The following is a 288,358-nucleotide window of genomic DNA, read 5'->3' on the forward strand; positions in this document are numbered from 1 at the left end:
TTGTTCCCATGGAAACTGCTGGTCTTTCCGGTAAGGTACAGAGTTTGCTGGCACGAATGGCATTAGTTGTAACTTGTGATGTAATCAAGCCCCCAGTTTCCAGAGTTGCCATTAATGGTCATGACAGTGGTGGTCTGCTGACAGTCAGCTTGCTTCCTGTCTGTCTACAAGACATTAAAAAGGGAAAAAGATACAGAAAATCATCCATTTAGCATTCAAGGGGGAGTTGAAATAAATTATATAATGCAATCCAGTTTATTTATATAGTGCTAATTATTTTCAGGTCCTTCACAGAGACAGATTGGTTAAAGGTTCTATCTAAAGAAATCTAGCTGGTTGCATCCAGCCTTTGACTTTGTCGGATCCAGTTGTAATAGTACGGGACAGAAGGACCCAGTGATCAGGCAAGACAGACAGTGGCATAACTCAAAGCTTTAAAAATCACAAGCGCGGCTGCGGATCTGCAGCAGCTACTCACCACCCATCACTGGATACTCTGGTGGGAAAAAAAATAAGGTAAGTGACCATGATAATCTGACGAAGGATGATTATCCATGTGAGTCACTTACCTGGTTTGACAGTTAGGTCCATATACAGAAAACATGGTAGCCCAAAGTGTACCAGATGCTGCAGTCCCTTAGCCTGGGTGCCATTCCGAACTTAGTCCCGCCCACAAAGTTTGAGGTCGGGAAGTTTGGTCTGGCTCTGCTCCATAGTAGCGCGAGTATGATCGCCCACTCTCTGGCGATCCAATCAAATTGTCAGGGCGGGCTTTATACGATGATGGACAGATGATCAACAGTAAAGTAATCAACCACGTGACCAAAGCGCGCTTGGGTGACAACAACAATGGCTGCCGCTGGAGAGTTGAGGTGAGTAGATTCTGCTATTAGGTCTGTTCTAGAAGATATCGACAGCAAATTAATTTTAAAAGAGGAACAGAGAAACGCGATCAAGGCTCATCTTCTTATTCTAGGCGTGCAACTGCACGCTTTGATTTTTGTTGACAACAACTATGCGTGGCTTAACATACGTCACGCACTCCGTTGCTCTTATTGGTTGTAGGTCTATCCAATTGAGTGCAGAGGCATTTTCTTTCCTGGTTCGTTCGAAACACGCCCCATAATCACAGCTCTATGGAGCAGTATCAGACTCATTCTGACTAGAATTGAGTAGGATTACGTCAGGCTAGCAGTCCCTAGGGGCAAGCATGAGTCCGAGCCAGGTCAGGGATCCCGATCAGAACAGGAACAGGCTGGTCCAGGGTTCCAGGAGTCAAACAGAGAGTTCAGGCAGAATGTTCAGATGGAAACAGGCAAGCTTAGTGATTGAGAGGCATTACAGAGCAGGATATCAGAAACACTACAGAACGTTAAAACTCGCTCTCTCTGCTGATCCATTACAGGAACAGGGTGAGCTCAGTGGATAAGAGAAAGGTCATGATCAGGAAAACAGGAACACTACGAAAGACTAAAAAAAAACTATCTCACCACTGGCCCCTGAGAACGAGAACATGAACTATGGCAAGGATCTCAAACTCAATGATCTGGCCCCGATAGCTGGGACAGAGCTGTATATAAAGAAGCAGAAGCAGGTGGATTAGATGAATGGTAATTGGAAACTGGGAAGAGTTGGGCAGGTGAAAAAATAATTTGTTGTACATATTTAAGGCTTAAAGTTAAATGTTGTGTTTATCTGTCTATCTACAAATAGTTGCTAGTCATGGTTTACAATTTGAAATGATCCCTGGGTATTGCTTGTTGATTCATTTTCAGAGATGTATTCATAATTAGTGACGAAAGCTGATTTTAATCTGCTAATTCCCAATATTTGTGACTGGTGATGTCATGCTAAAAGGTAGCTACTCTCCACCACCTTTGTAAGACTCTGGAACATAAGCAGTTTTACAGAGTTGGGTAGAATTGTGTCCTATGAAAGCGTTGTTATCAGACCATTGTCCGCTCTCATCCCTCCTCTCAGCTAGTCGGCTGTGTGAGTCTGACTAAAGTTGCTCTCAGACCTTCCATCTGTAGTATTAATGCTATCTTCCCTCTCCTCTACTGTGATCTGTCTGGCTGACACTGCCTGTCTGAAGTGCCTCTGTGTGTTAAATCTCAGCCTTCTGCCACAGAGCTAAACCCCCTGAGTGGTTTTGTTATGCTTCTGCTGGAGAATATCAACCTTCAGCCTGTCTGATAGAGCGAAATCTCAGTGTGACTCTGCACTGGTGTGTGTGTGTGCATCTGCAGTTGAATCAGGTACTGAATTTCCTGCTGCTCCTCACTTCCCGAAATAGAGGGGATATTTATGAAAGCATCTCAAGCTTATGGAGCAATCATGTTCTAAACTTACAAAACACCTTGACTGACCATTTATCCATCCATCCACCCATCCTGGTCCTTTGGGAACCTTATGTTCGGTTAAAACAACCGGCCTCCTATTGAATTTAATCAATCTGATTGTCTTTGGATTATCTTGCCATTTCAATCTGTCCTTTTCGTCTCCTCCAGATTCCCCCTCTCCCTTTTATGTCATCACTCAGCTTGTTCTCGACCACTGCCTCTCCTCTCAGTCATATGAAAGCCTCACTTCCTTCATTTAGTTTCAGTATTTTGCTTCTCTCTCACTGTTTGCCCCTCTGAGCAATCTCTTTTTCATCATTTCCCCTTTGACTTCTCCGCCTCGCCGCTCTCTTTGCTCTGCATCACTGTCCCCTCTTTTTCTTCGCACTCCATCGTTCCTCCTCCTCCTCACTTCTGCACCATGAAGTAGATGCCTGGATGATTCATCTCTGCCCCCGGACTGTTGTGATCCTCATTTTATTGCACAGTTAAACAGGACTCCCCATTCTGCCACGCTGTTTGTCCTATTGACAGTTATCAAGCTGAGTGCAGAGCAGAAAAAGAACAGGAAACAATAACAAGTAATTATTGCTTTAGAGATACGTTTTGATAGGACTGAATACAGTGGATTTAATTGCGGTATTGATTGAATCTTAGAAGCTGTTTGTGCAGCCATTATGATCATAGGCACCAGTTTCATTTAGTCTGGCTCCTGTTTATGGCTCTGGACGTCTACTGTCCCGGTTTCTGGTCATTACTTATCATTACGAGACAGTTGTGCTTGTTTTAATCATGCTGTCTGGTTCAGCTAACCTATCATACTTCATTGCTCATTATTGCTTTTATCGGTGTAGAGTTATGCTGTTCTTCACAAATGATTATAATTAATCAGACCTGAAAAGAAACCAGCACAATACTTTTCCAATAGATGGAAAAATATGGAGTTAATGTTGTTCCAATATAAATAGAAGCCAAGAAAATGCATGAAAAATTCAATCCAGAATGAAAAACGTTCGGCCTCCAACCGAGCTGTAACTGTCTATTCAAAAAATGACCGGCTTTGAGTAAGTTAACTCCTAATTTATTTTCAAAAAGCTGGCATATCTGGAATGTACGGAAGGCGAAAGGGGCCGTGTCCCTCCAATACTTTTTAAACGATGATAGCCTCGAGATAATGAGATAATTGTTTCATTATCTAAAGCAGGGCTGCAACTAACAATTACTTTGCTAACAGATTAATCTGTCTTCTATTTTTTAGATTAATGGATTAATAATCAGATAGTAAAAGGTTCCTTATTTTTATTTATTTTATTCGCCTCTGTGTCAGGGACAGTACACGTTAATGAACATTTTTGTAAATGTTGTGTGGGCAAAATGTATAATGCCAACAAGAATTATAAAAAATTGATAAAACAAACATAGAAATTAAAAAAATGATCCTACATACTTACTAGGGTAGGTCATGCAGTGAGATATTAGCATAAATATGTGCTGATATTTAATAAATACTGTAACACCCGATCCTGACATTTTGTCGGGTCACGCGCCAGGAGATCGGTAAGGTTTAATAAGCAAACTGTTGAAAAAATCGTCCTTAAAGAAGACTTTTACGAAACAAAACCAGTTGAAATCAAAACTTTTCCACTTGAGGAGTTCTGGATAGAACACATTGACTGATAAAAACATTTTTTTTTATCTTAAAAGCAACATTTTTATATATTATTTTAAAATGTTGATGTAATCACTGCTCTAAGTGGGTCGCTCTGTCATCTACAGGCATGTTTTAGAGTCTCTATACTCTACTTAACAATTATTCCATTACTAAATTAGTTGACGATAATTTCAATAAATGATTAATCACGATTAATCTGAAACATTTTTCAGCCCTAATCTAAAGATAAGGATATCTGTTTTCTCATGATAACGGAATAATTCGTATCGAGTAGATAAACTTCACTTTATTAAGATCATGAGGTGATAGATGTGTCAGTTAAACTGATAAGAACTAGATCCTTCATCCTTCGATACCACAACAGCCGAAGAAGATTTATAAGTTTAGGTTGTGTAATTCTGTGAATAATCCTATGAATAGCCTCATTTTTAGGTAACGAGACAAACTTGTTGGTTATTGACAGTTATTATGAGGACAACACAATAGCTGTTTTCTCGACATAACAAGATAAGTATATTGCTATCTCAAAAAAACATTTATAGTTTAATCATGATAATGACAGTATGTCATTATCTCACAAAAACAAAAACAACATTTAAGTACAACCGCTCTCGGCTTCCATAGGAATGGAGCAAGAATTCGGTAAAAATTTATGTGGCCATTAAAGTTTTAAATATACAAAAACATACAGCATGTTTCAGCATTTCTTTATTGAGAGAAAGGTGAATTATGCTGAAAAAAAGTTTAAATGACATGTAAGGACAATAAGTCTTGTTCATCCATCAAAATGCAAATGCAGATTTTGGCCTTTAAAATCCCCTATGCTGGATTTAAAAAAAAACTAATTTTTTTAAATTGAATTTAAGTTAATGTTTAAAGGTAAAGTGGATGATGTTCTTTTTCCTGGTGGATCATTAAAATAAGTGGTCCTCTTAAGGGTCAACCATTCTGGTGATGTGTTTACGTCTTACGTGCTCGTCCTCATTTCCAGTTACCGTCGGTGAGTCTGAGATAGTGGAAAAATGGCAAATCTTCTTTTGGAAAGTAAGCTTGTATGATCAATGGAAACAGCAACTTTTAAACAGAGCGTGCACGAGGAGAATGGGCTTGTGCACGCTCTCGCATGTGGGAGCGTGTACAGGGTTGTGCATGTGCATTTTTTTTAAGTGGAGAGGGCGAGTCTTTTTTAAAATTTGCAAAAATCCTCAACTACACCTTTAAGAATTCTTACATTGAAATAATTTTATGATGAGCCACACCCCATACCATTTGTGTGGGGTATCCGAAGTTTTGAAAAACAACCGACAGTTATAAACGCTTTCATGTACACCAGGCCTTATATGGAAGGTAGCAGCCAAGTGCTGATTATCAGATGCCCCAGACTGAATGACTTCCTTCAACATGAGAGTTTTATTATTATGGGTGAGTGTTTGTACAACTAACAGGAAAGACATCAGTAATTCCTGTTCATCAATCCAGGAACTGTCACAAGTTGTCTTAGCTCTTTAAATCAGTGTGTAGAATCAAACAGGTAAAGATAAATATTAATAAACATTTATTGGAGAGGTAGGAAAGTAGGGCATTTTCAGCAGGATCACCATCAGAAATCCTGATTCATTTGGCTAAAAGAATTGGAAAAGTCTGATGCTTACAGCTACGAAGCAGAAGGAGAGCACTGGGGGTAATGCAGGGATCTTTGAGATTAGTCTTGGAACGGAGCGGTCCAGAATAATCCTTGGGTCCTTGGCTTAAGGTGAACCCTGAGTGTGTACTTCCTAGATGTTGAGGAGGCTGAAAGGAGTATGGGGCAGGCAGAGGTTTGCTAGCAGAGTAAGTGCTGCAGTGATTGAATGGAACTAAGATTAATGCAGAGGGTAACAGGTTATTTGGTGGGGTCTGAAGATGCAGTGTTTGAGAGCATTTCATCAACCTAAGAGCTCATGAGGAACACCAGTGAGACCGAGTTTCTCAGCTTCTAAACAAAAGAAACATGCTCAGGGGACTCTGTTGCCAATTATCTTTGAACATCAGATGAATGGGGATCAATCTGCAGCTTCACTGATGAGCAGATGAAGAGCAGGTGCACAGAGTGGTACCAGTTGGTCATGCATGTAGCAGAGATCTGTAAAAGACTTGCATCAATGTAGAAAACAAAAACTAATACTTATGCTGACAGGATCTTGCACGTGGAAAACATTTAAACAACTTTCCATCTTCCAAGGGGAAGATCTTTCAGCAAATTCAAACAGAGATGCTGTTCAGATAAAAAGAAGTACTTTAATGGCTACATCTCTGACTCTTGGCATGTTAGATATTAATGTTTGTTAAAGGACATCAATAAATCAATAAACTGGTATAGGTTATTTATGAAAGGATGCAAATAGAAAACTCCCCTCTAATAGAGCAAGGCAAGGAAAATGTTTGGACTCAGTCTCACTGCTAAGCACGGTGAGGAGGGGTAATGATCTGGGCTGGTTTAAAAGCCACGGGCCCTGGGCACCTTAGAGTAACCCCAAAGAATCCTTCACTCAGATATAACACCATCTGTCTGATAGCGGAAACTGGGGCAAAACTAGCTAATTAAAAGGTTAGATTTTGGATTGGATTTTAGATTGGGTATAAATTCATGTAAAATTATACAAATGGCTTAAATTCTTCATTTTACTGGATTCTCGGATACACAAATATTCCTTCATTCATTTATTCAAATGGAATTAGGTGTGACTCTAAAATGCAGCCTATTCTCATTTCAGTATTAGTGCCTTTGAAGTGAACCGTTTCTGGAGAAGCTGAACAAACAACTGAAGCATTTGCACAAATGCATTCGGTCCAGGTGTTTCACTCCAAGTTGGTTTCAAGCCAATCACTGCTAGCCGATGGTTATTTGGCCAAGAGTCCATCAGAATCTCAGGCAGTTCAGTGAATATGAAATATATGCATTGAATGGAGATTGATTGATATTGTGCAGCCCCGGTGGGTTTATTTAGAAGCATATGCGCTCATAGTGTAATGGCCAAATTCGCCTTCTGTCAATGTGTTTGGAAACGGTGAGTGTTTGTTTTTAGATGTTTTCATGTCTTACCTTCCTTAGATCAGCATAAAGGGGAACAGATTACCGTATTACCTTGCTTTAAGTGAAGCTTCTTAGCTGGCTTTATCCCTCCTACCCATGTGTGTTAAACGTGAAGTCGATTTTAATGATCGATTAGCCAAAGTATTAAAGAATGAATAGATTTTTTCTTTTTGTCAGATGTAACTCGTATTAATGTAATGCTTCAGAAGGATTAACTCTCACTAACCCTATAAGTTTGTATGAGAAATGCATACTCTGTAATATCAGCCTGCACATGTCCTGGTGTGGATTGTATAAAATAAAAAAAATGTTTCTAATTTCCACATCTATATGGAAGGAATAATGACATCCATGAATATAAGTAGTCTAGAAGTGCACATTGGTCTTAAATAAAAAATAATGCTAATTAGAATCCTAATGACAACTTATTAATCCTGCTGTAAATTAAACGCATGTACAGTATTATAATAAGAACCTCAAGTGCTACTTCAGTTAAAGCTTGAAATAGGGATAAGTTAGAGACCCCTGGATTTAAGCATGACTTAAAAGCATCAGTCAGATTAAACCTTTTTTAGATGTATGTGCTTGAGGTCTGTTTTGTAGGAGTATCTTTGGTCTAATACGTTAAAGTACGTGTCATTAACCTTTTAAAGCCAACTGTGATATATATGATAAATGAGTTTTGGAAATATCTGCATCATCAGTGTGATATGTTTGTATTTGAAAACCCTGAATTACAAAAAAAAAAATCACCCACAACATAAGATGTTATCAAGAAATGCCTAATGTATCAAAATTGATGCAAATAAACAATCTAATTTAACTTATAAAAAGAATATACATATATATATAAAGAAAAAATAGAATTTTCTGTTAATTATTTCACGGTCCAGGCTTTAAAGGGTCAGAGGAAAACTTCTCCACTACCAGGATCTTTCTATGGATGCATTAGCCGCGTTTCCATCCAAATGCGATGCAGATTTTGGGCACACTTTTAAAAGGTCAAACAAAAACATAAAATCCATGAGTTTCCATCCATTGGTGCAAATTAACGAGGCCAATGCAAAACACGATGTCATCATACGTTGATCAGTGATGTGGTAAAAATGTTCGCTAAATCAGGACTTCTTTTGGTTATTATTTTTGCTTTTTCAAAATATAAAACAAAAAACACTACAAGCAAGCCTTACATCTTTTTTGCACCATTGTGTAGGTTTATACCACATTTTCTTTTCCCCTCGAGCTCTTCTCTTCTGATACTTTAAAATGCGCAAGAAAAGGTTGATGAAAACATGTCTAAGGTTTTTAATATGAGTTGTATCGGATCTGTTTAACTCTGCACATATCTTGCTTCCTGTCTGGCTCATCAGGTCATTAGAAATCAATCCTTTTTGCTCCATCATTTATCATAAATAGACTGCATCCCTGCCCTGATTATTCATCTATTATTTGGAAAAGCAAAAATAAAACTGCCCAGGTGTGAAGCACAGATCTCTTAAAGCCCCTTGAAGGCGTACAGCTGCATTCTCAGCTTTCCATCCTGTTTTTTTTTTAATCTGTGATAAAACAGATAAAGCAGTGTCATCAGAGCGTAGCTAAAATTGATTCCTGTATGAATTTGCACTTAAATGAATAATATTTAATTACTTTATCATCCGGACAAAATGAGCATGAGGACTGGAAAAGGCTCAAAGAGCAGATGCTGACAATTTCTTCCCTAAAACCTGTTCTTATCCGTCTTCTCTCCCTATGGGCTCAGAAATCTGCTACAGCTGGTCGTAGAGCTTTGGCTGCCTTTAGTGGCAATGCTATTGATATTTGTCCTGTCTGTCTGTGGACTGTACAGTGTATTTTTTAGCACTATGCATTGCAGCACAAAAATGTCCTGTGAATTTGCACGTTTTGCAGGTGGTCCAGTATTCCACCAACAGATGCTCTAATGTACCCACCCTACATTTTTAATGCTGTTTTAAACAACAAGCTGTGTTTATGAATCAGTAGATCTGTGATCAGCAGCTGGAAAAGGGGAGTTAAACACATGGACTTAAGAAAGATTTATAAAGACCATCTAATGATATAAAAAGGTCAACAGAGTCTTAGGAGTGAATAATAAATGTTAAAAGTATCAGAATATATATCAGCTGTAAGTGTACCTCTGTGTGGCATTTTGGCCCACTTTAACTCAGAGATATTGCTGATGATATTATAAAAACAAATAATGGGAGGATGATTTGAAACATTGAATTAATGTTATTCTTAACAGATAAAAAAACTGACTATTGTAAAATATGGTAGTTATTGACAATGTTTGTTTCTGTGGTGGAAATGCAGAAAATGAATATTTATGTTTGTTTGTTATTTTTAGTCTAGCATGCAACTAAAGACCAATTTGTGCTTCTGACACATAGCCTCCGCAACCATCAAATCTGTCTCTGTGTGCGACCACGCCCCCCACGCAGAGGTTCCGCAACCGTCGTAGCGCACCTCAAAAAAATCCTGACTACCTGTCGGACAGTCGTAAACCTGCTCAGATAAAAAAGCAGCTGTGATCGGTCCTTGGTTTGCCTTTCTGGCTGGCTGTGTGGTCGTCCTTCTTGATTCGGTGCCGGGGCGCGCCATTTTTAGAAACTGAGGAACAACTACAATGGACATCTACGACGAAAGGTTAATTGAGGAGGTTCACTCCATTGACAGAACCTGTTCCTCTTCAATATCTAGCAACTCTAGATCTAGCTCAGTGACCGTGATATCTTGTAGACACGCCATTGTTGTTTTGGAAGATAAACAGTCCCGCCGGCACCGCCGAAGTTCTCGCGAGTTCTCCAATAGGCCCCCTCTTGCACTTTGGCAGGAAACTGCTGTGCGTCCCTAGAAATTCCAGACCAACGGTGCAGAAGCATACCAGCAAAACTGGTTCACGACCAGACCCAAGCAACATTTGATGTGTGCTGTTGCTGAAGTCTAATCTGCGCTTAACATGAGGTTAAACATTACTGTGTGTGTAGGATTTAACAAGTAAACTGGTAGAACCACATGTCACTAAGATTTTTAAGGTACGTATACGAGTTAGCCATATTCATGTCATGGTTTGAGAGAATCTCAATTCTTCCAATTGTAGCTCCAAGGCTGTTTTAATTCCCATTTCACCTATTTGTTCAGTTTTAAACAGACCAGTTTGTTTCCCTCCTTTTCCCAGATATTGTTTGCAGGAATGACTAAAGGGTGAACTCTCTCTCTTCCGCACCAAACAACTGGAACAAGATCCAGTTTTTGACGTGGTCTCAGTCTGTTTCTAACATTGCCTGACAGTGTCACAAAATTAAATATGAAAGTCTTATAACTCAAACTGAAAGAGTTGAAACTATTAAAACTCCCAACAATTTAAGCTAAAATAACAGCATAAATATGCAATAGAGAGGTGTCGCATGCAGGACTTTTATAGTGCTTTACGTCCATCTCTGGTTCTGTGCTGTCCCGTCCATCTGTAGCCTTTTCTGACCAATAGGAGCAACAATCGTCACACACACCTTTGCTGTGAGTTATAGTCAACTTGTAAAAAGTACAATTTAAATACAAACAGGATCAAAAGCGGACCAGAATACGTGGACCAAATTACTTTTTTGGTGTGAATACACCCTGAGGTACCTTGTGGTTTTATACTTTAATCTAAAGAAAAGCCAACTTCTGAGCAAAGTTATGAATTACAGACATGCGCTTTTATTATCTACTTTTTTAAAAATAAGTGAAAAACTTCAGGTTTTGTTGGTCAAAGGTGTTTTATATTTTCTTTGGAAGTGAGATTTGTTGTAAAAACATTTAAGACCCACCACTGTGTCTGTAAATTGCAGAAGTTTTGAAAACGTTTTTTTTTTTCCTTCTTTAAAGTTGCTCTGTTGGAAAAATCAGTTAAAGGCTGTTGTTTGACAACTTCATTTTATTTATTTCTGAATTTAATAATCAAAGATTAATGATGTTGTCAGGGGCTGGCACTGATTTCATTGTCATGATATGAAGTTATGTGTTTTTCTTAATCAAAGAAACATTTCGCAGTTTTAAATATTTTCTCAGTCATTTGTTGTTTCTCTGTTTGTTTGGTTAGGATTAATATATGATTGAGTTTTTTAAGTTTGCTTCTGCTGGAGGCAAGAGTTGCAAAACTTTTTTTAAACAAGCAGTAAAATAAAAAATATAGTTGCAACCAGTTAAATTAAGGCAGCTGCATTTATAGTAAAGGCTTGTCAATATTCTTCATTATATTTCCACAGTAATTACACACTGATTCAAACTGATTTTATAATTTGGTTTCCACACTTGATGCACATTAAAGCACTTATGTGACAGAGTATGAGGAGTCACCTTGGATTTAATTTGACCAATGAGGCGTGGCTGCTGCAATCATGATTCAGTAAGATGCTGCCATGCCTGCAAAGAGCCAGCTGTTGGGAATCCAATCTGAACGTCCAACAACAGATTTTACACATGAGTCATTATCAAGCTTTGATCCTCGCTCCTCACTGAATGTTAATCAATATCACAGCAAAGCGCTGCTTTTTGCCTGCGACTTTGATTCACCGTTTTTCATCACTGAAACATGGCACACCTGAGTGAAAACGCGTTAACACAACAATCAGCTTAGTTCTGCGGCTTACTCTGCATTCATGAATGGAGATTTATACAGCAGCTGCAGTCGGTACAAAGTAATGAGCCGCGCTCCGCATTTATGCATTTCTAAACGATAAACTTCAACGATTATTATTCTAAAAATGACAGCTACACTTATTCTTTTAAATATGAATTAATTATTCTTTTGTGTATAAAAGGTATTTAAAGTAAAAATTGTTTGAATAAAAACTTGCTGCAAACAAAATATTATTCCATCCTTCAAATTTGAAGTACTCATTAAAAGTGACTTTTTTAGCTGCAGCAGTAAAAATATTGTCCTAACTGTCACCTTACACCTGATAGCTATATATAACAATAGAGTTGCAAAATTCAAACATTAAAACATCTTCACCGCTGTTGGTTTAATCATATTTTATTAACGGATGCAGATGTTGCTTTTCAAGATTAGTTAAGAAGATGTTGTCAAATTGATCTATTTTATGGACTTAAAATGTAACAAAGCAAAAATAAATCTGTTCTGTAACCAGTTGCTTTTTATTTTAATTATTTTGCCCTGTGGCCCCCCCTAAACTGTACTGCCCTGGGCAGAAAGTCATAATCCTTCTATTTATAACCAAAATTTTGACTTACTATTTCAATATTTTCTAAGAACAATCCATTTAAATCTAATTCTGCAATGCAGTGACCCTGGAGTTTAAAAACATTGTGCAGATATTTTGAAATAATGTAAATTGTTTCAAATAATGCAAATTTATGTTTAAGAAAATCCAGATTTTAACCCTCCATGGTAATAAATGCTTACAGACATTTCTATAATCAATACGTTTTGGTCAGCATTTTATGATGCTGCAGTGTTTCACTTTGCTAACTCTTTCAAATATTTGATTTCATCCCAGATAGATTACAACCCGTATAATATATTTATAGAAACTGCTATTCTGCTTATGATTGTATTTCCAGTAAAACATTTTGGTTTAGTTTTTTCTTTATGGCCATTAACAAGAGTTTTTTTTTTTTTAAGTGCTGTTTTATTATACATGGATAGCTGCAGTAAAGAGCATAGAGTTATTTTTAAGAAAGATATATCTGTTTGACCTAAGCCAAATCTCCAGAGCATATAATCCACAGTTACTGACCAAACACAGGCCTGTGCACACATCACTGGCACATTCTCACATAAGCACCAGTATAATTAATTTATGATCCAGTTCTGTGATTTATTTTCGTCCCTGTCCGACCTTATGTGCTGCCTGAATGTGAAACGTCCTCGAGGATCTGTGGTTCTCTGCTCAGCTGAAAGGCAAGGACTGCTCAGCTCCGTTCCTTCTGGACCATGTATCACAACTTCTCTTCAAAACAGCTCCTTCACCTTCCTTTTCTACCTACCTCTTTTTTTCCTCTCTCATTTCCTCTATTTTTTCCCCTGCTCGTCCCTTTGGATTATCTGAAAATAGCAGCCAAGGGAGAAGTGGGTCATCTGCCGTAGAATAGTGCATATACTACATTCATTTCTGGGTAACTTTACAGTTTGTCAAACTACTGTACCTCAGACAGTTTTCTACAGGCAAGCAGTTTTCTTTGCAAGCATTTGTAGGGATGTGTGAAACCTAATGCTTTAAATAAAACTGCTAACACAAACCAATTTTTTTAAGTGAAAAAAAAATCAAAGTATATTACATTTCGCAGGCCACGTGCATAAGATAACATCTTCAAAGATTACAAGAAATTTAGCTAATCATTAACTTTGGGCTCGACTATTTGTGCTTTTCATCTTTCTATTGATCAGCATTGAGCAGTTTTTTTTAGCAATGCCTTCACACAGTGATGCCATGCAGGCAGTGTAGAAGTGAATGGGTCTGATCAGGTAAATGACCCAAACTCGGGTAGATAATGACCATTGAAACAGTTCTTATTACAGTAATAAAAACAATACCCACTGTGCTGCAGAAAACACAGATCTAAACTGGACGGTACTCACAGCACTGGACTGGACTAAAGAGGACCGAGCACAAAACAACAAGAATCTGGCAGACAAGCAAGTATATAAATAGACCGGGAGAGGTAATCAGACTTAAGAAACAGGCATTGCTGAAATTAGGATAAAGAAAACAGATTGAAATAAACAAATGAACCTAATAAAAACCTTTTTTTATTCCTTTTTTCTGTGCTTGATCTGTTCTTTTTCTCAAGCATGGTCAGATATCTGTATTTAGTGGCTTTTCCACACATTTAAGTCTTGCATGCTTAGTACTGCATGCTGTGTTGCTAACCATGTAGTTTTCCTTATTTATGATCTTTGTTTATTTGGTGCAGTCTGGACTTATTCCTTATTTTCGATTAAGAGTTTATTGTATTTTATTGCCATGTTACTCTATTTAGTTTTTAGTAATGTCTGAACCTGTTTGCTTCCACCGCCCCCCTGAATGCCTCGCTGGCTAAGGATATGTCTGTTATTCTGAACAGAAGACAGTTAATCACAGTTTTTTTGTTGTAAAAAATTGTCCTGCAAAGAGTTGCTAGATAATAAAACCCCTATGATTGATAGTTTATGCTTAATAATCAGACTAACAGTAGATTCAAGCTGTTTCTTTGTTGGGGCTCTTCTTTTTCACAGAACTTGTTTGTTTTCTTAGCTGTAAGCAAACTCAGCTCATGTGGCCCAGTGGATGATCTAATTAGCTGTTATGTGTTTAACTAATATCATTAGGCCAAATGGGTCCCATCTAAACAGCGCAAGAGGAGCCTGCTGAGACGGGAATCCGAAAAAAAATCAGGGCAGGGAGAGTGAGTAAAAATGTGGGATAAAAGTAGGCAAACATGCACAAATGAGTTTAATTTTTTTTTTTTAAATCATTTATTGTGAAAGTGAGTAAATAATGAAGCACTATGCAGATGGCTTAATGTGATTTAAATGGGTTTGGGCCAAAATGAGATGTTAACAGCATAATGAGCCTGAGTCAAATTACCACAATGTTCCTGTTTTAAAACCAAACATGCACTAATTGCTTTTATTCAACAAGATAGAAATATGTTCACCCAGTGGTAACAAAATGAAATTATATTGTTGGGGCTCTTTTGAGTGTTTTGATCTACTTTAGTCTGTTAGTTTTCTCTTATTTTTATTGTAAATTTTAAGTGTTAGTTTTTGGTTACTTGTTTCTTGTCAGGTTTATATTTCTACTCTGAGAATGTTGTGTTTTCATTTGGCTCTAAGCCTTTAATTAGTTTGGCCATTTGGGTCTTTGTTATGTGTGCCATTAGTTTAGTTTATTTAGTGTTTGCCAGTTGCTTTCCAAATTTTTTTTTCTCTTGCTTATTTCTCTGCATTTTTACTTTGCTCTGTACTTTCTCTAGTCAGTATTTCCGGATTGTGTATTTATGCTTTTAGTTTACTTCTTACAGTTTTTTTTAAATCCCTGTCAGCCATTTTCTCCCCTCATTCTGAGCCTTCTGTTAATTGGTGAATCTTCTGCACCTTTTTCTTTTGTGTTCTACTGTTTGCGACAGCGTCCTCCCCTCCTTAAGGTCTCAGTCATTTACCGGTTTTCATCTTGTCTTCAGTTTCTGTTTTTGTTTCTATTTCTTCTGCTTAAACGACTTCATTAATATATTTAAACTCACCACATGGCTCTTTAGCATCATTCTGCATTTTGTTCCAGAACAATCGATGATGATATTTTTATATTTACTTATTTTTATTATTAACCTTTTGTAATAGATGTTGATGTGGTCAAAATATTCTGATCGGTTGTATTGTTTTCCCTAAGCAAGCACACAGTAGGTTTCTTTCATTAGTAGACATCAGAAAATGATCAGTCTGGTGCATATTAGTCTCAGAAAGTGAGAAATAGGTCTTCCTTAGGGTCTGAGCTATGCTTGTCTTTCTTAATGATTTAAATTAATTAAGAGCCACGTTGTCAATCTTTAAATTAATGTAAATTTTTTTTCTGAATGACTCTCTTTGTGTTTTATCTTAAAGGGGAACACTGTTTTTTTTACATTGGGCCCTTGATTTTACATTATTACATCACATTCTACTCACCCATATGAGTTTTGTGTCATTTGGAGCTGTTTTTAAGATATTCGGTTTGGTTATATCCAGTAACGTCCTCCTATGGGCAACGAGTTGAAGACACAAACTAAACTGTTGATAACTTATTCTTTATGGTACGCCAGCATTCATAACATGTAGGCGAATCACTGTCCCTCAGACATCTGCGGTTATATTTTTCATATTTGTTCTTTATGAACCATAAAGAACAAATTACGAACAGTTTAGTTTGTGCCTTCAAATCGTTACCCACAGGAAGACGTTACTTGGATATAAGGAGACAGGAATACCAGTGTCTCCACAGCTTAGACTGGAATCAGATTGCACTACGTTTGGTAGTAATATCATTGCCAGATGCATTTAACCTACAGATAAAACTATACATTGACTTTTGTAAAACAGCATGTAAGGTATGGACTCTTGCTGTGACAAACATCTCACTTGCACTAGTCCATCTTGGCCTTTTGAAAAGTACCCGCAAAGCATCATTAAAGGCCAGTGGTTTGATTTTTACTTTTTTTTGGAATGACTATGACCTGGATGACTGAGTTACTGAGAATCTTCCCCAGCACAAACAATAAAACTTGTTTTTAGTAATTACAATAATGATCACAAAGTTAAAAGTTGCAGAGATCCAGTGTGCAGAAATCTTTTGTTTTCTTCTGGATGTTTTGAAAATAATATAGTGAGGAGTATGAAAAAAAAAACAGATAACAAAAAAAAAACTTCTAAAGCAATATCATATATGAGTGTTTAATATAAATAAAACCCTGGCAGTTTCCAGTCATTTTACAACTTTAACACTTTTAGCTTTTGAATAAAGTGTTGTATCTGACATGTGAGTGAAGGGCGTGTTGACAGTCGTCCTTGTGAAAATCATTACTGAGGGACGAGGACTCAAAGTTAGCCACGTTAGTATCAGTGAAGTGTCTGAAAATCATCAGGCGCCGCAGAAACTACTAAAAACAAATGTCTTCTGTTTACTAGAGATAAGGCTAAATTAAACAGCGATATTTTTATCCTTTTTAACCTTCAAAGTCCATCAACCATTAAAGATTTGGAAATCTTCCAACTATTTAAAAGTGATAGAAACAATACCTTTATATAGTATTGTATAACTCCTGGTGACAGTTTAATCAGAAGAATTGTAGATAAAAATGTGGATCAGCACAAAGCAAAGGTTGAAACATATCCCAGCAGACTGAGGAAAGGCAGCAATGGCTCCTTTCCAAGTTACCGGTATGTATTTCTTATCTCAAATTATCTATGTGACATTTTAAACATGTGAAGAGTTAATTTGCAAAAACTGATAAGTCCCATGTTAGGCCGAGTGGCTGATCTAAAGGCTGATTTATACTCAGAAACCAGGTCGTCTGTGTGTGTCACATTGGGAACGGTTTTCGGCCCTAGCATTTTCCCATCTACAACGGCCCACTTATGGACTCCCCCCTCCGAAGAAAAAAAAATAGAAGCACAGTCAAACGCGTGCGTCTCAAATGTGAAAAACAATACGAATACACATTGTGGATTAACCGATCCATCTTCAAGCATCACAAAACAACCATCATCAAGACTTTTAGAATGCAGTTTTACCGGCTTTGGTTATTAACACGGAAGCCCAAATCTCACCCAATTTGAACCAAAGTCTATTGATCTGTTAGGCCATAAATCTAAAGAAAAACATTTTTTACCCATAGACGACCATCCTAAACTGCCAGATTGGGAAACATCCCAACCTGTCGTTAGCCTTTAGATGCAAAACCCCATCATGCACCGCAACATATTTTTGCAAAATATTCTAACATAAATTTGAGAGGAACATCTAATTTTTTTTAAAGAAAGCATTTTATTTTAATTAGTTTTATTATAATTTAGTTTGTTGCAGGGATTTTACAGTTTAGAAAATAGAAAATCACACCATATGCCAACCGTCACAAGGATGTGCAGGACAAGGAAGGGCTATATATACTGCATGTATCATTTCAGTAGTTAACGTTGTATTATTTCTTGAGCTCCTTGAGGTATTTACTGTCACAGACAGGACCTTTGGTCGGAGAGTAAGTGTTGGGGCCGGTATGAGGGCCGGCCCCTTACACGCTGAAATTAGGACCGGCCCATCGGGCAAATGCCCGGTTTCAAAGATTAGCAGTCCGAGCCTGCCCCTAACCCCTTCTGCAGACACTCTGCTGCTCCTCTCCAAAATTGTAGGTGACCGCAGACAGGAGTCATCTGATTGGTCAAATCTATGTCTTGTGCTCTGAGAAAGTTTCAAGTACCTGGTTTGATCCCCACAGCCTCCACTCTGGGTTCCTGGGTAAGACCCTTAACCCCACACTGCTCCCTGGGTGTTACACAATGGTTCACTCTACATCTACATCAAGTGTATACAAAATTACAATAAAGGTTGTCTAAGTATACATTTTCAAAAAACAACATACTTTTTATTAGTAGCCCCAGCTCATTTTTTTCAAAAATTGCTTTTTTCTCTTTATGCAAAGGAACTCCGTATGTCGTTCTTGAACAATGTAAGGTCCTTCACTGCAACCTGTTGTTATTGGTACTGAGATATTTCAATGATTATACAGTAGATATGAGCTGTTATAAGCATTAGCTGGTCGGTGTTACAGCACTAACAGTAAGAACATCACTGGGATTTCTGTCAGAGAGCTGCATCCCCAGCTAATTTCTCAAACTTTGGCATCTCAGTAGCCCTGAGCAGCAGAGTTAAATGCTTTGCTGACGGGTAATTCATCATTGGGGCTCCTGGACTTTACGTTATCCTACCAGAAGATAAATGTGCATCATTTTGAAATCTTAAACACCCCTGGAGGAGGTCATAAAGACATCTAGAGAATGCCTTTTAAAGCTGGAATTTGGATATTGTTATTAAAGCCGAAGGCTGTTTTTGAACATCACTGTTTGTCTTCCTAGGATTCAAGTGTCCAGTCTGCTCCAAGTCTGTGGCGTCCAATGAGATGGAGGTTCACTTCATCATGTGTCTCAGCAAACCTCGCCTCTCCTACAATGGTACGAAAACATCTGAATCAGCTTTTGTTTGTTTGCATTTTCCTACTTGGTGTTTTTGACGAAATTGCTGTTTGCTTTTTGTCTGAGAAAATACTGAGAAAGAAGTGTTTTCAATCACTTTTTTCAGATTTTCGCTGCAATACAGATGGGTGTTTAGAACAAGATCTACAAAGAGATCATGCTTTTCCTTCCAAAACATAATAAATATGAATGAGATGCAATCAATAAAAGATTAATTATGAATTTATAGAATAACTTATCATAGTTCGGAATATTTAATTAAGAAACGCATAAACCAGCAAACCACCCGAGGAAACTCGTTTGTGGTGGAAACACATGTCATTTTTCACAGCTTTTTGGTGCCATTTGACCTCCACTATGTCTGTTTATTTCTATAGCCATTATTCCACTGGAGCAGTTTTAGAGCTGCAACAGTTTACAGTAAATACAACTTAATCACCCAAAACACTGAACTAGTTGTGCATTATATGGAAAATCTTTTTTTTTTATTTACTGAGGCATCAATTCCTTTCTAACTAAATTTCTTAAAATTTCTTCTTGAAAGTGACAAACGCAAACTGATCTGTTTTATTGGTGTTTTATATAACAAAACAACTCCAATTAGTGCATAACTGAGAATCTTTTTTAGTGGTATTAATATAATAAAACTAGGGCTGTCAGTTTTAAAGCGTTATTAACGCGTTAACTGCTTTCGACTATAACGCCGACATTTTTTTTAACGCACGTTAATCGCGCATCAAAACAAACGCACCGTTCGCTTGTGTTCTTTATTTTTCCGCAGCGCTCGTTGCAGCGCTTGTTGAGATGCCTGCAAAGCCCTGTTATTGTAAATTCGTCTGATTTATTTATTATTTTTGTGAGTAAATTCATTTCATTTTAATTAAGTCTGTATTTCATAACGGAATGTGCACTTTATTTTAACATCTTTATTTTTGTCCTATGTTTGAGAAAAAACTTAAGCTTACGGAGTACTTTGAAGTACTGTTTACTGTTCTGTAGTTTTGTAAAGTTTTGATGGAAGCATAACGCCTAATTTAAAATTTAGAATTTAAACCAGGATATTTTTATTCTAGTTTCTTGAAAGTGCTTGAAAAATTATGCTAATAAAAAAAAATTTTTGTATAAGCATGTGTTTTTTACATTATTGCAATAAATAAATAAATAAAAAGATAAAATATGCGATTAATCTCGAGTTAACTGTTGATAATATGCGATTAATCGCAATTAAAATTTTTAATAGTTTGACAGCACTAAATAAAACCCTTGCTTTTGCATTTAACGCCCTTTGCTTGATAATAAATAGTTGCATCTGGATCTTCCTTACCTGCTAGACTCCAGCTGGGAGTGATTTACTCTCATTAAAAAAATCCAGCTGTTCTCTGAACGGCTCGTATTTTTGTTACATAACGGTGGTGAACAAACTGTATTCTGCAGACGAGAACAGGACAGTAAGTTCAAGGATAAAGTGGAGAATGTTTTCGTTAGTTTAGGTTTTGAAACAATATCCCAATCTTTGAATGTTTCACAAAGCTTTGTTCAGTCTATCACTAGAAGATGGAACGATTATGGCACAATTTCAGACAAAGTCATCCGTTTTAGCCTAAAATCAGGACCAAGACAGTATTAGAGAAAAATAACCATGGTCCGTTTGGAGCAGCTGCAGAGATCCACAGCTTAGGTGAGATAATCTATCAGCAGGAGAACGTTTAGCTGTGCTAGCTGGGTGTTATCGACGGGTTCAAATATTGGAATTGCTGTTTGGAAGTCTAGACCTAAATCGAGCAGGGAATTTATAATAGATCCCATAAATGATGGCCTTCCTGCTGTAAATGCTACAGTAATATTTTACTTGCTGGATGTGCAAAGCTGAGAGAGACTTATCCCAGGAGACTTGAAGCTATAGAGTTAAACTTTGTTCCTGTAAGTCTTTGGTCTAGCTGATGTCAGCAGGATTAAACACATACAGTATATCAGGCTTTTAAATTAGTCTTATTTTTATTTGAATGTATATCCTGTTCCTTCCACTTCACATTTATGTACTCCTTACACACTCAATCCTAATGCTACAATTTGTTGTTGTACACTGACAGAAGTTTTAAAGAAGGTCTAAGGAAATTAGGGAAGAATTGCATATGATAAAATAAGATTAGTTTTTTTTTTTTTTATTGTGCTGCAAAACAAGAGATAGGAATAGTTACCTTCAGTAATGTAAAGATCATCGGTGGAAATCCTCCGAGAAGTAAAATATTGTCTCGTAGTGAAGAAAACAAATTCTGCTCTTATTTCTCTACTTCTGTAACCTGACTCCGCCAGATGGATTTGCTCCACATATCCATCTGGAAACCTTCCGTTGAAGTAATTTTGGGAAGGGGTGAAAACACTGGTTAGCTGATTGGCCTATGTTGGTGATAGACGGGCCAAATAAACCAATCAGATCAACGAAGCATATGACGTACTAACAGAGCGACGACGAAGAGGAGCCGATTGATAGATCAAACTCTTGCTGAAACCAGTGGGGAGAAGAGCAAAAACATATTTTCCTCTGAGAAAAGCCTCCAGAGCAGTGTTTTGCTCTTCTTTCAGTGAAGAAATACTCTGTAATTCCGATAAAACTTGCTCGATAGCCACGCTAACGCTAGTTCCATCGGCTGAAGCCGCCATGTTCTTTAGACTGAACTGTCGCGCTTCTCGTTGCGTCACACCTCAACCCGCCTCAAAGCCAACGCTGATTGGACGTTCGTTTGGTGAACGGCTCCAAATTTTCTTCAACGGAGAGTCTCCAGACTGATCTGCGAGTGAAACCTTGAAAGCTCGCGAGATCAGGATGGTCTCACCAGGCTACTACTTCTGCACATCACTGGTGATAATCCAAATTTCAGGTATGATCCACTTATGTGCTGATATACTGGAAAAAAATAATAAATAATAATGAAACATGACAGCATCCTTAAGGCTCAATTTCTAAGATGATTAATTAATTTCATTTCTGGTAACTCCTTCAATGTAACCTCTTAAAGGTATGTTGGAGGATGTTCTTTTTCCGGGTGGATCATCTAAATAGGTGGTCCTCTTAATTGTCAATCATTCTGGTGATATATTTACGTAAGGCCGTCCTACGTGCTCGTTCCCATTTTTAATTACCGGTGGTGAGTGTGACAGTGGAAGAAATTGCAAATCTCCTTTTTGAAATTAAGCTTGTATGAGCTTTGCAAAAAGCAACTTTTAAACAGAGCGAGCACGAGGAGAAATGGGCTCGTGTATGTACGCACTTAATAGGCGTTGCCTCTCGGGAGCAGGTACAGGGTTGTGCATGTGCTTTTTTTTTATAGTGGAGAGGGCGGGTTTTTTCAGAAATTGGCGAAAATGCTCCAGTATACCTTTAATTCGATTTATTTAGTAGACCCTAGCCTAATTGAACTCAACTTAAACTCAATCAACTCAAAACATTTCAATTTTTTTTAATGTCCCAATTCACAACATAAGTAATCTTAAGGCATTTTACAAGAATAATTTAATCAGTCCTACTACAGATTTGTTAAAAGTTTTCTATCTTAAACCAGCTGATTGCCTCTAGTCATTAAATTTGCAGGATTTGCTCCTCCTGGATCAGCATGTGGTGAAAGTATATGGTTGCTTTCAATGTGTTTTTGACTCTACAGTAATATATATTACACATATATATGTATATATATATGTATATATATATATGTATGTATATATATATATATATATATATATATATATATATATATATATATATATATATATATATATATATATATATATATATATATATATATATATATATATATATATTTTATTAAATACATTTGTACTTGATATCTGCACAAACAGAGGGACCAATAGTCTACACAGAAATAAGATCTTTTTGTCTCTGGTGAGCCAGGTTCTTCTAACCAGAGTTAAAAAAATAAATAAATAAATAAAAAATCACATTTAAATGTTCAAAATTCTGGATAAGTTCAACACGTGGACTTCCTGTACTCTATAGTTTTATTCAATCCATCTATAACGCTGTATAAAAAAACATGAAAAATAGATAAGAGGAGCATTTTGTTGGAGTTTCGATCAGAATTTAAAAAAATCAGCAGATCAAGAATTTAAATTAGTATCTTTAAACTGTTAAGGCGGCTGTGTTTAACCATCAATAACTTCAAAGGTTGATGCTCAGCTCCATCTCACCCGTGTTTAACACTCAGAGTGGGGGAGCTGACCATGTCAGGATATTTTATATATCTGTATTGATCTTCTGTGTGTTGCTCCTATAGCTCTTCCTTCCCTGTTTCTGCACCAACCCGCTTGGCTCTTCCTGTTATCAATGATTTCACTGATTTTGTAACATTGTTGGTTCATGATTAAATTGATCTCAGCAGTCAGATGCCTGTTAGCTTATAGATCCATCATATTGAGCTAAAATACCTTCAAAAAGTTAAAGCATTCAACTACTTAAAGATTGGGCTGTTGAGCATCATCTGTAGACCAAAACAAGATGTGTGACTGGCTATAGAGTATAAAGAATACATATGTTTAATAAATGGAAAGAAAAAAAAAAAAATCCAAACAGAAATTAAACTTTATAAACCTACTTATTAAATTAAGGTTTTAACAATAACTTTGCTGTTTCTCAGGTTTGTTTTTTCAATTACCCATTTTTTTCATATTTTCCTTTTATTTATTTTTCTGTTTATTTTGAAAGATTTTTTTTTTTTTTTCTGATTGAGTTTCACAAATTGCATTGTTTTCAAATTGCGTTTTTACGGATCTAATTCACTTCTTAGGGCTTGCCAACAGAAATCAAGACCCATTTCTATTGGTCTGCATGGACGTAAGCAAGAGCATTTTTATCAGTTAAGAGAGAGTTTGTATTGTAGATAATTACCAGATAATGTGATCTGGAAAGCAGAAAAGGAAAGAATCCAGTCTGTAAAACTCTTATCTGAATATGATAAATCAAAAGTAATTGAAAATATATAATCCCAAAAATTAAAGAAAAATAGAGTTAACATAATTAGATTGAATCTATATATGAAAAAACATGTTGGGAGAAAATGAAATATAATAAACAGTTAGGTTATTTTCAAAACATTTTTTTTTTTATAGAACATTTTCAGTGTTTCATTTCTGGTTTGATATTACGTGATATAAGTTCCGTTTATAAAATGTGTTATTGTCTTGCAACAGTAATGGAACAAAATTCACTCCATAGGCCTGTTGCACAGCTTGTACTTTAAAAACTGTATTTTAATGAAGAAGTTGATTTAATTTCTGGATTGCATTGTTTCAAATTTATATTCACAAACAACAATTTCACCAAATGACATCACAGGTGATCCCTCTCTAGCTCCAGTCCAGCTGCCACCCAAGTCCTGACCCCTTTCCCCTACTTTTCTCACCCGTCACTTCGTATGCGCATATTCGCAAAAGATAAATGCAACAAAATCACCTTTCAGAAGTACATGTCTCATGAAGAAGCTAGTAACTCCTAACAAATAATGCTGTAAACAAGAGAGCTTCATATTGGCAAATGACTGTTTTCAATTGAATGTTTTGATCCAGGTAAGCTCTGAGTGGCAGCTATTCACATGGAGATAAATGCACAGATAGCGACCCAGCTTATAAACAAGAGACTGGAAAACAACACATTCTCTTGAAAAAATATCTTTAGTTCTTCAAATCACTTTTTTTGCTCTTTCTTTTGAAATGATTAAATTAATGCATAATGCTTCTTTAAATAATTTTTTATTGTCCCAGAGAAAATGGGCAAATAACGCTCACACAATGGAAAAAAACTCGACATCAGCATCATGGAACTTAAGAATATTACATAACCCCAATGAAGACTTAATATTTTTACTCAGATGTCTGGATATTGTTAATAAAGCAGATCAGGATGTGGATCGTCCCTCAGCTCCTGTGTTTTTTTGGTTCTGGTCTCTTTCATAGTCCTCTTGATAATTCTCCACAGGTCTTCTATGAGTTGCAGGTCAGGCAGTTTTACTGTTCAATCAGTCGCAGAGCCATAACATGGTCATTACCACAGGTATTAGTACTTTTGGCAGTGTGGGTTTGTGCAGTACCAACTCCTGCATCAGCATCTCCATAAAAATTGTCAGCAGAGGGAAGCAGAAGGAGATCTTAAATGTTCCACTCGATGGTCTTAGTTATTAATGCAATAAAACTTGGTGAACCAAAACAAGCAGAGTACTTCAGGACCGTGGAAGGAGATGAAGCCTGCAGGAGGGAAATCACATTTGAGTTTTGAAAGGGGGGGAAACTTAACAGGGAAATTTCAGAGAGAACCCCCCCCCCCCCCCCCCCCCCCCCCCCCCCTTATGCTGAGAAGATACACCCTGTTTGTTGTGGAGGGAGTATTGTCCATGTTATAAGTATGTTTAAAATAGAAAATATATTATTTAGTAGACTTTACTTAATTTCTCTTTTTTCGTGGATATTGATATTGGATATATTAGAATTTGAGTACATTTATTCACACTAATTGTAAACTGGTAAACATTCTATTAGCTATACCCAAATGTCTTTTCCCTTAAGGTTTGACGTAATATTTTGGTGCATCTATAGGGTTTGTGGTATAGATAACTTCAGATGATTTAGATCCTCATGTTTTACTTAATAAATATAAGGAAAACAAAAGAACTAATGCAAGATCCAGATAGAAGAATCTCCATAAACACACAAAGCAGCTGCAGACTTACTGCCTCCCAGCCTCCTGTTTATATCAGCAAACATGCCGGTGTGTTAGTTATGATCTGCCTCTGCTGGTTGCTTGGAAACACGGGTCCCAAACGTCTGTCTATTGCCCCTCAGCAGCTCATCGATTGACAGGTCTTTGACTCGCAGCTGTGGAAAAGGCCGTCTGCTGGAGTCACCTTGTGAAAGTCTCTGCCTCATCTTGTGTTTCTGATCCTAATGATAACTAAATCATGTGATGTAGTATGAGGCTGGGGGGCAGAGAGGCGATTTTACAGCTCTACAAATAGCTGCCAGTGTGGCCCACAAGGCCAGCGCAGTAAAATATAATGTAGGTTTGAAGCCTGCAGCCAAATCCGAGCTGAAGATTGAGTGACACGGGCAGAGAGAGGAGACTGAAACAGTCTTAAGGTTGATGGGATCTAGAATGATGGAGTGCTCTGATGCCTGATAAGGGACAGGAGGAGAGAGGGTAAAAGGAGAAACGCTCCCATTATTCCTCTCCTTTTTTTCTGCATCTCTTCTCTTTCCTGTCGCTCTTTATTTCCAGCCAATTACACTTTGCCATTTCTCCCTCTGGTCGGCGAGTCCGTCCGTCTGTCTGCTCCTGCCGTCCAATTTTCCTCCTAATGTCTTTGTTCCTCTTTATCTACCTTCTTCTCTGTTCTCTGAGGTTTTTGAAACCCACTGAGTAGAACCTGCTTATCTTGTGTTCCAGCATGTTTGGGGATTTTATTGCCAATCACCTGCTCTATGGTGTATCACACATTCACATATTTGAGGTCTTTCTGAGAGATGATTTCTCAGTCTTTTCCGCTTTTTAGATAAATATTCCAATTACTTTACCTTTTCAACATATTTACACATAAATCACTTGAAATTGAAGATTTATTTTACTCCCAGAAATCATAGTGAAAAAAAAAAGCTTTGTCCCTTTTATTTATCTATGTTTAATGTTCATTAGGGAGACTTTTGTTATGTATAAACCAAACCAGTGTGCGATTTATCAATCATCAACAACACAAACAGTACAGATTTGGTTTAATATCTGTCTCTATCAGTGTGCAGCACAGACAAAAAAAATTCACCTGGTCTTCCTACTGTTATGTTTTTACCAAGTGTAAAATATACTGTAGGCTGTTTTTATTATCTGTTGGGAAATATTATTTCCTATTTGAATTTCAGAGCGCGATCTATATGCTTCAGGCTCTTATTGAAAAAAGAAGTTATTTCAGTCTATTTGATAACTTCACACTATAAAATATGCCCTCCCCTCTCTTTTTTAGCCTTCTATTTTTATTATGAAAACCTTTTGGCTGAAATGTTAATACTCTTAATAATACTTTAGGCAAGGCTAACTAGACAAAAACAAATTTCTGCAACTCAGACTATAGCCTATAGACAAACAGCATGATCTCTCTTCTTTGGCAGATCATTAACAGGCCATTACCACCGCTAATCAGAAAGTGAGACATGAAAATGCTCTCCTTGCCATTTGCTAAATGCCACAACAGTAAATTAGTACGATAAATTATTTTATGTTTCAGAAAATATGGGACCAAAGCAAGTTCATCAAAAGGGGCTACAACACAGAAAAGCCATTAGTTTGTTTGTAGTCCCAACTTTTTCCTTACCTGCCTTTATTCTTCAAATGTACTGTTTTGCTTTTTTATGTTCTTTTGTGCTTTGTATTGTCTGATTAGTGAAATATGAGATACCAATAAACCCACTTAATATAAAATACTCTGTAGAGCACCGCACACAAAAGCAGTGCAAGCATCTCCAGTAATGGCAATATGTGTTAGCTCAGCACAAGCCAGAACAAGGTTGTGATTTTACCTGTGATACGTTGATTTTATACACACTCAGTGGCCAATACCTTAGGCCACTCCCACAAGTCTCTGTCGCCTAGATTTAGAATTGTCACACTGAAAGGGAGGTTAATTTTTTTCATTATTGTTGATTTTGAGTTTGAAGTGGACTCTTTAAAAATCATATCAAGTTTCTATATAAAATAAATGACTTTTAATGCACATGCTTGCTTCCAGCAAAGACCACCCTGATAGTTTCCCCTGCAAGCATATATCTTATTGACATTGCTATAAAATGGATCAAAGAAGCTGCCGTTGAACTATGCTTAAAACTTGAAACTGGTAGTTTCACCCCTAGGCAATGCAGACAAATCTAAACTTTCTGCTGATCAAAGCGTCTGCAGGAATTGTTTCCGGTGACTGCCTCGTTGCAAGACATATCACAGAAGCCAGCTCACCACCTACAGCGCAGTGGTTAAATCAAGAAGAAGAAGCTGGAAGCTATGCCTCACAAGAGTATTCATAAAGTAATAAACAACCCTTTTTTATATTTTACAATTTTAAAACCACAATCTTGAGTGATATTATAAGAGTGTAATATGCAATCCCAATAACAATGCAAGTGCTTTGTAGAACCGTTTTCATTATAGGTAAAAGGCTGCTAGCTGTTGACCGTGTGTCTCTTTCCCTCAATCTGAATACAACAAATCTGCAAAGACACCAGGATGCTTCCTATCATCCATCATTTAGTGTAGGAACCACCTAGCATCCCTAGTCACTGCTGGGAGCAATGCAGTTTCCCAAAATCCTTTGACAGATCTTACAAGCACAGCCAACCTCAGGGAAGTTGATGCGAAATACATTATTTTGGAACATGTACTGAGTTTGACACATTTATCTCATTTTATAAGTTCATATGTTCCCTACACTTGTGTAACATATGCTTTTTTGTAGTTCCCACAAAGTGAACAAATGTGGGATAAGGGGGGTGCTTATGAGGGACAATGTGGGACAGATGCAGATGTTTCAGTTGTGAGTTTCTTTTGTATATTCGGGACGAACCTGCACAAATCCAGACATCTAGTCAGATGACATGGAAAGCGTCTATGAGCATCAGTTTGAAAGTCTTGCAACACATTTCCAGTGTCGGGTCTTTGGTCGGGGCCATTCTAAAACATGAATGTGCATTGTTGAAAACCAACAACTGAAGTAGAGAATCCTCATTGCAACTATTGCAATGCATTATATGTATGTGGTGTTCAAGGTGCTATGCATTGTTAGTTTTTGTCTATTCATAACGTTTTGCATGTAGGCAAAATACTTACATTTTAGTTTCATCTGAGCAATGTCTACACATTTGCTATGTCCCCACCTTACTTCTCGCAAAGTAAGTATAGACACAGCTGATGGAAATGCACCTATTGACAGATCACTGTGACTCTATGCAACTCCTCCAGTAGACATATTTGAAGTGTCGCATCAGAAGAGCTTGATGAAAACAGAAAAATTTGATCAACTTCCTAAATTTCATAAAGGTTGCTTGAGGTAATTTTCTCTCTTCGAAAAAGCGTAAATGCGCTAAAGAGGAGACGGAAGTACCTTTGTCCAATAAGTTCTGAGTTAGCATATATTTACTGCGTGCCGGACTGGAGTTGTGACAGGCAGCCCAGGCCACAGGCGGCTACGCTCTACCCCTTATCATCATTTGGCTAATTGCATTTCGAGAGCCAGATCATCTGTGGTAGCAGCACTAGACATCTTCTAGGCATGTGAGTAAAACTAGCAGCAGCTCAGCGGACAGGATGAATGAATAGTAGCCGGCGCGCGCAGATGATGTCATACATACAGTATAAATATAAAAACAGTGATTCGCCTACATGTTATGAATGCTGGCGTACCATAAAAGAACACATTATGATCAGTTTAGTTTGTGCCTTCAAGTTGTTGCCCATAGGAAGACGTTACTTGGTTTACAAAACCGAATATCTTTGCCATTCAAATCCAGTTTTAAACGCCTTGCAGGGCAGCCTAAAGCCCACTTCTCTGATTAAGCTGTAAAAAAAATAAAAAAATAAAATAACAAATGGTCAGTTCAGGTGTTTTATAAAACATGTGAATCAAGAAATTGTCTTTAATCCAAACTCAATGATTGTAGTACTCTACTTGAAAAAAAACTGTAGATTTCAAAATGGAAAAATTGTCTTTTTTTTCTTTTTTTTTTTTTTAAATTCAATGTATAACACCGATGCATAAAAACATCATTTTTTTCAGCGTTAAATTCTATTTAAAGTAACAGATTATAATTAATAATGTCCCACATTGATTTTTTGGTTACCCCTGTACCATGGGCGTAGGTTTGCATAGGGACCATAGGGACATGTCCCTACCAAAATTTTGAACCGACCTAATTGTCCCGACCAATAATTGGATGTGAGCAACATGTTTATAATTTACAGCAGTAGTTGTTGCAGCAGAGGCTTCTTTTCCTCTCGCAGCTCCTCTGCCTGGTCTCTCCTGTCCCTTTCATGTAGCAGCGGATGAAACTGTGCGCTGCTTAACTCAACTCTCATTGGTTGTTCTGCCTTAAGTTCCGCCTTCTCTCTCTCTGATTGGCTGTTTTCTAGTCCGCTTGTGCTTGGAGCACAACATTGAAAATTTATTCACACTAGAATGCAGCGATTACAACAATTAATATTAGGCTACAAAACTAGTCCCAATAAAAAAATGAATATCATGTACGCTAAAAGACAAAAACCTTTTTTTTTCTTTTATAAAACGAAATATTCTGAGTCAGCCAGTATGAAGGACCAACTCTGCCATATTTAAAAATAAATACAGAAATAAATAAATGCTCAATAAATGTATAAGCATACAATTAATTGCCAACAAAAAAGTGAGACATAAATGTATATAACTGTTAATTAGCTTCTTTATTTATTTGCCTTTGTAATATTTACCTTATTTATTTTTCTGTCCTTTATAATCTTCAACTTTATTTTTTAATTACTTATATTTTTAAGTATTTATTTATGTGCATGTTATTATATTTTTGTCTGTTTTATTCTTCCTTTGTATTTTTTTACCTTAGTTATTTCTTCGCCGCTGTTTATTTCTCTCTGCCCTTTTTACATTTCTCTCTGCCCTTTTTACATTTCTCTCTGCCCTTTTTACATTTCTCTCTGCCCTTTTTACATTTCTCTCTGCCCTTTTTACATTTCTCTCTGCCCTTTTTACATTTCTCTCTGCCCTTTTTACATTTCTCTATGCCCTTTTTACATTTCTCTATGCCCTTTTTACATTTCTCTCTGCCCTTTTTACATTTCTCTCTGCCCTTTTTACATTTCTGTATGCATTTCTATCTCATTATGCAAATGAGGAGGGGGGGTGTCCTAGAGAGTCAACTTCTGCTCATTGGTTGGCTTGGCTGTGCATCTTCTTAACTCACAGAGCTCAGAGTACTAAGTTAAATGTTCTCTTTTCTGTTGCTGTTGTTCAATAAAAGTACGTTTTAAGATCATTTGAGGCGAGAACCTTATACTTTTAAGCATCACCATATGGCCCATTCACAGATTTAATGCGTAATTTAAAAGAAAATGTGACGAACTTGAGAGGACCGCGGCACCAGCGGAGCTCCGAAGCTGACGGCAGCCAGGTCCGACCACAGCCCATCTGCAGCGGCCCTCTCTCGGCATAGCCGTGTGTGAAGCGTGTTGGTTAGCATTTTACTACATCGGTCGAATCTACAGGAGGAGAGTCTGATGTCGAGTCTGAAGTCATTAGAACTTGAGTAGGGACTTTGCCAAACTTTGCCAAATACAACAAAAAATCGCCATCATAGCCTGGCTATAGACCTGGCTGCCGTCAGCTTCGGAGCTCCGCTGGTTGCCACGGTCCTCTCAAGTTCGTCACATTTTCTTTTAAATTACGCATTAAATCTGTGAATGGGCCATATGGTGATGCTTAAAAGTATAAGGTTCTCGCCTCAAATTATCTTAAAACGTACTTTTATTGAACAACAGCAACAGAAAAGAGAACATTTAACTTAGTACTCTGAGCTCTGTGAGTTAAGGAGATGCACAGCCAAGCCAACCAATGAGCAGAAGTTGACTCTCTAGGACACACCCCCTCCTCATTTGCATAATGAGATAGAAATGCATAGAGAAATGTAAAAAGGCAGAGAGAAATAAACAGCGTCGAAGAAATAACTAAGGTAAAAAAATACAAAGGAAGAATAAAACAGACAAAAATATAATAACATGCACATAAATAAATACTTAAAAATATAAGTAATTAAAAAATAAAGTTGAAGATTATAAAGGACAGAAAAATAAATAAGGTAAATATTACAAAGGCAAATAAATAAAGAAGCTAATGCTAAATAACAGTTATATACATTTATGTCTCACTTTTTTGTTGGCAATTAATTGTATGCTTATACATTTATTGAGCATTTATTTATTTCTGTATTTATTTTTAAATATGGCAGAGTTGGTCCTTCATACAGCCAGGAGTTCTGAAGACTGCTGGAAAAATGGGCAAATAAAAGCTGTAAGCATCAACATTTCTGATTCTTAGCCACAGCCAACTAAAAAAGAAAATGTGAGGGTTTCCTTTTTACCGATATTTATTTGATATTACTGTTTTCATTTTTTTGCCTTTATTTTTACAATTTTGCTTCATTACCAGTAAAGAGCGAGTATCCTTCTATCAAATGTGTTGTGGAGTGGGAGATGAGAGATAAAGACAACAAAGACCTGTTCTGCATCCGATTCCCAGTTCAGATTGTGAGCTAAACCATCATAACAGAAGAACCTCAGATGAGCTGCTTTTAAGAAGGGATTCAGCTTTGAGTAAAAAAAATAAAAAACTTTTATCTAAGTGGGTTGCTCTGTGGGGAAAGGCACATTTTACATTTATATTACTGTATGTTTTAAAGTCTCTATTCTTCAGTTAATGATGAATGACTCACTAAATTAGTTGACGATTATTGAAATAATCAATTAATATGATTCATTTTTTTCAGCCCCAGATAAAATACATGAAATGGGCTGCACAGAGTAACTACAGCCCAGATGTTAAACTTTTATAGTGAAGTTAATATTTTAATGAATGTATTATTTTGCTTGATACAGAGAGAGCATAGTAGGTAAAATATAAGAGTGGGGTTTAACTCTGCACAATTCTATATCTTCAAAAGAAAATACTGTATTTACCTTCTCTCTTAGTCGTTCAAATGAAACCGTTTTCAAAGTGGAAAACAGTCCTAATTCCACATTCATCAGAGCTGGTGATACTTCAAACATTGATAAACAGCATCTAATGAGTGTAGAGCTTATAACATTTTTATTAATGGAGCAAAATGTTGCTTTTCTCTTTTAACAATGAATTCCTCTTATCAGTACGGATGCTCACATCGAGCATAAAAAAGGGCATGCATATTGCATAGCACCAATGACACCAGACCAATAGTGTCCCTACCAAAGTTCAGATCAAACCTACGCCCTTGCCCTGTACTATGGTATGTGTAATTCAATTATCTAACATTTTAATCATATTTTACAGGCTCTTTACTAACACCATATTTTATATAAGTAGAAGGTTAAACCTGGACCAATGGATGCCATGATTGTCCTAAAACCCAAACCAGGTGCTACTACAGGTAATGGAGTTAGGTATGTTGTAACATATTTAATAGGATAACTACAGTGGGTTGTAAAAATAAAATACTGATGATTTTTTGATACAGTTTCCATTGCTGTTTCTCTAGATCCATCTAGATTCCTTTTAAAATCTTATTTCATTTCTCCTCCTACTAGCTCAGATTACATGCTATATACTGTATGTGCTGTCTGTCTTGAAATAAATAATGGGTCCTTCTGTTCTGAATAGTGACATTTAAGCCTGGTACACTTAAACCAAACTCAGACCAAATGTAATCTTTATGGCCTATGGGTGTAGAACATCTAATTCTGGATTGAGATTAGCAACCCTGATAACCAAACAAGCTTGACACAATTCCCAGCAAAGCTCATTTAACTGCAAATATGTACCATAGCCATTTGATCTTAATGGGCTCCATGCACAATCCCACTACTGAACTGAAGGCAGCATTCTCTTTTCTGTCTTTCTCTTCTGAATGAAATGATTAATATAGATATGCCTCGCATCGCAACCATGGCAACAATGGCCAGACCATCCTTTAGAGACATTAATCAGTTCATCCAGTAGAGAGACAGAAACAAAGAAGCCGCTTTAGATTTAGGAAGGTGTGGAGTTGTACTTAGAGCACATTGTCATCTATTTAATCCAGTCATGGATTAAAAAACTATATCCATACACAGATAACTTCTCTGGAATTATATTGTTATTTTTAGTGCTTTTATTGTCACAGGCCTACTGATATATGATTCTAACCCACAAATTGATATGTTGAGTTCCCTGGTGTAGAATCGTATGACCTCATCAAAAGGGGAAAACCGCTACAAACCAAACTTGCTGCTGGCCGTTAACTCCTTGATTTGTTTTTGGAGCCTTGATATTTCCTCCCTTAACTCTTTGTCTTCATTGAGGGAGATATGGAGTTCAGCCGGCCCAGTGCTGGCGCAGTAGTCATGATAGTGACAGGGCAATGGGTCACCTTTTTTCAGGGTTGGTCTCCATCTCTGTTGGAACCAGGGTTGGGTGGAAGCTCTGTTCTTTCCCTTACACCAAATCAGGGGCTGGACTATCATGGTTTTGAAATGAAAAAACAAGGGAACAGCTTTGGGTCTGGAGGGGGAAACTCAATCAGATCAGCCACCACAAAATGATGCAAACACACTGGGGAAGAATTTGTGACGATAAAATGTTGTCTTGTGTATCTTCAATTCCTTGGGAAAGGTGTGGAAGCTCATGTAAGAATTGCACTTCAATGATGCTATGCAGAATAGCACACAACTGTGGTGATCAGACCTTGTTGAAAAAAAAAAAAAAAAATCTCCTTTTTATTTAAATATTCTTTATTTAGGACAGAAAAGGTAAATGAAAAGTAGGAGATACTGGCACGTAAATAACGAAACATTTACAGGAGGTATGGGGTGGCTAGCGACAGGTTAGCTCAAGTGGAAAGTCACCCACCCTGCAAACTGGGTTTGTATCCCGGTTGGGAGGAATGAGTTGCTAGTGTGGGTCCTTAGACAACACCTGTCACACTAATGCCTGCTTTGGGGAGTGGTGGCCTAGTGGTTAGGACTTTGTGCTTGAGGTACTGAGTTCAAGTCCCACTCCCACGGAGTGCCATACAATGGCAGCCCACTGCATCCCCAAGGGGATGGGTTAAATGCAGGGAGTTAATTTCATTGCTCCGTACTTGTGACAGTGTAACGACAATACAAAAGAACTAGGAAGCACAGCGGGCGCTGTCAGTGGCTACTGGATGTTTACAACCAAACTGACCTTGGTGCGGGAATTACGTCACTTTTTGCGTGGACATCAGCCATTGCAACAAATTCATTAAAACCACAAATCTGTGGTCCACACTAGCTTGCTAACTCTACGTATTTTTTACTACAGCCAAGCATAATGTAATGTACATTACACCTTGCATGGCCTCATTATTTTGCTCCAGTGGGTAGAACCACGTCAGCATTTTTTTCCTTTTGACGATAAAAGTAGCTCAAAACTGCATCACATAAGGATGAAATCATAGCCAGTGTTAACCTGGGGGGTTTATTCTCTTCCATCTTCAGATCACTGAACAGAGATCTTTGAGATGTTTAAGCCTGGAATACTGCTTTATATCCTAATTGATTCAAACCTTTTCCAGAACTTACTCCTTGCCCTGTCTGCAGTTTTCCTTGGTCTTTTTAAAGCTAAGTACTCCTCAAAGTTCTTAAGAGAAAGCTGGATTTATTCCGATTTTAGTTAGGGTGGGTGAGTTCATATTCATGCCACGCTTTTCAGGTTTTTAATTGTAAAAAAACAGCATGAAAAATCTGTATCCTGTTTGTTTTTGCTTGAGTTGTTTAACCACGAAAAATCCACAAACGACTCAGTGAAATCAAAGGTTAGAATGTGAGGAATTACGAAGAGGTTCTTGCAACATACTGTGTATATGATAGGACACAATACAGCTAGGACATTTAGATGACTTAAAAATAAATCTAAACATATTAATTTAAAAGGTTTGTCTGCACTAACTACAAAAGTAACTAGTAGGGTCTTATTTAGTATTTTTTGGCAAATACATGCTGTGCAACTGGTTTCAGCAGGCTGGTGAGGTTCATACGTAGATGGCACAAAATCTATGTGTAATGACCACTCGGTCTTATCTGGGCCTCGGGTTTCAGTAATTATATTTTTAATGTGTGCAGCTAAATATAACCCCTTGAGTGCTTGCATGAAGAGTGTGTGTATGTTGGGGGTTTATGTCCTCCTGCAACTCGGACCACTGAAGGACAAAAACAGACAGTAAAAAAAGGAATTCAGTGCTGTGATTAAAGCAAAGGAGGAACTCCTGTAAGTCATTATTGATGTGAAGTTGCTTGATATGAAACGTCTGCTGGCAGGGAGAGGAGACAGCTGAAAGTCAAGAGGGAGTCATGTAGGTGAGGAGATAACTAATGGCTTACAGACCCAGAAAAGGATCTCTAAGATCCTGTTTCACCTGATTCTGCTCACATGAAACGGACAGTGGATCAAGTTTATTTAACCGTTTAAGTACATCCTTCTTCATTCGCTTTGTTTCCTATCTCATCAGTAATGAAACAGTTATAAAGATGTGTATGTTTTCATATGAAAGAGATGATCTTAGGAATCTAGAAGGATTTTAGAATAACATTGTCTTTAAAAACCTAATAAAATCCTGTTGTACCCTGCCCCTCTCAATGAGTGCTTTACAAGGGTACCATTCCTTTCTGTGACCCTTAAGTTGAAGTAGCTATGGAAAATGTATGCTTGTCCTGATTTAAAGTGAGTAAAACTTTTCTCTGATTTGCTCCTCATGATTATAAGCTGGCATTTAAAAACAAGGGATCCCCTGAATATTTGGGTGTGAAGGCTTGTTTCATTGTTAAACCAGTTTAGACTTTCCTTTCCTTGTGCGGCACGTTTAGTTTGCAGCATAGCTGACTTCCAGAGAAATGGGTTTGAAAACAGCTTCCAACTTCTTCTTTCACAAGACACATAAAAAACAGAGCTGAGAATCTTTATATTCCTAGAATTGTCATGATGGGCTAAGGACTTGACCCATACGCAGAACACTACTGGAGACTGAGTAAAAGTTTGAACCAAGTTTATTGAGAAACACACACAGAGAATGCAATGAGTGGTTCAGGTGCTGGTCCGGGACTGGTTTCAACTCAGGGTGCAGACCAGGAAGCAGAGTTGTAGTTTAACACACATCTCTGCAGCTTCTCTACTGTTACCCACTCTTTACTCCATCCAGACAGTGTCTTGCCCACGACCAAAATCTAATAAATTAGCAAAGATTCCCAAAGGAGTAAATCATGATAATCTAATTAAAATGAAAATAACTCCAATTGGGGAAAAAGTTAAAAGGATTAAATGTGGTCTGTTTAACATCAGATCTCTTTCCTCTAAAAGTCTACTAGTTAATGACTTGATTTGTGATAATCACATTGACTTGTTTTGCCTTACAGAAACCTGGCTGCAGCAAGAGGATTATGTGAGCATAAATGAGGCAACTCCTTCAAGCTATTTACATTTTCACATACCCAGAAGTTCTGGGCGAGGAGGAAGAGTAGCAACAATCTTCCAGTCTGACTTACTGATTACTCCCAAAACAATTAATTCCTACAACTCTTTTGAACATTTAACCCTTAATTTCCCTGATCAAAATTTCAAGGCAAGAAAACCTCTTCTTTTTGTAACTTTGTATCGTCCACCAGGTCCTTACTCTGAATTTTTAGATGAGTTTTCAGAGTTCCTTTCTCATTTGGTATTAAATACTGACAGGGTCATCATAGTGGGAGATTTTAACATCCATGCTGACATTGAAGGCGATAGCTTAAGAGCAGCCTTTAATGCTATCTTAGACACTATTGGCTTTGTTCAAAATGTGAATAGTCCCACGCATTCTCATCTTCATACTTTGGATCTTGTGCTGACATACGGCATAGAATGTGAAGAAATAACAGTATTTCCTCACAACCCTGTCCTCTCTGACCACTTTCTAATAACCTTCAGGATTACTTTAACAGAGTTCTCCTCCCCCAAAAGAAGGTTCAATTTTAGTAGATCTTTATCAGATAGTGCAGTTATAAATTTTAAAGAATCGGCTTCACTTTCTCTCTCCTCTGTGTCACTGAGCAGTGCTGCAGAGTGCAAAAGCTTAGCTTATTCCCCTTCACAGGTTGATGATTTTGTTGATGGGGTTGCTAGTTCTCTGCGTACTGCCTTAGACAACGCAGCTCCTTTGAAAATGAAAACCGTTAAAAATAGAAAGCTTGCTCCTTGGTTTAATGCAGAGCTGCGTACTTTGAAGCAAAATGCTAGGAAACTGGAGAGAAAATATCGCTCCACAGGCCTGCGAGAGTCCTTCCTAGTCTGGAAAAATGGTTTACTGCTGTATAAGAGGACCCTTTGTAAAGCGAGAGCAGCATACTTCTCCTCATTAATAGAGGAGAATAAGAATAATCCTAGATTTCTTTTTAATACAGTTGCCAAACTCACCCAGAGCCATAGCTCTGTTGAACCGTCCATTCCACCTGCTCTTAGCAGCAATGATTTTATGGGATTCTTTATAAATAAGATTGATCTTATTAAAAATAAGATCATAAGCACTCCTCTATCCGCGATTGTACCTGAGGTAGTCATGGAATCTGAACCGGGTTTAGACTGCTTTGATCCAGTTGAACTTTCTGAATTAGCAAAACTATTGTCTTCATCTAAGACTTCAACTTGGATGTTAGATCCAGTTCCAACCAGGTTATTTAAGGAGGTATTCCCTTTGATCTCCTCCTCCATTTTAGATGTGATTAATCTATCTCTGTTACAGGGATATGTACCTAAAGCTTTTAAGGTTGCTGTAATTAAACCTCTGCTTAAGAAACCGTCTCTTGACCCAGATGACTTGGTTAATTATAGACCTATATCCAATCTTCCTTTCTTATCCAAAATTCTTGAGAAAGTAGTTGCCAAACAAGTTTGCGATCACTTCCACCATAATGAAATTTTTGAAGAGTTTCAGTCTGGCTTTAGAGCTCATCATAGCACTGAAACAGCTCTGGTGAAAGTCACTAATGATATTCTCATGGCCTCAGATAATGGACTTGTATCTGTGCTCGTCCTGTTGGATCTTAGTGCTGCATTTGATACAGTTGACCATAATATTCTTTTAGAAAGACTTTAATATTTTGTTGGAATTAAAGGAACAGCACTAGACTGGTTTAAATCTTATCTATCTGATCGAATTCAGTTTGTTCATGTTAATGATAGATCTTCAACACGCTCAAAGGTTACGTGTAGTGGAGTACCACAGGGATCAGTGCTAGGACCAATTCTCTTTACTATTTATATATGCTCCCAATCGGTAGAATTATTAGGCAGCATGGGATTCATTTCCACTGTTATGCTGATGATACCCAGCTATATCTGTCTATAATCCAGATGAAGCTAACCCATTACATAGATTACAAGCATGTCTTGAAGACATAAAAACCTGGATGACTCTTAACTTTCTGCTTCTGAATGCAGACAAAACAGAAGTTATAGTCTTTGGACCAGAGTCTTTGAAAAAGAAGCTGATTAGTCAGTCACTTCATTTGAGCTGGATTAAATTGGTCTCAGATAATAAAATTAATATTTGTTGTTAGTTTTGATCAAGACCTTTCATTTAAATCCCAGATCAAAGAGGTTTCTAGAATTTCCTTCTTTCATCTGAGGAATATTGCAAAAATGAGAAATCTCCTGTCCAGGGGTGATGCTGAGAAACTAGTCCATGCATTTGTTACTTCAAGGCTGGACTATTGTAATTCTTTACTATCAGGAAGTCCACAAAGTGTAGTTAAAAGCCTTCAGCTGATCCAAAATGCTGCAGCCAGAGTTCTGATGAAAATGAAAAAGAGAGATCATATCTCACCTATCCTGGCTTCTCTTCATTGGCTTCCTGTTAAATCCAGCATAGAATTTAAAATCCTCCTTCTCACATATAAAGCCTTAAATGGCCAAGCTCCATCTGATATCAGAGATCTGATTGTTCCTTATATTCCTAACAGAGCACTTCGCTCTCAATCTGCAGGTTTACTAGTGGTTCCTAGAATTTCTAAAAGTAGAATGGGAGGCAGATCTTTTAGTTCTCAGGCTCCTCTCCTGTGGAACCAACTACCAGTTTTAGTCCGTGAGGCAGACACCCTGTCTACTTTTAAGGCTAGGCTTAAAACTTTCCTTTTTGATAAAGCTTATAGTTAGAGTGGCTCAGGTTATCCTGAGCTATCTCTATAGTTATGCTGCTATTGGCTTAGACTTTTGGAGGACATAGGGACCCCCATTTCATCATTCTGCTTCATTCTCTCTCTGTTCTCCTATTCTGCAGAATCTGTTAGTTCAATCTCTAACCTTCTGCTCTCTCTGCTTTTCCTCAGAGTAGCTTTGCCTCGTCTGTTCCTGTTTGGCTGTGACGTCATCCTGGAGAGAAACATCAGCTGTGCTGCTGCCATCAACACCCTTGTTAATAGATGTTGGAGATCGGCCTGTTTTCCAGTGTGGTCCTGTTTCTCTGACAGTGACTGAGTGGATGTGCTCTCTTCATCCTCTGGCATGGGAGCTGCCTTGGAGCTCGTCTGCCTGGCTGTGTGTTTCCTGGACGGGGCCGCCTTTTACAGCTGCTTTTTGTATCTCTGCTTCTGTCTCCTTGAACGCCAGTCGGCCTCAGCAGATGGCCGCTCACACTGAGCCTGGTTCTGCTGGAGGTTTCTTCCTGTTAACAGGGAGTTTTTCCTCTCCACTGTCGCTACAAGCATGCTTAGTGTGAGGGATTGTATTTGAGTCGATGAGTCAATGCAATCAACTGGTTTTCCTTAGATAGAAAACTTTGTATCGATTTGACTGTATGATCTGGTTGAACTGTAAAGTGCCTTGAGATGACATGTGTTGTGAATTTGGCGCTATATAAATAAACTGAATTGAATTGAATTGAACTCCTTTCTGGAGAGATGAGAGTTTGATTAGCTTAGCAGTTTTATTGTATGATGAGAGAGTTGAATCGTTTAATGTACCTGAAGAGGTTCTGACAGATCCTATGAGAGGGGGAACCGGTTGGGTCCAGAGATAGTTGAAGAGGCAGAGAGTTAAGCAGCAGCAGTGTCTAACTTCGAGCTGGAGAGTTTTCAGACTTGAGTATGTTTCCAAGCTCTTCCTCTGAGAGCTGATGAAGGAATCCAGATTGAGATCTTCAGGTTTGGCTTACTTGGCAGGCAGGCAGGTTCTCAGATTAAGCTCATCCAGAGCTTCAGACGCCGGTGGGATTTCCTGTGATCAAAGAAGACAGAGGCAGATTAGAAAAGCTTGTTTCTCTCTAGATTCTACAAGATTTCCTAAATTCTTAGAGGCTCAGGTTCGCTAACCAAACTTGGTCAACACTGCGGCGTCGAAGGAAGGTCTGACTGCTGCTTATGAAGGGTGGTCTTCTGATGATCCTCAGGTGTGGTGAGGATTCCAGCTCAGGAAGCCCACAGCGCTCTCTGCTGGAGACATTGTGGCAGATCTCCAGATCCCAACAAGAATCAGAATCAGAAATACTGTAACAAAAGTAATCTCCCTCTGGGATTATTAAAATATTTCTGATTCTGATTCTAAGGAGCAAGTTGGGATTGCAGAATTTGAGCAGATGTGAGGGAAAGGTGGTGCAAATGGTGCATTTTGGTAAAGTGGTGATACATGGCATAATTTCTAGTTCTGGCACTTCTTTTTTATTGAGTTTACTGTTACCTTGTACAGCTTTTATTCTGGAGGGTCCTTCAAACATGCTCCACCTCACTTGTCCTTTAATTAGTTTTATCTGTGTGTTGATAAATGTTCTTGAACTATTCATGTCTTCTTTATTGTTGTTTTACCTTCATTAATGCTCATTTCTGTCATATGTATTCTAATTCTCTTTTAATCTTTCTCATAAATAAATTACACTTTGTACTATGAATGGCAACCCAAATGCCACCAATGGTATTTGAACCACAGCTTTAGAACCACATCAAGGGGAGTCAGTTAAGGTTGCTGGGCCATCTGGTCCGGATGTCCCAATCCATAGGGAATGAACTCTCTCCGGAGGTATTCCAGGTATGTCCCAGTGGGAGGAGGCAAGAAGGTTTCTCCCTTGGCCTGGGTCATTTAGAGCTTTCCCTAGGGTGGCTGGAAGAGATGTCAGGGGGAGAAGGAAGTCTGGGTATCTCTGCTGAGTCTGCTAACCACTAACATGTAGAAGATGAGGAGGTAGATTTTTAGAGCCATGGATGTATATGGCTGCTTTAACTGGCCAGTGACTGCAAAGTTTTTGTTTTTTCATTGAATGATGAAAATTTCAATGCTTTTTTAGGTCATGTGTTTTATTTTTTGTTGAGTAAAGAGGCCTAGAGTCAGATCAGTAATGTAAAATCACAGACAAAGAGGAACTAACAAAAGCAGAGCATAAACAGACATATGGTAAATCCCTAAACACTGGAAGTACGAGTTAACCTTCCCTGCAAGCTGAATTCTTTTAGTATTTATACGTTTACCACCACACCACCCTGTACCGCTCCAGCTTAAACCATTCGAGTCCAATACAAAACAGGGTGGCCAGTCATGTTGCAGTAGGATGGTTTAAGGCAGGATATGTAGCTGTGATGAAAGCAAGAGCTGCAGAGACCACAGCAGAACCAGAACAAACACAGCAGTGCAGACAGACCTGCTGCTATAACATAAGTTTTTTTCAACTCCATAATAATTGAATAATAATAATAAATGTTGGGCCGCTGACTAGACCGGACCTCAGCAGAGAGCCATGAGCCACCAGTCTTCAGCCGTAGGAGGGGGTCTGGGGACCAGTAAGGCAGGCGGGGGGAAGCATGGGGCCGCCAATGTCCAGGCTATCATCACCGAGTCGGGTTTGGTCACTCAGTCACCTGCTGGCTCCCCGCCCCCGTCCGCAGGGGTTCCCGAACCAGCCACAGAGCTGGCGGCTCGGTTTAAGTGCCGGTTGTGTTTCAAATTTTGTTTTTGCATTTGGATAATGCAAAAAAAAAAAAAAAAATGCATTGATATCGAAGTTTAGAGCATTAAAGTATATATGGTTTTGCAGTGTTTAGGTTACATAAGGGCACATAACTGTTAGAAAACCTGCTGGAAACCCACAAATATTCTATCTTTGATGGCACTAACCATCCCAAAAAGACCTGCAGTTCTACTGGCTGCAATTCCACATTATACATGTCGTTTTCCCCTCGATTATCATTGCATGCATCACTGTCCTTTTAGCTCATGTGCAACTTTCTTCTCCGTATTATAGTTTATAATTGTAACAATACAAAATTATAAGAATATTCCCAAGGATAGAACATATATATTGAGAATCCCCAGTTGTAATTGTGAGTGCTTTCACCTGCAAAATGCATCACAAGCAGAAATATTCTGCTTATATGATGTGAGCCTCCATAGCTGCTGGTCTTTACTTAGCTGAGTAAAAGTGTTCTGAAATAAATCGCCAAATTATAACAAATGAAACTGTCCCAAAGCTCATATTGAATTGCTCCTTTGTTGAGTTTTTATTTTTATTATTTATGGCTGGAAGCAGAAAATGCCAACCGTATGATGGGTGTGATGCACAGAGCTGCTCTCCCTGCTGCTCTTCTGCTGCGTTCGATATGATGGCTGACATTATCAGTGTTTGTGGTGGGATGCTAATTCTTTTTCCGCTCAGTGTCCGCCTGTTTGTGTCTGCCACCTTAGATGATGTGTTGGCGAGGGATGCCGGCGAGTGTGTGATCTGTCTAGAGGAGCTGCAGCAAGGGGACACCATAGCCAGACTGCCGTGCCTCTGCATCTACCACAAAAGGTGACTGACGCACACACACATACACACAAATGGATTTGAATCATTGCCTCTTATATAAATTTGCACTTCTTCTAATTAAATCCACTCACTGCGCTCTGTAAAGGTTTGAAGACGGATTGCATTGCTGTACTTTGATGCAAACATTATTCAATCATATTTTAAAGATAAAGGGCGACCCACAAAGCATTTCTGTTCACTATCAAATGAGATGAAGAGTTTGAGGGGATTAAAAAAGTTAAATAAAAAGCAGAGTTGGTGCTGAGAGTCAAAGTGTTAAAATGTAATGTTATGAAATGTGGCTTGATGAATATTTATGGTCACAACTAATATAAAATGGAACATCATTAATTAGATAAATAAATCTAATTTGTCCTCATGGTTTAAATGCTCAATAGTTCATGGAAACTAAATATAAATATTATCATTCATTCAAGTTTTAACACATTAAATTCCAAAGCTTTAGTTAACTTATTTTTACTTTATTTTCTAAAACTATTTTGTCGTTTAGCGTTACAGTTAAAAGTCAGCTGGGCTAGAACTACCATAGACCAGGTCAGTGCCTCCCTACAGGGGATCAGGTGTCATTGCAGGGGGTTGCTTTAAAAATAAACTGAATAAAGTTGTTATATAAATAAAATAAACATGTAAAAACAGAACTTTAAAGTTTGTAGATTTTTTATTTTGAAGAAGATTATAGTTTACTTAATTCAAATATGTAATTTGCTGCAGCTGACTTCTCTTTATTTAGCTGCTGAACAGGTTTGAGAGTAATTAGTAATTCTTTTAAATGAAAAGGCACCCAGCAACATTTGGAACCATTAGACCAGCTGATTGGTCAAGGTTGAAATGGTATGATCAGCTTTAGCAAATGAAATATAAAAATGTTTAGAAAATGTCCAAGTTAGGAGGGGGTGGGAGCATCATATGTGCTTTTAACATAATAATTAATTAAAGTTTGAATTTCTTATATACATATTGAATCTTTCTTTTTTTTTTGCTGATAAAGTTAAAGGCTTAAAGGATTCTGTGGTGGAAGATATGTCCAACGGCTTTTAGCAAATTTTTTAATAGTGCGCATGTGTCAGTGCCCCCTCTTCGTAAAAGTTCTCAACGCTGGAAACACCTCCGCCTGTAATTTTGTATTTCATCTTGAGAGGCAACAAAGTGCCAGGATTCACCTATTCAGCAGGAAATCTACATAAGTAGATTTGTTGGAGTGTTTTTGTTGCTGCAGGTTTCATAATTTAAAAAAATCCAGTACTTACAACAGAATTAAAAGTAATTTATCTTACCAGCAGAAGTTTTGCGACCATGCATCCGTTAATGTCCATAATTCCCTAAATGTTGGTGCATTTTTATACAAACTACAAATTCACTAAGTTGTCAACTTTTTCTACATTTGCAATGACTAATGAAGTTGAAAGGCCTTACCAGTGTGTTTACTGTATGGAAAGTTAATGGAAACACATTTGTGAGGTCAGACACTGATGCTGGACAAGAAGGCCTGGCTCTCCTCTAATTCATAAATATGTTCAATCAGGACTGTGCAGATCAGCCAGGTACTTCCACTCTAATTACTCCCAGCCCTTCCTTTTGGTCACAGAATGGTGAGTCTGAAGCATTCAGAGACATTTTACTGGAACCCCTGATTGGTTCACATCATAAACCTCTCTGCGCAAATGTACACAACGCTTTCAAGCGAGTGTCGTTCATCTGCTGCCACCAAACCTAGACTGGTCCAGTAGATTAACAGAAAGACAACCCTTTCCATAGAAATGTCTCCGTCTCTCTCAGGTCCCATGGCACTTCACCTATAATGCTAAAGCATCTGAAGCTTTGCATTCTACTTGGCAAGTGAAAGGCTTGCATGCAGCTGCCTGGTCATGGATAACAGTCCCCTGAAGCTAGCTATGCCCTGTTCTTGCATACAGATCTATTCTGAAGACAACATGACTGTGCAGAAACCTGCTGACCTCTGCACAGTTTCCCCCTCAGCATCCACTGAACCCTCTCTATGATTTTACATGGCCTGCATGGTTCTCTGATGCCTCCATTTAGTGATGAAGCCACTAACACCGTGACTGGGTAAAGTGTAGGTGTGGGGAGGTCGCAGGGCTGGATCTACGATTTTTTCTTAAAATAATTGCTTTTTTTCCTCTTGATTTGAGAAGGTAAGTGAGACTTTTTGCCAATGGAACAAGAAAAGTTACATTTAGAATAAGGAAAAAAACAATTGCTTTGTCTCATTTCAAGTGCATATCATCTAATTATTTTTACTTTAAGAGAAAAAAATACTAATCCTATTGGCAAATTATTGTGTTTACCTACTCAAATTAAGGATAAATATATTTAATTTAAGAATTTTTTATTTATTTCAGATTGTTTTTGCAGTATAATGCTCAGGTGGCACCCTGTTCTTTTCTATCTCTGTTTTTCTTTTTTTCCTTTTAATGTTCTGTAACTCTAGATTTAAGGTGTTTGGTTGAAAATAGATCAGCTTTCAGTTTCAGGTGGGTACACCTACAGTAGCCTGCCTGACTTATACCAGGCGGAGGTCAGTCTGAACGGTGATTGGTATGGCATAAACAGACCAGAGGTTGAGGTCGAACATCTAGAAACAAAGGTGTTGATGGCAGCAGCACAGCTGATGTTTCTCTCCAGGATGGAGTCACAGCCAAACAGGAACAGACCAGATGAAGCTACTATGAGAAAAAGCAGAGAGAGCAGAACGTTAGAGATTGAACTAACTAAGAATAGAGATAGAATGAAGCAGACAGTGATTTTCTGGAGCCATAACAGTTAAGAGAGCAACATTTTATTTATGCTCCCACCTTTTGTTATCTCCTGAATGTGCTGTTGATGTCCTTAAAATTTCAACATCTGGCTGCTATAAGAGATTTTCTTATGAAAAGGTGTTTTTAAATTACATCCGTGTTTTTTCTGATTGGTTATATGCTGTTTCCACTGACTGTTAGTGAAATTGGGCTCTAGCTGCTCCTTTCCAGACAAATATGCCAAGTACACATCATAACTTATTCTGGGTGGTGAAGCTAGTGAACCTGAGTTAGATGTGTTATTTTCTTTTTCTCTGTCTGATCAAACTACGCCACGCCTGTGTGTCTTTGTGCTTCTGCAGCTGTATAGACTCGTGGTTTGAGATCAATCGGTCCTGCCCTGAACACCCCTCTGACTGACTGACCACCCGGCCCACTCTGAGTTCTCCTCAAGGTGAGAATAACTGCATCATCATGCTCGTCCATGAAGGTGGCTGATTATTTCAGTTCAGTTTAATTACAGTTAATTTATACAGAATCAGTTTTCAGCAAATATTGTATAAAGGCTCTTTTCAGGCTTAACAGGTCAACATAAATCCAGCAATATATGAGTAAGTCAATCCTAGACAGTCCTTAAGCAGACGGTTTGATAATCTGATTCTCAGAGCTTTTTGTTTTATGTCGGCAGTTTTGTTTGACTAATCTCAATGCCGGTCCACGACTGACTGATTAAATAAAAGGAAAAGATTTCAGTTTCACCGTATTTAGAAAAGATCCCTGTCCGCCACGTAGCTCAGAGGAATATGAGGGGAAGGTTTCGGCACAAACAGCAGGAATGTATAAAATCTAACATCAAAAGACCAATATATTTTATAGACATGCACCGATTTGTTTGCTTGTGATCAAATGTGGCCAATTTTTTAATTAATCTGCTCCGGTAATCGATGGACTGGTCATATACTGACTAATCTGATTTCATTTCCTTCTCATTAACTACATCAAAAACTAAAAGCAGCAGTGAATTCATACACCAACAGACCGTATGTACTATGATGCTTCTATTTTAGTTCATATGAATCCTATAATAGTTACAAACATATGTCTTTATATATATGTCTGAATAATCTTAGATGTTCTTCATTTTCTGCTAAAATATACTGGTTGCAAAATGAACTCCTCAGTATTTTTTTAAATGAATAAGTCAAAGTCCCTGATAAACCCCGAATAAGTCTGTCTGTGATCCCCAGAAAAGATGCACCTTCTTAGTAATATAAAGTAATATATGATGCGTGGTTTGTTATTTTTATCATAGGTTCACTTCAACTATGAGACAAAAAAAAATAAATTGCATTTTCAAAGATCGGTTGAAGAATAATTATTTGGTCATTAGGTTTCTTATAGTTTCATTTCTGGACTGAATTGTTTTTAAAATTTTCTTTTTTTTTGCAACAATAATGGAACAAAATTCACTCCATAGAAAAGCTACTTGAAGAACAAGCTCCAGATCTGCAGACATTTTGCTTGTTTGTTGGTAACCACATACTTAATTTCCACCATAGTTTACGAAAAAAAACCTAAACAGTGATATTATTGTCTCATAGTTGAAGTTTACCTATGATAACACATTAGACATCTCTCCTCTCTGAGCAGGAAAACTTGCACAATCATCCATCCATTTTCTTTACACACTTAATCCCAAGTGGGGTCACAAAGGGTGCTGATGCCTATCTCCAGCTGTCAATGGGCAAGGTACATCCTGGACAGGTTGCTAGTCCATTGCCAGGCAACATAGAGACATGTGCATGCTCATGCAAACTCTGCACGGAGTTTGCATGTTCCAGGAATTGAACCCAGAACCTTTTTGCTCCACTGAGCAGCCCTTGCACAATCAGTGGCTGCTAAATCCTTTTTTTGTTCTCCGTATGTTTCCAGGAACTTCTCCAGATTGCTTGACAGCAGCAGCCAATTCTGCCAAATTTGGCACAGATCAACATGGGCTTAGATGTTTTTTTTTTTTCCTTAGTTAAATGACATTACATTTTAAAAAGTGCACTTTTCTGTTTATTCAGGTAAACAACAAATTGTTTAGGATTTAAATGTCATGAGAAAGAAAACCAGACAAAATCTGCTTTTGATCTAAAACGTTTTGAAGGTTAAATGGTTTATAGCTTTTGACTCAATGATGATGCCAAATCAGTTTCCAATTGCCGAGTAATACCGTGTTCTGTCTCTGTCTTGTCTGTCTCCTTTCTGTTTGGGGGACATTTAGGTTCCTGCCATGGACATCTGGACACAGATGCTACCAAATCTGATGAAACAATCAAAGCGATCACCACATACCCGCCGTGACGGAATCCATAGTCCCATCAGATGTAAACTGAACCAAAAATAAAAGTCTGGCTGTCCAACCATCCCACATTAAAGGGCATCTGTTGAGCTTTTCATTCTGAAACCTGAGGGTAACACTGCATACATCACAGACCCCATCTGCCTCCCCCCCAGATACGTCTCCAAATCGTGCATGGCCACCTGTGGAGAAGCTCGGGTCTTAACCGGGCCGCCATCTCTGCTCTGGATCCAGGCATGTCTGTAACTTGTGTCCGGTCCTCTGATGGCCTTAACTGGGTGGGGGAGAGGAAGCAGAGCAGGGTGGGGTGGAAGAGGAACTACCAGAGGATGAAGCAGAGGCAGAGAACTGCAAACAGACTTGTACATTATTCAGTGGGCCTCTCATCTCTCACAAACAGGACTCCAGCTTGGTGGTGATCTCTCATAAAAGCCTGCCTCACAGTGTGCTCCTCTCACATAGTCCCTGCAGTTCTGCATTCCTTCCTCACCACATTAACTACATCAGAAAAATGCTTTTCAGATCCGGACTGTGCGCCCCTGAGCAGGACGAGAGGAAATGATCTGTCAGCTTGTCCTGTGCGTTCGCTTAGCTTGGTCTGCTTGGGTGTGGAGAGGAGCGATCTGAGCATGCTCAGTGCTGACTGGGACGGAGGGAGGAAGGAGCAGGAAGCAATGTAGCTTATGCCCTTAAAGTGTGTTTGGGATGCTCCAGTGTCCGGCTTCACCTGGATGTGTGAGGATGGCGTGTCTGCGTGTGCTTGGATTAATGACAGCTTACTGAAGCTGTATGTGTGTGTGAAAGGTCGTGGCAGAGGGCTGACTGGGACAGTCTTGTGTGTGTCTCTGTAATGAAATGTTTACAGTCTAGATGTTTGTGTGTGACTGGCAGTCCTCCCTTTACTTTGCTAATGTTTACAGCTGCAGAAAAGCAACATGACATATTGTACATTTCACTTGTGAAATCTCTCTCCGTTTCCTCCATCAGATCTGTCTGATTTTTCATGGAGAAATGAGTCATTTCTTAAAGAGAGACTGTAGAGGGAGAGCGAGTGTGAGCCTGTGTCCGTCCAATATATGGAGGGATTGCTGAGTGGAACGAGCCAGAGGACCCAAACAGCCACAGAGGTTTTAGGCGGCTCCTGAGCAGCTTTTCCCTTTCAAGTCCCAAAAATGAAATTTATTGATATTTTTTATGTATTATATTTGATATTTTGTTTTATATTTCGAATTTTGATTAAAAAAACATCAAACTATATTACATTAAGCAGACATGAAGAAATATTTAAGTCTCTGCTGAAGAGAATTGTTCACAGAGTGAGGTGTTCAAGCATATGATTGGAAAATTTAGTGGAAGGAAAAAATTATTATTTTCTTATTTACATTTTAAGGTCTTTTTGTTTAACCATAAATCATAACCATCAATATAAACAACAAACATAAACAATGTCGTCAATTAACTTTTCTCATTAGCATGCGTTGCAGATGATGCTTCAGATGTACAACCAACTGGAATAAACTTTACTATTACTCATTTTAAATAAGTAATTTAACGTCTGGCTACATACTTAATGAACAACTGACACGTTTTTTCCCTTTAAAGTCATATAAAATATTTATGACAGTGAAGGAATATCGTTAAAATCAATTAGATCAAAGTGACTGTAAAAAAAAGAGAAAATAAAAAACTATCCAAAACCGATCTAGGAAGCTTTATTATTGCATGAAGTCACATAATTATTATTATTCAATCACAAGAATTCTTGTTTAACTGAAGTCTGTGTCTGAAACTGGGACTGATCAGTAAAACAACTGAGGAAAATGTCAAGAAGGCTTCATTAAAGGTCAACATGAAACAAGTCAGAATATTCACGTTAAAAACAGTTTGACTCCAATTCACGGACCTTCAGCATCACACTTGATAGTGATAATAACGCTGATATAGAGCATTTCTTCAAGGTTTTTGGAAGAGACACTGCTGTGTTTCTGAAAGGTTAAATTTGAGTTTTCCCCATCATAAGATCCAGTTGCTGTCAGCTCATGACTTTCTCTATTTTAACCCCTTTTCTCAAATCTTTGATTGCATTTTTGTAATGAGAAATTTTACTAGTATTATCCAAATGAGCTTTACGCAGATAAAAAAAAAAAGGTTGTTGTTCGGAACAGAAAGTCCAGAGACAACTAAGTTTTTAAAAACTTCTATGGATTGGGCACAAAATATCTGAATTTTAAATGACAAATAGTAAAAGCGACGTATCTAAATACCACTCGGAACAACAGATGAAAGTATAAAGTCACTCGAGAGAAAAACAGCAACATCAAAAAAATCACTTTTTCAAAACATTTTGAAATAACTGAACAAAAAAGACAGCCAAAACATCTTTTATTCTATTAAATAATACAAAATAGATTTATTTTTTCATTCTCAAGTTTAGACATTCTTCAGGAATCTTCCGATTCAGTGACCAAAAAAAACTCGATAAATCTTTAAAAAACAACTTGTGGCTGCTTTGATCCTCTCTTCCATCCTCTGTTCATGAGTTGTTGTTTTTCCGCTCGTAATTCCTCCATGACTGTTTGTGCATGTGTGTTTGCTAATTACAGGGGGCTCTTCGGCCTCTGCTCCAGCCCCCCCGCTCTCACATTGTGTGTCTGCTGGAAACAGATCTGTTTTGTCTGCGACTGGAGACACGAGGCACTAACACCCTGGAAAAAGACTCTGTCGTTCCACTGTGGAGCCACTGAACGGGGCTTATTTATTCATTTGTTCATATTTAACAATATTTGTTTGATATACCAATCATGTGAGGTGTAACTCACGTCTCAGAAAGCCAAGAGCTGATGTGTGAAGACTACTACGAAAACAACGTACAAACAAACTGCATTTACAAAGCTACTGTAAACAAATGGTGGAATAAATTGTGCTAGATGACAAACGTATTTTCTGCTTTTTTATTTTCTCCTGGAGTTCCAAATATATCTTCCACAGTGAGAGGAATGCTTGTGTTAATGGAAAATTAATTCAATTCAGTTTATTTCTATAATTCACATCATGTCATCTCAGGTCACTTTCCAGTTCACCAGATCATCCAGTCAGATTGATTCAAAGTTTCTATCTAAGGAAAACCAGCTGATTGCATCGACTCATTGACTCTTCAGCAATCCCTCACACTAAGCCTGTTTGTAGCGACAGTGGAGAGGAAAAACTCCCTTCTAACAGGAAGAAACCTTATTAAAAGCATTTCTATTTCACCAAATGATTGATTTTAGAATAAGGTAACAAAAATGAGCTTATTTTCATTTCCCACATGTCTACTGATTTCTCATGAACATTTCAATCCTTTTTGACCCCAAAAATAACAATGCAAAAAAACAGATGACCCCCTAAAATACATATGCACTTAACTGATTTGCTTTATATGCATTTATACACATAAACTAAAGGAATTATATTAAATATTATGTATATGAATTAATTTAAATGATATTTATTATTAAATTAATTGTTATTGTTTTTGTGGGACATAGTGTTATTTAATGGTGCGTTTTTCAATTTAATTAATCTTATTATTTTAGTATTTGAATTACGTTAAGATGTATAGATACATTTTACACATACTTATTTTTTTTGGGAATATTGACATTTATCTATTTTATGATACATGTTGGCCCTCCACACAACTCAGGGATCACTGTGGAGTAAAATTTGTTCCATTATTGTTAGAAGAAAAAAAAAAGTTTTTAAAGTTCTAAAATGAAATAAATTGTAAAAATAAAATCTGATTTTTTATTTTTTTAAATCTTTATTCTGTGGTGGACTTTTCTCTGGAGTTAGGAGGCAAAACACATTTCCTTGGTCTGCATAGACTTTAGAAACGGCAAACAAAATATAAATACATCATCATTTAATTTAGGGCTAGTTGCATTTATTTGTTGGATAAAAAAAAAACTTTATTACTTATATATTAAATATCAAGATTTCTGTGCTTTCACAACTTGTCTGTATTTTTCAGAGAGGGGCTTCCAGTTAGCAATCCATAACTTCCTGCTTTCCTAGGACCCGTTGCTCAACACACACAGTCACCTTGTCCATAAGAACATTGACATGCTAAATACATGGATAATAATCATTTTAAAGGTATTCACCGAAATACAATTTATTTTTTTTCTCTCAACAAGTGCAAATAATAAAAAAAAAATGGTTATACTTTTAAAAGGACCTCATGCAGCCAGATAGTGTACATAGGGGTGGCTAAGCTGGGGTCTACATGCACAGCAGGCAGTATAAGCGCCATTAATTCCCGGTCAATCCACACTAGTTGCATTTTAAGCAGCAGGAAAATGAATGAGTTCAACATTCATATTTTGCAAATAATCACTGTTTATTATGCACATACTTACACATATATATTCTGTCTTAATAAAAACTACAGTGGATGTTCTTTTTTTGGGTTTGAGTTCAGAGTGGATCATCTTCTCTATTGGTTTTCCCACATCCCAGTCTTTGCACCGTGCTCACCTCTGGCCTGCTCTAAGTTTAAATGTTTAATGTTGAGGCAATAACCTGGAGAATTTATGTAAGTTTGAAGGATAGAATTGAAATATTACAATTACAATAAATCTGTACAATCAAAAGCAAAGGTCAAATATCAAGGCTGATACAACGACTTTGAAAGGAAACAGCCAAAAAGAGCAAATGTTGACTAGAAAGATGAGAATATTAAAATAAGCAAGAATTTAAAACACCTTGCAAATGTCATGGGGGGGGAATGGTAAAATCAAAAGCTGCATAAACATTTATTTCAGTTGAACATTTAAATTTCAATATTTCAGTTGAACATTTAAATTTCAAAATTAAAATGTAATATCAAATGTTCAATATTTGAATTTTCTTCAATACTTAAATTATAGCAATGATCATTGCAAAAATGTAAATACTAAGGTTTAATTGTCTTTTGGTGGGAAATACAGAGTTTGTATAGAAATTGTATTCCTAAAACATTCATACATTTAAGTCATTTTTTTATCCTGCAATTTTGCACTTTGTCCAGCAGATGGCGGAAAGTCTACCTGTAAAGCCAGCCCTGGCTCACCTAACTCCAATTGGAGAGCTCTTTCTGTTTGGGTACATTGCTGTTAAAGTATCCAGTCTGCTTCAGTTTTAGCAAATAATTTTAGCTCACTGTAGACTTTGAAAATGGCTAGAAGTCATTAGAAGTAAACTTTCTTGCAATATTTATGAGAAGAGGAGGAGCCTTTAGAAGATTAGGAAGAATCTTTTACATGATGAGGAAGAGCAAGAAGGTTCTATGAGTTATTGAAAAAATTACGTGGGCATTTCTTACCTACATTACTAGAAAAAGCATTAACTAAACCTTTATTCAATTACAGTTCTACTTAATATCTATATATACATACAGTAATAGATGCATTGAATAATTTTGGTTTTTATTTATCTCAAATTCAATAAGAGACTCCTAAATTATGTACAGAGATGACATACTCCCATAAAACTTGCTCTGAAAAGAGCTAGATGTTGGTATTTTTCATCTTTAGTTTTAGTATAATGATGTAAAAAATAAAACTTTCCCATTTTTTATTGTCAGTTTATGGTTAATACACCTACAGGTACAATCTCCACTTAGGACAGCCAACCTTAGAGCATCACTGCTGCTCTGAATGATGTCAGCATGGGAACAACAATTCACCTGATGGGGTGGCCACAAGGGTCGCCAATGATTGGCTGGGGGTGACCATAGCCACCATTCGTCCCCCATCTAGCTACACCCCTGGTCTTTGATAGTCTTTCAGCATAGCCAACCGTCCCTTGAAAAACAGAACCGTTCCGTGTTTAGAAATAGAAGTACTTATCCCGTATTTAATGGAAAAGGAATGTACTTTGTCCCGTATTCAGAATCAGACATACTTTAATAATCTCAGAGGGAAATTACTTGTATTAATAAATTACTTGTACAGTATTACTGTGAGAGTAGAAAAATAGTCACTAATAAGCTAATGGAAAATGAAAGGAAGGGGCACGTTAGATACAAAACTTACGGTAAAATTATACTGCGTTGTGACCAATGAGCTGACAACATATATGTAACGTTCTATAATACCCTCATCCCATTGGTCGAGCCAAGTGTTGCTGACAAAGATAGTGGGAGACAACAGAGCAGTGTGGGGGATGAACAGAGTAATTTAAAGGAAAAGGAATCCTGGCAGTCCAAAGGAACAGCAGAGAGGTGGATGGAGGTTCTTCAGGCAGCTGACCTTCCCAACATCCAAGCTGCTGTGTCCTTGGTCCTCAGCATCCCATCTTCCACTGGTTTTGAGGAGAAGATTTTCTCCTGATTGAAGAACAAATGGACTAATGTGCAGAACAAATGTTCCACTGAATTAATTAAAGCTCAGCTCATTGCCGGCCTCAATTATGAACTGCCTTGCTAAGAGTTTTACTCTGCAGCGCTCAGAGACAGAGAACTCCTCACTGCACCTAGAGCTCAGAGGAAACACAAGTGGAAAAAAGTAGGCTATTGCCACATAATTTGAGCTAATGACTTTTATTTCTGTTTTACAAATGTAGCCTACAGTCATTGTGATTTAGGCACAAATCTGTTTACAAGTTTGCTGTTGCACCAAAAATGTGCACTATTTATTTATTATATTCATTTTTACAGTTTGAAGTTCAGCAGGAGAGGCTTATGTTTAAGATACTTATTTTATTCAGCAAAGTTTGCTATTTTGTATTAAAGTGAATTGCTGGATAATAATGTGTTTTCCATGTATCCATGTCACTCACTAATATGCATCAAATTCAACAGATTTAAGTTAAATAAAAAATCATTTAACACACAAAGGGGGGCTAAAAAAAAATCACCAGGAGGGGTGTTTTTTTTTTCAGGGAGTTTGCAACCCTATTTCAGCATGGTTACCCAAAGTGGTGCAATAATTCTGTGAAGAAGGGAAAAGCTCAACTATGAATGAAGTATTAAAATCCCGTAAGAATGGAGGTATTACTCACAGCCACTGAGGCTTTCATTCAGTCAGAGGAAAATGTAAACATCAATATCTTTATGCTTCATATTAAGGCGCTGGAAGAAGACAATCGATAAATGTGATAATTTCATTCATCTGGATAGGAATAAAAAAAATAAAAGAAAATTCCCAAACAACACATTATATCTTAAAATGTTACACTTCCCGATCAAATTTTAGGCCATAATTTGGGCCTTCATAAATCATTTCCAAGCTTTTCCCACATATATTGTTATACATTTAGTAAAAAATGTATTCTTATGTGTTCTGTTTCAGCATTAAGTTAATTTGAGATTCACTTATACTGATTCAGACATAACCTAATCAAATCTCGTAGGTGAATCCTTTTCAAATGTCCTGTTTTTACATCCAATTTTTCAGACAGTATAAAACGCACATAAAAATAATCTCAGTGGGAACTCTGAAGAGCTGTTGGATTATTTTCTTTTTCATGAACTAGTTATGTTTTATTAAATTACTTTTTTAATATTAATACAGGGAAGTATTTTATAGATAGAAAGCATCCAGTATGGACTGTAGTCATGGCATATTGGATAGGAATGAACTGTGCAACCTGAGAAAGGCAACAAATAAAAAATAAAAAGAAGGAGGAATTTAATAAGTCTGAGGGGATTGCTGGATTATTTTATCAGTCCCATCAGAGATGCTGTGGCTGACTGTCATAAACATTTTTTTGCACACCATGAGCAATCAGATGAGTAACTGTGCAGGGATATGTAAGGTATAGTTTTAATGAAAAAGAAAAGTCTTCCAGACAACACATTTAAGAGATATCTAGATGCCAAATAAAATGACTCCGCTGACTTGACGTAATGCTACTTGCTGCACTGTTGATTTTTTCCACCCATTTTTAAATAAATAGTCAGGAGTCAGAGCTGAGTCTAAACTATGCTGTATTATTCTACTTGATATAAGTGTTTTGCAGTGGGATAATGAGTTTATTCGTATTATAACAGCCTATTCCATGAGACTGTTAAACCTGGTTTATGCTTGATGCATCCAGGCGTGGAACATTGACAACGCAGCGTTTGCAGGAGTTTAATGGGCGGCTTTTCCCTCCTGTGTCTCACATCAGCTGTGGCTGATTCTTAGAGGTCAATGTAGGGCTAAGACCACAAGATTATACCAACAAACTACAAGCAGAAGTACAGAGCACAGGTTTTTCCCCATATATATATATATATATATATATATATATATATATATATATATATATATATATATATATATATATATATATATATATATATATATATATATATATATATACACCCCTAGATGTATGGTGTGGAATAATATGGATTCTAAAATTGGCTAAACAAAAATCCTTTATTCGTGCTCAATATGCATCCATCTTAAAGAGCAGAGCCTCACTCATTTCAATTTAACACATCGCCTTGTAACCTACCTGCGATGGTCCAGATTAGAAGTCTTTTTTGGCATGTCAAGGGATGTTGTTTTCTTCTTTTTTTTTAGGGAATCATCCCAAGAGGCCTGTTTAGTATAAAAAAAGCATTGCGTATCACCAGAGAGAAGAAGATGCCCACAGTGAGACACAGCGGTGCCTTTCTATGTATTTCTATTTCTCTATGTTGTATAAAGCCCAACTACTGCAGTAAATGCAGTCAGATTCAATGATTAAAATGCTACAAACATCAGTTAAGAGAAGCTGGACATTTTAGTCAGTGAAACTAAAATATGTAAGATTTAGCTGTATTATTCAGCCTATAGCTTTGAATGCCTTCTGTGCCCTTATTGTTTCTATGTGTTTTTAAAACTTTTGTCATAACAAAACACTTTTTTAGGGGAAATTTGGCCCACATATCTGATGACTTTAATGAGAAGTCTGAAGGACATGTCTAACAATCAATAATGTCAAAATAAGAGAAACGACTGAGCTGTTTTTTCCTGTCGTCAAGATTTGTGAGCCGATTTTACCCTGACAGCGGAGAAAATACACGATTACAGTCTGGACTTTCTGTCATTTCTCATTTATCAACTGATGACTGACATCAGAAGTGACAGAGAGAAGGTGAGGGCACTGAGACGACTGCTGCATTTTAATTTGATGGAAATTCAAGGTTAAATTTACAGTCCAACTTTTAGCTACTTGTTGTTGTGCCTTCTTTTTACGCTACTAATATAATTACCGTTCCCATATCGGTTACGGCTTAACCTAGTTACAAGTGCATATAAGGTGACCTATTTTTATTAATGATGATATTCTGGCCTCAAATGGTCAAAAAATACAAGTGCACATGGCTCCTTATTGGAAGAAAGACCCAATTCACTTTATTTATCAAATAATTAATAAACTTATCTGTGATGTGATAAAGAATTTTTTATTTTTCCTTCAGTCCAAAACAATGCACTTTATCCCCCAACATTCAATATAGACTGCTAATGTCATTCTTCCTGGCATCATAGGGGTCAAATCCCTTATATAATATTATTTAGGTTTTATACGTTAATTCAGTTCAGACTGCTGCTGCATTCCAGATATAGGCATTTCTTTATATGCAACTTAATTTTCTATTTGTATTTTTGTTTTAATTTAGAGCTGGAAAAAAACAACTCGAACCAAGAACCAACTTGCCAACCCACAAAGTAAAAATTCTTAAGTACTAGCACTACTTTGTGTAGCTTTGTAAAAGATTCGCAAGAAAGATTTCAATTTTATGTCAGTTTTTCTAAATTATATATCTCGCATATGTTTTTTTTCATTTTTTTTTTTTTATCATATCTGGAAATGAAGCCACAACCTTACAAGTCATTAAACCAGTTGGATTTGCAAGTTCTTCTGCCAAGTTATATATTTATATATTTATATCTGTTTTGCTTTTTTATAGTGTGAACAATAAAGTAACCATTTCCTTAAATAGAGATTATGCTTAAAATATGTCTTGGGTATTTTATAAAATACAGATTATAATAAAATAATTTTCTTTGCTGGATTTTAAAAGGTTTTACAAGCAAATTTGGTTTGAAGTGGGAATAGCTTCAGCTCTAATGTACATTTATGGTACATTCGGGATAATTTTTATGAGGTTGTATGTGGGAGTTTCATTTCCAAGTACACATTTTAATGCGCTAGATATTTTCTTATAATATTTAAATATATAGATTAAAACGGAATACATTATATTAACACTTTGTTTGTCATAAACTACATGCATATGTAACAACTAGAAATGAATGTGACTTTTTCAGAAAATGTCTAATTTCCGAGTTACTTTGAACGCACCGTGTGGTTTGTCGTTCTAGTTTGCGGTGCTGTGATTGGCTCATTCTTCTGGCGCCAAGAACAAGGAAGTGTAGTCGGAAGAGCTGCAAGTGAGGAGACGTTTGCTGTTTTTATTCCGATAACTGCTTACATTTGGCTGCGCGTTTAAACACATGGAGACGCCGTCTTATTTTCCCGTACCTCCCGGTGTGGGGATGGAGGAGAATTTTTTATCTCTCGATGACATTTTGCTTTCCCAGGAGAGGCTGCCTGTTCGAACGGAGTGTGTTTTTCCACGGCTTGGATTCCTGGAGAAGTCCAGTGACTCGCAGGACATTCCGGAGGTCAGTGAAGCAGAGGATTTATATCAAAGTCACTGTTTGTTCCATTAATTTTTCTAAAAGTGGCCGATATACGCATACACATGATCACGTAAGTCTTTTCGTCGACCTTTTGCATGTGTATGAAAGATGATTTTTGTCTTTTAAGAATGAACAACGAATCAGATGTGAATTCGGCACATTTCTTCTGCTTTTGCGTTATATTTGTTCAGAAACAATGCAGTTTGGCAATTACTGGGCGACATAAACAATTTCAGCTAGAAATATGAGGTTCCGTTGGTATCAAAAACAAGCAGATGTAAAATGTCTAGATGTTGTGCTGTTTGTTGCTGCATATGTCTTTGCTGCATATGTCTTTGCTGCATATGTCGATGTTGATTATGTTTATGCTGCATATGTCTATGCTGCATATGTCTATGCTGCATATGTAGATGTTGCATATGTAGATGTTGCATATGTCTAATGCTGCATGTTTAGATTCTGCATCTATGTTGCATATGTAGATTCTGCATTTATCTATGTTGCATATGTCTGTGCTGCATATGTAGATTCTGCGTTTATCTATGTTGCATATGTCTGTGCTGCATATGTAGATTCTGCGTTTATCTATGTTGCATATGTCTGTGCTGCATATGTAGATTCTGCGTTTATCTATGTTGCATATGTCTGTGCTGCATATGTAGATTCTGCATTTATCTATGTTGCATATGTCTGTGCTGCATATGTAGATTCTGCATTTATCTATGTTGCATATGTCTGTGCTGCATATGTAGATTCTGCGTTTATCTATGTTGCATATGTCTGTGCTGCATATGTAGATTCTGCATTTAGCTATGTTGCATATGTCTGTGCTGCATATGTCTATATTGCACATGTCTAAGCAGCATATGTCTATGTTGCACATGTCTATGTTGCACATGTCTAAGCAGCATATGTCTATATTGCATATGTCTATATTGCATATGTCTATATTGCATATGTCTATATTGCACAAGTCTATATTGCACATGTCTATATTGCACATGTCTATATTGCACATATCTAAGCAGCATATGTCTATGTTGCACATGTCTATATTGCACATGTCTAAGCAGCATATGTCTATGTTGCACATGTCTATGTTGCACATGTCTATATTGCACATGTCTAAGCAGCATATGTCTATGTTGTACATGTCTATGTTGCACATGTCTAAGCACCATATGTCTATGTTGCACATGTCTATATTGCACATGTCTAAGCAGCACATGTCTATATTGCACATGTCTATAATGCACATGTCTAAGCAGCATATGTCTATGTTGCACATGTCTATATTGCACATGTCTATATTGCACATGTCTAATCAGCACATGTCTATATTGCACATGTCTAAGCAGCATATGTCTATGTTGCATATGTCTATATTGCACATGTCTATATTGTACATGTCTATATTGCACATGTGTAAGCAGCATATGTCTATGTTGCACATGTCTATATAGCACATGTCTAAGCAGCATATGTCTACGTTGCACATGTCTATATTGCATATGTCTAAGCAGCATATGTCTATGTTGCACATGTCTAAGCAGCATATGTCTATGTTGCACATGTCTAAGCACCATATGTCTATGTTGCACATGTCTATGTTGCACATGTCTATATAGCACATGTCTAAGCACCATATGTCTATGTTGCACATGTCTATATAGCACATGTCTAAGCAGCATATGTCTATGTTGCACATGTCTATGTTGCACATGTCTAAGCACCATATGTCTATGTTGCACATGTCTATATAGCACATGTCTAAGCAGCATATGTCTATGTTGCACATGTCTATATAGCACATGTCTAAGCAGCATATGTCTATGTTGCACATGTCTAAGCAGCATATGTCTATGTTGCACATGTCTATATAGCACATGTCTAAGCAGCATATGTCTATGTTGCACATGTCTAAGCAGCATATGTCTATGTTGCACATGTCTATATAGCACATGTCTAAGCAGCATATGTCTATGTTGCACATGTCTATATAGCACATGTCTAAGCAGCATATGTCTATGTTGCACATGTCTATAATGCACATGTCTAAGCAGCATATGTCTATGTTGCACATGTCTATATTGCACATGTCTATATTGCACATGTCTAATCAGCACATGTCTATATTGCACATGTCTAAGCAGCATATGTCTATGTTGCATATGTCTATATTGCACATGTCTATATTGTACATGTCTATATTGCACATGTGTAAGCAGCATATGTCTATGTTGCACATGTCTATATAGCACATGTCTAAGCAGCATATGTCTACGTTGCACATGTCTATATTGCATATGTCTAAGCAGCATATGTCTATGTTGCACATGTCTAAGCAGCACATGTCTATATTGCACATGTCTATAATGCACATGTCTAAGCAGCATATGTCTATGTTGCACATGTCTATATTGCACATGTCTATATTGCACATGTCTAATCAGCACATGTCTATATTGCACATGTCTAAGCAGCATATGTCTATGTTGCATATGTCTATATTGCACATGTCTATATTGTACATGTCTATATTGCACATGTGTAAGCAGCATATGTCTATGTTGCACATGTCTATATAGCACATGTCTAAGCAGCATATGTCTACGTTGCACATGTCTATATTGCATATGTCTAAGCAGCATATGTCTATGTTGCACATGTCTAAGCAGCATATGTCTATGTTGCACATGTCTAAGCACCATATGTCTATGTTGCACATGTCTATGTTGCACATGTCTATATAGCACATGTCTAAGCAGCATATGTCTATGTTGCACATGTCTATATAGCACATGTCTAAGCAGCATATGTCTATGTTGCACATGTCTAAGCAGCATATGTCTATGTTGCACATGTCTATATAGCACATGTCTAAGCAGCATATGTCTATGTTGCACATGTCTAAGCAGCATATGTCTATGTTGCACATGTCTATATAGCACATGTCTAAGCAGCATATGTCTATGTTGCACATGTCTATATAGCACATGTCTAAGCAGCATATGTCTATGTTGCACATGTCTAAGCAGCATATGTCTATGTTGCACATGTCTAAGCAGCATATGTCTATGTTGCACATGTCTATGTTGCACATGTCTAAGCAGCATATGTCTATGTTGCACATGTCTATATAGCACATGTCTAAGCACCATATGTCTATGTTGCACATGTCTATATAGCACATGTGTAAGCAGCATATGTCTATGTTGCACATGTCTATATTGCATATGTCTAAGCAGCATATGTCTATGTTGTACATGTCTATGTTGCACATGTCTAAGCACCATATGTCTATGTTGCACATGTCTATATAGCACATGTCTAAGCACCATATGTCTATGTTGCACATGTCTATATAGCACATGTCTAAGCACCATATGTCTATGTTGCACATGTCTATATAGCACATGTCTAAGCAGCATATGTCTATGTTGCACATGTCTATGTTGCACATGTCTAAGCACCATATGTCTATGTTGCACATGTCTATATAGCACATGTCTAAGCAGCATATGTCTATGTTGCACATGTCTATATAGCACATGTCTAAGCAGCATATGTCTATGTTGCACATGTCTATATAGCACATGTCTAAGCAGCATATGTGTATGTTGCACATGTCTAAGCAGCATATGTCTATGTTGCACATGTCTATATAGCACATGTCTAAGCAGCATATGTCTATGTTGCACATGTCTATATAGCACATGTCTAAGCAGCATATGTCTATGTTGCACATGTCTATATAGCACATGTCTAAGCAGCATATGTCTATGTTGCACATGTCTATGTAGCACATGTCTAAGCAGCATATGTCTATGTTGCACATGTCTATGTTGCACATGTCTATGTTGCACATGTCTATATTGCACATGTCTATATTGCACATGTCTATATTGCACATATCTAAGCAGCATATGTCTATGTTGCACATGTCTATATTGCACATGTCTAAGCAGCACATGTCTATATTGCACATGTCTATATTGCACATGTCTAAGCAGCATATGTCTATGTTGCATATGTCTATATTGCACATGTCTATATTGTACATGTCTATATTGCACATGTGTAAGCAGCATATGTCTATGTTGCACATGTCTATATAGCACATGTCTAAGCAGCATATGTCTACGTTGCACATGTCTAAGCAGCATATGTCTATGTTGCACATGTCTAAGCACCATATGTCTATGTTGCACATGTCTATGTTGCACATGTCTATATAGCACATGTCTAAGCACCATATGTCTATGTTGCACATGTCTATATAGCACATGTCTAAGCAGCATATGTCTATGTTGCACATGTCTATGTTGCACATGTCTAAGCACCATATGTCTATGTTGCACATGTCTATATAGCACATGTCTAAGCAGCATATGTCTATGTTGCACATGTCTATATAGCACATGTCTAAGCAGCATATGTCTATGTTGCACATGTCTAAGCAGCATATGTCTATGTTGCACATGTCTATATAGCACATGTCTAAGCAGCATATGTCTATGTTGCACATGTCTATATAGCACATGTCTAAGCAGCATATGTCTATGTTGCACATGTCTAAGCAGCATATGTCTATGTTGCACATGTCTATATAGCACATGTCTAAGCAGCATATGTCTATGTTGCACATGTCTATGTTGCACATGTCTAAGCCGCATATGTCTATGTTGCACATGTCTATATAGCACATGTCTAAGCACCATATGTCTATGTTGCACATGTCTATATAGCACATGTGTAAGCAGCATATGTCTATGTTGCACATGTCTATATTGCATATGTCTAAGCAGCATATGTCTATGTTGCACATGTCTATATAGCACATGTCTAAGCAGCATATGTCTATGTTGCACATGTCTAAGCAGCATATGTCTATGTTGCACATGTCTATATAGCACATGTCTAAGCAGCATGTCTATGTTGCACATGTCTATGTTGCACATGTCTAAGCAGCATATGTCTATGTTGCACATGTCTATATAGCACATGTCTAAGCACCATATGTCTATGTTGCACATGTCTATATTGCATATGTCTAAGCAGCATATGTCTATGTTGTACATGTCTATGTTGCACATGTCTAAGCACCATATGTCTATGTTGCACATGTCTATGTTGCACATGTCTAAGCACCATATGTCTATGTTGCACATGTCTATATAGCACATGTCTAAGCACCATATGTCTATGTTGCACATGTCTATATAGCACATGTCTAAGCAGCATATGTCTATGTTGCACATGTCTATGTTGCACATGTCTAAGCACCATATGTCTATGTTGCACATGTCTATATAGCACATGTCTAAGCAGCATATGTCTATGTTGCACATGTCTATATAGCACATGTCTAAGCAGCATATGTCTATGTTGCACATGTCTATATAGCACATGTCTAAGCAGCATATGTGTATGTTGCACATGTCTAAGCAGCATATGTCTATGTTGCACATGTCTATATAGCACATGTCTAAGCAGCATATGTCTATGTTGCACATGTCTATATAGCACATGTCTAAGCAGCATATGTCTATGTTGCACATGTCTATATAGCACATGTCTAAGCAGCATATGTCTATGTTGCACATGTCTAAGCAGCATATGTCTATGTTGCACATGTCTATATTGCATATGTCTAAGCAGCATATGTCTATGTTGCACATGTCTATATAGCACATGTCTAAGCACCATATGTCTATGTTGCACATGTCTATATAGCACATGTCTAAGCAGCATATGTCTATGTTGCACATGTCTATATAGCACATGTCTAAGCAGCATATGTCTATGTTGCACATGTCTAAGCAGCATATGTCTATGTTGCACATGTCTATATAGCACATGTCTAAGCAGCATATGTCTATGTTGCACATGTCTATATAGCACATGTCTAAGCAGCATATGTCTTTGTTGCACATGTCTAAGCAGCATATGTCTATGTTGCACATGTCTATATAGCACATGTCTAAGCAGCATATGTCTATGTTGCACATGTCTATATAGCACATGTCTAAGCAGCATATGTCTATGTTGCACATGTCTATATAGCACATGTCTAAGCAGCATATGTCTATGTTGCACATGTCTATATTGCACATGTCTATATTGCACATGTCTATATTGCACATGTCTATATTGCACATGTCTAAGCAGCATATGTCTATGTTGCACATGTCTATATTGCACATGTCTAAGCAGTCTAAGCAGCATATGTCTATGTTGCACATGTCTATATAGCACATGTCTAAGCAGCATATGTCTATGTTGCACATGTCTATATAGCACATGTCTAAGCAGCATATGTCTATGTTGCACATGTCTATGTTGCACATGTCTATATTGCACATGTCTATATTGCACATGTCTATATTGCACATATCTAAGCAGCATATGTCTATGTTGCACATGTCTATATTGCACATGTCTAAGCAGCACATGTCTATATTGCACATGTCTATATTGCACATGTCTAAGCAGCATATGTCTATGTTGCACATGTCTATATTGCACATGTCTATATTGCACATGTCTAAGCAGCACATGTCTATATTGTACATGTCTATATTGCACATGTCTAAGCAGCATATGTCTATATTGCACATGTCTATATTGCACATGTCTATATTGCACATTTCTAAGCAGCATATGTCTATGTTGCACATGTCTATATAGCACATGTCTAAGCAGCATATGTCTATGTTGCACATGTCTATGTTGCACATGTCTATGTTGCACATGTCTATGTTGCACATGTCTATATTGCACATGTCTATATTGCACATATCTAAGCAGCATATGTCTATGTTGCACATGTCTATATTGCACATGTCTAAGCAGCACATGTCTAAGCAGCACATGTCTATATTGCACATGTCTATATTGCACATGTCTAAGCAGCATATGTCTATGTTGCATATGTCTATATTGCACATGTCTATATTGTACATGTCTATATTGCACATGTGTAAGCAGCATATGTCTATGTTGCACATGTCTATATAGCACATGTCTAAGCAGCATATGTCTAAGCAGCATATGTCTATGTTGCACATGTCTAAGCAGCATATGTCTATGTTGCACATGTCTAAGCAGCATATGTCTATGTTGCACATGTCTAAGCACCATATGTCTATGTTGCACATGTCTATGTTGCACATGTCTATATAGCACATGTCTAAGCAGCATATGTCTATGTTGCACATGTCTATGTTGCACATGTCTAAGCACCATATGTCTATGTTGCACATGTCTATATAGCACATGTCTAAGCAGCATATGTCTATGTTGCACATGTCTATATAGCACATGTCTAAGCAGCATATGTCTATGTTGCACATGTCTATGTTGCACATGTCTAAGCACCATATGTCTATGTTGCACATGTCTATATAGCACATGTCTAAGCAGCATATGTCTATGTTGCACATGTCTATATAGCACATGTCTAAGCAGCATATGTCTATGTTGCACATGTCTAAGCAGCATATGTCTATGTTGCACATGTCTATATAGCACATGTCTAAGCAGCATATGTCTATGTTGCACATGTCTAAGCAGCATATGTCTATGTTGTAAATGTCTATATAGCACATGTCTAAGCAGCATATGTCTATGTTGCACATGTCTATGTTGCACATGTCTAAGCAGCATATGTCTATGTTGCACATGTCTATATAGCACATGTCTAAGCAGCATATGTCTATGTTGCACATGTCTATATAGCACATGTGTAAGCAGCATATGTCTATGTTGCATATGTCTATATTGCATATGTCTAAGCAGCATATGTCTATGTTGTACATGTCTATGTTGCACATGTCTAAGCACCATATGTCTATGTTGCACATGTCTATGTTGCACATGTCTAAGTACCATATGTCTATGTTGCACATGTCTATATAGCACATGTCTAAGCACCATATGTCTATGTTGCACATGTCTATATAGCACATGTCTAAGCAGCATATGTCTATGTTGCACATGTCTATGTTGCACATGTCTAAGCAGCATATGTCTATGTTGCACATGTCTATATAGCACATGTCTAAGCAGCATATGTCTATGTTGCACATGTCTATATAGCACATGTCTAAGCAGCATATGTGTATGTTGCACATGTCTATATAGCACATGTCTAAGCAGCATATGTCTATGTTGCACATGTCTATATAGCACATGTCTAAGCAGCATATGTCTATGTTGCACATGTCTAAGCAGCATATGTCTATGTTGCACATGTCTATATAGCACATGTCTAAGCAGCATATGTCTATGTTGCACATGTCTATATAGCACATGTCTAAGCAGCATATGTCTATGTTGCACATGTCTATATAGCACATGTCTAAGCAGCATATGTCTATGTTGCACATGTCTAAGCAGCATATGTCTATGTTGCACATGTCTATATTGCATATGTCTAAGCAGCATATGTCTATGTTGCACATGTCTATATAGCACATGTCTAAGCACCATATGTCTATGTTGCACATGTCTATATAGCACATGTCTAAGCAGCATATGTCTATGTTGCACATGTCTATATAGCACATGTCTAAGCAGCATATGTCTATGTTGCACATGTCTATATAGCACATGTCTAAGCAGCATATGTCTATGTTGCACATGTCTATATAGCACATGTCTAAGCAGCATATGTCTATGTTGCACATGTCTAAGCAGCATATGTCTATGTTGCACATGTCTAAGCAGCATATGTCTATGTTGCACATGTCTATATAGCACATGTCTAAGCAGCATATGTCTATGTTGCACATGTCTATATAGCACATGTCTAAGCAGCATATGTCTATGTTGCACATGTCTATATAGCACATGTCTAAGCAGCATATGTCTATGTTGCACATGTCTAAGCAGCATATGTCTATGTTGCACATGTCTATATAGCACATGTCTAAGCAGCATATGTCTATGTTGCACATGTCTATGTTGCACATGTCTAAGCAGCATATGTCTATGTTGCACATGTCTATATAGCACATGTCTAAGCAGCATATGTCTATGTTGCACATGTCTATATAGCACATGTCTAAGCAGCATATGTCTATGTTGCACATGTCTATATAGCACATGTCTAAGCAGCATATGTCTATGTTGCACATGTCTAAGCAGCATATGTCTATGTTGCACATGTCTATATAGCACATGTCTAAGCAGCATATGTCTATGTTGCACTTGTCCATATAGCACATGTGTAAGCAGCATATGTCTATGTTGCACATGTCTATTTTGCATATGTCTATGTTGCACATGTCTATGTTGCACATGTCTAAGCACCATATGTCTATGTTGCACATGTCTATATAGCACATGTCTAAGCAGCATATGTCTATGTTGCACATGTCTATGTTGCACATGTCTAAGCACCATATGTCTATGTTGCACATGTCTATATAGCACATGTCTAAGCATCATATGTCTATGTTGCACATGTCTATATAGCACATGTCTAAGCAGCATATGTCTATGTTGCACATGTCTAAGCAGCATATGTCTATGTTGCACATGTCTATATAGCACATGTCTAAGCAGCATATGTCTATGTTGCACATGTCTATATAGCACATGTCTAAGCAGCATATGTCTATGTTGCACATGTCTAAGCAGCATATGTCTATGTTGCACATGTCTATATAGCACATGTCTAAGCAGCATATGTCTATGTTGCACATGTCTATATAGCACATGTCTAAGCAGCATATGTCTATGTTGCACATGTCTAAGCAGCATATGTCTATGTTGCACATGTCTATATAGCACATGTCTAAGCAGCATATGTCTATGTTGCACATGTCTATATAGCACATGTCTAAGCAGCATATGTCTATGTTGCACATGTCTAAGCAGCATATGTCTATGTTGCACATGTCTATATAGCACATGTCTAAGCAGCATATGTCTATGTTGCACATGTCTATGTTGCACATGTCTAAGCACCATATGTCTATGTTGCACATGTCTATATAGCACATGTCTAAGCACCATATGTCTATGTTGCACTTGTCCATATAGCACATGTGTAAGCAGCATATGTCTATGTTGCACATGTCTATATTGCATATGTCTAAGCAGCATATGTCTATGTTGCACATGTCTATGTTGCACATGTCTAAGCACCATATGTCTATGTTGCACATGTCTATATAGCACATGTCTAAGCAGCATATGTCTATGTTGCACATGTCTATGTTGCACATGTCTAAGCACCATATGTCTATGTTGCACATGTCTATATAGCACATGTCTAAGCATCATATGTCTATGTTGCACATGTCTATATAGCACATGTCTAAGCAGCATATGTCTATGTTGCACATGTCTAAGCAGCATATGTCTATGTTGCACATGTCTATATAGCACATGTCTAAGCAGCATATGTCTATGTTGCACATGTCTATATAGCACATGTCTAAGCAGCATATGTCTATGTTGCACATGTCTAAGCAGCATATGTCTATGTTGCACATGTCTATATAGCACATGTCTAAGCAGCATATGTCTATGTTGCACATGTCTATGTTGCACATGTCTAAGCAGCATATGTCTATGTTGCACATGTCTATATAGCACATGTCTAAGCACCATATGTCTATGTTGCACATGTCTATATAGCACATGTGTAAGCAGCATATGTCTATGTTGCACATGTCTATATTGCATATGTCTAAGCAGCATATGTCTATGTTGCACATGTCTATGTTGCACATGTCTAAGCACCATATGTCTATGTTGCACATGTCTAAGCACCATATGTCTATGTTGCACATGTCTATATAGCACATGTCTAAGCACCATATGTCTATGTTGCATATGTCTAAGCACCATATGTCTATGTTGCACATGTCTATATTGCATATGTCTAAGCAGCATATGTCTATGTTGCACATGTCTATATAGCACATGTCTAAGCAGCATATGTCTATGTTGCACATGTCTAAGCACCATATGTCTATGTTGCACATGTCTATATAGCACATGTCTAAGCACCATATGTCTATGTTGCATATGTCTAAGCACCATATGTCTATGTTGCACATGTCTATATTGCATATGTCTAAGCAGCATATGTCTATGTTGCACATGTCTATGTTGCACATGTCTAAGCACCATATGTCTATGTTGCACATGTCTAAGCACCATATGTCTATGTTGCACATGTCTATATAGCACATGTCTAAGCACCATATGTCTATGTTGCATATGTCTAAGCAGCATATGTCTATGTTGCACATGTCTATGTTGCACATGTCTAAGCACCATATGTCTATGTTGCATGTCTAAGCACCATATGTCTATGTTGCACATGTCTATATAGCACATGTCTAAGCACCATATGTCTATGTTGCATATGTCTAAGCAGCATATGTCTATGTTGCACATGTCTATGTTGCACATGTCTAAGCACCATATGTCTATGTTGCACATGTCTAAGCACCATATGTCTATGTTGCACATGTCTAAGCACCATATGTCTATGTTGCACATGTCTATATAGCACATGTCTAAGCACCATATGTCTATGTTGCATATGTAGATGCTGCATTGGTTAATGCCTTTGCTCTCAGCGGTTGGTCCATGTCATTGGTCTTTGATGCCTGTTCCTCTCGCCGTTACAAACAATGGAAGTAGATTATTTTGTGTTTATTAGAAAGTACTGGAAGGTTGTCTTTTCATTATCAATAGCTCCAAAATGTTCTTTCCTTTTAGGGTACAAAGATGGAGATTCCTCTGTGGCTCTCTAAGGGTCTGTATGAGAGGAAGAGGAAGGTGCTGACTGTGGAGCTTCCTAAAGTCTACAAAGAGGGCTGGAGGACGGTGTTCTCAGCTGATCCCAACGTGGTGGACCTGCATAAGATGGGGCCCTACTACTATGGCCTGGGTTCCCAGATGCTACATTTTGACAGCCCCGAAAACCCAGACATTGCAAAGACTTTGCTGCAGGTACAACAGAAAAGGAGGTCCTGCAGTTATTACTGGCATTAATCAGTTACCTCAGAGTGGACATTTATATATCCATTTTGATCAGATAAGTGACATCGGTGCATAATGTGGTATGAAAAGCATCTAGAATAAGTGTGTCTGGCCCTTTGGTGGAGCAACAACCTGCTCACTTCTCATGAAGACAGAAACTAATTGGTTTCTTCATTAAATGAACATTTAACAAAAGTACACATCAGGATGGTTTATTAACTGCCCCCAACAGCTGGCATTGGTGTTTAATTTGGTCTGTAAATAAGAAGTTCAAGGCAGAATTTTAAAGGCATTGTTGTAATCGCGTTGATGCTTTAATGTCTTCCAGCGAAGGCGTCTATGTTTACCAAAGTGTTGAGACTACCCTTGTCAATGTGTTCAGTGACATGCAGTGTTTGCCAACGCTGATCACTCTACTTACTTAGAGCGCCTGGAAAACTGGGATTACCTTTCTGATCCAGAACTTTACTGGTTTAAATCCAGTGATGCATTAATGAGGCATCTTGAATCGTTTCGATACATTACCAAACTGAATTAATACAGCCTTGATACTCTCTCACAGAATACTGACACCTGCTGGACCTTTAAAGACACTACAGGCAGCTTATTTGACAGGCTAAACTGAATTGATTTGATGACCTAATACGATGATATCATTTAAGTTATTGTAAGTTAAATTGGATTATTTCATATCAGTGCTTAAATTGAAAATATCTTTAATATTTTTAGATGCAGCCTATAAATAATTGAAGCATTTATCATAATGTAAAAATTTAGGGGAAAATGTGAATGAGGATGCTTGTGGAATAGGATTTTAAGTCATAATTTTAAAACGGTAAGTATTGTAAAAACAGTAAATTAACTAAGAGTCAGTTTGAAATGAACTTTAATTCAGATAAGTTGAGCGATAACTGAGAGGAAAAGGATGACACAATAAGAAAATTAAAATAAAAACACAACGTTTAAGGCTGCTCTAAAATTCTTGATAATTTTTTTTAGCAGATGCTAAAAGATGTTTTTAAACACAGTTTATTGTGTCAGTCAGTTTGAAACAACTCCTGTAACAACGCACTCTGATAGAGCATTTTGCACTATGGGCTCCATGTGTGCACCGATGCATCGGGGCTGCTGGACCCATCACTATTTCAATATTTTTGTGTCATTAGGTAACTTCACATCAGAGACCATAAAATATCAAATGTGGCATTTCCCATTTGCAGGGCATATACTGTGCGATGTCTTCAATCGTTGCACGCAGCTACAGCTTGAATTGTACAAAAACATTGCAGGGTTTAAACGTTCGCAGCTCATGATGCATGTTCTCACACTGTGCGGCCCGACGCTCTGATGAAATGTTATGACGGCTGACTGAATTTCAAACATGTTTGATTTTCTCCCAACCTTATGATTCCTGATCGGGAGGTAGTTCTGAGAGGCTGATCGTCCCTCATTACCTCCTGTATACTACACTCCGCCCGATCAAAGATTCTAGCACGACTAGAGAATCGGCCCGAAAAAGAAAAAAAATTCATACAGTATGCCCGGCCTTAGGGAACCCTCATATTTAATATCTACAGGGTTTCCGCGCGTCATTAAAAATCATTAAAGTCATTCAATTATAATTCTTTTTAAATCAAGGCCTTATTTGGCATTAAAATTAATTCAATATGATTATTGTGAAATTTAAAATGCTTAAAAAATAATAATTTGTTTCTAAAAACAATTGTAAGATATATCAAATCTAGCTGGTTCTGCGTGTTTTTGTGGACCTGCTTCCGGTTGATCATAAACCCGCATGTTTGGAAAAGAAGCTCAAGGCAGGGGAAAGAGAATGGGCAAAATGCTAATTTCAACAAAAGTGGCTGAAAAATGTGGAATTTGCGACATGGCTGCAGCCTGTCGACTATAAAGATGATGAAGGACTTTGCTGTGTTTTTTATGTGTATGTGTATTTATTGGAGATCCAATAAATATCAACGTAAGTTACCATATCTTTGCAAGCAATATGAAGCTGTACATAATGACATCACAAGGTGACATTGGAGCCATGACAGCTCAGAGTAAATACACAGTAGAAATAGAAGTATAGATGGGACAACATTTTCTTCAGCTGAATCGAAACAAAAATTAATTATGGAATCAAAGGATTTATAAGTTAGCACCCAGCTTCAGTTAATCAAGCTAGAAAGCAGCAATCAGGCTCTAAGTCTGGGTTCAGTGAGGACTCAGACCTGAACCTTCAGAGGCTCATAAAGACGGGAACAAAGTCGGCCCTCTATAACCTAAAGAATATCTCAAGGATTTAAGGACTAATGTCTCTGGACTTTGATAAACTAATTCCTGCTTCGTTAATATTTAGTAAAATTGATCCCTGCAGCGGTGCCTTCACAGATCGGCCTAGAAAGTGGATCAGACAGATGCAACTGATCCAGAATCCTGCTGCCTGCATCCTAACTAAACCTAAGAAAGTCGAGGAGATCAGTCCAGTCATAAATTCCTTCCTCTGGCTCCTCGTATCTCAGAGAATCGACTTAAGTCCTTCTGTTCATCTAGAAATCACTGAATAGCTTCGCTCCAAAATACATTAGACTTGTTGTCAGTGGATCAACAGCCAGACCTCTCAGGTCTACTGGGTTAAAATGTCCCGACAGAATCTAAGCCAAACCTGGAGAACTAGCTTTTAGTTCCTATGTTCCAATAATCTGTAATAATCTCTCAGAAAACGGTAAAATGTTGCTTTAGAGTGGCCTTTGACTGCTATTTAAAATGAAGTTTTGTGTCCTTTAATTTTATTCTTAAGAAAATTGGGAAGAAAATTATTTTTATTGTTTTGATAATCTTATCATTTTAATTTTTTTTGTACTAAAGTATAGGGATGCACGATATAATCGGCCCCCTATCGGTATCGGCCTTAAAACTGAATATCGGACATCGGCAACCCCACCAATATTTAACCCGATATTTGATCAGCTTCTGAGTTTCTAAAGTCTAAAAAAAAAAAAAATACTACTTCTTCTTCCTCAAAAACTTTTTTTTTTACAGAATTAAAAACTATTAAATATTGATACATTAAAACATCACAATATCTTCATATGCATATATATTGCTACGAAATCATTATCGTTATGCTACGAAATCCCCCAAAAATTCACGAAATGTTGCCATATTTTTATATGTTGATATATTGACGCGGTATCGATCTATTTTACTAACAAAACCTCACAAGAATTTGCAAAATATCACGAGAGTTTGTAACAGAACGATGAAATTTCACGAGATTTTGAAAGTAAAATAGATCGATACCGCGTTTTTAAAAATCTATTTGATATCAGCATATGAAAATATATTTGAGTTTATTATTTTTCAAAGTATCAGAAATGGATAATAAAACTGCTATTTTCAATGACTACTTATTTTTGTCCAGCTTTAACATTTTTCAGTTGAAAACAATAATTTCCCAGTTATAATTACTGCATAACAGTAAAATAAAGCTATAAGTCAATTTTGGGCTACATCCTATCCATATTGAAGAATAAGAAAAAAAAAAAAAAGAACTAAAAGTAAAATGAATAAAAAAAAAAAAAAGCCCATCCCATATAAAAAGTAAAGCACTCAGCTTCTCAAAGCAGCAGGATTAATTGGATACAACCATAGGTGTCTGTTCACGATGTCGCTCTGCAGGTTCCAGCAAACCAGGAGTCCATCAGTCCCGGCACAAGTTCTTAATAAAATTAGTAAAAGCATCTCAGATCTTTTCAAAAAGGTATTGATTTCCTGATATAAATACTATTCTTTCCATTGGCAAAGCAGATGCCTTCTTCAACCATTGGGAGGCGCCATGCCTGTTGACGTTCTTCCAAGGCTGTACACTCTTTTCACCTAAATGGCTTATGCTCTCTCACACTAAATTAAAACTATTCTGAGGGTCGGAAGCTAATGGGAACAATTTAGGATTCAATAAATTGGCGTACAGATATATATATTTTTATTTCATGTATTTTATTTATTTGATAAAATACAATTGATGAAATTAACCATAATAAGCAAATATACAATCTGAAACAGCAAAGCTGCTAAAATGGAGAAGTTAAAATCTTATAGGGACCTACCCCACTGCAATTAAGCTATTTTTTTCATCTACATCTCTCAACTCTTTCCAGATAAACACATTTCTCAGTACTTCCACATGCGGAGTAGCAAAGCCCCTTTAGAATGACACTTTACTCAAATAATTGGGATATTGCTATCATATTAATTCAGCTGCATAGCTGTAACCTACATGCATCCTAGCCGCTTGCATTTAGCGAAGGCTGTTTGTGGACATTGTGTGGGTTTTGGCGTAGGTCCTCCCTGTTCCTGTTCTCTTACAGGTCCCCATTCAATTACTATTTTTATGTTTTTTTTATTCGCTTAAATTATTTGTGTTGATTAATTATGTAAATAACTTTTTATACTGCAATGCAATTTTCTTCTTTTCTGTGCAGCACTCAAAATGTTTCGCTGCTGGAAAAAACCCAGGAGGTCTCTTGCTGACCGTGTTTCATGACATTAAAATATTTGTCCTTTAGTACAGTAAAGCGAAAGAAACCTAAATATAATTAGAGTTTAGCATGTTTAATGTTTTTCTGCTTCTTACAACTAATAAACAACAGAAATTAGGGATATTGACCACTATCACCACTAGAGGGAGCAGCAACCTCACAGCAAAGCTGTCAACACTGCTTATTGAAAAAATAACACTGATTGCTTTTCTTTATTTTTGACCACTTTCTACATTTTACATACAAATACAAATGTAGATACAATAAAAATTGAGCAAAAAGTATAAAGAATTGTGTTGTCAACTTTTTCAATATTATATTGCAACATTTGTTTTAATAACTGTTTTGCACACTTTTTTGGCTTTCTGTTACTGAGGCATTACAGACCTGAAGGACATCCTGATTTAATGATTTTTATTTTACTTCAGGGTATCACCACTCCTCTCAGCATTTTTCAGGTCACTGGTTGACTTGCTGTGACTGATTGACAACATTAAGAAACATCCCTTCAATTAAAATTCTCTTGATGCAATGTTCTTGCACCTCCCTCTGCCCTAAAGATGACCTTCTTACTCTGCCCTCCCTCCAGACGTTCATCGGCCGCTTTAGAAGAACAATGGACTCCTCTCAGAATGCCTACAATGAAGACACATCTGCTCTGGTGGGACGGCTGGACTGCTTGGAGAAGGTTCTGTTCAGGTCCGGTCAGAACGGCCTGAACGGCTTTCAGAGCTGGGAGAAGGGTCAGGCCTCGCAGCTCACAGCCTCCAGCCTGGTCCTGAACTACCGCAAGAGGAAGCTCATCGATGTTCAGGCCTGACCTCGGACCCTTAGGAGCACATTTACCTTGGACCTTCTCTAAACCCGACCCAATGCTGTCAGGAACAGAAACACCAGCTGGAGGGAAAACCCATTAAAACCTTTCATGTCTCAATGTTTTATCTTTCTGTGTGACTATAAATGAATGTTACATATTTTTGTTAAGATTAAAGAGATGTACTCATTTTAAAATGAGATAAAAAAAAATCAAGCATAACTTAACTTGTACAGTAAAGCTCAGCTTAACTTTGGTAAGAAAATAATAAAATAAAGCAGCGCACTCATTGATCTTCTTAACCTGCATCTGCTGCGTTGCTGTTGTTACAAGCTAATGATGTCAGTCCAGATGTTCTCCACAGCGGTGGGTTCTTCTGAAGCTGTGAAAGATGAATATTTGGGGTATATCATGATAGAGAAGCAAAGTCCATTTTTATTTTATATTTCTCATCGATAACGCAAAAAAAATTAAAGGTTATATGACAAATTCAGGCCCAGAAAGGCTGTGCAAGGCAGCTGGTAAACATTTGAAGGACTCCGCTTTAAAACTCTTATTCAATGCGTCGGTGTAATATTAAATATGTTTTCATAACTTATTAAAAACCTTTCAGTTAGAATTAGTATATAAGAACAGTAACAGATGATCTGCTCTCTATAGATTCATGGATATTCAATATCATCCTCTTATTACAATTTAGCAAAACTAAAGTGTGGTAAAGTTGGTGTTAAATTGTTGGAATCCACATTTTTGGTTAAAACTGCCAGACAAACATGGACACTGGAAAATAAAGTAAAGATGGAAATTAGAATTCAGGCCTTAAGTGCTAAAAATGAAGCATGGTTCCAAGCTAATGTAATTGGGTTAAATAAAAGTAGGGCTCAGCAAAATGGCTTGAAAATAAAATCTGATTTATTTATTTATTTTTGTCCTGTCTAGCAATGTTTCATTAACAATTGTCTTAATGCCAGAAAGAGCCCAACAGGTAGCTTTGGCCATAGCGCTGTCCTTGATTTATGTATGTAAATATATAAAACCATATCTCTGATTGAAAAGATTGTTTTCCTCTTTATTTCACATAAAAAAAGCGTTTGCTATGGGAGTTGGCCTGATTCAAAGTGCAGCTAAATCTCACCTGTAAAAGATGCAAGCAAAACAAGATGGCAGACGGGAAAGTGTAAAGCTAAGAACAGACTTCATCTGTGGAACTTTAAACTAGTTCAAATAAAATGAATAAATTAAAGTTTCTCGTCTCGCGGTAAAAATGTCCTATTTTCAATGTTTTGACAGTATTTTTCTAAACATATATTGAGGCCGTTCTTCACATTGTTAGGATGATTATCATTTATCATGTGTGAGTTTATTACACCTTAAGCTGCCTGTTGCGTGTCAGAACTAATGTTTTCTCAAATAGTTTATCTAATTAAGACAGTTTCTCAGTTATAATCTTTATTCTGTACGTACTGCAAATATTTGGGAATGCAATAAGAGCGGTGTCCTTCGGTTAACAACAAAGTGTAATATTTTGATACGGCTGGAGTCATGGATGTCCCCTCATCTGCTAACGTGTATGATGTTAATTGGGGCCAATTTCCAAGAAGTGAGCCCGGTTGGAAAGCAGCTGCTTTCTGTAATTCTAAGCAACTATTAGAATTATTTTTTTTCTATTAACATTATCTCCCAGATTCTGAACCAGATATCTTTAATCAAGGTGAGCTCTCTGCCATTTCAGCGCATCAGGTCTATTTGGGGCTGATTATTGCCGTTGATGTGCCCCAAATAGACCTAATATCTATCAATGTTTAGATTTTAAAGTTATACGGATCTTAAAAAGACAACAAATGGATCAATATGTTTGCATGTAAAAAAGATCTATGTTCTCAGTATTTTAAGAGTTAAACTGTCTTTCAACCCTCAAAGTTGCAATATTATTTGTGCTTTTTAACAAAAATTCAATAAGCAGTTCAGTTTTACATAGACCTTTTTTTCATATACCTCAGCATGCCCTGACTGTTTCTATCCACCAGGGCAGAGCTTGTTCAGTTTTGACAGCAGAGGGATTTCCCTACATCTTTATACAGTAGATATGGAGTCCAGGCAGGTTCCTCAGAGACCAAGACCAAAAAAGTAACTTTAGAATAAGACCTCTATTCCTGGACATTGTTTTTTCCCCCCAAAAAAATTATTATTGCGCAAAATTGATTTAATTAGATTGTTTACCTCAAACTATGTAGTACAAATTCATTAAAAAAATAACAAATATCTTATTTAATGCAATCAAGAATCAATAAGCAATCTCTGAACCAAGTTAATCAGCCTATGTTGCAAACTAATTGGTTAAAAAGGTTTACCAGAATTTTCTCTTCTTAAAAGCAAAATAAAAATATTTTTACTAATTTTCAGGATAAAAATGAAGAGTCAAAATGAGACTTTTAATTAAAGGTTTAATATTTAGTGCTCAGGATGAAAAAAAGACTGAAACGTCTAAAATCTAAATTGCTTATCTTTTTTTTATTTGTGGCAAAAATCGTGCCTTTATTTTGATAAAAACATCGGGGTCTCAAATTGACCTCAACTAAAATTTTCAAGGCCAACAAAACAAGACAGAAACGAGGAAAATATGTTTTTTCAGACTCGAGTAAGCCTATACTAAAGCCTTTTGAACCAAATCTTATAAACCGGAGGTCTTCAACAGGGGGTCCATGACCCCTAGGGGGTCCATGGAGGTACTGCATGGGGGTCGCAAAAGTTTTGGTTGATTAGATTTTTTTTTTATATTCCCTCCTGCAATTTTTTCCACTAATTGAAATGTGTTTAAATACATATTAACATGAATTCAACACTGTAGTAAACAGATAAATGAAGGCAGAAGATGTCTTTCATCAATGCTCACATTCAGCGACACACAGGAGCTCTTTCAAGCTGGACACCGTTTCATTCACAACACCTGTCCCATCAACCAGGAACCAGAATTAGAAATACTTTTATAATCCCAAAGCGAAATTACTCTCGTTACATTACTCCATGAAATAGAGTGACTATAGGACCAGTTTGACATAAAACAATTTCATACAATATATATAATTAGGGGGTCCCCGCTCCATCTCGCCATCAGTTTTGGGGTCCTTGGCCTGGAAAATGTTGTAGACCCCTGTCATAGACTATAAAAGATTTCAGCATGTATATAATCTCCAGTATTATCAGAACAAATTTACTCTGAGATCAGTTGATTGGTGATAGAATCCGATTGCTCTGTCAGGCTGTCTCTGACTCCTCTTGGCTGGGTTTGTTCGCTCACGCTGACCTGCCATTAGTTCTTCTAAAGGGTTCCATTATCTGACTTTAAAGAAAACCCCCGGACACATCCCCATTAATCTTTATGTTGGGTTGCTCCTTGTCTAAGGAAGAGATCTTCCTTCCACCTCTCAAGGATCCAGGTATAAACTGGTTTTGATCTTTGAATTTCCAGCATTAGGATGCACCGAGATCACCAAGCAGGTCAAACATAATAGAACTGATGTTTTCGGACCAGATTTAAACCATCCTGGAAACGAATTGACCAATTCCATGAGCCTAAATTTAAATAACACAATGAAACAGTGTTTGTGACAAAGAACCAAAATCTGGACACATGCATGTTTAGCAATTAAGCTCCAAATCCTCCCCATTAAAAACAAAATGAAAAACATTTTAAATCATATTCCTGTAATATTTGGTGTGATATCCCCAGACAGAAACACAGGAAAAAAACAACACTTTAGACAATAGCTGCTATGGCTGATTTCATCATGCTTCTGGTTTAACTGTATGAAAGAACTAACAGAACGTGAATATTCTCATGTTTGGTGATTGTTAGCAGTAAGCAGCTTCATGTAATGAATACAGTGGAGTCTGTTCACAGTGTGCAGATTGAGGACCCTTCTAAACCACCAACTGTTGTGGGGAGTCAGTAATGACCGCCTGCCAGGCACCAAATGCTGCTAAAATGTGTCACTGGGTTACACACGAACACACCACAATGTTATCCCAGTTATTGAGAAAATATTTCATTATGAATGTATTTACACAGCATGCATTTATCTTAATCAAGAACTCCAATTTTGATTAAGCCTACCATTTTTATTTGGGTTTCTAACAACGCTTTGGTAACAATTATTTGGTATTAACAGGCTACAATAAAAAGACACAGCAAAAAATGTAAAGCTCAAAAAGCCATTTGTTCTTAAATATATGTTTTTTTCTTGAATTAGGTCGTAAGTGAGGCACTTTGCCAATGGAGCAAGATAATTTACACTTAAAATAAGAAAAAAATCATTGTCTTATTTTAAATGCATATTTTCTAATTATGTTATAAGAGTAAAAAAACCCAACTTCCATTGACAAATAATCATATTTACCTGCTCAAATTAAGGCTAAATACACCTAATAAAAAATTCGTACTTATTTCTAGATAACTTTTGCAGGGCAGCCTCTGATTGTGAAAGTTTCCTTCTCAGAACGACCAGAACGTCTGTTATTATCATCACAGCTAGAGTTCAACTGTAAGAGACAGAATAAAAAATGTGTGAACTTTTAAAGGTTTTTAAAGAATTTGGGCTAATTCTAAATGATGGTGGAAAATTGATAATTGTTACATTGAACAACAGTGACTTTCAACTCCCTACAAATGTTCTACAGTACATATGTTTAAATATCTGCAGGATAGCTTGGCCTCTCCAGGACCTTAGAAGTGCTTTATAGCGGATGCTCCTTCTTTTCTTTAATGCTGACTCAAGCACCTTCCACCTTTAACGCTCTCAGTTTTGACTTTAAATCTCCCCATTCATGCCATCTTCATTCCTTCCTTAGCACAGATCAATCTTCATGTCTTGTTTTGCAGATAAACAGTCCCACAGCATGATCTGTCCACCTTCATGCCTCACGGTAGTTGTGGTGTTCTTGGAATACAACTCAGCATTCGTCTTCTCCAGAAAATGAGTTGAGTTTTTACCAAAATGTTCTATTTTGGCGTGATAATTACTCCCAATCCTCTACTGGATCATCCACCTGCTCTCTGGCCAGCTTCAGATGGGCCTGGACATGTAGAGTCTTCAGCAGGGAGACACACCTGATCCTGCAAGATGTGAGAACCTCTGGGCGCAGTGTTACCGATAGTAGTCTTTGTTCCTTAGGTCCCAGCTCTCTGCAGGTTGTTCATTGGGTTCCTTCATGCTGTTGTGGTCACCGTTCTAGTGATCAGTTTGACCGGACAGGATCAGAACTTCCTTTGGATCCCAGATCTGTCAAGAACGGGACAGATGGACCCAGTTTTCAGGCAAGTCAGACGGTGAGAAGTTTCAAAACATTTAGTGACAGAAAATAAACAGAACAGAACAGAAACATGCGGTGGCTGCAGGGGGTTGAAGCACCACCCAATCTGTCTGGAGGGAGAAACACAGGTAGGTGACGGCAATCATCTGATGGGAGATGATTATCTGTGTGAGTCACTTACCTGGTTTTACAGTTCAGTGTATCCTTTCCGAGGAAGGCAGGATCCAGACGATGGACTGCCAAACGAGCTGTGGTGCAGAGCCGCCCAGAGTGTCCCCAACGCAGCAGCCTCAGTGAGCAGGCAGGAGTCTGAAGACAGGAGACAAACACCAAACCCTCTCAATCCACTGGCCTCTGGGGACGGGAGCAGGAACAGGGGATTTAAACAAAACTAAAAAAACAAACATAAACAACTGACACGAAAACTTAACACAAATAAACTGAGAATAATGATCTGGCCCCGATAGCTGGGCTGAACTGTATATATAGCAGAAGGAGCAGGTGAATAAGATGAATGATAGATAGATAGTGGGGAGGGAATGGGAGATGAATGAAGTGAGTGATCAGATCAGTTGTATGTTGTATATTGTATGACTTCCACGGTTTGGTTTTATTCCCACCAACCTGCTTCCTATCGTAGATTCCCTCCTATAGCCTGGTGCAGGTCTACAGTTTTCTTCCTGATGTCTCTCAACAGCTCTTCGATCTTGGCAATGGTTTGCAGTCTGACTGTTTGAGGCTTTGAACAGGTGTGCTACGCGATGGGACTGCATGGTGGCACACTTTGTAGCACTGTTGCCTAGCAGCAAAAAGATTCTGCAAACAACATGCTAACCTCTGAATGGAGCTTGCATGTTCTCCCTGTGCATGCGTGGGTTCTCTCCAGGTACTCCTGCTTCCTCCCACGGTCCAAAAAACATGACTGTTAGGTTAATCGGCTTCTCTAAATGATCCTTAGGTGTGAGTGTGTGTGCATGGTTGTATGTCTTTGTGTGTCTCTTTGTTGCCCTGCGACAGACTGGCGACTTGATCACGGTGTATCCCATCTCTCGCCCATAGGCTGATGGGCAAAAGGCGACACCTTGACGCTGACGGAATAAACAGGAGAAGATGGTCCTAACAGATATCATTAATACAGGTAACCAGTGGAGGACAGCTGAGCTTTGTAAAGTTACATGTCTGCGAGGACCTGACATTTTGCTTATATGGGGATGACCAACATTTTATTTTTAAACCATAATATACAAATAAAATCTTTATAAAAATGTCCCTCAATTAGTCTCTTACACTTGAGGTGAACCTGATTACAGATCTCTCTAATTAGGAGGACTTGCACAGTCAGTGGCTGACTAAACACATTTTGGCCCAGTGCAGACATGAAGGTGAAATATTACATCTAAAGCACCCCTTAGGATGAAAAAATCAGTCTTTGGCTGATATGATGCACATTCATAGCTGATTACAAGAACTCATGGACTCGCTAAGGACATAGAAGTCCTTCAGCGATAGCTGGTGCTTCTTAACTTAATTCATAAAAAAGTCAAAATACATCCCAATCTCCATAAACTGCAGTATCCATCCTTATCCCTGCTGCCTTTAAAATGATGCAGTTGTAAAGTTGCACTTTTCTGAATATAAATGTGAGACATTAATCGTTCCCTGCAGACAAAAACAATTCATACATACTCAGACTAATCATTTTTCTCTATGTTATTTAATTTTTTTGACATTTTATTAATTTCCCCCTGTAATTCAGTGGCTACTCTATGTTAAAATATGTTGTCTGATTGGAGCCATTTTGGCTGCACTCTGCATGTAACCTTAATGTTATGATGAAGTAGAGCTCATTTCTTATCTCATCTGAGGAAAGGTCTATTACACGCTTTTCATCACAACAATACACACTGTCTTGTTTTCTTTTTAAATTCAGAGCTTGTAACGTCAGGGGGCACATCAGTGGAACTAATTACATTAAACCCCGTCCAGTTGAAGCAAGAGGGCCAGCAATGAACACTAACAGCATCTGCAGCCTGTTTACGTGACTTAATGACTAAATGTGTATTTGAAAATGCATCAGTAAGGCATAATGAGAAAACACACAAATCTATATGGTTTATAGAGATGTTCTTTAGTTAATGACCTGTAACAAAATCTTTCCTGTAATTTTTACAGTAGAATGTTACATCCAAAATACACCAAAATGAGCTTGAATTAGAGTCACAATAATTAAATTTGAAGAAGATCTGCTTTTTACCAGGATTATGCGTTAATGTTATCTAATACTTCCCTCTTAGCTTCATGTTAAAATTTAGCAGAGGTTAGGGATTGATTAATTACTTGGGGCTTAAATTGGGCTTGAACCCATTTAGTTGAATTGAGATTTTACCCAATTCTTAAGCTTAAAACACATATTATAAGAAAAAAAAAATGTGCTCTACTAATTCACCTCACTCGTCCTGTTTTAATAAACATAGATAATCTGTCAGTCCTTTCACACTCTGTTGGAATCTGCATGCAGGATCAGATCTAGACGGGGAGCCAGAAGAGCCATGGGCACTCCTAGCCAATCAGTGGCCACCCCTACCAGGTTATTTGTTGTTCCCACTGGGATGCATTTTACCACCTCTGGAACAAGCACTGCCTCTAAACCAGAGGATGGCAGCAGTGACACCATCATGAAAAATGTCTTTTTCTTTGACACTTTAGGTTACAAAACTGGCAGCATGTGGTCTGGTAAAGATGATCCATTCTCTTGTAAAGTGGGAATTACCAGCGCATTGTGTTCAAGTTTTTTTTTCTTAGAAAACAGAAGCATGCTGGATCCACAGATTATCCTGGGATAAGACAGCTACATCCTTCCCAATTCATCTGCTACAAGGAGAAGAGGATGTAAGCAGTGTGCTTGTGCTCTGAGAAGGTTGCAAGTACCTGGTTCGATCCTCACAGCCTGCACTCTAGGTCCCTGAGCAAGACCCTTAACCCCACACTGCTCCCCGGGCGCTGCACAGTGGCAGCCCACTGCTCCTTACGGTGATGAGTTAAATGCAGAGGAAAATTTCTCCATTGTGAGATCGATACAGTTCACTTAAATTAAATTATATTAAATACATGGGCTGACTGCTAGTTAGCATTTGATAAACTCAAACAATACCAGTCATTTTGAAACGACTCAAGTTTAAATGTTCTATTTTTTAAAATGTTTCTATTTTTTTTTATTAAAAAATTCAATGTGTAACCTGGATGTATTAAGGCCTCATTTTATTTAAGTGTTAAATTTTGTTTAAAGTAACAGATAATAATCGAAATTGTCTCTGGACCTTTACTGGTTGATGATTTTCTTTATTTAGACCCTCCTGATTTTTAATTGGTTACCCCTGATCTACAACCTTCAATGAAATTTATTTAAATATCGTGATGAACACAAAGACGTGTATGGTGGTGGAGTAATACCTTCTGCACCGGTTTAAAGCAGGATGAGGTGTGTAAATCTTGATTTAATCAGTCTTTTAAAATGGGAAAGGGTATGACATGAGTACAAACTTTTCAAGAGACCGTATGGCTGCTCACCTGATCAAACCGGCTGACCAAGACCGGCAATAATCAGAGAAGCTCAGAAGGTTTCATTGTAGCTCTGCTTTTTTCGCCAGCTGACCTTCGCTGCAGTTTTCAGATAGTTTTTCATCTTCTGAAGATTTTGAATTATCAAAAAAAAGGTCCCTATTTGTTGATGAGTTTGTATTAAGTCCTAAAGCATGTGAGCGGGGTTGGATCATGGTTGGATGTGAAACACAGGTCACGTGGTTGGTTTAGATGATAGGTCACTGGTTATGTAAATATTGACATTCCCCCTGGGCTGTCACTATTGACCCTAACAAAGGACCAAACACAGATTTTTCATTACATCACAGCTGGAAAAGTGTGATGCTACTTTTTCAACTTGTCAGAAACATGACTGTTAATGACATGACTGTAAATTGTTGTAGGCATGTGTGTAGATTTATGCCTATGTGTTGCCCTGTGATGGACTGGTGATGTGTCCAGGGTGTACCCCACCTTAAGCCCATGGATTGTTAGAGATACACATAAGTGCCAATAGTGTTCTCGCTTATCTTGAGCTGAAGTGACAACCGATTGCTAATCCATTGGGGTTCAATATGACGTCATTCCAACCTATGCAGCTAGAACAGCTTTATCTCTTCCGGCAAGGCTGTCTAAAAGGTTTAGGAGTTAAGAAATGCATTTGTGAGCTCACACACTAATGTTGGAGCATAAGGCCTGACTCAAATGCTACGTTCAGACCACACGCTGCAGAAGCAGCAGAAGCAGCTGGTTTATATGCAAAGTCACTGGTTGAAGCCCATTGAGGTGCATTAAAAGGTCCTGCAGCACGTGTAGAGCAGCAGAAGCAGCGCCTCATGAGCTTCTGAGCATCTGAGGCTGCAGTTGGAGAATTAAGCTTTTGCTGCCTGACGCGCCACATCAACCAATCAGAGAAGCTGATTTGGACAGACAAAGAAATGCGGATGCAGATAGCTATGATCACTCTTTTTTTTTTCTAGGGCCTGCAGTTTGGATTACCTACATGAAAAACACTAACAGAAAACCCCCAAGAGGTGACCGGGCCAGATGCTGCCATTAAAGGGGATCCCCAGGGACAGAACACCTCCGGTGTACCACGTTCATGCTGGTCTGACAGCAAAATAATATTTGAAGGCAGGATCATAATGGCAGGCTGTTGTGAAATTTATTAGCTTCACTGAATGTGTAATTCAGATGTCTGAAATGCATTAAAAATATTAACATTTTAGATATCTAAAATGTAATTCTTACTAGTATCTAAAACTGCAATTTGGACAGGAATAAAAAAAAATGAGATATCTGAAATTCCAATTTAACTATTCATATACCCAGAGTTGATATCTGTAATTATATTTCTACTGGCAGAAATATATTTTAGATGTCAAGATTTGGATTTCTGCAAAACTAGAATGTTATATTCCTTTTTGATATCTGGAAGTAAAAGCCCAATACACATGAATGGGAAACAAGACGTCATTAGTACTATTAAGAATTACATTTAAGATAACAGAAATGTATATTTTAGATAGGAAGAATTGTATTTTAGATATCTAAAATGTTTATTTTGTCTAGGAAGAAATGCATTTAAGACATCTGAAATATATATTAAAGGTACACTATGCAACCGGTGTTGATTTTCCAGCGAGGCTCCCCCCAGAGGGCGAAAGTAAAAGTGCACTGTCGTAAATATGCACAGCTGTTCTCCTGGTTTCTCCGTCAAGCCAGGCGCGGTTGTTTTGAGCTTAGCAGCAAATGACTAATGCTGCGTTCACACTGGACGTAGCTGTCGCGACAGAAGCAGCGAGTTTACATGCAAAGTCAATGGTTGACGCGCGTCAAGGCGCAGCAAAAGGTCCCGCGGCGCATTTTGAGCAGCAGGCGCAGCGCGTCTGAGCAGCTGAAGCAGCGCGTCGGGCGCGTTTAATCATCTGACGCAGGGAGAGAGACACAGCGCTGATGATCACTCCTCTTAAACAGTTTATTGACGCCTAAATTAACTTAAAATGCAGAAATCTGCCGGCAGAATATGCAGTTTGGATTATTTAGATGAAAAACACCTACCAGCTGCCGCGGTGAACCGCTGCTGATGAAGGGATCCATACTGTCGGCGCCCCGCTGGTATGTGGGGGTCTGAGCGGCTCCGACAGAAAAAATATTGAAGGCAGGATAATAATCTGAATGAACTGACGGCACTGATTACGTTTTCAGGTGTATTTTCTCACTTAAACACATATTAAAACTACTTTATTCCAAATGATCACAGCAAATATAGCTGCAAGGCAGAGAAAGGTTAGTGAAGCTCCGCCCAACGCGCCTCAGACACACTTTTGCACCAGGCAGCCAGAGCAGCAAAGCTGCTTCAGCCACGCGTCAGAACTAACTGGAACAAGCAGCAAAAATGAAGCAGCAGACGCGATTTTGCTGCTTTTGCTGCGTCCGGTGTGAACGTAGCATAACTGCACAAAGATCGCCACTGTGCTAGCAACGAGAATGCTTTTAACTGGGGGGTGTAGCAGTTCTCGCCGTAAAGCAAGACCGACTCTCACGAGACTTCTGAGCCTGTGGGTGCGGGTCGGTGCTCCTGCAGTTGCAAGTGCAGTATTTCCCCCACAGACCACCAGGGCGGCCGAGAATACCTTTGTTCAACCTGAAATGACTCATTTAGTCATCCATAACCTTATGGAACACATTAATTAACTGAAAAATGTTGCATAGTGTGCCTTTAAGTTAAGCTAATAAATGTCAAAATGGCTCGTTAAAATTTGTAAAGATTTCTAGTTATTTAAACGTTTATTCTTACTAGTATAATTATATATTTAGAAGTCTGAAATTTGATTTTAGCTTGAAAAAAATTAATTTAGAATATCTATATTTACATTTCTGGCTAGTAGGAATGTAGTTTTGACCAGGAAGAATCTTATTTTAGAGATCAATAAATGGAACAATAGAGAGGACAGCGCTTGTAATAAATGTAAAACCTTCCTGCCACAGAATCATAATCATGATGAACTTTCTCACTTAAAAACATATTAAAACTCCTTTTTACCTACTGATCACAGCAAATACAGCAAAGCCGCTCTCTGCCATTGAACATAGGAGCAGCAGAAGCATCAGATGCATCTGGAAACATTTTACTGAACACGTTTCAGGAGCATCAAGATGCACTTGAGGCGTGTCGGGCATTAATGTGTGCAGGCATAAAAAATGAAGCAGCACAAGCCTTTTTGCTGCTTCCAGCGCTTGTGGTCTGAACATATCGTCAGTCTTCACACCTGATCTGAATCTGATGTTCTATCAGGTTCAGATCAGGACTGTGCGCAGGCCAATCAGGTCCATCCATCCCTGCCATCCATGGCTTGCTGAAGCATTTGGAGTTCCTTTCAATGGAAAAAATGGGGGAAGACCAGCTTCTTAAAAACAATCACATACAATAATCTCCCCTCCACCAAACTTAAGCACTCCCAGAAATCACCAAAACCAGTCGTCCATCAGATTTCCAGATGAAGAAGCACGATTCATTACTTCAGAGAACACATTTGCATTGCTCTGGAGTCCAGTGGCAGTGTGCGGTACCCCACTGCATCTTTGCTTTACACTTGGTGATGTACAGCTTGGATGCAGCTGCTCGAATATGGAAACTCATTCCATTAAGCTTTCTGTTCCTGAGCTAATCTGAAGGCTATATAAAGTTTGAAGGTGTGTAGAGATTGACTCTGAGGAAAGTCGTGAGCTAGCATTAAACATCCTCTGCTAAGTCTATATGGCCTAAATGTTTTAATTGTAATAAATACTGCACAATGAATAGCAATTGCTAAGCTCCAAAAGGCAAAGCTTTATGCAGAGGTGAACTGTCATAGTTATGTCAGTATTAGAAATGAAACTTCATCCTCTGTCTACAGGCAATATTTTACACTTTGTTGCTATAGATAATTAATTTTTGTTTAACCATATTTGGTAAAAGGAATGGTGCTATAACTATTGTCCATGAACTGTTCACACTTATATGGAAGTAATTTTTCACATAAATTGTCTAAAATATCAGGGGTTCCTAAAAGAACAATTCTAAAATAGGTGATTCATTCAATAAAAAATAACTTTTAAGCAATCTGATGGTTGAATAAATGTGTTGTTGTGCCTATTATTTATTCAGTATTAGGAAGGAAAAAAGCATTTTTGTATTTAAAAAGGTGTTTTATTTTGTCAATGAAATGATTTTCAATCAAAATAAGATTAATTTCAATTAATTAATCACAGACCCTGTAATTAACAAGAATAAAATTCGGATTGACCCCCTCAACTTCTAATTTTATGTTTAAACAGGTCTATATGTAGGTCTAAAGGGACTAAGCTGCATAAATACAGTAAAAAAAAAATTAATATATGTATATTTAAAACAGATTGACAAATAATTCGTTTTTAGGGTTCCAGAAAGTTTACAAACCCCAAACAGTCTGACTGAATTTAAACATCACTGTAAGTTCTGCATTCAGTGTGAAGTTGGTATAAATTAAAGACCACTCAGGATGATTTATGCTGTTATTAGACATCAAACTTCAGACCTGGAAGTTATATAATCTAATTTTTTTTTTATAGTAATGATATTTGTCAAAGGCTACCAAAGAGCTGCATGTTTTTCTCCTCCCTGCTGCCAGCCACCTGCTTCAGATAATACAGCAAGGCCAAAAGAGTAGCAGCCCCCCTCCTCCCCTTGGTCCTGACAACATGCCATTGTACGAGCTGTTGCTCAGGCCGAAACCAGGGTAGGAGGGCTTGAGAGGGAGATAATATTTATTTGGAGAGCATAGCGGGGGCGTTGCCTCAGATACAGCTAATCTTCACACCTCATCGCTGAGATGTGTCTGGCTGCTGCCTTTTTTTCTTTCTTCACCAGTTCCCCTCCTGCTGTTTTCAGGCTCATCGCTACTGACTTTCCTGGTTTTTCTTCCTCTCCTTCTCACTCCCCTTCCTCAGGGACACGACCTTAAAGGGCAAAAGGCTGGTGTGAAAAAGAGGGAGAAATTAATGGTGAATTTGGTTCATGTGATGAGTCGAGTTGAACATGCAGGGAGGATCCAGCACAGTGGCAATGCAGATATTAATGGTGCAGCCTATTACTGATTACTGTATATTTTGTGTGTACAACAGTAACAGATATTGCTGCATTCTGGCAAAAAAAAAGAAAAAGAAAACCTAACTTAAAAAAGGATATTTAAAATCTCTTTAAAGAAGAGTGGTGGAGAGGCAGAGTTGTATTGCTGTATGGGGAAATCAATGGAAGGAGTCATTTTTTTGAACTGGAAAACATTTTGTTCCTCTGTCTAATGAGTCAAATAAGTTTACATTTTGTTTTATTTTCACTAATGTATATAGGGATACTAGCTCTAGATTTTCTATTGAATATTTTGATCATGTTATTCCCTCTTGTAGCTCCTTTATTTCTGGTACCTGTTGGAGCTTTAATTATTATTTTTTAATTCGTTAAATAGCAGTAAGCCTTTGTTCAGTCATTACGCCTCTTCCATGAGGTATTTCAGGATTTCTTTTTAAATGTTTTTGTTTTTTTCTAAAGCTTCTGTTTTGAGTGCCCCACTGTAGTTTATGGGTCTTGTTGTGAGGAGACCTGTGCTTTAAGTATTCAGCCCCATAATGAGACAGTGTCTTTCAGCTCAAATAAATATTTGCCAGAGGCAGAAATATCTTGGTTTAATTGTGAGGACTGACATTCCTGCTCCTGTTTAACCTGCTGTAATTCTAATAATTAGGTATCGAAACGTCTTGGTACCTTTGTTATCATGTTACAAGTTCTGTTTTATAGATCTTCAAATTTGGAAAAATAAAGAAATAAAACATCTGATTAATTTCTTCTATACTATCTGGTTAAGGAAACTCTTGGACAAAAGTAAATCGAATTAACTTTCCTATAGTAAGAGGCTATGAAGACATCTTGTAAAATAAGCACTCTATTGATTTAGGTGAACCTGTAAGGCTGGCTCAAAAACACTGTGAATGAACTTTGAATTAAATAATGGCAATACTATAAATGTCATTACAATTTAGGAGCTCCCGTGTAAAAGTTGAGAGACAAAGAGTGAGCCTTGGGCTCCCTTTAGCATTTTATTGTGTACTCAAATGCTTTTCCAACAAATACCAAATGTCAGAGGCCCTTAAAGAAGACAGAACCCAGAAGCAGCATTAGTGTCTGATATGTCAGCTTTCTGGACACTCGCCCTCAGTCTGCCCTTTGCTTTAGCAAAACCTTTTGGCAGAGAATGCCCATCAAGGTCCACGGATGGGCATAACAGATCTGCTTTCAGACAACGATGTGTCGATCCAAAGAAACTAATTAGACTGATTAAAGTTACAAGGACTAAGATCTGTCAAGAAGGTTATGATGCATGTGCTGAAATACATTTTAAAGTTAACTGGACAAAGAAACAGCAGGCATCATTTTTGAAGGATTGAACATGCATTGCTTTGGATTGTATCAACATTCCCAAAATTACCGACCCGCAATCAATAGCCTGCCTAACAAAAGAAAAAAAGAAATTCACTTAAAATGTATTTATTTATTTTTACTATATAAATGCTCCCAATCGGTGGAATTATAAAACAGCATGGGATTCATTACACTGTTATACTGATGATACTCAACTTTATCTGTCTTTAAATCCAGAAAATAACCCACTGTACAGACTGCAGGCATGTCTTGATGTCCTGATGACATAAAAACCTGAATGACTCTAAACTTTCAGCTTCAGAATGCAAACAAAACAGAAGTTATAGTTTTTAGGCCAGAGCCTTTGAAAAAGAAACTGATCAGTCACTTCATTTAGATGGGATTACATTGATCTCAGAAAATAATGTAAAAAAAATGTTGGTGTTATTTAAGTAATTTAAATCCCACGTCAAAGAGGTTTCTTGAATATAGTTTTTTCATCTATGAAATATTGAGTCGCCTAATTTATTAAACCAACGTAATCCACTTGCCGTAGCCAGGTTTCTGTAAGACAACATAGAGCAATTTGATTTTTCACAGATCAAGTCGTTAACCAACAAACTTTTTAAAGGAGAGATCTAATGTAAAAATAAACTATGTCTAATTTTCTCGTCTTGAGTAATTTTAACTAGATTATCATGATTTAGTCGTTTGGGATTTTTTTTTTATCATTTATTTGAGTTTGGCCATGGGCAAGACCTTGTCTAGATAGGGTAATGGGTGGGTAACAGTAAAGAAGCTGCAGAGAGATGTGTTGAACGACAACTCTGCTTACTGATCTCCACCATGGGCTGTTATGGTTTTGGAGGATGAATAAATGTTGTCACATTCTTAGAAAGAAGAGCTGCAACACTCAAGAGGGACTGATGATTTCTCACCAAATCTGTGAAGTTTTCCCCCAAAAGTTTGGCCATTATCAACATAGCCCACATTGTTTTCAGGACAACGCCTAGACAACTAGAGTTCTCAACAGGTGCATCGCTGAGGGGGGAAAATCCATTGAGGTAAATTCTATTTACTTTATCTATATAGCACAGATTAACAACAATTATCATCTCAGTGGACTTAACAGAAGCTTTTCACCCAAATCATACAGTGAGATTGGTAAAAGGTTTCTATCTAAGGAGAACCAGCTGATTGCATCATGTTATTCACTCATAGGACACACTCCCCCTGTATGAGCTTTTTGTGCCAGTTGATATTCTCTTGTATTTTGTTCAGACTCTACAGCAATCCTTCAACCTGAGCATGCAGTCAATGACAGTTGATAAGGAAAATGCTCTTTTAACTTGAAGAAACCTCTAACAGAATCAGGCTCAGTGTGAGAAGGACTACTTGGGGTTAAAGCTTGGGGGTCAAAAGTGGACTACGCTCTCTATGTATAGTCACTCCACCCTTCCGGGTTCCTGGTGGTTCAGGTACTGCTGGAGGACTGTTACATGGACGTGGGCATGGTCTAACTCTTGAATGTTTAGCAGCCCAAAGGGACTCTAACTTTGACACCCTTGCCTCCAAAGCTACAAAAGCACCACATTTATGACATAAAGCATTATAGCGAAAGGAGGGAGAAAACCTGACGCAGATATCAGAAAAGAGAAGGGGAACATTTTGAGATTGACATGGAAGATACTCGTGAAATTGGAAAAAAAAACACAGAAAACAAAAGTTCTACAAATGTAACAAACGGGTGCTCTCCATTATAAAATCCAGAACACACAAAGGTGTTTATATTTCCATTCATCACACAGAGTATATGTAAATAAATAATCAATTTTTGTCCATGTCCATGAGGTGAGCTGTGCCTATACGTCCTGTCAGGTGAAGGATTGTGGGCAACTGTACAGCTCCTAAGTGCCATATAGGAACGTCAGTTCACTATGGTAAATTAACTATCCCTAGGAAGTATCCTGCTTTCTCTTTGTACCTCATTTCCTACTGCTAGCACCATTCAGATAGCACTTATCATGGCAACTGCTGACACATTTCCACTTTGGCTTTAGTGCCCTTCCAAATTTGCACAATTAGGATTGACACCTGGATTGCATACTGAGAAGATAAATCGGCCATTTTATTGAGATGTGGCACATCAAAAAGATGTAGAAAATTGGACTTCAAGGAAACCCCTGCTTTAGAGGTTTGTGGAAAGCCCATTAAAATGTTTGTTGGTTTACAAAGTGTTGTATAGAGCTAGATTAAAAGCATTGAAGGCCAACACAAACAGAACATCTTTTGCTGCGGTTGTTCCTCTGGGTTTTATTGAGTATTGAGCATTTCATACTTCTCTTTACTGACAAGGACTATAGAGATGCTGATTTTATTTTCTAATGAGTGCATCTGATATACCGGTAATTGCAAATAGTAATGATGAATGTTTTTTTGCACCAAATTGAAAAATTTATACTCTAAAAAAGCACTTCATAATTAAAGCAGGACCAATTCATATGTGATTAACTGTAAAACAAGTAAAACCCATAGCTTTAGCAGTTTTTCCTTCCCCTTTTTATCTATTATTTTACATTGAATGAATGTTTTCTAATTGCTACAAAGTGGAAGCAGAATTGAAGCCATAGTCCTTTTTCCGCCAGTAAAGGCAGGCAGGCAAAGACATAAAACTGTATCCTGTAGGGCTATCAATTGATTTTTTCTGCTTTGATGAAAGACTATCAAAGCAACATAGGCATCACTGTGACCTCAGCAACCAATATGTTTTTACTGAATAAACGTCTGTTTGAAAAAGAACGAAAAAAAGCTATTTTCGGGTAACACTAATTAGTTATGAACAATATTTACAGCCCATTTATTGCCGTCAGAAAGGTCTAGGTCACTGTCGTCTCCATTGAATAAGTACAGTATATAAAGAGCAGCTTATATCTAACAGAATTTCAGGTAGTTATTGCTTATAATAATATTTATAACTGGAAGCAGTGAAAAGTTGAGAAAAAGACCCAGCTGTATTTGCACTCAAGTCTATCAGCATTTAAAAATTAACCTAAAGCTACCGTATTTAAAAATGTATGAAATCCATTCAAAACTAATGAATAAAATAAATGAAAGATAATAAATTGGCTGGAGAACAACTTTTTCTACCATTGTAATTCAGAAACTAGTTTTGAAATTGTATATTAACTGTAGATAAGATTATGATTATAATATGAAAGTGGGTGCTACTTGTATTAAAGGCAAGGCCAGGCAAGTTTATTTGTATAGCACAATTCAATTCATTGATAATTTAAAGAGCTTAGATGAATTAGACTATAAAATAGAAGAAATACATTTCTAAAGTTCTCCCCTGTTTGTTAGAAATTCCCCTGTTAGATTCTAAATTATTGCCACTGGATCACCCATACACACCTCTCAGGTATACTGGCTTTATCTGCTCTGCACACCCAGAACCAGAACCAAACCTGGAGAAACAGCATTTAGTTCTTATGCTCCACTAATCGGGAATAAACTCTCTGCAACCCAAAGTTAGATTAAAGTAACGTTTGACTACGCTAATCTAAACATTATTAGTTTACGTTTGTAGTCACACTTTTGTCTATTTTTCTATCTATTTTAATCTATTTTTTACATTATAATTTAATTTAAATTATTCATCATTATTGGCTTATTGTGCTTGTTTATTGTTTAATTACCTTAATGTCACTGCAATGTAGTTTTCTTTTTTGTGTATAGTGCTTTAAATTGTCTTCCTGCTGAAATGTGTTTATATAAATATATATGAATAATCAGTAACCCATGTTAAAAATTTGGTTTTGTAAAGTTGAACATAAGGCCATGATAGTTTTTAAAACATTTTATTGGTTTATTATGACACAGAATTGATCGCCACACATATTCACTCACCATTGTCTCTTTCAGGAGTATAAAATGCAGCATCTGGGCATGAAGGACTATTACGTACATTTGTGAAGAATGAATTTCTCTCAGAAGCTCAGCTGTTCCAACTGCTAACGTTACAAGTAAGTGGAAGCAATTGGAAGAGACAGCTACTCAGCCATGGAAGGCCATGTGATATCTCAGAGTGAGTGCAGTGGATGATGACGTGTATGGAGCAAAAAGGTCAAAAACTTTCTGAGGAGTCAATAACTACAGGTGTTAAAACGTCATGCTTCCCTCATTCAGAACAATGAATAAGGAGGCCTCCTGGAATATGTTTTCACTGAACGAGTGCTATTGAAAGCGTTGTATGCGGTGAAGCATGCTGTCACTGGTCTCTAGAGCAGTGGAGACTTGTTCTCTGGAGTGGTACAGCATGCCTCCTTCACTTTCAATCCAACGAATGTCTGGTTTTAGAAGTTGCCATGAAAACAGCACTTGCTTGATTGCATTGTCAAATGTAAAGTTTGGTGCTGAGGGGATCATGGTGTGAGGATGTTTATACCCGGCTGGAATCAGCCCATTAGTTTCAGGGAAGTTGAATAGTTGAGTGCACTAAGGCATTTTTGACAGATCTATGCTCCTAATTTTCCTTGAAACAGTTTGTGGGATTCTTTTCCTTTTAAAGCTTGACTCTAAACCAGGGCACAAAGAATTCTCAGGTCATCTTACCTATTTGTGTCCGGCAGTCAAAAATATTTTAAAGGAACTCTAAAACTGCCCAGGAAGCTTTCCCAAAATAATGTATCATTTAAAGTTAAGAAACCTTTGATACTGCTTTTTTTTAACCTGCAGTTATTTGTTCCTTTGTGTTTTGAGATGCATCACTGGTTGTAGCATCCTCTACCTGCCTCTGAAGCTGGCATGCCCTCTTCACACATAAAGCAATAAATGCATTGGATGACACTCTTTTACAAAGCTCTTATAGATTTGGTTCCAATTTATTTATATATTTCTCCTTGGAGACCTGGAAGCTTTGTTGCCTTACCTTCTAAAGAGATGTTTTATTCTCTTTACCAAAAAAAAAGAAACCTTTCTGTTTCTCTGCTATTTTTTCTCAAAATGTAATCAGAACTAAAACGTTTAGCTCTCTATTTGCATTCCTATGTGTATGAACACCTTTGGGTTCCTGAACATTCCTCTTGTCTCTCTACAATAAGAACATTTTGGTTGTATTTAGCTTCTTTGAATCAGATCTTATGTGTTTACCGATGGAAACTAAATTTAACCAAAAAGCACCTTTATCAAGTATTAGTTTAAAGGTTTGCACATAAATTGCCTTGGATTGCACACTGTTGAGAGTCTCTGTATGCCAGTGCAGTTCTCTATCTGGAAGTGTTTCACTGTGAAATCGGATAAATTTTTTTTGAAAGGTGACACAATAACAGTTGCTGCTGATTCTGCAGGATCAGAGTAACCATATATGTGGCAGTAAAATATTTGAAAAAGAAAATGTGGTTACTATATTTATATGCTTGCTATGGTTAACTCAGAGTGATGCACAAAGCAATAAAGAATGTTAAATACACAGATAAACAATCCCAGAAACCAAGTCTTCTAAATCCATGGTGGATTAAACTACCCCTCAGTGTATATTATATAAACATCTAAGGAGTTCAACATATTATGCTGAGTCCTATCAGCACTCATCCGTTTAATAGCCTTCATACCTCATTCATACAGACTTGCAGGCGGATAAAGCTTCAGAGGCCACTTTGCAGTGCCACCCAGTGATGAGTCATTCTAATAAAACAGCAGCTCCGTCGCCCCAGGGGTCAGCCTGTCTGTGGGCAGTCCACACATCGTTCTCTCCTGTGGTGCTACTGCATTGGGTGAAAGCTTTTTAAGTTTGATCAATAGGAATTAACATTTGGAACATGCATAAGTTGGCTTTGTGACAGTCCCATACTGAGCTTTGCATTACTTCCAATGTGTTTGAACATTTATGGTTCCTTTGTGCACACAGGAAATTGTAAGGTATACAAATTGCATGAAGAAGGCTTTGTGGAATGAACAGTTACTACATTTTCTTATGGTGATTAAGTTGAAAAAGTTTTGAAGAGAAAAATAGCTGCTAATTAATAAAGCTGTTGGAGCTTACTTAATAGCACAGTGTTCCTGCATCCATTGATGGAATAGCTGGTTAGTATATATGGATCTTTGAATAACACTCTGCACCCATTATTGCACTCTTCCTCTCATAAAAGATCAGGTTACAAAAAGAAGAAATCTGGGAGGAAAAAGTTAGATGTCCTGATTTTCCGGAGAAACTCTACAGCCTCTTAGGATGGACGTAAAGTTGATGACTGTGGCTGCAACTGATGAAAAATCAAACTTCTGTCTCACAAAAAAAAAAAACAAAAAAAAAAAAAAAACATTATATTACAGAAAGCTGATGAAAAGATAATGTTCAATATTAAATGGTCTTAAAACTACCGGTTTGGTAAGTCAGATTGTGTGCTGGTGGCAAGTCTTTCTTTTGCTTTGTCATGATCTGCCATTTTGGACTTTTTTGTTCTTTATTTATTATTTTGGGTTCTCAGTTATTCTTTATTTTGCTATGCTGTATTCAGAGATGGGAAGTAACGAAGTACAAATACTTCGTTACTGTACTCAAGTAGATTTTTCTGATATTTTTACTTTAATTTACTACTTATTTTTATGGCGACTTTTTACTTCTACTCCTTACATTTTTACACAAATATCTGTACTTTCTACTCCTTACATTTTAAAAAATTGGCTCGTTACTTTAGTTTTGAATCATTTCAATGGAGTTACCGTTATTATTTTTCACGTCATCAATACCAAATTCAATCTAATTGGATGGGAATCTACGTTGCATTTGACGCACCGCTACAAGATGAATCGACAGATTCGGCGGTATTCATTGGCGGCAAATCATTGCAGCTTGGTGGCGGTGGCGTTAGCATAGTAGCATGGACGACGAGATGATTGAAAATGAACACAACGGAGATCTAGTCCTACTGGCAGACATCCATTTAAAATGTAGGTAACGGAATGAAAAAAATGGTTTCTACTTTTACTTTTATATTATTTAAGTAAATTTACAAACCTGTACTTTGTTACTTTTACTTGAGTAAAGAAGTTTAATCAGTACTTCCACTTTTACCAGAGTATTTTTTAACACAAGTCTGTACTTTTACTCAAGTACGGAAAGTCAGTACTTTTGCCATCTCTGGCTGTATTGTCAATTTTTGTTCATACAATTTTTATATAATTTTGAATTCTTAGTTTTGCTCTTCCTTGTTATATCTTTTCAGCATTTTTGCTATTATAATTACTATTCAGGGACTGCAAAGGGCAGATTCGTTGGCTGATTATGTTGTAATGCGGCGCTTAGGCCTGTTCGGATTGGAAAACTCCTTGTTATGCGTGTCACTACCCGATCCGTACCATCAGCTCATTCGCGCATACGCAACCAGATATACATCAGAGTCGCCATCAATTATAATTGATAAAAAATACCTAAATCACATCCTTGAAAATAGTGAGTGTACTAAAATATAATGTGTTAAAGGTTAATAATGTGTTTTCTTTAAAAATTAATGCTAAAATCCTTTCTGTTTCATCACTTGTCTATGCCGATCTGTGCCAGAAATGGAATGCTAAGCTACTTCTGGGAGCTAACTTTTTGAGCTTTGGATTTAAACATAAATGTAGTCTTTTTGAGTTTTATTTTTGCCTTTCGTGTTAACCTTATCATAGTGATGGTGAGATGAAGCCTCATGAGGCATTTGAACCGTTTGGCCAAATTGCTTCAACGATCCCCACAGTTCATGAAGCTTCTTGTGAACATGTCACCACCTACTGGTGGAGTGCAGAACTACAGTTAGTAATATAATTTTAGATTTTTTTTTGCAAATTGTTTTTCTTGTCCCCCCCATTTAAGTTCCTTTGAAATTGTTAATTATTGGTCTGTATAATAAAAACCTTTTGTAAGTTTTTTTTGTGTGTAAAATGTCTTAGAAGAAAAAACAAATCATTCCAGGAACACTGTTTTTCTATAATTTTAGTTAAATGAGCTCAAGCAGACAGTGAAAGTGCTTGTCCAAATTGAGTTTTGTCAGTCATTTTATTCTACCACAATAATTGTTCCAGGTTTTTTTTTTTTTTTTATCAGGTTGGAAGTTGTGTTCAACCAATCTTTTGGTTAAACCAACCAATCTAATTTGGTAGTGTTTTTACCCATCTATATTTGTACTAGAGCAAAGCAATACAAATTAAGGGCTGGTTATACTCCTACAGCAGTGTGTCGCGGTGAGCTTTTCGCAGGTATGATGCTGACATTTTTGATGTATGCCAAATTTTGAAGTCTGGTCTGTGCTATGTTATTCTACGCCACATCGCAAGAGGGACAATCATGAACTAGCTGTGGTCTAGATACGGCCGAGGCGGTGAAGAAGTGGGGGCAAGTTTGTCGACAACGGAGGGACAGGAGGGCGAAAAAGAGCGGGGATCCAGGTGGAAAAAGGGTCCCAGCGTTCTTGCACGTCTCGCTCTTCTAGTTGACCGCAATGTCCGTCATAAAAACAAAACAAACTGGCCAGGAAATATGCATAGCGTATAGCGGATGTAGATTTGACCAATCAGAGGCCTCGTGTCTGCGGTCACCTACAATTTGGGAAAGGTGCAGCAGAATGTCTGCAGCGGGGGAGGGATGTCTCTGTATTCACTGTGACACCTATGCAGACGAGCTGGTTTTGAAGTATAAATCAGCCTTTAGTGACATTACCAAAATAGCTACATTTCTTAAGTGGGTCTTGAACCAACAACTTCAACAGTGGAAGTCTATCTCTTACAGCTGACACCACTAAGAAGATTTTGATTTTGAGCTCAGATTTTGATAATTACATTGCCTAATCTAACCAAACTTGTTTTAACGAACTAGATTGGTTGTTTTCCCAACCAATCTACTTTTAGAATATATCCAAACCAGTGGCGGCTGGTGAAAAATATTTTTGGTGGGGCTGATATAGCCTAGTGTATGTCTCCAACTAACCCGGAATAAGAATTCAAATAAACAATTGGACAATACATACAATTTAACAGTAATGATTTAATTTACTATATAATAACAGTAACAGTGATGATTTGGGTCACTGTGACGGGGTTCTTTGGCCTCCAAGAATCCAGTCTCAGTCGGGTTACCGGTGTTGGTGATTTATTGAGCTCAAAAACTCAAAACAGGGTGCAAAAGAAACTAAACATATACAAGATCCTCTGGGCCTCAGCCTCCCTCCAGTTACCAGCAATGGAACAAAGAAACAGAAAACAGAAATGGCCGCTTTTCTTCCCACAGCCCTCATTAAATAGTTTAAGCCCCTCACCTCAGGCTCTCTTATTTCTGATTTCTTCTCATTAATCAGTTTTGTCCATATATTACCTCCACAAACAATTGATGTACAAAAACAAATAATTTTTACAACTTAATTCTTTTACACAGATTCATTGACTTATTCAATTACACCAAACTGGGTTTGAACCCAGCAAAGACGCAGCCAGACTGAAGATGACAAGTCCCCGCATAAACACGTACAACCCCCCCCCCCCCCCCCCCACACACACACACACACACACACCCCACACACCCACACACACACACACACACACACACACACCCCCCACACACCCACACACACACACACACACACACACACACACACACACACACACACACACGGCTAACCCCACTGAAATATTAAGTGTGCACCCTCAATACGCCAGCAGGTAACCAGGACAGCTTGTGTGTTTTAAGTTCATGGAGCTACTGGTCTCAGCGCGAGTGTATTGGTCCTCACAAACACAGTATAACAGGAATGTGTGTGTGGCGCGCAAAGTTAGAGAGGTTGTTTTAAGCGACGAGGTGGATTCGTCACAGTCACAATAACCATGACATGAAATGTTCATATCCTACAACAGGGATATTCTTCTGGCAAACGGGTAGATAAATAAGGATCTCACCGAATTTGGTGGAAGCTGCATCTCGGTCGTTACATTCGCCATCTTCCCTCTAATCGTCTGCACCTGCGCTTGGGTTCAGAAGCCTGTTAAAGCGCAGTATTTTCAGCGCCCCAATAACATAAAGTTCCGAGACGCTGATTGGCCATTAAATTAACCTAGCAATAGTACATGATTGACAGATTCTCTGCAAATGTGGGGCTGTCTGATCAGCGCCCCCAGGAACAGAGACGGTAGGAGTCTGTCTGTGGAAATCCACAAATTAATGACAGTAGATAGGGAAATGTAGTTTATATAATTTGTTTTGCTTATAGGTACACAGTCTAGAGAGTAAAACTGACATTTATGAGTTAATTTCTAAAAATATATTTTACGTTTCTCTCTTCTTATCAGGGAGGGCGGTGCCCCAGCGCCCCCTATGGGCCGGCCGCCACTGATCCAAACTCTATCCAAGTCTCTTACAAACTCCCTCATCTTGACTGAACACAGAGGCTGTATAAATGCCTGCCGAAGTTCTAGGGGAGCTAAACCACTTCCCGAAGCAGTCATGAGGTATGGCGGGGTAGCGAGGCTTAGCGCGTCATCTATTTTGGCTCCACCCCCAAATGAAGCAAGCCTTGATACGTACCTCGCGGAAATGCCCCCTCCAGTACTCGGCACACGCCTCAAAGCCTCGGCTCATCTCATTACGTCTCTACCTCATGGGATATAGTACATAATCTGAAGAAAGAAATAACAAAAACAAAGATAAACATGGTTTAATCATATTTTGCCGGAGAAAAAAAGCATAAAAATTATTTTTAAAGATTGTATTCTGACATTCTTTAGTGATTTAAGGATAATAACATGTATTTTTAGTACCATAATTACATTATATATAGTGACCTGTATCCTACGCAGCCTTGGTTATCCCATGATTCATTGGGAGTCCAAGCACAAGACTTTGGGCATGCCTGTCATAAATTATTTGCTGAAATCAGAAAATTAAAAGCCCAATTTAGATAGATAAATATATTTTAACTTTTATTTTGAAGTTCATTATTATAGGACTAAAGCATTAATTACGGAGTCTTTATGTTATTTTTAATTGTTGTTGAAGCTGCCTTTGAAAAACGTTCAATTTCCAATTTTATCAGGAAGACTCAGGATTTGATAAAAACCTTTTATGACACATGTCCTCGCATATCATATGATGCTTCATGACATAAATATATAATAAAAAAAGCTGTTTCCTACTGTCAGCAAGTCTAAGAGCACTTCTCAACTTGAACCAGAACAACCTCAAACTGAAAACCTTAACCTCTTTCCCTTCAGTTTTTGAAAACAACTGCCATGGTCTGTGCTTTTCAATGAGATATTATGTTCTAAGTCTATTCAGCTGCAGGTCATTTTCTGCAGATACATAACTGCTGATGGACACGCTGGGAATTTGCAAAGATTGAGCCTGTGGCAGTCTGCCCTAAACTGCCGCTTTTAGGGTGACTGATCAGGGCAGCATTTAAACTATTTTAATAGGTTCCAAAATGTGGTTTGCAATACATTTATAAGAAAGCAGCTTCAGAAAAAAAACTTCTATTACAAGTTTATAAAATCCCAAATTTTTAAAGAACGCCTCTCTCTTTTATGTTTAGAAATGAAGTGAGGTTAAAATAGTTGGACTGGAAAATGTGGAACAGATTTTTTTTCTTTTAATCTCAGAGATCTCAAGGGTGTATTTACTGTAAGTAAATGAGATGACTAATGTGCAAAAGGACTTTGGCCATTTGCAACCTTAAATACAATCAATGAGAACTTAAATTAAGTCCTAATTAAGATTTGGAGCCAAAGCATTGAGGCTAGGGCTGGAGTGCTGCTCTCACATTTCTTTCAGTCTGTAACTGAGCATGAAGGGGGGCATTTGTTTAGAGGTTTGAAGTGAAATCCAATAATGTAATGAAGGCATTAATGAATACGTATAGAGCATGATACAAAATAAATTATTTGCATAATTTTTTTGATATAATTGTCATGGTTGGGTGTCGGTTTTTGAGAACCCAAATGCAGAGATCAGGAGGCAGAGGTGAATCTTGTAGATTTAATGACAGAACTGAGGCAAATACAAGAACCAAAAACCGGAAAACTTCAGGGAAAAACTCAAGTGGGGAGCCAGAGATGAGGAAGCAGCAAAAAAAACAATAAGTAACCAACACTGGGTGACTGCAGATATGGTGATTATAAGGGAAACAGAACAAAGGATGGGCTGATGAGCTGAATAAGGAGCAGGTGTGAGTGGAACTAACTAGAAGGAAGCAAAAAAGGAAAGGAAACAAGCACAAGGGGGCAGCAGAGAGTAACTAAAGACTGCTTGAATATAATGAAAAATAAACCATCTAATTAGGACAGGGATATGGACACATCTAGGAGCCGAACTGATAGAGGAGAGCTATCTGTAATCCTGAGGCATAGAGGCAAGAGGCAAGAAGGTCAGCGCATGGATGGCGTGTCACATTCTGACACGGACAGCTAAGCTTCCATCTGATGCAACACATAGACTCATGAGGTATAAGAAGCAGGGGATGACCTTGTTCGGGGCTCAATCTTTGCCGGATGCCAACACTTGCTGACATTTTTGAGCCCACAGCTGTGCCGACTCCAAGCAATTTCTCTGTCCTGTAACGACCTGAACTGGAATAAACTCTGCTACTTTTTTTACTCCTGTTTAATAGTCCTTTTTATATGGTTTTACCCAGTTTAGGTTAAGAGCAATAAGTAACTTGCTCCCAGGAAAAGAACCAGAAGCAAAGTTCAGAGGGGACCTAACTTCCTTATTTAACAGACCGATATGTCATGTAGATGGCATAAGTCGGCCTGGCCAGAGTAGCAAAGTTTACCACCTGTTCCTAGCTAATCTGAGCAACTAAAAAAGCAAACATAAAATAATAACAATTATGTTTGCTTTTTTAGTTTCTTTTTTAGTTATAAGGTAAAAAACTGGCTTTTTGACTCCATAAAGCAGCTCCAGAATGCTGTGCTGAATCCAGACTAACTGAATCTTATATTTGTCAAAACACAACAGGGACGAGCATGGATGATGCTTGTCAAATCGATACAAGAGAGATTTGGAAATGAACCAGAAAAAACAAAAGTGACACAGATGTAGCAATAGATGAAGCTCTCATTGTAAAACCCAAAACACAGCATACATTAGCATGTGTCGCACAGAGTACATGTGAAGAAGTAATGTGTTTTTGCTGACGGTACGGGCTGTGTAGGGAAGGGGTGCAGCGCATACACAAGTATGATTTATGCTGCTTAGAAATTCCTCTAGCTCTGATTGGTGTCTGACCTGAAGAGGTGTATTTCTGCAAAAGACAATAAAAACACAGGGAGCTTGATTTTTTTTAAATAATTTTTTTTTTACATTTTACACTCAGACCATAAAGTCAGGTTTAACTAATATGAAAAAAAATTAAAGTAACCTGTTGTACCTTACTTAGGCCCCGTCCACACGAAGTCAAACCCTGGCCTAAACGCAAAAATTTTTCACCAAACCAGCCTCTCATCCATACGAAGCCGGCGTTTCGGGGGTCTGTAAACAATCTTTTTTTTATTCAGCCTTCAGAGTGGGAAGATTTTGAAACGCCGTTTTCACGTTTCCATCTTTAAGCTCTAACCACATTTTTTTCTTACACGCATGCGTCATAGCGTCGCCTCTAAACACGCATGCGTCATAGCGTCGCCTCTAAACACACATGCGTCATAGCGTCGCCTCTAAACACGCATGCGCGACACAGTATCACAACAACAATGGCGCCGTACTGTGTTGAATGGTTGCTGCTCATGCTACTCACCCTGCTGTCGGGCTTACAACAGAATCTTCTTCTTCTGGAATATCTCCAGGAAGAACAGAGCAATATCGACCACATAGTTCAGCACCTGAATTTGACTGAACCACGAAAATTGACCCGCAGGGCAACCATGTATAAATATTACTGCGCATGCCCAACATTTTGTCGCCTATTTTTGCTTTGGCACCACAGCGCCACTTACAGGCCTGGCATACATTTTGCAGCGTTTTCATGCATTCGTGTGGACGATCACATTTATTTTACGTCTCCATCTTTCAACAAACGTTCTGGAAAATATCAGCGTTTCATGTTCGTTTTGACTTCGTGTGGACGGGGCTTTAGAGGGAAAACATTGATGAGAAAAATCAAAGCATAACATTTCATTCATTAATCCGAGAGGACTGATTGAATCATAATTCCTTAATGATATGAATTATGACTTAACTGATTAATTCATTTAGTAGCTGATTTAAAGAATTGATTTTCATTCATTATTTATCATTCTGAAATTGTGTTTGTTAAATACGCGAACATAAAAGTAGATCTGTTTACCTTTGACTTTAAAGGTAGATTATATATTTTTTGTTTGAGGTTTTTGTTTCTAGTTTCTACACATAGTTTTTTATTTCTTTAACCATGCCTCATTATCTCAACGTTGACTCTCTCACTGACTCGTTATGTAATGTTCACTCAGCTGAGAGCAACAGGAGCTTATTTTGGTTGCATCTAATATCTACTTAAATGTTTCAAAAATATTAACATCAGCTCTTCCCTGACAGCATGGTGGGAATTTCTAAAAATAACGAACTCATCACTTATCCCGTGCAGTCGTACACCCATCTGGAATAACCCTGACATTCTACAAAACAATAATGTGATAAACTTTCCGTACTGGAAGAATAAAGGTATTACATATCTGGATCATTTGTTTGAAGGTACGGAGTTTATCACATTCGCTAGATGAAATTTGCAATATGGCATTAACAAAAATAAATTCTTAGAATATGAGCAAATCAAAGCTATAATTAGAAATAAATTTAAGCATATTGATGGAGGTTTAATAATTCCAACTAAAATATCAGAGTTTCTAGAGTTAACCCCCCCCAAACTACTGTCTAAGTTATACAGGACACTGACTAAACTGGATGATACAATATCTCTTCCTATTACTAAATGGGAGGAGGATTTATCAGTCAGCTTTGAACAAAACATCTGGGCTCAGATATGTCTAAGAACTTTTAACATGACCAGAAACCCCAATTTACAATTAATACAATACAAAATCCTCCACAGAGTGCACTATACAGGTCAAAGATTATTCAAGATGGGTTTTGCGCAATCTAACATCTGTCCACAGTGCACAGGCAATCGACTTGATAATTATTTTCACGCGCTATGGTTATGCACGCCGGTTCAGAGATTCTGGGTACAGGTATGTAAGGATCTATCACTGTGCCTGGGTTGTAAAATCCTAATTTCCCCTTCAGTTTGCTTGCTGGGTGACTTTGAGGGAAGCTCTATGGGAAAAAAATCGGTTTGCTTGGCATTCACTGCATTATGTATCGCAAAGAAAACTATCCTCATGAATTGGAAGAGTAAGGATAAACTCAACATCAATCAGTACAGAGATCTGTTGTTGGATCATATTAATCTTGAGACAGCATCTGCATCCCCATCAGACCGATCTCTCTGGGCTCCCTTGATCGGCTCCATCACTTAGTGTAGTGGGGGGCTATGGGGTGCGTCTTGTGGGGCGCGGGGGCTAGTTCGGGGGTCCTTGGGTCCTGGGGGCTCGGGGGGGTGCTCGGAGCGGGGTGCCTGGCGGGTCTGGCCCGGGGGACTGTTGCCCCCGTCGGGGCGGGGTCTGGGGCGCCGCGGGGGGGTCCTGCGGCGGCCGCGTGCGGTGCTCTTGGGGGGTTCCGTGGTGGCGGACGTGGGCTACTGGCCTGGTGGCTGTGCTGCTGCTGGGTGGGGCTGGGCGCCGGGCATCGGTTCTTTTGTGGTGCTGGCCGGGGTGCTTCTGCTCTGCGGGGCGTCGGGGCGTGCCTCGTCTTCCGGTGCCGGGTTTCGGTGGTTGGCCGTGGTGCTTGCCGTGGTTGCGTCGTCCGGGGGGGGCGTGGGTGGTCGCGCCTGTGGCCGGGGTTCGTGTGTGTCTGTTGTGGGCGGGTTGCGGGCGTCGGGGGTCCCTTTGGAGTGCCTCCGGGTCGGGGTGTGGCTTCGCTCTGTTGGGGCGGGTGCCGGTGACGCGTGGTGCGGTGCATCGTGCGCGGCTTGGGAGTGGAGGGTTGCTCGGTGTTTGGCGGCGGGGGGGGGACGGGCCGTGGCCGGCGTGGCCGTCCTCCTCTCGGCGGCCTGTGGGCGGTGCGGGGCCGGAGCGGGGTGGGTCGTGCTGCTTTCGCGCCGGGCGCGGCGGGGGTGGTGGGGTCGCGTCTGCTGCTTTCTTTTTGCTGCTTGTGCCGGCTTCTGGCGGCTGGGGCGGCCTTGCTGCTCTGGCTCTCTGGCGTGCGCCGGGTGGGGCTGCTCTGTCCTTTGCTTTGCCTTGCGGCTGTGTTTGCTGTGGTCGGTGGGGGCGGGGTGGTTTCGTTGTGTTTTTGGGTGGGGGAGTCCGCCTGGGGGCTTGGTTGGTGCCGTCGGTTCGTCCTTGTCGGCCTTCCGGTGTTGTTTCTGTTGGGGCTGCTCGGGCCCCCGCATGCCGGCGGTGCGCTGCCGGGGGGATTCCTGTTCGGCGGGCTTGCCTGTCTCCTGGGAGGGCAGGCATGTTGACTTTTCTGGGGAGGAGCATCTGGGTGGAGGGGTCCTCGTGGTGTGGCGGTGGGTGTTGGGCACTGGCTTGTTTGCGGCCGTTCTTCTCCGGTGAGGGGGAGAATATTATAATTTTTTTTGTTTTTGTTTTTGTTTGTTTTTTGTGTGGGAGGGGGTGTGTGGGCGGGGGGATCGGGGCTTGGAGTGGGGCTCGGGATTTGCGCTTAGCTGTGTTGTGTGGCTTTCTTCTTCTTCGGATTGGTGCTGTGGGACCGGTGTTGGGGGGAGTCGTTCGGGGGCCGGGGTCGGGGTGGGGGTGCTGGCGCCGGTGCCGGGGGTTTTTGGGCATTGCCCGGCCCTACTGCGGGGTGGGTCTGGGGTGGCTCCTTGGGCCTGGGATCCCTGGGGCGCATTGCCCTTGGGCGGGGTCCCCGGTGGGGGTTCGGGGGTTCGGGTTCTGTGGGGAGTGCTGCTTGGGTTCTGGGCCGGTGTACGCCTGGCTGTCTGTCCCTGCTGCCACGGCCTCTGGTGTGCCGGGGTGCCTCGGGGCCTGCTGGGCTGGGGGGGGGCATGGACATTAACACCTATGGCAAGTGCTTACCCCCTCACGGGTTTGCACTCTGTAAGTGGGGGAAGGGGAGGGAGGGGGAGTAGGTATGATCTCGGCCTGGATGTCTTCTGTCGCTTGTGTGGTGAGTAGCTTGATTGTTATTGTAGGGGAGGGATTACATCTCCGGAGGGGGGGGGGGGGGGTGGTGATAGAGGGAAGAAGATCTTTGAAGGGCTTTGGGTCTGGCTCCCTGTCTTGGTCCTGGTCCGTGCTGCCCCCTGGTGGGGCTTCGTCCGGGGTGGGGGCTCTGCGTGTTGCGCGTTGGCTGGCCGGCTGGGATTGTCCCTTCCCTTATTCATTTATTTATTTATTATTATTATTTTTTTTCTTATCTTCCTTTTATATTTTTTTATTTATTTATTTATTTATTTTTTTTATTTTTTTTTTATTTAATTTATTTATTTATTTATTTTTTTTTATTTTATTTATTTATCTACTTATTTATTATTTTTTTTTTTTTATTATTATTATTTTTTTGGATCGACAGGACGGGGGGGGGGTGGTGGAGTCGGCTCCGTGCCCGGCTGGCTGGTGGGTCCTGCTGCCGGTCCCGTGCCCCCGGGCTATGGTGGTGAAACTGGTGGGGCCCCCTTCTCTGGGGGGGCTCTCGGGGAACGGGGGTGCCTATTGGAGTCAGCGGGGGAGCTGGCTCCCTGGGAGTGCAGCAGGCACCCCAGTCCTTTGCTCCCCATCCCCGAAATCCTCCCTCTGCCTGCTCCATCACTCGGCCACACATGTAGGTTTTTGGGGAGGGGGTCGTTACTGGAGGGCCACACCTTCTGATGACGTCCCCCACCCCAATTTTATTTTGCATTTTAGACACTTCCATCTACATCATTTTCACAACACACATCTATGTAGGGCATTTTCGGGGGGTGGGGGTCAGGGCCACCGGGGGGGGGCTTATTTTATGGGCCTCACCACAGTCGGCCTCCTCCATCCCCTCTCGCATCTAGACATTGAGGGTTGAGGGTTGTCGAAGGGGGAGGGTGTGCTGGCACCGTCTATCTCCTGGAGGGGGGGTGGAGTGTGCCGGACACCCCCTCTTGGTACTCCCAGTTTTAATTGCATCTGAGAGCAACACGCAACAACACCACATTCGAGCGGGCGCAGTGAGGATCGGGGTCTTCTCACACCCCTGTTCTCCGGCTGCCGCCTGGAGTCTGGGGCCTGGAGGAAGAGCGGGCCACCTGGTCCGTGGTTTTGGCTGGGGCTGGCTGCGGGGCCTAGGTGGCCTGCTGGTGGCGGGGCTGTCGCCTCTGCTCTCCCCAAAGAAGGTTGGATGGAGGGGCATGAAGTGCCTGGTTGAAGGTTTTTTTTTTTTTTTTTTTTTTTTTTTTTTTTTGTTCTTTTCGGGGGGGGGGGGGCGGTTCTGGTTGGGTGGCCGGCGCGGGATGGGTGGGCCCCGGTCCCGGGGGGGGCTCTTGCTGGGGGTGGTCCGGTCCGTGTGCGGGGTGGGGGGCCGGGCTTGAAGCAGGAAAGAGATGGGTTGGTGTGGCGGTGTCGCCGCTCCCCTCCCCTCACATCCGGATTTTAGGTTCACTTATGGGGTCATTCGATAGTCCCGGGACCGACCACCGGTGTCACCGGGTTTTTGGTCCTGGTATTATTGGATGTGAGTGTTATGTGTGAATGTGTGTCTGCGTTGTTATTTTCTTTATTTATTATTATTATTATTTTATTCAATTTTTTTTTTTTTTTTTTTTTTTTTTTTTTTTTTTCCTGTGGTACGAGTGGGGGCACTAGGGAGGGAAGGCATGATTGAGATGGTGTGTTTTTTTTTTTGTTTTTTTTTTTTTTTTCTTTCCCAGGTTGGGGTCTCAACCGCACCCTCTCCCAAATACATCTCAAGTCTCCGCTAAGTGCGGAGCCCATTCCCCCCGTCCTGCTCTCCCTCCGCTGGCTGGCGTCGGGGCTCACCGGTGCACTGGTGGAGCTGGGGATGGATGCCCGGGGGACTGCTGGCTCATTCCTGGCGGCCTCTCCACTGGCCCCGGCCGGCCGGGGCTTTGCTGGGGCTCCTGTCTGGGGGTGGGGTGCCCTTGGGGCCTCGGATCCCTGGGGCTGGATCCGCTTCGGGGTGGGGCTGGGTGTTGTTCGGGGATTTTCGGGGTCGGTGCCGGTGCCTTCGCTACGATGCCGGTTCCTGGGCGGTGTTTCTTTCCTATGCCGGTTCTGTGGTATCGGTTCGGGGAGGGGGGGAGCTGCGCGGCATGGTGGGGTGCGGGTCTTGGGTCCTGTTTTGGGCTCCGGTTTTTCCGCTCGCACTTCTCCTCTTGCCTATTTATTTTAATTGTAATTATTAATTAATTAATTTATTTACCTATTTATTTGTTATTTTTATTTATTTATTTTTTTTTTTCTCTTCCTCGGTGGGGGGGAGCGGTTGCGGGCGGGTCGGTGTCTGGTGTCCGCTGTCGCATTGTGGGGGCCCCTTTTTTTTTTTTTTTTTTTTTTTTCTCTTTTTTTCTTTGGGGGGTTTGGCATGTCTGTTTTCTCGGGGGGCAGGCGGGCCTGCTGGGTGGGGGTCCTGCTGGCGGCGCGCCGCTGGTGTGTGGGGGTCCGGGCGGCTCCGGCGGGGGTAGTGTTGGGGGGCCGGTCTGGGCGGGCTGGCTGCGCTGGCTGGGTATTCGGGTGGGTTTTCCCTCCTGGAGGCATGGCGGGGCTGCTCTGTTCCCACTGATCGCGGCGGGTGGGGCTGCGGGGCGGGTGGGGGCCTGGAGTGGCTATGGCCGGCGCGTGGTGGGGGGCCGGGGCGGCGGAGCTGCTTTGGCCGCGTGTCGGGGCCTGGTGCGGGCTGCGGGGGGGGTGGCGGACGTGGCTGGGCTGCTTTGGCATCGTCCGGTGGGGGGGGCGGCGCGGTTCGCTCCGCTCTGGCTTTGTGCTGCCCCTCGGGCTGCTGGGGGGGGTGGTTGCGCCGGCTGCGGTCTGCTCCTCTTGCGGTTTTGCGCCGGGCGGCTTTTCTGCTCTCGGGCTGATTCTGTGCGCGGTGTGTTTCGTTGCGCGCTGTTGGCATCGGTCTTGGTGGGGTGGGGCTGCGCTTTTGGCCGGGGGGGCGTTTTGGGGGGGGTCCCGCGGCGCTCGTGGCCGGTTCGCGGCGGATGCGCGTGGGCCCCGGCCGGGGGCGGGGCCGTCTTAGTGTTTTCCTGGGTGGTGCGGTCGCGGTGGGTGTTGTGGCCGGTCGCCGGGGCTTGGTGCGGGGGGGCGGGGCGTGTTTCGGTGCTCTGTGGGGCTGGGGCGTTTCGGTCGGCGCCGTGGGGGGGCTGGTGTTCGGCGCCCGGCCCTACTTCGGGGTGGCCGGCTGCCGGCGGGGCCCGCGGACTCGTCCCCGCGGCTCCCCGGGGCGCCGGCATGGCGGTGGCTGGGGGGCTTCCTCGTGGCTGTCTCTCCTCCTGCCTTGGTGGGGTCTGATTTCCGGGGCTGGCCCCGCCTTGGTGCCTTCGCTTCTGGGGTCCCCTTGGGCGCCTGGGGCTTTGGGTCTCCCGGCGCTGGACTCAGTGCTCTGGGGGGTGTGCCTCTCCGGCTCTCCACAACCACTATTGAGCATTTTTTTTCTATGGTTAAAACTTTACATGCACAAGTTCACCCTCACAAACAACTACAGGTGCTAGGCTTCAGGTACTTAGAGATTCACTTCCAAACAGAAACCCCACATTCATATCTTCAGGTAACACAGAGTACATGTCAGACTTAATAATATTACTTTAGTGATAGTTTCAAGGTGTTTGCTTTATTGTATATCTCGTACCATGTTTTTTGGTTGTGCTGTTCTTTTTTCTTTTTTTTTTTTTTTTTCTCCATCTCATTGCAGGTGATGAAGCAGACTGAAAATGTTTTGTCATTGTCTCCTTCCTATCTCCTCTTTCTTTCATCTTTTGTCCTGTTTTTTTCTTTTTCTTTTTCCTTCTTCTTCTTCTGTTTTTCTGCTCTACTTACATTGCAGTGTCCATATGAACTGTAAAACTCCCTGCATAATTATAATAAAGCAATTTATATACATGAAACAAGTGGAGCAGTATGGCAATTGCGATACCGCTACACTTGTGAAAGTAAAATCTGTTGGGCTCCTTTTGGCATCAAGACAATTATTCTTATTGCCACCTTGCCAGACAGGACACTGTAAAAAAAAAAAAAAAAAAAAAAAAAAAAAAAAAAAAATAATAATAATATCTACTTAAATAAAACCATTCAGAGAATGGATTACTCGTGCTTAAATCTGAGCAGAGTGATGGGATAATTTTAATCATCTGGTCAAAATCAGTGTTTTAATCAAAATAATGTGTCTTGGTTATTTTTTCAATCCGTTTCCATGCAAACAGTGACCTTCCTGCAGCTTTTAAACCGCCTCAAACATTTCACATTCTATTAGATTAAAACCACAATCCTTGTGTTGAAGACCATGTTAAGAGAAATCCACAATTTCCTTCTAAACGCATTATAAATATCTTAAATGTATTGATTGGCATGCATAAAAGTCCCCAACAATTTATTGATTGCACTGTGTTTTTAGAATAAAATTTGGGTTTTTTATTTCCTTTGTATCAGGATTTTTTCTGGTGTGTCTAACTACACACATATATATAGACAACTTGTTGGGCGCAGGTTCGCACGTCGACATCACCACCAAAAATCTAGACTGTGGGTCTAGATACAGCTGAGATGGGGAGGAAGTGAGGGCAAGTTTGTGCGATAACGGAGGGACATGAGGGCAAAAAAGAGCGGAGATCCAGGTGGAAAAAGGGTCCCAGCGTTTTCGCGCACCTCGCTCTTCTAGCGTGACCATCTTCCCGAGTTGTTTTTCACAATGCTCGTCATACAAACAAAACAAGCAGGTCAGGAAATACTCATAGTGTAGAGCGGATGTAGATTTGACCAATCATAGGCCTCCTGTCTGCCGCACTGTCTGCGGGCACATTTCCTTTCACTGCGGCACACACACAGACAACTTGGTTTTGAAGAATAAATCAGCCTTTAGTGAGCGACCCCCTTCCTCCTCCGAAATACAGGGACTCAGACGCAGCAGCTGCAACCTATGTCTACAGTTTGAGAGCAGGGTGACTCTCCGCTGTTTCCCTGTTTCCCATTAAAATTGAGTTTTAATGAATTTCAAAGCTTTCACTGATTAAGTCTGAATTCGATAATCAGAATGTAGATTTAATATCTATTGTTTTTTTTTTTTTATTTACAACTAATTGCAGGGAAATGGAATGTCAGTGGGTGTGGTTTCAGCTGCCCTAATGGACACGCCCCCAGCGTCTCAGGGCAGACAAAGCAAATGTTTTTTTTTTCCATATTTTTCAGATCAAATTTTATGTGCTTAGTCGTGTTTTTAATCATTCACATTCAGATAGGTGATTAATACAGTAAAAGTATTTCTGTGGTCCAAGGATTGTCCAGCGTTAAGCTCCATCTATCTTACGAACAACTCCAATCAGCCTCTCTGTCCATGTTAGAGAAAATCATTCCCTGTGATTGATGCCCTAATTTTCCTTTCGGGAGATGCTAGTTTTCTGTAATAGAGGTTTGCATGTATGAAAAAAAAAGCTTAGGGCTTGGTAGATTTTCACTTGTGCCATATTATTTCTGGTTTTAGAAGATTATTTCCACAGTGCCTTTTAAGATGTTCAAGGATTATTATGTGCTTTCAGATCTCTCCAAAACCACATCCCTAAGCGGTCTGCTGTGTTCCTCGGTCTTTATAAAACTCTCCATTAATGTTGTACGCTAATGCTCCTATTATACCCTGGTAGGCACTTCCTACTAATTAGGTCTGAAGTCTGAAGCCAATTATTGCGTTTTAGTGAAGGGAATCAGAGTATGAGGTGGTGAATACAACACAGCATGTTTGTATCCTCATGTTATCTTGGTGGCAATGTGACACAGCATCAAAAAATCCAAGGGGTATGAATACTTACGAGCTGCATTGTATGTCACTTTGCACAATCCTGCAAGGTATCAAAGGCTTGATAGTTCATTATTCATCAGGTTCCAGTTTTATCTGACACTGCATAATACATTACACTTTTGAAAGCACAATAACCGCAAACCACTGAAAGCGAGTGAAGGTAAATTTATAGCTGCCCCCTCCCCCCCTTTTGTATCCAGTAGACCATAAACCATTATAGCTGCAGCTACGTATATGTGACTGTCCTGTCTCGGTTTAGGTTTTAGGAATAGGAGCTGTGAATCAGACATTTCACTTGATGATAGCAGATTGTCACCCCCAGAGTGTCCCCTGAATTCCTAAAGGGCATGGCAGTCTGGAAAAGTGAAACAAGCAATGATTAAATGTGTGGAGGAACTGATCTACTGGTCTACTTCTGCTATGCATCCCTATTGCTGCATCAGCATTCATGCATTAATTTCTTGAAATGTACATAAAAATAATTAAATGCCATGAATAGTATTGATATATCTTCCTTTAAACCAGTAAATTCCTGAAGAAATGAATCTAACAGAGACATGTAAACGTTTTTATCACTTCATGGCCCATTTGCCCAAACATGGTCAGATCCCTTGACGGCAGCTCCAACCAGACAAAATGTTCCCCTGTTTGCCTACAGGCTGTGGAGCTGGTCTGCTTGTGTTGAGTGTGTGTTTATCTGCGTGTGTGGGTGTGAGGATGAGTTGAGCTGATATGGAGTCATTTTGTGTCATGGTTACTTGTTCAGAAAACAATATTTTTTCACTTTCACATGAGGTTGAATATCTCCCAGTTTTCCAGCTCATTCTTTGATCCCTGTGATTGCAATTTCAGAACAGCGGACCACGCCCATTAGACGGACATCCATGCAATATTTCTCCCTTTTTTCCATTTTGTGCTCGTCTGTCACAATCAAATGCTTTCCTGATGTCTTTTGTTTCTCTCCTCATTTCACGGAGCTGTGATTTTTTTCTACGTGCTGCATCGTTGGCGAGGCCACGTGCTCTGTGTTTATCATGAGGAAGGGGTGGGAGGCAGAGTGACGGAGAGATCATTCTCTCTCTTTTTGTCCACTGCAACCAAAGGCACACACACAGAAACACACACACACATCCTCTCTCATCCAGATTGTGGCAGACGAAGAGACAAGGACAAAACCCCCAACCACGATCACTGAGAGCTACGCTATAGGTACAGTAAATTCTAATCTATTTGCAGCTTTGTATTCATTTAACCATTTCAACTGGTCAATAGAAAGGATGAATGTTTTTGCAACGCTTCAAAAGGCTTTAATTGTGCATTTGTGCCTCATATTGTCTGTGATAGTAAGACCTGACACCTCCCTTGAGAGGTGGCTGTTTTGTATATAATAAAATGAAGACATTTTTATTATTATTTCAGCATAGAATCTGTGAATTTTGATGCCTTGGCTTTGTTATTCTGTTTAAACCCCCCGGTGCCCCCCTCTCCTTCACTGGCACCTTCTGGATTTGTGTGAATGGAATGTCGACAGGTTGAATTTGTTGACCCCGCAGGGAACAAAAGGGCATTTACTAAAAGACTGTAAATGCATGCAAAAATATTTCGATCTTAAGGGGTTTACGTCACTGAGGAAGAAGCGGAAAATAATGTCTGGCTGTTGCAGGCTGAGGTGACTGAATGATAGCTCTACAGTAGGTGGAAGTCATAAAAGTTGATTGAATTTGGTGCAGGCTTACGTTAGCAGTGCCACGTACCTGAATGCATTTTCTGAATGCTCCAGGTAACGCCTGACAGTTCTGGAAGCTGGAATTCTGTCGCTCTTTTGGGAAATGAATACAAGGAATGTTTATTTATCTGCAAGCTCTAATAGTGTCAATAACAGCAATGGGAAGAGAACATCAATGAGCAAAACCATTAGTTTAATCCTTAAACATGTTTTTGACATCCTTTGACATTATCAGATAGTATATTCCAAATGTCCTTTTTTAACAAGAGTTGCTTTTTTATGTGTTTTGTCTTCATACCATTTTTTCCCCCCATTCCATTGAAGTCGAGGCTATCTTCCGTTTGGGAGCGGTCTGTTTTCTTGCTCTGAATTTATTAATAGACCCATAAAATCAAAATAGAATTCTGCTTTTTGTTCCTTCACCAGCTTCACATTAGTGATAATCTAGACTGTACCTCCTCCATTAGGTCTATATATGATATTTTATTTTTTAGATTTTCAATAGTGGTGAGAAAATTAACAGGCTAGAAATCTGATCAACTCTGTGTAAATATTAATGTGTAGAATTCAGCTTTGGCTCAAATATTCATACTGGGTGCATCTGTTTGGTGTTCCTTTGGCTGCATAGTAATAACCAATCTACTCACACCCCATATTTTTTATGGTGTGCTCTAGAATTTGCTCCCCACCATAATTTTTGTCTCAGTCTGCAGTGCGGTCAACGCATACGTCTTTAAGCTGAATCAAAGCTAACCTTGGGCAGTTGTTTTTGCCTATTTCTCTCTTATTTTTGTATATGTACGATAAATGATCAGCCCATTTTTTAAATCAATTACTGTAAAAAAATCTACCTTCAAGTGATTCACTAGATTCATCCTCAAATCTGTAATATTTAGTTTTCTTAAAAAAAACAACTAAAAGTAACATTTTGAGGAAAGCCATTAGAATCAAGCTAACTCAGATAGCTGTGTTTGCATCTGTTGCTCACATTACTTGTGCAGCAAAGTTTCTAATGTTATGTCTTGCAGAACTATTTTGCACATAAGAATTATTTGAAGAATCATAATTTATCTATCATAATACCAAAAAGCTATTTGCTGAAGAGAATTGTTCTTACCAGGCAAAGCTAACTAAGATAGTCGTGTTTTGGAATTTGGTCACAATTGCTAATATAAGCAGGTAACGTTATTTTCTATCACCTTCTATCTAAGAGCTCTTTTAACGGCCTCTAGTTTAGGTAAGGAAAAATCAAAGTTTATTAAACAGAATAGCAAAAATCCACATTTTAATGTAAGGTAACCTTGAAAGGTGAATGTGATCACTCCCTGGCTTTTAAAAATGAATGCTTGGTCAGGCCCCCTGCAGGTCACATATTGAAGTGACAGAGGTACTCTTCTTGTCAACCTGTCAGGCACCCTGGGATGCTCGGTCACAAATATTGACCCTTGGTCATGCCCCCTGTGTGTCACATCCACAGGGAGCTTGATCAATACTAACATCAATACTTGATGAGTTTGGAGTAACAATATGTTGAGAAACCACACTCTCTTGGAACTTAGGATGGTCTTCATACACAAACCCTGTTTGGAAGTAGACTTTCATTGAAAACTCAAAAAGGTAAACCTTCCAAAAGAGGTGCTGGTCATATTCAACACCGCCATTATTTAATCACTGTGGGGTTTAGTTCACAAACAAAACAGGACAGGTCCAAACTGCATTGAAACATTAGATCTGCAGAGAGAATCATAATGAGTGACCTTCCAATTGTCCTGAACCCGTACTGGTCTGGAGACAGGGAGAGGGCAGCTATTACCTCTGCAGACCCCACATTGCCTTGAAACAAACTAGGTCTTTACCTTCAGGGTGGCGCTATAGAGAGCTATTTGCAAAGACCATCCCCTGCAGAGACAGTTTCTCTTTGCTGAAAGAGAGTGCTGGAATCCGTACCTTGTATATTCGCACTAATGCAACTATATCTGTTCTAATGTTGTGAATTGGCGCTATATAAATAAACTGAATTGAATTGAATTAATAACACTTTTTCCCTAAATGTTACCAATGGGAAAAAAGCAAAACCAACGTCAAAATCCTTGTTTTTGTGTAAAGCCTTGTCGATTAAAGCTGGTGCTATAGTTACTGCTAGCTGCAGCTGTTTATCTGTAGGTGTTTGTCTCACAGTTTTTTCCTTAATATGTTCAAGTTAAACAAAGCAATAATCCTGTATCCCAAATACAACATTTTAAGAAAACGCAACATCAGCAAGCGAGGTGAAATAGATTATTGTCACTATTGTCAACATTGATAATAAAGAACTATGTAAATTTTACCAAAGTTGTTTTCTTTCTATTATTGCGTTTCTAACCATTTTTTTACAATAGCAGCCATTCAAAATGGCCCTTCCCAGTCAAACACCAGCCGAATGGCCGCCCACTTCCCAGCAGCTCCCAGCAAAATCCCCTCCAACTTCCAGCCAGTGGAGTGACCTCCTCTTGCATATATCTGACCAGGAGATAACTTTTCTCTTTAGATCTTAATGTTCACAAATCATTATAGAAAGAATATATTAGTAGAAAGATTGATGTTTAAGAAGGAATTGTAGGGGACCAGCAAAGAACCCATCAAGGAAAGTGGAAATTTGAATGGCTACTACTGTAAATCCAGAATCTGTCGGGTTGATTATTATATTTTATTAAAAGCAGACTTCTAAAAACAGGCTTACTTTCAAATCGCTTTTGCTCTAGTGCTACATTCAGGTCTTAAAGCTCAGTTCCAATGTTCTTTTTTGAAATCGGATATTTTTAGCGAGATCTATCAGTAATAACAGTGACCTTTATCTGACTTCAGTTTGAACGGTTCAGGACATTAAATCCTAGATGCATCATCAAGGTCCAGAGGGCCAAATTATGTCATTTTAGCCTTCATGCCCCTCCAGAGACAGATTTTCCGTATTGCACACTTAGACAAACGTTTAACTACGTAACCTGCTCAGTGCAAAAAACCCAAAACATAGTGTATGAGCAGCAACTCTGACTGGCGAAGGAATACACATCTAGACATCATACAATAGGGCAGATAAATATCGCTATGTTCACTCAACTATATTTAACAAATTGCAAAAAACTCTTTGAAAGAAATTACTCCTCCTCGATGAGAAGCTCAGCTGTTTTCTACTTCTGCATGCTGTGTGACGTTGTAAGCTTGATGTCTGTGTGTACACGCCCACCTTGAGACGGCTAGAATATTAGGTCCAAGGGGAAAACAGCATGGAGTATAAAAACTGCAGATATTGTTTGATCTCATCCCTGTAAAGAACTTACATACTTTATGAATAACTTAGCCTTAAAGTGACCTGGACGCCCAGAAGAAAAATGTAGACGACACACAGCAGTGCACTGTTCATAGAAGAAATGGCGAATGTGACTGGTTAGATAAAACTTTGTTGAAAAAAAGAATTAGCAAAAAGATCACATTTACCTTCTGTGTGTGCATAGCTTTAGTGCAAACAGGATGGCATATATTTGAAGTGAGCATTCTGCCTAAAGTGCATACATGTAACAAAAGCTAATATCAGCAGTTTCCTTTAAAACACAGCCATGTAAACTACTCCACGCACATTTTTTTAATTTTAAGCATTCAGGTTTAATGCCATGAGACCCCCAATATGCATGGGTCCATACTCCTTTTCTGCACCTGCCTTTAATGAGCGAGTATACACTCTGCTATCCCCATGCTGACCAGTCTCTGTGCGCTCATATCTACCGACCTGAGAAAGTAAACTCCCTGTGATTGGCTACTTTTCAGGAAACCCCGCCTCTTGAGACAGTATCAGAGATGGGCGGGTAGAGATGGCAGGAATTTTGTTTTTGAATGAAGCAAAGTTTCAAAGCAATTTAAAACAAATTCTAAAGAGAATCAAACAAGAATAGCACACCACAACAAGTACTGCTTTGACAGGTGCCCCTGAGCTACAGTATATTACGATGCAAGATGGCGACAAGTGGGGAGCAGCAAAGTGCTGTGAGAAAGATAAGGTGACTTTGTTAAATTTGCTGCAGTTGGTGTGTGTGAGAGAAAAAAAGCATAGATATTTATACTATGATTGATCTGCCCACCTCTAGAAAGTACTGTTTTCTTCCTGGTAACAGGTAGCATCTTTAAATATCTTTAGGCTAGTTACTGTTTTCTTAAAGAGAGTTAAAGATAGGTTAAGTGAACATCATTAAATAAATTAGTTTAACACAGTCATGAATGTTTTCTAACAGCAGAAGCCATATGCTTTAAAATACTAAATATTAAATTTGGAATTCGGAATGCTAATTTTAGCTCGGCTGTTGATATTTTGGAAAATTAGTGAATAATGAACACTTGTTTACAGTTAAACACAAGCCGTTTCTCAATATGGGTTCTTGAGCGTTCTCCTGTGCTCGCCGTGTACTCGTGATACGTCATCAGCCTCAGCCCGAGCACTGTTCCAATTGCAGAGAACGCCAGACCGAGAACGCGCCAAATCCCCGGATGTAGTTCTTGCCTCGCCCTCTTTATGGAGTATGCATCAGAGCAGACTTGTCCGTTCTTGAGGTTGACAGGTGTCCCAGCATGCACTGCGGCAGCAGCAGCTTTCAATGGAGCGCTCCACTGAAAGTTACAAGTTCTGTTTCTGGTCTGCTGTTGTTCAATAAAAGTAAGTTTTAAGATCATTTGAGGTGAGAATATTATACTTTAAAGCGTCACTATATGGCCCATTTACTGATTTAATGCTTAATTTAAAAAAGATTTCCGAGGTTGAGAGGACCGCGACAACCAGCAGAGCTCCAAAGCTAACGGCAGCCAGGGCTAACCGCAGCCCGTCTATCGCAGCCCTCTCTCGGCATCCGTGTGTGAAGTACCGCTGGCTCTGATGGCGATTTTTTATTTTTTATTTGGCAAAATGTTAATTTGATTTGTGTTTATCTGACTGTGTTTATTATTATTCCCCCACTAAATGAAAAAAGTCAGAATTTATTATTACATAGAGACTATTAATAACAGGAGGTGAAATGCAGCTCTAGACGAGCTGAGCATGTGGTGACGTAACGAGTATGCCTCTGTTCCAATTGACCCATATTTATGCTGCATGCTCGCGTTCTCACCAAGTCTAGACTTTCCTGTGTTCTTGCCAAGACCGGACTTGACGTGAACGCGAGTATGGATTCGCATTCTCGGTAATTAAGAAACGGCCACAGTAATTCGCATTCCTAATGGATTTGCACATACTGTTAAGCATTTTTCCTTTTGCGTACAGCCTTATTTTTACTAAATTGTCAACTGATGAGAGGGGTGGCTAATTTCACATTAGTTGCAAGTCAGGATTGTACTCTTTAAAGACATGTACACAGACAAGCAGAATCCAGCAGGAGTCCGAGGACAGGTCAGGCAGACAGATCAGAACGGGGGCGGGCAGCCTCAGAGGTCCAGAGGCAGAATGGGTCAAGATCAGGTAATTAGAAACACTCAGGTACACTAGAGAACTCTCATCAAAGGCTAGAATAATCTGGCACTGATGAGTGGTGGAAGGCTGGTTAAATAAAGGCTGTTGCGGGTGGATGTATATTAACAGCAATGGCAATAATATTGCCCTTTCAACATTTACTGGGCTGTGGGCTTACGAGTAGCCTGAGCGAAAAAAAAAAAATCAAAGAAGTGGCCTACCATGACTATGAAGCTGATTCTAGTGGAAAATGTGTCCTCTGCATTTGTCTTTAACTATGTATGGGCAGTGACAGCCATGCCAGTCCATAGACTGACTGCAGTTCTGCTGTAAGGTGCCTTAGTCAAGGAAAAGGACCGGCATACCTGACATCTAACAACCATACCATGCACATTGTTTTAGGTTAATAGACTACATTAATTAGGCTATGTATGCTTCAAAAAATGAAAAAAAACAAAAAAATCCACCATCCCCCTTCTTTTTTTTATTTTACAACTAGACTACTAATGACCGGTATTGAGAACTGGTCAGAGATAAGCAGGTGAATGAAATGAGAAATCAGGCCAGTCATCAGCACCAAGATCATGACAACAAGTGTCGATGGATGTGTATTCCAGCAACACCAAGGATCAATTGAAAACACATTTCCTCCCTCTAGTTGTTGGGCTTATCCCCATTTACTTGCAATTTAGCTAATTTTTGGATAGCAAGTTTTAGTCTTGTTTATTTACTGTAGATAACTTAAATAAAATCCTGGCAGGCAGGGGTTCAAACTGTGACTGGCATCAAATGATTTACTTGTTTGTAAGTCTTACTGTTTTTCTGCTTCTTTGTATGTTAAGATAAAATCTCTCTCCCTGGAGTCTGCAAAGCTCTCCCTAAACATCCATCTCCCTCCCACCCAGTGGCATTTTAAACAGCTAAACAATGAGGTTGGCACTGACTGAGCCACTGGAAGAGCAGCACTGTTATTAGCGTGTTCTGCATGCTAATGCATTTCCATTTTGCAAGATGTTTCTGCTGGATCTTTTCTCTAATTTGGTATTGCTCTCCCTGTCTGTTTGAAAATAGGTTAACTGTATTCATTTTTGAAACTATGAAAGATTGTTTAAAGGATTTTTATTAGTAAATGTTGATTCAAGATTGGTATAAGCTGGCTTTTAAAATACAATCCCATCACTTTACGTATCAATGTTCCAATGAGAGGATCGTATTCCAACAACTTTTCACCCTCGTACCTTTAATAGATCTTTTTACATGATCTTTCTCAGTCTGTTGGGAGGGTAACTCTCTATGACCACTCTGAGAAACTGTATTGCATGAATTCCATGAATCTTATTAGATCCACAGCATCTTAAATGTTCCAAAAGCAATTGTTGCTCTTGTATATTTTATACCTGCTGATAAATGGCACAAGGATTGCTTTGGAACTTCCCTTCCAAGCTGGCTGCACGTTTCCACTGAGCCTCCTGCAGACCATTAACGCAGGAATATTAAGCCACTGTACCAACAAAGTGCAAAATACCTTGCTTCACAGTCTTCTCCCCTGAAGTTTTTTATTGCATTTTCCACTCATCTGTTTCATTTTGTCAAACAGTCCAGTCTTGTGCATATTCATTATGCAGCAGTCAGCCATTAGAAAATCATTATCTACTAATTAAACAAACAAGCTTAGCAGAAGTAGTTAATTTGTCTTGTCATAGTTATCTATTTCAAGATAATTTTATAGTCCCAAAAGGCATTGAAAACGATGATGAGAGGAATCCTAAGGTTCATTTCCTGAACATTTTCTGTGCATCATATGGCCTTAGGTTAAGGTAATTTTTTTCTGCCTCTATTTCAGACCTGTTGATTGTTATTCAACCCCCAGATTGCCTATTCACCGTATTCTTTTTTTTTGTCATTTAAGTTTTTATTGTTATTTTTTCAGGAACAATACAACAAAAATATAAAAGTGGCACATTGTAATTAGATTACAGTAAGTTCAGCAGAGTTAGATCCTTTTACAAATTCAAAAAAATATGTCCAAATCCGGCTTGTTTTATCCTGAGTGTCGTGAATTTTTGATAACAGTCTCTCATATGAAGCAGTTTCTGTCATCATTTTAATCCAGTCTGATGTTTGTGGCTTGTGGGGGCTTTTCCATATTCGTAAAATTAGACGTGCAGCAACAAGAAAACCAGTCACAGCAAACTTGTAAGTGTCCATAGTGAACCCAGGAGGTATAAAACATTTACTGCCAAGCAAACACATTTGTGGTGATGCTGGGATAGGTAAACCAATACATCTTTCCAGATATTTTACAACCTCTGTCCAAAATGGAGCCACCAGGGGGCACTCCCAGAATACATGAATGTATGTGCCAATATCACCATTGCATTTCCAACAGGTGTTCTTCTGTAATAAACCCATTTTAAATAATCTGGATGGTGTAAAATAAAATCTATGAATAATTTTGTAGTGAATAAATTTGCTTCTTGCATCCCTGGTGGCCCATCCTACATTAGAAACAACATTTTCCCACATATCTTGCATAATATTAATATTAAGATCTTTTTGCCAGCTCAGTCTATTCACCGTATTCTTATATTTTTGTCTTTCCAAGAAATGCTGCCAATGTCTAGCCCTCTAGTGTTTTTTTTTTTTTTCTTTGGCTGGGTTAATGCAAATTGCCACTGAAGCACGTTGGAATATAATTTAATAAATGTATCGTCGAACATTTTCTTCCAACAGTTGAATTAATTCCAGGCACCATAAAGCAAACAATATTCAAACACAAACAATAAAACAAAAACATTTCAAGAACAGCTCAAAAAGGTTTCTAGCTAGAAATATTTCAGGGTGATTTTTACCTTTGATCTGTGATGCTATGCTTATAGAAGAGGAAAATCCCTTTATTGTCCCACAATGTGGAAATTTTAGTGTTACAGCAGCAAATGATCATAGCAAAAATGGTCAGATAAATGTGGACCTTAAGAAATGTATAAAAATAACAGAATATGTGAACAGTGTTTTTTTATTTTTATGAATACTTTGCATCTGGAGAATAAATAATCAATATACAGTTGTGGACATTTTTACAGTAATGGATATGAGAAAATAGCAGCAACAACTGAGATGTGCAAACTGACAGCATCGTGTTATTTAAGTTACTAAGACGGAATTGTGCAAAAATCAGTATCAATGTAACAACTTATTGAGGTTGTTGGAAACAGTGGTGGCAATAAAATCTTCCAGCTGCTGGTAGGAAGGATTTGTCATAACGCTTCCTGGTGCATTTAGGGTGCAGCAGTCTGTCACTGATTGAGTACCAGTAAGTGAATCTCTGAATGCCTTGTAAACATAACAAATAAAGTATTTGATTTGCCTTATCACTGTCTAAATGTATATAATGGATTAAAATGTTGCAGTATGACCTTAAACATTTAACAGGCATGGTGTGCAGATTTCAGCACACTTTTGGTTACATTTAAAGTCTTTATAATTACATATGACTATTTCTGCCACTTGCTTTGACAGCAACTAAGATAGTACACAATAATGTGTGAAAGATATTTATTGTTGACCTATTGGCTTCAGAAGCCAATAGGTCAAATATTTCAATCCAGTTTATTTACAACACATGTCATCTGAAAGCACTATATAGAGACAATTCAACCAGATCATACAGTCAGATTACTTCAAAGTTTTCTATCTAAAGAAGACCAGCTGATTGCATCAACACATTGACTCAACAGCAATCCCTCACACAAAGCATATTTCAAAATACGTTTTTTTGTCTATTCATGCAACGAAAACTGAAGATAATTATTTTATAATTCCTTTATTTTCTGTTTAACTGTATGTAACACTACCTTTAATAAAAGAACCGGAAGCGCATGCCTTGAACATGTTTAATATTTGTACCTTTAAATTGCACTATTAAAAATAAAGTTTGTAAAAAAATTCATTTGCGTAAAAAGAAAATTAGAATCAACATGTCAACATTTTACCAAAGAAAAGAAAACAGGAATAACCAGAAGTTAATGTACTGCTAATTGTCTTAATTTGTCGTTAGTAGCAGAAGTAACATTTGCTCAGCTCATATCTAATGACACTACAGGATATTGCTGTTAGATTATTAGCTTTACAACAGTATTAGCAGCTGTTACCTCTCAATGTTTTGTCATTTTACTGCCAATTTAGTCACTAATAAAATGTAATGCAATTACTGCTGTTGGACTGTTGGTTTAATAGTACATCAGAGACAAGAAGATCAGAGGAAGAAAACTGTATTTAGTCAGGAAAACCATTTATTACAACAGATTGCTCCTTTGGGATTTAATCCTTGACATCAGATCCAGGAAAGAGTCTGAGAAGCATTTCATCTCAATGATGACTGGTAGACGAACATGGTCCATCCATCTGGTTTGCTCATATCCTCCCTGTATCTATAGAAACAAAAGATGGAGCATGAATTTACAAGTTTGTCATTTAGCTGTAGCTGCAAATTTAAATAGATATTCTAAAAACCCTAAAAAGGTATTCATGCTAACCTACCAAGGGATATGAATTTACGCACATGTTTATTAGGTATCTTCATCTAGATGAAAAAATTGCAGTTACACATGTTTACAAAAGAAAAATTAAGTCAGGTGTAACGGTAATGTGATTTTCTTTTTTTTTTCTTTCTGTAAATAATTGTAAATTGTGTTTTTTATCTAGGTGGTAATTCAACTCAATTTGACCGGTCTTCTTTAAGGCTTTACATGGTCTTGAATGAATGATTTTTACACTATAGAACTGATTTGAACAATTATGTTGAGTGGATAGAGTTGTTTACTGTTCCTAAGGTTACATAAATCCTTTACCTGTGGAATTTGCAACCTAGTATTTAAAAATGGAAATCGAGGCCACAAGCTCAGTAACATCCTTAAAATTCCTCCTCTATCTTGGAAAGTCATTGAGCTAGAGCCAAATAAATCAATCAATTTCTGCACCATTGAGGGTCCGTAGGAAAGTTTAAAACAGGAAAATTAAAAATTAATATTTGAAGCCAAGTACTAGAAATGAGAAACAGATTTTTCCATAAATAAGGGATGGAAAGTGTGAGAGATGTACGACCTTCTCCGGTGACCTTTTATTTTAGTGCCATATTTGGCATATTAACGAGGGAGACATAAACAGCCATTAAATGCTTATAAGATAGTGAGAGTAGCTGCTTAATATGTCAGCTGATAAACCTTTTATTTAAGCACCTTATAGTTGATGCCTTGCTAAATTTGGAAAAAACATATTGTTTTGCTTTATTATGGCAGTCTCTATGGTGAAATAATAGTGACAAAGTGAATGACAAAATATTATTTTAATGCAACCAAAAAAAAAACCATCCCATTGAATTGTGAAAACTTTTTAAAGAAAAGTGTGAGTGTCTTTGTTACTGTAGTGTTCCCATTTAGTACATTTATTTTCGTAATTACGATTTATTGCTGATGGAAACTCACCTAATGTCTGATATGCAAATGGCAACTTTATACATTTCCAAGTTTCGGATGTAGTTCTCAAAGGGACTCCCAGACCCAAACCTACCTCAGTCACCCAAGACTTGACAATCCTGAGTGCTTAAATATAATAAAGCAATTCACACCTTGACGTATATGTGACTAACCACTACTTTTATCTTAGCTTACATTATGATCTTGAAGTGACAAGAACTCAAACATGGAATTGAATAGATTGGTTTTGCAAGGGACATATTGGACCATAATTTCCCATTTATACGTATAATAAACCCTAATATCCAAGTTTGAATCGGATGGGATTTTTTTTTTATTTAAAGAAACAAGATAGACAAAAATGCCTTTTTTTTAACAGTTATTAAGACAAAATTAATCCTTAAAAGACTAAAACAGAAGACAAGCAACAATTAGAGCGCTTTTATTGAAATGAGAAATATAACCTTTGGTGCAAAGGCCCGAGTGGAATACAAAAGCATAGAGAATTGCAAAGTTATGATTGAGCAGATAAATTAGGATTGGTAGTGAAGTGAATGGAGGCTAAAGGAGGAAGGAAGCCAGATGGAAATGAGGATAATGGTAGAGATGGAGTGGAGGGAGGCTGCTGCTCAGTGGAGAAGAAAGATCATTGGTAGAACAGTCCTTTCTAAAGCAGAGTCCTAGATGATGATTGGTCATTACAGAGGCGTGCATTGGTCTGATAGGCTTGCAGCAGTGGAGCATCAGAAGATGGCTGGATGAGAGGTGAGGCTGAATTAAATTTTTAAGAGTGAATTTTTGCTTAAGCTTCATTAAAGACAAATATATTTTAAATACAAGATTTCAACCAAAAATAGAGCCCTTTCCATCTGCGTACATTTCATGCTGAATTTAGCCTATCTGGGAGAACGTCACGGAATAAAATGGCGGTGAGTTTCATTATTGTTCAAGAGTGAGAACAGGTGAAGATAAAGACAATGACAGAAACGGTAGAACGTCTCCATCCACATGGAGCCATGCATTTTATAAGCCGACAGGCCACCTGTATGTGGTGCCTCCTTTTATGTCTGTTTCGAAGCGTCTATATAATCAAGGTGTTGGCCAAAATTTCCATATTTCCTGTTGTCTGTTAGTTTCCTTTGAATCTGGAAACTAATTTAGAACCACCTTATAGAGCTACACTGCCTAACAACCATGGTAACTCAATAAACCCATTGCGGTACGTGATGCTTCACAGCATTAGAAAAGGCTTACATGCCTTTGCAGGGCGAACTCCTGCAGTCTACGCATCTGTCTCCCCTGATAAACAATGGACAACTTCGTGGGGGCTGCTCATTTCTGGAAACTACAGTCTTTTACATTTTAGGTCAGGATTATGTATACAATGTTTTTCAATAAATGGCAAAACTTTTATACTTAAAACTTCCCACAAGTCCAGACGAAAGGTTTTGTAAAAGGGCGGATCCCACTCTTGTATAATATTCCATAGAGTTATATCCCATGTGTCTATTGCTCATCGACAGACTGGCGACATGTCCATGGTGTAGAGATAGGCACCAGCCCCACCACTACCCTTATGGAATTAACAGAAGAAGATGGTTAGACAGATGAATGGATGGATGTGTTGTTGAAAATATTTAAACCCTTTTTAATCCTGAACAGTATCAATTCTTAAATGATATATCTGGATACTATACAAATTTGTCATGGCGTTGTCATGGTATCTAAAAAATTATCAGTTTGAAACTTAAGTATGGTGACATCCCAATACCCCACTCTTGTTTTTGTATGTTTCACCAATATGCAACTTTCTGACAACTGTTACAGCCTGTCCTCTAACAGAACCACACCATGGCTTCATGACTCATTTCTTCTTTCTCCCTGCTGTGTCCTTGAGAGCATTGCAAGTCTTTAAAGAGGCCTGTTAGATACTGTAGTGGGCTGTATATTTGTATATTCCATCCATCCATCCATCCATCCATCCATCCATCCATCCATCCATCCATCCATCCATCCATCCATCCATCCATCGAGAGGTGGGGTATACCCAGGACAGGTTGCCAGTCCATTGCACGGCAACATAGAGACAAACAGGACAAACAACCATTCACCCATTCAAACCTAAGGAGAATTTAGAGATGCAATCAACCTAACAGTCATGTTTTTGGACTGTGGGAGGAAGCCAGAGTACCTGGAGAGATCCAGCGCATGCCTGGAATCAACCCCAGAACCTACCTTCTTGCTGCTACCCACTTCGCCACTGTGCAGCCCATGAACTTCATCATATTTAGTTATTTTTAACAAAATTGTTTCATGATAGATGAGTAGGACATGAAAAAAACGATGTTAAACTAACCAGATATAATTAAATAGATGCCAAAAACGGCTGCATTATTTTTTCAGTTCTAGAATCATGGCTGTGTTTGAACCAAACCTTTATTAGAAAGACAAACAGTGAGATTGCTTTGGGAAACACTGAGACCCCCCAGCTCTTTCTCAGTCTAATCTTCTAGTTAAAATGTTCTATCTCTGTTTTACAACTTTAGAATTGAGGAAACAAATATTATTATAGGACAACAATTGTTTGTATAAAACTATGGACTCCATGCTGTTTTAAAGTTTTAAACAGTGTTTTCAGACAGATGGACAGCAGCATCGTTTTGTTAGAGCATTACTGACATCAGTGATAAGCAGCTGATTGAAATTCTAGTCAGGATCACAGACTTTTACACAGTCAACACCAATGACTAAATGAATGATTACTGATGGAAAGCACACACTCAGTATCTTATCTTCTGCACATGTCTAATTTTTCATTGCCTTCATTACATGTTGGCCCTCATCTCTTTCAATACTCCCAGCCCAACATGTAGTTTTGGGTGGGGTTGTCCTCTCGCACCGACGTCCCACTGAGAGCCGGGGCAAAAATAGATATTTAAGCAACGACATTGTTAAAAGACCGTGTTCCCTGCTGCGTGACCGGACGCTTCCTGTATCTGCTTTCTTTATTTTCTGGCTAAACTGGCTGGGTATAAAACGTTTATAAATACGTTTTTCACCGAGAGCATGAAACAACTTCTAGGACACTTTCTTTGAGACAAAGGATCTTTAAATGCCAGACGAGAACACAGCTAAGTGTCTCTGTCTAAAGGTGAGAGCTGATATTTAATATTTAATCCTCCTCTAAGAAATTATATCTGTGCTCTATGAAGCTTCTTAGCCATGAAGGATTTCACTAGACACCGAGTACAGATTAATAATTAAAAGCTTCATTTAAAAAAAAATCTGTGTTTTGCTATGAAGGTTATTATACCGTCTGTGTCAGCTGGTGAAGTCTTTCCTCTCCCATAAGTGTTTGGAGACCAATAGGTTGGATGATGAGAAGAAGAGGGATTGATGGGGGTTGTGTGTGTGAAGAAACGTCAGTCAGGATTAACATCCGCACTCTAGGAACATCCTCCAGGAATCAAATCCTATTTAGCTCAACAGCTCCAGCATTTGAAAGGCAAAATATTGGTAACACAGCTGGGAGATTACCTCATACTATTGTTTCATCCCCTTTGATGTATTTAATTATAAATAGTGAGGGTCATCAAAGCAGATAATATAATCCCCTATTTATATGAGGTAAATATTTAGGTTTGAGTGACATCACAATAAAATGTATCCAGTTTACCCACCTCTGTGGGAGAAATATTATTAGATAGAAATGACATGTTTTCTTTTGTGTTTTCAACTTTCTCCCTTTTCCCTCATTTAAATTCTGAGTGTATTTTTCTAGCCAGCATGGTTATCTATGTTGATTTCTATGTTTTGCAGATCTTACACCGATTCTCACTGCCGCTGTCAGGTATGGTAAGGCAGGAACAAACCATTTTAAGCATATACAGGGGGGTGTTTGGGAATAAAGGTGTTGACGTTTGATCCATGATTGGTGACATTTAACTTCATAAAAGATATAAAACACAGATATTATAGTGTTTACATTTAATATTAGTGCTGTATATTCTTTATTAATTGTATATATATTTTTCTATGTTTTTCCCCCGTCAGTCAGAGGCACTTGGAATCTCCTCTGCATACTAAATACTTATACTTACACTTATTTTTTCGGCTACACCTACAATAAAGATCTAATATCAAAGGCCTCCCAGCAAAGCAGGAGAACAGTAAATGATTGGTAAAGGATACAATTTGTTCATGCTACAAACCTGCAAGGTGGAAAATCTAAAGTTTATGTACGTTGCACTTTTTAAGTCACACCAACCAGCTATTGTTCTTTTATACAAGCTACCGTTACAAAGCAGATCAGTATGCAAAATGGCATTAAGTGCCTTGCTCAAGGGGACACCAACACATGGCAGGAGAGACAACTGCAAGCATCTAACAACTTTCCCAGAAAATTCTCCAAAAACAGCCAAAATGTATCCACATTGATGCAAAAAGTCTCATTGCCAATGAGAAGATTGTTTTTTTTTTTATTGACTAAATACACTGAAAAAAGACGAGCTTGTTAAATTTACTTGAAAACATCTTTTTAACAATTTGCACACACAAATTTTTAAAATTTTACTCAAAAAAGTGCTTTACCTTTTTAACTTAATATAAAATCAATTAATTTATGTATCTCATCCATCCTTATTTACTAAATTACATTTCGATCTAAAAAACTCACACGAAGAGAAAAGACAATTAGGAGAAATGTGTTGATACTTTTACTTGGTCTTTGGCGCTCAGACCTCAGCAGGAAACATAGAGCGTAATTTGGATAGATATGCATGAACAGGAGCAAAGAACAGGGCTGCTCCCCCCCCCAGGTCTGAACCTGGTGGTGGAGTGGAGATAGATGGAGTTGGTCAGTCTGTAGACTGCTGGTTAGAGAGACGGTCTGCTGAGCTTTATGGAGAGATCCAGTGGACTGCGTGAGCTGATACTAGAGCTTCACTCAGGGACCTGGAAGATGGAAGTCCAGCTGGATAACACAGGTTGAAAGAACCTGTCCATGATGAGCAAGCATGAAGCGACAGTTGAGAGGAAAAACTCCCCATTGGGAAGAAACCTCTGGCAGAACCAGGCTCAACATGGCGGTCTTCTGCCGGACCGGTTAAGATGAGACAGGGAACGCAGTAAGAGTCTGGGAGGAATGATAATCTGATGAGTTTTAGCTACGATGATGGAGGAGGGGCTGGAGGTGCGTTGAAACGGTGTCATCTGAAAGAAGTCACAGCGCATCTGCCGCCTGCGCACAGGAGCAGACAGGTGCGCATCGGAGGCTTTTTAAGATGAACTTTGGATGCCGATTGGCTTTCATGGAGGTGTGGTTCAACACTGATTGGCTGTGTCGCAGGTGGAACAATGAGTTTCTTTCTAGGCTCCATTACATACAACGTTTGACATCGGTGAATAGATAGGTTATATCTTGCTTAGTTATTTTTTAAATACTTACATCTACTAATTTAAAATAACTGAAGTCTAGTGTGTAATTCTGTAATCAGTGTGTGAGCGTGTGCGTGAATGGGTGAATGTAGTGTAAAGCGCTTTGGTCAAGTCTCCTGACTTGAAGAAGTGCTTTATAAGTACAGGCCATTTACTATTTTATCATTTCATCATAATAAATGTATAATTAAACAAAGATATTAAGTACATATCTCTATGTTTTTGTAGGTCAAAAACACTTATTTGTATTTTGTATGAAGATAAATAGAACCATTAATTCTTGTGAGGATTCTAAGTAGTCCATACCTTACTTGTATAACATGTATTTTCTATAACTGATCTGTTTCTGATAGCTTAAAATGAGCCTGAGCACTATGATCGTGGGCAATTGGCTCATTTGACACTAAATTTAAAGAAAATGGGAACCAAATATCCATTTTATATCTCTAGAATCCACCTCTCTCTGATAATGTTGACATTTTGCATATTGATACTAGTAAAAATGTCTTACTAAGCCAAAAAAGGTTAAGATTTTAACAGCAATTGATGCTGTGATGAATTAGACTGGGATGAAAGTTCAAGTGAAATCATCCATCATTACTATTCCTTCCTTAAGATGCGAGGAATGATTCAGGTTAGTTTAAGACGTGGGAAAAGACAAATGAATTAATGTGTCTAAACTGAAAACATTACCTCTGAATTAGTCAAACACCACCGAGGGTAATGAATATTTTACAAGAGCAGAAGCAATCGTTCCTTGAAGAGAAGCAATTAGACTAATGCTACAAACTGTAACGTTTGTTTAAAGTCTGCTTCACTTTTTAAATTATATATACTCCGTTTTTGGTTTGGGAAACAGAAGATGCTCAAAGTGCTCATTATCAGAGATCACGAAAACAGAGTTATATCCTAAAAAGGAAAAAAGGCACTGGGCTTTTCCAATCATTGCATCCATCTGTTTGGAAGCTGTCATTCTGACAGGTGGAGCCGCTCACTTCGACAGAAACCAAAGCACAGAACAGCCAGTTTTATAAAAGAAGATGTGGTTAGAGGAGAAGAGAAACGCATAAATCAAACAGCTAAAATTAAAAATCCACCTCCTGAATGGGTGTAAGCCTTAGAGCGTCATTTGTGTTTTAAATAACACCAAGACTCCTTTTACAGTGATAAACATCTGCATGAAAAACACCATTTTATATTTATTTATTCATTAAATGCTGGTGAGCAAAATGCATTCCAATTGGCTTTTATTGCCACTATGACAAATGTTCCTTGTGCAGTGAGTCATAAGCACCAGTGAGCGAGCCTGGCTGTGGCAGAGAGCACCCATGGATGCTACAGATTGTCTGCAACCCATTTCAACAAAATGAGCTTGTTTTACTGCAGACATTTTGAATGAAATTAGCAGAGAAAACAATGGTTTTTAGACACCTATATTCCATTTTTATGAATGCGCATGTAGGTTGTTGGGTAGAATGTGTGCAAAGACTGATCTTTAATGGATGAATTGTATCGTACTAAATATTATATTTTAAAAAGCTATTTCCAAAGGGGAGATATTTTTTGGGAAAGAAGACCACGGAAGAATATTTTACAGTATACAGAGTTTCTATATTATGGTCTACACCATAAAAAATAGTTTTAAGGTATATTAATGATGATGGGGGAAGGAAAAGAGACATTGCACCTAAATTTATCCCGGACAGGTATTATTATTTTTTCAAGCCACTCTTAAACCAGATCCACCAGAAGCATCTTCGCTGGGATAAGGAACAGAATTACAGGAGTTCTGCTCAATAGTCATAAGTTCTCTTCTCAAATCAGTGTGATTTTTTCTTTTTTTATTCAAGTCACGAAGTCTTGAGCAGGGATCTGCAACCTTCACGATCCAAAGAGCTGTTCTCTCCTCGGTGTAGATAAATAAAACTCATTTTGAACTGCAAATATTGTGTTTCTGGATAAAAGGCATAATTCTTTCTAAATATCTGCATAAGAAAATTAGACTTTTTTTTAGGATGGATGCAAAGTGTATTTTTTCTAACCTATTGATGACAGAAATGAATCTGAAGACAAAAAACAAAAAGTGGTGCACCGTTTGATTGGTTAATTGATCTGCCTTGATTTTCTCAATTTTGGGGGATCATTTATTGGCCGATACTTAGACGTTAAACCTAAATATTAAATACTTAGATGTTGATCTGATCCACCAATCGTTTCTATATCTGCAAAGGCTACTGTCATCATTGTAATGTTGAAAGGGCTACTATCAACATTGTTTTTGTTTTTATTTGAAAGCATTATCTCATGCAGATAAAGAAACAAGTATTTCATGTTTTATCTGCTTTTTTCCTTTTTTTTCAACATATAGATTGAAACGTTGAAGGTGTACTGTGCTCCTTTAATAAAAATTGGAATTGGACATGCTTTTTAAGGATTGATGCATTGTAAGCCTTACGTTCATTCTTATTATTATAGTATTTTTTTGGTCTGCTCCTTTTGGTCCTCAAAAAGCTGAATTTCTGGTTTTCATCTATGGTTGAAATATGCAGCTTCTCCTACATGTTTCAGGGAATTCCATATATTTGTCAACTCAAGATGTTTTACCAGTCGGCAGTTATTCATAAATTTAAAACTGTATCCTTGGGTTTACAGAAACTAATTCAGTTTATTGTTAACAAAATGTGTGTGTAAGCTAAAATGTTTTCTCTGTGTTTAATCTGTTCATTTATTTTCAATCAATCTTTATTTTTCCTCTCAAAATTAATGAAGGTGGGTTTAATGAGAGAACTAATAACTCAGAATGCATGAAAATTCCACCGGTAAAATGTTTACCAATATAAACATGTTAAGCATCGTTGGAAAGCTTAGATTCTCAACAATTGAACCAACAAGTTTATTTTATGGACACAGCATCAAAGCACAATTAACACAGATATAGCAGCATTTCAAAATCTAAACAAGCAAAGCAGCCACAACTACATACATTTGAAGGCATCCAGAAGCCGTTTTATAAATCCAGCCTTCAATTGTTTATACTCCATTCATCCATAAGGGTCCACAGATTAAAAGTAATCCAGCATATTCATAATAAAGTGTTCCACGATGAGAAAATCGCCTCTTAACGTCCGGTTGTTGATATCAGAAAAGTTAGCTAATGCTCAGCATCTTGTTAATATTTACTGCCTTATACTTATTTGTTAGCCAGCGATGTTTCTTATGGTTCTTTACACATTCTTCTTACCTATAAGACAAAAGTATCTTTTTATGACACGATTTGAGCCAGATACAGTCGCTAAAATCTCACTTCCGGTCACTTCCTGTCAGCCAGTGACGCACAGAGTAGCGCAATATTACGCCTCATAGAGTCCTGCTGTTATTGGTTAAGACCATGTGGGCTGTTGGGCTTTGTAGCCAATGAAATTAAGGTTTCAAACGAGCCTATATATGGTGAAGTTATATAAAGGGGAGCCGCGTTAGTGGCTCGCGTAAGAATGAAACACACTGCTGTGGCTGGATCAATGCGCACAGCTCCAAGCTGAGTATTTACAATGGTCCTATTTTTTAAGTTTGGAGACTGATTTTGTTTTATTACAATGTGCAAGGCTGAAAAAAATAAGAAAATACAGCTCAGAAAAGAGGCTTAACTTAGCTTGAAAAGCAGCAGTTTCACTGTTTTTTATATATTTTTTTATGTTATAGGTGTAAAACATTTACATTTTGTTATATACACTGATTCTGAAAAAAAGTGGAAAATACTTGCTTCATAAATGTTTTGTGGCCATCAAAATGCTTCAGAGTTATTCTATGGGTAAAATAGTAAAGCAAAGCATAGTAAAAGCATTTGGCACAAATATTTCTGCTGTTTAAAAAAAGACCTCTCATTTTTGAGAATTAAAAAAAACAACTTTGAGTCATGTTTGAACTGATGCAGCTTGGTTCATTTCTATATAGCTTCATTTATATATTCAGAAACTACAGGGTGTTAGCTTTCAAATGATGTATCTTACATGTATTTTGGGCTTACAGTTCCTTTTAATTGCTTTTCCATTTGGGTATGCAAAATAGGCGAGAATTTCCCAAAACGAGGTGGATGTTAAACAAGCCTATGAAACACAACAAACTGAGCAAATTGCTTCACAGGTAAAATACGCAAGAAAATAGTAAAAGTAAGAGCAAAACAACAACAACAAAAAAAAAACAATGTCATGGGATTAAATAAGACAAAGATAATAACATTGCTGGTCTAATGCTTCAGCTCCCCAGAATTAAAAGCCAAAGACAACAGACTAGGTTATAAAAGAGATTTAAAATCCCACAGGTTCCTGGCAGACCTTTTGGAGAGCGGGAAGCTGTTCCACGATTTAGGAGCTGCAGCTGAAAAAGCTCAGTCTCCTTTAATCACCGATTCAGACCTTGGAACAAATGAAAGAAACACAATTCTTTTTTTGTGTGCACAAATCAGTTCTAATTCTAATTTACAAAGATTCAGTTAATTCTAAAAAAAAAAAAATCTGCAGTTAACCCTGTTTTCATATCCTCTTGCCTGCACTTGAGTGACTCCATCTTATCTGGCTGCTGTTCATCTGTCTGTAACATGCCAGTAGTGCCATCTTAGAGGTGTGGAGAACAGTCAAGCATTTCCTTTAGAAGCTTTTTGGTCTTTAAAATGCACAGCCCTATGTCTAATTAATACAGCTGAGTAGATTCAGTGACCTGGTGGTTTGATGAGCCTCAGGGAGACCAAAGGGAGCTGACCTGAGCTTTAGCACTTTAAGTGAGAGTCAGTAATGTAGCAGCCTTTTGGGTAATGCTGAGCAAAAACATGAATGAAAAGCAGCTATTGGATTTGTGTGACGGTTCAGAAGCCCAAGGTTTCTGCTGCAGCAATTCCCTTCAGCTTCCTGTGAAACTCTAAATTAAATTCTGTGCTGCTGCAGGTTTACATCCCAGTTTCAGAGTATTGATTAGTTTTTCAGAGGTCAGATAGGATGTGTCCCCTTCACATGGCTGTGCAATTGATTTCTTGTCTGACAGAATGCTCCTCTTTATTCTTTCAATGCTTCTACAAAAGTATTACTATCTTTTGAATTTGTTGACGTTAAGCATTGATTTCAACCACAAACCATATATGTTTGTATCAGGATTTTATTTGATTTAACGATAAACGCTGGTGGACAGTTGTGTGGAGGAAGGAATTCAAATCGTGGCTGTTGAGCTTCACTATCCTTTCTCTGCCTTGCAGCTATATTTGCTGTGATCATTTGGAATAAAGTAGTTTTAATATGTGTTTAAGTGAGAAAATCCACCTGAAAACGTAATCAGTGCCGTCAGTTTATTCAGATTATTATCCTGCCTTCAATATTTTTTCTGTCGGAGCCGCTCAGACCCCCACATACCAGCGGTGCGCCAACAGTATGGATCCCTTCATCAGCAGCCTCTGGCCGGGTCGCCTCCTCGTGGTTCACCGCGGCAGCTGGTAGGTGTTTTTCATCTAAATAATCCAAACTGCATATTCTGCCGGCAGATTTCTGCATTTTAAGTTAATTTAGGCGTCAATAAACTGTTTAAGAGGAGTGATCATCAGCGCTGTGTCTCTCTCCCTGCTTCAGCTGCTCAGACGTGCTGCGCCTGCTGCTCAAAATGCGCCGCGGGACCTTTTGCTGCGCCTTGACGCGCGTCAACCATTGACTTTGCATGTAAACTCGCTGCTTCTGTCGCGCCAGCTGCGGTGTGAACGCAGCATTGTCATTCGTTGCGTTCGCCTGTCTGCTAAGCTCAAAACAACCACGCCTGGCTTGACGGAGAAACCAGGAGAACAGCTGTGCATATTTACGACAGTGCACTTTTACTTTCGCCCTCTGGGGGGAGCCTCGCTGGAAAATCAACACCGGTTGCATAGTGTACCTTTAAACACTAGTTTTAAGTATCTATTTTAAGCTAATAGACACTGAAAAAAAAACGAAATCTAGATAGGTAATTTTTCTTAAATGTTATCTACTTATCTTATTTCAAGAGTAAAAATACTAATTTCATTGGCATAATAATGATGATCTATGACTAACTCATTCACCTACTCAAATTAAGGGTACATACCCTTAATTTACTCTTAAATTAAGGGTAAATACCCTTAATGAGGGTAAATACCCTTAATTTAATAAAATTGTATTTATTTCTTAATCGTTTTTCCAGTGTAGCAAATATATTCTTGTTTTAAGTGAGTATTGCTTATTAGGATTTAGGCAAAGACCAAAATGTGCTTATTTCTTTTGCACCGGAGATCTTGAAATAAGCTTATAATTCTTGCATAGAGATAATAGATTTAAGAGTCTTGATTTTAAGCATCAACAATACATTTTACAAATGCTGTGTAATAGCCATTTTATTTAATAAATAACATTACACCCATTGCATGTTCTATTCTTCAATCATCTAAACCAGTTTATCCTTACAGCAACATGACTACTTTCTATTGCTTATGGTCATTGGGGGAGAAGCAGGGTTTAATATGAGTAGGTCGACGGTCCATCACAGCACAACAGAGAGAAACATGGAGCAATTTCTCATGCTCACACACCACCATGCATTGATGCGACTTAGACCAATCAACCCCACAGTCATGTTGGGCTGTGGAAGGAAGCCTGTGCACTCAGAGGGAAAAGCTCTACAGGTGCTGGTCATAAAATTAGAATATCATGAAAAAGTAGATTGATTTCAGTAATTCCATTTAAAAAGTGAAACTTGTATATTATATTCATACATTACATACAAACTCATATATTTCAGATGTTTATTTTGTTTAATTTTGATGATTACAAATGACAACAAATGAAAATCTCAAATTCATCATATCAGAAAATTAGAATATTGTGAAAAGGTTCAAAATTGATGGCCCCTGGTGCCACACTCTAATCAGCTAATTAACTCAAACCACCTGCAAAAGCCTTTAAATGGTCTTTCAGTCTAGTTCTATAGGCTACACAATCATGGGGAAGACTGCTGACTTGACAGTTGTCCAAAAGACGACCATCGACACCTTGCACAAGGAGGGCAAGACACAAAAGGTCATCGCTAAAGAGGCTGGCTGTTCACAGAGCTCAGTGTCCAAGCACATTAATAGAGAGGCGAAGGGAAGGAAAAGATGTGGTCGAAAAAAGTGTACAAGCAAGAGAGATAACCGCACCCTGGAGAGGATTGTGAAACAAAACCCCTTCAAAAATGTGGGGGAGATTCACAAAGAGTGGACTGCAGCTGGAGTGAGTGCTTCAAGAACCACCACACACAGACGTATGAAAGACATGGGTTTCTGCTGTCGCATTCCTTGTGTCAAGCCACTCTTGAACCACAGACAGCGTCAGAAGCGTCTTGCCTGGGCTAAAGAGAAACAGGACTGGACTGCTGGTGAGTGGTCCAACGTCATGTTCTCTGATGAAAGTAAATTTTGCATTTCCTTTGGAAATCAAGGTCCCAGAGTCTGGAGGAAAAGAAGAGAGGCACTTCATCCACGTTGCTTGAAGTCCAGTGTAAAGTTTCCACAGTCAGTGATGGTTTGGGGTGCCATGTCATCTGCTGGTGTTGGTCCATTGTGTTTTCTGAGGTCCAGGGTCAACGCAGCCACATACCAGGAAGTTTTAGAGCACTTCATGCTTCCTGCAGCTGACCAACTTTTTGGAGATGCAGATTTCATTTTCCAACAGGACTTGGCACCTGCACACAGTGCCAAAGCTACCAGTACCTGGTTGAAGGACCATGGTATCCCTGTTCTTAATTGGCCAGCAAACTCTCCTGACCTTAACCCCATAGAAAATCTATGGGGTATTGTGAAGAAGAAGATGCAATACACCAGACCCAACAATTCAGAAGAGCTAAAAGCCACTATTAGAGCAACCTGGGCTATCATAACACCTGAGCAGTGCCACAGACTGATCGACTCCATGCCACGCCGCATTGCTGCAGTAATACAGGCCAAAGGAGGCCCAACTAAATACTGAGTGCTGTACATGCTCATACTTTTCATGTTCGTACTTTTCAGTTGGCCAACATTTCTATAAATCCTTTGTTTTTATTGGTCTTCAGTAATATTCTAATTTTCTGATATGATGAATTTGAGATTTTCATTTGTTGTCATTTGTAATCATCAAAATTAAACAAAATAAACATCTGAAATATATGAGTTTGTATGTAATGTATGAATATAATATACAAGTTTCACTTTTTAAATGGAATTACTGAAATCAATCTATTTTTTCATGATATTCTAATTTTATGACCAGCACCTGTATACATTATAAAATCTGATCATATAAATTCAAGCAAGTAACAAGACAGCAATGCAGCACCAGGCAGCTGCACTGAATATTTGTTCCTTTCTTGATTTTGAAGCAGTTCAAGCTCATCAAGGCTGGACTTTGACTAGGCCGTTCTAGCACAGGAAGATGCTTTGATCCTATCTTTCTATTGCAGCTTCTGCTGTTGTCCTACATCATCTCTCATTTCCACCCATCAACTCTTTCCAGTTTCATTTCCTGTGCTGTCAAAAATCCTCCCCTTAGCATTATGCTGCCACCACTATGTCTCTCTGTTAGTGATGGTAAAATGTTTTCACAAAAAACTTTTTTGTTTGACCAGTCTTATTGAGGGAAATAATGGGAAACATAAAAGTAAAAAAAAAATACAAATAACTGCATTCAAAAGGTGAATGACTTTTCATTCATAAATACTCAAAGCAAAATAACAATATCAAATGGAAGAACTGAGTTATAAAGGTGTTACACCTGTTCTGAAATGAATTTGGTTGGTTTCTTAGGGAGGGCTGAAAACATGTTTCATTTGTGAGGAATATTGACTTAGATACTTTCCAGTTGTTTTGTTGCAACCTTTGTTTCATTGTTCTTTGTTCCTCTGGTGACTGTCTCTATGAAGACTGGGTTCTGTCTGCTGAAACAGAGAGCGCAGCCCCTGAACATCTGCCATCAATCACAAATATTCCCTCATAAGATCTTAAAGGCTGGAAAAAATGCAGATCTGAAAAGGGGATAATTATGAAGGTTACAATATATGCAAAGGCACAAAAAAAACTCAAATCAAAATCTAATCAGAACATAATGAGATACGATCTGCATTGGTTAATAAAAACAACTTTACAGATCCGCCTGGATTACATGCAATGTTTACTGTATATTCCATCTTTATGTATTTGTTTTTATGTTGGTAAAAGAAACATTGTTAGAGGAAAATAGTGATCTTCAGAGTGTATATGGGAACATCTAAACACGACGTCATCAAATGGAGGGTGATAAAGTATAGCTAGTTAGCAATCCAGCGCCAACCTGCACATTGGAGCTTTGCCAGCCAGAGGATGGAACTTGAGCGATGAAAAACTGATTCCATGGGTGGTATGATCATCTGCATGCTCCCCAAATCCTCTCCTTGAGATCTTAGTATTCTACTTTAGAAAGAGTTAGGATTCCCAAAAAAAAAAAAAAAAACTATCCACTGGACTTTGTTTCCAAGTGTGAAGACATTTCGCTTCCTTTTCAATTTTCAATTTCTAAGCAAAAACAAGGCTTTGTTGGGCTAATGTAGAAAGCCTCGAACTCAACGCTATTTCCGACAGTCTGAATAGATAAAGCTTCCTGATGGGAAACGAATTGTCTTCAAACTTGAAAACAAAATGTTTTTTAACTTTTTTTTTTTACTTTTTTGGAATGACTATGACCTGGATGACTGTGAATCTTCACCTGCAAAGAGTTAGGATGTTTAGTTTAAAATTGTACTTTTATTTATCAATTTTGTTTTATCTTGCTGTTAGAGTTCTAACTCCATACTTAAGCATACTAATTAAAGAAGTAAATAAAATCATAGATACATGTGTGGACATTTGACTTACTGAGTCGTCTGCTTTTTAAGTTCATTAGTGGTTGTAAAACAGTCTTTGTGCATGGTCCATAAAATATTAGGATGTTTTTAAAAGGTTGCCTGAAGCAAAAGTTATGCTAAAATAAAACACATGGAGCGTTTTAGCCACTAAGATAATAACTGGTCCTTGTAACAAGAGCGACTGTATGAGGATGGAAACCCCAGTTAACAAGGACAGAGAACAGACAGTTACAGGCTGCTTAATTGCCTGGCTTGCCTGCTGTAAAAGGGTGTAACCCTAGGAGGAAGGCAGTGAGGCCAGTAGCAGGGAGAGGAGCTCTATAAGCAGGGTGATACTCGTTAGGTTCAGAGATCTTAGAAGCCTGGTTGGTTGGAGGAGGAATTCAAGTATGACAACAAGTTATATCACCAGAAAAATCAACAAATCCTGTGTTTATTCCATCTCACTGCTTCCATGCCCTCTACTGTTTTGCATTGGTGTAATACGAGAGATAATTTAAGGTTTATATTTGCACTAATAGTTCATCCTGATTTTGTTAGTCAATGAATATTCACAAAGAAAAATCTTACCATTTGACAAAAAAGTAGTATTTTTCTAATTCCAAACATCAAAGCTGTTTTCTGTGTCATATATGTAATTATTATTACAATGAACATGGCACTTTAAAGGCTTCAAAGCCCAACGTCCAGTGCTGTATTTGTGAAAACGTGTTCATTGTTGTTCAGATGGTCCCATACAAACTGCACAACTGCAACACTTAAAGCAGAACCACAGAGAAAGAGTTTCACAGGCCTTTATGTGCCGTCAGAGGAGGGAAGGCAGTTACAAAAGAAGGTCACAGTGGTGAGACTGTGAAATGTGTAATTTGGCAAGACAAGCTTGTGAATGGAAAAAAAGAAAGAGGAGCATTGTGTGTGATATAATAAATGAGAGCAAAGAAAGGAGAAGAGTAATGATGCTTCATTAAGTTCAAATAGCTACCGTACATTGACAAAAATGGATCTTAAACTAATGTTTGGCTCATAAGGAGGCAGTATTCATTGTTTTGCTTTTTGTTTTTTAAAGATTGTGTTTGGATTAGTCTGTATTAATTAAAATTAATTAAAATCTTTATGAATTAAAATAAATTATCATAACATCTGATATATGTTTATAATATTCACGAAAACTGTAGCAATTAAACAAAAAAGCAGGTGTCAAATGTTCAGTTTGCCCACTTCAAACAAATGCCTTTATTCTTGGAAATACATAAGATTCCAATTTAAAAGATGCAAACAGGATTAGTTATTATAATCAATGCTAAAATGAAAATGTTCTTATTATCATAAAGTATCTACATACAGAACAAATCAACCTTTTTTTTTGGCTTCAGTTTTGCTCTCCTGTCTTCCCAAGCTGGTCTGATAAATCTTATTTAGTTGTGCAAGTTTACATCCATTAAAGATAAATCCAAACATGTAATTCAAACAACATTCATCCATTTTCCGTCAAGCTTATCCCTGCTGGGGTTGTGAGGGGTAGTGGTGTCGGGATTTGGTTGTGGTGTGAGGACCACAACCAAATGCAGAGACAGGGGGCCAGAGGTGGGTTTCTTGATGATTTAATGAAGTGTTTTCAAACAACTGAGGCAGGAATCCAAAAATCCAAAAAATAAATCCATCAAGGAAAAAGTTAAACCAACCAGAAAACATGGAGACATCAGGGGGGAAGGATATCATGAGGAGGAAGACTCAGAGAGATGGAGTTGGAGGAAGTTTGACGAGGAACCAGCACTGAGGAAATGAACAGAGTGTGTATTTATGGGAGAGTGAAACAAAGAGGACTAATGAGCAGATCGGGAGCAGGTGTGGAGAGAGCAGACAGGAAAAGGAGCTAGGGAAAAAGGAGAACACAAGAGGGCAGCAGAGGGCAACAAATAAAAACCTGAAAACTGAAGAATAACCAGAGAAGAGAACACAAATAGGAATTAAACCACTAAAACTAGAAAACAAGGACCAAAGTAAAACTGAATACTCAATAGAAAACATAACAGAACCAAGACTGTGACAGTAACTGAAAAATAACCAGAAAACACAAGAAAATAAGAATTAAACCACAAAAACCAGAAAACATGGAACTGAGGACCCAAAAGAAAACATAACAGGACCAAAACTGTGACGGCGGGGTACACCCTGGACAGATTGCTAGTCTAACGCAGGGCTTCAAATAACACAAAACTGGGAAAAAATAATGATAAAAAAACATTTACGAAATGATGATTTGGTGAAATAAAATATTGACTTCCTGAACATTACAGAAAACAGCTGATTTCATTGATTAATGCCTAAAAGTGTTGCTCAATGAAAATGTTTTATTTCAGGAGCTCTATCAGGCTTGTTTACTTCTATTATTTATACAAATGTATGTATATACAGTTATTCAAAATCAATGTCACAGTTTTCATTTTTTTGTAATAATATATAATAACAATTTAATTTGACTTGACAATTTCATTTTATTTTACTGGGAGTGGATTTTTAATGTCTTTAATGGAGGGATATTTAATTTTTTTTATAAAAACTGTAATTTAACACAGATAAAAAATACGTTTATTTAAAATAAAGTTTCTGTTCCAAAGTAATAACTTCTTAAGGGACAAAGTTTGTTTTCTGATCTTCTACTAGACAGCTGTGCTACCATTCTGTATACCAAAAAATAAGGAACACATTTTATAATGAATTACACTCTATAGGAATGCTTGACATGGGCTTGAAATCATGGAAAAATATTCTGTGGATTTTTTTTTTTTATACTTATAGTGAATTATATAAAAATATCATTAACTTCATTTTCATTAACTTGATTTTCATCAATTTATCATTACTTCCAGTTAAAACTCGACTAATACATTTGATGCAATAAGTACAAAACATCCATAGTAAAAATAATCTTCACCTGATGCTTTTGCATTTTGAAATGGAGTTATACAATAACTCCATTTAAATATATGATCAAATATCATTTGTTCAAGAAAAGGTTTAAATGACAGCAGCAACAATTTTAGCCATTCAGTTTAGGCTGTAAAGGATCCGGCATGTGATGATGATTGTGAAAATGTCAGTAAGAGTTACTATAGTAAATCACAATATAAATCACTTTTACAGTAATGTTTTTCACCTGGGGACAAACTATGCAATTATTATCCATCCCTGATTCCCTATATCCCGTTAGAATCCCAGAAGAAAATTGGAAGGTGAATATGATTTGATCAGAAATATAAAAAAAATAATTAAAGTTATAAAATAAGCCAATGAGTTGCTCAAAAGACTGCATTTTGTGGATAAACTCAAATCTGTGTTACTGTCTAACATTACAGAGGAAAATAACATCAGACTGTATGTAGCTTCATGGCTGCATAAAATCATGTAATTTTCCCATTATATGACCAAATGTGGATTAGCTTCCCCTTAACAATCAAGTAACCAGAGAATTCCAACTCATTGAAGCTTTGGTTGTGAAAAATTGTTGTTTTGGATCATAGGCGGTGCGTTTGTGCAATTTCTATGTAAAAGGCACCTTTTTTCTAGCAGTTGGTTTCATTCAGTCACTTCTTAGATTCCTCCTTTTTTTAATAACACACGGCAAAAAGAATAAAGTTTTTTCCTAAAATAAGTGCATTTGTTCTTGACTTGAGAAGGAAAGTGAGACAGTTTGCCAATGGAACAAGACAATTTACATTAAAAACAACTACAGACACGAGTGCTGAATATTTAATTATCTTAGTCTAAGAGTGAAAATACTCATCCCATTGGCAAATTATCTAATTTACCTGCTCAAATTAAGGGTAAAAACACTTAATTTAAGATTTTTTTTACATATTTATACTGTAGATAATTTTTCCAGAGCAGGACAGAAGATCACTGTCGTCCCATCAGAGTCACGTGGTATTGTCCTAAGAGATCACCAAATCTGTGGGGATACAAATGGTCCACTGAGCATTAAAAACGGCTTCACATTTTGGACACAAATGGACTTTTTCTTTTTGTGCTAAACAATGTTGTGAAAAATGGAAATTGTTCTTGTGGGTTACTGTGTGTTGTATAGAAACCATAAAAAAACTTTTCTATAACCTATGAATTGAACAGATATTAGGTAACGTTTAGTTTTTTTTTATCGAGGGTAATTTTTGTACAGACCAGGGATGCACAGAAGTCCCTTCATGTTTTCACTATAATTTGGTTTACACAAAAAAAGAAAAACATGAAAACGAAATTAAACTGTGAAACCACTGCTTTGCAATAGACTTTATGTATTTTTCACTAAAACTGGAGCTGAAGTTGAGGTTTATGGTATTATTTGCTCAAATACTTTGAAGGTAGTGACATATTTTTGAAGCAGAGCAGTTCAGCTAATTGATCTAAGATGAATTCATCTTGTTATTTTTAGAAAGACCCACATCAGAGGATGTGATACATCAATCCTGATGATGTTGTTGAACTGGGTTAAAACGTACACTACAGTATTTAATCAAGATGGTGGTGGAGAACATGAATGCATGAATTGAAAGGAGAAAGAGAGGGCGAGCCAGAAGCCATTGGAACCAGCTGGGTTGTCACGGCAACCCCGTCTGGGAAAAACTAAAGAAAGGAGAGATGTGAAGGAGGCAGAAAAAAAGGACAAATTCATTTTGTTCTTAAAAATTGAAAAGGTTCTCCACTTGAAACCTAATTCAGCATTAGAAAAAAGAAATGTCTTTTTTTTCACATTTATTCCACACAAAAGAGTTAAGAGAATACAGACTTACCCCCACTGACAGACTCACAGTCTGAGCACAGACGGTGATGAAGAGAGGCTTTGAAGTTCGCCTCTCCTCGCTGGAAAGTGGACTTCACGCCTCAGCGGTTCTTTCAGTGTCCTGAGGAGCAGAGTGGTTTAGACACCAAACACTGCTGAAGGAATTCCTCATGGTGTGGGGTATGAATCTAAAATGTGTCTTCTAATTTAATAAATCTTGAATATGTTTGTTAAAATCTGGGTTGCAAATTCAACGAAACGTTTACAAATAAAACTTCCTCAAATGAAAGTGGACCCACAACATCCTTAATATTTTGCATTCTGTTCTTATCAGTCAAAGTAGCATGCACTGGAAAAAATCCTAATCTAGATAAGTCATTTTAAAATAAGTGCATTTGTTCTTGAATTGAGAAGGTAAAAGAGGCATTTTGCCAACGGAACAAGACAATTTACATTTAAAATAACACAAAAACAATCGCATTGTCTTTTTTCAGGTGGGTATTATCTAATTATCTTAATTTAAAAGTAAAAATACTCATTCCATTGGCAAATCATCTTATTTACCTGCTCAAATTAAGGGTAAATAAACTTAATTTGAGAAATTTTGTCTTATTTCTAAATAATTTTTCCAGTGTTGGTGACTGAAGGTGTTAGTGATATCAAAAAAAAAATTAAATCAAAACTAAAGTGTTTTGTACTAAAAAAAAAGAAAGAAAGAAAAATTGTATAACTTAACTTTGTGATTGTTTATTGTTAAAAAAAAAAAAAGTTCAGCATTGCAGGTTCAATGGGGTATAACAATAAGGATATCAGACAAATGCTGCTAATCAAAGGCACCTAATTAGCCAATCACCAGTGAGTGTGACCACCTCTGTAAAAGCAGACATTTTAGCAGTTTGCTGCTTTGGGAAATTTAGATGTGTTGACACAATAACAATGTGAAAAGACATGAAAATGACATTAAAGAAGCAGCTGTTGGCAACAATAAGTTTGGGTGTTTTTCATGTCTAAAGTTAAGCGGACTGTGGGGGGAAAGATATGAATTATTGAGGACAGCTGGCATGTCCTATTATCTTTGAAAGCAAAATCTGTATACGGTCTGAAGGATTAGATTAAAGTCAAGACCTCTGACTTCAGGGCATGTCAAAATTGGGTCATTGTTGGTCAATTCAAAATACAGTCAAGTCATTTCAAATAGTCTCAAGTCTTTGTTGGACTTTATGAAATTAAGTCCTAAGACAGTAAGAAGGAAGACCAATCTAAGTTTTAAGACTTTGAGCAAGCCTAAGTCACGGTGTGATGACACAATCTGCTTGTTTTCCTAGAAAACTTTCTTCACTCATCTGACTTTATATTCTGATTAAATTGAGATGATGTGAATTGCATGTGAATTGAATTAGAGAAGTTGTATTTAATAGTAAATAGGTATTTGATTTTAAAAGAAGAGTGAAAAAAATGTCCTCACCAGTAAATTGTGAATAGATAGAAATATCTATCAGGTAACAAAGTATACTCAGATCAAATATTATTTGATTTTTGTTCCTGAAGTTGAAATTATTAAAAGTAATCTTTATTATGAGAGATACATTATAATTTTATCTACTAGTTAATTACTAAACAAGATAAAATGAGCTGACAGCAGTGGTTTTCCACCATTAACACTTGCGTCATGATGCCAAATATAGCGGATAAAATGCAACGCTAATTGATTTTAAAATCTAATGTCTTGCATAACCATGTAATGATGAGCTTTAGAAAAAAAGAATGATGAGACCGGCAGGGGAAAAGGCAGATATGAGCTGAGGTGGAAGAGAAGAAGAACTAGAGCAAAGCATTGAAATAGAGGGAGGGCAGCTGCAAGACGGAGATGTTGGAGTGACAGAAGGAGAGGTAACATGTCAAAGCCTGTGAATATAAAGGCGGAAGAGATGGGGAAAAGCATCATGTCAAAACAGACTGAAAGCAAAAAGAAAAACTGTTAGTATAACAAAACAAATGCCCTCAACTGACACAATAAGAATAGGACATGAATTTAGCAAAAACCTGCTCATTAGAAAAACAATAATAACAGGTTTATTTATGAAGCACTTTCAGAGTTCTGGGCAGCAGTTGATAAAAAAATGTAAAACAAGAAATAAAAGAAGATATTTTTTAAATTGATTAAACAAAAAAACAACTATTTAAAGAATATAAGTTTGGGGATTACCTCCGAAAAAGCCTGCGAGATCATTAATGATTAAATTTATTAATATAACCAGTTTTTACACACAGAGATTTTCCATTGACCATCAGTTTAGAACAAAAAGCTTGAAGGCACACAGGTGAAGAAAAAGGTCAGTCTGTCTATGGCAAAAATCAAGATTATATGACTGTTTTCGGGTACCTTCTCCAACTCTTGGCTTGATAACATGTTGGTGTAATACCTTAAATATTTTTTGATTGGTTTCCCAGTTATCAGTTATTCAGGTAAAGATCCTGTTATTAAATAGCACCGTTTAAAGTCAGGGTACTTCAAAGAGCTTTACAAACATATTTACCCATACATTCGCACATTGATGGTGGTGAGCTGTATTGTAATCATAGCTGCCATGGGGCACATTGACAAAGGCAAGACTGCTACAGTAGAAACATTTAAGTATAATATGTATGTTGTTTTTTTTTTTTACATGTTTTTTCTTTTGATTTAAGCAGGTAAGTAAGGCAGTTTGTCAATCAAATATGATTATATAAGTTTCAAATAAAAATGTATTTATTTCAAGTCTATAATGTCTGATTATCTTACTTTAAGGAGCAAAACTACTCATTCTATTTTATTAATCTGTTCAAATGGCAGATGCACTCATTTTAAGAACCTTTTACTCACTTTTAGATCCATTTTTGCAGTTTGTACACAGGTTCTGGGCCCTCTGACCACCTGTTACACTTAAAAAAACATTTGAAAATAGTAGTAGTCTAAATGTATTTAGGTAATTCAGATGATCTGCCAATGGAATGAGTATTTTTGTAAAATCAAATAAGATAATTAGATAACATGCACTTGAAATAATATAATGATAGTGTTATCTGTAAAGATTCTCGGTCATCACTGAAAAAAATTATGCAAAAGCAACTGCTTTTGGCTTTTACTTAATCATATTTAGTTACTTTAACACAATTGTTTCATGTTAGCAGGTAAGGACATAAAACAATTGTCTTAAAGTAACTAAATATGATTAAGTAAATGCATTATTTTTGGTCAAACTTGAAAGTCCAGTTCAGGTACCTGGATATGAGGTTTAGCAGAAGTCGTTTCACCTCTCATCCAAGAGGCTTCCTCTGTTCTAACTGATGATGGAGATCACTGAGATTAATTTGCTCTAGGTGTAACACATCATCAGTTAGAACTGAGGGAGCCTCTTGGTTAAGAGGCGAAAAGTCATCCAGAAATCTTCACAACCATTTGCCTAAAATAGAAGCGTTGTTTTTTTTTCTTATTTTAAATGTAAATCATCACCATATGTTATTTCCCTGCTCAAAATAAAAGAAAAAATTGGACTCAACTTAGATCTAAAGTTTTGCAGTGTGGGCAGTAAAGACAAGGTGCTGGGTTAAAACTGACTCTTTGCTTGAGGGACAAACTCATGCATTCTATGCCCAGTGTTTAGCTCTCCACAGCCTCTGAACTATGCCAATGTTGTTATTTCCTTTCACTTAGCTAAAGCTAGATGTTTCTAAGAAGTTATTTCTCGGAAACTTGCTTATCCCTGCAAACCCTGGTACCCCAACGTACAGGACACAGATGATGGTGTAAATAAATTTCCTAAAATGACATTGTGCTCAAATGGCTATGAAATACTTTGTTCAAAATTAAGCTGTGGTTAAATCTGATGCCTTACTGCTAGAAGGTCATCAGTATCAGCCTGTCTTTGAGCAGTTTCTGCTTGGAATCGACTTACTTCATTTCATTTAATTTATTATTATGAAACATGATATGATTTAACAAAGTTTACATTGAATGGTTCACAAACATGCATCATGTTTATAAAAGGAGTAGGATGAAGCAAAAGCTTATTAGGCCCTACCCCTCGGTTACATGAGTCATGGTGGTAAAGGACAATTATTTACAGTAAGACAAACAGTATACCAACTTTTTATATATTACTCTTTTTTGTATTCATCAAAAATACTTTTCTTATATTCTTTATTTTATTGCTGGATGCATTTACATTGTTTAATGTTTTCAGGCAAGCTGTTTCAATTGATAAACTCAAGCTTCTTTTTGTTGTTCAAACATACTTAGTTTTGAAATAAAATTTTCCTCTTAGATTATATTTTCCATCTCTATCAGAAAACAATTGTTGTATGTGCGCAGGAAGTAAGTTATTTCTTGCTTTGTAAAGAATTTAAAGGAATAGTACACCCAAAACATGATTAGCCTTCATTTTCTACTCACCCCCATGCTGAACAACACTCTGGAGTACTTTTTTGATATCTTGAATGCATCTGGAGATCTGGGAGGCTTCTTGCTGTCTGCTGACATTCAAATAATGGAGGTCTATGGCGCCCGAGACAGAAAGGTCCATAAAAGTCCACAAAAACGTGTCAATATTCCTCCATACTGCTCGTCCAATGTATTCCAAATGTCCTGAGTGGGTAGCGTCCAGAATTTACTCGAAACGAAGTCATTTAGAATGTTTTTAGAGCATAAACAGTAGTTTATAGCATTTCCTAAAAGCGCGTTCACGACGCTACGGAAGCCGGCAGACCAAACCAGATGAAAGTGCGCCTTCAGCGTCTGCTCTGTCGATAATGCAAGCGTAGAAGAAGAAATGTGCTGTTTACCTGTGCAAAGAAAGAAACAACGAAAGAAAAATGTCTGAGGACTTCAGTGTTGAGGAAGAGCATGAGTTCTTTGCCGAGCTAAATGCGCACTTTCATCTGGTTTGGTCTGCCGCGGCTTCCGTAGACTCGTGAACGCGCTTTCAGGAAATCCTATACACTACTGTTTATGCTCTAAAAACATTCTAAATGACTTCGTTTCGAGTAAATTCTGGACGCTACCCACTCAGGACACTTGGAATACATTGGACGAGCAGTATGGAGGAATATTGACACGTTTTTTGTGGACTTTTATGGACCTTTCTGCCTCGGGCGCCATAGACTTCCATTATTTGAATGTCAGCAGACAGCAAGAAGCCTCCCAGATCTCCAGATGCATTTGAGATATCAAAAAAGTACTCCAGAGTGTTGTTCAGCATGGGGGTGAGTAGAAAATGAAGGCTAATCATGTTTTGGGTGTACTATTCCTTTAAGCATTTCTGAAATTGATCAAAACTACAAATATGAGAATTCTTGAATCAAGGAATGAACAGTAGTTACTTTACCCATGCTTGCATAATTTTGTTTTTAACAAAGGTATTTTTAGGTGGTCCTATGACGGACGGACAATCTAATCTGTGTTTGTGAGCTTCATAATACCTTTGAGAGGGAAGAAGCTAAAAGAAGCAGTGAAGGACAAAATAGGGTCCATTATCGGACCAGCAGACCAACAATGGTAGACTATCTAGAGTCTGTTTAATGCCGATGTTGCCCCTAGTCACCTCACAACTCGATACAGAAATATGGGGGTATAGTCGCTGATTAAGTACCATTCTATGAATATCATCAATACCCAAAATGAATTGTTTTACTGTCTTACTGTGTTGGATTTCTGGAATTCAATCTAAGACATTTCTTACTCTAATAGTCACTTAGAGACTGTGGTTTTTAATTGAACAAGTAAAAAATATGCACCATTGTGACCATTAGGACAATTTGGAGATAGCTGCACACAAAGTGGGATGACTGGACCCATTGAGGTGTTGTTTGGGTTCTCTTCCCTTATCATGGCTCCATTCCAGTGGCTACAGAAGGTCAGACTGACCCATTTAACAAACTGGTCACGATAGGAGGGATAAAAGGGGGTGATAAACAGAACGAAGGAGAAAACAGGCTCATAAGTTACCGTCACAACACAGCAGGTGAATGGTAATGTTAATGGTAATTTCAAGAACATGTAACTGGTAGAACTGTGCTATTAGCGGTAATTTCTCACCCTTTTCTGAAGTGGAGTAATAAATCTAGTACTGCTGGGTCATAAAGACAAAGATGCTTTTCATCAGCTTCTAAAAGTGACTCTAACTGGCATCTGTTCTTTGTCCTTTTAAGAGTGTCTGATAAGACCAGCCAGATAAAGCTGACTGACCGCCGGGGGGCACAGCAGAGGACATAAAAAGATAGAGGAGTGATACTGAGGTTAACAGGCATTGAAGATTATATAGTTATTCTATATCTGTGTTTTTAAAATGATAAAGGGTTTTAACTTAAAGGTAATGCTCATTTCGTAATTTGGTCTCTTGATTGTTATGTTACTATTATGGAACTTTGATCAAATCTTCAAGATTAAATATACACAAAAGATCATCTTGTTGCCAAAATTCTTTCCTTCAGTTGTTTAGAGCTAACCTTCAGCTAATTGTACTTTCCCTGTGTCCGTCTATGTAACACAAACAGCTCTTGCCTTTGAGAATGTCAAGGGATTTGCACTGGCAGTAACAAACATAAACACATGTATTATACCAAATTCCAACATAATCATCCTCTTTCAGTGCAGATTGAAGGTATTTACTCTCTGAGACAATTTTGGGAGCAGATCTACTTTTGCTTCCAGTTTAAGAGTTAGAAGAATGTGTCAATTCAAAACAATTAGTGCAGGCAACAATTAGCTTTCAGAATACTCTGCAAGTGTGATGTGAAACATGAAGGTGATATTAAATGGAAATAAGGAAATCTTTATATTTTTTAATTATTAGAAAGCCAATATTTCTTAGGGAAATTGTATTTTTTAGATCATGCATTCATAAAGTTAATAGAATATTGTTTGATAAACAACATTTCTAAATATAATTTAAGAATTTTTGCACCAAAAGTACCAAATCACTCACTCATTGGGGTTCTGTATGTTGGTCAAGGCATTTTTGTCTGTTTTCAAATCCTAGCCTATTCTCACCAATACATTTACTTTGGTAACATTTGGAAGAAATGTACCTTTAGGAGTAGTTTTGCTGTTCTGTACTTGCATTTTTGTGATGTATTGCAAATCCTACTTAAGTGAATCTATCACTCTGTAGTCGGCCCACTGTGAGTAACGAGCTATTCAGAGGTCAGGTGAAAATGCAGTAAACAGTAGATATTGTGAGTAAAAGTGCTGGCACTCGCAAATATGTATTTCTCACTGAAAGGAATGGTTTTATACATTTAATGATGGAAAAACTGGATTTGGAAAAGTGTTTTTTTTTATGAATTTGTAATTTTGTAATCATGTTATTTATTTATATTTTTGTATGTATTTTAGTCTTTAAAACACCAGAACTTTCACATAATGTTTGTTTGACTGCATCTTCTATAAACATTTAATAAGATTTTAGGGGACAACAATTACTCAGTTGTTGGGTAGCCTATTTACCAAATACATGGAGAAAAAAAACAAAAAAACAATTTCAGTAATTTATTGGATGACTACTTTTTACCACTAAAAACATTTTGAAGTAGTGCTGCTCTTATTTGATTGCCAGTGTTATTTTTGGGAGCCATCTTATATTTAGTCTTAGTTTTTCACCTTCAGGATGAAAACTATTATATGTTTCATTCACATTTTAGTCATTACAATATGTGATAGTTTTAGTCGGTTTTAGTCGAGTAAAACTCTAAAAGGTTTAAGTCTAGTTTTAGTCAGTTTTATGTTGTAATTAAAAAACAGTTAACCTTTCGAATTTTGAATAACAAGGAGGTTCCTTACCAGACTGAAAGCTCTAGCCTAGATACTACAATAGCTGGGTATAGAATACTGTGCTATATATATATATATATATATATATGTAATTTAAACAGAACACTGTCAAACGTTTATAATATAAACTTTATTTTTGTTTTTTTGTTGTTGTTTTTATTCAGAAACTTGATTTAATTTGCATTCCTGGCTCTGTAAAGTTTGATTTTTGATGGGTATTTGTGCCCATTTATTTGCCTTTTCCAGAAATATATTTGCCCATGGAGTGTTACCTACTGTAACATGAAAACAATCTTACAGGAACATTTTGCAGTTCACACACGGATCATTTAGGCCACCAACCCTTTAAAGCTGTAGTAGCCCTTGGCAGTATCAGCGAAGTCATTCTACTCTGCGTTTCTGTGTTGGTGGGCTGATGTCATGTACTAGCACTGTTGTTGTATTATTGCTGTCTGACCTTATTATCAGTTTGTGTGTTGATGTGCCTTGTGTATGCTGCATGGAACTGTGTGTCGGCTGCATGTTTAAACACAACACTTCATCCTGATTAGGGCTTTTATCAAGTCCCAGCCCTTTTATTATCTTTTGGAAAATAGCCTGTGTGCTTCCAAGCCCCGCTACAGCTCAGTAATCTCGGTCAGTAAGCATCTATTTCACCTCCTGATTTAAATGTCTTTGTTATCAGAAGGATCCCACTTAGCTGTGCTTTTGCAGAGACTTCAGAAAATGGAAACAAATGTCTTAAATGTTTAAACCTTTTATTTTAAAGGTAAAAACAGTGTAATATTTGGAGCATAATTGGAGAACAATGTGTAATGAAGCACAGATAAAAAAAAAACAATCTATCTGGGAAAAATGGAAGCTAGTATTAAGCAATATGATATATGTTTTACATTTGGAGAATTTTGTTTGGGGTTTACAAAGGAATCAGAACATTCTTTTTTGTGGGATTTTACTTTTGTCATGCCTGTAAAACGTCCTAAATAACATAAGCTCATCCAGAACCATTGGGGCAAACATCTCTGTGCTGCCCTCATCTCTTCATGGGATAATTCCAGATGTGTTTGATGATGAATATGACTTATTCAGATGGAAACCTACCAAAGCGCATTTTATTTACTAACAGATGTGTCCTGCTTAAATGTAATGACCTCTACCTAACTTGGATCTAACTTAGATCTGAGATGGGGCTCTTTGTTGTTCATGTTTATTTATTGTTTATGATTTATGATTTATTCATGGTGTGATGTTGGGTAAATGTCCTTAGATATATTTAACTCAAAATCACACTGTCTTGTTGTACATAATTTCTCTATGTAAAATTAAAAACTTCTAATTTCTGTAAAATAGAAGGAAAATAATGCAATAATGCATTTCAGTATTAACACATTCAGTAACTACTAACTATTATAGTTTCAGGGCTCTGTTTCAGTTCCCTTGGTCCCATTTAACTCCCTCAAAATAAACCATCTGTAAAAGTCCAGTCACCAGACACTTGTTGATGAGCATTTAACTCAAGACTGGCTCCAGCACATGGCTCCAGCATCACTCCTCCAGGCAAAGTAACTTGGTCCCTTGGTATTGCCGATTGAATTACTTTTAGTCTGTCCTCTCGCCTGACTAACTGGGAGGGGAATCTATCATTTGGAAAACTCCCCAGAAACTGAAGATTCTTGTTAAATGAAGGTGTTAAAAATGCCTCACCATGCACCATGCATACATTTTATTTTTTATTTTATTTAACCTTTATTTAACCAGGAAAGTCCCATTGAGTTAAAGTAACTCTTCTTCCAGGGAGTCCTGGCCAAGAAGGCGGCTTAAAAAGTTACATTAACATAAAACCCCAGGAGACAAGACAACCACAGCTACATATCATCTAGGCAAAATTAAAAACAACACAACAAGATTGGGCATACACATACAACCAAAAAGCAAACAGCAAATAAGGCATCCAATCAAAAACAGTTGCATCTGTCAGTTAATGATGATTTTAACAGGTCTTTAAAAGAATTTATGGATGGAAGTACTTCAAGATTTAAAGTGGCTTGAAGTTCATTCCATACTTTAGGTGCAAATGATGAAAATGCTGTTTTTCCTAGTTCAGTTCTTGTAAATGGAGTATGTAAAAGTATTTTTTCTGATGACCTAGTCCTGTAAGTACTATCTTGAATGGAAAGTAAATTAAAAATGTATAAAGGTAGTTTACCCATAAGGGCTTTAGCAATAAAAGTCAGTACATGAATTTTTCTCCTCATGTAAAGAGAAGACCACTGTACAGTTTCATAGAGAGTGCAGTGGTGAGTCCTAGCTGATGCACCTGTGATAAAACGTAAGGCAGAGTGGTACAGTACATCCAGTTTTTTAAGTAAGAATAAACTGGAGTGAATATACAGTGTATCCCCATAGTCAAGCACTGACAGGAATGTGCTCTGAACTAGCCTTTTCCTCGCAAGATAGGGAAAGCACTTCCTCATTCTAAAGAAAAAACCCAACTTTGGTCTAAGTTTCTTACAGAGGCTCTCAATATGGACACCAAAGGACATCTTATCATCCAACCAGATGCCTAAATACTTGTAAGATGATACTCCTTCTATTTTAGTGCCATCTTGTGTTGAAACACTAATGTTAGGTGAGGATCGTGAATGTGTGAATGTCATTGTTTTAGTTTTTTTAGCATTCAGTACCAACTTTAATTCAATAAGAAATGTTTGTAAATGATTAAAAGCAGACTGCAATTGTGCAAATGCAGCATTCACTGATGAAGCTGTGGTGTACAAAATAGTGTCATCTGCATAAAGATGCACTTTTGCTGTCATCAGGTCCTTACCCAAGTCATTTATATAAAGAGAAAATAAAATTGGACCCAAAACTGACCCTTGTGGGACCCCCATTGTAACTTCTAATGATGTTGAGGTATAGTTATCAATTACAATACACTGCGTTCTATCATTAAGGTAATTTGAAAACCACCGTAGTACAGTATCACTAAAGCCTATTCTTTGTAATCGCTTCAAAAGAAGATCATGGTCCACTGTATCAAACGCTTTAGAAAGATCAATGAATATTGCAGCACAAGACTTCTTATTATCTAAAGCATTCAAAATGTCATTTGTGACTGTGGTAACAGCTGTGACTGTACTATGACCTTGTCGAAAGCCAGACTGCAATGGGTTTAAAATTGAGTTCTCAGTTAAAAAAAGTTTGAGTTGCTCGTTTATAAGAGATTCAAACAGTTTGGCCAGCACAGACAATCTAGAGATTGGGCGATAATTGTCATACATATTTTGAGGAGTGAAATAAAAGGAGATCAAATTAATCCCATCCTGTTGCTGTACATATGTAACAATGTCCCTTTTGTTAAAGGAGTATTTTACTCCTACAATCCATTTGAAATAAACTTATAATTCATGTTAAATCAATTTCAGGAGCTGGAAAAAAAACAGGGCTCATGCTGACCCCTTTCATACCCTTTTCTTTTGTTTGTTTTTTGTCACGCATGAGAATTAGACTTGCAGTAGTTTGTCTACCATAATTTCCTGATGTCTTACACAATATAGGTAAAAAATTAAATAAACAGCAGCACCTATCGACCAGCAGATGAGTCCCTGATAGTCAGAATCTTTAGTTGGAACAGAGGCAGGAGAGCCAGGCAGGCTAATGTCAGGACGCTTCCAGGGCTCACAACACACTTTCAAGCCAGCTCTTGTGGACATATTTGAGTTTCACTACGAGCCCACACAAAATACCCAAGCCGGTTTCACTCTCCAGAATTTAACCCCTAACCCTAAACCAACAACTCATATTTTTTACATATAAAGGTCCAATTTCCTAGTGATGAGTCCTTTAATGCTTCTTTTTTTTTAAGGATAATTAGTTTTAAATGAGCAATCTCCAAAAATGTTTATTTTTGTTTGCCATGACATCACAACACTGTACTTTAAGAATGTATTATTGCTGTTCTTCAATGCATTTCCATCGATTGAGTATCTTGGAATGAAAGTTGAATGTTCTTTTCATTCTATCAGTGCCCCAAGTGTTCAAATAATTATTTTCTAATTTGGTCGGAAGATGGATCTCCTTTTTCCGTTGGAGCCTCTTTTAAGTATTCAACATGCCGTGGAGAATCTTCATTAGTGTAGCCTGAATATTTGCATAGTGCAGAATGAGATTAAAACTGTTATTTATAGTAATTGCTGATCATTTATTTTTGATATATGTTTTGCCACAGAGAGTAACCCTAAATATATTGCTTTTATTTCCTGTTGCTCTGTGTTTGTAGGTTGCTGTCCAGGATGGCAGGGATGAAGGAGCAGCAGATCACGGAAGAGAAGCCCCTGCTGCTGGAGCAAAAAGGAACGGATGTAGACATGGTCAGTGCCGTTTTTATCATTTGCATGGCTTTTTTTGCCATTAGTCCTTCCAATCTGGGCATTCTTATGCCATTAGTAAGGGCTTTTAAAAACTCCTGGCATATAAAGAGATGTTTGTGCTCATTATTTGTGATGGCTTACAATTAGGCAATGAGCCTGTTTACCAGCAAAGGAGGAAAATTAATGAACTCTATCCAACCATGAAAGCACTGTGAGAAGATGAGAGCTCATTTAAGCTGTGAGAGGAGAAGAAACAACAAAAAAAGGGAGGCCATTACATAAACGTCACTTTTTCCAGTCCACTTATCACTGAATAGGCAACAGGTAGAGGTTGAGGCTAAATCCAGGGCTCTTGAATACCATTTGATGCAGAGGCGATAAAAAGGTTGGATTATTCTCTGATGGAAAAATTGACTTGAAGACGCAATAAATACAGAATACGTCTGAAAAGTATATTCCTAATTGTATCTTAAAACCTTTGCAACAACACTTAAGTAAGTTAGTTAGAAACTGTGGAGAAAAAAAAAGTTGTTTGATCTAATATAATGGCACAGATTATTCACTTATTTTAGGGCATAATCAGAAAAAGCCTATGGAGGAATGACTCAGCAGAGAGTAATGATAATAAATGACAAATCCTGTCTGCTTTCCTTACCCCTAATTTCACTGGGAAGCAGTTACTAAAAGCTGACTAAGGTGTGATTCTTTGTCAAGAATATGATTCATCCAGATAATATAGGAGCTTAGTTTTTTTTGATGAGAAGTAACAGAATATGCTCTCCATTAGTACAGATCTCATTAACCACCATTGATTGCTGAAAAGGTCATTGAGCCTGCTCATTATAATTCTCTGTTGGTAAATATTGGAGGCCATTGATCCTGTTACATGTTGCATGACTCGACTGGCCACTGTTTTATTCTGTGAATGACCTATTTTCCTCAAGGACACACCCTGATGCCTCCATAAACCACGTTAGAATTTGTAGCTCTGCAGCATAAGTCAACTTTAAAAGCAGTGAGGGATTGTTGGTAACTCCAATAATCATCTATGTGTAACAAATTCTTTGTTCAGGTAATATGTAAAAAAAAAAAAATAAAAAAAATAAAAAATATATATATATATATATATAATGATTAAAAAAAAAAGTGTGGTGGATCCTTGTTAAATAATAAACTGTTCATAACTGCCTCTGGTTTAAAAGCACCTTTTAGGAAGGTATGGTTGGAGAGGCTTCCTGATTTACAGTTGCTTGAGTTGATCAAGACCCACAACTTGTTCCTTGATTCTAATTAAATAAGGCCTGTAAATCTTTAGCCGAACCTTTCTGGTGAAAAGGCAAAGAACAGGGGAAAATGTTTGTTTATTAGGTTTTTAAAGGACACTGTTCTCACTGAGGTTGTGCAAACATGAGAAAAAGAAAATGTTAATCTTGAGCTTCAGGTTTGTGTTGACTGTATGTCACTATCCTGTATGTCCTTGCTGTTGCCCAATAATCACTTTGTTGTGCTTGGTGTTTTGCAACACAGCAGGATAAAGGAGAGGAGGCATCGGGGGAACTCCCGTGCCCCGAAAGCCCCGCGCCCCCTAATGAACCCCCTCCCCCCCGTCGCCCCGCTCACCGCTGGCATGCCTTCGCACGGCACTGGCTTCGCCAGACCCGCCGTCGGACCAGCGGGGTCCTCCCGGTAACTACCAGAATGAGCAGAAACCTCTGACCGGCAAAACACAAAATCAAACACACAACGCATTTAAGAAACAGATAAAGATGTGCAGTAGGAATAAACATAAACACTTTTTTTTTCAAGATGAATCACTAAATAGGTAAACTAGCTAAATGCTAACATGCCTTATAGAATCTGAGTGCACGGAAATTAGCCGTTTTAGATAAAATAATAACAAACTTAGAACCAAAATTAAAATGAATTATTTTGATTTAGAGAATTGATGACCAATTTATATATTTCTCAGTTAAAACTAAACTATGATCTCAGTGGAAAAAAGCTGTAAATGAAATATTATGGCATTTTATTTTGATGAATTACCTGCAGAGTCAACTGGCCAATATTGCTAGCTTAGAAAAGGTATTCCTACTTCAGAAACTGACATAAACTTACAGACACCTACACATAAATCTCACATTTGATCTATAAATGCCTATACTTTACCTTTATCTTCTTGACAAATTGAACTGAAGATGTTACATGTCATATACCTTTGATTACTCTTTTTTGGTAATTTATTCATCTAATATTTATGTAAGGTAGATGAAATATAAATAGTGTTATACAGATGTAATGCAAGAACAACCAAGTCTTTTTAGGTTAACTTGCAGAGGAACTTCTGAAAACCATGATAGAAAAATAAAATGTAATAGGACACAATTTTATATCATGAACTTGAATTTACTAAATTAATACTTTACTAATCCAGTTAGAGTAAATTTGAATCATATCGGAATGAAAAAGTTAGTTACTGATTATTTATAATAATATCTTTTTAAAAGGTTAGGTGCAAACTAAACACAAAGACACTGTAATCTGCTGTAATCTGATTGACCTTACGACTTAAATCCCTCTTAGCCTGCTTTAGTGGCAACAGCCCAGAAAAGAGAACATTTAAAGAATAAGTGAGAGGCCCTGGGTCCAAATCCTGGACAAGCCCCCTTTTTTGTCACATCCTGGCCCTGGGATTGTGACAAAATGAGGGAAAAAGGACAAGAGGACCTGATTTGCTAATATTTATTTTAAAGATGAAATAAATAATTTGAGTGAAAAAATCAAGCATGTGAAAAAAAGTCAAAAAATGTATAATGGTTAAATTGGCTAGACTAAAACACAATAACAACAAGTAAGGGTGGGATATGCCTAATGTCTATTTCCCCTTCTGCAAAACAGTTGGATTTTTCATTTTATAAAAGGCTAAAGAAACAAACCACGTGTTTCCAATCAGTGACTGCTGCTCTTCAAAAGAGCCACCTCTGCCGCAGCTCAGTCACTCACCTTACAGGATTATCACAATGTTTAGATTGTATTCTTTATCTAGTTGCTGACTTGGTAAAGTAGTAACTCAGAACAAAGAAACAGGGAATAATAAATGAAACACATTTTGTTGAGGGATTTAATTGGTTTCCCTGTGCTAGATACCCTGAAAGCCCTAACAGAGAAAATACTTGAAATTAAAGTTTGGTTTCTTGCAAAGCTGAGGTAGATTTAATACTTTAATTAGATTTCTTTAATACCCTTTTTGCTCTACATGTTTCATTTGGTTCAACTTGTAGTGAAAAAATGTTGCAAGCAGTGACAGAAATTACAAACAGAATTATAGATTTTTCATGTCCTCTCTGCACTTATACAAGTGTGTTCTAGAAATTACATTAAGATTATTAAATGTATTAAAAACACATTTAGTATTTTTAAGTGAAAAAAATAGAAAAAGACTGAAATGTAGGCTTAAATCTTTAGTCACAAAACAAACCCAGAAAGGCAGACACAGATCAGGCACCTTAAAGGCACGTTACCATGTAGCTTAGACATTAGCCTCACACCTCTCTGAACCAAGCCTCTTTGTCTGCATAAAGTCTGTGGGTGTGAAACTAAAAAACAAGGGAAGAGTGCCACCTGCTGGTCCGACCATCTTACTGTCATTACTAACATCTTCCCTTTTTTTAACAAAAAATACCTTCTGCATGAAATCCACAAGGATCGAAGTTGGCTAGAAGCTGCACATCAATTTCAAGGATTATCTGAATATTTCTCGTACACATATAGTAAATGAATGGAAGAATGCTGCTTTTTATACATCTATCTAATTTGGTAGAAACAAAGCAACATATTGGAAAAGTTAAAAAGTCACTCAGGGTTATCTCATTGTGCAGTTTCTTAGTTTGGGCAGCTTCAGACCCTTTTTTTCTAACTTGTCTCTATTTTCTAGCTCTATCCTTCTTACTATCACCCTTCCTGTCATGTTCTATCATCTTATAATTGCCAAACTAAATTTAACATTGTGTTTCTATAATTAACTTTACGTTTGCCTTCATTTTTGAGGTAAGTTAATTATTTTAGGTCTTCTTTCAGAAGCATCTTCAGAAATTCCCACCTGACCTTAGAAATGCAGAGCTGTGAATGACTAAAACAGACACAATCCATCTGTTCCAAAAGGGCAGTCCAACCCCACATACACACCATTCATTTTGTTGTTTTTGTCTTATTCAGAATTTCAGGTGTTTTTTTTTTTTTTTATGAGTGAACTATTTTTGGTGGTGGCTAACACACATGCTTGTTTTTTCACTCTTTAGCATGTCCTGTTTGTTGTTTTTTATGTCAAAATGAATGTCCTAAAGCAGAATGGTGAGGAATAAATGAATGCAACGTGATATATGTACTTTTTGCTAGTTTATTTTTTCACTTTGTTTCAAATATTACAGCTAATGTATCCTTTAATTATGAAAAACAAAATTACATACTAAAGTTTTCAGTAAAAATGAAAAACTAATTTTAAAATAGTCTAATGAATTAAACGTCATTTAAAAAAACAAATATTTTTAACCATGAGTATAATTACTTCACTCTATATTTATATATAAATATTGAGTGAAATGTATTTTTTTAGAGGTTACTTTTTGGGGTCACAGGCTAAAAAGTGTAGGAGCTTATTTCCTGAAAGATTTCAAGGCTTTTATTTTTTTATGCTGCTTGTCTTTCAAAAGAGTTAATTACCGACTGATATGAATAATATATCAGTTAATAAGAAAAGTTAGCATTTGAGTGAGAAATGAAATAAATGCCGAAAAACATTTGACAATTATAGACATTATATATCGTATATTTAATTGATTTGCATTTTAAGATTCAAATGAACGAAAATAATAATTTACTCAAAAATTGTATCTAATATTTTTTGAGACAAAAAGCGACATTGAGAGCAATATTTCACTGAGTTATGGCCTATTGTATAACGTGGCTTAAGAAAGATGATCTCATAACATGTTATTTAAATTTTTTGGTGCTATTAAGAAAGTTGTCTTAGTCATTTGATTTGGCTTTGACTTGCTATTTATATTTATATATAGTGTTAATACCCCTTAAACTCTCATATTGTGTCACTATTATTTTGTCTGGACTTCTCAATTTCCCACACATGCTTTAAGGCAGGAAATTCCAGTTTCTGAGGGCTGCTATCCTGTGTCATGTTAGGTTGTGATTCTAGCCCAAATGCAGAACACACTCTGAGACAGGGGAAAAAGTTCAAAGGTTTATTGTGAAACACACAGGTTAAACACTGAACAGGTTCTGGGAAAATCTGGTTCAGGACTGGTCACAACTGATTTTCACTGCAGAGGGGGACAGAATGGTTCAGCCCTCAATCTTCCTGGTTGAGTGAGCGCAGGTTTATACCTGTTCTGAGGTTAGAGCAGAGCGACAGAGGGGGAAACCTGGAGGTTCCAGAGGCTGGCGGCAGGCTGAGGGCTGACAGGTTTGATTCTCCAGGGTTCTTCGGTAATCAGACAGACTGGTTTCAGACAGAGAAACTCTTCCAGAGTTTCTTTTTTCAGACAGGTTCTTCCTGGAAGCAGAGAGGACAAAAACGGATTAGGTTCAGATTCAGGTTATCAGGGAGTCTAGATTCAGGCAGGCAGATTGGCTCAGGCTTGCTAACCATAACTGGCAAAACACTCTGGCGCTGGAGTGTTGTCCTCAGCCCACTTAAGTACTGGTCCCCTGATGAGCAGATGAAAAGCAGCTGGTGAAGTCAGCTCCAGCTTCAGGAGATCCAGTACGCCCTCTGGTGGAGGAAGGTAGACAGCACCGCAGATCCCAACAGCAGCACAAACCATCAGGAAGGGATCCTCGGCCCCCTCTGGTGGGCAAGCCTCTGGATCCCAACATCCTGCAGCTTTTAGATTTGTCCTTGGTTAAACACACCTGAATCAAATAGCTGAATCAGCACCTCAGTATGCTGTCAGTTTCTTCAGTCCATCTATTTAGGTGATTCAGGTGTTTTGGACCAAGGACACATCTAAAAGTTTTAGGATAGTAGCCCTCAGGAACTGGAATTGCCCACCCCTGCTTTAACTTATACATTTTTGCCAAGTTTGTATGTTGGGGAAAAAAATAATTAAATGGTAAAACAATTTAAGAACATTTAACAGTGTTCTCCACCAGAGCTGTTGTTTTTCTGTCTATAACACCAGTTTGGCATTAGTCTGTGACTCCAGATGGATCAGCCCAAATTGTGTCACTTTTAATTTGCTGCACACTCTGAGTTTTGTTAGGAACTAATTTTGTAACAAAAAAAAGAAAATATTTCAATTAGCACACATATATCTGAAAATTATCAGTGTTTTATATTAGATATTCAGACTATTATTCCCTCCTTGCTAGATGATTTAAATGTTGATTAGACAGGTAGATGGAAAAAAAAAGATTGTTTTAGGTTTTTGAGGTGAGTTTTTCAACACTTAAAAATCATTTTACTTATCTGCTGTAGATATGATCATTATAATTCCCATTAAGGTGCCCTGTTTCCGCTAATACTCTAAGGGCCTGATACTCTAAGACTCCAAATAACGAGCACTAAATTGCATGCGTAATAATTTGTTTGCCCTTGTATGTTATAGGTGGAACTGGTTCAGTTCTGACAATGAAAATGAGCAGATTACATATTCTACTGGCAGTCTGAGAGTGGCCGTTAAAGAAAGATGAGGTTCTAAGCCACAGAGATGAAGGTGATAAAAATTATTAATTAAAAATATTATAACAGTAATATTAAATAACATTTATGGTGCACTTCAAATAAGTAGCGTTTTTTAAAGTGGTATAAACAAAAATAAAAAAACATAAAATTATGAAAAAAACTGAAGTTAAAGCTAGATAAAGAAAAATTACAATACCATAAAATTTACAATACTTAAGTTTAGTTATTTTTTTAGTTTAATTGTATAAAGATTCAGCGGATTAATTTTAGCACACCTTCATAGACTTATTTTCTTTAGTAATATCATTCTACTTTTGTCCTTTCTGACGGTCCAAATATGTTTACATGCGCACAGAATATCTCTCCATCGTCTGACTTTGTACCAAGGCATCCTTTGTGGCAAGAAAAGTTAAGTTTCAGATTTGGAAAATCTCTTTGCACGTGGTCAATGTTACATTTGCATATCCTCCACACATGAATCTGTGCAGGTTGGTCATTAGAAAATGATCTGCGTATTGATGAAGGAACTCATGCAATAAATGGTCTGCTGAATTCTAAATGCAAATCACCTTGCATCTTTTTTTCAAAGATTTGCTTTGTGCATAAGAACAAGTTTGCACCTTTTTTAAGATGCAAACCATCTGAAGATCAGGCCCTACATGACCGAGCAAAAAAAAAAAAAAAAAATCTCTTAACCTCATTAAAGAATGAACCTTCTAGTTACATCATGGCAAACGTTGCTTCAGGTGTCTTGAATAACAAAGTATTTGCTTTGTTAGGATGTCATCAGCTTTCTTTTCTTACTTATTTTTTGGTAAAAATCAATTTTCATTTGAAGTAAAAAAGTATTTTGTGTAATTCTTTTTGGTAAACCCGAAACTCTCATTGAGTACAATTCCATTTTTACAAGCAAGAGAAGGCTAAAACATCCAAATACTTTAAGGGGCTAATATTTAAAAGGCATGATATACTCTTTCTGCACCTTAAGAAAGCAATTGATGGTAGATAAATATGCATGGTTTTTGCTGACAAGGTTTTTTTTTTCATTTTTGGACCTACAGATCACTGCTTTCACCGCTCCACAATGATAGATGCCCCACTCAGTATCTAAAGTCAAATCAACTTTTCTCCTTCTAATGTAATAGTTTTTATGTTTTATGTGCTTTTCTCCCTGACCAGGAAAACCCTGAGCAGCTGATGCCACCAGGCGACTGGAAGGTACGAACCATCTCACCCATTTCTTCTTAAATTAATGTTATTTCTATTCACTTTGTCGGTAGCATCAAATCTTTATGCCTTGGATTTGCTAACTTTTGTATACTGGAATAATATATTTATCAATAGATTACTAAATGTAATGATAAATATATTATTTTTAGGGCTTAATATGATCACTGCCTGAGATTTAAGATGCTGTTCTGAATGTGAGGTGGAGCAAGGGCTGGACCGGCCATTCAAGGCATATTCCTGGTTCGGCTTACCTCCATTTTTGGGCTGGGCCGAGGCAATCATAACATATCTAGCATTACCTATTTAATATATTAGCCTTATCAAATTATTTTTAAATAAATCATATCCACAATGATGGTGATACATGACTCTCAGACCACCTTCTTTTAAAGCTGTCTTGTTTTGATCAAAATTGCACAAGATAGTCATATCTACATTAATGTTGCATAACTTGCAAGGACCAAGTTATCCAACATTATTGTAGGTATGTCTATCTTGTGCAGTTTTGATAAAAACAAGACAGACATACCTACATTAATGGTGGATAATTTGCAAGAACCAAGATTTGCTGTTCTAAAGCGATTTTTTTTATCTGCTGGGCCATTAGGAGATCAATTAAATATGCGGCTAAAATAAACATTACCTCCTATAAATATTGGCTTCATGTTTAAATAATAATAAAAAAAACTCAATAATAATTTGGTTTTGTATATTTTCCATTATTGTCTTTAAAAAATACTAGAATTTACACATAAAAATATCAGTTTGATAAGATCACATATCATTATCAACTCAAGATTTGAATATATATATATATATATATTTTTTTTTACACTTGCTTAATTTCTGTTGCTACATATTTCCACTCAACGTACGCATTGTCCTGTGGTATGATCCATATCTCCCCATAAAAATATAACTAATATTTGTTGGCCACCGTGCTCCAGTCCAGTCATTCATAGAGCTAAATAAATTAAATTACAAAAAACAGAGAGCATGTTACTGCATTTTATGGAGTGTGCAGTTTATCTTTATCTATTTAAGAGCTATGACATACAGAACATGTTTTCAGTTGTCTTCTTGTTTTATCCAGAAAGTGAAAGGGAAGGGGGAAGACATGCAATAATAGATCTTGACATCTGAAATTGAACTCTGGATGGCTGTTTTAAGGACAACATAGCCTCCCTGTGTGGTCTTCCCTTTGCACCACTTGTTGCCATGACTTTCACTTGCTGTGTCAAATCTTTGGAACTAAGTCTGTGTCCGAACATCCAGCCTAACCCCTAAATCCCTCAATCACTACGTAGAGCAGGTGCTGGTCATAAAATTAGAATATCATGAAAAAGTAGATTGATTTCAGTAATTCCATTTAAAAAGTGAAACTTGTATATTATATTCATACATTACATACAAACTCATATATTTCAGATGTTTATTTTGTTTAATTTTGATGATTACAAATGACAACAAATGAAAATCTCAAATTCATCATATCAGAAAATTAGAATATTGTGAAAAGGTTCAAAATTGATGGCCCCTGGTGCCACACTCTAATCAGCTAATTAACTCAAACCACCTGCAAAAGCCTTTAAATGGTCTTTCAGTCTAGTTCTATAGGCTACACAATCATGGGGAAGACTGCTGACTTGACAGTTGTCCAAAAGACGACCATCGACACCTTGCACAAGGAGGGCAAGACACAAAAGGTCATCGCTAAAGAGGCTGGCTGTTCACAGAGCTCAGTGTCCAAGCACATTAATAGAGAGGCGAAGGGAAGGAAAAGATGTGGTCGAAAAAAGTGTACAAGCAAGAGAGATAACCGCACCCTGGAGAGGATTGTGAAACAAAACCCCTTCAAAAATGTGGGGGAGATTCACAAAGAGTGGACTGCAGCTGGAGTGAGTGCTTCAAGAACCACCACACACAGACGTATGAAAGACATGGGTTTCTGCTGTCGCATTCCTTGTGTCAAGCCACTCTTGAACCACAGACAGCGTCAGAAGCGTCTTGCCTGGGCTAAAGAGAAACAGGACTGGACTGCTGGTGAGTGGTCCAACGTCATGTTCTCTGATGAAAGTAAATTTTGCATTTCCTTTGGAAATCAAGGTCCCAGAGTCTGGAGGAAAAGAAGAGAGGCACTTCATCCACGTTGCTTGAAGTCCAGTGTAAAGTTTCCACAGTCAGTGATGGTTTGGGGTGCCATGTCATCTGCTGGTGTTGGTCCATTGTGTTTTCTGAGGTCCAGGGTCAACGCAGCCACATACCAGGAAGTTTTAGAGCACTTCATGCTTCCTGCAGCTGACCAACTTTTTGGAGATGCAGATTTCATTTTCCAACAGGACTTGGCACCTGCACACAGTGCCAAAGCTACCAGTACCTGGTTGAAGGACCATGGTATCCCTGTTCTTAATTGGCCAGCAAACTCTCCTGACCTTAACCCCATAGAAAATCTATGGGGTATTGTGAAGAAGAAGATGCAATACACCAGACCCAACAATTCAGAAGAGCTAAAAGCCACTATTAGAGCAACCTGGGCTATCATAACACCTGAGCAGTGCCACAGACTGATCGACTCCATGCCACGCCGCATTGCTGCAGTAATACAGGCCAAAGGAGGCCCAACTAAATACTGAGTGCTGTACATGCTCATACTTTTCATGTTCATACTTTTCAGTTGGCCAACATTTCTATAAATCCTTTGTTTTTATTGGTCTTCAGTAATATTCTAATTTTCTGATATGATGAATTTGAGATTTTCATTTGTTGTCATTTGTAATCATCAAAATTAAACAAAATAAACATCTGAAATATATGAGTTTGTATGTAATGTATGAATATAATATACAAGTTTCACTTTTTAAATGGAATTACTGAAATCAATCTACTTTTTCATGATATTCTAATTTTATGACCAGCACCTGTATATAAGTGAGTTTATAGTGAACTCAGTTAATTGAATTTTCGGACAGATGATCATTACTTTTTGCTTCTCATTGGTCACGTGACTCTGCCTCCTCGCACCCTGCCTGTGCCATCTTTGTCATTTGTTGATGCCGTCAGGGAGAGAAAGCCTATGGCGACAGCAGGTCACTGTCACTAAAAATCCCAAAATTCAGTATTCTGAGATATATCTGCTCGTCTAGTGTCCAGGGATGATCACTACTTTTCAAGGTGCATTGTGGGAAATTTTTAGTCCACTACTTTTTCGCCCACTAGATGTTCAGACACTCATTTAAAATGGATTAACCACTACATAGTGCCCTAGTGATTAGGGCAGATATTGGGATACAGCCTATGTCTTGTGGAGTTGCAATCAGTAGTGAATATCTTCCCTGCAGAAGAGCTAGCAGCTACTTAGAAAAGAGGCCGTTCTTAAAGAAAACATAACAAAAGGATAAGAAAACAAATACTGTAATATAAATGTAAATTTCAATTATCATTACAGCTTAAGGAATATTTTTCTTTCAGTTTTTGGCCTTCTTATGCGTATATTTTGGAATGTGTTTAATTATAAAGAAGCTCGGCAAGACAAATAGCACATTTCAGTAGGAAGACAATTCATAGTGCAGTATAAAAATTCATTTTAAAATGGAGAAAAAGAAAATTTCTATTTCAGCTGCAACAAAAATCTTCATAAATAAAACAAATAATAAAAACAAACAAAAGCTTGTATGATTAACAGTTACTGTATCCAGCAGAGCGTGATATAGACCCTGGCTGTTCACCAAAATCTGCATCCATCAAGTTCTCTATCCAATCAACTAAGGGAAAAATTGAATGGAGGGAAAATGTATGACAGAAAACAGTAAAAGTGAAGCCCACTGAATCCAAGATATTGATTGAGTTTCAGAAGTAGTGAACTGTAGCTGAGTCTGTGCTCCAAGAGCCACTACAGACGTATCGGCACACGTAGAGCAAACGAAGCCACTACTAAACCAGAGTCATCATGAGAGGAAAAGGCCTGAACTGTTACTCAGTGGTCTGAACTCTTCCTTGAGATAAAAGAAACGTTTACATTTCAATGCAAACTAAGGGTCCAGAGTCTGGAGAAAGAAAGTAAAGACACAGAATGAAGTCCAGTGACAAACTTTCATTTTTCAACATTTAACAAAATATTTCAGCTTGATTAACCTTGCTGGTCACAAATTTGTAAGTTACAGTCAGGTGTGACAGCAAAAAGTTTCATAAAGCTTTTTCTCTCACCTTTGCTATAACACCTTTGCAATGAGATCTCCGGCAATAACACAGCTCTGAGATTAAGCGTGATTAATTATTTTTAATCAGTGACTTGCTAAATTAGAAGGCATGAACTTTTGCTGTTTGCTACTCTGAAGCCAAAACTGCACAGGTTGAGTGCAGTACAAAGGAGGTCCTGTCAGGATAACTGCACATAAAAAAACCAAACCTGATCCAAGCCCAGCCAAGTAGAACAACAACAGCCATGATTATGAGGATATATCTGCTCTCACAGCCCTCAAACTCCTGGGTGGGCTGAGTGGTTCCTTCATCTCCAGCTTGGATCCTCTACCAGAAACCTGGGAGCTTGCAGGTTCTTTGCAGTATCTTAACTGTTCCTGGAACTGCCCCTGGTGCTCCAATGACCTCTGGTTCTACAGTTACTTTCACCTTCCAGGCTTTCCAGAATTCTTCCCTAAGGCCTTCATATTTTTCTCATTTTTCGTGTTCTTTGTTCCTGATCCATCATTTGGGATGGCCAGGTCAATCAATATGGCCACCCTCTACTTCAGGGGTGGGTAATTCCAGTTCCTGAGGGCCAGTATCCTGAAGGTTTTGCATCCTTTCTTTATCAAACACACCTGAAGCAAATGGCTGAGTTATTTCCTCAGTATGCAGTCAGTTTCTCACAAGTCCTCTCAATCAACTAATTACTTGGTTCAGGTGTGTTGAACCAAAGGCACATCTAAAAGTTGCAGGATACCGGCCCCCAGGAACTGGAATTGCCCACCCTTGCTCTATTTGCTTATCAACATTCACAATATCCGGTTGGTTGGCCACAAACATTTTGTCAGTTTGTATCTAGAGGTCTTAGAGCATCTTAGCTCTGTTATTCTCAACCTCCTTGGGAGGAGGCTCCCATTCTGACCCGGGGGTGCCCTGTATTCTGCACAGAGGTTTCTGTACACTATACCAGCCACTCCTGGGATCTTGCCTTGTATGGTAGATCTGGGCCTCTGTTGTCCAAAGCCTGCTCCTGTGCTGCCATAATCCGGCCTTTTTGTTGTGACTGTATAGGTTTGGAAACAACCAGTGCAGACAGAAGTCTAATGAACTAATGTTAAAGCAACCAACTTAGCTTTGGCATGAAGGTTAAGGGACTGTAATGTTGTAGGAATTTAAGCACAATGTGCCTTAATTTGCTGCCGTGGTATGTTTATGACAACATTAACCACATTCTGTCTCTATAATACCTCTCAGTGTGTTTGACCACCTGGCACAGGAATCCATCCGAATAGCTCAAATTCTACCTCCTACCATGTGTTCCTAGCTCGTACCCCTTCACCTTTCATGGGGTCAACAGTAATAACACTATCCATGATAGGAAAGGAGCTCCACACTGCAGTGCTCAATCCAGACAGCCTTCTATCTTATTGATGACATTACATGGTGGACACATACAATTGCTGGTTAAATTGGGACTACAATAAACAAGAGTTACATATAGCGAACAGCTGAGGCTCTTAGTTATAAAACCCCAAACAGAGTCCATGAGAAGAAATAATGTTTTTTTTTTGTTTTTTTTTTAACTCTGTGATTTGGGCCTATATAGTCAGGATGGGATTCGTACACCTGCTGGAGGCAGAGGGACACCAGGAGGTCCTATGCTAAACAAATTGGTGGTAGGAATCCTGCTCCCTGGCCCTAGCTTCCTCCTGACTGCCAGCACTAATTGAATAGCACTAACTATAACTGCTGATACATTTCCTCCATGGCTTAGGTGTCCTTACCCATTTTAAGCTATTAAAGATGGAGCTCAAGTCTTTCAACATGCTTCAGTTACTCTCAGGAAGATACCAAATAAGTACAGGATGGGGCACAGCATTGTTAATCCTACAGCTTTTGACTGACAGATTATTCATAAACACAAAGATGTCATAGATTTTGTTTGTCCAACGAATCATACATGAACATTTTTCTCTAGTCTTTGTCTACACAATCAAAACTATGTTTTTTTTGTTTATCAATTTATTTTGTTAGATTTTTTTCACCTCTTAGACTCAGATTCATATAGAGCTGTTAATCAAACCAACATCTATATCTGATATCATAAATATAATCTAAGAAAAGATTTCATTTAGATGATAAATATCATCAGTGTTTAAATCAATTAACAAACAAGGAAGGTTGCTTGACCTACTTTTATAGTGTGCTGCAAATTAGCTTTACATTATGCAATACCTACTGCAATGTTTGGGTTGTTTGAGCTTCTGGATTTGTTTCTTTGATGAGGAAAGGTGTGTGAATTTGTGTGAGTACCTAAGTGTGCGTATGTGATGTATGTATGTGTGCATGGCTGATTAGAGCCTCAAAGCTTTTAAAATCATCACCTGCCACTAATGATTCTGTTAGATAACATATGACTGTAATTTAACTATTAAATATTAACTTTCAGAACTTGTTTGTCTGGAAATTAAACTGTTTAAAGGAAACAGATTCATTTTATTAGTGTAGGCTTGATCCTCTAGCCTGTTTTGATATAGAGAAAAATATAAAAGACATATTTGAAAAAAGATCTTGGTGTTTTTGTCTCTCACCTCGTACTAATTATCTCTTCTTGGAAGGGTATACTAACATAATTTATAATTCATTTTTTGGAAAATAACATAATGGAACATCTGGAACAGAATATCAGTAAGACAAGCTCACACCTAGCCTTGTCTAGCAGGCTTGCAGCCTAAGAGAATAATTTTGAGCAACATAATAAAAAAAAACAAAAAACAAGCTCACATCCAGGTTTTAAAATGGAGGAAAAGATAATAGATGCAAAATGGTTTTCCCACTATATAATCTTATCCAGTTGCAGCATTGTAAAAGGAGTGATGGGAGTGGCAGCCTAGTGGTTAGGGTATTGCGCTTGGCACCCAGAGGTTCTGAGTTCAAGCCCCACTCCCACAGACTGCCACTCTGGGTTTTCCTGAGCAATACCCTTAACCCCACACTGCTCCCTGGGTGCTGCAGAGTGGCAGCCCACTGCCTCCCAAGGAGATGGGTCAAATGCAGAGGTTAATTTCTCCAGTTTGAGATTAATAACATTCAGTTGAATTATAAATTAAACTTTGATTTCATTGTTTCATTTACAAAAAGCAGAGTTCCCTGTCATTATTTTACTACCATATATTAAGCATTTTCATGCACTTTTAAAAAATGATTAAAGTAGAGACCTTATGATATGAGATCCCTCTTTGGCTCAAGGCCAGATAAAATGATGGGATGGACCAGATTTGTCCAGTGGCCTTGTGTTTAACGTCTGTGTCTTACGATCTGTGTCAAATCCTTAATGTATTTGTCTCTTAACAGTTGGTTAAATACAAGACTTTCCTTTCCTTTTCATTTGGTCTGACCTTTTTTGACCTTTCTTATAGATAAAATCTTTAGGAGAACCTTTGGAACAGCTTAAAGCCTTTAAAGACCACTTTATTGAATAGAAAACTTATCTTTGTCAAGACTCCTAGAATTAGTCTTAGAAATTTTGTTTGGAACAGCTCTCTGGACAATTTCTTTTGTGCAGCCTTGAAAAATAGTGAAAAAAATTTAAATAAATAAATATATAAAAACAGTAAATATAAACATATGACTGCAAATTTACAGTTCTAATGTTTTTTTTTATATATAATGATAAAATATAATAAATATAAAAAAATTACAATACAATATCCCATTTTACAAAACAGAAGAACCCAGACTCAGAACTAAGGACCCAGAATTCGAAGCAGACAGATAGATGTGATTAACAAAAGCATTTATTATTGATATTGGATTTGCAAATCAGCAGCTTGGGCGTCAAAAGCTGGAATCTGTGGCAGGAAAACTCAGGTTAGTGACCATGTAAAACTGACAGAGGACGATTACAAGCTTGTGAATCAGTAACCTGGTTTTTGAGTTCAGTCTGTGCCCAGTAGAAAGAGTAGAATCCAGCTGGATGGCTAACAACACCGCACGGTGAACACCGCCCTGAGAATTCCAGGAGGTGAAACCTAGAAGGCTGCTGAACTGGCTGATGAGCAGACCCAAGCAAACAAAGGATGGCAGGAGTTTCCAGAAGACGGAGCCAAAGCCAACGTCGAAGAGGTTAACAGGAGTCCAGGCCAGAAGATCAGAGATCGGAAGATATACGGATGTGGAAATCCAAGTCAAAGTGAGGAGGCAGATCCAGGTTCAGTCCACAGGCAGAAACCAGCAGGAGTCCGAAGATAGGTCAAGCAGACAGATCCAAAACAGGAGCAGGCATGCTCAAAGGTCTGGAGGCAGAACTGGTCAGGAGCAGGCAATCAGAACAACAAACAGGACAACTCACACTGAAGGCTCAAATAATCTGGCACTGATGACTAGGAGCAAACAGTTTAAATATAGGCAGGACTAGGTGGAAAAGATGAACAGTGATTAGAAACTGGGCGGAGTTGAATGGAATGAACCATTAAGCCAGTCATCAGAGCAAAGATCCAGACACTGACTGTTTTGAAGCAAAAAAAGAAGCCATACTGCATAAAATTCACCATTAGAAGGAGAAGTTGCAGTTGGAAACAGTCTAATGTAGAAATTAAAACAGTGCTAATTTACAATATAACCATTGCTAATGGAGCAAAGCAAAAATACTCAGTTAATTAAAATTGGAACAATTTAATGACTAACAAGATTAAAGTTTGAATATCTAACATAAAATTGTCTTTTTTTTTACACAAAGACTAGCATAATACATTTCAAAGTATAACTAATGAGAGAACTGGAATTCGGTGTGGCGTTGGGTGTTAAAATTTGATTTGCATGAAATTAACACATTGAAGAATTTAGAAAAAAAAAACTCCCTCTGAAAAAGAAAATGATAAGAACAAGAGCATTTTTCAGTCAGTCTTGTGCACATTTTTGCTCGCTGCAGTCAAATACCAGCAGGATTGTATGTTTAAAGCTGATGGGGAGCTGCAGAGTCAGCAGAGAGAGAGTTAATCTCCTGCATGTGGGTGAAAAGGGGGTCAAAGCCAATCACAGGGGAAAGGAAAGGTCCTGGGCGATCTGTCAGCAGGAAAAAAGGGGGATGGATGGGGTGAAAAAACTGGAAGATTGAAGGGGAAAAGGGGAGAGATGGAGTTTTAGAGGTAGGACAAAGGGCTTGCTGTGCCACATTAGTACAGAACAGAGAGAGAGGGAGGCTCTCCATTCAGCACACCATTGCTGCACTGCTGATGTGCACGTAGCCTTCTGGTTCTCCATCTAGGTGTATGTTTCTTTAATTGGAAAAGAAATGTTGATTTTTACATCTGAGAGAATTACTGTATGCAGCGTTCTGAGCTGTTATAGAGCAGTGGTCATGTTGCGAGGGTCAAGGTGTCGTCATTAATAAACCTACAGACATATGAAATGTTTAGGGTTGACTTACGATAAACAAATACATGAAAACATTATAGATTTCATTCTTGCAGAAGAATTTTACAAAGATGCCCATGGAGGCTTGTTTTTGAACTTGTCTATTGTTTTCTTGTCTAGCAAAATTAAATTGTTAAATTTCAGCTTTTGTTGTAAAATTTCATTTTTTCTGCAATTTACTTGTTTGGGTGACATTAAAAAATTGACAGAAAGATCCTATTATGCAAATGTAAAAGTCACGATCACAATCAAAGTTTTTTGGAATAATTATATTTGATCTTGTTTTGAGCAGGGAATTAATACACTTTGCCAGATGAATGAGAATATTTAATTTGAAATAAGAAAAAAAAAAACTCCATTATCTTATTTCATGTGCATAATATCCATACATGCTATATTTCAGGGTAAAATTCTCTTGATCTTATTTATGTTTCCTTAAATCCTTAGGTTTAGTCCAGTTTGTTGAAGATAAGATGACATGATTTTAAGTACTGTCTTTCTGGATTTATTGATCGCCACTGTGCTAGCAACGAGCATGCTTTTAACTGGGGGGTGTAGCAGTTCTCGCCGTAAAGCAAGGCCGACTCTCGTGAGACTTCTGAGCCTGTGGGTGCGGGTCGGTGCTCCTGCAATTGCAAGTGCAGTATTTCCCCCACAGACCACCAGGGCGGCCGAGAATACCTTTGTTCAACCTGAAATGACTCATTTAATCATCCAAAACGTTATGGAACACATTAATTAACTGAAAAATGTTGCATAGTGTGCCTTTAATATGCATAAGCAGATGAATGAGAAAATTGACGTTTTCCCCAGGCCTGAAACTGGTTATGGAGTGGAGATATATTACCGTAAGTGGGTTCAGTCCATAGACTGCTGGTTGGCAAGACGATCTGCTTGAGCTGTTTTGGTGAGATCCAGTGGACTGTGTGATGTAATACTAGTGCTTCACTCAGGGACCTGGAAGATAGACGTCCTTGGATAAACACAGGCTCGCATGAACCTGTTCATGATGAGAAAGCATGAAGCGACAATGGAGAGGAAAACTCCCCTTTGGGAAGAAACCTCTGGCAGAATCAGGCTCAACACGGTGGTTTTCTGCCGGACCAGTTGAGATGTGACGGGGAATCCAGTAAGAGTCCTGGAGGAATTACACTCTGATAGGGACGAGGTTGAAGAAGCACCATTGAAGAGCCCGATGGAGCCCGATGGAGCTTAGTTACGATGGTGCAGAAGGAGATGGAGGAGGGTTGAATCGGGGTCATCTGAGTGAAAATCAGACATAACGCAACCACTGCTTACGCTGCCTGGGCAGCAGGCGGAGACGTGAATTTGAAGACATTTAAAATGGACAATAGATGCTGAATGGGCTTCTTGGAGGTGCGGTTCAAAGCTGAACCCAGCTTGACTAAAATCTTGCAAAAGAAAATGGCTGGACAATATGTTATGGATATGATGAAATACATTTTAAAGTGTTGGCTGCCACTGTTTGGCTTTCTTTACCAGGAGTGATGCTCTCAACAAAAATTTCCTAACTGATTTTATTTCTAAATTGTTTGTGTAATAGCAATAAAAAATGTAATTTCGTTTAGAAGAAAGTGTAAATCCTAATCCATGTTGGAGTTGAACAAATTACATTTTGCAATAAGATCAACCAGAATTTAACAGAATACAATATTATTATTATTGAATATAAAAAAAAAAGTTTTGGAAACATCTATATCTATGATTTGTCAAATGCATGCACATATCATCCAAAAATGATAGTAAGACAGAAATAATTTTAACTTTAAATAGATCAAATGTTATTTAATTGTTTATTTAATCAGGATATACCGTTTTTTATTAATTTGATTTGTACATGTAAAATTAATTCAATATTTAAACAATTAGGCATGGAAATATTGTGACACTTTGGTCGCTCCACAGCTGCTGCCTTCAAATCCATCTTAATTAAGGACTTGTGTTTGAAATGTTCAGATTTCAGCTAAAACTGCTTTCGTCAAAACCTTTCTTCAACGGTTGAGGTTCTACAGTGGATTTTTTTAAACACACCCTTAACCTTCAGGAGCAGCTAGACTCGTCTGGTCACATCAGTCTAGAGCAAAATGAAACCAGTGCAGGACTAAATAATGCCTATTGAACTAGTCCTAATTACAACTTCATTTAGCAAAAATACAGTCAAAAATTTCTAAGTTTGTAAGCATCATAAGAGTTCTACTGCTAATAAACTCTGTGGGTGAATGAGAAGCAAGGTTGGGTTAAACCTACGACTCGAGGCGTAAAACATGGTTCTATATCAAAGTGATGAAGATTAGAGAAAGGTTCAGCTTCCATTTTACCCTCTGTTCTCCCTTTGTGCTTGTTTTCCTTTCCCCTTGGCTTCTTCCTTGTTGGTCTTGCCCACACCTGCTCCCTATCTGCTGATTAGCCTGCCTGGGTTCAGTCTCCCAATATATACACCACCTCTGCAGTCACTCAGTGCTAATTTGTTGTTTTGTTCCCCCCCCCCCCCCCCCCCCCCCCCCCATCTCTGGCTTCCCACATGAGTTTTTCCCTGATTTAATCCTATTTTGGGTTCTCAGTATTTTGGATGTTTGGATTTTAAACCTGCAAGACTCACCGCTTCCTGATCTCTGCATTTGGGTCCTCAAAAGCCTCGACCCAACCAGGACACAGAATCTATGATGAACTATTTGGGAAATATGAGTGTTTGTTTCCCTGTTAGTACCGTGTAGGTTGACCTTGGGACCTATCCACTTCTGAACACCCCTAAGTGCATATTCTTCCTTGTCCGGCCACTCCTGTAAAAAATATTATGTCTGCACCACTTTGTCTACACATCATACAAATAATGTTCATGATTATTTGTCTACTTTTGCATTATTCACATAATTCACGGTCTGCAATTGACTGTAGAATGAGAATCTCTGATAGTTAGCATTAAAGGATTTAGGCCAATTTATTTAAAGTCAAAATCCAAACAAGGCGGTAGAGGGAAACGGGTAAACAACATCTCATCTGATCAGACACAGTGTTGCTGATGAGAGAGAGTCTCTGACTGACAGAACAGGGAACCAATAGGAAAGAGTGTTTAGGGGGGCAGCAGCTTTCTGAGCCTATCGCCTTCCTGCTGCCCATGTTTCCCTCGACTGCATGTAATGATGAGGGATGTTTGAGGAAAAGGGAGGAAGGAGGAGGGGCAGAAGCTGTTAGAATAAGAGCGCTGGGCTGGCTGCAGAGCAATCAGACAAAGACGCTGCAGAGCTCTGCGCCATCACCATCCCGCTCTCCATCCTCCAGCGAGTGCTCACCAGGACCTGGTCCCCTAAAACAGGAAAGGTCTGGCCGCTCGTCTGCCTTCCTGCAGCCATCAGCTAACTCACAGCAACCATGCCTGAGTGTTGGGATGGGGTGAGTCATGACCAAAAACAAAATCATTTTTATTTCTTTTTGCTCTCTGTTATTGCCTCTATTGAGGTTAAAACGTGGATTATATGTTAAAATATTGGATCTGTTTTAATGCGGAGCACCCGCTCCAAAAGATTCTCCATCCTCTGAGTTTGACCCACTGACACATATAACATACAAACACAGTCCTGCATTAACATTGGGGCTCAACCTCAGACACAGATATGAGGAAGACTGTTTTAAATCTGCACCTATATAAGAGAATGTTTACAGCACCTTCTGCTCATCTCATGATCTTCTATTCAGCTAATTTCAATGAATTTCACATTTTCTGTGTTTATCTAGACATCATGGTGTGTTGATGTCAAATTAGAAGGCTGAGTGTGGATAACTCTGATGTTAAAGCTGAACTAACAGCATAATAATTTGTCTGGATTAACTCATAGCTGTTTCCTACATGACTCTCTGCTGATGGAGGGATTATAGAACATTTTGGCGCTTAGCTTATTTCTGTTTTTTTTTTTCTTTTTTTCCCCCATTGTTGTTTTACGATGAGAGATTTAAAATTCTGCACCATGAATATTTGCTATTCCTCAAACAGGGATACTGACAGCAGCAGATTGTAGGGATGTGGGTGAAAATAATGGGGTGACAGAGCGGATCTCAGGGTCTGTTTTCCTCAGAGAATGAAGAAGAGAGGTTCTGCATCATCATAGAGGTTTCAGTGCAGCTGAGAGCATGAATCCAGTGCGTGCGTGTGTGTGTGTGCTCTAACACTTGCTTCATGCCTCCATTTTGAATTTGCCTAGCCGTGACCAGCAGACAAAATGTGGGTCATAACGTGAGATGTTTTGATTTAAGGCTCAGCTGATGCAGCGAAAGTGCTAACAGTCAGTCAATACTTATTTCACCATATTGACATAGCTGCATCTGATTGCATTATAGACACAGAGGAGAGCAAGGACTCATTTATTTTCTGTTGTTACATTTTTGTTTTGTTTATAAAAAGAGAGATAGACCAGCTAATTGACCTGCAGAGATCTGCAATTTAAATTTTAGCAGATACAATCTTTGATCGGGAGTTTAAATGCTTTAAAAGAACAGAGTGTTTGTTTTATTCGCTTCATTAAATGTGTTCATTAACAAAATATGCTTTGATATGGTTTGTTTTTAGTATAATGAATGTCACATAAAGGTTAAGGACATATGCACTGATGCATAAATGAGGAAAATCTTCAATTTGTTCAGTTATCTGAGAATATGAACATGCAAAAATCTTTTTGTATGTATTACAAACAAAACAACTCAGAATCTGTGTAAATATGGATCTGCAGATCAGGCAAAAACTGAAAATGGAAAACTTGTAATCATTACCTCTCTGTTGTTGTTGCTCTATGTAAGTGAAGTCTGCATGTCTGTAAAAGATACTAGATATGCAATAAAAACTCAATAATGCATGATTGGAATAGCGTTCTCTTTTGCACCCAAAACTAACAACAAACAAACATTTTCCCAGCTTGTTGCCTTAAATTGTCAGCTATTACTATCAGCAGAGGCAAGTCTTGCACATCAGTCCTCAAAGGGAAAGATTGCGTGCTGTACGTTTTAGATGCATCCCTGCTGATCTAGCTGACTGGCATACCTCCTCAGCATGTCGTTGCATATTACAGAATCATGCTAATGACCTCATTACTCGAATGAGGTTAGGTGAAGCAGATGCACAACAAAAAAGTTGAATGTTACAGGCCCCAGGTGGGGTGAGAGACCTCTGGCTTATAGAATAAGACTCTTATCTAAATTTAACAGAACATTTCCAAACATTTTATGACTGATGTAACCTTGCACTGCAAGCTGGATTGTCACGAAATCTCAGTTTTCAGTCTCACCACAAATCCATCTTGAAAGACTCCCGCTAATACATCCGTCCCCGAACTGCCAGTGGGTCGGACCAATGACACGCCAGCAGTGTTTTTTGGGGCGGGACATGTAGGAATGACGACAGCCACAAGGGCCTTGAGTGGGTAAAAAAAACATGGCTACGCTGGAGGACTCACCTGATGATACCGCTATTTACTCGGTTTTAGCTAAAATAGCAACGATTTCTCATTCAAAAAAAGACCAAGCAGAAGCACTTTGTGCATTTGTAGATCTTCTGACAGAATTTGGAAAACGTTTGATTTTTCAGCTTCGAAACCTCGCGATTTGTTGCTACGATTGGCTGGAAGCATATTATGCGAGGCGGTTACTAGCTGGTGTCTCACCCACTTCATTTCAGATACGCCACTGATCCTTATCAAGCTAACTTTGAGTCTTCAGCCTTAAGAACTTTCTCATAAAGGAGTATCAACACGACCAATAGTGCAATTTTAAGTATAGGTATATAGTTTGCTTACAATCACATTAGATATTCCAAAAAAGAAAATTATAAACAATCCACTGGACTTTATTTCCAAGTTATGAAGACTTTTCGCTTCCCATCCAGGAAGCTTTTTCAACTCAAAATGTCAGGAATAGTTAAAGGTTTTATACATTAGCCCAACAAAGCCTTGTTTTTGTTTTGAAAACATGAAAATTTGAACGGACGAAGGGGCCCTTTGGAATGGGGGTTGTTTGGCTCCTTTTGTTAGACTGCAATACATACCCGTCTAAGTCTCTGAAAGGAGGGTCGTTAAAGGGGATTGTTGGCCTGGCTGAATAGACAACATCCTCCACTCTCCTGTCCAGTTGATTGTTGTTGATTTTCTTTTTTGTAATGGGTATGACCTGAATGACTAAGACCCTTCACCAGAATATTTTAGATGGACTTGATAAAAATAAACAAAAACTGCAGTTTTATTGTTTTCACAAAACTTTTATGTGATAGTGCTATTTAATTTTTTTTATATTGTGTTTTCTGATTTTACTTTTAAAGCTCTTTGCCATTTTATTCTTAAAAACATGATATTTACACAAAGCCCATCATGCTTTATTGGTTGTAATAACTATCTTCCGATAATGGATGACAAAGATAAATGGCCTGAATTGGTTCTTATTTAGTTATTCAAAACTGAAACACCTTAAGTTTATGTATCGTCCTTTGATGTGTCTGTTGGTAGAGCCACCAGGTGAGTCTGTGTTTTTGCATGTTTCACAGGAACATGATGTTGAGACCCCTTACGGGATGCTGCACGTGGTGATCCGAGGGGCCCCCAAAGGAAACAAGCCTGCCATCCTCACCTACCATGACGTGGGGCTGAACCGTGAGTTTTCAAAAGAAAAGATGTAATGTGTTACCAGCTGTTTCTGTTTCTGCACTTCTCAGAGGTGATAATTAACTTTCTTTTTATGTTTCAAGAACACATCCAGCCCTTTCTGTGTGATACACAACACCTCAAAGGGCTAAAGTCACAACTACAACTAAGTTAGAAGTTAAGAACTTCAAAGCAAAGTAAAAATGCTTCTTACAGTCACTGTGGGCATTTCCCTACCTTAGAAACAATTCTAATAAGTTTTACTGAGATCAGATTAATTAGTATTCAATATTGTGGCTTTTGCAATCTTTTTAAATTGGAATGATTTGTCCTTTACATGTAAGTGAAACAGACAAACAAATATGAAGGTTTGCTCTGCAAATAGACGCTTCTAGAGACAAGGTTATCAGGGAAACAGCCATATTGGGTTCGTGTATAGTTGATGGAGATGCAATGACATGGAAGCTGTGTATCACAACTGCTGCGTTCAAATGCATTTTATTTTAAGATGGAGAAATAGTAACGTTAAATACCTGAAAACGTATAGTGATGATAAATAAAACCAATAGTTGCTCATTCAATTGAAAATACTTTATTAACCACAAAGGTAAATTAAATTATTTTTGTTATAATGATGTGTGTGATGCATAATGATAGATCCCTTTAAACCCAGATTCTTCACTCTCTATATATTGATGTGGGTCCAGCTCACATAAAAAGGCAGAAATTTGCTTCTGCCTGTTTGTGCTTGACAGAGCGAAATAAAATGAGTGGTTGAAGCTGATCTGCCATTAGGCCTCTGAGTTGGGGAGGGAAATTGTCACAGAGAAGAGCTTAAAAACATAAATACCTTTTGCTGCCTACGCCAGCTTTACTTATGTAAACACACAGTGTTATACATTACGGCCTGTGGAGAAGTAAGCTCTGAAAAAGCTGCAGAGATTAAACTGCTCACACGTTTTAAATGCTCGCGCACACCCTATGTCTCATTATCCGCATGTTCTACAAGCCATGAAAAAACTCATAGCTGAGGCTGGATTCTAAATTAACAGTTAATGTCTCTTTCCATGCTGTTTATGGCATTTTGAAATTTTTAACATTTAGACTAGCCAAATATACTAATTAATGTAGAATAATCTATCTCTTCATGAGGGTCTGGTCATTTGGAAAATGGGATTTCAATCTAAAAAGGAATGCTTACCTTTCTCACTCTTGCTTTTTAGCAACTCCTAATAAAAGGACTATTAAAGAATGTGACTCCTTATGACAGGAAAATATTAACATATGAGTATGTGTTTTTGTCTATTTGTGATAACAGTGTGCAGATATTTTTTTGTGCATATTAATTCAAGTTTTGAAAATAGGTAGCTTTAAACACACTGCAATCAAACAATGCTTCACTTTAGCCACCAAATGCATCCTTTTCAATCTAACCAAGAATGCAATATTCATTTCAGCCATGCTCTGACTCTAAAGTGCTACTATCTTGCATTATATCAGATTCGATTGTGGGTTTGTCTTAATTTTTTTTTCCACAAAATGTCTGTGTGATAATAGAGGCTAAAGATAAGTAGAGATAAGAAATCTTTAAACCCTCATCATTGGTATTTTCTTTTAAAATAGGAACATAAACAAAGATAGTAAAAGGGGTTTAAATAATTACTATGTTTATTTCAAACCAGTAAAAGGTAAAATGTTGAACGGTCGAGAATCAAACCTAAAAACCTCGACTAATCTACCTTTACACTGAGTGAAAGGGGCCAGATTTATGCGTGTTCAGATTAGCAGGCTCTGAAATGGCAGAAAAGGCAGGATTATCACTATCAGATGTCAGCCTGAGATTAAAAATAGATAGACCTCAATTAAACACATTAAGACAACCTCAGTTATTAGTTTATCCAGTAAATTAGATGTTAATTTATCTTCATTAGGGACAAAAGAAATGTGGTTTAAAAAGCTTAGCATAGATAATATGTTATGCTCTGTGCAGAATCTCACATCTTGGCATTAGACACTCTTGTGTTGAGCTGTCGCCACATCTATGTCAAAGTTCAGAGTCACTGAATGCCTTGCATGCCAGCGTGCATTAAATCCTGATTGCTCTTGCAATGAATTAGACATACGAGAAACAATAAAGAGACTGACAGTGTCTCTGGGGGAGGGTCGTTAAAAAAATATGGAGCCACAAATAGTAAAGAGGTGATGAACAAGGCACTGATGAAATATAGGTCAGAAAAACATCCCTATCCTGCAGAGAGGGGTGGGCGGGGCCAACCAGCGGCAATGCGGCGCTGCATCTATGGGTGGAGGTGGGATGGGGATGGGGGGTGGTTTGCTGGCATGACTGCGGATATCAGGTTGTTGTTTTTCATCTGGTGTCATTGTTATTAAGAAATCTAATAATAAACCTGTACACTAATATATGAAAATAAACAGCACGTTGAAGCAGAAACAAAGGAATGTTTATGTACAGTATTTCACTGCAGTAGCAAGCTGTCATTTGTCAATGACTGCAGCTCACCGCTGTAAAGCAAGGAGGAGAAAAAATTAAACACACAGCAAAAAAATGAAATCTTTTGCTTAAAATAAGTCAATTTTTCCTTGAATTGAGGAGGTAAGTGAGACACTTTTAAAATAAGAAAAAACAATTGCCTTGTCTTATTTGAATTGCAATCATCTAATTCTCTGATTTTAAGAGAAAAGAATACTCAGTCCAATGGCAAATCACTTTACTTACCTACTCATATTAGTTGTAAATACACTTAATCAAAGATGTTTTTTGCTTCTAGAAAGTTTTTGCAGTGCAAATATTAAGAAACGTGACTGAGATTCAGTGGAAGTTCATTCTTCTAATAAAATCAGTCTTATTAAGCAGATGGCATGGAAATGCCAGATGTCCAATCAAACTCATTCAAGGGAAGAGAACATGCAAAAAAGGGAAGGGGCTGAAATGAAGACAGGGAGATTAGAAATAGAGAAGCAGAGGGTTGTTTTTGGATGTAGGAAGGAGGTCGAGCTGCAGAAATCACTGCAGTTCAGTGGCTAATGCAGAGAGTGAGATAAAGAAAGTACAAAAAGAGAAAGTAGGTCATGGAGTCAGGGGGAGTGCAGACACCAAGCGTTCAATGATTCAGCGTGTTCTCACCTTAATTATGCTCACTTCCATCACACACAGTCCGCAGTGCAGAAGCGCTGCTGTTCTCACTAAACTTGCCCTTTTTTTCCTGCCCTTCTCCCACTTTTCTTCTCTAACCCAGTTGTCATGTTAATTGGTCCGTTTAATTAAAGCCGCTCTGTCAGAGCCCAAAGGAGGAACCATTGTTGCTGCCTGGTTTCACTGATTTGGACACACATGGGCTGAAAGTAGGACAACTGCCGAGCCAGTGGGAGGAGGGCGGAGGAAGCGCTGACACTCTGGATCAAGATATTCCTCTGTTTAATGTTTTGAGTTTTCCTGCTGTGCTTGAGGAAACAGGCCTCTAAATTTGAAACTAATCCTTTGTGAGTCCATCCCACAACAAACTGCTTTGTGAAGTCATCAAAAACTCAAAACATCTTTATATTTCCACCATCATGTGTTTTGGCAGCTTTGGAGTTCTTTTTCCCCCTATTTTAAACATATATCATCATATTCAAATTATGTTATTTACCTGCTTACAGCAAATCAAGTGAAAATCAACTTATTTAAAAATAACTTACTTATCCTTCAAAATTTGTAGTTTAAACCTGACCTAAACACTATAGAACTAAATGAAGTAATACTAATTATAAACTTGAAATGTCCTTTGATGTCATTTGATTAGAATCCCTGATGTTGTTGAAGGGGGAAAAAAAAGAAAACAAGTTGGCCTAATAATGTTTCCATGACTGTAAAGGAATAACTTGATCCCAGAAAGTTTGAAGACTAATCTTATTTCGCTAAATCCCACTAACATTATTAAGAGACAAAAAAAAAGATCCTTTTTTTTTTTTTTTTTTGTGCTGTTTGTGCATCCAAGACTTCAGCTTTCATTGTGTCAGTTAGAAAAAGCAAAATAATAAAAACAAAGCAATGAGGTAAATAAAAACTTCTGAACTTGCCTCATTTTTAGAATGCTACATAATTTTTAAAGTTTGGAAATAAACATGCAGTATAAGCAACGTATCAGTTTGGTTTGCTTTGATTATAACTCCCTGAATATGGGGGCAGATTAACTGTTAACATGGTTACCTTTAAGAAATCTGCCTGTTATGGTTATGTCTTTCTGCTCCTACCCTTCCTCTCTGTCGCTCCTTACTTCCTTTCCTTATTTCCTCTCCTTTCTTTTTCCCTCTTTCAGACAAGATGTGCTTCAACCCTTTCTTCAATAACGAGGACATGCAGGAGATCACCAAGCACTTTGTGATTTGTCATGTCGACGCCCCTGGACAACACGTTGGAGCTTCACAGTTCCCACAAGGGTATAAAACGCTTGGTTTTTAATTTTCTTAAAGACAGGTTTCACCAATGAATTAAGACATGCTCATTACCAAAGGCTTTGATTATCAAACGTTTAAGCCTATAATTAAGGTCAATGATTAAGTATTGGAAATACATTTTTAAAAATTGGCTTTTAGTTTAAATATTGTTTCTAAAATATGTTTCAAAGATTTTTTTCTTATTTACATAAGTTGATTATTATTCTGTTATACCTTTCATGTAGAGATGGCAAAAGTACTCACTTTCCGTACTTGAGTAAAAGTACAGATACTTGTGTTAAAAAATACTCTGGTAAAAGTGGAAGTACTGATTAAACTTCTTTACTCAAGTAAAAGTAACAAAGTACAGGCTTGTAAATTTACTTAAAGTATAAAAGTAAAAGTAGAAACCACTTTTTTCATGCCGTTGCCTACATTTTAAATGGATGTCTGCCAATAGGACTAGATCTCCGTTGTGTTCATTTTCAATCATCTCGTCGTCCATGCTACTATGCTAACGCCACCAAGCTGCAATAATTTGCCGCCAATGAATACCGCCGAATCTGTCGATTCATCTTGTAGTGGTGCGTCAAATGCAACGTAGATTCCCATCCAGTTAGATTGAATTTGGTATTGATGACGTGAAAAATAATAACGGTAACTCCATTGAAATGATTCAAAACTAAAGTAACGAGCCAATTTTTTAAAATGTAAGGAGTAGAAAGTACAGATATTTGTGTAAAAATGTAAGGAGTAGAAGTAAAAAGTCACCATAAAAATAAGTAGTAAAGTAAAGTAAAAATATCAGAAAAATCTACTTGAGTACAGTAACGAAGTATTTGTACTTCGTTACTTCCCATCTCTGCTTTATGTAAGAAAGAGAACTTTTAGCATTTTGAAATCCAATGCAAAAAATTAAGCTAAGTAAGTTTATTTTATATAAGTGTATTTCTCTTTTTTTGAGCAGCTAAATAAGACTATTTGCCAACTGAATATGATTAATTATATTTGAAATAAAAAAAACACTAAATTATCTTATATTAAATGCTTAATCTGTGGTTATCTTATTATAAGAAAAAAATTAATACACCCTTAAATCATAGGGAAATCCTATTTAAATGTCAAAGAGTACATTTATATACATGCTTAAGCCAGAATTAAATGTCAAATCATTCTGGCTTAAGCATGTATATAAATGTACTCTTTATCAGACCATATTGTCCCAAAAGTTAGAAAATTTTATAAAAATTTTTTTTTTTTAAATCCTGTTTTTTTTTTTGTTATATGTCAGTCAGTTATACGTCAGCTTGTACACTTAAATTTGGCCAATCATATATCAAATGTAATCTGTCAATCAAATCTTTTAGGTCGCAGCATCTTGATTCATATGTCGTAGCTAATATACGCAACAGTTGAAATAAGAAATAAGAATAATTTCCTTTCCCACTGAGTTGCGTCCCAGTGTTCACGGGGATGGACGTCTGTGTCTTCGGCAGGCGTAGAGCTAACAGAACTGGCAGCGTTGCGAGGCAAGGGCTCAAACATGTACGATACAAACATGTTCATAGCGTTCCTTGTCAGTGTCGTCGCTAAGTGCCTCTTGGTCCCAATGTAGTTTCCCATTGGGAACCTACTAGGACTAAGTTGCTAACTGTTTGGAAGGTTGGAACAGCAAATTCCCTACGACTAATTAAAAGAGCATCTTATTTACCTTCTCAAATTAGAAGCAAATGCACTTAATTTAAGACATTTTTATTTGCTGTTGCAGTGCTGCCATTTTTAATGCAGCAACTTTGAGTATAAACTAAGGCAGTGAAATGCAATAAAAAGATTAATATTTATATATACTGTAAATATACACTCAGTAGGCAGAAAAAAAATGATTTTGTAATAAAAATGGAACTTAATTTAAAATGCTATTGCCAATTATTAATTAGAATTACATTCATTTTGAATTTACCTTGATGGTTTTGCTTTTATTTGATTTTCACAGATGGTGGGAATGAAAACATCTGTAAAAAAATAAATAAAAAATTGTTAATTTCAAGTTTTAAATGAGTCAGTTATTGAGTTTTAGAACAGTCATTTCCTTAAAAAATACCAATGTTGTCCTTTTCCTCCATAGGTACCAGTATCCCACCATGGAACAGCTGGCCGGCATGCTGCCGACTGTTGTGCAGCATTTTGGGTTAGTGCTTAGCTTCCAGATACTCTTCCTGTGTTACTTTATGAAAAAATGTATGAACATATTAAGGAATGCAGCCAAAAATTATTGCATTTCTTTAATTTTCTTTTTTAAAATGTAATATATCTGAGATGTTAATTTTCTGCCTTGCTTTAAAACTAGTTTTCTAACATTTGCTCTGGGAAGGTAGATTAATTAATCACTGATCTTATTCAGATTTAAGAGCATCGTTGGGATTGGAGTTGGAGCTGGAGCTTATATTCTGGCCAAGTTCGCTGTGAGTCCATATATTAGACTTTATTCCAATAAGCGCTGTTTTACCGTTCTTTAAGAATTGAATGCTCTCTGCTGCTATAGCTTCTGGTTCTTGTTTAATTATTTCTCAAAGCACATCTCAACTCTTTGTTGCATTTCATTTATGTTTGAATGTAAAAATGTACAAAGAAATAAGTTATGTTTTTTATGTGAGAAGATATGTTTGACTCAACTTGATTTACCAACATTTTATAACCACCAGTTATTTCTGGCCAATCAAATAAAATTCTCTGAAAACATGGGAAGGATATCACTATATTTCATTATTATACCTGCCGAATTTTCTTTGAAAAATACAATAGCTGATTATAAAGCTATAGAGGGCCTTGTATAAAATGTAATTTGATGGTATTAATTCAATGAGCAACACTTGCATCATTCAGTTTTAAGCGATTAGTACCTTGGCTTCCTTTGAAACACTTGCTATGGAAACTAGTAAATTCTGTTTCTCCCTCTCTCAGCTGATCAACCCTGACATGGTGGAGGGTTTGGTTCTGCTCAACATCGACCCAAACGGGAAAGGATGGATTGACTGGGCTGCCTCCAAGGTCTCTTTTTTTTATTGTACTCTTTAATATTATTTATTTATAAAGTCAGAAGTAATTTTTGCAAGTAATTAGGAAGGAAAGTAAGATTTTTTTTGTTACTGAATTCTCAGATTTCAGGACTTACCAGCACCATCCCAGATACTGTGTTGCCACATCTTTTCAGCCAGGTAAGATAAGGGATTTATTGAACCCCTTTTCTACTTTTTTCTACTATTTTACTAATATATGCCATCCATCCATCCATCCATCCATCCATCCATCCATCCATCCATCCATACATACATACATACATACATACATAGACTAAAATTTGCAAATGCTTCAATGTTAGGAAATTCTTTAGAGATCCCAACTTTTCTATGCGTGTGTGTCTATACAGGACGAAATGGTGAACAACACAGAGCTGGTTCAGAGCTACCGACAACAGATAACCAACTCCATCAACCACCACAACCTGCAGCTTTTCTGGAACATGTACAACAGGTGAACCAGCAAAACCAACAATGTTGATTTAGTTTGGGAGAAGACACAACCTTAAGATGACAGGGAGGGTCGAACTCACACTGTTGTCTTTTTGTTTTTCTCCTATTTCAGCCGGAGGGACCTGGACATGAACCGTGGAGGAACAGCGATCAACGCTAAGACCTTGAAGTGAGTTTTTTTTTTAAACTGTCTTCACGGTACAGCCTCATACATGGCTTCATACGTTTGAAAATATTTCTCTTTTCAAATGTGACATATCACTGGCTTGGTTTCTTTGTTCAAAACAATTGTAGAAAACATCATAGTACTATACTGTTAAAGTATAGTCAAAATAATCCAACAGAACCAGAAGGATTATCCTAAATACTGATGCTTTTCTGCAGGTGTCCAGTGATGCTGGTTGTGGGAGACAATGCCCCTGCTGAAGAGGGAGTGGTGAGTCCTACATCATACTCACTGAAAGAAGTGAAATGTCCTTTCAAATTGGTTAAAGGATATTATTTTATATTGTTTTAAGTGATCTTCTGTATTTTCGGTTTGTTACCATAAATTTTACTTTACAATAAATAAAAAAATCCTGCAGCATCATAAGGAAGGTTGCCATCACAATGCGGTCTTTGTACTGTAGAAAGATTACAAATGGAGACAATTATAATTTTAAGACAGTCTAAATTCTTAGATTTGTTAAAAATCAACAGTGGTATAAGGTCTGCTGTACATTCATGGTTCAGACTATCATATTTTTAAATTGAAAGTATAGTGGAGGATTTTCGGGAATTTTTGAAAAGACCCGCCCTCTCCACTTGAAAAAAAAATATGCACATGCATCACCCTGTACCAGCTCCCGAGAGGGAAGGCCTATTAAACATGTGCGAGAGCGTGCACGAGCCAGTTCTCCTTGTGCACGCTCTGTTTAGAGGTTGCTGTTTGCATCGCTCATACAAGCTTACTTTCCAAAAGAAGATTTGAAAATTTTCCACTATGTCAGACTCACCGACGGTAAGTGAAAATGGAGACGAGCACGTAGGACTGCCTTACGTAAACATATCACCAGAATGACTGACAATTAGGAGGTACACTTATTTTGATGATCCACCTGGAAAAAGAAAATCCTCCACTATACCTTTAATTAAAAGGAGAAAGATCAGTTTAAATAAAATCAGATTTATCACTGTGATTACCAAAAACAACAAAAATAGCTGTTCTTGCTTCATTATAAGGCACTGGCATCCCATGGCCTAATTTCAGATTGATTTGGTGGATCTGACCACACTTAAATTATTTTAAAAAGGTTTAATATATTTAATAAAATGAAAGAAAGTGGTGATATCAAGGAAAAGTGATGTGTCCCTTTATCCCCTTCTTTTCTGTGGTTAAATCCATAGGGCCGATAAAATAAAAATAAAAAGGCTTGCAAACACTTATCTTAGAAAAAAGAAACCTTCCATCTCTTTGATTTAGTTTGTCGTTTGTGATATTTCTGGGAAATGACTTTTTGTCAATATCGTTTACTAAGACCAGACTGCTCGGATGAGGCTTAGACATATAATGACACCTTCGCCGTCTCACTTTAGACTTTTCTCAAAAACCCCCTAACCCTTACCCTTCCTGCCCTCCCCAAACCTCTTTACCTGTGGTCAAAATGACGTTTTTTTCTAGAATTACAGTCACAGGCCTCCTAAAATGGTTCTGGCTGGGAATGGCCTGTAGGTCGCCCTTTGAAAGCCTCTTAATCATACGTATCAAAAGCTACCACAGGGCTGTTTCGTCAGCAATTTCCTTATTTAGGAAAACCTGTCGACATGACTCTGAGTCAATAAAAAACTTTCTACCTGAGGCTCCAGGCAGCAGACTCTCATTCCCTCATTCTTCCTCCCTGCACTGTTCTGTGTTTAGTTCTTGACATGCTAATTCAGTCAGCGACTGTTTGTCCTCATTCAGGTAAACAGAAACAGGTCCGCCAACAGAGACCTGGTTCCCTGACGGCCCCTCCAGGAATGCTGTCCATCTGTGTCCCTTTATGAGCATGATGCAGGTCTGCAGTAGGTGTGCAGATATGTGTGTGTGTTTTCTCCAGGGGACAGATGGCCTGGCTGTGTCTCTGGGGTTTCCCAGATTGAATTGGCCCAGATATGCACGCCCTTCTGCACCACTTAATCTGCAGCATGCCCAGATTTAAATCAAACACTTTCTCTTCTCTCAGATGGTGTTTTAAAACCATCCTTCAAAAAGGAAAGTAGAGCAACGAGGAAGAGGAGTTTGAAGAAGAGAAAGTACTGACAGATGGAGGTCGAGTTTAATATTTCCCGATATAGAAACTGGATTACATGCATCTTGCCTGTGTTGTTCACAGCTTGTGAAGTTACTTAGGAGAAATGTTATATACATGTATACAGAGACAATTACTCAGCTTTCCAATATATATATATATATATATATATATATACTATATATATATATAATTTGTTTTTCCTGTTCTTCTCCTGTAGCCTGACTGCAACTTTCGTTGGCACATTTCATTTGTCAGTTGTATGTTGTTTTTAGCAGTAATATGTGTTGCTTAGAAATTAGCATCACAGATTAAACTCAGATCAGCGAAAAGAGCTGTATTTTGATTGATGTTCACTTTGTTTGAGTCTGAGCACTGGTGGATTAATGCGTGGTCCACATCTGTCTAATTTATATGTGTAAGCACTGCGGCTCAGCCTCTGGTGACCAGACTGACTCATCTCTGCAGCAGACTGCAGCATCTGGGTCACTCATTTACAAGCAGAAGCTAAAGTCATCACGAAAGCAATTAAAGGAGCACCTTTTTATGTACATAATATTAAAAAAGGAGAACAAACACACACATCTGTTGTAATAAAAAACAACCTGGAACTGGCTAATATCCAACACTATCACAATGCTAATGCTCTATGTAAACTGCAGGGATATCCTTTATAGAAATATTCTACAGGGAACACCTGCATTTCCCTGCAGCGGCCGTTCAAGATTTTTAAAAGACATTTTAATATCTAAAATGGCAACACTTCCACTTGAATCCCTCAACTCCTTAGATAAAAACGCTTTGTAGTGACTCAGCACATAAAAGGGAACTCTCCATATGTAGACCCGATATTTCCCCTGATGCCAATTATATTAAATAAAGCTTAAGAAAACTGAAATGGGAAGACTCACCTGAATCACCCCCTGACATGTCAGAACCAAGCTGCAGCCAGTTGATGTTGGGACCCAACCACTACAAAGCCAATCATTCCTCATGATCTATCTCATAAAGCTCATCATGCTGAATTTAAAACCTTTCATCCACTGGTGAAATCATCAATCTCTTTCCCTATCCTGTTATTCTTGCAGCAGATCCACATTTTTATAAGAATCACATGGGAATAGAACTGGATTTTATCACTTTAACAAGCCCGAAAAATGGCAGAGAGTCAATGCTGAGGCTCTTCTCAGATTGAGAGATGTACAGTGTTCAATGTCCAAGAGTGCCGATCTTTGGGATGCTCCAGCCTTTAAACTGACTGGACTCACATCCTATGAGTGCTTCCTTAGTGAATCATCCATCCATCCATCCATCCATCCATCCATCCATCCATCCATCCATCCATCCATCCATCCATCCATCCATCCATCCATCCATCCATCCATCCATCCATCCATCCATTTTCTGTTGGGCTTTTATCCTAAGTGGGGTCGTGAGGGGTGCTGGTGCCTATCTCCAGCTCTCTACGGGCGAGGGACATGGTACACCCTGGACAGGTCACCAGTCCCTTAGTGAATCAGTGGAACGAAAACTATATGTGTGCCACAATTGGTCTTGTTTGTTCACAACCAATGTTTCCTATTTACCCTTTCCCCATTGTTATGTGAGCTTTGGATGAAACTCAGAGGAACGATGTGTAGAAACTCTTCACCACCCAATGTTTTTAGTCATTAAAGAAGCTACAAGGAATCATGTTAGCATGAAAATATGGTAATCTGTCTTACAAGCCAAGGCTCAACTAGGAGGAATTGTCTTAAAGTTCTGTTATTGACTTTGTCTTCAAGGTTGAGTGCAACTCCAAGCTGGACCCGACCAACACCACCTTCCTTAAGGTAACTTAACATCTTTAATTTAGACAGCTAGTGTCTGCAAAATAGTAATCAGAAATTGTTTGAAGGCAACATCAAAGAGAAGTAAAAAGAAAAATGCAAAATTACAAAAAGTGAACCAAATTGCCATAATAGGAAAATAAATGGGGAAAGAAATCAAAACCACACACCCAATACAAAAAATATGACCCTTGAATATAAACAGAATAAAAACTTAGAAAAAGCCCACCTTGTATAAGCTTTAACAGAGCTGCTGGAGGACTTAAAACCCAGTTAAGAGGCAGAATTATTCACATGATTTAGCATATCGCACAACAAGGTTCAAATAATTCTACTAAGTTTGGGAAAAAAAAGTTAAATTTCACAGCATGCCTGTATATGTCCCCATGGGCAAAAACACCACAACAAAAATTCAATGTGCATAAGATTTTCCCCTTATTGATAAAGTGACTAGGTCACATTTTAATAATAATCTACTTCAACAATCATTTTTTCTCTAAATGCTGTATTTTCACTCTAAGAAAATTAGCTAATAGCCAAATTAACTTATATTTTTTGGATGTATGCTCTCAAAAAGGTGCTCCAAAATGTATATGTAACAGCATTATGAAAAACAAGATGAATTTGGTGAAACATTCATTTGGTTCAGTTAAATAATTATTCTTGGGAGCAGAATCAATCTTGGTAACAATCTGTTTTAAAGTAGGTTGGGTTAGTAACAATATGATGTCATCTGCATAAAGGAGCAGTTTTACTGCTAAAAGAATGGAAACTAAATGGGCAAAATTATTTCTTCTTTTAAATTTCTTAAAAGCATTCAGCTGAGGCTGCTTCTTTCTCATCTGTTGCAAAGAAAGTTCTAACATTTTTCAATTCTTGAACTTTAGTGTTAATGCTGTTTTTTTTTCTATGGTAGATGGCGGACTCTGGTGGACTCCCACAGCTCACACAGGTAACATCCAGTTACTTGGCTGCCCTCCAATAAAATCCTTTAAAATAAGCTTCAGACAGACATTGAAGGCAGCATATAAATGTGAGAGAATAACAAATGATGCGTTTCATTTCAGCCAGGAAAGCTGACTGAAGCCTTCAAGTATTTCTTACAGGGAATGGGCTACAGTAAGTACCTTCAGTTTTACCAATTTCTGTCAGTAAAAGTGAGTTGACAAAAAAATGTGTAGCATAACTGTCTTGTGAAAATGATGTTTTCATTCAGAGGGACATGAATTGTTAATTTTGCCCTCTGTCTTCCTTGCCCCGTTCTTTCAGTCGCTAATGTGAAGGATCGGAGGTTAAGTGGAGGGCCAGGTACTTCCTCCTTCCCATTCAGCTCTGACCTCCTACTGCTGCCCTGTCCAATGGCATTTTCAAATTTATTTTCATTTTCTTTGGTTCATCTCTTGGGTTATGAATATTACAATATCTTTTGGGCTGTGATTATCTATTTCACTCTTTTTATTTATTCTTGGTTTTTTTTTTTTTAATCAGACCAAATTTTTCCTTCACTGGAAAAATATACTGTCCTCACTCCCTCTTCCCCATTCCTACTTCATTGCATCCCCAATTATGCTCTTTGCATGGCAAAAAGCTAACTTTGAGCAATAGAGTAACAAATCAAGTATCTTTTAATAAAACCCAGTAAAAATATCCACACACATTGGTCCCACTTAAAGCAAAGATGTCCAAATGTTTAGCAAGATACACCTGAAGCCAAGCTGTGTGAACCTTAGAAAAAAGAACTATAACCATCAGTTTTCTTTCTGCTTTTTCAGATAGGTTACGATTATAATTTATTCCCCAGACATCAGAACACAAAGAAAGTATGTTTTACAGACTTTCTCTTACTTTTTCTAAATTTATAGCTTTGTAGTCTTATGGAATTGCCTTAAAAATCAATGGTTCTCTCAAAAGATGATTTTTTTTTTCACCTCGCTTCTACAGTGTGACTCCATCTCTTACATTTTCTTCTTCAAACGCTGAGCTGGGAGTTTACTGACCCTCTTCTCTGATGTAGGAGGGCTAGCTTTTTAAAACAATTACCAGTAAAACTACAAAAAATGTGGATGACACATTGAAATTTAAAATATAATTTTTTTTTACTGCTACAACTTTATGCATTGGATCTTAGTTTATGTACTGTATGTTCATTATTGCACCGGGTTTTTCATTTAGTACAAACCTAAACATTGTAACACTTTTTACTCCCTTCTTTTGCTAGATTTGTTCAGGTAGAGAAATCTGGTGAAACAATGATATATTGATGAACAGTCCCTTTAAAAGGCACTTCAGCATTTGGGGAATTTTTACCTTTTTGAATGGGAAAAAAGTGGCTGTTTTAGATTAGAATATGAAATAACATAGTCACATTGGAAAAACAATCTAGAATCAAGTAAAAATTTCTTAAATTAAGTGTATTTATCCTTAATTTGAGTAGGTAAATGAGATGATTTGCCAATGGAATGAGTGTTTTTACTTAAAATAAGATAATTAGATAATATGCACTTGAAATAAGAAAATGCAGTTGTGTTTTCTTATTTTAAGTCTAAATTGTCTTGTTCCATTGGAAAAATGTCTCTTTTACTTCCTCAATCCAAGAACAAATACTCTTATTTTAAGAAAAACTGACTAATCTAGATTTTGATTTTTTTCCAGTGCACTGCCTTCACCTTCCAAAAGAGATTAGAAATGAATCAGAAACTGTGAGCTACAAAGTCTTAACTTATCTCCATATATTTCTGTGTATCTTAAACTGTTAATAACCTGCATGGTGCTAAAAATGTGTCTGGTTGTTGACACATTAGCAGCTTTTTATCAGCCCAAGCATTTTATCGCCAATGTATGAGCAGTCAGCTAAAAGCGAGGTATATTCGTCAGCTGTTCACATTAGCATGTCCTCCCTACATCACCCACACATCACCTCATTACTTTGATTTTTTTTTTCTTTCCCAAAATCTAACCCTTCTTTTGTTCCTCGCAGTGCCCTCTGCTAGCATGACCCGCCTCGCTCGCTCCAGGACGGCCTCCCTGACCAGTGCCGGCTCTGTGGAGGGCTCCCGCTCCCGGGCCTGCACCAACTCCGACAGCGCTGAGGGGGTGGGCGCTGTCTCCCAGACCATGGAGGTTTCCTGCTGAGGAGTCCCAGAGAAAGGGGAGGAAGAAGGGTAGTAGAGGGGTGGAGAGGGATGAAAAAGGATCCAAAATAAGGCTTGATGATGAGCATTAGCTGACATCTTTCTCTCTCTCTCTGTCTTTATCTTTGTCTGCCATCTCCTTCCCACTGTCACTGTAAAATACCATCTGTACTGGTTCAGTCACACCCAACAGACCTTTGAATATCCACCCAGACTCCCCCTTGTCCCACACTTAAAGATTTAAACTGCTGGTTTTGCTCTTGAAGTGTCATTCTTGTGTTTGCTAAGTGTTCCTCATTAAATATATGCCCTTATCCCCCCCTACTCCTCAAAACACACACACTTATACAAACAACACTTTTGTGTAATTAAAAAGCTTCTGTTAAGATTTGATCAAAAGGCAACAATGAGAATGATAGTCTTTGGGGGTGCCACAAAGGTTAATGAGTGACAACAGATAAATGCATGTGGATCTTGGAAAATAGTTGATGTCATTTGTGAGAAACTGGGAGCATCTCTCTCTGCAGTGCTTGGAGGGATGCTGATCTCTTGCCACGAGTAGACGGTCGAAAACGAAACGGCGGGTCCAGAGTCAGACAGATGGCATCACGTTGTCTTATTGTAGCCAAGTTCACCTGCAGATCTTAGACATGATGTGTTAGTATATATTAGCGCCCAGTTAGAGTAGAGCATGCTGAATTAAAGCTGCACTTGGCCTGTACTGATAACAATATAAAATACCAGAAGGTGATGTCATCATCTTATTCAACCTGGCGCTGAATATTTGCTTTTCCCTTAGAAAAAAAGGCACAGGCATTTTTTTTTCACCTTGGATCCTGGAATTGAAGCAGATGTTTGTATTTTAGTTTAAATACTTGCAGTGAGTTATGGTGGAAATGTTTGGAATAAGACATTTTTATGCAGGATGACAATCTGGAGCTGCATGGTCTCATGTGAGGCTAGGAAACGCAGTTTCTGAGAAATGTGCATTTTTAACTTACAGGAAGGTAAAAAGACTTTTAGTTTTAGATGGTTTTAGTTGTATTTTATTTATTTTTTTTAGTTGTGTTAGGCTTATTTTTCTGGGCTTCTTGAGGAAGGTTAGAGCTAGACATTTCTTAGAAATTATTTAGGTCATTTAAGCTGTTTTGAGTAGAACTCTTTAAAGCTACAGTGTGTAATTTTCAGCGACATCTAGCGGTCAGACTGCAGACTGCAGCAACATGAACGTCTCCCCCCCAACAGTACGGCGAGCGTTACGGGACAAAATGTCTTCCACGACGTCCGCATCACCTACCTTCTCAAGTGATGAGGTTTGTTTACATAGATAATTTTACAGATAGTATTTCATTAGTCTGTGTAGGGTATAGATTTCATGTAGACTTAAGATAATAAATATACCCGTTATTTTTTCTACGTCGTTGTGACGTTTTGGTGAGCTGCTTTGCATGGTGATATAAACAGACGAAGTAATTGTAGTCATTAGTTTAACAGCGAGATTGTGTTCGCTGGAAGAATATATATTCCCCGTTTACAGAGTCCAAGTCTTGTTTGTGGCACGGGGGTTACAACGCGAGGAAGAGGGAGAGGAAGAGGGCAGAGAGGGCGGGGTGGGCGTGCAGCTGGGGCCAGGCGAGAGAGGGGTGCCAGCGGGGTGAGAGCAGAGGAGGAAAGGCTTGAAGATCTCCAAAGGAGCCGGAGAGAAGTAACCGAGGTATATATCCAGAAAATTATTTTACAGAAAATTACTGAATCATTACCTGTGAAACGTCAGGGACGTTGCTGAATAAGTATACTGGAGAGTAACAGCATCATCACGCAGCATGTTATTGTTTTAGACAGGTCTGAGCATCCTGTACTCCAAAAACTGCAGTGATATTAGACAATTGTGTGTGTAGGATTAATTACCTGTCCAAGAGAAAACTGGCAACTTGAGCGTCACTTTGAAAACCTTTTTCCTCCATCAGTGACTTCCATCGTGTAAATGCCGTGCCAATGTTGATCCGTGTTTTTTGCCGTTTCTTGTCACTCTTGCGTTTATTCTCGTCGTGTTTCCGCTTCTTAGATGACGGGGGTTCGGTGTCCGCCGCTTTTCGTTGTGATACAGAGTAGGCATGATCCTCCATTTGTCTGATGTTTGGCCACACAGTGCCAAACAGTTTGCAAAGTCACTCACGCCTGCCGCCTTGTTTACCTTTCTTGTTACCGAGGCGCAGTATACCTGCTTCTTCTTCTTCTTTGGTTTCAGGCAGACTAAACGCTTCTCAGGCATAATACTGCCATCTACTGTTCAGTACCGTCTCAGTTAATCTCTCTCAACTTGCCGTAGTTATTTTCGAGCGTCATGGGAGATCTCGCAATCGCTAGTTTGTTGCCTCTGCGCTGCCGTAGCGCAAAGATGTCAGCCTCCATGGCTGCGAGACCCGCTCCTATGTAATTATAAATAACGAATTCTAAGGCAACGCAAATATTATGGTTAAAAGGCTGAGCTCATAGGTAATGATAAATAACATAGTTATGTATAATATATTAAATTTCTGAATTTATATGCCTGTAATTATTACACACTGTAGCTTTAATTAAAGTATTTTTTTATTATTATTTCAGCTCAATGATGGCCAGAAAAAGTATAAACATTTTTTACTTTATGTTTATTTTTGTAATAAATACCTCAAAAATGTATTGCGGTTTGTGATAGCTCGAGAATTTATTGAAGGTTGAAAATTTAAGTGTCTTAGCTGGTAAACTGTAAAGTTTTTTTTTAGGTTTTACTTTGGATTTTAAAGCTATTCTCTGTCTAAGAAAAAATGCACCAAACAATCAAAAGCAGCTTAGAATCAGAAGCAGTTTTGCTCGGTGGGCTATATGTCTTTATTTTACAACCTTTTTTAATAACTGCATCAAAATTACAAATTAACAATTACCTTATTTCTCATAAAGGCTCTTTGATGCACTTTTTCTTTAGCTCAATGATAATCAGATGAAGCTAGAGGCTTTTTTCATGCATAAGCGAAGGCTCATCTTTTTATTTTTGCTGTTTGTAGGATTTAAAACTACTACCTCTATCAAAAAATTAGAGTATATTTCTTCTCTTCTGTTTATAATAGTTGTTATTATTAGTTAGAATAAGAGATAATAGGCCAGGAAAAGCCTGATGAGTGTTTCTCTGTGCTAAAATGACCAAGGGGAAGCTCTTTCTTGATAGTAACAAGCCAAGCAGATGAGCATAACCACTGTTGGTATGAAATATTCAGCTGTTAAAGCGAAAATTGCCTCTAATACAGTGACTGGCTGAGTGCGGCTTTAAGATATGCATGCATGCATAGGTTAGCTCATGTTAGAGACAATCTGCCACATACACATTGTGTCAAGGTGTTTACTTACACATGCTGCATGCCAATGTATTTCTTAGGACATTCCTGTGTAACTAGTATGTAATAATAGGAGTATTGTCATTAGGCTAAATAGATGGATGTTTAGAGTCATAGATGCCCATCAGTGAAGGTTTAAGGAACCAAGGTACGACTGGGTCGAACCCGGCCAGCACCAAAGAACTTCCCTTACAGCGCCCAGCCCTTTTGCGTGGATATACCAAAGCTACACCCTTTAAAGGTACACTCTCCACACACTAGCACACATTTTCACTCATTTACTGAAAACAAAGATGCGTGGGCTGGGTTTTGTGATGGAACGGCGCCAAAGATACAACTGAAACACTCAAAATTCACACAAACGAAGAAGTTCGTCGCTTTATGGTCAGTGAGTTATTTGGTATTTAATGTCTAGGTAATCACACTAGTTTAGCGCTTATAGTGGTCATATAAATATAAGAGTAGTTTGTGACTAGAGAAGAAACGTGCTGTCATCTGCTGTAAACTCTGACTCAGTCCAAACATGGCGCTCCCTGGTTTTTCTAGCTGCATTGAAGTCCAGTATTCATGTGCCAACGCATCACCTGTTACTGGTTTCAGTTCTTTTTAGAAATCTGAAACAAGACATTTCATTCCCCTTTAGGAAGGGGCGTAGCTACCAAACACTGAGGTGTGTGTCCCCTCAGGCGGCCTGCAAGAGGCGGGGCTTTTTTGGCGCCATTTGGGCTCCAAGCTCGGAATGTAGGGCAACCCCCGACCACCTTAACAAAAAAAATATCCCCTTTCCCTCAAAAAAATCACAAGGTGCCCCGACTCTCACAGGCAAGCCTAGCCGCACCCTAAAGGGCTATCAGCTGAAGTCACTTTTCAAGAGTGTTGCAGTAACTGTTCAGGACCACCAGGGGGAAATGGGGAGCATGAAGAGAGTAGTGCAGAACAGAGAGAGATGCTGCCCTGAAATATAGATGAATGAATGTTAAAGGAAAAGAATGTGAACCTGTTAACGCATGAGAGCTTAACTGTTGTTGATATATCAAAAGTATAAATTGAAATTAAGATGGATAAAGAGATCAGGTTAAAACACTCTGCGAGGAAATTTTCTAACATTTGAGGCTGCATGTAGCAGAGTTCTTGTTCAGTCTTTTTTTCAGTGTTCCTTCTCACCACAAAAAGCTATTTTCTGCCATCTTACACTCTGATTTCCTCCCACACAACTTTCGACCCACACTGCCTGGGGGCCTCCTGAATGTATCTTGTCCCTTTTTTGAAGTGCTGTACGGTTTCGTCATTCTACACGTCAATCTCACCATTTGCACTTCTTCTCTGTGCCCCCTCATCTGTTTTAACCCTGAACATGTAAACAGCAGCTCTTTCCTCCATCCTCCTCTCCAGAGGTCTTGAAACAGAAACGCACGCCGGCGCGGCTTCCTCTCGGCTGCTCATTGGATCGCTTTCTTTAGACCTCCTTGCTCGTACAGAAACGTTTTATTTCTAGAGCAGGTTACCATTACCAGACACTAATAATACTGTAATGTGAGAAAGCATACTTCTGTTTCTCTCCCCTGAGTTTTTTTATAGTTAACTGTAGGGTGTAACCTCATCTTGGTATAATGATCTTGATTAACGTGTTACGACGACTCTTATGCTTCTACTTACTGCCATTGTTATTGATTTGTATGAAGCAATAAGGTCTTTTTTTCTTGTTTGTTTTCGTATGTGGGAGCCTTCCCTATTAACTCGTTTCTATTCACAACAGTAGAAAGACTCTTACCTGCTTTGTCGTCATTCTGATGTGTAATGTAAAATTGAAATATAATATATATATACTATATAAATACAAAATTAGCTGTCTCTGTCTGTGTACTGGTCAAGTAACAACAAATAAAGACTTAATGTTAGAATTTCAGAAGTTGTGTGATATTTTTTCATATATTTTGTAGACATCAGCTTAAAAAAATCTAGGTCTAGTTGGATAATCCAGCTGTTCTACGAAGGCATCGGGAAAACAGATGACAGAATGTAAATCCCTTTAATTTCCCACAAAGGGGAAATTTACTCTCTGCATTTTGACCCATCCCTTTGGGGAGCAGTAGGCTGCCATTGTGTGGCGCCCGGGGAGCAGTGTGGAGTTAAGGCTTTTGCTCAGGTACGCAGAATGGAGGCTGTGGGGATCAAACTGGGTACTGGCAAACTTCTGTGAGCACAAGCGGACTGCTCTAACCACTAGGCCAACACTCCCCTTGGCTGATACATTATGAAGGCACAGCCACAATGACTATGTTGTGAAGAAGTTTAAAGCAATGTTCCTAATTGTAAAGATCTCTGAGAGCACTGCTCAACCTATCATCAGGAATAAGAAAATGTTAAATCTTTTTGTAATGTGGTTTGGGCCACTGTATATTAAACTCCTTTAGAGTGGGACTGAGCAATATGAATAATAAAATCAACATTCAAATTTATAATTATGGGAGACAAAGTATCCCATAATAATGACTTTAAATTTAATGGTTATGATTCAAAACGTCGAAATTATGTTTAAATCCCATAAATATGACGTATTATGTGCCATGTTTTTTAATTTTGCTTTGCTTTTACTTTTAAATTTTGGTCATTTAAGACACTGACTTTATCACTCCATTACTTGAGGCGGCGGTGATAAACTTAAAGTTGGTTTGATCTCACACACATAGGTAGGGGGATCATGCAGTTCCATGTACTATCGTAGCTCGAGATCAACAGCTTTCCACACAGCAGTAACAGTAATTTAATTCAGTTTATTTATATAGCGCCAATTCACAACACATGTCATCTCAAGTGTGTTTACAGAGATAATTCAATCAGATCATCCAGTCAGATTGGTTCAAAGAGTAAAAGGATAACCAGCTGATTGCATCGACTCAGTCAACTGAAAGCAATTCCTCATGCCAAACATGCTTGTAGCGATAGTGGAGAGGAAAACTCCCTTTTAACAGAAAGAAACCTGCAGAACTAGACTTGGTGTGATAGGCCATCTGCAGAGGCTGGCTGGGGTTCAAGGTGATAGAAGTAGACATAAACAAAGGTGTTGATGGATTGCAGCACAGCTGATATTTCTCATTTGGATTATGTCAGAGCCACATGGGAACAAACCAGATGAAGCTGCTATGATGAGAAAAAGCAGCTAGAGAATAAAGTTAAAAGTTAAACTAACAAATAGTCCAGAACGGTAAAATAGAGATAGAATGAAGCAGAATGATGAAAAAGCGGTCCCTATGTCCTCCAGCAGTCTAAGCCTATAGCAGCAGAACTATAGAGATAGCTCAGGATAACCTGAGCCACTCTAACTAGAAGCTTTATCAAAAAGGAAAGTTTTAAGCCTAGCCTTAAAAGTAGACAGGGTGTCTGCCTCACGGACTAAAACTGGTAGTTGGTTCCACTGGAGAGGAGCCTGAGAACTAAGTACCAGTAAATTTCTAAAACAATGTTCTCTAGACAAAGAAACCTGCAAGGTCATGAAAACTATGTAAAAAATAACATTGGAATTAGAATTTTGGTTTTAATTTTTTTGCAAGTAGATACTGCTGTAGGTATGAGTTGGAGTCTTTCAACAATTCATATCATCGAGGGCAGAGATCATTATGCATGACAAAATATTTGAGTTGATATTTGAAAAATATACTAACATCTGATCTGTAGCATTTAAAATAATTTGACAGAAGCTGACGATGGTTTATGAAACTGGAAGCAGAATTGAATGTGTTTATTGTAGAACAATTGTAAGAAAAAAAAATCTGACATAAGCAAACACTCATTTTACAGGAGCTAAACATTTTCTGGCATTTATTTATTAATGGGAACATTACTGCTTTGATTATCTTGTTAATAAGTAAAAGTGTTGCCACTCGACTGAAACAAAACCTTGTAAGAGGCCATTTGAGCATCACAGTATGCATGCAACATCTGGTCGACCGGGCTGTAGTTTAAGAACAGAAGGTTAGTAGCAACCTTATTTATAAAGATGCCAACGTTGAAATTCTCCAACCCTGTTGTTGTGTCGAAAGAATAGAAGATCTCCTCTATGTTTTTATTGACGAAGCGCGTGGCATAGAGGACCCCACAGGCCATGAAGGTGTTGGTCACACTTCGCTTGTAAACTGAAGTCCGCCAGGTTTTGCCAAGCTTCGGTGGTTCGCTCTCTTCCACTTTGGATACAAGCAGGTTCCCAAAGTCCTGAGTGGTGCTGTAGACCACCCAGACCCCTGACTCGTCCGTGGCCAAGTCCAGGTCGGTGTAAAGGTAGCATTCCTCAAGGTTGCAGAAATCTCCTTTTGAGTTATACCTGGTAAACATAACAAAGTGAAGGTAATATTTCCTATATTATGTAAAATACGTTTAGATATATGTAAATATTATCCACACATATGAGTGGGATTAATGTGCCACAAGGGAATTTTTGTGGTCAGATGTACAAAATATCAAAATAAACACATGTGGGACCAACATTCTGGTTAGTACGTCAATGGATAGACAGTTTTTGCAGTCTGTCTAGGTAATTTTTCTTTTGAATTTAAGAATACACAGTATAAATTAGAGAGTATTATGGATATAAATTAGAGTTACAATTATTTCCCTCTAAAAGAGTAATGTTTATTAATTTTGGAGTGTATTTACTTTCAGAGCAGTCACCAGAGCAGGAGGAAAAAAATAGAGTAAATCATATTGGAGTAATATTAAGACCACGCCCCCTAATGCTCCTTGCGTTTGGTGGAGGGTCAAGGCTAAGATGGATTTTGCCAGGTAAGTCAGCAAAGTACATAAAAAATCGATTTTATTCGACTTTAAAATTTGTCAGAAGAATTTTGATAGCTTACTTTGAAGATCATTTTCGTGAGTAGCATTGCATCCTATAGGGCAGGGGTAACCAATTAAAAATCAGTGAATAAAGAAAATCATCAACCAGTTAAGGTCCGAAGATAATTTTTGACTACAATCTGTTACTCTAAACAGAATTTAACTGAAATAAAAAGTAGGTTTTTATGCATCCATGTTATATATTGAATAAAACAAACAAACAAAAAAAAGATTACCATTTTTTTAAGTAGAGAACAGTCGTTCATTTTGGTATATAGACAATTTCCTGATTCACATACTTTAGAAAACATCTGAATTGACTGTTTTTGTTGTTGTTTTTTTATTTTTGTGTCTTAATAAGAGCAGTGGGCTTTATGCTGCCCTGCAAGGTAGAGTCCTGCAACGGGTCGGGTACCCGCAAAAATGCTCTTTTGCGGATGAAAAATACATAAATAAAAATAAACGGGTCGGGCGTCAGGCGGATATTTTTTTAGTGCAGGCGGGTAGTTGGTGATTTATTTATCTTTATGCGTGTCTATTGTTATGGACATCAGAAATGTTATTTTAATCAGGCACTGTCTGGGGTCACCCTTGTTGTAGCTTAAAGCCCTGCCGTTGTAGGTACCAGATTGACTCGGGCTGCCAGATTGACTCGGGGGCCTGCGCCTTTTGATGACGTCACAATACATAATTGTTTTAACGTTTGCACAATTGCGCAAAACATTTTGATTGGTCTGGACAGCTTACTAAAGTAATTATAGCGGGGTGTAGGTTTTATTCGAAAGCGGGATTGTGGTTTGTAAACGGACAATTTTACGAAGAAATTCTCCATGGTCCCTGCCCCTTCCGATGACGTCACCGAATTCGCCATGGGCCTTGCGCCTCCCGATGACGTCACATTATGGCAACGCCACTGAAACAAACTACATTGAGTCCGCGGTCTGCATTTGTAACGAGAATAAATTCAGGAGAATGAAGCTAAAGGGATACAAAAAATAAACTTTTAATATTACAAAACCAAAAATACTACGAATACAAAGTATATTCAGAGATTAAAGTCCCTCTGATACTGTTTAAGTGACTGAGAAACTGCAGATTTGCCACATTTAAGATGTCGGACGCTCTGACGCATCTCAGCATAGGCAGATCCCGCCCAATGACGCATCTACGTCATATAATGTCTGTGGTTTGCGCGGACACGCAAAATAGATTTGTAAAAAATTGAGACCACGGGCGCAATGTAGTTCGTTTGAGTGGAGTTGCCATATCGTTACAAGTGGCGTTGCCATATAGTGACGGGCGGAGTTGCCATATTATGACGTCATCAAAAGGCGCAGGCCCCCGAGTCAATCTGGCAGCCCGAGTCAATCTGGTACCTACACCGGCAGTGTGGGGTTCCCTCCAAAAAGGCCACAGTCAGTGCATACACGTCTGCTGCAGTGTTAATGGCGCTGCTCTGCAGCTCAGCGTACTATAGCCTATTACTTGATGTGTTAACGGGTCGGGTTGCGGGTTAAATATCAACGGGTCGGGTCCGGTTTGGATTTGAATTGAAGATATCCGCGGGTGACGGGTCGGGTTCGGTAGTCATCCTAACGGGTTCGGTCGGGTGCGGGTTGGTAAAACTGGACCCGTGCAGGACTCTACTGCAAGGCTTTAAACCTGGGTTTAACCGGAGACTAAGCCATTCTCAAGCACATATCAAGGTGCTCATTTTGAGCCTGGATCCAGATTTATTGTTGATTCTGTTCATGGTGGAGAATCCTGCTTCACAGCAGCAGGTTGAGCCAAACATCCTCTAAATGTGCAGGGTCATCTTTGAGCACGCCATTTCACTTTACTTTCACCAGTTTACTACAGTTCTTCCAGCAGTCCACACTTTCTCTGCTCTCTTTTTCTAATCGTTTTCTCCTTCTTTCCCATCACCCGGTTTGCAAAGGTTTGCCTGCTGTGTCCAAAAGTAGCAGCAGCAGCAGCCCTTTCTGACAGCAGCTCATTGGCTCATTTGTATCACCATTTGTATAATTTGTAGCCCGCTAATCCGTGACCTCTGCTAAGGATAAAAATATCCTTTGGTGTACTACAATGGGAGAATTCAGGCTTAGCAAAGTGAAACACCAATACAAAAAAACACACAACCTTTAAGTAAAAGGTTTAAGGAAACACTGGTTATAAAGAAATGTTGGAAGATTTTCCACATTCATGATCAACTTCACGCACACTTCAAGGCAACATTAATCTTTTTATAAACAAGATATTTTTTTCGGGGAGTAATCGGTCATTTTCATGCACAGCTTTGATACGAGTCGAGCACCAACCTGGTTCCTTTAGGTAAATCTAAGGTGGTCACCGTCTTGGATGTAAGGTTGAATCGACAAACAGAGTCTTTGTTGTAACAGTTATAGTACAAGGCTCCCGCATACAGAACAACGTTTGGGCCTTGGATGGTGTTGGTGGTTGGGTTGGACGGGTGGATTTGGACATTTCCTGAAGAAAAAGAAGAAAAGCAATAAAGTATCACATAAAAACAAACAAAACAACTCTGTCCGTAAAATCCTTTAAAAAAATATTCTATTACTTGCCTCATTTTACGTTAACTAAAGTTAAATAATAAGGCTTTTATAAATCATACACACTTTTTTCTTGGTGTGATAAGTGGACATATCTCTTCAACCTCAGAATTTAGGAAAACTGACATAGAGACAAGAAATCCTTATATTTCATGTCAGTTCCCTCTGATACACTTTAAATCCATAAACTACCAAACCCTGCTGCTTTCTCCGGAGAGTGATTTAATAAGAGTTGTTGCTTTCCGAAAGCTCACTGAATAATTTCGTTACAATTGTCCTAACACAGGTGCGCATACTCATAATACAGATTTCAAACAGATATTATAACAAAAAAATCAATTACGTGAGACAAATTCATAGTCTTCTACTACACAACGTCTACCATTTATTTCTGCTTATACAAATAGTGTACCCGATGTTTGGGTTCCCACCTGGAACACTGTTCCCAACGATAAGAGAGCTCAGACTAGAGTAGAGACGGACGTAATGGGCGTATCGGTTGCTGGACGTCAACATCACCCTCCAGTACCAGCTCTCTTTCCCCGGCTCCGGTTTGGGATCCCGACCCCAGCCTCCAAACTTGAATGAGCCGGCATATTCTCCAGCTGTTTGGACCCTGGGTCCGGTGATGTTGAGGAACTTACCTAAAGGACAGGTTCCTTGGAGAACGAAGGAAGGCATCAAACATACGTATGAAGGGATGGTTTTACAAATCCAGTTTAAGAAAATTCTACTCTTCAGCTGAAAAAATAGTCCTTTTTTATGATACAAAAAACAATGTGAGGATTAGTTTGTTTCTCTGAGTTTTAGGACTCACCCGTAGGTTGAGTGGGTTGGGTGGTGGGGTGAACTCCATTGTTTTTGCACCTGTCCAGGTCTCTCTTTAGGCGCTGGTTGGCTTGTTGTCTCTTCACCACCTGCATGGTGTCAAATGTTTCCAGCTCCTCCATCTCTTTCTTTACATCCTCCAGCTAAAGAAAATAACACTGTTAGCGTAAATTGGTAATTTTGTGTAGCTCATGTTCTGTAGATACATGTATACACTACATAAGATTATCCAAATGTACCTGCTGAGCCATGTTTTCACTCAGGTTCTTGTTTTCTTTGGTGCTGCTGTTGAGCCTATCTATCAGCTGCTGGATTTCCGCGATTTCGTTCTCGATGATTTGAAGACTCAGAGCTCCATACAGTTTTCCATCATCCTCATTTTCCAAAATGGCCACGTCCTTCTCCAGCTGCAGCAGGCGCCGATCCAGGCCCAGCATCAGGCCGTCTAAGGTGGAAGACTGTGGAAACAGCAGTGGTCATAGAGTGCATTAATACAGACACACACACTGCAAAAACACAAAATCTTATTCAATTTAGTTTCAATTCAAGTCAAAACCTCCTGTTACACTTGAAAGAACTCTAAACCATCTACAGAGATTCATTTAAGTGAAATATAACAACTTGTTGAAGGACAACTGGACAACATTTTCATAATCTTGTTGTACGTTTCTCCTACTTTTTCTCCTACCATGGGCTTATACGAATGGAACACATCAGATTCAAACAAACTTTCTTAACTTGAATAAATTTTCATAAATAATCCTCGTAAACGTGATGCAGTTCACCCATGCGTAAGTTGATGAAATGAAATGAAAAACTGCAAATCTGCATAATTAACACCCAAAAAAAAGCCATCAAATGCTAAGTATAAGTTGGAGGGCTACAACTTCCCATGCTTGTCAGAAGGTGTGTGTTCATAGAAATGGCACTGAAGACGAAGAAGGAAAACTTTACAGGTTGGACGGTGGAGGATCTGATGACTGAGAGCTGAGCAGCAGAATTAAAAGAATTAAAGGAGTGGGGGTTAAATTATAAGAGCTGTAAATAATGTGCTTGCACCGTTACAGAATTAAAAATAAGAAGAAAATAAGAATAAGATAAAAAAAAAAAATTTAACCCGAAAACAATCAGTGAAAACTACTCATAGGGGCAAGGAGTGCAACATATGATTTAAATGCTTAACATGATTTCACCATCAACCAACACGACAATATTCTGCTAAATCTCCTTTTAATGCACACATGTACTGTACATCCCCAGACCAAATCTTCTCTCTCCTGCACTCTCATATATTGCATAACAAAAATGTTAAAAGCCAAACTCTAATGTGATGAATTTAGACAGACCCAAACCCAAATATTTCACATATTATGTAATAACAAGTCAAGTAGCTGCATGTTACCATGTTGCTGAACTTTCTGTCCATTTTCTGTTCCAGATGTTATTTCAACAGCAGCTTGATCTCTGACTGTTCTTTCTTTTGAAGAACTGACAATAAATTAAACCAATGTCCCCTGCATACTAACATGCCAGCTGCAGGGGTAGTGACCGATATGTTCCGGTCATCAGCAAATAAAAATGTAATTTATAATTGTAGCGTTGCATTATAAATGCACCCTAAATGCTCCAGGGAGCGTTATCACAGATCCTTCCTCCCATGCAGCTGTAAGACTTAATAACCTTTACTGTTCCCAACAACCTCAATAAGTTTTAAAATTGATGCTGATAATTTTCGATTTCTGTTTTAGTCACTTAAATAACATGCTGCTGTCATTTTGCACATGTCTAATGTTGCTGCTATTTTCACATTTCTACTACTGTAAAAATGTCCACAGCTGTATATAATTTATTCTTCGGGTGATTGCACAGCATGTTTTTTTTGTAAAAACATTGTGCAGTACAGTATTTTATTTTGTTTACTTTGTTTTTAACACAATTTTAAGGTACAAATTTGTATGAACGCTTTTGCTGTATTGCTGTTGTAACACCAACATTTTACCATTGTGGGACAATAAAGGGATTTTCAATTGTATAATATAGACTGATGTAGCCTAATAACATGGAAATTCATTCTAAGTAAAAACAAATTTAGTCATTAAGTAAAAAAACTCTGGATAAAAGCTGACTGATTGCACAAGAGTCCCAGGTCACATCTGGAGCAGTCGTAAAATGTGTTCATAATTGAGAGGAGATCAAAATAGGAGAAAAATGGTGAATGCAACATTTCCACCTAAATCACTTGTACGGACAATTTCAGGATGAATTGGTGCGTATGAACAGTTCTCGCATGAGACTAAATGCATCTAGAAAGTCTTGATGAGTAAAATAGTCTTTAAAAAATTGACATTTCACAAGAGTTTGAAGTTTTTGGGGGGGTTATAAAACATTTTGTATCAATAAAAGGAGTACACTTGAATCAAGACAAACCAACTTTTTAACTGCATAAAAACAACATTCTCAGTTTACAGCTCGTTATAAAGCATGTGGCTGTTTTTCATCCATTTCCATCAAACCTAAAATAAAATCTAAAATATCTTAGATTCTATCGATTTTTAACCTGGAGAGATTCCACCACATTATGTCAAATAACAACTAGTACAAAAACTCTCCAACAGTAATTGGAACAGCATAAAAAAAACACCTCACAATTGATTTCGTAATTACATTTGATCATATCTGAGAGATCGTACTTTACTGGAATGTACTTGGTTTGAATAATGAACATTTACATTTGCTGTGTAATTAATAAGATGGTCAGCATGTATGAAAACATTGGCTTCAGCTACGCTGGAAATTTAGGCTTCATGTTGAATATTCCAAACAACTGTAGAAAGAGGCTGAATTTAAAAACTATATCTTGATGAATTAACAATATATAAAAAAATTTTCACAATATTGGTGACGTTCAAAATAACCAAAGATCGTCCAGATATATACCTGTTTCCATATGGCGTAATCTAACGTACTAAAGCCATATGTTAAAGGTTTTCAATATTGATCTCAGTCTAGGAGAAAAAAAAAACCTTTATGAACAGATATCTGCTCAAATTCAGGAAAAAATACAGTCACTTAAGAAAATTTGAAATCTTGTTTTAAGAAGGTTTGACCCATCGATAGTGTGAAAGGGTGCCGCAGCCGGTGTGTATTTACATACAACTCTATGTATGTGTTGATACATACTGTGCATTTAATTTGGCATTTCAGTGTTTGTACATATACCTTTAGATATGCAATAAGTGTTTTTTCTTGTTTTGTTTTGATGGTTCTATCCATATTTTCTATGTATCCTGGGCCAACGTAGCATAACATGCCACTGGTTGGCATGGCCACAAATACTTTCATTATGTGTATAAATCCCTATTTCATATAGTTTGTTTTGTTTCTGTTTAATTGAAAATCTTTAAAAAAGAATAAAAAAAAAAGGTTTCACACCTGAATCTAGGCCATTGTCAAAATTATGTTACTGAGAATTCTACTTCATCTCAAGCTTTTTATGATCTATGAGCTCTCCATTGTAGTGAATTTTAGTCAAACTTTGTTTTTGTGGCTAGTTTTAATAATTATTTTCCCACGTCAAAGTTCCTATTTTTAAAAAATTTTGTAAAGCTATCTTTTTTTACTTAGTCTATCGGCAGATTTTATTTTTTATTTTTTTTGCATGTTTTTGTAGTGCCATGTTTACGACGGAGTATTAGGGCCACACATGAAGAGAAAAAATATTTTTGCCATGACGAGATTAAACTCGACATGTCGACTTTAAACTCAACATTTCGAGAATAAAGTTGATATATCGTGGCGACTTTAATCTCGACATTCCAAAGTTTGGAGAAAAGAGCAACCGCGCTCCACAGCTGCAGTCTGCGTTTTAAGAGTGAAGGTAGTCTTTGACCAGTGGCGGCCGGCCCATAGGGGGCGCTGGGGCACCGCCCTCCCTGATAAGAAGAGAGAAACGTAAATATATTTTTAGAAATTAACTCATAAATGTCAGTTTTACTCTCTAGACTGTGTACCTATAAGCAAAACAAATTATATAAACTACATTTCCCTATCTACTGTCATTAATTTGTGGATTTCCACAGACAGACTCCTACCGTCTCTGTTCTGGGGGCGCTGATCAGACTGACCCACATTTGCAGAGAATCTGTCAATCATGTACTATTGCTAGGTGAATTTAATGGCCAATCAGCGTCTCGGAACTTTATGGTCTTGGGGCGCTGAAAATACTGCGCTTTAACAGGCTTCTGAACCCAAGCGCAGGTGCAGACGATTAGAGGGAAGATGGCGAATGTAACGACCGAGATGCAGCTTCCACCAAATTCGGTGAGATCCTTATTTATCTACCCGTTTGCCAGAAGAACATCCCTGTTGTAGGATATGAACATTTCATGTCATGGTTATTTTGACTGTGACGAATCCACCTCGTCGCTTAAAACAACCTCTCTAACTTTGCGCACCACACACACATTCCTGTTATACTGTGTTTGTGAGGACCAATACACTCGCGCTGAGCCCAGTAGCTCCATGAACTTAAAACACACAAGCTGTCCTGGTTACCTGCTGGCGTATTGAGGGTGCACACTTAATATTTCAGTGGGGTTAGCCGTGTGTGTGTGTGTGTGTGTGTGTGTGTGTGTGTGTGTGTGTGTGTGTGTGTGTGTGTGTGTGTGTGTGTGTGTGGGTATGTGGGGGGTGTGGGTGTGTACGTGTTTATGCTACGGGGACTTGTCATCTTCAGTCTGGCTGCGTCTTTGCTGGGTTCAAACCCAGTTTGGTGTAATTGAATAAGTCAATGAATCTGTGTAAAAGAATTAAGTTGTAAAAATTATTTGTTTTTGTACATCAATTGTTTGTGGAGGTAATATATGGACAAAACTGATTAATGAGAAGAAATCAGAAATAAGAGAGCCTGAGGGGAGGGGCTTAAACTATTTAATGAGGGCTGTGGGAAGAAAAGCGGCAATTTTTGTTTTCTGTTTCTTTGTTCCATTGCTGGTAACTGGAGGGAGGCTGAGGCCCAGAGGATCTTGTATATGTTTAGTTTCTTTTGCACCCTGTTTTGAGTTTTTGAGCTCAATAAATCACCAACACCGGTAACCCGACTGAGACTGGATTCTTGGAGGCCAAAGAACCCCGTCACAGTGACCCAAATCATCACTGTTACTGTTATTATATAGTAAATTAAATCATTACTGTTAAATTGTATGTATTGTCCAATTGTTTATTTGAATTCTTATTCCGGGTTAGTTGGAGACATACACTAGGCTATATCAGCCCCACCAAAAATATTTTTCACCAGCCGCCACTGTCTTTGACGTGCTGCAACTGTATAACTGTATAATCATCACAGAAAGTACAATTTGACCAAATCATCTACACAAGGCATGTCTGATTCTGGATTCTGTGCATGTAACCTGTGCAGCGGTTGGCTCTCTTGAACTAATTTCAACTTTATTGTCGACACGTCGAGATTAAACTCAACATGACATTTCAACTTTATTCTCGAAATGTTGAGTTTAATGTCGACATGTCGAGTTTAATCTCGTCATGGCAAAAATATTTTTTCTCTTCATGTGTGGCCCTAATTCTCCGTCGTACATGTTTACCAGTGGAGTTTATAAAAATCAATGAATGTTACAAGACTGGCCTACCTACCTGCTGTGGAGTGATGTCGTTTGTGCAGCTTGAAGCTCTGTCCTGGGCTATTTCCAGCTTATCATATGGAAAAGGTTTCTCCGAGTTGATTAACTCGCACAGACAGTTATCTGATGGAGATTTCTGAAATAATAATGTATATAAAGCCAGCATGAACTTCACAAAAATAAAACTTACAAATCATGCAGTAAAAAACACACACGGCGGTATTTTACCTGGTGGGTGATGGTGAACAGAGCCCACAGAGGAAGGATTACATACAGCTTCATGGTGCATCAGAGAGCACATCAGACTGACTTTGAAAGCAGGCTGACTGCAGCAACAACAGCTATTTCATGAACACTCCCACAGATTTCTGCACGAGCTGCAGGGGATTTGCTTTATTGCAGGGTTTCACTTCCTTTTCTGCTTTTGGGATTGCGGCAAAGTGGAGTTTCATTGTTTGACTTGTTGATATCGTTGTCAGCAAAAAGGCAGATGGGTGTAACTAATGCTGTTAGTGCACCACTATAAGAATTCATGTGCAAATCTTTTTATTCCTGGGAAAATCCACTGCTTTTAAGATACACCATGTTGCAACGCCCTAATAGAAAATATGTTTTATCTTATAATGTTTTATTTTTAAAAGATAATAGAATGTTCATTCATTTTTATCTAATCTATCTCTATTAAATGTTATTTTTTTAGTGTGCATTTTAGCACCTTCAATATAAAACAATGAATAAATTATACTTAAGAGAAAATAGCTTTAAACTTTGTGTATATTGTGACCAAAACTCAAATTTTGGATAGTTAGATATTTCCAAAAAAGGAAAACAAAGAACAATACCCCATTTAACTTTTTTTCCTTTTTTCTGATGCTAAAACTAATCCCAGCCTGGAGTCTCTTTCCAGAAAGTTTGCATCTTCTCACTCTCTGCTTACTCTATTAAAAATGTTTTGATAACTATGGTTTAAAATAAATACACAAGCAAATACTTGACAAATTGAACAAGTGGCCATAATGATGATTCAAATATATATATACATCAAATTAAAGAGGATACAAATGCAAATATAGTTCATGATGAGAATCCTTGGATAATTCAGATGGGTTGGCAATCTGTTTTGCACAATAATAACACAGTAACGCAGAGTAAAATGAAAAAATTATCTTACAGATTTTGCACTGAAAAGGCCCCCCACATTTTACTAAATTTATTACGAGTGCCAAGTTTATTTAATCAAAGTTTTTCCATTTGTTGGACAAAAAGCATCACGTTCAGCCAGGGATCAAAGCCTGGTTGGGTGGCAGACTTCCAAGTCAATAGGATCAACAACTGATGTGCCTCTGAGGAACTATTGCTACGTTTGGGCTGGTACAAAGTCACAGGAATATTTCTGGAGACCCACTGAAAGATTGCTGGACAGAATCTCACTTCGCTTGGATTATCTCTGGGTTCTCCTGGTTCCTCACTAACCTGAAAACAGGACTTCATAGAGGAATGGTGGCCCAAAGGTTTGAGAGCAGAAAACGCAACCCAGAGCAACTGCAACATTTCTGGGCCACACTTCAGACTGTCATTCTAGGTCCATGAACAACAGCCCTGATCCCACACTCTCCCTGAGTGCAACTAATGTACAACTGCAATGAAAAAATGATGATTAGGTGATTATTATCAAAAGGAAGAGTCAAGAAATTACTCAATCACCGGGGGGAAAAAGGGAAATGGGCAACTCCCTAGTTTTTAAGTATTCCGTAGTTTCTTATCAATTTAAAATATTTCAGGATCCTGTGGTGAGGATGTGCAACAATATCAAAGAAGCATTTCATTTAGTGATGTAGATAAATAAATGTCCTAAACCATTAGCACAGACTGCTGAAGGCAGCACACAATTTTAGCATAAAATCTGTACACAGCAGAAAACCATGCAAAACAATGCAGTGAGTTGAATGGTTGATGTGTTTGGTTCAAGGTTTCCGACCTGGTCACACGTCACAACGAACTCATAGATGCATACTGATCTCAGTATGAGTTTATAAATCAGGGGTGTTTAAAGTAACCTAAAAAACAAACAAACTGAGTAAAATACCTTAACATGAAATTACTTTGGAAGAAGTTAAAGTCAGTCATAAGGGAAGTAAGAAATTAAAAGTCAAAATCTATTCTCAATTACTGGAAAAGTACGTATTAATTATTTTTGTACATAAAAGAAGCAAGAACATTTTTTGGTCGGCTGTTTTAATGCAATCTGGTAAAGACATTGGGTGGAGAATGTGTTTAAAACCTGATTTAGTCCTAAGAAAACATTATTTTAAACATAAGTACATCCATTCCCAGCTGTTCTATCTGCCTGAGAAAACTATTAAGCGTTCTACAAAAACACGAGGAAATGTTTCCACTCCGTCTCAGAGGGACAATAAAAACTAAAAACCATTTTGTTCAAATAACTTACAAGCAAAACAAGATAAGTTTTGTCAGGTTTATTTGATGATGATTATAAAATGAATGTGTGCTTATGAATCATTTGTGCAAGGGAGATGCTGCACTGTGTCTTGTGATGCAGTCAGGAGACCATCCTGCCTCGTGATTCTGGTGGAGCATCCTGTCTTTATGGACTGATCAATTGTTTTGTCAGAACAATACTCTGTTTTGTAATCATGTGCTATGTTCTGTTAATAAAAGACGGCTGAAGGAGGGGATTCGGAGAAGGGAAGCTTGAAGTTGGGTTGGGTTTTTCCTTCCGCTCCTGCAGAAGCAGCTTGAATCTCTTTCCAGTGCAGACTCAATTTCTATAATTTAAAATCTACATTTCCTGAATCCAACAAGTTTCATTACACTTTCCAACTAATAATGCAAAATGGTTTAGCGCAGCTATTAGGACAAATATTTAGAATGAAAGTCAGAGCTGTAAATTACTTTCTCACCTGCCAAAAAAATAAATAAATAAAACAAATACACAGTAATTTTTTAAATAAGTTTACTCTTAAAAACTTTAACAACTTTGCAAATATGGTGCATTAGTCTACTATTCAGTAAGGAGAGTGAACCAGGACAAACAGAATACCGTTCTTCTTCTCTTGCTTACATGCAGATTTCAAATAAACAAATCCTGTCATGACATTGCTAATTGGAAGAAAAAATTGTTTCCAGCAGCAATGTCTCCAATTTTTAAGTAAAGTAAGAGTGCAATATCTATTTAACTTTTTTTGACAGAATAAAAGTCATGATTTTAAAAAGAAGACTTTAAATTAATTAATGGCTAATTAATTAAATGTAATAAAGTAAATGTACTTATTTACAATACATCTGGTATAAATAGTCAAATATGGTAAAAAAGAAAGCACACTCAGTGGTTAGACTGAAAAAAAACTGTAATATACATTCCTTCTTTATAAATTTCATCAGGTTCCTAAAATAATTTAAAAAGCAGAATAAATAAAGATTTAAAATCTCATCTGATGGACAGTTTAGATGATATGACATCAAAACATCTTATTTAGAGAAAGAACATTAAAGACACAGTGTTGGAGCTATTAATTCATCAGGTCAGTGATGCGGATAAAGGACAGAAAGTGATTGTTTTGTATTTTTGTAAGGTAAAATTTTAAAGTTTAGTTCAAATGCATACCTCTTGCGTAAAACAAATGGGGAATTTGAAACTCATGAGCTTAACTCTGTAAAAGTAAAAAAAAAAAAAATCCAGTGGATTGTTTTGTTTTTTAACTTTTACGGAATGACTACGACCTGGATGACTGAGAATCTTCATCAACATCCTGAGCTTAATGCAGCTGTCATGAAACTGCAATTGCCTGTTCCTGAGGCAGTTTCACATCCTTCATGGCTCATACTGTAAATAAGGAAGAAGAAAATCACAGGTAAGCAGCAATTTATGCAATTTACTGTGAGTCTGTGAATATTCCTAAACAAACCTTAGGGCATTGCCCTAGATGATTTTTTTTCAAATGCTGCCCTATTGACACAACTTACCCCACAATGACTCGTCCCCTTAACTCACCGAAGTAATATCTCAGCGGTGCAAGTGAGACAAAACTGCTTTAGAAACTAGACTGATTTAATGGTACTTTAATCCATGATAACACATGAGTTGTTATGTCAATTACCGAGAGTTTTACTTTTGAATAACTTCAGAAAAAATATACTGAGTTAAACCCCAAAAATGTTGGCTAAGATGAGAAAAAATTTTGTTATCTGAAAGATAAATCTTGTCAAATCCTGTTAAATTTTTATAAATCAATGAAAAAATATCTAGAATTATTAAACATCACTTAACTTTGAACTCTTAACACATTGAGACAAATAAATATGAAGTTGATTTCGATATAGAACTTTACTTTCTGTTTAAAAAGATAATACTTATTTAATAATTTAAAGTAAAATTTAGTTTTCAATTTAGTTTAATAATATTTATCTAGTTTTGAAAAGCCATGAAACCAAATCCTACATTTATCCAGACTTTTCAACTCTATGAAGGAATTCTGCGTTTTTAATGATAAACACTAACCGTTCTAACTTTAGCTCCTTAGCTAAGTCATTATCTACCCCAAACTATCTTTTTCTTTTGAAGCAGATATAACCTGATGATAGCATTGAATTGTAGTTCTTAAAAGTGTTAAAGCTCCAGTTTTTCTCCAACCTTGCAATGCAAGAGTCTACACCTGACAAATCAGTAAATAATGCAGTTTTTATGCATATTTTAGTAAAAAGGTAAAAAAAAAATGTCATAAATATATAAAATAAAAAAAAATAAAAAACTTTTCTAAGCAAAGAAATTTTTTTCTATGTTGCTCATTGTGTTAAGGAACAAAAGTAGCACTGAAAGGATTGAGACTCATGATCATGCGTGGCCCATTGGCATCTCTCTAAGCAGTTGAAATGAAGGAAAATATTATTTGGTTGTTTAGCACAAAGCAACAGGATTTTTCCAAAAACGTGAAGTAATAACTCTTTCGTAAAGAAAAGGGAAATGGGCGACTCCTGAGTCGACCACAGCTGTTGAGAAACTCCATAGTTTCCAAATCTATGTTTGGTGTCACATGCATGTAAAAATTTCCATTTCTCTGTGGTGACAGATTTGAGAAACATCAGAGGGTTTGGTCGTACTATTTGAGAGGAAGAAGACAATGTGGAGGGATTTGACATTTAGGTCTCCTGCAGTGAGGATGTTGCCGTTTCTCCTCCTTCTGTTAACAGTCACAGTAAGTTATATCTGATACATCTTCACTTGTCATTTTTGCATCTTTCTAGCATTGCTTTTGCTCCCTGTATATCCTTGAACCAGGGGTCTGCAGCCTGAGGCGCAGGAGCCGCATCTGGTTCTTTGAACCCACATAAATAATGGCTAAAAAAGATAAATAACCAGCTGAAGTAGTACAATTACAAACAACAGTTTTAGAAGCTTTAGTTATTTTTTTTAAGAATATTTGAATTCTTTCTTTTAAACAAGATGGCATTAAAAACTAAGATGTGTTTTAGAGCTTTTTTCATTTATTTTCTTGCAATTAAATCCATTTTATTATTCTTTTACATCAAATAATACACTATTGAAATAAATCCATGCCTCGTCTTTGTGACCCGTTTTATGCTTTTCGTTATTTTAAAGCATAAAGTACAGATAAATTGTAGGTTGTTTAAGATGATAACGGGTTATCGATGGCAGATATTAAACAGATATAAGTTCTGTTTTAATAAAAGGTCATGTGATATTTTGAGGCTCTAAAAGATTTTTATGCAGCCTGACTCAATAATAAAAATTTATTTTTTTGTTTGAACGGTTGCAGACCCCTGCCCTTAATCATGCATTACATACAATAATGTTTTTTGTGTATAACTGCAGGAAGATGGCCATGCCCATCGTGTGCTCGGGGTGAAGAAGAATGGCTCCTGTCAGTGCGAGGTGAACTCCACCATGTGGTCTTTCCCGGCGCTGGACTATGAGGCCGTTCTGCTTCAGGTTCAAACCTGCGAAGGATCTCTAAATAGCTTGGATGAACAGGTGGGAACTAAGACCTCTGTAATGGTTACTTTCATTAAAATGATCTAGATTTCATCACATTTTCCACCTAACATAATTACTATATTTAAACTAAATCAATTAAAGTACCCATTCAGCAGTATTTTTATTATAATTTCATTCGATTAGAATGTTTGATAGATTAAAAACTTGTAAGGGAATTGTTGTGAAATTATTTCATTGCATAATTACTTCATATTTTCAATAAAACAGGCATTACTGTACCTTAAAGTATTCAAGGGGAGGGATATTCTATTTGATTAAATTAGCTGAAGATACAGTATGCACCTTTTTTAATTGCATACTGTGCCAACAAGATCTACTTGGTTTAAAAAAAAATTATTTTCCAGGTTTATGCTTCAAAGAAATAAAATTGACCACTTTTTGATTCCTGATATAAAGTTAAGTCTGTAGGACAGTCTGTGATGTTTTCTTTATTTTAACTTACAATACATCTACATATATGGCAAATCTTAAGACAATACATCGGAAAATTCCTGCCTACCTATTGATCATGTAAAAAAAAAAATTAAAAAAAGTATGGATAAAGGACAGACTGACAAAGAATACATCAAACAGAATAGTTGACACTGGTTTCAGATGTGTGCCTTTAGTGGTTACCAAATGTTTATTGTTTGTGCTTTTTTTTTTTTTATTTAATTGCTAATGACAAAGTTCTCATACCATCTGAATTTCTAACTCAGCTCCATCCAGACCCCAAACTATTCAGCAGCTGAACAAAGAAAAGTCAACAGCAGAAAATTAAATACGGCAATAAAATAAATATTTAAACTTCCACATTAAAAGTGAAAATGCTTTAAGAAGAATGTTTATTTAACTGTGTTACTGAATTCAACATTGGTCTCAATAAATAAATATATATAAGAAAAACTCTCAAAATGGTTAATTCTTCATTTTAAGTCAGCTTCCCCTGCAATTACACCATGCTACCCCTAGGGGGCAAGTTAAGCTTGGGAACACCAGATTTAGACTACAACCCAATATTAATGCGGAATTTGTATTTTTATTAAACTTTTCTAATCTTTTACATTAGATTCTTTCTGGTTGTTCTTCAGCCTCTCTGTAGGTAAAATGTTTGAAATATAAAGCTCACTTTGTTTCTATTACAGTACATTAAAATTTGTTTCTTAGGGAAATATGTACAGTGGCCCTGAAGTGCAAACTGCAACTACAAATCTAAAAGCGCAACTACATTAAGAAAAAAAAAACTACATAAAGCAAAGCGCAACTACATTAAGGAAAACACAATTACATTAACCTACCAGAAAGGGTAGGTACCAGTGGGAAACATGAGACATCGCTGATTGGACGACGGCACCGTTTGACCCTTGAACCGGAAGTCATGCTGCCTGCTGCGGCTTTTGAAAACATGGATACTAACTGAAATTTCGGGATTAGTCTTGAGCATATCCAGTATCACCTCGTACGTATGTCCTGATTCAAAATATTCCTGGATAACGGCAGCTATGTTTGGGGCGCCGACAATATCCATGTTTTCAAAAGCCGCAGCAGACAGAATGACTTCCGGTTCAAGGGTCAAACGGCGCCGTCGTCCCATCAGCGATGTCTCATGTTTCCCACTGGTACCTACCTTTTCCGGTAGGTTAATGTAATTGTGATTTCCTTAATGTAGTTGCGCTTTGCTTTATGTAGTTTTGTTTTTCTTAATGTAGTTGTGCTTTGCTTTATGTAGTTGCGATTTCCTTAATGTAGTTGCGCTTTTAGATTTGTAGTTGCAGTTTGCACTTCAGGGCCACCGTAAATATGTGGGTTTTACGAAACTTTTCATAATGATAACCGTTTCAATTCTGGTAAAGTATACCTTTCAGTTTAAACTCTGATTATAAAAAAATCTGGGCAAAAAGTACAGCTTTAAATACTTTTTTTCTTCTTGCGCCATCTCTGAGCTAAAGTCTCTTTGCCTCTTTCTGTTCAGCTGTGGCTCTCCACCAGCCGTATTCCTCAGGTTCAGGCTCAACTTGCGAATGTGACAGCTCGATTACAGCCCTTTCAGTACCTACACCGTCAGGGCCTGTACACCGCTCTGTCCCTCCGTCAGCTGGGCCAAGACCTCACCCAGCTGGAGACTGACCTCAGTGCAATCCATACCCAGCTGAACAACGCACAGACACAAAAACTGTCCAAAGAGGTAAAACAAAATGCAGAACAACACCTATCTTCACAAATTCTTTCCTGCCTTTCTAAAAGTTTGTGTGTATATTTATCTACCAGGTGGAAAAACTGCGTAAAGTTGTAGAAAGGATGCAAGTCTCAGACATCATTAACATAAAGAGTGTGAAAGAAAATCTACGCTATCTGAAGAACAGCGTGGAGTCCTGCAAGACGATCCCCAAAGACTTTAGAGGTAGGTTTATGTTCACCCATTATATGGTGAAATTTGTTCTGTAAGCGAAACGAAAACATCAATTCCTCCTTGTTCGACCTGCAAGTTTTGTGAGGTCAGAATTCTGCCAAAAGTGCACATGTATGATATGTATTTATACAACCATTTTTGTTTTAAACACGCTCATGCTAACTTCTATTTTGAATACTGCAGGCATGCAGATATAATATCATTAGGTCCACAATGTGTCACAAGAATAATTCATTCTCCATTTCTGCACTTAGGGCTTATTGTTAAGCGCATATCGCCAAATCTCCTACTTGTGTGTGGATCTGTTCCTGTGCCAATCGCCTCAACATTTGTCACTTTGAGGGTGAAACCAACCTGAGAAAAAATCCTGCCTGTGATTGGCTACTTTTTTAGCTCAGCTGATTGCTGTTGCCTTTATGAGTGGAATCTTTACTTCACATTCCGCAGCAATCTCTGTCATCAACTGAAAATGTAGAAATACAATGCTGGACATAAGAATGAAATAGGCTTAACATTGGACACAAACTGATTAGAAATGTAAATGTCTGTGTTCAGCTATACATAAGAGCTCATTCAAACCTAAGTTTCTTAAACTGTGAAGTTAAAGTTAAACTTGGCTCAAACAGAGTTCCAAATTTAAACTTTAATAAACACTTTAGAGCATATGGCTACTGCTGCTGTCAGAAAACATTCATGACTGTGCAAACCCAAGTTGGATAATGGTGACTTCACTTAACCATTTTTTTATGCCTGAGAGAAAAGTGATAAGTCTGAAGGTCCTTTGCTAATGTTACTAGCCACAAACAGGAAGAAAACAGTACTGCCTCAAAAGGTGGGATTTCCTGGAAAGTAGACAATAACAAGCAGTTTACTTTCTGTATTTATTTCCACCCTCAAAGTGAAAAAAGTTTACACCAGCAAACAGAAAAATGTTCACAAGTGAGTAGGAAAGAGGCTACAGAGATACAACGTAAGCCACAAGAGCAGAGAAGGAGCAAGTACTCATCCATATGACATATCAGGGACCACATGGGATTGAATCTGCTTGCATACAAAATATCAAAATAAGCATTGAAAGTAGTTTTGCATTTATTTTAAATGAAACTGCTTTAATGTGTATTTATGATGTGCATGCCTCTTTGGCAGACTTATAGCTTTATTTTATTTTTACTTTTGGCCGGAAATGTAAAAATTCACCAAGAACTTTGTTGGACGAGAGAATATTTCTTTGGGCATCTTTTACCAGATCCTGAAAGTCTCTGTAATCTTTGTTTGCAGGTCAACACATGTACTGCTATAAAGGTTTGATTACCAACATCAGTGAACCTGTCACAACCAAAATTAGTCCCTTTGGTAAAAGCTACATATCTGGATCATGGGGCAGGCAGGCCCAGATGGACACAGAGGGAGAAAAGGACAGCTACTGGGTTCAACCTCTGACCAACAACCACATCTCCGGTAACACATTCCGTGTTTACCAATCCTATGAAGACTTCATGGCAGCTGTTGGCCATAGGGACTATAATTTTGCTCCATCAAACACTCATACCAATGCAATTGAGGGTCCAAGTGGTGTACTGTATGGTGAGGCTTTGTACTACCACTGCTACCGCTCCGCTGACATCTGCAGGTATGACCTGAAGACCAACAGTGTGAAACGAGTGACCCTCCCAGGCACTGGTGTGGGCTTTAACAACAAGTTCCCATACTGCTACTATGACTGCCGTACGAACAGCGATGTGGATGTGGAGGTTGATGAGACTGGACTGTGGGCGCTCTATGCTACCGTCGGGAACCACGGCAACCTAGTAGTGAGCAGATTAGCTTGGGATGGCGAAGCCGAGACTCTCAATGTTACGCAGACCTGGGAGACCAGGCTTTTTAAGAAGGCCGTAAGCAACGCTTTCATGGTGTGCGGCGTATTGTATGCCACCCGTTATGTGGACGATTACAAAGAAGAAGTGTTCTACGCTTTCGACACAGCGACTGGTAAAGAAGATAATTCACTTACACTGCCACTGGAGAAAGTAGCTAAAGGGGTGGCTAGTCTAAGCTACAACCCCACATTCAGGCAGCTCTACATGTATAACGATGGATACCTTATGGCTTATCAGACCTTGTTTTGATTTAATGCATCATTCATTTTGAGCTATGCTTATCAAGTGCAACAAAAATATACAAAGCTTCAAGTATACAATGATATAATAAATATTTGGGAATGTAATGGGAGAACAGGCAGAGTGGATATTTCTTAACAGCAAGATCTCTGTCACTGTGCACTCGGAACATCATTGCTCTAGAACATTGTGTAATACCTTGATATGGCTGGACTCTGTAGTGTCTCCTTATCACGAATGTAATGTAAAGTCTCGAGATGTATAAAATGCTTCTTTAACTGTTACTCTGGGTCGACTTTTTGAAGAAGCGAACTCGGGGGTACATGCTGCCATTAGGAACCTGAGCCATTTCTCAGGTCTGAATAAGATTACAATTTCTGTCAAAACCTTTTTCACATCTCATAGTCATTTAATTCATATACATTATGAAGGGATATTCAGTGTTTGTTCAGAGTGATCTCTTCTCAGGAAAGAATTGGGGAGATGTCCTCCAGGTCATATTCCTTCGAAAAAATAAAAAAATAAAGTTGTTTTCCAACGTTTAGGAAGTTTCGCTTCCCATCCAGGAAGATTTTTCAATTCAAAATGACCCCCCCCCCCCCCCCCCCCCCCCTTTTCAGAGGCATTGACCAGTATTTGGCATTGCAGGCTAACAAAGAACTCAACAACTCCCCATTCCCATTCTTCCGGTTCAGTTTGCATATTTTCTAAGCCAAAACAAGGCTGTGTTTGGGTTACTCTATAAAACTTGGAACTCAACACAAATTCTGACATTTTAAATTCAAAAAGCTTCCTGAATGGGAAGTGAAACATCTTCAAACTTGGAAAACAAAGTCCAGTGGATTGTTTTTCTAACTTATTTTGAAAGACGTAAAAATAAAGCTTTCTTTTGCAAAAGTGTTTGCAAAATGGAGGGACATTAAATACAATTGTTCTGGCTGATTGGGTAAATCACCAAGTGGCACCTGCCTCCCATGTTAAGCTTTTAGCTAATTGCAGCAGCAGATGTTACTCTTTATTTGTTTCACTAGCAGAGTTAGCTGATAAATCAAAGTATTACCAAATGCGGTCATGAGGAATGCCAACCATCTTTCCCATCCACCAAGGCACAAATTGTGTCATTTTGCTCGGTATGTGGCTGGGTCTTCCAGCTAAATCCTACCGCAGTGTTTATTTTTACTTCAGCCTTCCTGCTTCTGATTGAAGTCATACGCGTTACTGCATTTTCATTTATTTTGTAATTGTCACTCATCAAAAAAGATCAAATGTAAGATTCAATAAATCATTTCCCATTAAGATATTTTGAAGGCGAATGCATTCATTATTTTTCAGTTTTTTATATTTTAAAATGAGCAAAAACTGTTGATAATTTCTGCTTTTCAATGCAGAACATCAGCTTTTTTTTTTTACTTTTGTATGCTTTTCAGCCATTACATCCCAAACTGAAGTCAGATATTCACATTTTTTCATACTGTTTTTCTACAATGCTGCTAGTAGATAGTCCCAGTCTAATGCATTAGTGAACTCAAATTAATTACATTAAATGCCATTCAGTTAATTTATATAGCGACAATTCACAACAAATGTCATCTCAAGGCAATTTACAGAGACAATTCAGCTAGATCAACTCAGATTAGTTCAGTTTTCGAAAGAAACCAGCTGATTGCATCGACTCATTGACTCGACAGCAATCCCTCATACTAAGCATGCTTGTAGCGACAGCGACTCCGTCACTGTTCCCTAACCCTTAACTCACATCCTTCTCTTCAATTTGTATGGACATTTAGCTCCAGTGACTCACCCACTTGTTGAATTAAGCACATTCTATCTTTTACTGTGTTTCTTTTCAACATAAAGTAATGTGATTGTAAATCAAATAAAAAGATGTTAGAAGTTAAAATCCATTGGTTTTGATCTAATTCATTACCGTATCAGCTGACATTAACCAAACATATGGACTGTAAAATGGATTAAGTAAAAAACAGACATTTGGAAAAAAAAATTACTGAACTTGCTTGATCCACCTTTCAGATGACTTGGGACTTACTTGCGAGTTGCATGTATGAGACATACTCCCATCTCTGTCCTCTCGTTCCATTTAGCACTATGAGGTGAAACTGGTAGGACAGATCCCAGTTAAATCGGTTGTGTTAGCAAACTCGGGGTCGGTTAATGAGGAACTAGACAGCTACAGGTTGACCCTCTGTGATCAGAAAGTGCCATAAAACTGTTTCAAAATCCAATATGGGGTTCCGTTAGTGCCAAAAATATGTTTATGTGTCTTCTGGTGTGTCCATGTATTGTGCTTATGTAATGGAAGCTGTATATGTAGTGGTTTAAAGCTGAAGTCTGTAAGTTTTTAAAAATCACTTTTTTGTCATATTGGCTAAAACTGTCCCTATGCCCAGACAGCAGTACATGTGATATGTAACCTGTGAAAAAAACTGCTTCAATTGGTCCCGCCTACTGCCTGTATTTCAATCTGGAAAGAATAATTCGGGACGAGTCAAAACAACCAATCACAGCCAGAGGAGCGTCTGATGGAGTGTCAATCACAGCTCACACACGCTGAATCCCGCCCCCCCCTTCTGGTGGCATGCGGTAGCCGCGCAGATGCTGTGAGAGGGGTGGAGCTTGAGTGAAGCAGAGAGGGTGGGGGAGTGACGAGAAACCTGTTTTTCTTCAAATTTTCAGTCGAAGTCTGCTCTCTCCTCAATGTTACAGACTGCAGCTTTAAAGTCTATATGTCAGATTCATATGTTGTGTCTATATGCTGTGAGCATAAGTATTGTGTCTACATGAGGGATAACGTGCATTGCATTATTCTTCACTTCATGTTGTTTGACCATGTTGTTGAACCTGTCAGCATGTGATCTCGTTTTGCTGTCGTTTCTTTTGCTGTTACAGCCTGTCGTTCTCCCCTGTCATCTCCCTCTGCTGTTATACCTGTCGTTGTCCCGTCATCTCCCTCTGCTGGTACAACCTGGCGTTACAACCTGCCGTCTCCCTCTGCTGGTACAACCTGTCGTCTCCTCTGTTTTTACAGCCTGTCCATGGTAATGCTCATTGAAGCTCAATTTTACAGCAGAGGCGTTTGTTTCATTGACTCTTATTTTCAAATCTCCGTTAAACCGGAAGTGTGTACGTTATTTTATCATGACCGCATTGGTCAGTAAGTGAAACACTAAGGTGCTTACTAGAGCTAATATGTGTGGTCAGATTTGAAAGGAGTTATTACTGTTGTGACATTAAAGATTAAAACAATATAGATAAAATAGCCAACCACTCGCAAATGGAACCAGGTAACGGCACAAGACGGCAGCAGCAACCCACCATTGTAAAAGCAGTGCAACGCCCCGTTAACGGGGACAATGACAAGTATAACGGAGACAATTTGAAACGACACAGCAGATAACAGGGGACGACGACAGGTTGTAATGACAGGTTGTACCAGCAGAGGGAGATGACGGGACAACGACAGGTATAACAGCAGAGGGAGACGACAGGGGAGAATGACAGGCTGTAACAACAAAGGAAACAACAGCAAAACGAGATCACATGCTGACAGGTTCAACAACATGGTCAAACAACATGAAGTGAAGAATAATGCAATGCATGTTATCCCTCATGTAGACACAATACTTATGCTCACAGCATATAGACACAACATATGAATCTGACATATAGACTTTAAACCACTACATATACAGCTTCCATTACATAAGCACAATACATGGACACACCAGAAGACACGAAAACATATTTTTGGCACTAATGGAACCCCATAATCCAATGGCTCTAAAACCAAAACTAAAGTGGATCTTTAGAAGGAAAGCTGTTTTCCTACTTATGTCTTGTAAATAGCATGGCCAAGACAGAGCTGAGAACTCTTAACAAAGGAAAGGTTTGACATCTTGTTGAACAGAGCAGCAGGTAGTAACAGTAATATTTACCCATTCAGAATATTAACACACTGAGTGACCAGAAATATAACCTTATCATAACCAACAGCTTTTCTTGTGACATCATCATTACTTTCTCTATTATGAAATAAAAATGCTTTTATAAGTAACTAGTTAAAAATTGAAAAGAAAAAAAAGTTCAGTCGATAAACCAGAACCCTCATGGCTATCGTCTTCAAGACAAAAACACAGAGGGCTATAAAATTCTGTTAATTAAATAGTATCCATACTCCTGTCTTCCGCTTTATCGTGGACCGGGTCGCAGCGGCAGCAGACTGAGCAGAGACCCCCAGACTTTCCTCTCTGCATATCTTCTGTTGTTGGTTATGTCTCACTGAATACATTGGTAAAGGGCAGTGAGCATATAAATACTGTAGTGGGTTGAAATCATTGAAATTAATTTCAAATATTGTTGCAAGCAAACACCATAATTTATTAATAAAGATCAGAATTTTGTTTTTTGAAAACTTTATTTATTTATATATTTTAAAGATATTTGACTGATGTTATAAATTCAGATTTATTTAATCTATTCAGATTTTATTAATTTTTTTCAAATTTCAGTTTTCCAGAGTTTTTTTTTTTTTTACATTTTTTATTGTGTTTCCCAGAGCTTATCCTCTTCATTTCTGGGAGGAACATCTCTCATTGTTGTCCTCCAAACAGCAATGAAGGAAATCCAGGCACTCTGGAAGGAGAAGCCAAGGGGATTATGGTCAGAAGCACAGACGGGAGGTAATTAGTCAGGCACTTGCTGGTTATGTCCCTATCATGAGAGAGGTTGCAGCTGAATTTAAAGAGTTGGAGGTGGTTGGAGCAGGTCTGTATTTTTCATACAGACCTGCTCCAACCACAGAGTACCTGGAATTCAGACATCGTCAGAGCAAACTTTAGAACAGAGCAACTGAACATTATTGAATGGTGTCTCATGAGATCCAGTTTGTCTGCATCCTTATGGATTTATGGTTTGTACTTCCAGTTGCTTGTTTTATCTGAAGGTATCTATAAAAATCATTTGATGGGAGGTCAAATTGTTCTTGAAGTTGAGAGAATGATTTGAATTCTGTTTCTATAAAGAGTTGATTGATTGTACAGAGACCTTTATCAGCCCATCTTTTAAACCCTCTATCCCACACCGAAGGGGGAAATTCTATGTTCCCTACTATTAACATGGCCCTTGAGATGGACTTCGGTCCCCTGAGCAATTTTTTAGCTGTTGTCCATACTTTTAACGTGTGTTTTATCCATTCGTTCTTTATTCTAATTTTTTGAATTGACTTTGTATCAATAAATGGCAGTGTAGATAGAGGAACAGTTTTAATTGAATCTTGCTCTATTGGAGTCCATATTGTTTCCCGGTCATTTTCAAGCCACGCCACAATTGCATTTATTTGGGCAGCCCGGTAATAATTTTTAAGGTTCGGGAGACTCAGTCCTCCCCTCTCCCTAGGCAATTGAAGGCATCTCAATCTAACCCTTGGTCTCTTCCCTTGCCAGATAAATGTTGAAATTAGTTTATCTAACGTGTTCAGAGTTGAGGCAGGTACTTTTACAGGAAGGGACTGAAACAAGAACAAAAGTCTAGGCAGCAGGTTCATTTTTACAGTCTCAACTCTACCTATTAAAGAAAGGGGAAGGACCTCCCAGTGCGTCACATCGTTTTTTATTTGTCTAATTAGTTTGCTATAGTTGGCCTCGAACAGCTGAGTGGGGTTAGGTGTAATAATAATTCCCAGATATCTAAATCCTTGTTTGGACCAGCGAAAGGAGACACTGTTATTTAGCTGTTCAGGCCAGGTGCCTGAAATCATCATGGCTTCTGACTTAGTCTCGTTAATTTTGTAACCAGACACTGACCCGTATTCACACAGGCACTTCATAAGTGCAGGGATGGAAAGAAGTGGATTTTTTACAAATAGTAAAATATCGTCTGCGAATAGAGCTATTTTATGAACTGACCCCCCTTCATCTGCTATCCCTTGGATATGTACGCTTTGGCGTATTGCCTCTGCCAGAGGTTCAATACTTAGGGCAAATAAGATAGGAGACAACGAATCCCCCTGTCTAACACCTCGCTCAATCCTGAAGAAGCTGGAGCAGTGACCATTAACTCTAACTTTGGAGCTGGGCTCTTTATACAATAGATTGATCCAGGCCACAAATTCTTTCCCAAAGCCCATTTCTATTAGTGTCTGCCTCAGAAACACCCAGTCGACTCGGTCGAATGCTTTCTCAGCGTCCAAGCTGAGAAACATTGACGATTGTGTTTCTTCTCGTGCTGTTGTCTGCAGGTTCAGGGCTCTCCTTATGTTATTTGTTCCTTGACGTCCTTGTATGAATCCTGTTTGATCTGGTTGTATTAATTTCTTAATATTTTTTTGAATCCTGGTAGCTATTATGGAAGTCAAGATTTTATAATCCACACAGAGTAAACTTATAGGGCGATAGCTGGTACACTGATGAGGGTCCTTCCCCTCCTTATGTATTACAGTCAATATGGCTTCCGACCATGAATTTGGGGGGTCTCCTGATTTAAGTACGTAATTATATAATTTACATAGTATGGGAGTGAGTTCATGCACAAATATTTTGTAATATTCTCCAGAAAAGCCGTCTGTTCCTGGTGACTTATTGTTTTTTAATTTGGTGATGGTTTCCCTAATTTCACTTTCTGTAATAGGTTTTGTTAACAGTTCTGCATCCTCACTTGATAGTTTTTTTTCAGATTAAGAGGGCTTAAAAAATTTGTAACTTTCTCTTCTTTAAATTCTAGTTCTTCAGCCGTATATAACTGTTTGTAATAGGATGCAAACGAGTCTGAGATTTTAGTTGGGTCAGTCTCAATCTGATGGGTTTCTGGGTTCCTGATCTTGGGAACTGCACGACTAGATTGGGCCTTTCTTAGTTGAAAAGCCAGTAATCTGCTTGCTTTATTACCCATTTCGTAATATTTTCTATTGGTATATCTGAGCGCTCCCTCTGCCTTATATGTCAGAGCTTCATCCAGTTGTTTTCTAACCTCCATTAATTTTTTTAAAGTATCGTTCTTTCCCATTTGTTTATGTTCTCTTGTTAACTTTTTTATTTCAGCTTCCAATCCTTGTTGTTTAGCCAGCCTTTGTTTCTTTATCCTGGATCCTATAGAAATAATCTGCCCTCTTATTGTGGCCTTACTGGCATCCCATACAATTGAGGAGGAGACACTACCATCATCATTTATGGTGAAGTATTCAACCAGGGCTCTATGTATTTCTTGCCTAATGTTTGTGTCTGCTAATAATGAGACATTGAGCCTCCAATGTCTGAAATGATTATCTATTCCTAAATTCATTTTCATGGTCACCGGGCCGTGGTCTGAAATAGTGATTGGCTCAATTGTGCTCTCTTTTATCCTATGTAATTCGGTTTTGGTTAAGCAGAAAAGATCTATCCTCGAATAGCTCCCATGAGCCTGGGACATAAACGTGAAATCTCTCTCATTGGGGTGGAGTTGACGCCAAATATCTACTAGTCCCAGTTCCTTCATCATAGTTGATAATGCCTTAGACATTCTAGATTGAGATTTTATTATTGTGGGTAACCTGTCCAACTTTGAATCCAGGGTGCAGTTGAAGTCCCCCCCCACCAGTATAATCCCTTCGCTTTTATCTGCAAGTAGAGCTGTGACCCTTTTGGTAAAATGTGGGCAGTCTTCATTTGGGGCATAAACATTAAGTATGGTTATCTTTACTCCTCCAATTGTGCCTATTACCATAACATATCTGCCTTCATCATCATGAAAGGTTTTCTCATTATTGTAATACACAGATTTATTAAACAATATAGCTACCCCTCGTTTCTTTTTTCTCCCATATGAAGAACTATAAACCTGGTCTACCCACTCTCTTTTCAGTTTTAGATGTTCAGTCTCTGATAGGTGTGTTTCCTGAATCAAAGCTACAGAGCAATGCAGCTTCTTTAGTTGACCCAGAATTTTTTTCCTTTTAATTGGATTATTAATTCCTCTTATATTATAACTTATAAAATTCAGCTCAGCCATGGTCCATATAGAGTCTTTTGATATAACTCCCTGCCTGTTTACATTTGGATGTCAAAGGGTATCTACTGATTAACAAAGTGACTTTAATTATAACTGTCAGGGAAAACAAAACACAAAGAACAGTGTAATTAACACAAAACTGAGCTTCCACTTCATCAATCTGACACAGCATCTTAACTCTGGCTGTGCCAGATCCCCGATGGTATTGGGGCAGAGAGGCGTGACCTACCCTTTCTGTGGAAAAAAGCACACACAGTGCAAATATGACCAATATTAAAAAAGGTCTCAGAGAGTGTATTCCACTCATCAACTCAAACAAAGCCTCCTTTGGACTGTCTAACACATTAACTTATTTTGTGACAACAATGTATATTAGGATCATAATAATTTGACGCTTTACTGTATTCTTATGAGTCCGTTAGTTATAATCAGTGTGGAGTTACCGACCTTATCCCTGCTTTAGTTGAAACAACCTTTTTATCTGTCTCAATGGTAACATCCCTTTAGTCCTCTTGCAAAAGGGTCTTGAGATCAGCTGGAGACAGAAGCGCTCCTTTTTTTCTCCTCCCTTGGCTCCTCCATCCATCCTTCAGCTCCTCCTCGATGCGCTCCCTCTCCCCGCATCCCGCGTCAATCCCCAGCTCCTTCTGCAGCGCTGCGGCACTCGTTAACGACGCAAACGTCTTCTCCCCGGTGTTCAGCTTAATTTTTATTTGCGCTGGATACAGGCACCTTGCCTGTATGTTCTTCTTTTTAAGCTGTTTAATAATTTCGTGGACTTTCATCCGTTTCTGCTGTAGCTCAGGAGAGTAGTCCTGATCAAAATAGATCCGCTTGCCTTGAAAGAGAACTGGCCCCTGGCTCCATGCCTGCTTTATGATTGTGTCTTTTACCGCCGCGTCCAGAAATCTTACTATTATTGATCTTGGAGGCGCCGTTGAATCTTTCGGCTTAGCGATGTGCCCTCTCAATCTTAATATCCAGGTCCGGTGGGAGTTTAAGTTCCTTCTGGAGTAGAGCCTTTACGAAACCAGCCATATCTCTTCCCTCACTGTCCTCCGGGATTTGAAAAATTCTGATATTGTTCCTTCTCAGCCTGTTTTGAAGATCTTCACACTTTGCCGAAAGTTCAATATCGCGGTGCAGCAGGTATCTTAGCGCCCGCTGGTGGCGCAGCTCCGTGTCTTCCGCTGTGCTGAGTCTCTCCTCAAATCTCCCCATTCTTTCTTCGTGCTCCACCAGTTGGTCTTTTATGTCCGAAACAGATTGTTCAACGCGGCTAAGAGCCAGCTTAGTGTGGTTATGTCCCTCTTGATTTTCTTTTCGGAGTTTTCTCAGTTCTTCCAACACCGTTAAGTCTGATTGAATTGTGTTGCTACTAGCCGTGTGTTTGCTAGTCGGGCTCGGTGGATTCGGCTTATCGTCTTTTCCTTTCGAGGGATCCAGTTTATCTTGTCTTCTTTGTCCAGCGGAGGAACTCATGTTTCGTTCATATATATTTTTTTTATATTTCAGCGTCGAGTTATTTTAGTTGTCACTCTTATTTTAAATGACATCCATCGGAGCTCAATTAACACGCTGCAAGAGCATCCATGACGTCACCGGAAGCGGTGTCATGATTTTTCAAAGGGCTTGGACAGACATGCAGCAAAGCCAAACAGAGAGACACAGTACAAAAGTTCATGGGTTTTATTGAAGAGTATATGTGTTCCTCCGAACTCTGCTCAGCCGGAAACTGGAAGATGAGGGGAAGACAGATTGTTAGATTTAGGCTCAGTGGGATATTGGAGTTGTTTATCTTGAAGGAGAGGATTTGATGCCACTCACGTTTCCAGAGAAGAAGAGACACATGACTCCAGTCTGTGTGTTGGTCTTCCAGAGTTTGATTGATTCGGTGGAGGGCGGAACAGGGTTTGCCCAGAACTCGGACAGAGTGGAATGATGCAGCCGCTGGTTGCAACTCAGTTTTCCTGTGCTACTTGAACGGGTCGTGGTGAAGATGACTTCCTTACTCAGAGAGTGATCTCAGCATGCTCAAAGGTGGCTGGATCCAAACCTCCTGTTTGGAATCAGTTGCTCAGTGTAAGACTCAGCTGATCCCACCTGGGAGAAGGCGGTCCGGAAAGGTCCAGTTTGCAGGAAGGCTTCCTACCGAAAGGCAAAGAACAAACAAAGTTGAGACTCAGGGAGAAACAAGCGCTCAGTTAAACTCAATGTGATCTCAGCTTGGCTAGAGGACAAAAACTCAAAATGCAAGAACTCAGATTAGACTCAGCATAAACAAGGCTTGGCTAGAGTACCCCAAACTGGCAAACAGTCTGGCGTCAAAGTACTTCTTCTTCTTCTTGGTTTTTATTGGCGGTTGGCAACAAACTTTTAGTAGCATTACTGCCACTTGTATGGTATGGAGTGTGGTTCGTGATGATCTACTTTCACTTCATACCTAATCCCTACAATAACTTCTGATTAAACATACATTCACACATACACACGTACTTATATTACCTAACTTGCATATAGTTTTATATACTACTCCTTGTTATTCTTCACACATTCACAACCATCTTGCTCTCCTCACACTGCATGAAAAGTGAGATTTTCGTCCCCGTAAACCCCCGTAAACTCCCGCAGATCTGCCTGATTTTCGTCAGTTTCCGACAATTTGTAACCCGTGCTTGTCCGCGTTTGTCGTGCCACAAATTGTCGGAAACGGACAGTGACGTATGTGGAGAGCGATCAGCTGTACTAATGACCCTAATTAGCATATGAATGCAGCAAACCAGCGCGGCTGGCCAGGTCTGGCTTGAATAACCTTCTCAGTATTGGCTGAAACCACTATTCTCAAACAAATGAAATCGCTCGTGATTGGCAGCAAAACCACACGTGGCCACGCCAGGCTTTAATTTTCTTACTGAGTATTGGACGGAACCACTTCTTTTTAAACAAGTGAAGTCGCTCGTGATTGGTTGGCATATATATATATTTACATATATATATTTATTCATATATATATATATTTATTCATTCATATATATATATATTCATATATTTATTCATTCATATGCTGTGTATTTATGTTATCCTACACTACTACACAATTATTATGCTACCATCAAGGACATGAATGAATTTATACAGGAAATGAACATTTGCCAGGAAGCTGTTTATGCAAAGAAAGAGCTTTATTAAAACACACACAACTATATACAACGGGTATCCAAACACATGCGTATCTAAAAATTACAACTCCGTGAACGGTCCGTTTGCTTCCTCGGGGTTGGAGGTAACAGGCAGCATTCCCTCCGAGGCAGGTCCGATGTGCAGACGCATACTGTGCGTGGCCCTGTACTTCGACATCGCTTCTAACCGGGACTGCAGCTTAACACAGAGTTCAGTGAGATCCGGCCTACGAAATGGCGGCGACCGTACAATCCATCCAGAGACACCGCCGACGACGCCATCTTCTTCGTCGGACATGAGGTCGAAGGTGGCGGACTTACAGAGTTCCACTTCCTCATCTGCCAGCACACTCTGCCTCGCCTTCAGCAGCTGAAAAAAAAAAACATGAATCAGCGCACTGCATATGGACACAACACATCTATCAATGCACCTGAAAAATAGTCACCAAATAAAGTCTTACCCTCTTTCGTCTGTCAGATAGCCTGGCGGCCTCCGCACGCAGCGTGCTGGCTAGCAACGTGTATCTGAAGCTCCTGCATACCGTCTCATAATACGTCTTACAGGCAGCTGGAAAACAATTAAATGAGAGTGGTATGAATAAAAAAATAAAAAAAATCAAACGCAAGTCACAGTAACAAGGAAGGAGAAAACATTAAAACAAGTCACTTACACAAAATGTCGTCTTTATCAACATCGTGCAAATCCGAGCAAATAGGAGGTCACCGCCTCATTGTGAGGCGACTGTAGTCTGTGAAAAAAAAAAAGTACAGCTATGGTCGGTATCCATCCGTATCCATGTCCTTTTACCGCAGAATGAAAGCATATTCTTTAAACCTTACCCCTGCCGGTTCATAGCGCCTGCAATTAGTCTCCGAGTTGTTAAGACGGCATAATGCTTCCTGTGAATCACAAAAAATACACTTTAGTAAAGCTTTAGGCTAGGCTGCTTTTAGCTTACCTAGCTAGGCTAGGCTGTCTTTAGCTTGCCTAGCTAAGCTAGGCTGCTTTTAGCATAGCTACCAGTAATCGAACATATTTACCGCTAGCGTGCCGTTGTGCACCCGTCTTCTCTTCCTCGAGTTCGTATATCCCGCAAAGTTGCTCGACTGCAGATAGGGTGGCCAGATGTCCGGCTTTAGGGCGGACAGTCCGGATTTTCATTGCACTGTCCGGCGTTGCACCCAGCCGGACGTGTATTTGTCCTCCTTTACCCCCAGATTCCACATACTCTGTCAGCGCTCCGCCCCGCTCACGTACGGAGTACTTGTCTGTCTTCTTCTTCTTCTTGTCGAGTTTTATGGCGGTTGGCAACAAACTGTTAGTAGCATTACCGCCACTTACTGGTATGGAGTGTGGTTCGTGATGGTTTAAATATTGATCCTGATACATTCTACCCTAACTTCTTCTAAACATACATTCAAACATTCACACTTAAAAATATAAACATATTTGTGCACAGCTTTGTATATCATTCCTTCACTCACAAACACACTTACTATAATTAAATTCTATGGAATAATTTCGTTTTCTTTAGAAATCGAATAATTATTTGTATGTGTTTACTCCCTAAATTTTTCCTCAGTATATCTAATAAATTAACCTTCTCCTTAATGTCTTCAAACTCTCTTCTCATATATCTTCTCTCTTTTTCATATTTATGACATTCTAATATAACATGTTCTATGGTTTCATATTTATCACAGAAATCACATTTGCCCGTTTTATGTTTTTGTATTTTAAAAAGTGTATGATTAAGTCCTGTATGACCAAATCTTTACCTTGTTATCACTCTTTCATCCTTTCTATTTCTTCTTCCATTTCTTCTTTCTCCTACCATCTTCTGAATTTTATAAAACCATCTTCCTGTTTTATCTTCATCCCACCTTTTTTGCCAAATTTCCATAAGTTTCTCTTTAATAATACTCTTTCCTTCTGATTTACTTATTTTAACTATAAAACTAATAGAATGTTTAATTGCCCTTTTTGCCATTTTATCTGCCCTCTCGTTTCCTTCCGCCCCAATATGTGCTGGAACCCACACAAATGTAACTATCAGCCCCATGTTTCGTATTCTGAACAGTGTATGATTTATTTCTAATAAAATGTCCATCCTACTATCTGTATTACTTGTCTGTCATGTAAATCAATGAGAGCTGTTCCACATCCTCCGCTCGTCACCGCCCACGTAGTCTTCTCCGTCCTTCACCGTCAAAATACGGAGCTGAGCTATTTTTTGCTCCCCTCCGGTCCGTCCAGATCAAGACCCGCTATTGCAATCGCACCAAACAGAAAAAAGAATGTAGAGAAGACCCGGTTTGTCAAATTAAATTATAGTAAAAACAGATCGGTATCTAGAAATTAGAGCATAGTTTGTATATATTCCCAAAAACTAAAACAATAAATTTAGATTTTATTTCCTGGCAAAACATTCAATTCGGTTTATCCATTAAAGAAAAAAAAATTTGGAATTTTTAATCAATATTCTAATAATTGTAACAAAGTATTATATCCATAAATGTCGCTATGCAAAATGCTCCCTCCCAATCTCTGCTCTCAAAAATGAACTTTCCCTTTTCAAAAGATGTCTGAGAAAGATGCAGAATTTAAATGCAATTAAATTGTTTGAGTTAATTGAAGAATTTCAGTTGGTAGTCCCCACTGATTAATTTACTTTAACTACTATTATTATTTTATTTATTTTTATTTATTTTATTTTATTTTATACTTTGTTCCAGCCTGTGCATTTAATTTTATTTTTCAAAAGCAGGAGTTGTGATATTTCTTCTTGTATTGAAATATTTGTTATTGACTTGTTATTTGAGATTGTTATTGTTTTCTTATATATTCAATAACAAAAAAAAAAAAAAGTGGAAATCTAAAAAAAAAAATTAACCATTACAGCCAACTGATTCTGATTAAAACTAATTTTTGAAGTAAATTATTTTGTGTATTTTTTTTACATAACATTTGCATACACAGTAATCTAGCGTACTTTAATTAAATAAATCAATTCAAGCTACCATCTATTTGGGGGATATTTATTGCTACACTTTGGGCCACTTAAAACCAATTTAGCATGCTGACCTATGTCCTTATGACCACAGTGTACCAATCTTCTGATGGCTACTTCCAACAGGATAATGCGCCATGTTATAAAGTGAATCATCTCAGAATCATTTCTTGAAACTTTTCCACTTAAGTAATTGTGAATTGAGCATATTGACAGACAACATTTTATTTTTTATCTTAAATGCAAATTAAAAAAAAAAATAATTACTGCTCTAAATGTATTGCTCTGTCAGCTAAAGATCTGTTTTGGTCTCTATACTTTAATTAAATAAATCAATTCAAGCTAAAATGTAAGAGGCTATACCTGATCTCTTTGTATCAGAGATTTTCTTACCCAGGGTTGCAGGGGGGGTAAAACCCCCCCTGCAACCCTGGTTTGCATTTGTATAGCTCACAGCATGTTCATTTACATGTTAAAGCCTCCCCTAGAATTCCATGGGGGGGAGGCATGGGGGGAACACTGCCTAAGAAATTCCACGTCAATTTCTGACAATTTACGGGAGTTTTCGTCGAAGCCTGCAAATTGCCGTATACTGCCGCTAACCTGAAGTTCCACGACAATCTACAGTGCCGTATATTGACGAAAATCCCACTTTTCATGCAGTGTCAGATTCTATTACACAACCTTGTTTTTTTAAGAAACCTAATAATTATTTGAATATGTCTACTTCCCAAATCTCTCCTCAAAAATTCTGTTCAATTAAACCTTTCTTTAATACCTTCACACTCTCTCAACATGCATCTTCTCTCTTCTTCATATTTATAACACTCTAAAATAACATGCTCTATTGTTTCAAACTTCTCACAATAATCACATTTCCCAGTTTTATGCTTCTGTATTTTAAAAAGTGAATAATTAAGCCCTGTATGACCGAGCCTTAACCTTGTTATTATTCTTTCCTCCTTCCTGCTTCTTCTTCCCTTTCTTTTCCTTCCTACAAACTTCTGAATTTTATTAAACCATCTTCCTGTTAACCCTTCATCCCACCTTCTCTGCCATATTTTCATCAGCTCTTCTTTGGCTTTACTTTTCCCTTCAGATTTACTCATCCTAACTGCAAAACTAATAGGATTATGTATTGCCTTCTTTGACATTTTATCAGCCTTCTCGTTTCCTACTCCCCCTATATGTGCTGGAACCCACACAAATGTGACTACTAACCCCATATTTTGTATTCTAAGTAGATTATGATATATTTCTAACAAGATGTCCATCCTACTTTCCGTATTATTATATTTTATGCTTATCAAAGCTGAGCTTGAGTCTGAGCAAATTATTGTTTGCAGTGGTTTTACATCCTCTATCCATTGTAAAGCCAATAGTATTGCTAACATTTCACCTGTATAAATTGATAACCCATCCATAATTCGCTTCCCTATATTCACATTGAATTCTAGAATTGTACACGCTATTCCTATTTTTCCGGCGATTTTTGATGCATCTGTATAAATTTGGAGATGACTATAGTAACTATTTAAATGTGATTGCACTGAATATCTATCTACAACATTTGATTTGTCTTGTTTCTTAACCATTATTGATAAATCCACTGTAGTTTCTGGTAGAATCCAGGGTGGTATAACTGATATTGGATCTGTCTGACTAATTTCTAGAATATCCATTTTAAATTCTTTTACGTCCTTTTCAATTTTCCATCCATAACTCCTCAACCGTTTCTTTTCCTTTTCCCTTTCCCAACATGATTTTAATATTTCCCGAGTTGGATGTTCACATTTATTACCCATCAAATTTAACCAATAATTAATTCCTAGTTTAGTTCTCCTTAGATCTAGTGGCATTTCTCCTGTTTCTACTTCTAACGCTGCTGTTGGTGTTGTTTTAAATGCTCCAGTACATAACCTTAATGCTTGATGTTGAATACTGTCTAATTTATTCAAATGAGTTTTAGCTGCTGAACTGTAAACTAAACAACCAAAATCAAGGTCAGATCTAATCATCCCTGTATAAATCTGCTTTAGCGATTGTCTGTCTGCCCCCCAATCACTACCTGCCAAACACCTTAATATATTCAATTTTCTCTTACATTTATCAACAATCTTTTGAATGTGAATATTCCATTTGAATTTTTCGTCAAACCACAACCCTAAAAATTTTATGCTCTTTACCTGTTCAATTTTTTTATTATATAACTTTAATTCTATTACCTTGTTTGTTCGCTTTTGAGAAAATATAATTACCTTTGTTTTATCCACTGAAAATTTAAATCCCCACTGCAGTGCCCACAACTCTATATCAATAATTACCTTTTGTAATGTTTTTACTATAAACTCAACATTCTTCCCTCTTTTCCATACAGCTCCATCATCTGCAAAGAGTGAACAACCCATATCCTTTCCAATATTTTTAAATATGTCATTTATCATCACAGAAAACAATAATGGACTTAGAATACTCCCCTGTGGTGTACCATTTTTCACTACAAATTTACCTGAAACTACCTCACCAATTCTTACCTGTAATTTCCTGTTTGTTAAAAAGTCTTTAATTCATTCATATATTTTTCCTTTAATCCCTAATTTGTATAATTTAATTAGTAAACCCTCTACCCACATCATATCATATGCTTTTTCAGTGTCGAAAAACACAGCCACTACACTTTCTTTGTTTACTTGAGCTCTTCTAACTTCATGCTCAAGGCATAATGTTGCGTCATTAGTGCTCCTCCCTTTACGAAAACCACTTTGATAATTAGAAATATACCCTTTTTTATTTAAATAATAAACTAATCTGTTATTAATCATTTTTTCCATTATTTTACATAAGTTTGACGTTAATGCTATTGGCCTGTAACTTTCTGGTTTTGAATGATCTTTCCCTGGTTTAGCTATCGGTACAATAATAGATTCCTTCCATAACTCTGGTAATTTTCCCTCCTCCCAGCTTTTATTAAATAATTTCAATATTATAACTTTTGACTTATCACTAAGTTGACTCATCATTCTATACCAAATTTTATCTTTACCTGGCGCTGTATTTTTGATCTTTTTAAGCACACAATTTAATTCCACTTTAGTAAACTCAACATTCAAAACGTTACCTGTATCTTCCTCTCTCTCCATTAAATTTTTATACTTAAGAACAGTATATTCTCTCCCTTTTCTTCCCTCTTCGCTGATGTTATTTGTACTATGTATCTTACTAAATAATCTTGCCAATGCCTCAGCTTTATCCTCATTTCTAATTATATCTACATTCTTTACTTTTAATACAGGATAATCAAACTCTTTTTTAATTCCATTCATTTTTTAAATTACTTTCCACATCTTCTCAATTTTTGTATCTCTCCCTATTGTACTGCAAAAAATTCTCCAATAATCTCTCTTGGCTTTCTTTATAATCCTCCTTACTACTGCTTGCTTCCTTTTATAATCAATTAAATTCCTATTTTGGATTACGCTTTAATACCTTTAAGGCTTTATTTCTTAATTTAATTGCTTCCTTACACTCACTTGTCCACCATGGCACCTTTTTCTTATCATTTATACTCCTTGACTTTTGAATAGAATTTTCTGCTGCTTCCATTATTATCTTTGAGATACTTGCATTTACTTAATTTATCTGCATATTAAAATCTACCTTTTCCAAATCTATTTCACTCAAATATCTAAACTTACTCCAATCTACTTTATTAAAGTTAAATCTTTCCCCTCTATTTTTATATTTATTTCCAGTTATTCCTACCATTATAGTTATAGGATAATGATCACTACCCACTGTAGTTTCCTTATCAACCGACCACTCACAGATACCAGCGATATCATTTGATACAATTGTTAGAACGACAGTTGACTCCATCCCTGTTCTTATATTGATTCTTGTTCCCCTTCTCTCGTTAATACATACAAAATTTTTCATTTCCATCACTTCTTCTATAACCTACCCATTTTTATCATTACTATTACCCCATAGTGTACTTTTTGCATTGAAATCCCCACACCAAATTACCCTCCCCTCCAAATACTTTAATAATTCAACCATTATTTCAGCCGATAATGATTTACAAGGATTATAGAAATGTATTATTTTACATTTACCTCCTTGTTCCCATACCTCAATTACTATGAATTCTAGTTCTTTCCCTTTTCCTTAGATCTGATATCGTATCCCTCGTTTTATAAATATTCCGCATCCACCTCCCCCTCCCTCTTCTCGATCTCTTCTTATACTAATATATCCCCTAATCACAAAATCTAATGTTGGTTTTAACCAAGTTTCCTGCACACATATTATATCTGGTTGGACTTCAAGCTCGTCAATAAAACCTTTAAATTCCGGTCCATTGGCTATCAAACTCCTAGCGTTCCATTGAAGTATTAGCATCAACTACTTTCATTTGCTGTTCCCGACTTCTTATCCACCTCTAGCTTTTTATTTATTTCTTCCCATGTTCCTTCATTAAATCCCAAGAATTTTTCAGCTCCTTTCACTATTATTTTAATCTTCTCGGTTTTGTTCTTAGCTTGATCAGTACAGTTGATAACATAAGCTATGAATAGGACTAGATTTTCCACTGAATAAGTGACCTTATCTTCTGGTAGTGTTTTAGATTGCTGAATTGTTTGACTCCCCATTTGCTCAACCACTCTTTTTTCCTGTTCCTTCACACTTTTAACAGCTTCTGCGTAGCTTATATTTTTAGATGTTTTAATCTGCACCATTTCTTTAGCCCTCTTCCTTACCTCACATCCTCCGTACGTGACCCTATGATTTCCCCCACAGTTACAACATTTCTCCAGTACATCCTCCTTACATTCTTCAATTTTATGATCTTCTGGCAATGCTGCAACATTGAGCTCTGTGCAGTTTTCCACAAAGCAGATCTGTGCTGAACTTTCTTGGTCTGGCTGCCTTGATCAGAGATTGGATGCAACCAGTTCAAATGCATTGGCTGTGGGAAAAGAAGGAAGGACATCATTATCATATTAGGAAAACGCGCGTTAAATACGCGCGTTCTGACCGACACAACGCGCGTATTTAACGCGCGTTCTGACCGACACAACGCGCGTATTTAATGCGCGTTCTGACCGACACAACGCGCGTATTTAACGCGCGTCTTGCGGTACTATCATGACGCGCGTAAAAGGCGGCGCTTGTTGGTAAAAGACGGCGTAAAAAGCGGCGTAATCTCGGGAGAACGCGCGTTTTTTGCGGGTTAACTTCAATCTTAACGCGACAATTCAATGCGAAATATGACCTTCTTGGCTTGCCATAGCTTAACAGCAGTCCGGTGATGAGGCAACAGCTTGCAGGTGTGTGAGGAGGCGAACCGGAGCCAGGCGCCTCCTGGTGGTGGAAGGGAGAAACACAAGAGACAAGACAAACAGACGAACACAAAAACTGGGATCCTGACAGTGGGAATTACTTACAGGAAATATATAAAACATGCAGAAACACCTGCGCACACAACATGACATACGTTTTAACGAATGCCGTGTTTTTGATGCTTCCAGCAGAAGCTTAAGTTACGACCAGCATGGAAGGCACCTCTGGTGGGAAGTAGCTAGTTTTATATCACTGGCTGTGCTTAATGTGGTTCCAAGTAAATCATTTGTCATTTCTGGAAATAAACCAATCTCCTACCTCTCTTTGGGGATATTAAGGGAGTGTGCCTTTCTTGTTAATCCAGCCATTCATTGCTCGCATGTTTAATTTGAACTACTGGTAGCTGGAATTCTTACATGATCCTAGCTATTGCAATGGATGTTACGAAACATGCTACAAAGTTGCTCCGCAGTTCAGGGAGCGAGAAAAAGGTGACGCTCATTTATTAAATCCAGGGGAGATTAGTTTATTTCCCCAAATTGTACAGTAATGGTTTTTCATTAAACAGATGCCTTCTCCATTAGATTTAGATGGCTGTGACGAGACGGGTAGCCTGGCTGGATCAGAGGCTGGCAGCTCCCGTTCACTGCCTTCTGTTTTCGCCAAGGCAGGCAGAAATAGAACGTCCCAGGCAAAGATAGACAAATGTCACCGTGCACTTACCAAGTTCATTGTTTCACAGAACCGATAAGAGAATCGATGAGGAATCAAATCGTTACACAGAATTGGAATCTGATCATTTCAAAACATTACTCATGGAGAACATGCAAACCCCATTATCATGGAGTTATTATCATTGTTAGCAAAAAAATGATTAGATAATCATTGCTTTTTTTGCTCCATGATCAATCAGCCATGCAAAGAAAGAGGGAAATACCTGCATCAGTCTAATGAGTGATCAGATGAGTGATCAGTAAAGATTGAAGACACTCTGCCAGCAACAATCCTACATTTTGGCTACAAAGATTACTTGACAACACAAGATGAAAAAGGGAGCTACCTGTAAAATCTGCAATCTTAAAGTTACTGAGAGAGCAAGAACTACAACAAATTTTAGGAGAGTGCATAAAGAAATTTAAACTTCATGCTGATTTGTTTTTTGCTACTTGGTTGTGCTGCTCACAAAATATTAATAGACTAGTGATATAATTTTAACATTTTTGTTGCTGGTGATTTTTTTTTAGTTAGCTTACATATTACCATCTATCTGAAATTGCAAATCCGGTTGCAAGAACCCAAAGATAGTTTGATGTAACCAGAACTGACTAGCCATTAAATAGCTTTGTATGCATGCCTGTGATGAAGGTAGCTGCTATACTACTTCAAAAATGTTTTCAGATGTTATGACTGCAGCCACAGTACATGTGTTTTGTAGGAAACATGTATTCCCAGTTTTGGTGTTTAAGCTGCCTTGAATACCATGAAATGACAAGTATAAGAATTCTTAAATGTATAAGCATGGTCGTGTTTCAGACTTTCCAGAGACATGTGGATGTGGATGTTTCCAAACTATGGTCCTGTGACTTTTTGTTCTTCTTGTGCACGTCCCTGATGCGCCTTCTCCTAATCTGCTAAACCTCTCTGTTCAAACTGATGCAAAGGTGCACGCTGGCTGCCTTTCACATTAAAATTGTTGAAAGTAAAGTAAAGCTAAAGTGCTATTAAATACGAAGAGTACGTGGGAAATTATTAAGACATGATTGAAGGACATGATGGAAAAAAAAAAAAAACAGCTATGCATTTGGCCTTAGGATATCCCAATCAGATTTTTTTAAAACCAAACAATTCATTTACATCCCTGAGCTTAAACACCAGAACAAATTAACATGCCTCCTGAATATCTATGCAATGAGTAATTAGACTCAGGAAATCTTTTATTACCAGTAAGATTTTAGACATACTTTTTTGTGTGTATTGTAAAGGCATAATTAGCATTATCCAATATAAACTTTTAAGTAAATTTTAAAAAATATAATATAAAGATATCAATACGCTTTATTTTTAAGAATAAAAAGATAAGCCAGCTGCCAGTGCAGGTGAGAACTAATCAAATGTTTACAGTTGTGAGATATTTTAAATATGCAAGTATAAGAACACCAAAAGGAAGTCCAAGCTGAGCGTAACACTTAGAGTGGAGGGTGCTGTTTGGTGGAAGCATCCAGTTGCCCAATAGAGTGTTTTTTTTTTTTGTAAGACTACATAGACTTATACATAACATCCTTTATGTTCGTAGAAAATGATACTTAAGGTTGCTTTACTCATTTCTGATCACGTAAACAAAAGGTTAACATCTAAAAGCATTACGTATGAGTCAGCTGATTATGAATGAAGAGGCTTTAGATAAAAAGAAAGCGTTTCACAAAGCTGTTTTAGAATGGTTGTGTACTTAGTGAAAAAAGGACCTTTCTGTATTTTGAATGGACTGCCAAGCACTTCTGCTGAACTACTGAATTCCCTAGCAACCTAAGTTGTTTGGTCTTTGTTTGGCAGAACTCTCCTATCTCCATGGCTCAGCTTGCTGCTATACATGGGAATGTTCTTTTAGATGGTTGTGGTCAGCGTGCCTGCAGACACCGATAACCAATTTTACAGGCTCAGCAGTTTTTGTTTTTTTTCTTTTAAATCATTTGAATTTGGCTTGATGATTCATAACACATGTTTCTGTGGGTTGACTGACTAAAAACAGATATTAATTGATATTTTACAGAGACTTTAAATGTAAAACTCAAAATAAAAAAGGTATTTTGCTTGATTAAAACAGAAATATGCAGTCTTAGGTCAGAACTAGAGACGATATTAAGTTGGACTCTAAATGTAACATTCAAAATAAAACATTGATATTTCTTTACATTATTTCTTATGTAAAAAATTGAATTTGCTTGATCATAATGGAAAAAAATATGCAGGCTTATTTCAGAACTAGAGAAGATATTAAGTAATGCTCAAAATGCGTCATGCTTGAGTGAGATTTATTAAAGTTTCTATCATTCAGCAATGCTTTCTGTTTCTGATAGGAAAGGAAAAGAAAAGTGATATTAGTTAAAAAAAATGGATGCTTTTAGATAATTTGTTAAAAAGTATATATATTTTTTTCGGCTTGAAAAGCAGGCTTGCCATGTGATGGACTGGCGACCTGTAGACATCTGGAGATAGGCACCAGCACCCCTTGCGACCCCGCTTGGGAAAAGAGTGTCAGAAAATGAATGGATGGATGAATGAAAAGCAGGCTGCTGTACAAAGGTGCCATCAGGCCCTCTGATCAATGGGGATGAACTTTCTTTGCCAGACAGTCATTGTAGCCATAAATATCTTTAACGCCTAATTTCCAGAATTAAACTTCTCCATTTTACGCCACTGTCGCCCCATTAAAACCATTTGCATGAGGGATCCAGCTTAATATACCAAAATTTAAAAATTTTCAGCTCTTGTGGTCAGGCGCTGAGTTTCTCACTTCTCCTTCTGCTTATTAGTTGAAGTTATTAGTTCCCTTTATGGAAAATATAGGTTTTCTCTTTGAAATGGAGAAAAATATATTAATTTGTTTTCAAATTTTTGTAGAGGGAAACCCTGATCCCACACAAGCATTTTCTCCCCTTAATGGTGCATTAATAGAACTTTTAACCTCTGCTTGTCATGATGGGTCTAATATTTTTTCCCACGTGCAGAAACAGTCAGAGAGATTGTAAAAGTTAGAATGTTTATTTTAAGTCGAGCAAAAAACAGGAACCAGGTTAACAGAGCTTGGTGGGACCTGCGGCCAGGAATCCAGGTGCGACTGGCTGCACATAAGGAGAGAGAGAAATGGTGAGATCTCAGTTGGTGGGAAAAAATGCAGAGGACTGAAACTCTATTCTTTCTTAAAATAGCTGCCAGAGTTGGGGGGGGGGTACGCGGTTCCAGTTTTGAGGACCTTGGCTCTCTGAAGGTGGACGAAACATTGGAGGGCAGACAGGTAAGCTTATGGTAGCACAGAGGAGCAGTGGAGCAGACTGTCAACTGGAGACTTTTTGTTATGAGTTCAGAGGAAAGGAGTTGTGGAACTGTTGGCATCTCGAGAGGATTTCTTCTCAGGCTGGAAGGACTCCGAAAATCCCAGAGGGTCTGAAAGGTTTCCTGCCGAAAAATTCACAAGAAACAAAGGTAAGAGCTGAATGAACTTGAAAAAAAAATTCTGTGAATAACTCAGCAAAACCAAGAGAGGCTAGAGTACCCACAACAGGCAAACACTCTGGTGAAGAGGTGATGACAGTAAGCTGCTCATATACTCCTCTGAGCTGATGCTGATTGATTGATTGTGTGGGTAGTTGAAACCTGTAGGCAAGCCCTCCAGGACAGAGCAACCAGATGGCACCATCTGGTGGACAAACGGTGGAACTGAAAAGGAAAACAAACTAACCCCACAAACTGGAACCACAACACTGCTCACTGTTTATTAAGAAGGTGAGTGTCTTTATTATGGAAAGTTTTGGTTGATTAGGCTTTTTTTATATTCCCACCAGCAATTTTTTTCCCACTCATTAAAATGTCTTTAAATCCACATTAACATGAATTCAACACTGTAGTAAACAGATAAATGGAGGCAGAAGATGTCTTTCAGTCATCAATGCTCACATTCAGCGACACACAGGAGCTCTTTCAAGCTGGACACCGTTTCATTCACAACACCTGTCCCATCAACCAGGAATCAGAAACACTTTAATAATCCCAGGGAGGGATTACTTTTGTTTACATGACTCCATCTGTAATAGAGTGACTATAGGACCAGTTTGATATAACACAATTTCATACAATATATATAATTACGGGTCCCCGCTCCATCTCACCATCAGTTTGGGGGTCCTTGACCTGGAAAATGTTGAAGACCCCTGACCTAAAGCAGTGATATTAGAACCAGAATGAGTACTTCAGAAATAAGTCCAAACAATAAAGAAAAACAATAAATACAGCTGTTTTCAGAAATTACTTTTTAATGCAGTTTAGTTTTATTTAAAAACTAGTCAGAGGAGATTGACCATCTAGGTCTGTACCAAGGCCAGCTAAGGAGGAATGTTGATAACTGACTGGATTAGGGTAGAAAAACATGCTTCATTTTAAAGACACTTTAGAAAAAACAGCAGTAGAATCCAATCATATGGATACATTTTGTCTATTGTCCGCCTGTCTGACTTCTGATACTGTAATTGAGTTCAGTGTATGAATCAAATGGGTAAAAAAGTTTTCTATCAGGAAAACCAGCTTCTTCTTATTATTATTCTGAGAATAGAAATTACTCCTACTGGGCAAGCATGTAGCTCCACTAGACAGTTGATTACATTTCAAGTCTTGAAGTGTTTTCCTCAACATATGAAGGGAAATTGCCAACATTCAGAGGTTTGGACTGCATTTACAGTAGATATTGAACCTATATTTTGATATTTTGACTGTCTGTGAGCAGAACATTACAAAACCAAAGGTAAATGTCATATGACATTGTTTAGCCAGAGTTAGATTCATTACCTCTTCTTTCACACAGCCAGACCCCTATAAGCTTAAGTCTGAAAACATGAAATAGAATCACAGTGAGGAGTTTTCTGTTTTTTGTTGTGTTACAAACCAGTTTTTATTTTTTTTTTTTACAATGTTGGGCTCAGCTATGCTCAGGAAGCTCAGGTATGAGGAAACACAGGCGTAAGTGAAGAATACTTACAAAATCTGCAGTAGTAGGAAGGAACTAACTTTCTCTTAAGTTTTAATGTAAAATTTGACTATTGGGAAGTTTAGCAGCATGATGGAATATTTAAAATATTCCATCATGCTGCTATAATATATAAATATGAATAATGTTAAAGTATTATTAGGAGTTTTCGATAAGAAAGATTCCTGATATAATCATGATTTTACAAAAGCTACAGGTCTCTGTTGAACAAGTGATGTTTTAAAGTGCCACAGTGTTCATGCCCATTTATAATGTTAAAATCTAAGTGTTTATTGGAGTACAGATGGAAACTTTGCTCAAAGAAAAGTTTGTTCTTCTTTACTAGTAAAAAAAAATAAAAGATCTTGGCTTCTCAGAGGACCATGACTCAGAGTTACAGGTTAAATTTAACGTGTTTTTTATTGTACAGACAGAATTAGACTACAGAGCTTCTACATATCTTGAAATTTTGTTTCTGGCATCATTATATTAGTAAAAAGGTTGATAAATCAGAGCACAGAGAGAAGTAGGGAGAGCTGCTGATTTAAAGGTGAAACAGATTTACTGTGATATGCAACATGCAATAAAAAAAAAATCTCCAAGTTTGCAACAAAGTTTACAAGAAAAAAATATGCTATGCTATATTTAAAATGCAGCATATGCAATTTTTTCTGGATGGAATTGAAATTGTACTTAGAGATGCATGATATATCAATTTTGGCATTGGAATCGGCTTAATTATTTTTTCATGCATAGATTTTTGGGCCCTATATTTGTAATGCACTAAAAGGCATCTCTCTAACATCTATAAATATAAATATCAGTGTGTTGGTGTCTTATGTTCTCAAAAATAGGAAAACATTCAATAAATTAATGTTCGAGCTCATTTTTGGAAAATTAGCCTAATTAAAGTGTAACAGTAGGTCCATGAGCCCCCACCCAAGTGTCCAAGAGCTTTCAATATAAAGTTACACCCTAGATTTTTATAGACAGATTAAATTACAACCATCAAAAGACATCTATAAATATGGATCATTCTAATGAGCAGCTTGAGGCATTAAAACATTAAAAATACAGACTTTATGGTCATTAAACGTATAGATGAATGAAAAATAAGTTCAGGGCCAGCATCAAAATAATCTGTCTTTTTATAAAGTTAAAGTTTTTCACAAATATTACAGTAGAAATTATACTGAAAATGTAAATGATACTCTTGAGTGCATCTTTATAGCAGTTTTAAAGCTTTATAAAAAATTTTTGGGGGGGTGGGCTGCTCAGTCCCGCAGTGGGTAGCACTGTTGCTTTGCAGCAAGAAGGTTCTTGGTTCAATGCCTGGCCCGGGGTCTTTCTGCATGGAGTTTGCATGTTCTCCCTGAGTATGCATGGCTTCTTCCGGGTACTCCGGCTTCCTCCCACAGTCTAAAAACATGACTGTTATGGTAAATGGATTCTCTAAATTCTCTTTAAGTATGTTTGTGTGAATATTTGTTTGTCCTGTTTGTCTCTGTGTTGCTCTGCGATGGACTGGCGACCTGTCCAGGGTGTACCCCGCTTCTAGCCTGTAGACAGCTAGAGACAGGCACCAGCACCCCTCGCCACCTCGCTTGGGATAAGCATGACGGAAAATGGATGAATGGGGGGCCATATATCAATGCCGTTGATGGGGCCCCAAATTCCTGGCAGCACCCCTAGTTTTCATAGTTGTAAGTTCCAGAATGTGGAGTGAATTTGGTCCCATCATTGTTCCAGGTAAATAACACCTTTTGTAAATTGAAAAAAAAAAAAAAAAAATCTGAATAAAATCTAAATAAATAAAAAAGAATTAAACTGTTTCTTAAACTTCTGAACCAGAGGCTAGCAGCAGTGATACCTCCATGTAGGATGTCCTCTTTTAAGATTTCCAAGTGAGTGCATTCATCAAAAACAAAACATGCTACAAATAAAGAGGACTAATACAGAATTCTCGCTCTTTTACAAAAAGAATGTGGATTTTTTTCAAGCCCAGTTTGGAGATTTCAGGTTTTCCTTTTTTTCTCAATGTGTGGTTTAATGCACTTTTTTGTAGTACAGAAAATCAACGGTAGAGTGAGACATACTCACACATATCGCCTGTGAGACGCAGATGTCTGCCTGGTATTCATGCTCTGACACACTTTTTCCCTAAAAATATTGACTTCCTGTGGTACCGTCAAACCAAATATATTTTCAGCTGAGAGCAGAATGGATACTGTTTTTTTTAATAATGTTTTTAATTTCAATTCTCGCAAAAATATACCATTTAGATTAAACTATGATTGTAAAGAATGTTTAAATTAAGTATTTTCATCATCTCTGAGCTAAAGTCTCTTTGCCTCTTTCTGTTCAGCTGTGGCTCTCCACCAGCCGTATTCCTCAGGTTCAGGCTCAACTTGTGAATGTGACAGCTCGATTACAGCCCTTTCAGTACCTACACCGTCAGGGCCTGTACACCGCTCTTTCCCTCCGCCTGCTAGGCCAAGACCTCACCCAGCTGGAGACTGACCTCAGTGCAATCCATACCCAGCTGAACAATGCACAGACACAAAAACTGTCCAAAGAGGAAAAACAAAGAGCAGAATAACACCTATCTTCACAAATTCCTTTCTATAAGGATGTGTGGATATTTTTCTATGAGGTGGAAAAACTGCGTAATGTTGCAGAAAGGATGCCAGCACTGTTGGCTCCCTAATTGTAGCTAGTATAATTAGCAAAGCACCTCGATTGCTGTTGTCTTCAAGAGTGGAATTTTCAAGTCACGTGCAACAGCCATCTCTGTCATTAACTGAAAATGTAAAAATTCAATGCTGGACATAAGAATGAAATATGCTTAACAGTGAATGCAAACTAATTAGAAATGTAAATGTCTGTGTTGGGTTACAAATAGGAGCTCATTCAAGCCTCAACTTCTTAAACAATGAAGCTAATGTTGGCTTAGCTCACACAAAGCTCCCGATCTGTCTATTGATTTCCACGCTCCATCCATGGATGGATGGTTTGCAAAAAGGTGGGACATTCAGCACAATTCTCCTGCTGAATGTCATGTAGCCCCTGCCTCCCATGTTAAGGTTTTAGCTTATTGCAGCAGCAGCATCAGGTGTGACATCACATTCTTAATTCAAACTCTTCAAATTCTCTCAAATTTGATCAGGAGGAATGTCTACCATCTTTCCCATCCACAAACACACAAATCACTTCCTTTTGCTTGTTTCTGAAAAAAGAAATGGAGGTTATTCCAGCTAAAATACGACACAGCCTTGTTCATTTTGCTTCAACCTGCCTGCTTCTGATTGATGTTATATGCGGTACTGCACTTCATTGGTTTGAAAAAGATCTTTATTTGAGGCTAATGCATCTATCGGCTTCTGGTGAGTATGTAGCACGACAAGTCATCTTGCTTGCCTTCTGGCTCAGTTCTTTCTTGACCACAACCTCATTATAGCGAAAGGTGCATACGTCCAGCAGCCTCCCACTCCATTCTCAACATGCTCATGACCTCAAAGTACTTTAACTCTTTCACTAGAGGCAGAGACACTCCTCCAACCTAAAGGGGCCAAGCCACTATTTTGAGGTCAAGAACCATGGCCTCAGACTTAGAGGAGCTGAGTTTCATCCCAGCTGCTCCAAAAGGTCAGCTCAAACCACCCCAGTTCAGCATTACATTAGCCTAATAGAATGTTTTTCCATAAATATAGTCAGTTTACCCACTGTTAAGAGTTATCTTGTAGATATTGAGTTTTACTATCTTATGTCACAACAGTGAAATATAAAAACCCAAACATAGAATTTCTTTGTCAAAAGTGCCTCTTTTAATTCTTTTCATGTGGGTTTTTGCTGCAAAGTTTTAAATACATGACTGCCTGATGTATCATCTATTTTGTAATTTTCACTTATTCATAAAACTAAATTTGATATTCAATAGTGTCTTCCATTAATATATTTGAAGAATAATGCATTCATTATTTTCAATATTTATGTTTAAAATGAGCACTAACTGTAGATAATTACTTTGATTTGTGGATGTTTGACTGAAGTAAAATAATCACATTTTTCATACTGTTTTTCTACAATACTGCCAGTAGATAGTACCAGTCTAATGTATTTTTGCACTCAGATTACAACACAGTTTTTTTTTTTTTCACCAAACATGTATGATAACATGTTTTTTAATCACACTGTCTTTACCAAACACCTATTCTATGCATATTTAATTAAGGATATATTACTTGTTGCTTAGGAAGTGTACTTTATCATTTTACCACTAGATGCCAGCACAGACCACTGTTTTGCTCTATGCCTGCTTTTTGATTACTTGACTTTAGAGTTACCATAGCAAAGTTCAACAAGGGCTGAACGGTTTTGCTAAAATTGAAAGTTGTCCTTTTTTCCCCCTAACCAATATTGTGATGGAATTTTATTTTGACGTTCCTCTTCATGGACCACCACCATGTTGGCATTTTACGTCAGGCTTACTTTGGTTGATGACTTTGAAAGCATGCTTGTCCACTGTGGCAATATCTCTTGAAACATGCTTACTTTTATGGATCTGCATGCTACCAGTAACTCTCTTCCCATTTGTTTGGATGCAAACCTTTTTTAAGAGTTCACCATCACCTAAAGGGTTTGAATGGAAATATATGAGGCATACTCTTGTTAAATGTAAAGCCATCAACAGTAGCATTGAGACATTGAGTGGCTTTGCGATATGAAAATTCCATTAGTCTATATCAAATTATTATTAAAATAATAATGCAATAAATTGTCCAGCCCTTAAATGGATCACATTTTAAAGGGTTCTGTCTTAGGAAACCAAATTGGTGTAAAAAAAAAAAAAAAAACATTGCAAAAGCCTCATATGCATTTTTTTAAACATTAGAGGAAAGTACATTTTAATACAACGCAAAGACTGTTATTTATATGTGAGAGTAAGTCAGCTGTAAGCAAAGTTTCCCTCTCTACTCCAGTATTCATTGATGTTTTTAAAGTTATATGTTGGCATGAAAACTGCAGAACTTTAAAACATCACTTGTTCAGACGGCTGAAGCTCACAGATCACAGATTTTCTTAGGAATCTTTCTTATAAAAACTCATACCATTACTTTTCCATCCCTCATATTTCATTCATAATATTCCATCATGCTGCTAAACTTACCAACGGTCCACTAAACACTAAAAACAAACTTCTTTCCTGCAGTTCCTGTAAATATTCTTCACAGGTTTCAATGTGCTCCTGTACATTCTCATTCCTCACACAGGACAGACACAGCACGTTTTAAATGTCACCTTGGCCAAGTCAGAATACTTTTGACCGGACATGAGCTGAGTTCAGCATCGTAAGAATAACTTTTTTATAATACAGCAGAAAACACGAATGCAGCAAACAAACCGTCACGCTTTAAGGTAAAGGGCCAGAATCAAACATGAAGCCAAAACAAGAATTTATAGAGAAGTATTTCTAAGACTACATCTACTTATACTAAACATAAAACGTGGGCTGAAACAATTGGATTAATCGTGATTAATCAATTGTTGAAACAATCGTCGATTAATTTAATAATCGATTAATCGTTAGCTGGAATGTAGAGACTCTAAAACGGGCCTTTAGCTGACAGAGCAAACAACTCTTCTGCTGCAATTATGCCACAATGGAAAAAAAAAACAAAAAAACATTTTGCATTTAAGAATAAAAAAAGTTTTTTTATCTGTCATTATGCTCTATCCAGATTTCACCTGGTTTAATTTCATAAAAAGTCTTCTCTAAGGAAATTTTGGCTATCTGATTATTAATCGATTAATTGAAAAAATAATCGATTTGCAAAATAGTTGTTACTTGCAGCCCTACAGAAAACTTTAGAATTGAAAGAGGATCTAGAAAAAAATAAAATAAAAAATTACTCAAGGCTAACAGCAGAACTGTTATGTGGAACCTCTCAATCAATAAACTTTTTCAAAATGATTTTGTGAAACAATTACAAAAAAATGTTGGGGGCTAGGGGTTGCCGTGGTCTCCCCTAGCCAACCAGTGGCCACCACTAAGGCCACCCCAATCAGGTGATTTGTTACTCCCATTGGAAGGCACTTCACAACCTCCAGAACAAATAGCTCACATTTAAAACAGAGGATGGCAGCAGTGATACTGTTGTCATGATCAGTTTAAGGAATCTGACCCACATGCAGCGTAACCACTCAGAGAACCAGGAGAACAGTTCAAGTTTATTGGTAGTAAATGAGAACTGGCATTGAGTCTGGAACTCAGTGAGCTGGAGAACCGGAAGTTTGAGGGGGCTCTTGTCAATCATTGAATCCAGTCTGTGTGGGATTATCCAGAGCATAGGGAACACATTGGAGAGCGGACAGCTAGACAAACGTTGGACCCTGAGGAGTAATGGAGCGGACTGTCACTTGGATTTGTGATGGGAACTTGAACGGATCTTGTGGAGGTTTTCCCCTGCTCAGTGTGAACTCAGTAAATCCTTCCAGGGGGAGAAGATCCAGGTATCCAGTTATACAGGAAGGCTTCCTGTCGAAGAACAAAGACAAAAGAACATAAAACTCAGAGAAACAAAGCTCAGGTTAGACTCTGCTAATCTCAGCTTAGCTAGAGTACCCAAAACTGGAAAACACTTTGACCTCGAGGTAGTGACAGCACACTGCTCAAATACTCCTCCAGATAATGGTCCAATGAGCCGCAGGTGTGCAGGGAGGTCCAACGAAGACAGGGCACCTCCTGGTGGAGAGAAGGAGACACACAAACAGACAACACAAACTGGAATCCTAACAACTGTCAGGTGAAAAGGTAACTAACTTGATTTTTCAACTGTTAGTATATTACCAATAAACCAACAGCAAAATAATAGTAGTAATTTATATATTCCCATAGAAATAGTAAGTCAAATATGACATGAACAGGATTTGTGCTCTGTTCAGAACTAGATTTTGTTATTTATGCGGCAGAAGGGAACATTATGTGTTTCTGCAGTCATCAAGGAGAATTCTTTTTCAGCTTAAAAAGCAGGCTGCTGTAGAAAGGTGTCACCAGGCCTTCAGATCAATGGGGATGAAGTGTCTTTGCCAGACAGTCATTGTAGCCGTAAATATCCTCAACAATTCAGTTCCAGGATTAACTTCTCCTTTTTAAGCCACTGTCGCCCCATTAAACCACTTGCATGAGGGATAAAGCTAAATATACCAAAATGTAAAGTTTCTCAGCTCTTGTGGTCAGACGCTGAGTTTCTCACTTCTCCTTCTGCTTATTAGTTAAACTTAATACTTCTCTTTCGGGAAATTTTAGTTTTTCTCTTTAAAATGGAGGACAATATTTGAATTTGTTTTAAAACTTGGTAGAGTGAAACTTTGATTTCACATAAGCATTCTCTCCCCTTAATGGTGCATTAATAGAACTTTTAACTTCTGCTCACTGTTTTTTTACTAAGGATTAAAAGGTGAGTCTTTTTTATTATGGAAAGTTTTGGAAGATGTTTTATTTGCTCCTTTTCTGTGATGGCCCATGTGTAATATTGTAAATGTACATTATCATGTTCAGTCGTAGGTGGCAGTGGTAATCATTACAGATGCCCAAAGCAATTATCTAAAGCAGTGATATTAGAACCAGAATGAATACTTAGGAAATAAGCCCAAACAATAAAAGGAAAATGCATATAGCTGTTTTCAGATGTTGCTTTTTAATGCAGTTAGTTTTGTATATTTTTTCACTGCCCAACAAATATATTGTCCACCTGTCTGGCTTCTTAAACATTGCATTTGAGTTCAGTGCATAAATCAAATTGGTAAAAAAGTTTTCTATCAGCAAAACCAGTAGATTCAGCCAATCAACTTGTGGAAATTACTCTTACTGGGTGAGTTTTAATATTGAGCGTGCCCAATCAATATTCTTACAGTATGCATTGCATTTAAATAATCAGACAGGTCGTAACTTACTTCGGCTATTAGTCTCTTTATCATGATATTTTGAAACAAACTGGGATTTTTTGGAAACCCTGAAGCTGCATAAAGACGATAACTTCCTGATCAGACCGACAATTGTTGGCACAACCCATCGTTTTGCAGTCAAAAGGTAAACGAAAAGAAGGCAAAACTTTATTTTCTTTTTCATGACATAAACAATAACAGTGTGTGCTAAAATTTAACAAAAAACACTAGAAAATTTCCCATGTTTATTTTTGAAAATCTATGTTTCTGAGAGCTTAAATATGAAAAATAAGTGATTGGTCAAAAGCAGAGACAGATAGAAGCCCTGCTTGTTTGAACAGCTGCACTTATGGCTTTATGTTAGACATAGAAACACAGCGGTCCCACTCAACTCTTATGAGTCGGGATCTGCATTTGTTTTTCATGTACGGCAGCACAAGAAAATTGCTTTTCGGACACATACATGGATGCAAATGGAAGCAGCAGATCAGTTGCAGCTTTTGATAGTGTTGCATCTCTGCTGTTACTGACAACCAGAATGCTTCAAGCGTACATGCAGAGAGAGCAGTCTGCATTATGGGATCAGAGGCATCCTGCAGCTCTGAGGACAGGTGGTGTACGGTGAACCTTAGCAGACAGGTTTGTTGTTGTTTTGGTGAAGCCTACAACAGTAACTGGTTTTAAGTAAAGTAATGCTTTGTTAGACCCAACACTCACCGTTGTTCTAACGTCCGGTGACGAGCTAAAATATTTATGTGAATAATCTTTTTTCAAAATGATTTGGTGACCCCAAAAAATCTTCTCGTGACCCTTTTTTGGAGTCTGGACCCCAAAGTTGGGAATAGCTGCTCTACACAGTTGATTACAATGAAAGTCTTTAAGTCTGCTCCCCAGACTTTCCAAGAATTCCCCAAAGGTAATTTTCATACATTCAGTGGAGGTTTGAAATGCATTTAGGTGTTTAAGCTCTATTAAATATTTTGACTGTCTTTGGATCATCATTTGGATCAAACTTGTGAAGCCAAATATTGGAGTTAGGCAAACAGCCGTTCCAACCGCTGCATTTCCGAATACTCCTGAGTGGTACACGATTTTACACGAGTGAATAAAATGAATGTGATTGGTCAATTATCAAGGGCACGGATTGTTGTGGCGGAAGGTTCGCAAGCAAGTTTGGTTGTGGCCGGTTTGTCTAAGCATCTTGCTAACCAGTTAGCAACTTAGCGCTAGTAGGTTCCCAATGGGAAATTCCATTGGGACCAAGTAGCACTAAATTGGTGACTTAGAAACGACGCTGTCAGGGAACGCTATGGACAGCGGAAACATGCAAGAGGAGGAGAGTTTAGGGTCGGAGGTCGTGGATGAGTCTCCTCCGTCATCCATTTTTTATTTAGAGGAGGAAAGCGGGGACGAAGATGTTGTGGAAGAGGACGCCAGGGCGGCAGAAGCTTGGTTTGGTGTAGAAGGCTTCCAGCCGTACATGTTTGAGCCCTTGCCTCGCAACGCTGCCAGTTCTGTTAGCTCTACGCCTGCTGAAGACACAGACGTCCATCCCCGTGAACACTGGGATGTAACTCTAACTAACTGGCCTGCATAAAATTACAAAAAAAACCAATAGATTTTAAGACAGGATTTTTTTTTATAAAAAATGTGTGATAAAGTTTAAGCCAGAATAATTAGACATTTAAATATGACTTCCCTGCAAATTTACTGTTGGAAAATGACTTCTCACTGAAAACCGGATGTCTAGATCAACTACAACCCAGGATGTAGATCACCTTCCCACCAATGATGAGTGAAGCCCGTTTACACTTCAGCTGATTTGAGGTCAAAAGTGCTCAGAAAGCTCATTAAAGGTGCTGGTTCCTAAAATGCTATCTTAAGGTGTGTTGAAATCCGCCGGCTACATCCTCTGAAGGCATAACGCAACGTTATGGCTTCTTTTAATTACAATGCAGCCCACAAATGCAACCCTCTCCGGTTGGAAAGACAGGTCAGGTATATCCTTCATATCCTTGGGTATCCTGTGATTCATTACGAGTCCAAGCAAGCTGGCTGTTCCACGCTCAGAGGGAAAAGTTGACAAACACTGGTGAATATTGTAATTGCAGTGTAATATAATACAGATATGTCACTGAAAATGTTTGGTTTATTGAAATATTTTATCTGTCCCTAAAATTAAGCACATATTCTAAATTCTCTGCAGTGTGTGAACTACAAATCTGAGACCAGTGTGTCATTGTGTATAAGCTTTTATTTTAATTAAATCCCCTCAAAGCTGCATCCATATTTCAGACTGTAGCAGTGGTCCATATCTTGATAACAGCAGAAATCAGCCTTAAAATGGACAATGCATTCAGACAAACTGCAGAAGCTCTGTTGGGAATCACTGGTCAGTGATTCTCTACCGGGGGTCCACATACCCCCGGTGCTCCGTGAGTGCATTGCAAGGGGTACATGAAAATATTCTTTTCTTAGGTAGTAAAATAAAATAGGGCTGGGATCTCTTTTGTTTTTTTCTTATATGTTTGAGTTCACCTTCAGCTGTGACCTACTTCTAAAACCCAGCAGAGGAACAGACAGGATGTGGAGAACAGTCTGGGATCAGCTGATTTCAGAGATGGGAAGTAACGAAGTACAAATACTTTGTTTCTGTACTCAAGTAGATTTTTCTGATATTTTTACTTTACTTTACTACTTATTTTTATGGCGACTTTTTACTTCTACTGCTTACATTTTTACACAAATATCTGTACTTTCTACTCCTTACATTTTAAAAATTGTCTCGTTACTTTAGTTTTGAATCATTTCAATGGAGTTACCGTTATTATTTTTCACATCATCAATACCAAATTCAATCTAATTGGATGGGAATCTACGTTGCATTTGACGCACCACTACAAGATGAGTCGACAGATTCGGCGGTATTCATTGGCGGCAAATCATTGCAGCTTGGTGGCGGCGGCGTTAGCATAGTAGCATGGACGACGAGATGATTGAAAATGAACACAACGGAGATCTAGTCCTATTGGCAGACATCCATTTAAAATGTAGGCAACGGCATGAAAAAAGTGGTTTCTACTTTTACTTTTATACTTTAAGGAAATTTACAAGCCTGTACTTTGTTACTTTTACTTGAGTAAAGAAGTTTAATCAGTACTTTCACTTTTACCAGAGTATTTTTTAACACAAGTATCTGTACTTTTACTCAAGTACGGAAAGTGAGTACTTTTGCCATCTCTGGCTGATTTTCACACGGAGATGCAAAAGTCTGCTCACTGCTCATGGGACTGATATATGCCCTGAACTTGGCACACTTTGTGCTACACCTTTCAAATGTTAAAACTTTTCCTATAGTTGGATGGACTTAAACTTTCCCCTAAAATTAAACACCCTGAAGTTGAAGATACTTTCCTTAATGCCTTCATGACTTTGTCATCTTAGGGTAGGAAAATGTGGCATCAAATGTAAAGAATTAGCAGCTGGTTACAGTTAATCTTAGTGGATGGTTTCCTGTCATGAATGTTTTTTATTTTTTACCAAGTAAGATATATGTTATTTGGCAAAAAATAACAGAAGCCTTTATTCAAATATCCAGTAGAGATTTTATTCTTCATTGAGAATGGTTGGCAGTTTAAGCTGCTAATTTTTAATTGTGTTGTTTTGTTTAATTAATGTTGTGATTGCATTCTTAAAGTCCACTAGTTGGACGACTGGTTTTAATGTTCAAATTACACAGTTTTAGTGTATAGGTTTGTAAGATTTTTATTGCACATTTGACTATTATACTAGATCTGCGTTGGATGTGGTGTATATGAAATACGGCGTATTTGTTGTTTACAAGTCATACCCACCTTATCTTTTTTTCGGTACAAATTCTAATGCAGTACAATATATTGCACTTTTACTATTAATACTATATTTGTACATGTTTTTTTCCCACTTAAATAGAGGCATACATAACCTTTACAACACTGCTCAAAGTTTAAGTGGCTGTTTCTGTACTGAACCTTGCCCAGAAGTTGTTTTGAGCATATTTGTGTAAGTTAAATATTCTTAATCATAGAGATGAGCATATTTCTGTAACGGAAGTTGAAACTCAGTTTCAGAGGGTCTAAAATTTTTTATTGCATATGATCCCATTTATAGGGCTGCTCAGTGGAACAGTGGGTAGCACTGCTTCCTTGCAGAGAGAAGGTTCCAGGTTCCATTCCTAGCCCAAGGTCTTTCTGCATGGAGTTTGCATGTTCTCCCTGTGCATGCATTGGTTCTCTCTGGGTACTCCAACTTCCTCCCACTGTCCAAAAACATGACTGTTAGGTTAATTGGCTTCTCTAAGTTCTCCTTAGGTGTGAGTGTGTGTGTGAATAGTTGTTTGTCTCTGTGCTGCCTTAAAATTCTGAGTAACTTGCTGTTTGTGCCTGTGAAAAACAAGTACATTTTACTTAATTTGTTTAAATAAATCTAACTTACAACTTGGATGTAATTAAGTAAATCTTACTTAATATCTTCATAACTGTTATGTCTTATGGAAAGTTAAATTCACTTGATACTGGCCAGTGAGTGTTACTTGATATTGCAGCATTAAATTATGCTTAAATTGTTTGTGTGCAAATAAATACAATATATTTTTTAAGTAAATCTTATGAGTTGTTTTTTTCAGTGATCTTGCCAAAATGACTGTCTTTGGGACTACCTCAGGATCTGTGTGTGATTCTCAGTCCTGCTGTGAGCTACAGTGCACATGCGCCGTGCGTGTGTTTCAAAAGGCTACAATTTTAGAGTAAAGTTTATGTAGTACTGTATTTTTAGGTTTCTTTACTGCTATTAAACATTTAAATAGGACAAGGAAATCAAAGTAAAACTTACTCTTTCCCCAAGCTTCTGTATTACATTAAAACAGGTTTAATTTTACTTTTTACTAAAGCTTTAAAATATAGAATAGAAATTATGACAAATACTATATAAGCATTCACTGCACTTTTTTCAGTGCAGTATGCATACATTTATACAAATATTAAGTCATTTATCTATAATTATATAGGACATTCCAAGATGACTTGCAGAGACTTTCTCTTCTCCACTATCAAACATAAGAAGTTGTTAAAAAAAAGAGCATAAATTTTATGTCAGAACGTTCTACTTGAGTGTCGCTGCTGCCTCCCTCTGGTTAAGAGGGGAACTGCTTGTTCCCTAAATTGTGAAATACATTAACTTGGGAGCAACAAATCACCTGGTAGGGGGTGGCCCGTGGACTGGCCACTGATTGGCTCCCATCAAGCTGACTCTAAGATGATCAAAAAAGCTAATAAAGAAACTGGCTCTGTCCTTTTCTCTAGGAGGAGATGATTTTACAAAGAATCTCTCTTTTTTTTATTTGCTGAGATATATCTTTTGTATCATCTTTGTAAAACTAATGTATTTGACTAAAAATACAAAAATAAAGAAAGTGAAAAAAATCCAAATAGGAGAGCTGAACTTTATTCAGGTTAATCAGATTTACTATTCTTCCTTCACTGAGTAATTTTAGCAATCTTATAAGAATATTTCATGACATTATGTGACATAGCATTGAAAATCTTAGGTTGGACCTCCAGTTTGATGTGTTCCCTGCTTGGCATTATATAAATAATAGGAATTTAATTGAACTGCTTACTTCTGAATCGCTTATGCCCTTTGACAACAATAAACTTTACTAGTCTTTAGGTCATGAAATCAATATTTGCAGCTAGACATCCAAACAATTTTAAAACAAGGAAAATTTTACAGTTGTGGCTAAAAAAAAGAGACCAACGGAGAGATTATAAGGCAGGTTCTAACATCTTAATTTTATTGTCAGCATTACAAATACATTACCTTGATACATAATGAGCCAAACCTTCAATCTCAAATTCCCTCAAAGCATAAACACAATCAAATAAACTCAGAAATAAATATTTCTATGATAAATTGAAGAGTTCCACAGAATGAATGTTTGTTTTTAATTAGGACATTTAAATATAGCTTGGGAAAATGTTCCTAATTATTCAGCGCATCAAAGTCCACTCCAGGCCCATTAAGAAATAAGCCAACGGGAAGGAAAATTTATTTTTCTCCTGCTGAAATTATTTACCCGCCTTGATAAAGGCTAGAATTTGAGAACAGTGCATCTGAAAATTATGACTGGCACACAATCTGATGATACATCTGTTCTCTGCTGTGGTTGATTTTCCGTGTCGGTGTTTGTTTGCTACAATCAGCAAACAGGACAGACTCTCCATGACAAGAATTGATTCAGAAATCCAAAACAAATTACTTTTTCACTTTTAGTTATGGGGGAGCACCGTTTGATATCCTGGCTACTGTTTTTTTGCACAAGCTTCTGTTCTGTGAATCATACAAAAGAATCCTAGAAATAGAGCGGCTATCTCATACAGTAGACATAGTTCGCATCAGCAGTCACGCAAAAGATTATCATTCTAGTATCAGACACAAACTGATATTAATCAAAGGTTATCTTAAGGTGCAAGATGTAAATATCCCTCTTAGAACCTGCCTCACAGTGCGAAGCAAGGCTGCAGATTCAGAGCCATGACCAAAGTCATGGCTCTGAATCTCTTACTCCACAATTTTCCAACGGTGTATACCAGGCATCAGGTTTTAACTTATTGTCTAATTAAATGATATTGTAAATAATAGTTAATCAAATAAATCTCTGGCTGTCATGTTGTTCTGTGAACACAAGCTCACCTGGATGTGTTTTACACAAGAAATGAAAGTGTGAATTGAGCTCAACTCACGACCAAACATAACTCTGCACACATGGGATAAATTCACAGCTTACATTCAAAATATAAGAATTTATCAATAAAAAGAATATAACTCTAAGTAAAACATATTTCAGTTAAAAAAAAATCTTGCCTAAACCTGGGAAACTGCACTCATTAGCTACTACTGTACACCAAGAAAATAATATAAAATTGCTTATTTCGGCATGAATTGTATATTTAAGAGCCAATGCTTATCTTGAAGGGTTTTCAACTAATTTAAAGCAATTGGAAGGCATAGAAAACTAATTCACAATGTAAATTAAAGAGGTAAATTATTTGTTAAAAAAAATCATTAAAGGATTTTCCAACATCAGGAATCAATAATAATTTAGATAACTGATTCTTAACCTTCTGTGATTGTTCCTGAGGGAATATTGGAGAGTAAAAACCATATTGCTTCTTTAGCTTGGTTTGGTTTATGATGACGATGGAGCTAGCAGTGTTGTGGTTTTGGTTTTGTTCAAGTTTTATCTCTGATTTTTAATTTGTCTTATTTCCATTCTTGTGTTCTGGTTATTTTTTATTGTATTTCAGTTCTTAGATATTTCTTCTTTGCCCTCATGTGTCAGTCTCCTTTTCCCTGGCTCCCTTCTTGCCTCTGTTCACACCTGCTCCCAATCTGCTAATTAGCCTGGTCTTTGTTTCTCTCTCCCATATAATCTCCTCCTCTTCAGTCACTCTTTGCTGGTTTGTCGTCATTTCTTTCCCCCCTTTTTGTAACTATCCCTGCTTCTGTTTTTTTTTTGGATTTGGGGAATTTATGTTTTGGGTTTTGCTCCTGTTGAACTTTTTGGTTTATACAATATTCAAGAAACCACTTCAGCTCTTTGTGTCTGCATTTGGGTCCTGTCAAACCTCCTCCCCCACTTGACAAGCAGCAAGCAGAAACGAGGGGACTTATTTTAAATTACTCTTTAGTCATATTTTGGCAATCAAATGTAATAAACCTATAAAGAAACACACAAAAGTAATGTAAGATTGGTTTTTAAACCAATATAGAAATGAATTTTGTCCTAACTTTATAAGGAGCAACTCAAAACATTTTTGCATTGGGCTGACTATCATCCGCTCACTATTAGCTTGTTGTTAACTTCCTTTTCTCAAAAGTAAAATGTATAAAGCATTTTAGAAACCACATAAATGGTAATGTCAAATTGGTGTTTAAACCAATATCGAAAGTTTGTCTTAACTCTATAAACAGTAGTAAAAGCTATGTCTGCATTGGGATGGCTGTCATGTGGTCGCTATTAGCTTCTTGTTAGGTTGCTTTACTCAAAATTAAAAATGCATGAAGTATTCAGAGATAATAAAAACAAAAACAAAAAAAACAAAAACAAAAAAAACACATGGTTTAGCTTGAAACTCTTATTTCAACTTTGCCAAACCCGTTTTGGAAAACTAGGATGTCTCGAAAGTTCAGGAAAGCGGGCTGGATGGTTAAGCTGGGAGGCTAGTGTCTCATTTTTACCTCTCCTGAATCCAAGTCTGGAAAGTCTGAGTTGCTCCCATAGACTCAAGCAGCTGTCAAACCTTTGACGATTTAGCCAGTGTTTGCCTATCATATGAAAAATCTGAACGCTGAAGCACGCTGGCACATGTCGACATACAGCAAATATGTCTTTATATATGCCAGCGTATGCTCATTAGTGGGGCATAAGTTACAGGTAAGTTATTTGATTGTTGAGATACGTTAAGTATACATAAGTTACTCAGAAGTTGTGGTGTCTAGCTTATCTAAAACCTTTGAGTTACTTGTGCATAACTTATGTTTAACTTATCAAGAATTTATCTCCAACACATATCAACATAATAATGGACTATTGGCAGCATTTTGGTATAAAAGGGGGCTCACAGAAAAAACAGTCAGTACTCCTCCAGACTTCATGGAAAGGAGACGTTCCACCTGAGATGGAGGATCCAGCAATGCTGAGACAGGAACACGTAGCTGTCCTCTAACATCAGCATGATCTCATCAGTTTGGCTCTGTTCCAGTTTTTTCTCTTTTTTTTCCCCAGCATTTTTATTGTCATTACACTGTCTCATGTACATAGCGAGGACAATTACTCTCTGCATTAAATATACTCTGGATATGGACCGAGTGGCAGTCTGTGGGAGTGGGGCTTGAACTCAGAACCTCAGGATTCCTAGCACAATGCCCTAACCACTAGGCCATCACTCCCCAAAGCAGGCATTAGCGTGACGAGTCTGCCTAGGGACCCACACTGGCAGCCATTCCCTCCAGCTGGGATATGAACCCAGGCCTCCTATTGGCTTCCTATTTACCACTTGAGCTAGCCAGCAGCTGAGCTAGCCAGCCGCAGTTGTAGGGTGAGCGAGAAGGGGAGTGTGATGGATCCTCCCTGCATTCAGACCCAGACCAACATTGTGTTGCCCTGCGATGGACTGGCGACCTGACAAGGGCTTTCCCCCGGATTTTCACCAGCCCTACTGCAGCCAGATGGATAAAGAAGGACAAGATGGATAGATAGTTTTGAAATAGCCAGGACACTTAATTTGAGCAGGCCGAATGTTGTCTCTTGCTCTGTCTCTGTTGTCTTGGAACTGTCACTTTGAGATACAATATGATTGCTGGTGGCTATTAAGTGAGTACGTAGTAGTGATCGGAGGAGAGACAACACACAGTAGTAGTACATTTGAACCAGCAGCTACATCGCATCTTATTTTCTTTTTGAAGAGCTAGGAGATGGGTTGGGAAGAAAATTTATGCCATGGGAACAAAAGGTTAGATGACACAAAAACAATGGCAACAATGCTTGAACTAGGCAGGTTATTATTACAATACAATAAGTTTGACAAAACATAGCGCTTACTAGTCAAAAAAGCAATTTAGCTCAGCTCCTCACAGAGTCCCGTGACTCACATTTCCAGGTAGAAATGAACTCATACTGCTCAATTTGCTATTTAACAAAAATTTACCAGACTGCAGAGGTTTTAAATATCCACAATTGCTGAATTGAAGTCATGCAGAGGCGACTTGAAAATTGCTTTCTCTGGCATCATTATATCAATAGATGTCTTAATGTCATGTGACAGAAGCAGGGACAGCTGCAGACTTAAAGATGAAACAGATGTACTGGGATGTGCAACATGCAATAAAATCACTCAGATATAATTTACAAGAAAAAAACATGTTATAAAATATTTAAATTGACTTTTGTCTTTTGTAATTCTGGAGGACTCCTGCGCCAATCATTGTGTCAACCAATTCAGAGAGCTGCAAAGCCAGACTCACAGCCAAGAGAAACTGAAATTGAAATATTATAAGCCTACAAAACTCAAAGCAAATGCAATAACGTTCAAATCAGTGAATCAATGATTTTAAATAAAACCCCTAATACCCAGACTTTGGAAACGATCCCCCATCTATTTGGGAATCATAATTTTCACAGTGTTTGTGTGTTTTTTTTAAAATACAGCTACAGTAGCAGCCATTCTGAGTGGCCCCTCCCAGTCAAACACCAGCCGAATGGCAGCCCACCTCCCAGCATAATCCCCTCCAACTTCCAGCCACTGGAGTGACCCCCTCCTTCTCCTTGGATTGCATTTTTTTTAATCCACCCTTTCACTGAACCACAGGGTCTGACCAGGAGATTACGCTTCTCTTTAGATCTTAATGTCCACAAATTATGACAGAAACAATATTTTAGTACAAAGATTGATGTTTAAAAAGTAATTGTAGGGGACCAGCCAAGGACCAACCAATGGCCCATCAAGGAACGTGGGGAAATTTTAAATGGTTGCTACTGTAGACAGACGGACAGACAGACAGACTAAGAAAGAGAGAAACAGTCCTCCTATTTGAAATTGTGGACATACTAGGGATGCCCAATATATTGCCATTGTCATCAGTATTGGCTGTTTGTTAGGATTCCTGTCTGTGTGGTTTGTGTTTTTGTGTTTGTCTTCCTTCCTCCACCAGGAGGCGGCTGGTTCTGGTCCGCCTCCTCACACGCCTGCGGAGGGTTACCTCGTTAACGGAGTGCTCTTAAGCTGCTGACTGCCACCACCTCGACGCCAGAGTGTTTGCCAGTTTTGGGTACTCTAGCCAAGCTGAGTTTTTACTAAGTCAAACTGAGTTTTGTCAACCTGAGTCCTAACCAAGTTTTTTGTCTTTGCCTCTCAGCAGGAAGTCATCCTGCAAACTGGACGTTTCGGACCTTCTCTCCCTGGAAGGATCATCTGAGCTTCAAACTGAGCTGAGGATTCAAACTGGAGTTTTGGATCTACTTTCTTCCAAGGGATCGTTTTAGCTTCACACTGAGCAAGGGATTCATCTCCACACCAACCCGTTCAAGTACCTACAAACAACCGCATTCTGGGTAAACCCTGTCTGCCCTCCACTGAATGAGACAAACACTGGAACAACCACACACAGACTGGAGTCAAAGAGCCAACCACTTTTCTGGAAACGTGAGTCAGCAACCTAATTCTTCTCTTCAAGTTCAAGAATCAAATTTCCCACTGAGCCTGAACTAACCGCAGTGTCTTCCCCTCACTTTTCAGTTCCGGTTGAGCGGTGTTCAGAGCAACACTAGATTCTGCATTATCTCCTCACTAAACCTGTTAAACCTTTTTTCCTGGTCTCTCTGAATTGGTTTCTCTGCATGTGGGTCCGAGCTCTTGATAAAATCATGACACTGTTACTATTCGATTTTTTTTAATATATCTTTTTTTTTTATCAATGTTACTGATGATTTAGAGCACGTTATAAATGATTCACTTAAAGGTATTTGTCTATCTGCAAATATAAATATTAGTGTATTTTGATGCTGTTGTGTTCTCAGCAATAGTAAAGCATTTAATAAGTATAAACCATCAGTCCTGTAACTACAGGTGCATCAGGACCCATCCTTATAGAGTGTCCCCACCAACTTTCACCACCAACTTACTCCTTTGAACAGCAGTGTTTTGTAGAGTGTCTGTAAGCTGTACAGTTTGCAAACATTAGTTTTGGTCAATGGTCCCCAATGTCCAAAATAGATATCAATGATTATGGTACAAGAACTAATTAACTTATAAGGGATATGAAAAAACTATTTGTTTACAAGTAGGCTGAGTGATATTGTATGTTTGCATTTTAATATTATTTTATTGTAATGAATATTGTGTACTTTTTTGTTGAAAGGTGCAAACATACTGCATTTGGTTGATCATCTTTTTTTCCACCTTTATCTTCACCTACTTTGTCAGGCCTTTTTACTGAAGTGAAGACGAAAGAAAAAAAAAAAGCATTTTCTATTTTAGTCATCTTTGAAAACGTAACTCTAACTTCAACATGAATTGGAGCCGCACCAATGTGAGTAATGGCCGTAACAGTTTCAGAGAAAGGATTTGCTGTAAGCCGATCATTCCTGTGCTGACACAGGGAAAGGAAGGTGCTGATTCATCTGACATAAGAGGACCTGACGGTTCACCCAGACCATTTTCCAACCCCAGGAACTAAATGGTGTTACAAAAAGCTGGCTTTTGTGTTCTACTCAGTTTCTATACTTACATTACTTCCTTTTGATGTTTTGAAATAATCTTTTTTACAGTTTTATTTTATTTTCAAAGAATCTTTCATGAAGCCTTCGCCTGTATAAGATACTTATGGCACATATAGAAGGCTCGGTTTTTAAAATGCCAGTAGAGTAATAGAAGAGGCCCTATTATTCTTTCCAAAAAGGCAGCAAGCTTTTTATGTTTTCACTGTGTTGTAATGTAAAGCAACAAAAAGCCTAAATGACCCACTAGTAGTGTCAAATCAAATGAGGAACACAAGTGGTTCATGAGTCAGAGGAAAACTCTGAAGTGCTACATTCTCCATAAAAAAAGGCACAAATATTCCTGATTTTCAACTCATGAAGCCTCACCCCCCACCCTGTACTGCCCCTCTGAAACGGTGTGCGCTGCCAGATTGCTTCTGTGCTGTATGACACTCAAAAGAGGTTGTTTATCAGGCGAACTGCTGTTTAACTTTGTAGGACACATTTCCATTGATTGGGCTTTGTAATTTTCCCCCCAAGTAGATCGTGTTAGCGCTGGCGGACTGGTGTGCATTTAAATGAACAGGAGATTTCTCCAGCATGGCAGAGCAATTCCTCTGTGCTGTGAGCCCCCACGCTTCTCACAGTCATTTTATGGAAAATGGAAGAATGCCAAAGGTGAGGTCTATTCTATGGCTGATGGTGTCTTTTTGAAGGAACAGGAAGCTTTTACAAAATGTTCCCAGCAGGTGACACTGCCAGATATTAAAAGCCTCAGATTGAAGGTAAAATTTATACTTAACTTATGCATATGGAAATGGAAGATATTCTTATTCTTTATCATTATTTTCATTTCTTATTTAGTGGTAGAGCTACACTTATTTTGTTGGGGGGAACCAGGGGGGGAAGGCTACAGTACCTCCGATGGTTCTACAGATTAAATGAATGGATTTATTTATTTATTTTTTCTGTTCTTCTTTTTATGTGTCCTGTTTGCCAAAAAAGCACGGAGCATTAGTGTCTCAGTGCTAGATAAATCCCAACAAATCTGCTTTCACAACTGGGCCATCATGTGCTATTGCTATGAGGGTTAATTTGGTAATTGTGTATGAAACTTAATTAGAACTGGCTTTGAAAAAACAACTCATGCATATGTAATTAAAAAAGGGGACAGAAAGGGAGGTACGAAAGAAAGAGGGGATAAAAATCAAGGGAAAGAGAAAAAGTGAGGGAGAGTAAATGCAATGAAAAAAGAAAAAAAAATGAAATAAAAACACACAAAAAAAAAAAAAGAGGGCGTGTCCCATGGATGCACTAAATATTTTTATACCAAACGAAAAACAAAACCTGTGAAGAATATCTAAATGTTATATGTAGCTTTGTATATAGTTAAAGCTGCAGATAGCATTTAGCATTAACTGTATTTGAAGAATGTAGGGATTCAAACGCATGTCGTGTGGTTCTGTAGAAAAGGTTCTTAAGGCACCTTCAGCAGCATGATATGCTCAATAGCAGGTGCAAGGGGCCCCAGACCCACCCCAAAGAACCAAGAGAAAACTCAGAGAAGACCAAAGCCCCAGATATCCAAAGTTTCCCCAGAGTAAAGGCTCACAGGGAAGGTAGTAACATGTTTGTCAGCAGCCACCCGAGATGGGAGGACAAGAGGCTGGGGCCAGACCCAAGAGGCTATGCAGTGCTCTGCTGGTAGCCTGTCACTCCTAAGGCAGACCAATTTGTTTTGAAATCATTGGAAACTCTTAAATATATTTAAGTACATGTCATTCACTAAAGGAATAAGATTTGATAACATAGATTGCTATTTAAAAAAAATCCGAACAGTATGATTGTGTTAATGGGTGACTGAACACCTTGAAAACAGGGAAGCAAAATAAAATTCTATACAGAAACCGACCATTTACCTTTTTACCATATAAACCACCTTGGATTAAAAATGTGTTAAATGTCGTTTTGAAGATATTTCTTTTTTATTTATTGCAACTGTTTGTTTGGTAATGGTTTAAGAGCAATATGTCCTCAATTATTTTATGAGATATAACAGAAGGATTTTTTTTTTCTGCTTACAAAAGACTAATTGGGTGGGTTTATTCCATCGGTTATTTTAATTGTGATAAATCTCTCCTCGTGATGAAAATTTTGATTTACTGTCGAAACGACAAAATAGAATTAATGATGTTTTGAACACATCCCCCTAAAAATGGTAAATTGTCTTGATTTTTATCTTTCCAATTTTTCTTCTTCTCCGTTTTTTCTTCTTTCTTTTAGGGGATTGAAAAATTCAGAGCATTAAATGAGGTTACATTGGGATGTTTTATGATATAAATCATACATCTTTATGTACCTTGTGTCAAGGAGAAGCCTATTTTAATTTGGGTTTTTTTCCTGTGCAGAATGAGTGACTGAATGTTGTGCAATAGCATACAGCCACAGCTGCATATAGTTGCCTAACAAAGACTGTAAAGAAGTAATGACATAAAGACAAAAACCATAGTATTAAGTATGAAGCAGATATACCAACAGATTTGGATTGAATTTCCAGGAATAATGACACTAAAAGTAACAATTTTCCTTCTCATTTGGTTGAAAGCAGTGTCTTTATATATACTGTCTAAAACTATGCGCAGTTTGTTAGAAGAAAATATATCCATCTTCAATTTGAAGTATAATATAAACTTTAAAATAGAGAGAAAATTGTGGCTTATATTAATTTTTAAAACCAGATGGTTTTAGAGTAGCTGCTCTACTAATTACAAAACTGGCTCTTTTGATTGTAAAGGTTGCTGTCTTCTGAATTTTCCACATCTTGAATAAAAATCTTTGTTTATTTACAATGAGTTTTATTAACAACCATTTCCTTATTTATGTATTATACCTCCTCACACTAATCTAATCTGTCAATCCACAGAAACACAAGTAAACACCAGGATAATAGGCCACAAATGAAAAACTATGAAAATGTTGCTCCAAATGTTTGGTTTAGAGGGAAACTTACATAAAAATGGCAACAAAATTGACAAAGAGGAATAATAGATATAATTGTGGTTACATCATATAGTACGTTTTATGGCAATAAATGACCATGCAATGTGTGGATGTGGCTCAGTCTTTTCTTGGGTGCACTCCATCTTCTCCTTACGCTCAGCCCTTAACAATGGTTCTGCTTCTTCAAAAGGAGGTATCAGGAGTCCAGCATTCCCCTTTCAAGCTGGGGTGGTCCCTGATGAGTGACTGAACAGAGGGGTGGGGATTTAAACATGCCCATGTGGACATGCATGCGTATGTGAGCGCACATTAATGCATACACTGAAAAAAATTTGCCATTTAATTAGAAAAAGATGGGCAAATTTTTCCACATAGAAATTCTTTGTAAGTTATACTAGTTGACATTTAAGTTAAATTTCTTGCTAATAAGAGTTGATTTAAAAAATAAAATCAAGTAAATTTTACCAAATTCATTTCATCAACAAAAGCTAATTTTACTCAACTCATATTTTATTCAATTCCAAATCTTAAGTAAAAGGTAATGATTTTTCTTTGCTTTGTTGTTAATAATATTTAGGTAAATTTTATTTAACTAATTTAAATCTCTACTGTATACTGTATTTTCAATTTCAATATGTATACAACTTATTTAATAAAACGTTATAATATTACAAACACTTTATGTCAATTTACAAAATAGAGACAGTCTATATATATCAGCTTACAAACCTGCAAATCAGACTCGGGGTGTGTTAACAAGGCTACGTTCACACTAAAGGCCTTGATGCTCAATTTCGATTTTTCGTGAAATCCGATTTTTTCTGCGCTGCTGTTCACATTTCCAAATATATGCAACTTGTATGTGATCTCCTGTGTGAACTGCAGTCAGACAACGCAAGTGTCCCGCATGCGGAGTAGAGGACGCAATGACGTCACGGGCCAGCGTGCTCCATGTTTACGGAAGTAAAGATGGATGGTAGTGCCGGCGCACATCTAGCGGTCTTTTCCAACCATAGAAACTCAATCTTTTCACATGGTTAAACATAAATACTGCTCTCCGCATCATCATCTGCCATGGTTGTTGTTTGTCTTGCCGCTTCTGAGTAGCAAGACCCAGAATAGTGACCTTTGACAGGTATTAATGACGTTAAGGTCGGATGAATGCTACCTGGCCGTTCACACACAGGTCGCATTTGAAAAGATCAGATTCGTGTCGGATTCAGGACCACATAGCCAAGTGACCTGGGTCGCATTGGAAAAAATCGGATCTGTGTTGTTCAGACTGCCATGAAAGGATCAGATCCAGGTCGCATATGGGCAAAAAAGATCTTTTGGGTCACTTCAGGCTGCAGTGTGAATGTAGCCAAAAAGTATTTCTCTTCACTGAAAAGTAATCAGACAGTTACTCTCCATTTACTTATTACGAAAAATAAGCAACATCCATCGTCTCCCGCCCGTTCTCTCAGGGTTGCGTTGAATCTCCAGCAGTCTATGGGTGAGAGGCGAGATAAACCCTGGACAAGTTGCCAGTCTATCACAGGGAAACACAACCATGCACACACAAGGAGAATCTAGAGAATCCATTTAAGCTGACAGTCATGCTTTTAGACTGTGGGAAGAAGTACTCCGATGTACCCAGAGAGCACCCACAAGTGCACAGGTGGGAACATGCACACTCAATGCAGAAAGATCCTTGAGCAGGGATTAAACCGAAAACTTTCTTTTTGCAATGCAACGTAATACAAACTGTGCCACAGTGGAGCCATAAACTAACAATATTTTTCTGACCTAAACATGGACAGGTGAGGAAAAAAGCACCAAGTTTATTTCTAATATCTATGTAAACTTTACTTGCATTTGTTATGTTGAGAACCTATTCAAACTGTTTTCTTAATACTATTTGGTAGGATCAATTAATGTACTTCTCTTTTGATTGACATAGATTCAGAAATTAATTCTAAGTAAAAAATCAAAGAAAAGGTGTCATTTTGAAGTAAAGCCACTTACATGGCAATTTGCAGCAAATTTTAAATTAAAAACCGAGGTAATATTTAGAGCACTAAAAAGTAAATTTTTTTCTATCTAGGTGTGTCTGTGTGAGTTTCCAGGATCAAAGCTCCACTAATAGCTCTGTCGTCTCTGTGGACCCCCATGTAGGCTCGACCGACCTTGAGGCGGCGACTCTTAAAGGACTCAGACTTTTTAGTCAAGCTTACTACCAAAGTTTGAGAAATATTGTGTAAAACCCTACATTAATCATGCAACTCCCTGGGTCATTAAGCAGCTCAAATCGCCTGCTGCAACATCCACCTTTGGAGGCAAGTTATTTCCCCACTATAACCAGAAGCTGTGACATTGCTTTTTAATAACAACTGCACACACCAAAACACACTTCTATGTTCTATATTCCCTACACCTTTAGGGAGGGTCGATAGTTAAGAATGTCTCATGGTGAAGGAATTGAAAACACACATATTACTGTTATCAGTACTTATTCAATTTAATATTAAACATGCCAAGGCCAAAGGCATTAGGGAAGTCATATTCTATCGTGTGCATCTATTTAATCTATTATTTAAGGTGTTGTTTCCCAACCTTTTTTGAGTTGTGTAATCCCTTCCGGCATTTTGGCTTACGAAGAGTATCCTCCTTCAGACAAAACTATTGGTGACTGCCCAAAGTGGAATGTACAACTAACTAATTATATAATGAGCATTTAATTCATAGGTATTTTATTATTTCATATCTCAAATAAAAAAAAAAACATAAATATATTGCCTGCAAGTTTGTAAGGAATCCAAATAAATACAAAGTTAAATAATATAATTATTTTTCTATAAAACTTGAACTCTTCTGAGTAACCCCCCCTGTAATCAAATTTAAACTTGATGAATTGGAAACAAAATATTGACTCCATTAATTTTCATTGATTTCAAACTTCATGCCACCTGAGCTGCTTTGATGATCTATTATAGCTCAGTGTTAAAAAAAAAACTGATCCCAGGCCGTTCTCTGCATCTAGTCTGCTCCTCTGCTTGGTTTTGTTGTGCGTCAAAGCTGAAGGTGAACTCAGAGAATAACTAGATTTTATTTTATTTTTTTGTTGGGTTCTCACAAAGTAGAACAGATTCCAGCCCTATTTTATTTAACCACAGAGTAAAATATTTTCCATGTACCCCTTGAAATAAGACCACAAGGGATCTGATTTAAGGGGTCTAATACATGAAGGCTTTTGATTTTACTCAATATGGGTACCTTATGACAACACACTAAAGGCAAACATTACTATTGCCCATACTTAATATGGGTGCGTGTTGGTGGCCTGGTGCGGGCAGCGTGGCTGTGCTGCTTTGGCTTTGGCCCATGGGGGAGCGGCGTGGTTCGCTCCGCTCTGGCTTTGTGCTGCCCATCGGGCTGCTGGGGGGGGTGGGGGGTGGGGTGTTTGCGCCGGCTGCGGTCTGCTCTTCTTGCGGTTTTGCGCCGGGCGGCTTTTCTGCTCTTGGGTTGATTCTGTGCGCGGTGTGTTGCATTGCGCGATGTTGGCATCGGTCTTGGTGGGGTGTGGCCGTGCTTTTGGCCTGGGGGAGCGTTTTAGGGGGGTCCCGCGGCGCTCGCGGCCGGTTTGCGGCAGATGCGCCCCGGCTGCAGGCGGGGGCCACCTGTGTGTTTTTCCTGGGTGGTGCGGTCGCGGTGGGTGTTGCGGCCGGTCGCCGGGGCTTGGTTGCCGGGGGGCGGGGCGTGTTTCGGTGCTCTGTGGGGCTGGGGCGGTTCGGTCGGTGCCGTGGGGGGGCCGATGTTCGGTGCCCGGCCCTACTTCAGGGTGGCCGGCTGCCGGCGGGGCCCGCGGACTCGTCCCCGCGGCTCCCCGGGGCGCCGGCATGGCGGTGGCTGGGGGGCTTCTTCGTGGCTGCCTCTCCTCCTCCCTTGGTGGGGCTCTGGTTTCCGGGGCTGGCCCCTCCTTGGTGCCTTCGCTCTTGGGGTCCCTTTGGGCGCCTGGGGCTTTGGGTCTCCCGGCGCTGGACTCAGTGCTCTGGGGGGTGTGCCTCTCCGGCTCTCCACAACCACTATTGAGCATTTTTTCTATGGTTAAAACTTTACATGCACAAGTTCACCCTCACAAACAACTACAGGTGCTAGGCTTCAGGTACTTAGAGATTCACTTCCAAACAGAAACCCCACATTCATATCTTCAGGTAACACAGAGTACATGTCAGACTTAATAATATTACTTTAGCGATAGTTTCAAGGTGTTTGCTTTATTGTAATCTCGTACCATGTCTTTCGGTTGTGCTGTTCTTTTTACATCTCGTTGCAGGTGATGAAGCAGACTGAAAATGTTTTGTCATTGTCTCCTTTCTATCTCCTCTTTCTTTCATCTTTTCTCTTTTTTTCTTTTTTCCTTTTTCTTCTTCTGTTTTTCTGCTCTATTTACATTGCAGTGTCCATATAAACTGTAAAACTCCCTGCATAATTATAATAAAGCAATTTATATACATGAAACAAGTGGAGCAGTATGGCAATTGCCATACTGCTCCACTTGTGAAAGTAAAATCTGTAGGGCTTTTTTGGCATCAAGACAATTATTCTTATTGCCACCTTGCCAGACAGGACACTGTAAAAAAAAAAAAAATAAAAAAATACAAATAATATGGGTGCCTATGCCAAAAGTTAAGGTAGATATAGGACTATTGTGCCTACTTAAACCATTTCTTTTATACATCTTCTTTCTTCCTTATTTTGGTGTGCGACTTGTCACAAATGGTTTGTGAAAAGGTTAAAAGATACAGAGAAACATGCAAAAATACTGGAGAGGTGTTCTTTTACAGCTTTTACAAATGGTTTTACGAGTGAAATGTAAAAAACCTAGCTGCTTGCTCTGCACTTTAGTAGAAATAAGTTGCTGTCATGGTAGGTAGGCTGCTTTGGACACCATATGTCATAGGTCATCATATATGTTGGAAATGTTGTTCCATTTTTATTGCAGGCAAAGATAACATTTTGTAAATTACAAAAAAAATGCAATCAAGACTTAAAAAAATATTTTAAAATCACATTGATTTTAGTCACATAAAAAAACAGCATAACAAAAAAGGGTTTGTAATTGTTTTCGTCCTTTTAGAGTTTTATTTCTTTTTTATTTGTTAAAAAAAGATCTTTTAACAGGTTTCATATTTCAAAAATTTATTTTATCAAATTTCTCTTTTTCAGATCAAGTTTTACAAATTCTTTTGAAATTGCATTTCACAGATTACAAACACTCACTTTTGACATAATAAAAATGCTCTTGCTGACTTCCATGCAGACAAATTTAAATATGTCTTTGCTCCCTAATCCATGGGTTGGGAGCTGGGTCCATAGCTATGACTTAGTGCAGATGTATATCTGGGGACGAGAACGAATCAGTCTTGTCTGTTGGCCTACTGTTAAAACATTGAACGTAGCATGTTAACATGGATGCAGCTGTGACACCGCTGGGTTTGCTTTAGGGAAAAGAATACCCATCAGCACTGCTGAATGATGGTCTCAAGTTGTTCTCCCGACGGCCACAGGTGATGAAACAACAGCTGTACTACTTTGTTTGTAAAAAGCTGGTTAAATGTAGTGGAAACACAACAAGTTTATTCAGTATAAGCAAATGAAAAACCATGAGCAAGAAAACGTCAAGCTACAGAAATGGAGAGAGGAGATGAAACTTTGTTCATTTCTCCGACAGACCCTCAACCCTTAGACAGACGTCACTGACAGAATATCCAGGTAGATAGGAGTGATCACCTTCATATTTACTTTCAAAGTAGATATGATGTCATATGTTACTGGAGTCCACTCAGAAAGTATAATTAAGACCTTAAAAGAACCCAGTACATTTAGCCCATTAAAACATGTTATCTAAGTGGGCTAACAATAACTAAACCTGTAATTATCCCACAACAGGGACATTTATAGAATTAAAGCAACAGGCAAGTGCACACAATACAAACAAAATTACTTAAGCATTGAAAGGTATTAAATACTGTAAGAGGTACTTAGATTAGAAAAAAAAACACTAACAGAAGATTACTAATATAATTATTATTCAGTTGCTGCAATAAAATGAAAATCTCAAAAACACAGAGAGGTCAACAGTTCCATGATACATCAAGTAAAAAAAAAAAAAAGTATCGGTATCACATCGTTATCGTCGATATTGACCCTGTATTTACTTGGTATCGTATCAAGTAAAAATTCCCGGTATCTCCCACCTCTACACATCCCTCTTACTGCTCAGAGAAGGTTGTTTACTGAGCAGGTGCAGAACAGTCAATCCAGGTGCTTCCTAGAGGGCATGGGCAAGCACTGCTTCATTTAGAATAGGGAGGGACTGCTGCTCAAAGGGCAGAGTTCACCAGAATTACTTACACATGCATGAATAATGAAAAATACCTATTTTTACATTATTTTGATGAAGGAATAGTATTATAACAGATAATGGCGATAAAAGGGGGTTTAGCTTGAAACAGGCCCTTTAAGGCTAATGAGATAAAGCTCTGTGGTTCTCTTGGATTAAACATAGTGAATATAAATCCTATGACCATTATAATGACCTTAAAAGAGTCTCGGGACTGTTATTTTCTTGTTAAACTGTAATATCTTGTTGCTTCTATAAAAACAATTCTCTAAGGGGTTCTGCTTGATTTATTACTTTGTTTGTTGAGACAATAAAAAGTATTTTTCTTGCTTTTACATTGCTGCAGGTCTCTTGTTTTGTGGTTCTCTGCATTCTCCCATGGTATTTTTCTCTAACAGCTCTAAAAAAAATGTTTCACTCTGCGCTAAATGATATTTTCTAGGTTGTTTACACTTATGTTGTACATCATCACTAGCATGTAAATACTCCAAGAATCTTTATCTTTATTGTCAGTATGAGACCATAATGAAATGTTCCTGGAAAATCCAGCTAAGAATGAAATGACACAAAGAGAATTTAGAAACCCTTTGTTCAGCTGGACTGCTTCATCCACTCTGTTCCATAGCTTTGCCCTATTGATAATGGGGATATCTTTTACAACTAAAATACAGTTGATTCAGATATTTACATGCATTTTCACACTATCAAAATAAACGTCCTGCTTTATGTCCATTAGGCTTAGTAAAACTATTTCCATTTGCCAAAGTTTCCTTAGAAATAATGCTGCCATCCCTGTACTATATTGTTATAACTCTGGTACTCTTTAAGTATCTGCTTTTTGTTTCAGTGGGGTTGGATAACATGATGCCACACAAAAATAAATACGCCAACACCTCTCTGAAAATAATTTTCTATAGTCAGTTGGTGAAGTTATATGTATATTTTTAAAAACTGAACAGTTTTTCCTGACAGAAAAGGGAAGCACATTGCAAATACATCAAAGAAGTTGGTGATGCACAAAATATCATTGATGTCTCCATATTCAGACGAACATAAATGCTAGTTTTCATTGTGAGATTTCAAAACATTGTATAGGTGCCTATAGAATGGTTCTTACAGGCTTTAAAATGACCCCCATCATCCTCTGAGGTTAAGAATGGTTAATTTGTAAATAGGGGATCTCTCCAAAAATTAACAGTTTCTCATTGACTGCAATTGCAAAACGCAATTTGGCTTTTTGAAAGTATTTTTTCAATAAGATATTCTTCTTCTAGCTTAGTGTCCCGGTGCATGGCAATACACTTTAGTGTCTTACCGGCCTAAGCCAGTATAATTACAAGGCTTCCTACACTTGTTCTGTTCTGATACACACCATTTGCACCAAAATACATTTTTTACATGAAACTTTTTTTTCTATGATTATACAGACTACAATTATAGAGCAGCACCTGTTTGTCTACATTTTGGACATTTAAAATCCTCCACCTTATATATTGGTTGGTTTAAGACAGTTCTTCCAGGGATGTCAGGAAAGAAGCAGTATGTTCGAGGTAATACCTTAAAATACAAAAAGCTCTACCCTTATTCAACCAAATGTTTTTATTTTTTTTATTTTATTATTACAGACTCAGGGTCCAATATACATTAAAAGAAAACACTAAGAATAAAAAGAAAAACGACAAATAAATGTATACAAAAGCTTTCTCAAAACAGCCATAAAAGTCCTGACACTAACAGATACAAACAATTCACTGGCACTGGTCCATCTGGGCTTATTTAACAAAATTGCATCATTATAAGCCACCTTCAACTTATGAAGACTGGCTTTTTTAAAGTTGCACCACTAATGCGCCGTATACAGTGATGTGCAATATGATCTGAACAAGTTCAGTTTCACTTCGTCAGAACAGAATCCAAACTTCTGGACAAGGATATTTGCCTGAGCATATATCATTCGGACCTGTCGGTAAATGTCCTCATCATCAGACAGACGGTCTGTCAACACATGACCAAGATATTTGACTTCATTTGAGACAGTTCAGTAAAATATCAGATAAAGTGTTAAAATTATTTAAACAGGAGCTTTCAGAGCTATTAGTGAGATACAGAGAAACAAATGCCATAGCTGTCAAGCAGGGCCGGTTCTAGCCCTTTGGTTGCCCTAGGCGAGATTGAGTTTTGCCCCCCCCCCTCACTTTTGCCGTGCGAAATACCAGTACTGTTTTCAGCATCTGTTTAGTGCTTCATTGAGTTGTGTTTACGGTTCCACAAAGAGTGCTGTGCGGTGAATTGTTCCTACAGTTGTGCAAAGTGTGTGTTACAAAATTGCAAATTGAGTGCAAAGCAGTGTTTGTTCTTTTAGTTTTGTGAACTCAGTGAGTGGATTTGCTATAAGTATTAATAGTTTTAGAAATTGTGCTATAAGAATCAAGGTTGTGTTTAAGCATTCAGAAAAAACTGTAACTTAGCATGGAGTGATGCATAGACAAATACCAGAATAGGTTTCAGTACCTTTTCTTTTTTATTATTTTAAATAATTTATTACACACTCAAAGTTAGGACTGTGCAAAAACACTTTTAACCATCTGTAAGGACACTTAGGTAAAGTATAACTAAAAAACTGGATTGAATCATTGAATGAATTTATTTCAGACAATTAACAAATTTAACACACATTAAACAAATATTAAATAAATCAATTTCAGAAATGACCAAATAACAATAAAAAATAATAAATTTAAGAAATTCTTCAACCAAGGACTACATAAAAAAGTAATTGATAAACATTAAATTAAATTTTCTGTTCCAGTTCAATTAAATCATTTGAACATAAATAGAAATGAGATAAACAAAATTTTCCTCTAAATAAAATATATCAGGTACATTTAGCCTGATTTCTGACATTGATTAGTGATTAAAGAAAGGATTAACCCTCTACAAACAAAAGTGCTTTTATGAATACCATTACAAAATTAAAAGTTTGAAGTTCTTGTAGTTCTATCCATCAGTTGTTTCAGGTATTTCTATTCACCTCTATTAAAATTTGACTCGTCTGGACTTCCTAATGGCAAATTCGTTGATGGTATCATCAAATGAGATTTTATTTGAGAAAAAATGAAGTCAACATACAAAAAAAATGTTTGAACTGTTAAAAGAAAAAACTTGTCCTACCATTCATCTAATCTCCCGGTGTTATGCCCAAAAGTGCATGCCTGCCGAAATATGCATCCCCAGTCGCGGGAGCGTGCCTCGCTCTGTTGAAAGTTCTCTTTCCCAACACTGGCTATGGTGTATATCTAGGAAAGGAACAGGACTAAGCACTGAAAAACAGTCCAAACTCTATTACATATAACCCAAGTTTTTGATAACTGGCTCCTAGATGAAATTTCCCTTCAGAATGGTCTCACAGCCAAACAGGAACAGACCAGATGAAGCTGGTATGATGAGAAAAGGCAAAGAGAACATATAGTTAGGATTTAACTGACAAATATTGCAGAATTGGAGAACAGAGATAGAAAGAATCATAAAGATGTAAAGTAGGCCCCATTTCCTCGAGCAGCCTAGGTGTTTGCATAGATATAGAGACATCTTAGGATAACCTGAGTGAAAGGGAACATTTTGAACTCTAGTCAAAGTAGATAGGGTGTCTGCCTTACAGACTAAAACTGTTTCCACATTAAAAAAAAAAACCTGATCATTAAAATATCTGCCTACAACTTGTGTCAAAAACTGATTTAAAATTGTGTCAAAAAAAGACTTCAGATATTAACCATCTCTTTTTAGACTGTTAATAGAGAAACTAATGGTTTCATGTTGACAAATGGAGTCCAGTCAGATTGCTCTATCCTGTGCCCCATTTCGTCTCTTGAAGCTGGTTTCACTATCCAATTACTTTTAAATTACCAAGGAGAGAATCCAGGCAGCACCTTAGCAACAGGCAATGAGGATGGGATTTTGGGCTCACCAGTGTGAGACAGGGAGTTAGCAAGCAACAGGGCTGACACATGTGGTTTATGGATGACTTCTTCTGGAGCTCATGGGAAGCTTCTGTGTGTACGGTCTCCTCCAGGGCCGAATTAGCCCTCTGATCCACTAATCAATTTAGAAAGGAAGAAAAAAAAAGTATACATCAGCCCTCCCAATTGGAGTCAGAGATGAAATATATTCCTTATGGTGGTTTTCATTGCCTACGTGAATAGAGTCCATTTAGAAAGCAGAGTGTCTTTGTCATTGTTGCTTCTTATTATATCAGTGCGATATGAAAGATACAAGCTGGGAGTTTTCTTTGTATCTGCAGATGAAAAACTCAGAACCATTTTTAGGAGTAATGAGCTCAGTATTAGGTCTTTTAGATTAGGTTAGAAAAACATTTGAGCCCCGACATAAATCATATCAAACATCAAATTTGAGACCATAATGAAACATTTAAAGAGATTTCCCCACTTTTCAGGATGATATATCAGGTGAGTCAACCATCACAGGATTAATTAATGGTATGCAGAAAGAATGAATCTGTAGTGCTCCCAGTGTGACAGATTAGTCCAGGAAATGGGTCAGCCCTATAGGTTGATGTGCTGCACATCTGGGTTGTAACACAATGCCCACTGCAGTCCACCATCAATACACATTGGATCCCTGCAATAAGTTGCCCTAAACACATCCCAAAGGTGCTGAGTATAGTACAAATTATGAATAACAAAGATTACATTTACAGAAAATGGTTTTATTTCTTTTTAGTAAGGCCTGCCTTTCTCTTAGAATCTTTTTTTTACTTACAAGAACTGCTCCTGTTTAGAACCTTAAAAAATTCTTTGTAAGGCATCTGAGCTGCTTTAAGTGTCAGCAAATGGTCCCCAGAGGGTAGTAAACATGAGCCTTTCATGACTTCATCATTTTCTTTGCTCAAAAATAAAATTTTGCGTGGCTTAACATACGTCACGCACTCCGTTGCTCTCATTGGTTGTAGGTCTATCCAATTGAGTGCAATTTTTTTTCCCTGGTTCGTTCGAAACACGCCCCATAATCCCAGCTCTATGGAGCAGCATCAGACTCATTCTGACTAGAATTGAGGAGGACTACGTCAGGCTAGTTTAATGCATGAACCCACCTTTGAATTTATGAGATTAATTATTTTTTATGTAAATACCATATGGTAAAAATACTGTAAGCTGTTTAGTTTTTATAAATTAAGAAAACATGTGACCCGGATTAATTCATTCTGTGTAAAATGGCGTATGCTAGGCCCTGAGATGGGGTGCTTCAGGCTGGACTGATTCACCACCCAGGCTGACATCAGCAAGGTGTACCAAAAACTCCACAGTGGCAGGGCTTCGGCATGGATGAGACCCGCCCTGGTAAACTATAGAGTTCTGGCTGTTTTCAGGCTGACACGCCTCTTCAACATCGCTTTGACGTCTGGGACAGTGCCCCTGGATTTGCAGACCAGTGTGGTGGTTTCCTTGCATAAGAAATGGAACCTGAGGGTATTTTCCAATTATAGAGGGATCACACTTCTCAGCCTCCCCGGGAAAGCCTAACCCAGGGTCTTGTAGAGGAGAGTCCAGTTTATTGTTGAACCTTGGCTTCAGGAGGAGCAGTGCGGTTTTCGAGCTGCCTGGACCAGCTCTATACCCTCTGCAGGGTTCCTGAGGATGCTTGGTAGTTTGCCCAACCGCTCCTCATGTGCTTTGTGAACCTGCAGAAGGCATTCGACCATGTTCCTCATGGTGCCCTATGGGGGAAGCTTCAGGAGTACGGAGTATGGACTCCGACAGGGCTGCCCTGAGTCAGCGGTCCTGCTCATAACCTGTATAGACAGGATTTCTAGGCGCAGCCAAGGGCTGGAAGGTGTCCATTTCAGGACCAGCCGGTCCCTGCTTTTTGCAGATGATATGCTTCTGCTGGCTCCCTCCTTCCAGAAAAAGGGAAAACTTTCGATTTAGCAGTCGGTCTAAGTTTCTACCTGCACTTTTGTTCATAGAATCTGGATCATGACCGATAGAACGAGATCCCAAGATACAAGCGGAAACAGGTTGTGGGGATTGACCAACCTTTCCTCAATGTTTCCCAAGCAAGCTGTCTAATACATGATCACCTGTAGGCTGATTTTGAACAGCAGTGGGATCCGAGACCAGGGTTAGATGAAAAAACATGAGGGAATCCAGTTACTTATTTGAGTGATAAAACACGTAAATATTGGACCAAACCAGATGCTTCTTCCTAGGCTTTTATATTGATTCTGGTTTATAAGCGATGATCAAGACTGGGTCTCAATAATTTTTGTCCTTTTTGCTGTTAAAATAAGGTTATAAAATCCCTATTTTGGTCTCCTTTGATGCTGTGAATCCTTAATAAACTGATCAAAGTTTATGTAGTTATTAAAACTCATATAAATTATATACCATGGCTGAGGTGTTATTTTAAATGTTGTTCCTTTGAAGTACATTTTAGAAATATTACCTCTTTTAGGTAAAACAGACACAACAGAGATGTGAAGAGTTTTTTTTTTCAGATTGATTTTTCATACATCAAGAATCGAAAAAGTTTACGGACATTAATATAATTCAGCTTTGTT

At 38.0% G+C, this 288,358-nt stretch overlaps 4 protein-coding genes across 10 annotated transcripts; 3 read left to right on the top strand and 1 right to left on the bottom strand.

Moving 5' to 3' along the window:
• The first annotated feature begins 58,836 nt into the window (after positions 1-58,836).
• Positions 58,837-76,803, top strand: gins3 (GINS complex subunit 3). Of its 2 annotated transcripts, XM_038270760.1 has the most exons (3): positions 58,837-59,119; positions 70,883-71,116; positions 76,277-76,803. In XM_038270760.1, the coding sequence occupies exons 1-3, from the start codon at positions 58,949-58,951 to the stop codon at positions 76,505-76,507; spliced, it is 636 nt and encodes a 211-aa protein (XP_038126688.1). In that variant the 5' UTR covers positions 58,837-58,948; the 3' UTR covers positions 76,508-76,803. The 2 variants fall into 2 exon arrangements, with proteins under 2 accessions (XP_038126688.1, XP_038126689.1); XM_038270761.1 differs by lacking the exon at positions 70,883-71,116.
• A 39,093-nt stretch (positions 76,804-115,896) lies between these two features.
• ndrg4 (NDRG family member 4) lies at positions 115,897-199,443 on the top strand. Of its 6 annotated transcripts, none has more exons than XM_038270762.1 (18): positions 115,897-116,037; positions 159,668-159,758; positions 161,286-161,444; positions 167,632-167,670; positions 183,821-183,926; positions 188,237-188,357; positions 190,480-190,542; positions 190,756-190,816; positions 191,316-191,402; positions 191,513-191,569; positions 191,782-191,885; positions 191,997-192,053; positions 192,269-192,320; positions 195,939-195,986; positions 196,900-196,935; positions 197,051-197,102; positions 197,253-197,291; positions 198,961-199,443. In XM_038270762.1, the coding sequence occupies exons 2-18, from the start codon at positions 159,681-159,683 to the stop codon at positions 199,113-199,115; spliced, it is 1,314 nt and encodes a 437-aa protein (XP_038126690.1). In that variant the 5' UTR covers positions 115,897-116,037; positions 159,668-159,680; the 3' UTR covers positions 199,116-199,443. The 6 variants fall into 6 exon arrangements, with proteins under 6 accessions (XP_038126690.1, XP_038126692.1, XP_038126693.1 ...); XM_038270764.1 differs by having other exon boundaries at positions 115,898-116,037; positions 161,289-161,444; XM_038270765.1 differs by lacking the exon at positions 197,253-197,291 and having other exon boundaries at positions 115,898-116,037.
• Positions 199,444-205,832: 6,389 nt separating this feature from the next.
• On the bottom strand, positions 205,833-216,649 carry LOC119773666 (olfactomedin-4-like). The gene is made up of 7 exons (XM_038270759.1): positions 216,581-216,649; positions 216,366-216,488; positions 210,953-211,171; positions 210,703-210,856; positions 210,317-210,544; positions 209,634-209,802; positions 205,833-206,803 (listed from the first exon to the last, which is right to left on the bottom strand). Exons 1-7 carry the CDS (start codon positions 216,632-216,634, stop codon positions 206,344-206,346), a joined length of 1,407 nt encoding a protein of 468 aa, XP_038126687.1. The 5' UTR covers positions 216,635-216,649; the 3' UTR covers positions 205,833-206,343.
• Positions 216,650-221,429: 4,780 nt separating this feature from the next.
• si:ch211-194m7.4 (olfactomedin-4) lies at positions 221,430-227,069 on the top strand. The gene is made up of 5 exons (XM_038270769.1): positions 221,430-221,565; positions 222,204-222,362; positions 224,338-224,550; positions 224,634-224,766; positions 226,054-227,069. Exons 1-5 carry the CDS (start codon positions 221,491-221,493, stop codon positions 226,899-226,901), a joined length of 1,428 nt encoding a protein of 475 aa, XP_038126697.1. The 5' UTR covers positions 221,430-221,490; the 3' UTR covers positions 226,902-227,069.
• The last annotated feature ends 61,289 nt before the right edge of the window (positions 227,070-288,358 follow it).

This window comes from Cyprinodon tularosa, unplaced genomic scaffold (genome assembly GCF_016077235.1).
Source record: "Cyprinodon tularosa strain WSP-4 unplaced genomic scaffold, ASM1607723v1 ctg776, whole genome shotgun sequence".
Taxonomy (NCBI): domain Eukaryota; kingdom Metazoa; phylum Chordata; class Actinopteri; order Cyprinodontiformes; family Cyprinodontidae; genus Cyprinodon; species Cyprinodon tularosa.

Excerpts from the sequence above, each read along its gene's own strand:
- gins3 (XM_038270760.1), top strand. The coding sequence starts at position 58,949 with ATGGAGACGCCGTCTTATTTTCCCGTACCTCCCGGTGTGGGGATGGAG. Across the intron at positions 59,120-70,882 it reads ACTCGCAGGACATTCCGGAG|GGTACAAAGATGGAGATTCC; the intron begins GTCAGTGAAGCA and ends CTTTCCTTTTAG. Across the intron at positions 71,117-76,276 it reads TTGCAAAGACTTTGCTGCAG|ACGTTCATCGGCCGCTTTAG; the intron begins GTACAACAGAAA and ends CCCTCCCTCCAG.
- ndrg4 (XM_038270762.1), top strand. The coding sequence starts at position 159,681 with ATGGCAGGGATGAAGGAGCAGCAGATCACGGAAGAGAAGCCCCTGCTG. Across the intron at positions 191,570-191,781 it reads TGCCACATCTTTTCAGCCAG|GACGAAATGGTGAACAACAC; the intron begins GTAAGATAAGGG and ends GTGTCTATACAG. Across the intron at positions 192,054-192,268 it reads ATCAACGCTAAGACCTTGAA|GTGTCCAGTGATGCTGGTTG; the intron begins GTGAGTTTTTTT and ends GCTTTTCTGCAG.
- LOC119773666 (XM_038270759.1), bottom strand. The coding sequence starts at position 216,634 with ATGAAGCTGTATGTAATCCTTCCTCTGTGGGCTCTGTTCACCATCACC. Across the intron at positions 211,172-216,365 it reads ACGACATCACTCCACAGCAG|TCTTCCACCTTAGACGGCCT; the intron begins GTAGGTAGGCCA and ends CTGTTTCCACAG. Across the intron at positions 209,803-210,316 it reads CGTTGGGAACAGTGTTCCAG|GAAATGTCCAAATCCACCCG; the intron begins GTGGGAACCCAA and ends CTTTTTCTTCAG.
- si:ch211-194m7.4 (XM_038270769.1), top strand. The coding sequence starts at position 221,491 with ATGTGGAGGGATTTGACATTTAGGTCTCCTGCAGTGAGGATGTTGCCG. Across the intron at positions 221,566-222,203 it reads TCCTTCTGTTAACAGTCACA|GAAGATGGCCATGCCCATCG; the intron begins GTAAGTTATATC and ends GTATAACTGCAG. Across the intron at positions 224,767-226,053 it reads GATCCCCAAAGACTTTAGAG|GTCAACACATGTACTGCTAT; the intron begins GTAGGTTTATGT and ends CTTTGTTTGCAG.